At 34.2% G+C, this 243,695-nt stretch overlaps 12 protein-coding genes and 1 long non-coding RNA gene across 21 annotated transcripts; 6 read left to right on the forward strand and 7 right to left on the reverse strand.

Annotated features, from left to right (window-relative positions):
• Nucleotides 1–56: 56 nt before the first annotated feature.
• On the reverse strand, nucleotides 57–960 carry LOC122757161. The gene is made up of 2 exons (XR_006357076.1): nucleotides 452–960; nucleotides 57–381 (listed from the first exon to the last, which is right to left on the reverse strand). It is a non-coding gene; the product is annotated as an uncharacterized LOC122757161 (long non-coding RNA).
• An 849-nt stretch (nucleotides 961–1,809) lies between these two features.
• Nucleotides 1,810–3,561, forward strand: LOC6576984. The gene has a single exon (XM_002002924.4). It carries the CDS (start codon nucleotides 1,913–1,915, stop codon nucleotides 2,681–2,683), a length of 771 nt encoding a protein of 256 aa, XP_002002960.3. The 5' UTR covers nucleotides 1,810–1,912; the 3' UTR covers nucleotides 2,684–3,561.
• A 2,511-nt stretch (nucleotides 3,562–6,072) lies between these two features.
• LOC6576986 (potassium voltage-gated channel protein Shaw) lies at nucleotides 6,073–63,488 on the reverse strand. 3 transcript variants are annotated; one of them, XM_032728701.2, is made up of 13 exons: nucleotides 63,120–63,488; nucleotides 47,191–47,548; nucleotides 24,525–24,674; nucleotides 18,908–19,040; nucleotides 18,657–18,836; nucleotides 18,087–18,587; nucleotides 17,645–17,941; nucleotides 16,443–16,652; nucleotides 16,171–16,375; nucleotides 14,095–14,448; nucleotides 10,315–10,419; nucleotides 9,403–10,015; nucleotides 6,073–6,273 (listed from the first exon to the last, which is right to left on the reverse strand). In XM_032728701.2, the coding sequence occupies exons 2-12, from the start codon at nucleotides 47,232–47,234 to the stop codon at nucleotides 9,441–9,443; spliced, it is 2,754 nt and encodes a 917-aa protein (XP_032584592.1). In that variant the 5' UTR covers nucleotides 47,235–47,548; nucleotides 63,120–63,488; the 3' UTR covers nucleotides 6,073–6,273; nucleotides 9,403–9,440. The 3 variants fall into 3 exon arrangements, with proteins under 3 accessions (XP_032584592.1, XP_032584594.1, XP_002002962.2); XM_032728703.2 differs by lacking the exons at nucleotides 6,073–6,273; nucleotides 14,095–14,448 and having other exon boundaries at nucleotides 9,231–10,015; nucleotides 63,120–63,485; XM_002002926.4 differs by lacking the exons at nucleotides 6,073–6,273; nucleotides 9,403–10,015; nucleotides 10,315–10,419; nucleotides 14,095–14,448 and adding an exon at nucleotides 15,806–15,941 and having other exon boundaries at nucleotides 63,120–63,487.
• LOC6576987 (aldehyde dehydrogenase, mitochondrial) lies at nucleotides 26,970–31,090 on the forward strand. The gene is made up of 4 exons (XM_002002927.4): nucleotides 26,970–27,206; nucleotides 29,331–29,479; nucleotides 29,550–29,646; nucleotides 29,718–31,090. Exons 1-4 carry the CDS (start codon nucleotides 27,087–27,089, stop codon nucleotides 30,909–30,911), a joined length of 1,560 nt encoding a protein of 519 aa, XP_002002963.1. The 5' UTR covers nucleotides 26,970–27,086; the 3' UTR covers nucleotides 30,912–31,090.
• Nucleotides 63,489–65,004: 1,516 nt separating the features above from the next.
• On the forward strand, nucleotides 65,005–80,949 carry LOC6576988. Of its 2 annotated transcripts, none has more exons than XM_032728938.2 (6): nucleotides 65,005–65,349; nucleotides 71,603–71,961; nucleotides 76,456–76,640; nucleotides 77,011–78,325; nucleotides 78,835–79,892; nucleotides 79,962–80,949. In XM_032728938.2, exons 2-6 carry the CDS (start codon nucleotides 71,772–71,774, stop codon nucleotides 80,349–80,351), a joined length of 3,138 nt encoding a protein of 1,045 aa, XP_032584829.1. In that variant the 5' UTR covers nucleotides 65,005–65,349; nucleotides 71,603–71,771; the 3' UTR covers nucleotides 80,352–80,949. The 2 variants fall into 2 exon arrangements, with proteins under 2 accessions (XP_032584829.1, XP_032584830.1); XM_032728939.2 differs by having other exon boundaries at nucleotides 71,632–71,961.
• A 1,280-nt stretch (nucleotides 80,950–82,229) lies between these two features.
• Nucleotides 82,230–83,142, forward strand: LOC6576989 (fat body protein 2). Its single transcript, XM_002002929.3, has 2 exons — nucleotides 82,230–82,559; nucleotides 82,641–83,142. The coding sequence occupies exons 1-2, from the start codon at nucleotides 82,230–82,232 to the stop codon at nucleotides 83,085–83,087; spliced, it is 777 nt and encodes a 258-aa protein (XP_002002965.1). The 3' UTR covers nucleotides 83,088–83,142.
• A 491-nt stretch (nucleotides 83,143–83,633) lies between these two features.
• On the reverse strand, nucleotides 83,634–86,478 carry LOC6576990 (alpha-(1,3)-fucosyltransferase B). Its single transcript, XM_002002930.4, has 4 exons — nucleotides 86,049–86,478; nucleotides 84,859–85,268; nucleotides 84,626–84,803; nucleotides 83,634–84,554 (listed from the first exon to the last, which is right to left on the reverse strand). Exons 1-4 carry the CDS (start codon nucleotides 86,283–86,285, stop codon nucleotides 84,054–84,056), a joined length of 1,326 nt encoding a protein of 441 aa, XP_002002966.1. The 5' UTR covers nucleotides 86,286–86,478; the 3' UTR covers nucleotides 83,634–84,053.
• Nucleotides 86,479–86,863: 385 nt separating this feature from the next.
• LOC6576991 (vacuolar protein sorting-associated protein 54) lies at nucleotides 86,864–90,768 on the forward strand. The gene is made up of 2 exons (XM_002002931.4): nucleotides 86,864–87,683; nucleotides 87,754–90,768. Exons 1-2 carry the CDS (start codon nucleotides 87,457–87,459, stop codon nucleotides 90,398–90,400), a joined length of 2,874 nt encoding a protein of 957 aa, XP_002002967.1. The 5' UTR covers nucleotides 86,864–87,456; the 3' UTR covers nucleotides 90,401–90,768.
• Nucleotides 90,769–91,425: 657 nt separating this feature from the next.
• Nucleotides 91,426–92,902, reverse strand: LOC6576992. Its single transcript, XM_002002932.4, has 3 exons — nucleotides 92,708–92,902; nucleotides 92,250–92,630; nucleotides 91,426–91,857 (listed from the first exon to the last, which is right to left on the reverse strand). The coding sequence occupies exons 1-3, from the start codon at nucleotides 92,748–92,750 to the stop codon at nucleotides 91,613–91,615; spliced, it is 669 nt and encodes a 222-aa protein (XP_002002968.1). The 5' UTR covers nucleotides 92,751–92,902; the 3' UTR covers nucleotides 91,426–91,612.
• A 284-nt stretch (nucleotides 92,903–93,186) lies between these two features.
• On the forward strand, nucleotides 93,187–242,171 carry LOC6576994 (disintegrin and metalloproteinase domain-containing protein 10). 4 transcript variants are annotated; one of them, XM_032729093.2, is made up of 12 exons: nucleotides 93,187–93,543; nucleotides 94,426–95,132; nucleotides 117,110–117,142; nucleotides 197,970–198,166; nucleotides 198,227–198,749; nucleotides 232,306–232,856; nucleotides 235,742–235,888; nucleotides 236,813–236,973; nucleotides 237,046–237,280; nucleotides 237,865–238,911; nucleotides 239,531–240,059; nucleotides 241,900–242,171. In XM_032729093.2, exons 2-12 carry the CDS (start codon nucleotides 95,069–95,071, stop codon nucleotides 242,097–242,099), a joined length of 3,687 nt encoding a protein of 1,228 aa, XP_032584984.1. In that variant the 5' UTR covers nucleotides 93,187–93,543; nucleotides 94,426–95,068; the 3' UTR covers nucleotides 242,100–242,171. The 4 variants fall into 4 exon arrangements, with proteins under 4 accessions (XP_032584984.1, XP_032584983.1, XP_032584981.1 ...); XM_032729092.2 differs by having other exon boundaries at nucleotides 239,531–239,850; nucleotides 241,900–242,030; XM_032729090.2 differs by lacking the exon at nucleotides 241,900–242,171 and adding an exon at nucleotides 240,305–240,615.
• LOC26528173 lies at nucleotides 115,375–116,466 on the reverse strand. Of its 3 annotated transcripts, none has more exons than XM_032729096.2 (3): nucleotides 116,262–116,466; nucleotides 115,879–116,205; nucleotides 115,375–115,799 (listed from the first exon to the last, which is right to left on the reverse strand). In XM_032729096.2, exons 2-3 carry the CDS (start codon nucleotides 115,923–115,925, stop codon nucleotides 115,403–115,405), a joined length of 444 nt encoding a protein of 147 aa, XP_032584987.1. In that variant the 5' UTR covers nucleotides 115,926–116,205; nucleotides 116,262–116,466; the 3' UTR covers nucleotides 115,375–115,402. The 3 variants fall into 3 exon arrangements, with proteins under 3 accessions (XP_032584987.1, XP_032584986.1, XP_043864725.1); XM_032729095.2 differs by having other exon boundaries at nucleotides 115,877–116,196; nucleotides 116,262–116,440; XM_044008790.1 differs by having other exon boundaries at nucleotides 115,877–116,213; nucleotides 116,262–116,440.
• Nucleotides 168,851–169,927, reverse strand: LOC6576993 (ficolin-2). The gene is made up of 2 exons (XM_002002933.4): nucleotides 169,090–169,927; nucleotides 168,851–169,028 (listed from the first exon to the last, which is right to left on the reverse strand). Exons 1-2 carry the CDS (start codon nucleotides 169,866–169,868, stop codon nucleotides 168,911–168,913), a joined length of 897 nt encoding a protein of 298 aa, XP_002002969.2. The 5' UTR covers nucleotides 169,869–169,927; the 3' UTR covers nucleotides 168,851–168,910.
• On the reverse strand, nucleotides 211,365–213,555 carry LOC116803912 (fibrinogen-like protein 1). Its single transcript, XM_032729094.2, has 3 exons — nucleotides 212,844–213,555; nucleotides 211,620–212,782; nucleotides 211,365–211,552 (listed from the first exon to the last, which is right to left on the reverse strand). The coding sequence occupies exons 1-3, from the start codon at nucleotides 212,937–212,939 to the stop codon at nucleotides 211,432–211,434; spliced, it is 1,380 nt and encodes a 459-aa protein (XP_032584985.1). The 5' UTR covers nucleotides 212,940–213,555; the 3' UTR covers nucleotides 211,365–211,431.
• Nucleotides 242,172–243,695: the final 1,524 nt, after the last annotated feature.

A 243,695-nucleotide genomic window follows, 5' to 3' on the forward strand; every position in this document is an offset into this window, starting at 1 on the left:
TTTGACAGTTTGATAGTTTGAGACTGTAGATATAGGTAACAAATCTTGATAGCCAATTTAGTCATATTTACATTTATTCACTTTTAAATATCTTTATAAAGTTTTCTCCTTGAATTGCTAAAAACTAAAACTAAAACATCCGAAAAAGATCATAAACTATTCATAATGAAAGCGATGCACTCTGAAGGCAATCTTTTCAATTTTTTTCTTCCATTATTTATAATTTTTTCAGTTGTACATGGTATATACTCAGCTATTTGTTATTTATTTCCACGGCGATGCTTCTGGCAAATTTTGAGAGATTTTTCTGAGCGACTGATTTCAATTACAGACAATCCCAAACGAACTGCACAGCTAAGCCGTCCCACACATACCTACAGACTAAAATATATATATATATATATATGTATATATATGTATCTTCAACTGTAGCAATTATGGTAATAAATACGTTAACATCCCCAGTTAAATGTCCCGTTGCGCTGCACGTCGCATTCGCAGTGGCACAAAGAGTCACGCGGTGTAAGCTTATCGCATTCCGATTCGAATCTGTCCCTCTCTCCCCCACCCCTTATTGATTATCCTGGTCATCAGCCTTGGCTAAACTTGTTGCTCTCCCAAATCAACTAGGGATTTTCGGTTCACTGGACAAAATGCCAATAAAAATGTGAGAAACTCGAAAAAAATGAAGATGAAGAGGCACAAAAACGAATAAAAAAGAAAAAGTAGCAGATAGGTGACATCTACTAAACTGCCATTGACACTTACAAATTGAATTCTCATTGGCAGCAGCCAGGAGGCGGGGCTCTTCCTTTCCCACAATTATCGCCGCTGACAATGATAACATTCGATAGAAAGTGAATAGCAGAATTTTAAAGGGGGATCCTGATAAAAAATGCGGCATGTAAATAACAACAAATCAATTTTTAAATAGACAGGCAGCCTAGACAGGAGCTGAGCCCGAACCCAATGTCAAGCGCCAACAACAATGAACCCTATTCAAATGCCACTTACACAATCTATAAAGGTGTCTGTGTGTGTGTGTCTGTATGTATGCGTGTATGTATGTGCGTGTGGGCGATTGGGTGTGTAATGGGGAGTGCGAACTCGGAGTAGTAGATCTATTAGCTGTCAGTTAGCTAGCTCTTAAATTGAAGCCAACAGTTTGAGTCAGGTAACAAGATGGCAGATAACATGGCCAACAAATTGTTGGCAGCCCGTAATTGTCTTGCCTCCTGCATCCAATTGATTAATAGCGGTTAATGCTATGTTAATTTGTTGGCACTTTGCAGGTGGACATTCGAGTCCGTGAATAAGTATATCTAGATGGAGGCCATTAGTAAAGGTAGAGATGCAGATAAGGATACTAAAAGAGATACAAATAGAGATACAGATACAAAAACAGATGCAGATGCAGATACAGATACAGATACAGATACAGATACAGATACAGATACAGATACAGATACAGATACAGATACAGATACAGATACAGATACAGATACAGATACAGATACAGATATAGATACAGATACAGATACAGATACAGATACAGATACAGATACAGATACAGATACAGATACAGATACAGATACAGATACAGATACAGATACAGATACAGATACAGATACAGATACAGATACAGATACAGATACAGATACAGATACAGATACAGATACAGATACAGATACAGATACAGATACAGATACAGATACAGATACAGATACAGATACAGATACAGATACAGATACAGATACAGATACAGATACAGATACAGATATTTATCCACATCCACTCGAAGATATTTTCCTTTCCTAAAAAAATTTATCTGTCATATTTCATATGTCATTTAAATTCCTAAAAAAGTAAAGAGCTTCGACTAAAGACTGTAAGAAATAAATATAGGTATCAAATGGAGGCACTGTCCGTCTCCATTGTTGGCCTACTGCAGCTGCTCGGTTACTCGTACTTTATGACACAGCCGGAGGATCAATGCTCACCAGCTCCTTGCCTGGGCAGCTGGCTCTTTCTACTGGCCACGCTCTGCTTCCTCTGGGACCTGAGCATATATCCGCGTCGCTTTATGCACATGGCCTGGCAATGTCAGCTGATAGTCGAGATTGTGGCTGGCTTATTTCTGGCCGAGATTGCGATGCTACGCATTTGGTGCGGTCTCGAGCGAATTATCTATTGGCTGACGGAGCAGCTAATTCATGAGCTGCGAATGGACGACTGCCGGCACGAACTGCATCAGTACTGCCTGCATGGGTTGACCACCGTGGCGGTGAGCGGTGCAATTGTCTGGTTTGTAATCAGAGCTACCGATGTACCCTATTATCTGGACTGCTCAATGCGCAAGATAAAGCGCAACGGGCAGCATATGATACGCATCCTTGGCTGCATTAGTCGCATGAGCAGCTGCGAGAGGCGACGCACACTGAGAGCCTGTAGGCGGGCCATATTTTCAAGATACGGCGAGACCACCAGTTCCGAGGGGGAGGAAGATGGCGACGGTGATGGGGTCGAGTATGAGAATGGTGTTGCCGATGAGGAGGATGGGGATGAAATTGGGGAGGAGGATGAGCTTGATGATGAGGTTGGGGAGGAGGATGAGCTTGACAATGAAGATGGGATTGAGTACGACGATGAATATAGCGAGGGGAATGGAGATGAAGATGAATAGCGATTGAGAGCCAGCACTGACCATGGCTGCGTGTCTAACCCACTAAACAAATCATGTGCCCGCATTCGATAGCCCACATTGCTTTCCATCTATTTGGAATTTATATTGCGATTGCTGCATATCTCGACACGATTTCTGTGCCACACGCAACGGAAATTTACTTTTCTCCACTTTTGCCCCCAACAACCACCACGTTTCTATTTTTTTTTTTCGGCTATCTGTAACAATAAATTTTGTTGCACGAACGAACGGAGAAGCGGAAAATAAAGAGAATTTGCCTTTGCTGACTGTGAAGTTCTTCGACTTTTGTCTGCCCGTCATAGACCCTAAATGGCTGGGCTGGCCTTCAACTGTTGAATGAGAACTCCAACCCAAATGTGAGCTAATCACTGAGCTATTTAACTGTTGAATGCCAATTATTTATAGACACGGTGCACGGGAGGAAACAGTCTTCGCTACGGCACGTAGAGGCCTATGTATCCTTAGCGATTGTGGTCATTGTAAGCTGACAGTTTCCATGGTGTTGTGCAACGTGTCAGTTCAATTGTATGTCACTCCTATAGGACTACTAATTGCTTAATACATATACTTTACAATTGTAGCAGATGAAGCTATAACACATCGCAGGGCATATAAATACGATATCGAAATTTCTTTGTTAATTAGGATCTAATTGCTACTTATTGTTCAAAATCCAATTTCTTCCTATTTTCCAAATCTTTCATTCAAGCCGTGAAGTGGAAGTGTTAGTGGAAATGATATGTGATACCATATTCTAAAAATTACAATTGAGATTGAATTGCAATTTAAAGAATTTGGTAAAATTAGAAGCTGCTATCCAAAATGTAACAATAATTAATATTATATTAAGCCGTATACTTTATTAAATTTTGTATTATAAGCCCTTGCAGCCAAGACGTATGAGATGAAAACTAATAACCGATACCGAAACAGAAACATTTATCGATTTACTGTTCCTTGCCGTGGTAGACTGCTCTGCACTCTTCTGTACTTTCGTGTCTCTTGTTGTCTAATTCCTTCTAGTGATAGTTTCATTTCCCTTTTCAAATATTTAGTACCGACTATTTTCTATATAATATATATAGTTTGAATCGAGTTGTCTTTTCCATTACGTAACCTTTTTCTCTAGATAATAATTTAGTTTAACAGACCGTCTGTCATAGGGTTTGCCAACATGAAAGCCAGCTGCAGTTGTTGCTGTTTTTATTGCTTGTGGTTTTTGTTGCCACTGTAACTTTCAATCATCGTCAATCATCGTTAGATGGGCAAAAAATGCGAATGAAAACAATCGCAAAACAAGTATAAACAAAAACAACGAGAAACAAAAAGTAGAAAAGCGAATCATTCACGGATTGTATTGCATTTCTAAGCAGGCCAGGGACACAAACAGGTCACAGCTGCTAACTTTGATTACTCGAAAGGGGGAAAAGAAAACAAAAAACAAAACAAAAAAGAAAATGAGAAAATACCATTTGATTGGCTTAGCCAAGAGAGCTGAGACGTCAAAGTACAAATGATTCTATAAGGATTTATTAAGTCAAATATAATATAACTAATATGCGATATTAATATGCCGATATCAATTTGGCACAGCTTTTATTGGCGTAACTTAGCAAACAATATTGCTTGGCATTCAGGCTGTTCTTTTTCAAGAAAACATTTTCTTCAAACTTAAAAAATATTTGTGTTTTTGTTTTTTATTTCATTTAATTTAATTTTTTTTTTAGATATTGTCTAGCCGAAGTTGATTGGTTAACAGAATTTCTACTTATTTTCGCGCATACCCAAAATATTGGCCATGAAATACTGAGCGACCGAGCTTGGAGATATTTCGGTAAACATATGCGAATGGGGCTCAAAGTGAATTATGCTATATAATTTGTCGGCAGGCAGGTGCTGCTCATTAATCTTGTGCTTGCTTTAGAGCTGTTTCTCTCGGCGCTTCTCATCCCCCGCTTAGTTTAGCACACTCTAGGGGCACACCCACACAAACACACACACACTCGTACACATAGGCACTCGCTTATGCACAAGCATTTTACGTAGATAAGCTTCTCACTTTTCGTTTTAGCTTTCTTTTTTCTTGCTTGTCCTACCTGCCTGGCGGTTTTATGCCTAATGGATTTGCGCTTTGATGTGCAAACGGTTTAGACCGTATTACGTCTACGTGTATGTGTGAGTGTGCGTGCGCGTGAGTGGGGTTGGGTGACGTTGCGTTTGTGTGCGTGTGTATTTAAGTGTCGACATTAGAGACCATCACTTGCAGTCCTCAGTGCTATTTTTTTCCTTATCATTCTCTCTCACTCACTCACTCGATCTCTCTGTCTTTCTCTCTGGTCTAGCTATGCGGCGCACATAAATTTGTTTCGGAATGGCCATATGAGGGCTATGTGGCCATAATTTTAAGCCTCAGCTGATACGTTGTTAATAGCCAAATGGTGGCTGCTGCGTTTGCTTTTAAAATTAACAAGAAATAGGGGCTATAGATATGCACAAAGATTAGATACCCTTTAAATGCATAAATTAAAACATAGATTTAATCACTTTGTTTCAGAGTTTCGAGGACAAAATTGGGTGAAAATGTTCTTGTGTTGTAAGATTTTTCCTGTATAATTTCAAAGTATTAGTTGCAAATTTTTATTAGATTCTTAGCTTCTAGCTCTACAATAATCTTCCTCGTTTACTCATGGCATTCTTTCAATTTGAAGACATATCTATCTTGCGGTATATATTTAGTTCATTACTTTTATTATTTTACTATGCTTACTATCAATTATATTTGTTTCCACGAGGTTCTAAATAATGTTGCTTCTAATTATGCAAATTATTAGCTCCGTTTGCATTTACTTTTAACTGTACGATACAAATTTACCATTGAGTTTACCATCAGCTATACCATCACCATATGAGTCTTACCTTTGGCATACAATTTTAAAATAATATTACCATTAAGATTATTAGCATTCATTAGCATTTAAATAATAATTTTACCTTCAACATAGACTTTAAAATTTATTTAATTACCCTTGGGAACTAATTTAACATTACCATTATTTTCCAGATTATCATTAGTATTCACGATAAACTTGCCATTAAACTTACCATTTAGTTAACCCTTAACCATACTTTCCTGCTATCCTTATTACATTGAAATTAATTTATCCTTTAGTATTCAACATTCCTGAGTTTGCCAATAAAATGAAGTAGATGATAAACTTAAGGGATAAATGACATAGCTGATAGTAAAGTTAATTGCAGCGTTCATCGTAAGTTCAAATTAATACTCACAATGAACTTTAGGATTAATATTACTATTAAGTTTGGTAATAAAACTCAATAATTCAGCTAACAATTAAATTGATAATCAATTGTGTCTTCACCTTCAATTTAATATTTAATCTTCATCTAGAGATTACTATTCAACTTAATCCTACATTTCGCTATATTTCAACTTCAATTTTAGATCTTGATTTGGACAACCCATAACATTATGAATATATATTAAAAACGCATACATATTGTGCCAGGAGGGTATAAACACGTTCTTGTTTAGCCATTGCCTTCATGCGCTGGAAAAAAAGAGAACCATGTATGGAATTACTTTATTCCCTCGTGAAAAAATTACCATATGTATGGGTGTACGTGTATTAAATTTGTGTGTGTGTGTGTGCGTATGTGTGTGTGTTGGGTAGACTGTTGATGAAATTTCGCTGTCATCCTTGACATTGCATGTACATATATTCAATGAAATTGTATTTTTTATTTTTAAAATTGGAAATTTTTTGTTTGTTGCACATACACCACAAATTTTTGTTTGTTTTTGTTTTTGTAATTTGTTTAAATGTAAATTGTGTTACTGTTAACATTTAAAAATTTGCTCAAATTGTTGGGCTCTTTTCTAAACATTTTATATATACATATATATAGCTGTATACACATATATGTATCTATTCATATTTTTTATTACATTTTCTTTTTTTTATTGGCATTTTCTGTTATGGAAATACAGTTTCATCTTATCCTTGTGCAATCAATTAATGCAAATTTTTGTGTTTAAATAGTCGATTTTTTTTTAAATATATATTACAAACAGTTTTTAATTTAAATTTAGTTATTTATTCACCTGGACAGAGCAGGTGTCATTTTTTTCTTTAATATTCGTAATTATAGAAATCGTTGAACTGTATTTCCGCTTGCCGGAATTCGCATAGTTTGTCCATGTTTTAGATTTAATCAAATTAAATTTTTGCTATGCAATAACGTAATTAATTTCTTTTTAGGCTTTTTTATCATAACTTTAAATACAATGTACATTAACAAAATTTTAATTAAATCTGTTGAATTATGTATATTTTTTTTTATAATTAATTTCAATTCTGTAATATGTGAACTTCAGGAAATTTGTTTAAATTTGCTTAAATTAGCAAATTGCTTTTGGTTATATAGAACAAACTATCACTGCGGGTGTTGAGTAGCTAATATAAACAATATATTGAAACATCAGTATAAACTATTCAAACCACTTAATAATAATAAAAAAAAAACCAATTATTTGTATTATAGTACGAATAATTTTTTTTTAAATTTCTTTTTGTTTTTAAAATGGATTTCTTTCAATGTAGTAGTAGGTAATTATTAAAATTTACTTTATTTACTGTAAACGAGATGTTTGAGCCTGTCTAATCATTTATTTACTTAGCTACTTACTATATTTCCTATGATGCATCATTTGAATTAAGTTTACATTTAACTAATTTTCCTCTGCTCTATTTACTATTTTTTTTTTTTTTTTAGGTGTTTTGTTTTTACTCCATATCAAATGTGTTTGAAAATCCTTGAATTTTCATTTAATTTTCAATTTCACATCAAAAAACTATAAGTATTGGACCAAAAATTACGTTTGAACCTCAGATAAGTTTGAATGGACATGCGCTATATAAGTTCTGTTCTGTTCTTGATACCTTGCCCTAAAAACTAAACGATTATTTACAAAAACTTTCATTTTCTTTTGACACTTTCGATTTTACATTTAGATAAACCACATAAATTGAGTAAAATATTAAATGGTCAAAAACTGTTGACCAAAGATATATGTTTTTCTGTTACATATATATATAGTATATACATCTATATGTTTGTATAGGATCTGCAGCCATGTCGTTGTCTGCACAAAAGCAAAGAAATGCAAATGGAATAAAAAAGTGGCATCAAATTAAGTTTGGCGCCATTATACTTTTAGCCATGGTCGCCATTGTGTCGACATTATTATTTATACCCTCTAAAGACTCATGGCAGTCAAGGAGAGTATGTGTGAAACCAATTAGAAATGTTGCTTACCTTTTCTAAAAAAAAAAAAGACTAAAAAAGTAAATATGAAATCTGAATTCAACGATAATGAGAAGAATAATAAAAATCAGAATAAATATTTAATAATGACCATTATAATTAATAATTATAATGAATATTAAAGATATACTCAAAATGGTAATAAGGGAATATAAGGCGTATTTATGATTTAAGAATGTGATCTAAAATGAAAATAAATTGCTGCACTAAAAATATACTTAAGTAATTTGTAAATCCTTAAGTATCCATCGCTTATACCCCATTGCCGAACCATTTCTAGGGTATTATCAAGCTGAGCATTCCAGTGCAATCTTAGCAGCTATAATTTTTCAGTTCATTGAAATAGTCTGACAAACATTCCGTTTGATGGTTTTTATTTGAACTTTAGAGATGAAGAGAGGGAAATAGATTGAAATAGATGAAGCTTACTCGGGTGTTAAAATTTATAGTTGCATGTTTACAGGCAGCCAAGATTTATATGATAAACACCTTGGCAAGTGTCAGCCACAGACAGACAGACAAACAGACAGACAAACAGACATACAGACCTCACTGGAGAGCAACTTAAGCAATAGAGCGGAAGCGGAATAGCAATAACAACTCACACCGCTTGACCCGTACAACTCCCCACTGAATTGCCCCACCCATGTAGACATGTAAGTGGACACGTTTATTTGGATGATATGTTTGCCTTTGTGCACTGTCTGGCATCGTGTTTGTCTTGGCATGAAAATAGTCAGCCGGGTCCAGTTCAGTTCTGTTCAGTTCAGTATCGCCACGCCCCGCCCTCCTCCGCCCTGCCGGATGCAGGCATACATATATCTCTGTCAATGACAGTTGTCAACATGACAGTTATAGGGACAACACAAATGTAACGGAAGTTCGCTCGCTCCATGCTCGAGACATGCTTAGCTCTGGAACAACAAGTCTGGGGCGTGTCTTGAGAAAAACTTTGATTTACAACAGAGTGATTCGGGCAGCAAAGAGCATTTCTTATTGCGAATATTCTCAGAAATTACTGGTAAGATTTTAGTTTATTATCACAAAAAATAAATTACAATTTAAAAAAATTTAAAAAACCCTTAAAATTTAAGATTAAAAAAAGCAAATAAATAATAAAATGAAAATTCTTAAACTTAAAATTTAAGATTGAAAAAAAAAAATAAAAATAAAAATACAACAAAATAATCAAATAAAATATTTATTAATAAAATTAATCAATGAAGTTGCTTAGGCAGTCTTAATGGCCAATTTACAGGGTATAACCTAATTGCATGGCTTACATTGTTTGCTCTCAATTCGATGCATGGCCGTAGCAAACTCGAATACAAACAATATATAGATGTACATACCTCGACTAGCAGGGAAATTCCCACTTGATGGCCAATAATCAATGCTTGGGGCCAACGTAAATGCCGCCAGAGCTGTCGCCGCTGTCCTCAGCCGTGGCGCTCTCCTCCTCCGGCTGGGCCTGCCGATTGCCGCAGGAGACGCCATTGTTGTTGCTGGTCTCGTACGTATCGCTGTCATCCACCAGGCAGCACTCGGCGCAGTCATCTGTCGATGAGTTGATCTCATCGCTCAGATCGTCCAGCAGCGTCACCTTGGGCGCCATGCTCTGGCCATGTGCGTCGGCACATGTTGGGGCCGAGGCGCCTGCCACGGAGATCTTGATGTTGCAGTTGTTCGACGTGGAGGACGACTCCAGCTGCTGATAGTGCTGCGGTATGGGCTGCTGTATGGGCGCATGCGTATATGTGTGTGTGGCCCGGTAGCTGAGATTCGGTGTGCGCTGACCCATGCTGGCCATGCCCGGCGGCATTTGAGTGTGCGTCATGCTGATGGTGGGCGGCACACTCAGCGCGGTGCCCACTTTGGGGCTGTGGCCGTGGCTGCCATACAGCTGTTGCGTATCGGAGGCCAAATTGTGGGCGGTCAGCTGTAGAGGATGCTGATCCTTGCGTTCTGTAAACGAGCACCAAAAAGGGGGCAGAGTAAATGGGAGGCACTCAGACAGTGTCACTGTGGGAAACGGAAGTGTAAGCGCATGTCAACGCATTGTGCTATCAGCCGGGCACATTGTGTGCTTGCTTCATGCCAATATTGAACCAAATCTGTTATCAGTGCAAACTTTTGCACAGCAGCAGCTGCAGTTGCAGTTGCAGCTCGTGTAAACAATGGCCTAGGTCAACAATGTGGCCCCGACAGCTAACACAATTATCTATCGGAAAGCTATGCGGCCTCTAGTCTAATAATCGACTCACCCAGGGGTACGGCAGGTTTCGGCTGGAGCGGCAGCATGAAGTCGTGTCCGGTTGTTGCCGCCCTCGGCTGCAGGCTCTGCACGGCGGGCACACTTAAGTAGTCCGCTAAAATGCGAAAAGCAGTTGAACGTGTTTTTTTTAATGTGCTCCAGCCCAAATGTAAACAATGTTAACCAAAAGTTTAACTAACAATGGTAAAATAAAATAAAAAATCAAATACAAATAAAGCAAGAGAAATTGCAAACAATCAGAAATCCTTCGTGGCCATGCGAAAACTTTAAGAAAGCACGCAGGAAATTTTCCAACTTTTTTTTGCTACAGTTTCTTGTAAAATATTTTGACAAAAGTTTCAGAAAAAAAGAAAGTTTTTTAAGGAAATCTTTAAAAAGTTATAAAGTTAAATTCTGCTTTCTGTGACAACAAAAATAAAAATAAAGTTTGAGCTATTGAAAATGTGCATAATTTCTGGTGATAAATTATAATACAAGTATTTCACACATTAAAGATAGATGAACTGCTATATAAATGACAAATATTATATTATTACATTACAGTAAATATATTTATTATGTAAGCAACATGATTTCATTTTATTTAGCCAAACTTTAAGCAATGATATAAGCAAGCGACTTGGTTTAATCATGCCAACAGTATATTATTTAATTTAATCATACAGAAGACAAGTATAAATACTACTATTTACTACTATTTCTACTACTATTTTATTTTTATGTTTTAGACATGCAAAAGTTGATTCCCATATATCATATCATATTTCTTGGATAACTTTCAAGGTTCGTAAATGGCATATGCAGCTAAGTTGGGATTTATTTATTTGATTCATTTATTTATTTAATTTCTGGATTTCAGCATATCATCTCCAAAGCCTTCTTTACATTTAGCAGTTTCAGCTCCCCTTGCCTCGCATACATGGTCACACTCTCACTCTCTCCTAGGCTCTCCCTCACTATCTCTTTTATCAATTTTAGCTATTTATGTCTTTTATCTATCTTCAATTAATTTATCTCGCTGAGTCTTAAGAATACAACTTTTTTTTTTTTTTTTGTATACATATTTTACTTCAGAAATTATTTATTTATTTGAGCCACTATTTATTTGTTAATATTTTTATTTTATTTTATTCACATAATTGTTGCTGCCATTCAAACAGAATCTCATTTGTATTTTCAGCTTAGCGTGTTTCATTTCCCTTTTTAGCCATACCATTTAAATACGTGCCCATTATATATCCCATTACCGACAAAATTTTCTTTTCAATTTGGCGCAGTTTCGCCATTTTCCGACGCCGGCTCTTAGCGGCTTTTTGCTAGCCATTAACAATGCAGACGTTGGAAAACATGCGCTCAGTCGAGGCGCGCAAAGCTCGTCCAGCAGAAGAAGTGTGTGAAAATATTTTTACTTTTGCCCTTTTTTTCTCTCTCGCATTTTCATCCACGGAGCACAACAATTTTAAGAAGTGAACAAAATTAATCGATAGGTCGACTGCTTAAGTACAAAAGAAAGCAATGAGGGAATATAGGAAGACATTTTTGAAGAAAACTTTACAGTTACGTATACACCCGAGCCAACATAGTACTTAAAATAAGGACTTTATCCTCTGTTAGGGTATACAAATTAATTTACGGTACAGCTGCCCAGGCAACACGCACCAAATGGAGCAGCCGCCACGTCCAGCAAATGGGCGTAAAAATAAATAGGGGCATGAAATGTGGGCACTTCCACCAGTACCAAGAGCCCCCGAGCTCCCCCTCCCTTGCCAGCATCCGCATCGTCACTTCGCTCCGAGGTGTTTTCAATGTTGGCTGACGAAATTGCATTTAATTTTGCAGGCCTGCACCACTGTGCTGTGCACACATAAATTGCTGCAACGTCCAACCATTTGCGTGGTGTGCTGCCCATTTTAATGACCACTAGAAGTCGACACAGAGAGCAACCTTGCCACACTTTCACGCCCACCAACCGACCATGCCTGCTAATGATTTACTTGCTATTTTTATGCTCTTTGTAGCATGTAGCTGGCCCAAAGGGGTCAGAACTCGCAGCGGACTGTGTCTAACTCTGGTAGTCACCTAAGTGAATGCCCCAACGAAAGCAAGAAAGAAAGAAAAAACACAACTAACTTGTGCCAAATACTTTTGACTGCAACACGTACTACGACATTTTCCGGTCCAAAGAGAAATCCAATTTTTCACAGCATTCGCAACAGGACTTAACACTTGGCCAGGAAGTGCGCCAAAGAGCTAAGGAAGTGGGCGTGGCATTTAGGCTTGAAGCTGTTTAAATATTACAATTAAATTAGGCGTAAGTTTTAGTTGAAATTTCAAATTGATTTTTGTCAGATATAATTGTCAGAAATTGGGCAATTAGCTTATTCAATTTATATATAAATTAATGATATTTATAGGTACTATGTGTACACATATGTATGTACATATGTATATGTACATATGCCATATTATTCTATAATATTATTCGTAAAGGTTTTTACTCATTTACGGTCTAAAAGCAATTGAATCTGTTTTAATAAAGTCTTCAGAAAGTAGTCTGCATATTGCAAAAATATTTTTGATTTCTGCTTATATATACATATATATACATTTTTAAATGCAATCAGAATTTGATACATTGTATAGCCCATATATTGCCCCAGAAAAACGCTCTATAAATACAATATTATTTGCCGCCAGTCAGTTCATTCATAATTTGATTAACCTCCCCATAATAAACTGAGGAGCTAAGGGGCGGGCATTTTTATCTACCCTTGCGCCACTCGTCAAGTTAATCAGAGACAGCGTGAAATGGCTTGAGGGTCCAGTCGGGCAGCTAGAGAAGTTTTGGAAGGCACTTTGCGCTTGACTTGCGCTGCAGTCCTTAAGTCCTTTAATTAAAATGCACATCGAGCGAGCTGTGTGAAGCTGAAATTTTTGGACACGTTTTTACATTGGATGGACGTAAAAAATTTTGCTGCTCCCTTTATTATTTTTTCTCCTTTTTTTATTTTGTGCAGTTTTGGGCAAATTTTCCACAGCTTTACCGAACGAAGCAAATGGAAAAAGTTTTTCAATTTGTTTGACGGTAAATGAACTTTTCTATGCTGCCAAGCCTTTGCCTCAGTCTGTCTATGTGTATGTGAGTGTGTGTGTAAAGACGAAGCTGGGCATTTGAATTATGGCATAAAAGAGGCATTCTGCTATCATAATAAAATTGTAATTAAAATTAAATATAAAATTGGGTAAACGGGTACTTCCAAAAGGGCTGTGTGCAGCCCGTGCAAATGCCGAAAATACGGGCCAAATACGGCAAACGCTTTCTAAAATGCTAACGGAACATCAAAAAATAAAAGAAAAGTTTTGTGCTTATTTTTATTGACTCCGAATGTTCAAGTGACAAAATTATAGCACTCAAATTTATAGCATGCGATAAATTTTAACAAGCCCCCCCTCAGGCATGGCCGGCTAATTGTGAGAGAGAGGGAGGGAGACAATGAGACAAAGATATAAAGAGAGAGCAGCTACAATGGGACGGGGCATCATAAAAGTTTTTGCAAAGCCATTAAAATGAAATTTCGTCGTGTCTTTACAGAGAGAAGGTAAAAAAAAAAAGAGAAAAGAGAAAAGACAACATGAACTGATCAAATATTTCAATTCCGTTGCAGGCATGCAGGCGCTTCAATAGGTGCGAGTGGGACAACCAGTGTGTGTGCGTGTGAGTGTGGAAGGAGAGTTGAAAGCAAAGACATGGGGACAAGACAACACTTACAACTGATGTACGAGGGGCCGGCAGCGGCAGCGGCAGCAGCAGCCGCAGCAGCGGCAGAGGCAGTGGCCGACAGCGGCAGCGACGTCGTCATAGTCGTTGTTGTTATTGTTGTTGTTGTTGCCGTTGCTGTGTAGCAGCCATTCAATGTCGTCGTCAGCGTCATCGACGGCGTCGTCAGCGGAGTCGGCGTCGGCGTCAGCGTCAGCGTCGTCTGTGAACAATGGCCATGACTCGCAGCTTGGCCGTGACTGTGGGCGTATGCCGGCGTATGGGCGTGGCAGTTGGCCGCGCAGCTCGCTGGCGGCGGTGCCCTGTGCAGATGCAGGCCAATGACATTCACGCCGTTCACATTGCCTAACATTTGCCGCGCACACATACAGACACAAGCGCAAGCACAACACACGCACACACACACACATACATACATTTGTAGTTACAGTTACGAGTTACAGTTACAATTTTACGAGTTACATTTACAATTACAGTTAAAGTTACGAGTTGCAGTTACATGACAGCACGCACACACACAGATACACACATATGAATATGTATATATATGTATGTAAGTTGGGAGGTGGGAAGGAAGCCAACGAACAATCAAACAAACAAATACACGGAAAACAACATCGAAAAGATTGTGAGGATATGCAAAATATTCAATATAGCGTATTAATACATACACACACACACAAATAAATCATAAAGCACACATACACACGCTCAAGGGGCCTGCTGAGATGTGTGATTGTGTTTGTGTGTGTTTGATTGAGTGTATTGCATTTGTACTTTGCGTACGTGTTTTGAGTGAAAAATTATTATTGCATTTAGCAAATAATAAAATAACCAGAGTGATTCTTTTAGTTAAATTTTAAGCCAAATTAAAGAATAATATTGTTTTTCGAAAAATAATAATTTTAATATGACTAACTCACAAAAGATGGAGTACGACATTTTACAAACTAAATAAAAATATATTCTCGAAAAATATAAATAAATTATTTATATTAATAAAGTACAAAAATATAATAAAATAAATTCAAGATAAACAATATAAAACTAAATAAAGAGGCATGAAAAAATACAATAAATAGTAATACAAAATCAGTATACTTTCCTATAAATAAATCAAAATTTTTATTAGAATCAAAAATAAAATCAAGATTATTTTTCAAAAATACCTACACATCTTAAATATACGTAAATAAATAAATAAAATTAAATGAATGACACAGAATATTTTCCATTTTTATGTATAATTTTTCAAATTTGTATGAATATTAAAAGTTATATGGAACTATATAAACTCAAATAATAATAATAATAAATAATACAAAGCAATACAGACCCAAAATGAGATAAAATAAGAAGAGAATAGAAAACTAAAAACCCTGGATAGAATTGCTTGTGACTTAACTTGAAGTTTGGCTAGATGCCAACAAAGCACTCAGGATTAATAATTGCCGAGTTAAGCCACATGCGCAGCTGCTTTTGAGTAATAGTTGGAGCATAGTTTGCATGCCCTGGCCATAAAAGACGCCCCGGGGAGGCGCCGACACACACACATACTTATGCCCAAAGTGGGGGCGATGCATTGAGCCATTAAAGGGTGAATAAATAATAAAAATAATTAAACAATAAATTGAATGAAATTTGTTTTGGTCGCTGGAGAGAGCTCAGCTGGCTGGCTGACGAACATATGTGTGTGTGTGGCATGTCTGATGTGTGTGTGTTTATGTGTATGTGTTTGTGAGTGTGCGTGTGCGTGTGTAGAGCAAATTAAGCTGAGCCTGTTCTGTTGTCTGTTTGTGTTTTGGTTGTAGCGAGTTATGGCCCAGTTGGCTTTTTGGCTAAACACACGAACGAGAAACCAAAAAATGCAACACAACAGCAACCAGCAAAATAAAACCAAGAAGAAGAAGAAGAACAAGAAAAACAACAGAAAATTATAAACAACTTTGAAGCAACAACTACAACAACAGTTGGGCATGTAAATGGGATAGGCAATCGCGCGAAAGAGCGAGAGAAAGAGAGAGAGGAGGAAGCGAGAGATAGAGAGAAAGTTTGTCTGGCACTTACCAATTTTGGCGCTACCAAACGCATCCTTAAACATGGGCGCGGGCGTTTGCAGCGTGGTATGTGCGCCAACCACACCCCCCACCGTCGGCGTCGTCTGCTTGATGGCGTTCGTGCGGCCGCGATGCGGCGCCGGCGGCTCACGTTTGCGACGCGGCTGCTCCACGGGCAAAACTCGGCGACGTTTCTTGGGCAACTTGGAACGGGCCTGTTGAGAGTATTTAAAATTATTAGCTACATTTATTATTCATCCCCTTTCGCTTCCTTTCACTCACCTGCGTGTGCGAATAGAACATGGAGAAGTTGCTAACGATAACAGGTACGGGTAGGGCTATGGTCAACACGCCAGCTAGGGCGCACAGTGCACCAACAAACATGCCCGGATAGGTCTTGGGCGCCACATCGCCATAGCCCACTGTGGTCATCGTGACGATAGCCCACCATAGGCCCAGTGGTATGCTCTTGAATTGATTATCTGGATTGTCCTGCAGGCCAAAGAAATTGAACAAAAAATAAGTAAAAAGTGAAATTGAAGCATCAAAACTTGTGTAATGTGGGTGTTGAAATACCCTGGCATCTATAATTATTAATTAATGTCAAAATGTCCTGGGTAGATAATATACTTAGTTAAGCAATAAAGCGGTTGTTCAACTGTTGACATACCTTAGCATTTCTATTTTATGAAAATATTCCGTATTTTCATATATGTTGAATATATACTTATTTGACAGAATGTATGTTAAAAGAAACACCCTGTTGATGCTTAAAATTGACATAAACTTTTTTTCATAGAGTATCTAAATTCCATCAACCAATTTGCAACACTCCAACTGTTGATATCTTTACTTAAATCAACAGTTGGAGTGTTGCAACTAACAAACCTTAGCTCATTAACATAATAAAACAGAATATTTGTTCTTTATTGATAATTATCTGTTAACATGATGTTAAAATTACATTATTTTCATTATTTTTGACAGGGTATTCAGTAGTCAATCTTATAAAATTGCTGTAGGGTGCTTGAGTGGTCAGTCAGCCCCAGTCAATCTGGTTAACAATCTAGGGACACAAAAGCCGCACAGCACATGCTCCAACATAATTGTGTAGTATACATTTGGGAGGCAGTAGAACAACAATAGAACACAACAATGGAAAAGAAATCTTTGAAATAGCTGAACAACAGGATAAATGCACTGAACTTTTCTGTTTTTATTAAAAATAAATACAACAAAAAATATGAATATGAAATATGAAAAATGAATATTGTAAATCATGAGCTGAGATGGAATTTCTTAAGCTTTTTCAATTAATTCCATACATTTCGCGGAATTTAAAAGATTCATAATAAAATGGCAAACAATAAAGAATATTTCAAGAGCTGCAGAAATATAGCTAGCCGAAATACTCTTACTCCTGATGGGTCATCCCACACATACATACACATATGTAGCTAATTTACATTTAGACACCAGCTCACCTGCAATTTTTCAGCATAATACGCCAGGCTGGCGAAGAAGACAATGCCCAGAACGAGAAAGAACACAAGCAGCGTCAATTCCTTGGCCGAGGCCTTGAATGTGTGTATGAGTATACGTAATCCGGGCGAGTGACGTGTCAGCTTGAAGAGACGCATAATGCGCACTATGGAGAAGGCCTCCAGCAGGCCCGTATATTCACCCATGCGTTGCATAACATCCGTATAAAAGCTGAGCGTGGCCGTGAAATCAATTATGTTCACCGGTGACTTGATGAACTGCCACAGATTGGGTGAGACCTGTGAAAGAAGTTAGAGAATATGATAAAGATATATATATAGTGTATATATACTGCGCTTTTTAATGATAACCTTCTAAATTAATTCGGGCAAAATCCTACAATTTTATCTCTAAATCTCTTTAATTTTTCTTAAATTAACTTACAATGAGCCTAATGACCACCTCGATGAAGAACCAGACATTGCAAACCAGCTCCACGTAGAAGAACGCCTTATGTGGCTGGCCATAGGTCTCGACCCAGCCATGTTGTTGTCCCCCATCGTTACCCAGAAGCTTTTGTTCGAAAAACTCATTGAAGGTCGTATTGAGATCACGTTTCAGACGCTGTCGCCCCTTCATGCTGGCTATGGGCGTGGCTTGGGCAGCGCTCAGATTGCCGCTGCTGTAGCTCGTATAGTTCGTAACACGAAATGTGGGACCGATACTGCCGCTAGGTGGCGTTATACTATGCTGATGGTATTGATGTTGCTGATGCTGCTGCTGATGCAGCTGCGACTGTTGCTGAGGTATGGGCGATGCAAGCGGATCGTGGCCAGCGGAGCCGCTGTAGCTGGTGGGCAGGTCCACGCGAAAACCAGGATGGGTTTTCAGGCAGAATGATATCACAGAAACAAATATAAAGAATACCGACATGCCAGCAACAAACTGAAAAGCGAATGCGAATTATATTTATAAATGAAACAGTCAATATATGTATATAATCAGTTAATATACCTTAGCGCCCGTTGAGCTAGAGGGCTCATCGAACATGGCCCAGATCTTGGGCTTGAGACGTTGCCAGCAGTTAAGCTCGCCGTTGCTTAAAGCCTCCTCGAAGCCAAATAGACGCGCTATTTGCTCTTCCGTGGGTTTCTCATTTTCAATATCTAGTTTATCTAATATAGCTAAGGTGTTCTGCAAGGGCAAGCAAAATAGATATTCTCATAATTTTCAGTAAGTTTTGGATTTTAGGTATTGTTACTCACTTGCGTATCGCGATGTATGCTATAAGTTGACCAGCAGCATGGCTCTACCTGATTCGAATCGAGGCCCCAGAACTCAAGTTCCTCCTCAAATAGCGGACCGCACACGTCTGTGGGATAATGCAGTTTGCCAGTTCTGAAATAAAATAATTAAATATATATAATATTTTATATATATATTAATTTTTATATATACATATGTGAAAAAAAGCTTCATTTTAAAACATATTGTGTAAAATATTATTATATTTTTAAAAGTGCTGTACAGCTATTATATTTACTTTGAAATATATAAAGTCAACAACAGTAATACAAAATTAATTTTCTTTCCTTATAATAACTGTTCAATCAAAGTTTATTTATCCAATAATTATTTTAATCTTATCTATAATGATGGATATAGTAGTAGGAAAATGATCATCGATATAACAGAGATTATTATTATAATTCAATATTATAATTCTATTTTATATTGTATACATAATGATGTTAGCAAAATAATCATTAGTCGAACAGAGATCATTATTGTATTACATTAGAATTTAAAATGGTTTTTAACAATTATTTATTTCTTAGCAATTTATATTTGATATATTCTATATATTTATAATAATTTATAAATTTGTTTATATAGTTGTAACAAAAATTTAATATAAATAATAATTAATGTTGCCTAGATTTATTTATTAAATATATTTCATGCTCTTAGTTATTTAAATATTTATCTCACATAAAAAAGAGAAGACGAAGAGGAAGAGTAGCAATGCACTGCACGACTGCTCACGAGGAGTTAAGGAATACGACTAGAAATCCGCTGCAGGTGTGTCGCTTTTATATACGGAACGAGACTCCCACCCAAAATCGAGTTGCTACTCTTGAGTATTCTCTTTTTGGGTAAGTTTATATTCTCGTTCATTGGTGCTGGAGTGTACGAGTAGTGATGGAATGTATATAGCAATTTCAATTCGGAGCCCCAACAAAAAATTGTATTAAATATTACATGAATAAATAATATATTTTAATAATATATTATATAAGTAGATACAAATAATTTTATATTTTTATACCATTTTAAAAATTACAGAAACCACAGAGAAGATATACTTATAGTGCTTGACTAGGAAAGGCTTCAAGGAGCAGACGAACAGGTCAATTCAGGTCGGGCATGTATACAATGCTCAGAGATTTGTCAATACATTCTCAATATAATTTCTCAATGGATTTATACAAATTCAAATACAAATTATACATATTAAAAACTTTTTAATTTAAGTTGATCTGCAAATCAACCAAAATAAATATTTGTTAACAATATATTAGAATTTCTCCAGCAATGCACATGCATATCGGGCATATTCATTGTTAAGATACACCTCATTCTCATCCACATTCTCAGCAGCACCGCCTGTGTCCATTGTTTTGCTATGACCTGTGCAGGTGCAAACGAGAAAAAAAAACTGAAATGCGGCTTGTTTTTCATGTGGTGCAAATTGCTGCAAATGGTTGCACGTGCGTGAGGCATGTTGCCTGATGAGGCAGAGGCGGATGCGGATGCGGAGGCGGAGGCTGCAAGGCTTTGCGCTTTCTGTTCTTTTTTTTTTTTTTTTTTTTTTGGCTAACCAAGGACATGGACTTGTCCGCAGCAACTGGCCAAGTTGTAATACCATATCAGCTGCTGGACAGCCGTTGTCTCTTTGTGGCAGGGCCGTGTGTGGCAGCGGCCACTATGCGAAATAAAAGTAATCGCATCTCTCGACATATATATTTTTCCTTTCATATATGTTTTTTTTTTACTTCCTGGCTGGGTGATGGCCATATGCGGCATATGCATCCTGAGCTGGTTCCTTTTTGTGCATATTTTATGCAACTTTTCTTTGGCAGCTTTTGTTGCGCTGCTTTTTCGCGTGTGCCAGCTCCCAAATCATTTCGTGCCACGAATGTTGAATGCCCCAAAAACAGAAATAAAAACCCATAAAATGGGTGAAAAAAAAGAAACGAAATTAAGCTAAGACCCGAGCTATGAGTCCAACAGAAAAAAAAAAAAATAAATAAAAAAAAAAAACGAACGCTCAAGGCCATTATGAATGCAAGTGGACATGTGAATTGCGGCTTTTATTATGCGCGATGTGTCACGCCCACTTTACATACATACATTCACAAGCGCAGCGTGCCCAATCCTTTTGATCTGTCCAACTGCAGTGCACCTTTTTTTAATTAAATTGATAGCGCAATTAAGAGGACATTTCGATAGTCTTGAAGGGTATTTATATTGCGATATTATTTATGGCAGCGAATATAGACTTTGGGATTAAATGACAGAAAGCAAATGTGGAATGAATATTGTAGTACAAAATGAATTCACTTGGCAGTTTAGAAGAACGGGGATGTATCGCATGGAAAGGCAGCTACGAAAGTCTGGTAGGCATTTTATGTAAAACGTAAAATAATAAATTTTAATTAAATAATTTATTGGTTTATTAACTTATTGTGTCTCGCGTGATACTGATAATCGATAAAAAATTATAATAATCTCCGATTAGAAAAATTATTCAGTATTTTTATTGTTTTCTAATAACCTGTTACAGTCGAGTCTCGATAATTTGTACCCCGATAAATATAAAATCCCTTAAAATCGAGAAACTTCTATCCCCTTTAAATAAATTCGTTCTCGATAAATCTCGATAGTTTGAATTACTGCGTAAATTGAGAACAAAAACGATCCCTTTGCCATTTCAAATTATCAAAACTCGATTGTTTTATTTTAAATATGGACTGTAAATCTTTTTAACATACTTTTTTATTTAACCTTTGTAGTTAATAATTGATAAAAAGTTAAACATTTAAAAATTCAAAATATGTAATGAAGTACACTCTGAAGCAATTCCTAAAGAATATTGAAAATATTTTAAGGCCTTAAATAGACCATTTTTTTTCCATAGTTTCACTAATACAACAATAAGAGAAGCTCACTGTAATTAATATAGATCAATGAAATTCATAAATCAAAATGGCATAGAACTGCAAAAAAATGATGAAGATATAAGCCATATTGAAATATATTTAACCAATATACATATTCAATTTCTATATTTATTTATAATTTTGTTTTTAACATGATGTTGTCATTATATACATAAATGAAAGTTGCATAAAAAGCCAAATATTCTACTAGGAGCAAACAAAAATATTAAATTTCATTTCCCATTGTATTCAATTTAAATCGTAAATAAAACCGCATTTCACAATTATGTGTTAGATTATGAAGGTATATATATGTATGAATATTTATGTACATTTATGTATATATTATATAATATATTCAATTTTTAAATCTAATCACATTTCTCTTTTTACGTCTCCAAGCACAAGCTTTATGTCATAAATATGGAATTCTAGTGAAAGCAAGCAAGAATACGCAAATTGCTTTAGCAATTGCAAAATGCTTCTGGCGTGCACATAATTCGATTGTGCAACCGCAGTACAGCATATAGAGATAAATATATATATATATATATATATATATATATATATAGAGTAATAAATGTATATGGGGGTAGCTTGCTTATATGTATGTCTCAAAGCTATGGCGCTGCTCTGCTTTGATATTCTTTTGCCAACTGCGAGTTAATTGAGTTGGAAAAACTGTTTGCCAGCGCCCATGGCTATAAAGGGGTTCCACTAATCAATAGTGCAGATAACCGTTAGATCTATACATATACGTATGTACCTGATGCTTGTGTATGGCAACAGCATGTTAATAATAACACTCTTTAACACAATTTGTGAAAAGTGTAGCACTCAAAAGTGAAAGAACACATTTTCTGCACTATTAAGAAAATCCCTAAAGAAAAGCGTCTTTATTATTTATTCAAATTAAAATTACGTTTTCATGACATTCTCCCATTGAAAATGTGAATAATAGAACTGTTATGGTTTGTAACCTTAGTTCCCAATCTTACTCCGTAATTCAAAGGCAAATTTAATAAAGAATAACTTATATAGAACTTTAAGACTTTCAGTTACCAAAAGTTTTATTGAAACTGTCTTGTCTATTGGTATGCTTTTAGTTCTCAACACGTAAATAATAAAAAAGTTCTTAAACTATATTTTCTCTACTTAATTATTGAATCTTGTTGGCCTGTGTAAACGCATCCAAGTTGACTTCAACAAGTTTTGTTTGGCGTAAAAGAGGGAAAAAATCGTGTCATTAATCTTGCCGTAAGCTAAGTTATTGAAGAGTGGAAACCTCGCCCACCCCCATTGCGCCCCCCGCCCAACACCAACTAGCTTACAATTTATCCTTGCCAACTAATGAGCGTTGAGTTTTTCTTGCGAAAGCGAAGCCCAAGAATTTTGATCAACTTTGCCGCCAAAAAAGTTGAGATTTATGACTGCCTGTATTTAGCTTGAGGTGCATAATTAAAATATAAGCTTACTCTTACTCTTACTCGTTCTCTTCTTCTGATTTGATTTGATTTTATTTTATTTTGCTTGCTTTCAAGTCAAGGTAAATGCGCTGAAGTCGCCTAAGATTAATTACCCTGGTGAATATACTAATTAAATTGCTCCCACAGTGGCTATAGCGAGGGAGATGTCATCATCTGTTCTTCAACAAAGTCGATAAACTTTGCCAAACTTTGAGATGCTTGTATGCAAAATGAATAAGGGTTTGATGTAATTCGTGTGATAATGCTTGCAACTAAATATATGATGAGTGATTATGGAGCAGAAAATTGGCTTATATAATTTTGTACGAAAACATAATTTGAAAATAAAACACAAATAAATAAAATAGAAAAAAAAAAACAAAAAATAATAATCAATAAAATATATATTAAAGCTGTAAAAAATAAAATAGCACCAATTGCATTTTTTCGACTTTTTTGAAAATTTAGATATATAAAAACGTTGAATATTGATAATCACAACTGTATATATATGAAGTAAAAAGAAAAATAAAAATATTATTTAAAAAATAATATATACAAATTATTTGAATAATAAATATACAAACAATAAAAATAAGAAAATAAAATCATAAACATGAAATGTATCTATTTTGTGTTAAAATAATAAATATAAGGCAAAATATAACAACAATATAATATAATTAATAAAATGAATTATTTAATAATTGTAAAATATAATACATATAATACAAATGTACATATGACATTTTATCTATGTGCTCTACGTGTTATTCCAGAGGGTCCAATGCTTGTCTGTAAAGAGACGCATTCCGCTTTCTCTTTATTCAATACACGCGCATTCGTTCTGACGGCACTCGAGTGTAAGAGAGACATCGTTCGATTAGGACAGCTGCTCATGCGTCGACAGCTCTGTAAATTTGTCTAGATTGACTAAGTATATTGATAAGTATGAAGTAGTGTACAGCCAGGAAAGCAAAGTCGTGGGCTGGCGCCTAGAACAAATTGTTTAAGCTCAATGCGCGTAATAAAGTAAACAAATAAGAGCTTAAATCTGTTTGAACTGATTCAATGCTACTCGAAAAATATATATGATATATTATAAACTATTTATATATAATTAAAGCTGAAAGATTCCTTAAAATTAAAAAAATATGTCATTACGTAAAGCCAATTAAAGCCGCTTAACTCACCTGTAATAATTGAGTATTTGTGTAAAGACGCCGGGATGACGATCGAAGAAATATTCATTGAGCACCGGATCATAATTAGCCAGGGCTTCGGTCAGGCGTGAGAGGCGCGTTGCAGGTATTTTCTTGAGCGTCGCCTTGTAGGTTTCATATCTGCAATAAAGGAGCAAAGTGAGCCAATAAATTCAACTGGATTTGCATGCAAATTAACTGCAGTACGCATACGCCCCGCTGGCCCAATATAACTTTACAAATTACCATTGCCATAACTCTAACTTACTGTCTCTCTCTCTCTCTCTCTGTCTCTCTTTCTGTCTCACTCTTTCTCTCCCAGCATTTATATCTGTGTTTGCGTGTAGTCTTGACCCTTTCGCATTGGCCATTAAATCAAGCCACAAAAAATTATACGTAACACAATTCGCTTCGGTCGAAATCTTACTACCAAAAAGTGAGTGATAAAAAATTCACATGGGGTGGAGCGCGGAAACGGGACGAAGACAAGGCTAAGTGTAAGTAAAGCCAGCTATAAGCCATTTGCATACATTTTGGCATTTGTGCTGACCTTTTTTTTTTTTTTATTTGCTCTTTTGGCCATCATAGATGCTCGCTCTTTACTTTTATTTTCGCCACATTTATATATAATGCATAGCATCGTGCAATGCGCACACATTAACCCTTTGCTTAGGTTTGCTTTTGGCCCTTAAACTGATGATTTGGCGTTAATGCTGCCATGCTAAGTAAATATTAAAGTTTTGCATTGGTTCTATAAAAAAAAGTATGTATATGTTCTATATTTCTATTTGTACATTTATATATAATATTATAGAAATTCGTATTCTTTAATGGTAAAGTAAATGCTATAATATCTTTAAGTTAAAAATGTATAAAAACAAATTCCTAATTTCCTTTCCTTTCCTGCCTGCCTTTGTTGACTTACAATATCCTCTTTCTAAATACCCTAGATATAATCATTTATATAAATATACTATTTTTATTTAGTCTTTCGATCCTTCGCATGTTTCCTAAGCTAAACTTTTACAAAGTCCCCACGAACAAAAATTATTTTGTAAAGTTTTTGGCTTATGAAAGCCTTTGTGTGCTACATGTGTTTCATAAATACATACATATGTATGTATGTCTCTTTTAAGCTGTCGATAAAGTTCCACCTGTGCTAACGAATGCCACATTGTTGCTGAAATGAATTGAATTTCCGACTTTCGCAAGATATAATTAAATTCAATTTACTTAATTTCCAGCAATTTATTTTAAATTTAATTTCGCATTTATAACACGCGCCACGGCCTCAATATCTGCGTTGACATCCTGCATTTGGGAGAGAAATTCAGATGCGTTTCGTGCTTTATTGTCAAATTGTTTGTATGGGGATAAATTAAATATTTCATCCGACTGTTAAGAGCAGCCGGCAACATCAAAAGCAATGGCAATGGCAATGGCAATAATACGAATGCGAACCGACGCACAACAATTGCCATTAACATTTATGAAGCCATTTGATTATGGTAATTGACCCTGGCAGTTACAGGCGGCTATCGATAAGTGGACAGGGTCCTACGCATCAAAAACATACCCACACGAAAACTTTCATTCCTTCACTCATTTTGCCAGGAGATTAGGTTTTCTGATTGCAATTTGAGCGACGCTACGTATGGGTGATAAATACTCAACATTTGTTGTATATCCAGGCGATTATATTTGACACAGCGTAGCTTATAAACATACAAAAATAGGACGAAAATTATTAAAGTTTCTTTGGATTTCTAATTTCATTAATAAATCAATTTCACACAACTAACTTCAGTCATTCCCTACAAGCCATCATAATAACTCACAAAATTAATATATAAATAAATTACAAACAATTTGCATTCAATAACTTGCAAAAAGTCCATATTCAATGCTATTTATTCTCTTCCATTTATTTTGAGGATTGCTTAGCTCTTGCATTCCCCCATACTCAGTCTGTGAAGAGCTTTATTTAGCATTCCCCTCTAAAGAGAACCAGTCACTACGTCTGTCTCGTTCGCACTGCTTTTGACAGCGCACCCTCCACTCTTCAAGTACTTTCAGTTAGCAAACAGCTTTATTATCCCAGTTGACAAATTATTTGAAAGCTTTATTGTTGTTGGCAATCTTAAAGAGCAAGCAATTTAATGGAACGCATATATGTATGTAACTTGACAAATACACTCACAACAATTTATTTGGACTGAGTGTTTTTTGCTCATTTCATTTGCTTTCATTCTCTTTAAATGCTGGGCACTAAGAGTAGATTGCTGATCAGCAGCTGTTTGAAATGCTCTTATGCTCGCAATAGTGTGCGTTAGCTCGCAGCCGTCTGATAAGCTGACGAGTATGTCAGCGTATGTATGTGTGAGTGAATGAGCGGCATGCCGTCTCCATAGTTTTCGCCTTTAGTGTCGCAGCAACAGTTTCTCAGTTGCTAGCTGCCCGCTAAACGACTAGCACGTGGTATTTCAATTTGAATTGTGGTAAACGCCCTAGTTTTTCATACTTGAAATTAATTAAAAATATAAGACAAGCATAATGCTGCGTATTTTGAGGACTAGTGGATTGCTGCGTGCGGAATGCAAAAATTTGGCTGCTGCTGCTGCCTATTCGGCTATGCCGCAGCCACAAACAACTCCAGATGTGCTCTACACTGGCGTAAGTATAGTCTATATATAAATTATATACATATGTTTGTTTGTGTACATAACACGCATTACGCCGTGATAAGACCAAGATAATGTGTAAGTGTAAATGAATACATATCCTCTACATATGTATGTACATATACCTATATGTAAGCTTTCAAACTTGATTATTTACTAAGTAAAATTGCAATTTTTTTCGCCGTTGGTTTTGCTTGACCTTGACAAATCGCAACTGCCCTTTTGTTTTCACATTTGCGGCTACTCAACCACAGACACAAACAAATCTATGTGAGAGCGAAGAGGGAGAGGCAAAAAAAGCAAACGCACTCTATAAACATATTGAGTTGAATTCTATAATTAATGCAAATTCCAGGCTTACATGCAGAAAACCAGCGTTCATATGTCGCATTAGATAAACATTTGCCTGCCTCTATGTACATTCAGACATATGTTTATTTAAGTGTGCATGTGTATGTGACTTCTCAGCATAGGAAAATACCCAGACAAGAAACGCGAAGCACACATGCAAACCGGCGAATAGGCAGAGGCAAAGCAAGAGAAACAAAAAATATATCGCGTTATTTACTGCCGGCTGTTGTTGTTATGGTTGGTGCTTGCTGACTGACGCTCTCGTTATATCACAGCCGCCGCTCTTTTTGCAGTTCACATTGTTAGAGAGCAGCGACTTTTCTCTTTTATTAAATTCAGCTACTTTAAATGCATTGTAGAATTTTGTTTGGAATTTTAAGCTGGTACTGTGTGTATTTTTAATTTAATAATAAAAAAAGAGGAGCTGAATTTTATGAATTATATGATAAATATACCAGTAACAAATTTTGTTTGATCGTGACCTTCGAATGTCGAGCTACCTCTATAGGTCTCTTTGTTGTATATTAATAAACTTCTGTCAATATGTTTTTATATGAACACAAAATGCTACTGATAAGAGTCTTTTAATATGTATATTTAATATGTATGTTCATTACGATTAAGAATATGAATGTACCTGTCTATAAATATTTTACCTGTTAATTGATTCTTAGAGAGATTGATGTTATCGTTTAATTAATTCGTATACAGAGTATATTAATATGGCACATAACGACTAAAACAAATATATAAAAATATATAAATATAAAATATAATAAATTACTATTTAAATATCAATAGCTATAGGTAAGTAATATATATGTAGATTATTAAGATCTAACAAATTGAAGCTTGAAAATATAAATGTTCTTTAATATGTTTTTAGACTACTCTTGCATATATTTATGTATGTATACAATATATGTTTCTAAACTCTTTTAACATAAACTTTATTTCTATGCCAGGAAAGAAAGTTCATATTTTTAGCTATTGTCAAATTTTTCCGGTATACCGCTAACTAGCTTATCTAGGGCTTCGGCTAGTCATCTGTCCCACACGTGTTGCTAAAGTATTTTAGTCTGGCGGAAATTTTTTACGATATTTCACAATTTACCTCGTCATGCTGAGATTGAATTTAAACCTGAGAGACATTTGAATATATTTACGTAGACATTCATATATATTCAAATATATTTTATAGTCAGCAAGATTCTCTGCCTGCCCAGCTGTGTAAACAGCATAGTTTTAATCGAGGCCAACTAATTAGAGAGCTGCTCGATTACACCAGAACAGTAAATTAATCTTATTGATTAGCTTCGTTCCGGCAATAATTGCGTATGTCAATTACAAAGTGTAATCGAATTGGCAGCAGATTATTATGGGATAAATGACTAGTAGATCACTATAAGCAGTTTGTTTATGCTTAACAGACGATAAGCTCAGTATATTCTGCTGAGTAGAACTGCTGACTAATAGAACTAGTGCAAAAGAACTTGTCGTTTATTAGCAGCTGAATAATATTTTAGAAAAATGAATCGATTCAGAACAAGCTTTTGAAAAACCTAGAACATGATTAATTGAACAGAGCTAAAGATCTAAATAAATAAATCTATATGTTGTAGTAAGATATGTTGTAGATAGATTTTGTTCTTACTCTTGTAAATAAATAAATAAAAATAAATAATCATAGCTAACTACTTAGATAGTAAGATTATTAAACCCGTTAAAATTTTGTTATATCTTTATTTCAATTCATCCATTCCAGCTCTTCATCAACAATGAGTGGCACAAGAGCAAGTCGGGCAAGAGCTTTCCCACTATTAACCCAACCACCGAACAGACCATTGCCGAAATCCAAGCCGGTGGCAAGGAGGATATAGACATAGCCGTTAAAGCAGCGCGTCAAGCATTCAAGTAAATATAATTTTGTAAATAAAATGAAGAATAATTGCTCATGCTCATTTGAACTTTATTTAATTTATAGATTGGGTTCACCCTGGCGTCGCATGGATGCTTCGGATCGTGGTCGTTTGCTCTATCGCCTGGCTGATCTCATTGAACGCGATCAAGTTTATTTGGCTGTAAGTGGTGGATAGATATTTAAATATCAAATCGCACTGCTAATCCTAATCGTAATGCTCTTTCGTTCCAGAGTTTGGAAACCCTGGACAATGGCAAGCCCTATAGCATGTCCTACAATGTGGATTTGCCCACGGCTATAAAGAATCTGCGTTACTTTGCCGGCTGGGCGGACAAGAATCATGGCAAGACCATTCCCATGGACGGTGACTTCTTTACCTATACACGCCACGAGCCCGTGGGTGTTTGTGGTCAGATTATACCATGGAATTTCCCAATTCTGATGATGGCCTGGAAGCTGGGACCTGCTTTGGCCACCGGCAACACCATCATTCTGAAGCCCGCCGAACAAACCAGTCTGACGGCCCTCTACATTGCGCAGCTGATCAAGGAAGCTGGCTTCCCCGAGGGCGTGGTCAATGTGGTGCCTGGCTTTGGTGACGCTGGCGCCGCTCTGGCTAACCACAGCGATGTCGACAAGGTCGCCTTCACCGGCTCCACAGATGTGGGCAAGCTGATTCAGCTGGCGTCAGGCAATACGAATCTGAAGCGCGTAACTCTGGAATTGGGCGGCAAGTCACCCAACATTATTCTAGCCGATTCGGATCTGGACTATGCCGTGGAGACAGCTCATTTCGGTCTGTTCTTCAATATGGGTCAATGCTGCTGTGCCGGCTCGCGCACCTTTGTCGAGGACAAGATCTACGATGAGTTTGTGGAGCGCAGCGCAGAGCGTGCCAAGAAGCGCACCGTTGGCAACCCCTTCGATCTGAACACCGAACAGGGACCGCAGGTCAACGAGGAGCAAATGGAAAAGATTTTGGGTCTGATTCAGACGGGCAAGGAGCAGGGCGCCAAGCTGGTTGCCGGCGGCAAACGCCCCGAAGGTCTGTCCGGCTACTTCGTCCAGCCCACGGTCTTTGCCGATGTCCAGGACAACATGACCATTGCACGCGAAGAGATCTTTGGCCCGGTGCAGCAGCTCATCCGCTTCAAGAAGCTCGACGAGGTGATCGAGCGTGCCAACAACTCAGACTACGGCCTGGCTGCCGCTGTCTTCACCAAGGATCTGGACAAGGCTAACTACATTGTGGGCGGTCTGCGCGCCGGCACCGTCTGGGTGAACACTTACAATGCCCTGGCCGCCCAGGCGCCTTTCGGCGGCTACAAGATGTCCGGTCATGGTCGCGAGAATGGCGAATATGCTCTCTCCAACTATACGGAAGTCAAGAGCGTCATTGTCAAGGTGCCACAGAAGAACTCCTAAGTGCCGCAGCTCTGAATGCGAAAACCAATTTGCTCATTCCCAAATTGGAATTGGATTTTCTTTTATAGCAATAAGCGCACATTAACTCGTCAATCGAATTGCTGTGTATTTTCCACTTGAATTAATTTTAGTGAACAAGAAAACACTCTGAAATATAATTGAAATTATTTTTTAGCAAATATTTGCCGTCTGCTTCAAATTTGGGTGGTAAAATTGTAGAAAAACTATTGAATTGCTTTTTATTGTTATTACGTTATAGAAAAAAGCTTAAATTTTATTTATCTCTATTTATTTATCACTCTTTCGCTCCTATAATACTCTCTCTCGCCATTTACTCGATGTCTTTTTCAAATATCTTCTTTCTCTCCTTATCTATTTATTTACGGCGCTGTTCGAAATACAGCAAAAACTGCATTTTTTTTTTTACTAAGGTAGAGAGAGAGAGAGAGAGAAACATGAAGCTATGCAGAGATTCAGTTAGAAATCGAGAAGAAATAACTAAACAGAGAATTCCAAAATTCCATATTACATGTCTATTCATAGACTCTAAAATGCACATCTATCCGCTGCATTCTATATACAGGGTAATTTTGTACATATATAGACGTGTATGTGTGTGTGTGCTGCATTGTTTAGTTGTTCTTAGCCGCATAGCAGCCACACAACAACAGCAGGAGCCACGCCAGAGCAGGAGTTGAAGCCATGGCAGAAGAAGTTCGAGCATCCTTTCATCCTCTCTGTGCTCTAAAGTTGTTGCATTTATATTGGATGGCAGCTGAGCGTGTCAAGTGTTTTGCGGTCACTGCAAAGTTGTAGCTTATTTTGTTTGTCTTGTTGTTGTTGTTGAAATTGAATCAAAGCATTTGTTAGCAATTTATTTGGAAATTTGTCTTTTTTCTTCTCTGTATATAAATAAATATATGTATAAACAGATATGTATATATATAACATCAGTAAATTGCATTTGGCTCTGGTCCGAACCACAATTTATTCGCCATGGCAAAGTGCTTTTCGAGTCATTTGATTTATTTACAAGAGATAAGTTGCAGGTGCTGGAAAAGTTGACTGAATTTTAAAAGAGTTTTTCTTTGAAATATTTTGTAACAAGCAAAATGTAATAATTGAAAAACAGCACGAGAAAGAGAGCGAGAAATTTGCTCGAGATTTCACTTGATTGTTTATTGTTTTTTCTCTAAGCCGAACAAATATAAATAAGGCTTAACAAAAAAAAAAAAAAAATAAATAAATAAATAAATAAAACAAAAATAAGAAAATACTCTGTGCATATTGCAGAGCAGCAAATAGAAATAAAATTGAATACATTTTTTAGGTCAGATAAAAATCAGCTTAAATGCAACCAGTGTTGCCAGTATAGCTTTTTTCAGGCCAGATCCAGCCTGTTTCCAGGGGTCTGTCGTGCAGTGCAGTAAATGTGAAAAGTATATAATTTTGATTTTTTATACATATAAATAAGATAATAATCAAAGTTAAATATATTTTTCAGATTTGTCATACATATGTCACATAATTTCATATTACCTATCTAACTTTTAACAGGGTATTCGCTAGTCAAGTTTAGCAGCCTTTATTTTGCAGTTTTTCTTTCCACTTCAGTAGTTTTTCCGCCATTTGCACATTGGCAACCCTTAATACCCTGCCAATGAAAAATGCAATTTATATACATGTATATATTTTTCAATAATCAAACAGCCCAAACCCATCTACAGCTGCTGCCGCCAGGACACACATGTGGTATACGAAATTATTTCCATTGCATGCGCTTTTTTTCCAAATTGATTTTCACAATGCCAATTTCATGCATATTCAAATATCTCCTACACAATGTATACTCAAAAATTGTAAATGATTCCAAATGCCCGGCTATATAAAGGGCGTAGCGTAGGCGTGTCAAAAGAGGAGCACAGGAGGCTTGGAGGAGCTGCCAAAAGCGCAGCCGTGCGCAATGAGCCGAATGCACAGGTACGACAGAGCGTTACGAATGGTCCCGGCCCAGTCAAAAAAGAAACAAGAAGACGAAGCAGACTCTGAAGCACGTAACATAATTGAAAATCATTTTCCACAGAAAAAAAAAATTGTAAGAAAAAGAAAACAAAGCTTAATGCACACTAAATGTGTCAAATCCGTTGGCAAGGACAAAGTGCAAAAACACGACGTCGGTGATTAAGTGCCTGACTAAAAGATACCCCCACTTTTCAGTGTGTACATAAAATAAATGCCATTTTAACAGAACGACTTTGATAATTTATGACCTTGGTTATGACATTTAGAATTGATGAATTGAAATAGTTTGTACTCTAGTAAATATAAAGTATTTTTATATTTTAAGACAGTCATATGTTGTAGCTGTAACTGCAACCCATAACTAAAGGATGGTAGTATATGATAATAAAATTGATTGTCCTTAAAAATTAAATATAAAATAACAGCAATAATATAATAAAATAAATAAATTTTTGTATATTATAAGAATGTATTAAAAATTTGAGATAAGTATAAATATGTTTTTTTTATAATTTAAGAAATTATTATTATGAATACATAAAATAATAATTCAATTGAAACAAATTTTGCTTTAAATTTTACATATTTTAAAATACAAATTTTTTGTTATATATGTATGTACACATTTTATAATATTTACTTATTATTTATGTTAAATAAAACGAAACAAACATTTTTTTTATATCTATATACTTTTCCAGTTATTATATATTTTAAAAATATATTTATTTATCATATATTTTAAACTTAACTTTTTTTATAGATATTTGTCCATTTGTCATATATTTTAAAATTATGCACACTATACATATTTATTTTTTATAATCATCAATACATACTCAGTGGCATGTTATCAAATTACCAATATACCCCTTTGCACTTTAGCCGCCAGAGCAAGTCAGCATAAATGTTCATGGCTAAAGCCGATTGGGCGCTCTACTGTTTCGGTTGGGCAAACCACGAACGCATACCGACTACATTTAGGGCCAATTACAATTATGATGCCTATGGACCGCAACTATATTTTAGCATTTGGCACTTCATTAAAAGGCCAGCGGAACGTGGCGTGGCGACACGGCCAGCCAAAGGAGGGTTAGGGGCAGAAAAAACGCCAAGTTGGCCAATTTGCCGGCACATTTTTTCACTGTTTCTGCTGCCGTTTGGACTGACATTGAGTGCGGCTTTATCGCATTGTATACACTCGATTACATTGTTATGGCTCTGCCAAAAGGTCTAAATGAGCCAATGGCGAACACCTAACTTAGATGCGGCAGCCTTGCGACAAGAAAAAAAAGGAATACATCGAGTTTTAGCTCTTCGCTACCATCAACTGCCACCACCTGCCTAGCCAAAGAAAGAAGCTCAAGTAAATTTGTAATGTTGCAAGGCGGGTGTACCAAAATGCACAATGCTCGTTCACAAAGGCCAAGATTGCATAAATAATTTTTTTTATAATTACTCAGATTCATATTATATTATATTTAAATTATTTGTATTGAAATTGTTTTTTATTATTAATTTTTTAAATACAAGTCCCATTGTTAATAAGTATAAATTTCTAATAGTTTTAAAAATAATTTTCTCATTTATTTTGTATAACATCAGTAATGCCAGTGTTCTGGAAAAAATTTAAATTTAATCAAAACTGAGTTTTATTACAAATTACATCTAAGAAAAATATGCTTATAATAATTGTCTAGCAAAACTTGAACTTTCTACTAAAACCTATCAACTCTCTTTTATCTCCCGGAACAGACCACGAAATAAAAGTAAAAAAGAGAAATGAGGGCGAAATACCCTGACTTTGATCATTAGCCATCAAATAGCAAGTGACGCTCGCACTGCGCTGCAGATAAAGAAGAACGCAAACACAAAGAGCACGAAGCGATAGCGGAGTGGAATAGCTTGTCTTAACAAAGGCTTAGACAGCCCAGCAGGAAACACCACCCACGGGGATTAGCTGTGTAAGTAAGGCAGATCAAGACATTTGCGCCATCATCCACAACTCTGACGTCTTAAGTCGCATCAACATTTTCTTTTTAATGCTTTTACTTCCACCTTTCTTTGTGTATACATATAAGTATACATACATATATATTTTCATAATTCTTTACTCAAATTTTATTTTGTACACTCTTATAGGTTCTTTAAGAATTTATTTTTATATAGACAATATTTTTGAATTTCAAGTGAAATTTCAATTTAAATTATATTAGAAGTAGTCACCGTATTTCTAAAGAATTTTTGTATTTATTTTTATGAATATTACATACGTGCAATGAGAAAAGAGAATGCTCGAAATTATATTTAATTTGAGCTTTTGATTTTGTTTATTGGGTTCTTTGAATTCAAAACAGAACAAAGATTAATTTTGTCTAAAAGTTTGCTATCTGTGGCTTAAGTGTAAGCTTTTGCCTATTTTTATTTTGTTATATTGATAAACGATACTTAAAGTTAATTTTACGAAATTTATATTTTGTGAATTAATAAATATTAAAAATCAACAAAAAATTGTAGTTTGTTTTAATAAAAGAAAATAAAATATTGAATAGTCCCTACGTATTCTGCTGGATTTAGCATATTTCTATATATTTTTAGCATTAGTGCAAAGAACAGAAACAAAGGAATATTTAATTCAATAATGAATTACAAATTATTTAAAAATTCAATTTTTGTCAACAGAAATGCGATTCTTATTTATTTGTTGTTTGGGTTTTTGTATGTTTTGGTTGACCTAAAAATGCGCCCAAAAATGCGGTTAAAGTGCGCATTAGTGTGTATTTTAGACATAACAAACACACACACACACACATTCTACCACACATACATATATTTACAAAATAAGTGCATCGCACTTAACCCAATATATATTTGAAGTGCCTATCAATGCGACTGAGGCAGCTCTGTGTAAGCATTAGGCGTTCAATTCTCTCCTTCACTTCTCTCCATCACGTCTCTTCAGCACTTGGCCAACAAGCCACAGCTGGCTATGTCGCTCGGCTCTAGCCACAGCCAAATATTTTACAGCTAATGCGCAATTTTCTAACCCAATTTTGATCGATTGGATCAAAAATTTATGTGATGCGTGACGCATAAATTTTGCACTTTAATATTTTATTAAAAAAAAAAAAAAAAACATGTATGTATTCTATTTGTGGATTATTAGAAAATAATAAATTATTTTTGAATACAAATTATTTATAATACATAAAACGTATTCAAATATATATATATGTTAAAAAAAAAAAAAATAAATAAATAAAAGATAGTATATTCTCGGGTAAATACAAAAAAAAAAAAAATAATAGTAAAAATATATATATATATATATATGTATATATGTTAAAAAAAAAAAAGAAATAAAAGATAGTATATTCTCGGATAAATACAAAAAAAACAATAGTAAAAAATAATAAAAATATTTATATAAAATATACTCCATTTATCTCTTATTGTATATAATAATTTCTAAAACTTATTCTTAAAAACTTATAAGTTCAAATTCAGCACTAAGAGAAAAATCAATATACTCTTTTCGCACTTCGCCTTAGGGTATATAATACAACGAGGTGGATCTAAGTAAGTGCTAGCTGGAAAAGTAGATGGCGACGCGAAGCTGATGAATTTTGATGCCATTGGGAAATATAAACGCCAAATGCAGCGATGCAGTCTTTGAGTTTTTCTTGCTTCGAACACTCGCACTTTGTTGTTGTTGTTGTAGTTTTTTGCTGGCTTTGTAGATGTTTACACATGTCGCAAATGCACGCGCCATTTGACGGATGCGGATGCGGAAATGTGAACAAAGCGAAAGTGAAGGACGCATTGGCATAGAGAGTGTGTGGATGCGTTGCACAGAGCACAGAGATATGTGTACGTAATACTATGACAGCGCCGTTCGTGGGTGGGGTTGATTGCGACAGCAATTGCTGGTGGCACTGCTGCAGGGCCGACAGGCTAGACGCCGAGAACAGCCCTGATGCTGTCGGGCTTGGCTCTTGGCTATTAACTGTGGCAAATATTTACATAGGCAGCCGCGCAGCACCAGACACTGGCAAACAGCAAACAACACAAAAGCAAACACAAGATAGACAAATGCGGCGGCATGCAGTGGCAGCAGCACCACCATCAATAGCGGCAGCAGTAACCAGGCAACCAGGCAACGTGCAACGTGCAACGTGCAACAACAGAAACAACAAAACAAAAGCTGCAACTGTAGCAACAGCAGCAACATGACTATATGAGAAGCACTCAAGGCACACGTAGTATTAACCATCTTTTTGAATTCAGACACTTAGCAATATGAACAAGAGAGCGATAAAGCTGAAGAGTGACCGACTGAAAGATATCCTTTACTTTTTTTTTTCTTACAAAGTTACAGTTTAAAAATTCGAAATTCAAAATGTACCAAAATGCTTAGCTCTTGTTTATAATTATAATTGAATTTTGTATTATTTGATATAATTTAATTTAATTTTACATTGAAAATTTCGAAAAATGCCTGTATTTTAAAATTTACATTTATAAATGTATATTTTATAAATATTTTTATAATCATTTTTCCGAATTTTAAATGTAAAAGTATATATGTATATATAAAATATTAATTTATATTTTAAAATTTAAAGATATACGTACGTATGTATATATTTTTTGTTATATTAAATAATATTTTAAAAAATATTATAGGATAAATATAACAATTTTGATATAAAATTTAAAAGATTCTTTCATTAGTAACAAGTGAAAATACAACATTTATATATAATAAATTTTGTCATAATAATAATTTTTTATTAAGCTTTCTAAATTATTTGTCTGCAACTTCACTACACTCGATAGACAGTCACATTCGTGTCACCCTTTTTCGTGCCGACACTGCTTACAGGGTATCAGGAAAAATACACAACGTTGTATACAAGCTGCCAACAGGTAATAAACTTGACTGCACAGCGAATGAAATATGATGATGGGACCTAGTCTTGTATAGCAGCTGTTTCTTTCCTCGTCACATACTTATTTTTCCTCCGTTCCGTTTTTCCTTTTTTTAATTTAGCTATTCTCTTTGATTTCCCCCAAAAAGAACAAAAAATACAAGCGCCCAATATACTCGTACGTATACATTATGAGATTAACCAAAGCTTTTTAGATAAGTACTGGAAGTATATTATTAATTTTTCACTGAAGTGCAAGTGCAAAAAGCCAATTTTAGCTCTCTCAAAGAACTGAACTAAATTTTAGCTAACTTTATTTATAGCCTGCTTGGCGCTTGTATTTGAAATCAAAGTAAGGCTGTAAAATACTCAAAGTATTTATATATGTATATATACATATTTATTTTTATACCCTGAACCCATTGAAAATGGGAAATCAGGGTATAATGGTTTTGTGAAAAAGTATGTAACGGGCAGAAGGAATCAACGCATACCCCATAAAGTATATATATTCTTGATCAGGATGACGAGCTGAGTCGATATAGCCCTGTCCGTCTGTCCGTCCGTCCGTCTGTCCGTCCGTATGAGTGCGTCGATCTCAGAAGAGAAATTTGGCATGCATACTCGTGTGTACCATACGCAGTTCAAGTTTATCATATTTTTTCGATAGCTCGTCCGATAACTTTTTATCGAGAATAATCGAAAAATTTATTTTAATTTTTCAGCCTAATTTGAACACGTTTAGACCTAGAGTCACAGACACAGATTTACTGTGTATATACAGTTGATCGATACAAAGATTTTGTCGTTTACAGATTTTGTATACCACGCCCCCTTCGCCCCCAATTTGTAAAAAACGCATTTCTAGTACTAGAGAATTGTGCTTTGGAATGTACACACATTTTCAACACATGATTACGCTCCAAAGTTTCATTAAGATTGTACGTCTAAAAATTTAATTATTCAACAAAAAAATTCTCATAATATTGCCCACACTGCAGCGCAGCCCAAGCGCAGTCGCTGCTAGCTGCGCAGTTAGCAGAGTAATCACACACTCTGCGTGCGTGTGGATGCATGTGTGCATAAAAGAAGAATGAGTAGAATATCAACATAGAGGGTTCAGGGTATGTCCTAGTCGAGCAGTTTCGACTGGAGCCTTCTTACTTGTTTTTTTTTTTTTTTTCTTTTTGCCAACGAAATTATTTCCTTTGGATTTTTGTTAATTAAATTAATTAACTTACGATTTATTAAATATATATTATGGGAAAAAATTTGTAGTTTAATATTTGTTTTTAATAGCTAATCAAATTTAAAAAATATATAAGGAAATATTATACTAGAATATTTAATTATTTTATTAATTATCTCAATAAAAATATATGTATATAAAATATGTATGTGTAATTTAAAAATAATAGTAAAAATAATATGAAAATACCTTTTTATTTAGTTTTTCTTTAATTTTTTAATATTTGTGTATACCAAAATTGATTTGAAAAGTATAATAAAAAATATGAAAAGTAAACACATAAATAATAAAATTTTCTCTTAATTTTTCTAGTGAGAGGGCTTACTTTAATTTATAAAATATAATATACATTTACAAAACTTAAAATTTCTAAAGTTGAATGAAAATTTTTTCACATTATTTTGCCTGACCCTCATTTTATTTTAAAGAAAACTCCTCTTTTGTCAGCTCAAATTTGAACCTACACCAATAAAGTGCTTGACAATTAGAGTTGTCGTCTTCTGACACGTAAGCTTTATGTTCCAGTTGTTAGTCGAGCTGAGATTTCCCACATAAAGGCCCATGGAAATGCAAGGTATATGTATATGTGCAAAAGTATATGTACAAAAGAAACTTCCCATGCGGGAACCCTTTTTAATTAACTGCGCGAACAGCAACAAAAAATCATAAAATATAACAACCAACGGGCCAAAAAGTACATTCTTTAAGCCATTTTATTTGGCTGTTGGCATGGTTAAAAAACTGCCCCCAGCGCCTCCAGCCCCCTAAAAGATTCTGTGAAAATTTCTTCGGGTATTTTTTTTCTGCTCTTCTGTAAGCTTGTATATATATATGTTTGTATGTGTGACTGTGTGGTTGTTTTTTTTTTTTTTTTTTTTTTTTTTTTTTTTTTTTGCTTTGCTTTACAAATTGTATTTCAACGGTTTTGCGCTTCATTAAAAGTGCTGTTAAAATAACACACGCACAACGAACACCGAAGGGGGCTGGAAAGAGCCGTGGGTGTGGCATATGGCATCGCGGCACAACTTGGGGAATGTTGCGCTGTTCTTCTCTACTTCGCGCAAGGCCGTTGGAGACATGGAGACATGTGAGTGCGCCAGCTGACAAGGCTTACAACATGATTTTGTGGCTGTGTATCCTTTGTTATTTGCCTTTGTGCGTGCAACAGCAACGAATATAAATAAAAGGAAACAACAACAACAACAAAATGGAAACATGGCCAACACAACAACAGCCACGCCCGCTAGCAATCTACAAACAAAAAAAAGCGAAAAGCGAAAAAAAAACGTTACCAACAATAGGCCTGTTAACCCAAAGTATTGTATAACGGAAGCTGGCGCACGTATGTGCTCCTATATGTATTTATATATATAAACAGATTTTTTTCAGACTGCATCAACAGAAAAAAAAAAAAAAAACATATTTTAAAGCAACAATTCCAGGCTTTTTATTTATTTTTTTTTTTTTAATCTAAAATAATGCGCTTTAAAATTTAAAATTCTAAACCTTTTTAATGTGTCTAGGTTTTTAAGTCCTTGCGGAAAGTTTTGACATTTAATACTTGATGAAAATTTGTTGGAGAGTTTTGTTTGCACTTGCAAAAATTAAATTATAAGAAAAATATTATAAAAACTTTCAAAAACAAACAAAATTTTATATATATATTATATGCAACCGAAGTATTGTGTTATAGTTTATATATTAAGTACTTTTTTTGTTTTCTATAACCACATTTAATTTAAGTTTTTTAATATTTAAATATTTATTTATTAAATTTTGTATTTTATTCAATTGTTTTATTCCTGATTCTTTTATATACTATATAAAATTATTCATTTATTTTATTTGATATATTATATTTTATCTATCTATTTTTAAGTGGAATTTTTATACATATTTCATATGTAGTTTCTATATTAAAAAAAAAAAAAAGGAATACATCTAAATTTTAATTTTAATTTTTTTATTAACGTATTTGTATAGGTGTAAAAGCATATTTATTTAATAGTTTTATTTATCATATCTTTTTTTTTCTCTTTCGAAAGTTTCATTTTAAATTTTCATTATATACTAACAAAAAAAAAAAAAAAAAAGGCACTGAAGGGAATTTTAGCACATGCCTAAGAAAATATCAACTGACTATTCGGACAGCTAAAGAGTTTTCTTATTCCAAAGGACTTTATTTGTTGTGAAACCTTTTTTTTCTTGTTTTTGCTGGCAAACTTGCTTTTCTCTTTTTCAATTTCCACCACAAATATTTTATCATAGACCCTAAATTCATCTATGTGTGCATACTCCCCGCAGGACTTTTGGACATTTAAGGAATCTCTGGATGGTCTGACAACAGGCCGGAAAATACGCAACGGAAATTCGAAAGGAAAGTGTATTAAATAACAAGAAGTTAATGAAGCGTAGTGCCAAACACATTGACAGCCACACGGGAGGGCAAGGGACGGGCAGAGGCCGAGTAGCCAGCCCATTGTGTAAATTTGGAACGTCGAAAAGGAAACCACAATAAAGCAAAGCCATAGGAGAGAATAAAAAACAATTCAAGTAGGAGCCAAGTTATTTATTACTCATATTCGCGCCTACACTTTGCTTTTGTTTCATTATGAAATACCCTTGGACTACTCTTGTATTAGAAATTTCTATTATTGTAATAATTAAAAAAAAAAACTGGAAATTTAGGAACTTAGAAGCTCTTTAAAATGAATTGCAGAAGTGATTAGGAGATAAAGTTCCAGATCCAAATCCTAATTCTAAATTTAATATAAATAAATAATAATAAATAATAAATAATATTAAAATATTACACTCAAATCATAGTGCGATCAATTTTTGCAGGGTATTCAGCTAGTGTGTCAACATGCTGTTCATTGTGTTAGCTCCTTTCTATTGTTAGAGTTCTGTAGAATGAAATGCGCAGCTGTTGTTTTAAATTGTGGCCCTTGTTGCCTACGGTTTTGTCAGCTCGCTGTGACTGTTTCTGTTACCGACTGTTCCTGTACCGTGCCTCCTCCTAATAGAGAACCTCTTTGTTGTTGCAATTGTTGCTGTTGTTGGCTTTTGGGCATTGTCTTTGGAGCCATTGTCTCTGACACTTGGCTCTAAGCGACTGCTTCAGCGCTTAAAATGCCACGAATTTCCTATGTCTTCTTACTTGATTTTTGTTTCTTTTTTTTGCAGTAGCGTTTTTTTTTTTACCGCAAGATCCTTGTCAGCAATTTTACTCGCCGTTTTGTTAGGCGAACAAAACTTGATAGGGTAATTGGAGTAAGTGAATTATGTGAGTCAGTTGGTTAAACACATAATGCACAATATGCTTAAAAAATAATCTGATTTAAGAAAAAAAAATTTTTATGTTTGTATTAGTTTCATTTATAAAATTATCAAAATATGGATAATAAGGATAAAAAACATTAGCATATATTATTATCTGTAATAAATTCTTTGAGATAATTAATAATTACATATATTAAAAATGTTGAAATTGTAGATTTTTTTTTATATATATATTTATATATATATATATAGATTTTTTTTGCATTTTATTTTGATTTCATATTAAATGTTAAAATGATATTAATTAGTTGAAATTAGATGGATTAGCTTTATTAAACTAATAATTTAACTAATATTTAAACACACGCAATTAAAAAAAGTTTCTTAATGATGTTAATAAAGTTTGGCCACAACTAAAACGTATTTAAATTATTCAAAAATTTAGTTTTTACTTATTCAAATTTAAATAACACGAGTTAAAATTGAGCTCCATCAATAACAAATGAAATGTAAGCAATTATACTTATTTATAGTAAAAAAATTTTTTTTATGGCGAACTACAAATTTTATATGAAATATGAAAACCAAAAAAATTTTAATTGATTGCACAATAAAACGAAATAAAATTTAAGTTTAAATAAACATAACAAGAAATGCATAAAAATTTAATCGAACATGAATTTAAAATATGCAAATGAAATTGATGAATGAGATAAAATATGCAAATGAAATTGATGAATGAGATAAAAAGTGTGAAAACTATTTAGTAGAGTTCCATACAAATCGAATTTATTTGCACAACTAGACTTTAAGTTGAATTCGAATTGAAATCGTATATGTAGTAAATCAACACACGCATGTATTGATATACATATATATGTACGTGTCTGTGAGTGTATATGTTATATATGTATATATTTTTAAGGCTATAGACAACTGTCTGCGGTGGCCCACTTTGTGCTATTCGTGTATGCTCCCTCTTTTATTTATTGACTGTTAAACTTTTCATTAGCCATTTCGTTTAATTCGCACACAATATCAAAGATTCAAAGGCAAAGCCAAGACTGGCAGCAGCGCCAGCATCAGCAGAGGCAGAGGTAGAGGTAGAGACGCTAGAAAAGCAAAGGCCAACGGAAACCAAAAAGAAAAACAGCAACAACAACAACAAATAAAGCAATGGCGACAACGAATGGCACAGCACAGGCAACAACAACAGCAACAACAGCAACTAACGGCACTAAGTATAATGTATTTGTGTTGAAAGCAACCACAGCAGAAACTTTATTGCCTGCATGAGTGAGTGTGTCTGTGTGTGATTTCTTTGTGTGTGTGGGTATGTCTGCTGTATCACAGATACAATCAGAGCGCAATTGTCTGCGTTGATGAGCGAAGCAATGGAGCGCCCATCATGTATGCCATTTCAGCCTTCTACCAACAGCCACCTCAGCCCCTCCCATTCCCGCTCCCACTCCAGTGCACGCCCACAAAGCAGCCGCCCATTGACTGTGCGCTTTTTTTTATGACAAAGAGAGCATCACGTAATCACAATGATAAGAATCACGCATCCCAACACAGAGACTTACTGACAGCTACATTCCGAATGAAAAAAAAAACCAGAAATAATTTTTGTTCCGCAAAAAAAGAAGGAAAAGAATTATTTTCGTATAATGATTAAGTGAAAGTTTGCAGACAAACCACAAAATAAAAAAATAAAAATAAAAAGAGATGATTAAATACGCTTTTGCTGCCCATAGCTAAGCGATTAAGTGCTCTGAACTGAAACAAGGTCTATGGCAGCTGTTAAAATAAATGGGCAAATGATTAAAATGAAGCTTAAAAAAATATATATATATTTCATAGAATATTATTATGCTGATAAAAAAAGAATATTAAGCAAAATTAAGTACTGTTGTAGGTAAAATACATGTTTTCTTGGTTTCCAATATTACAAAATAATATATTAGGGTTTTTTTACATTTTTTATAAAGTATATATTTTAAGTAATTGATTTGATTAAGAAAATGTTATAATAATAACAAAAATACTACTCATCTATATTTTTAGTTTCTCTGTCTATACATATATTCAGAGTAAAATTAAAACTAAATAAAGCTATATTAAGATGCTGATTGATATGTAACTAACATTGCTCGTAAATAACTGGTACCCGTTTTATTCTTTACACTTCCTTACGCTGAGCAAGGATCTTTCGGTTTAGTTAAGCGCTTTGAGTTGATCACGAACATAGCTTAGGGTACAGTACCATTGATGTTCTCACACTGAGACTTTGCTATTTGCTAATTCTTCACATTCTCATACATGCGCACCCTTAATACATGTACGCTATCGATGTGTTTAACGAACAGAAGCATCGCATACATACCATAAGGAAGACTCTTTGTTTCATTTATCACAACTAAACTCTTTCTCAGAGTGTCCGCAAAAGACCCTCACTTGCAGACATAGAGAAACGGTCAAACGATTCATTTGTGAGAGCTTTACCACAATATTTTCTGAATATTTCGTTTATACATTAAAAAAAAATTATTTTCCTTTTATAATTATTTATATCTACATATTCTTATATATAATATCTATATTTTTTTAATAACTTACAAAACTTATTTTATTAAATTTACTACTAACTCTACTTTTTGTATAGATATAAATTATTTTACTTAAATTTTTATTTTATAATTATAGTTTACCAGAGTTTTACAGTTTAAAACTATTTTTGACAATTTTAACCAGCTAAGGACTTACAGCATCAAATCTTGCCCCTAGAAGTTCAAGTTGTCTTGCAGTGGCAAGCCGCTGTATCGTAAATTAGTATATGGAGAGATCTTTCAGAAAGATAATAAAGAGAAACGTTGAGCAGCTTTTTAGTTTAAAATGAAAAAGCTGCTAAAATAATGATAGCCGCTTATGCGACTTTCGAACGGGAGAAAAGTAAGTACAAAATTCACAACGAGTAAGTTTACCATTTTCATAAGAGCATGACGAACTACACACACACACACACAGTGACATAGTCACATCAGTTTTGACTGCCCTTGCCTTTAGGTTAAAGCGAAAACTTTTATTCAATGTGAAACTTTAACAAATAGCCAACAATATTTAGCGAAAAATATACACACAGAAGAACTAGCTCGGCCATGTAACTGAGTTGCTTTGCACACGTTTGTGTATGGGTATGTGTGTGTATTTGTGTTTGTGCTAAAAACATCTGCGATGTGACAGCATGATGCCATGCAGCTCAGGCAAAAGAGTCGGGCAGCTCTGACCCGCATAAGTATGCTACAAAAAGCATGCGGCTCACCTCCTACCCTCATGTCACGGTGTAACAGCCAGAAGTCCCAGACACGTATACACACACACACACACACACACACACTCACTACACTTACACAAATAGATTCTCTCCCTATGCAGTCGCAAAGTTGTGCACAATGCTTGAACAAACATTCGAGTAGTGTGACATATACATATTGCAGCACTTACCCCCCCTACTCACACATTGAGCGCTTAGTACTTCCCAGCATGTTCCACTTGGACCGGAAAAAAGAAACGCAACGTGAAACGATTTTCATGTGTAAATCAATATCGCAATAAAAAAAGCATACCATATGTATATGTATGTATATATTATATATGAAAGCTGAGCTGAGTTAAGACGTTTTGTGATGAGGCCTCAGCTAAAGCATTTTTGCCACAGCATTGCTGAAGTAGTCTTCAAAAACTTTAGAAGATAAAATTTTATGCTCTGTTTGTGCTTGTGAAGCAGGGAGTCTGTTGTTTATATTGTTATACTGTATTATCTTCTTCTGTGTATGTAGTATGTATGTTTATATACAATATAATAATATTTTTATTTGTATATACTCAATTTAGGATTAATCAATTTTTATGATGCGAATATTTATTGATTTATGTTATTGATGATATTTATAGACTTTTGATATAAAACTAAAATATATGCGCAATTTTTTATAAATAAAAAAAAAAAAAATATATATATATATATATATATATATATGTAAATATGTATGATTTGTTTTTGATTTGTATTTATTTATTTATTTTTTTTTTTTTTTTTTAGGGCTTTTGCTATTAAAATTATTTGTAAATAAAATATTGAATAATATTATCGTATCATATTTTCTAGTCTCAAATATAAAAATCGTATAATTTATTCAATATTATATTGATACAAAACTTAGCCTTAACTATATACATATATAATTTAAAAAATATGTATATGTAATAAACAAGTTGTTTCATTGTAATTTTATCCACAAATGTATACATGTAAATATATTTCTGCTCTATCAGAACTACAATCCGATTTACATATCTCAGTTATTTTTTTGTAGCGATTTGTGGTTTGTTGTTTTCTCAAATGAATAAAAAAATTGCAAATATACGCAAAATCAATGTAGTTCATTTTACAATGCGGTTGGCAGAAAAAACATGTAACAAGTGACATGTATATTGGTAGCAATAAAAAAATTAATATGCTTTACGTAACCGCATTGCGAATAAAATAAAAATTGCAGATGTTTAATCTATACCGCCCTCTCTCTTCTTGTATATCTCTGAAGTGGTACAAATATATTAAGTGATTTCGAATTAAATATATTTTAAATTATATTGTTTATATTTGCATGAAAGGAGTAAACCTTCACATTTTTTCATCAAAACATATTTTGATTGATCTAAAACGATTTCAAATATTCATAAAGCACTTTCTTAAAATATGATAAGAAATATAATTTATAAACTAAAGTGCACTCACCTAATTCCACCCACATTTAATATAATCCGATTTTCGCCATCCATGTTGCATGCAACAGTTGTGGTAGCAGCAGCCGCATGCCCAAAATTGTAAACACTTGGCCAAGCACTACTTAAGGAATTGAAGTCGCAAATCCCTTAAACATTTAGCGCGCTGATATGAAACACATTTTTGAATTAATGTTGATTTGTTATTCAAATTAATTATTCATATTTCTATTTTACTTTTAATTTTTTTTATTATTATATTTAATTCAAAAACACAAACGCGAAATGCTTTTTAATTAGAGTTAAGTCCCTTAAAGCCCGCGGGCTGCATCTGTTTCACGTTCTTTTGGTTTGCTTTGTATATCCTTTGACTGTAAAAAAAGAGAGAATAAATGCAAAATGCTGCATTAGTTGGAGCTCTTTTTATCTCCCTTTTTGTAAAGTGATGCGCAAACCCAAATTGGGGTTTGCCTAGAGTGACATGCGTGTGTGTGTGTGCTAGAGATACGAGTGCAATGCATAAAATATGTGGGTCAAGAGATCTTTCCATACTCTTGGAATGGACATTATCATTTATGTGCTTAAATTGTTAAGCTCAGCGTAAAATTGGACTATGTAAACGATAAAAAACAGTCAAAAAATGAATATGATATAAAATTAGGCTTTAGCTAATATTGTATAATAAACTGAATAAATCGATTTTTAAACTGTTCTAAAATACACAGAAAGGGTAGGTTCTATATAAATAATCTAATTGTGTTGTTAAGGTACTAAACTTGCATTGTACAGATTCAGCGCTTAAAATAAATATACAAAAAAAAAAAAAAAAAAAAAAAAAAATGCTTCTACTAAATATAAACCTTTATGCCTGCAAGGGTATTTAAGCTTCGGCATACTGAAATAAATGCTCTTCTCCTCATTCATATATTATATGAATATAATTTGAATAATGCACAAAGGGTTAGATTTTCTTCGATTTATCGCGATTTTCGATTTATCGGGCTACAAATTATCGACACTCGACATTCAAAATACTTTTTTATTTATATAAAAGGTATTTATGTATTTAAAGTAATACTTCTAATAAAGCATGCATGTTTGTAACAAACAACTAATAGTTTTTTTTTATTTTTTATTTTAATTTGTTAAAAGTTTAAATGGAAGTTAAAGATAATTACAAATAAAATGAATAAAAATAAAAACGTACGTACGTTAAAAAAATATTTAAATAATAATTTGAAAAATTAAAAAGTAAACCAAAGCCAAAAGAAGTAAATTTAAAGATAATTATAAAATAAGATGGATTCTTATAATACAAATGCAAATATTGCTAAGCATTGTTATATTTTACACATTCAATTTAGTATATAAGATGTCAATTTCAACACTCGTGCTCCGGAATTCATATTTAAATTCGATTTGCAAATTCAATCCATGTAGAGGTCTATCAAGGTCCTTGGGGCCCACAGCTTTAGCAACAACTGTCCCGAGCCGCGTGTGAGATGTCATAGATTCAATAAACGGCAAAGTAAAGTCACATAAACGGCTTCGGCTTCGGCATCGCCGTCGACTGCCACATCGACATTCCATTAATTTAATATATACAAGACGGCATTGTCAGTATCAAATGCCAAATAATGTGAGAGACACCACAGATATGTAAATATGACAGCTGCTTCGACAGCTACGTCCCATGTTCTTTGGCCTGAATTTAAAAGAAATTCCACAGTCAGCCCACATTAAACATGAGCGAATGTATATTGCTTGCGGAGAAGTTGGGGGTCGTTAGGGGCCGTCGGTGACTGTGTATGGAAGAGCGAGAGTGGGGGCGGCAAAAACTTTTGTTGTCTTAGATTGTGCTGATTGATAGTCTGTGAAACATGAGCAAAACTTGTGGTACAAATAAATGGCAGTCATCCATAGATGCAAAGCTAACAAATGGCTCTTTGAAGGACAAAAAGGAAAATACTTTGCACTTTCTATTGTCAAACTTTTAGATTTTCGCGTAATTTGAAATAATAAATAGTTGCGAAAGAAATAAATTATGTTCTTTGATTGTAATGATAAATTATATTCAAATTTATCTTTGAGAGCTTTTGTGTTTGGAAAAACGTGAAATATGTGTGTTGAGAAAGAGAGCAAGGATAATAATTAGATCGATAAAGAAAGAGAGAAATAGACAGACATTAAAAAGGAAAAAAGACAGAGCGAGACTGATATAGAGAGGGAAAAGAGAGAGAAATAGAGATGGAGATCAAAGCGAAAGATAGAGAGAGATAATAAGAGACAGAAGCACACAGAAAGAGAGAGTGAGAGAAATGGAAACATCGATAAGAGTAAATCGAGAAAGAGAGATTGAAGAGGCAGAGAGAGAAAGGGAGAGAACTTGAGAGATAATACAGGGAGCCAAGTTGGAGTAAATGAGAGGGGATAAAGATAATAGAGAGAAACAGAAACTGACCTAGAGAAAAAGTTGCGACTGCAATTTGTGGTTAAACCTGATAAATTGCAGCTCCCAGCTTCACTTTTGCCGCATGACAATAAAAATGCCTAAGCACAAGGGCAATCTGGATGAAAATTACAAAACCAAGAGAATTAATTTCAATGAAATTGCTTGAGTAAAAAAAAATGTAAAAGAAAGTACAAGAAAAATGCCTCGCTGGGGGAAAAAGCTTTCAACGGAGCACACACATACATACATATACATATATATAAAGATATAAGTATGTAAATAATCAGGAGGGTATATATATCACGTCGTTGAGGCATTTTATGGCCAACAGTCGAATGGGCATCGTTGCCACTCGCAGAGCATTTAACGATGAACATTTTTGGCTGGTAACTTTTATTCGCTTCATTTTTATTTTTTGTCAACCACTTTGCTTGGTATGCAAATTTTTTACTCGGCCGCACTTGTGCACATTCCGGTAATAACATTCAAGCCAAGTTGGGCAACCCACTGGCCATGTGCTCGATGTCAAAATAACAAAATGCTGGTTAAGTGCGATGCACAGCGAACAAAGTCTGGGGAAAAGGCCATTCAGCTACTGATGGTTAATCAACTCGCAAGGAGTGGAGCACTCACTGGCCATATATCTGACTAGACAGACTATCTGAATATATAAACGAGTGGCGTGGTACGGGTACAAGCACAAGTAATCGAATCTACACAGCACCAGCTGCAGCTGGACCAGAAGCTGGAGCTGAAGCTGAAGCTCTAGTGGCATCGTTTCAAGTGCGTCATCAATCTCTGCTGCGTAGGAAATTTTCATTCATTGACTTGAGAAGAGTCTGGGCAGACGACAGACGAACGACGAAGAGGCGAGTGCGGGTGGAATTGTGCTTGAGCGCTGAGTGCTTTCCATTGGCGCTTTGTCTTAGCCGCATTGTGCGCCGCCTGTCGCTGGCACTTTTGGCCTCAACATTCAGTCAATCAACGGCTCGTTGAGGCTTTCATGGATTGCCACTTCAAGGAGTGAATAATTTTCACTTGAACCTCCATTTAATACCAATCGTATTCACATGTGATCCTTGTGAATAACCAAGAGATCACTAAAGCCAAATACGTGATATTCAAATCAAAAACGAGAGTCAAGAGTTCTCAGAGAAATGCATGAAATATGCTACATCGACTGAAAAAAAAAAAAAAATAATTTTCTCCATAAGAGTAAGTAAATTTCGTATTATATTTGGAATGTATTAGTACAGGAACCCGAATTTTTCTAAGCTGACAATATGCCAAATTTTAAATCGATATTTATCGATAATAAGTATAAAAAAATAATAATGACTTTTTATTTTTAGAATTTATAATATATAGATATGTGCTCTCTTCACTCTATAAAATATCAGACATACTCTGTCATATCAAGGTATCTTTATAAATATATTAAAATATATCTTTGTATTCAGATAGCAAAAATTTTAAATATCTAATGCTCGTTTTCTCGATCATCGATAGCAAGAATAGTTTTACTATATTTAGATTCCCAAATTTCAAAAGTATTATGCGAAGTATTAGTATTACAGCTAAGTATATATATATTTCTGACTTGTATTACTATCAACTATATGCGAATTTTATTTAAATAAATCTTTAAATTTCTTGCACTCTACACATACCATAAATTCCCACTAGTTCAATTCATTTCTAGTTATTTTAATCAATTCTGCTTGTTATTTTCCCATGGAGAGAGCTAAAGTCTGTATATAAAGTTCCGTTGAAGCACTTTTTCGCCAGAGGCGATCCAAATCAACAAAATTGCTGCTTCTGACAGTAAATAAGTAACTGAGTGACTGTGCAACTGACTATCTTTTCAAAGAGTTACATACTTATATATACACACATCTTAATATTCATGTTGTGTGTGTTTGTGTGTATTCTCGCCCTCTGGCTGAAAATGAAAAAAAAAAGAACTTTTCGCAAAACAATGCAACGAATGCCAGATGCCTGCCTAAAAGTTTGGCATTACGCAAAAACTAAAAACCATTGTACAACAAGTTAAACAAGAAACTAAAAAGAAACAACAAATATCCAAAGCAACACAAACGAAACAAAATAATGGCAAAAGTGAAAAAGCGATAAGGGGGAAAGTGGAAAAGGGGAAAGTGCACTGGCAACTGATCAGACTGTATGGACATAAATATACAAGTTTGCATCTCGCTTTGTTTGACTACCAAATTACAGCCAAAATCAATGGCGACTCTTGGTTGTTGTTGTTGTGTGTCAGTTAGCCACAACTGCCGAGCAAGGTCAAAACGCCATTGCTCGCAGCAGAGACATGGCCATAACCAAAAAGCAAATCAGTTTATCAGTCGATATCAAAAGGGCAGACACATAAGAAATTAGTTTTTCCAACAGTTTTTATTAGCACTGAATGAATTACCAGACTTGTTAAGTAAGCCAAACTTATTTTGATTGTTGGTTTTATGTGCATCATGCACTGCTTTCATGTACTTGACTTGGCTAATTGACAAAGCCCAATTTAATCTTTGTTAAATAACATTTCATCCATCACAAATTGAGTTTGCTCTTAGTGCTTCACTTCCAACTTATATAACTTCGTTAGAGCTGCCTGCATTTTTGTGTTGAACAACATTTTCTTATTGGCTTTTTAATAGATTGATTGACTTTTCCATTTTGGCTGTCATAATTGGCATATTAGGAATAATCAATGTGATTTTGTGCTACGTTCATTATGGAATTTGCATGCTAAATTAAGTTGTTGATCTTTTAGCTCAAGATAATAGAAACAACAAATATTTTCTGTTTTTTGCATGTATTTAATTTTATATTTTTCATGGACTTACTTTTAATTGATTTTAAGAATCATTCAAGTGTCTAATAGCTCAAAGTTATTTCAAGTTGAGTTCAGTTTCAGAATCAGGCGCATTTTTGTGACAGACTGCCTTATTGATATATAATGTATTTACTATATATTTACACAATATGTTCAACTATCGTACAGAAAGAGGACCATACAGCCCTACCTATGTATGTCTTTAAAATGTATACACTCTCTATCATAATATTTTCATAAAAATTCAAACGAACTTTCATCAAGTTTATTTATATAAATACTTTCAAGACTCACAAAAAAAAAAAAAAAAAACAACAACAACAAAAAAGATAACCACAATAAGCTCTGTCAAAAGCGTCGCACGACAAACTTTTCTACGACCCTCAAATCTCAAGAGGCAAAACATTTTAGCCATGATAATGGCAGGAAATCCATAATTCATGTCTCTGTCCTCCTTTAAACGGAGACAGCACGAAAAAAGCGAAACAGCAAAGATATTGCCGTAGTCCATCACTGTGGCACTACGGCCGGCTACTAAGCAAATGCCCAGCCTAAGCAAAGGAATCAACAAATCTAATTATGAATACAATGCAAAAGATAGTTGCCCAACTGCTGCACTGGCAGATACCCTGGACAATAAGTCAAAAGTTTTAATATTTCGAATGAAAAGTTTAAAAAATATTTAAATTATTATTTTGGGTTGTCAAAACATTTTTATTTATTTTTATCAAATTAATTTTTATTAATTTTATTTTATTTATTTATTTATTTTTTTTTTTTTACCAATATAATATATAATTTTTTACAGATTTTATAATCGAGATCTGGTCACACACATCTGTACTAACCTCATATACCCCAAATTCCCATATTCATTGGACGTTGCCAAAATGTGATTATGTATATAGGTATTTATAAGTATTATAGAGGTTTTTGTTTTTCTTCCTCTTACTTTACTTTTTCTTTCTTTTGATTACTACTTGGCAGCTGTTGCAACTTTATGGCTCTGGGCGTCTCCCTCTGCGCTGGGCATAAAATTAGGAGTATCAGAAATCGAATTATGTTTTATGCGATTTATTGCGAAATTGTAATGCACTAGGCTGGGCATTCGCATAAATATGTCTTCAATATATGAATAATAGGCGATAAACTGATGAGTTATGTTTATGTGTGGCATACATAATAGAGCTTGAGCATATACAATTTGATTGAAGAACATCTTAATGCCATAAATCTTGTACGTAATATGTAATTCAGTCGGTGAATAAACGAGTCTAATTTGAGGAATATTTATAAAGAGCATTATTTATGTTTTTATTGCAGACAAGCTTATACCTTCAAACCAAATTTTTTGATTTGTGGAATATTTTTTAGGATATTGTTGATCCTCGTACATGATTTAAGTAGTGTATTCTAGTCGAGATATAGCCCGATTATAGAATAGCCCGACTACTGCAACGACCTGCTATTTGTATCATGCTAATGTTTCTTTATACAAGCATGGCAAACATGCACACACACACACACACACACGCACACACATGCATTCTGCTTGCAGCGCAATTTGCGTAGCGGGTGCATTGCCAATGGAATTTAATTATTGAATAGCTTGTCTTTAAAGTAGAATTTCTTTATCAACTTTTCAGAGCTGTGGTCAATATATTGAACTGTGTGTAGATTGACCACAGCTACACTGACTGTACTTCGGAGTGAGTATATTAAACTGTGATAGAGTAGACATCAATAATGCAAAATATTTAAAATATATATATATGGTAGATCTTAAGTCTCCTTGTATTGTGATATTTAGATAACGATTTACATGATCAACTCGTAAATGAGATGAGTTGCCAAAAAATAAATAAAATAAAATACACAAAATTAATAAACAAAATGCCTTTTTGAAAATTTTATGTTCTAGAATTCAGACTAGCTTGAATATTCAATAAACTCGCCTGTTTCTTTGCTGAAATTTATCCCCAAGTTCCCGATTCAGTCTATCCTCAATATATTCGGCCTACACTTATATGTTGTTCATTCCTGTGAAATCTCATCAAATTTTCTTGTTGATATCCTCATTTGTCTTTGCCATACAGCACAGCTCATACCAATATGCCAACATCAAATTTGCAGTACATCTCAGCCCTTAGTTAACTGCTTGTTAACTTTAACAGCCAGCCATAACTGCTTATGCTTAAAATGAAAACAAGTGAAGCGTTAGTTTTATGCCCACTGCTCAGAGTCTTTGCGAAAATTTAACGCTTTCATAAACTTGTTAAGCCTAATGTCGTTGGCATGTCTGTTATATTATCCACTATAAAATGTACATGAACATTATGTAAACAAAATTACAACAACAAATTTACCACAACGACAACAACAGCAATAAGATGAAGAACAAACAATATATTAGAAAATTGACGTTTAGCTCGAATGCTTAATCAGGTAAATATTTTGTTGCCACGCCTACGCCTCCTTTGCCCCCTCTTCCATGTGGCCTCGCATCGAAACTAAGCAAACATTTTGTGGCCAGAAAGGTGGTTTTCGACTAACGTAAAGCCTGGCCATGAAATTTTTGTGTGGTTTTGCTAACTTAAAAGCAAATATATTTGCTTTTAATTAAAATCCCCAGCGAGGTATACTAAACGACGTGGCGTTGCACAACTTCCAAACATGACATCGAATGCAACTGAAAATGGAACCGAAACTGCAACTATACAAATATTTCGATATGAAACTAAATTAGATAGTTTCCAATATGCACACAACATCTAGGGGCCATCCATAGGTGTTTGCATATACCATATTGATGCAATAAACATAAATAATCTATTAAGCGGAAATTGTTTGCAGCTGAAGGACAGCAAATACAATAGATAGGAGTGTTAGTCTAGATATGTGGGATACGGTAAGGTATATACACACACATATGTATATGCTTCAATGCATAATCAGAGCGGAATTCGCCCTCTTCAGCTTTTAATATTTTACTGCCATTTAGTCCATCGGCCCGATGCTGCTGAAGGGGCATATAAAACCCTTATAGTACAGTAAGGAGATACGGAGTGCATTGGACGAGGAATTGAACAATATCATAAATATTTCATAAAGTAACTATGGGATAAAACTATGGCACAAGTGAATATATTATATATCTTTCTTTCCTCTTTTAAAAATCCAGCAAATAATAATAAATAAATAATAATCAAATAATATTTATTTTATTCATTTAACTTATTTTTAATCAATTATTTCTTTATTAATTTTGTATTTATTTTCTATTAGTTTATGACTAGATAATTAATAAAATTAAATTAAATTAAATAATAATGCTTAAAGGCAAATACACAGTCATAAAAAACATGGAAAAAAATTATGATGTTAAGGCTTTCTACAAATATAAAATAAATAAAATAAAATACCTATTTAAAAAAAAAAATGCTTTATAACAGTAAAATAAATTTAAATGAAATTTTGTTTATGTATGTAAGACACAAGCCTCTCCAACAGAAAGCAAAACGCACATGAGAGAGCTGAACAAAAGTACAAAGCGCGCAGCTAAAATGACATTTTACTGGTCATATATTATGCAGAAAAATATATGTATATAATATTATATATATATAAATATATTCATACAATATATATATCTACCATTATATGTCACAAGTGCTTGTCGGCAATGCCTTTGCAGTGGAAAATGAAAAGAAAATAGTTTCTTAGACTGGCTTGGCCCGGCCTGGCAATGCCAAAAAGCAAATACCTACACTCACTTTATGTGCCCCTCCCCCGGCCCAGCCCAGCCCACTTTGCCGCCCATATAGTTCAAATAGCTTCTTTTTTTCTATTTTCACGACAAATGTTGAGAAAAGTTTTCCACTTTGGCTGGGGCAGAGACAAAGCGAAGAGGGGCGTGGCCGGGGCTGAGCTGGCAGTGAGTAAAGCAATTTTTGATTTATGTTGCATTTGACGAAGAAATAGCTGAATAAGTTATATAAGTAGTTGTGTGTGTGTTAAGTATGTGTGTGCAAGTGTGCCTGTGCATATGTATGCATGCAAATCCCCAAGTCTATTGCAGTTAAATGTGCTGTTCGACCCACCCACTCACAGTTCAAGCGCTTTTACAACTGTAAAATATGAATGTGACAGATAACTGTAGACATATATGCACATATATACGTATATCTGCAGTTGAAGGGACCACAGAGCTGTCAATGAATGGTTGGCAAAATGTCAGTTTGATATTGGTTTAAGCAGTCCATCATGCTGACAGCATTGGCCACAAATAATAGAAAGGAATCTTTGGAATTGTTTCAGCATGCAAAACTTAGATAGAATGGAGACATTTTAAACAGCTTTTCCAGTAAAAGATATCAATTCGTACACTGACAAATAATTCCCCTTTACATTCAAATTTCAATTGCTTGTCTTTTGTTTGCTATCGACTTCTTGCAAGCACTTACTCTATTCCTCTTTTGATAATAAGCTCGCATTTGAGATAACTTTCAACTACCGTCGAAATGCCTATCTTTAAAATTCCAAACTCAAACACCGGAGAAAAAGTTAATTTCGTTGCCAGCAGACTTTATCAACGCGTTAATATCGGAATCGTCAAAGTAATTATCAAGCAACATCGACAAACAATCAACCACAACATCAACACAATCGCAAGGAGAAAAAAGTTGTGGGAGCGTATGTGCTAGCGACATTTAGCTACCCTAAATTTATATATGTAAGTATATATAGTAAAATTTGTATGATAAAATAAATTTTTTTATTTTTTACCATACTAGTATAGTATAGTATAGTATTTATAGTATTTATTTCAGATTTATATTTTTTAATTTATGTATACTTTTCATTTTTTATATATACATATTTTTTATATTTTAGAGGTTCAGAATACTTTAGAAAAAACAAGTAAGACGGCTCTAGTCGAGACTGCTCGACTAGGAGATACCCTGAACCCTCCAAGCTGATATTCTAATCATTCTGCACTTCTTCTATGCACGCATACATACACATGCATCCAGACGCACGTATAACAACGCGCTCTGATGACGCTCTGATATTCCATTTTTGTTACATACAGCAATGTTGTAAAAAATTGTACAAATTGTTGAAATTTTATTATTATATTATATATTATAAATAAACTGTATTATTATATTATAAATTATATTATTAATTAATAATTATTATTCAATATTAAATTATATACTATATTAAAATTGTAGAAATTTTGTATTATTTATTTTTTTATTTCTAAAAATAATTAAAAATTGCTATTGTTAAATATTAGATAAAAAAATAGTGTTCTTACTATTTGATGTTTAATGATAAAGCAAAGAAGCAATCACTACAGTTGATAGCTGCTCATAACTAAATGACTAATTGATGAAAGCTTCGCCCAAAAGAGAATGGAGGAGTATAAAGAGCTGTAGTCAAGAGCTGCCCATATAAGGAACATATCAATTGATGGCCGTCGGCCATGTGGGGTATGCTGGCTGACGTCAATTGGGGCGCTGTATGAGCTGCATGAGCTGCATGAGTTGCAAGCTGCAAGCGACGCAGCTTGTTTAATTAAATTTGCAAAGTATTTTTCTTGCAGTTAATTCTGTCAACAGCAATACAGCAGTGGCGCCGATGCGGAGGGAGGGGCGAGGGCAAAGTGAATGAGCAGTGAGTGAAGATGAGGAACAGCTCGAGGCAGGTCTAGAGTAGCGATAGAGGCCGACGCTGAGGCAAGCCTAGCAAGGAGGATGCAAAGGAGTATGGGCAGGAGGCGGGCAAGATGAGTTGCATCAGCGACAAGCCAGGACATGGCCATCAGCGCAGTTTCCGCACGCTTGGTGCCACGTACTTGGAGCCGCGGGCGCCGGAAAGTAGGCTACACGGGAGTCAGTAGGTCACACAGCAGCAGCAGCAGCAGCAACAGCAGCGGCAGTAAATGTTGCCAATGGCTATATGCCTGGCAGGTAGCTCCAGGTGGCTTCAGCTGCAGTCAGCATAGCGGAAAAGTCCCGCATCCGCAGCGCTTGCTACACCCACGAGAATGCGAGCTCTAGTCAAGCCTGTTGCCCCAGGCAGTCTCTATTTCGACGTTGTTGTTGTTGCTATCATTTTTTTTTAATTCTTGAATTTTCTTGGAATTTCCATAATTTGGTTGGCGTTTACCTGCTTGGCTTTTTTTTTTTTTTTTTTTTGACTAAGAATTTTTAGCAACTACAAAATGTTTATCATAAATATTTTGTTTTATCTTTGAGCACAAAGTTTGCAGTAAAACTTTTTGAGGCAACTTTATTAATTATAATTAATTTACAAGGCTTCGCTTGCGTGAAACAAATTAAAAGAATTCCATGAAATAATTTTTTTGTTTTTAGATTTTTATTTAAAAGAAGAGAAAAGTTCGCCAACTGATTGATGGCAGCTCTTATGGAAATCTTTAGAGCTTACTTGCTCGTTGATTTCAACTTAAGCAATCCATCGTAATCTAATCTATAACATTTTAAGTTGACTTGGGTCAAACTAAAGTGCGGTCAAGTTAGGTTAAAGTGAGGTCAGGTTAAGTTAAAGCGAACGAAGTTGGCTCAAGTTCAAGTTTCCGTGAGGGCTAAAAGTTAAGCTCAGGTTAAGCAAAGTTGGGACAGCTAGTCGAAAGGTTCATAGAAGTTAACATGAATTGGCATGTGCGTAATTTGATCAAATTTGAATAAACAAAAGCTCCATGTAAAGCAAAGTTAGTAAAAGTTTATTAAATATGGTTTAACAATGGTTAAAAATATGCGAGGTAAAAGCTGTGAGAATGCTTAGGTAAAATAAACCCAGGCAACTTTGCCTTTAGTAAGAGTCTGAGAATTTTGCACGAATAGGATTAAAGAGTATATAGTAATGTTTGAATATATAAAGTTTGTTTTTTTAATAGAGGCAAATATGAGAATAGACAAAATTTGCATAGGCTTATATAAAAGTTTGGTATTTTAAATCAGTGAAAATATAAAAGAAGGCGTGGCAGCAAACCATATGGGCCATATATTCCTTATCAGTATGCCGAACTGAGTCGATATACATATATAGTCGCAGTTAATACACATAAAAGCTGCCGCTTTAAATAAGTATTATATTTTATTTTTATTAATTATTACTTATTATTGTTTTTTTTTTTTTTCTTTTTTTCAATAAATATAAAAATGTCGCAATATTTTTTGAGCAGTAATAATATTTTTCAAACTTTAAAACAAGCTAACCTTCCCTGCCAGGTACTCCTGGCAGGTACTCATGGCATTACGGCATTCTCACTTATTGTATGCTAAGTAGCTAACGGAATTTGAAGAGAAATTTCGAGAAAGATTTTGTATATGAGCTTCAGTTAGTTGATTTAAGTTTAATGGAATTGAGGAATATTCAATATATACAATATTAGGGATGAATATATGAATCTTTACTTTGGTCGAGCCATGGATTTGGCTTAACTTTCATAATACTAAGTTGACTTTTAAGGACACTAAGAAAAGCTACAATTGCAGTTAGGTGAGATTAGTATCTAGAAATGTAATTCATCTCCGTTAAACTAGACGATTCATTATAAATATTTTAATATAATGTTCAATAAAAAACCTTGCTCCCTCAACCAAGCCCATTCAATCTAGCCAGCTGCTTTAGATAGCTGAAAAGGTCATCCACATCTCCCACACCCAACAATCTTTGAAAATTGCCCGTCCATATGCTGGAAGTGTCAGCTGCATGTGCTTTATTAAAATTGTCGAGCAAATGATGTATGCAATGAGGTGATTATAATTCAACGATTGCCGACAGATTGTAGTTGAGTTGAGTTCAGTTCAGTTCTTTGCGAAATTATCAGATAAAATATTCATATTGCGCATACGCCTCGTTGCACCAAAGAGAACGAACAATGAATGGAACGCGTTTTGATTACCAATTCCAGCAAATGCTTAACTATGCGCTCTATTAGAAATTTCTGTTTTTCTTGACCTTTTTATGAAATTACACACCACAACGAGCTGAGCAAATTACAGACACGCACAGGCACACACACACACACACACGCACATACACACACTTGCAGCACAAGTGCGACCCATTAGAGACGTCTAGCCCCAGTCAACATGCATATGTGGGTGTATATATATATATATTTTTTTTTTTATTTTTTTTTTTTTGCGGGGTCGTAAACCTCAGGACGTGCACAATTGTAGTTTATGCTTTAATTCCTGTTGGCCAACATTGACGCCAAAGTTAACTGTTGGCTCTTGGCTCGGTCTTTCTCAGTTTTATGGGCGGGCCACAGAGCAGACACACACACACACACACACACGTTGTGGCAACGGAGCGAAACCTTAATTACATTGCTCGTTTCAATCAGTCCGCAATGCCCACAGACACTCAAAATGACGGCAGAAGTGCAGCATTTGGTGTGCCTGGGCCGTTTAACTTACGCTCTGGCATCTTCGTCGCCTTCAGATGCACACGCTCGTAACTCAATTACTGCAAAACGGATTTCGGCCAAAGAAGAGGCCAAAAATCAAAAACCAACAGCAAAAAAAAAAAACCAAGTCAAATCGCGCACGCGTCAACCGTAAAACAACAATTTTTTTGATAAATGCATGCCGCTCCCTCCCCCTCGCCACGCCCTTCAACAAGCTCCTTTCATGTCGAGTGTCCTTTGCAGTTGGCACTCTTCACTATGTTCTGTTTATGTGTCTCAGTGTCGCGCATAAAAAGCTAACAAAAGTTGACAAAACCAAAAAGTTTCTTGTCCCATTGGGTTTGGCCAGCATGAATGGTTAGGCAATTCCCCAGCCAATCTATCCCATAAATTAAACCTTTTTCTTTTTTTCTATCCTCCATACAGCTACACAAAATATATGTCAACACATTAAAAACAAACTAACAACTTTTTGTTTTTTTTTTTTATTTGTTATTTTTTTTGCTTGTGATCAAACGCTAACTAATAAAAAAAACATTTGGCAAACAATAAAATACGAAGTAAAAATACGTTTCTGAGACTTTAAATAACTTTGTCTTAAATTAAATTTAGATTGAGAAAAAAAAAAGAACAAAGAAAAGAACATAGACGTTAGGAATATATTTTTTGTCAATTTGTCAGAAAAAGATTAAGCGTACTACTTAAACTTTGGAAACTTCTAGAAAAATTTTAAACCAACTCGAAAAAAAAAATATAATATAATATATTTATTAATATTATATTTTATTTTATATTTATATTTATATTCATACTTATATTATATTATATTATTACATACAATATTATATTATATTATATTATATTATATTATATTATATTATATTTTAATATTATTTTTTTTGTTATTTCCAGAAGTTTCCAAAGCTGTTTTTGGGGAGGTATTTTAAAACTAAGGCTTTGTAAAGCCACGACAGCTAGTAATCCGTCTGAACCTCTGCGGCATCTGAGTGTTAAAGCCTCTATCACAATTTAAAATAAATTATTTTTCATTTTTATCCTAAAAACGTTGCTCTCATCTCTATTCCACTGGCCCTCTCCCCGTCGTATCTATCCAGCGACAGTGTTTTGCTTAAGATTAAATTTCTTAGTTCCCTGTTTTTTATTTCAGCTTGAAAACAAAATATTTGGTAGGCAAACAAACAAAATATTCAAAGGTCATAAAAAATATTTTTAATTTTTAGGTTTGAATATGAGAAAAATTCCTTGTAATTATTATGTTATAAATTGTATGAAAAATATTTTTTTTAAATATATTCGAAAAAAAATACTAATACACCTAAATTGTATTTGATTTATGGCAGCCTTTTCATTTTCCTCTAAATTTTACTTTTAAATGTTTCACATGAAAAATGTTAATTCGCAAAGTTTAAAGATTAATGGGTTTTATATAGAATAATAATAATAATAATAATAACAATAATGCTAAAATTTACTTTTTTACTTTATGGTCAACATGTTTAAATATACATATACATAATGAGTTGTTAAACAAATTAAAGTATAATTTTAATAAAAAATCTTATTTGTCACCAAAATGTTCATAAATTGAATATTTAAACATGTTGACCATTTGAGTATTTTATGAATGAATAATTCAAATGAGGATCCAATGACACGTGCTAGAAATATTTTGCTTAACTTTAATTCCCCAAGATTTAATAATTAAATAATTTCTGTCATTATTTGGATAGAATTTTTTGTAAGATTTTCCCGTAGAAAACAGATAACATTTATTATTCACAATTAATGTTCGAGAATAATAAAGATAAGTTTGACTCGACTGGCAGCCCCGAAGAACAAAAGGCGCCCAAATAGTTAAATCATTAATATCCTTAAAAGCCATTTCAAGCCATATGTTATCTTGGTCGAAACCAATTCAGAGCAACATTTTCTTGAGGCCGGTTATAAAGGGCATCGGAAGCCCCATATAAATTGATAGCTCCCTAGGCGGAACACACAACGACTCACACACACTCAACAAAAACAAATGAAGAAGAAGAAGGCAGCTAGCCACATTAAAGTTTGGCCGAAACAAAACACAAGCTACAACAAAAACAGAATAGCAACCCACAATATGAAGTTACAAAAGTTTGGCTAAACAAAAACTGGCTGAGTGCAAAGATAGATCTGTGTTACCTCGTCCAACTACTGCTCTGGATACTTTAATCCTTTAGGCAAAGTTTCGTTAGCCGCGTGAAGCACTTGTAAGTATTTGGTAAATAATATGCTGCTCACACCTTAACACTTAAGCACACACACACACACACACGCACATACACAGAGAAACACTCGACTCGCTGTCGTCCAGTTGTCCAAGCCACTTTGGCACCTGAACGTATTTCGCGCACAACACGGCCACAGCCAATGCCACATTCACTGGCTTACTAACACTCTTTTTGTAGGCAATTGGCCGCTGTGAGAGAGGTTAGCTTGGCGCTGGCAGAGCCCTCGAGTGGCGAGTTGTTCCTGCCGCACGCACGTCTTAGCACGAACTGAACGCAGCCTGCCAAAAGGACATGCCATCAACAATTATCGCTGCTGGCGCTGGGCTCTGGCTCAGTCGCTGTCGCTGTGTCTGGCTCCGTCGTCGCATTACTCCAGCCGAATAACGGGATGCTGCAACTTCACGTTGCTGCTCATACGGCGACAAATTGAGAGCGCCATAGAGAGCGTGCGAAAATGAGCGCGAGAGGGAAAGCGACAGAGCGAAAGCTTTCAGCATCAGTATGCGTGTGTGGTGAATAACGTTTGATTCTACACTGCGAATTATTTGGAGTAGCTTTCAAATATGAAAAAATAGCTTAAATGAAAATGTATATTAAATAATATTTTTTAAATCAAACTATATATTAATATTAAATTTCAAATTTAACAAGACAAATAAAAATTACAATGAATTTAAAAAAAAAAAAAAAAATGTTAAGATAAGAAAAAAAAAAAAAAATAAAGTGAAAAGAAAATACAAAATATTTAAAAATACATATATATTTTTATTATATATATATATATTATATTTAAATTATATTTATTAACTTGATAATCATTAGTTTGTTAAAATATCTTTTTATTTTATTTAGCAAAAAGTATTTTTTTTTTTTTAATACAATAATTTTACAATAAATTACAATTACAAAATGAATTTTACTAAAAAAGAAAAGAATATGGTAATTTAATTTGAAATTACACAGACTATACACAAACATATAAGACAATATAATATAATATAAAATATGTATTTCAAGTCTTTTTTTTTTTTTTGAAACAAATACCAGACAAAAACCTTGAATAATTTTAATTAAATATTAAAAATTAAAAAATTTTATTTTTCAAGGTAGGTGAACCAAATAAAAGGCAATTGTAACTCATCATCAGACTGACTGCCAATGAATCAACTCTAAAAACATGAACAAAAATGTAAATAAAGAGACAGAACAAGGAAATGGCAGTTATGTAAACAAGCATGCGTACTTTACATATAGCTGTAAAAGCAAAACCAATCAGAAAAGAACAGCGCATACATGTGATATGCAACCTGGTTTTATTAGCAGTGCGACAACTTTTAATAAATGCGAACAAACGGAGCAGACATCAGCAACCCACACAAACACACATATGTAGATACACTATGCGATTGCAATCAAATATGTTGGCACGGAAGCGTTGCGTTGAATCGGCGGCGTCTCATAAGATGTTTAACATAGTGCCAATCAGAATAGATAAACAGAGCTCTGTTAAGCGTTAACAGTGGTCGCTGGCCAACAAGTGCACGTAATTAAAACAACAGACCGGTTGGAACGTAACAGAAATGATCCAAACAATGCTCTCACGCTCTCACGTTAGCTCTGCTGCTCGCGCTCTCTTGGACAACGGAGTGGCGATCGTCGCTCGTCGTAACTGGAACTGTTATCAGCAGCAGCAGCGACGCCGACGTCGACGAAGAGTGCGAACGCTATAACAAAAAAGGCTAAAAGGTAAATTTTAGTTTTAGCGCGTTTTGGAATCTTCAAAAACGCCTTTGTTGCATTCAAATTGAGTTAGTTGCGATTTTAACGGCGACTCGCGCGCATACAACGCGGTTTTGGCAGTGAAGTTCAAGTGATATACAAATATATTATTCAACTCCTTGCTAGCTGGTCGCCAACCAGTGCTTGTGAAACTGTATTAGCCATAATCATAACGAAGCAGAAAAAGCTCTAATCTAATGCCTTTAAACCGTTACGAAATAGTAATATTGTGTGTATAATTATTATTGTTATGTACAATTTTTTTGTACGCGATAAGTAAAAGTTCTATAATTCGTATATATGATGATAATATATTTTATCTGTGAGTTGTAAAGATTTTTGGATTTGCTCAAGAGAAACAGGTAAGCATATTTTAAGCAGGGTTTTTTCGAATAACTGAAATATGGCAGCATTTCCCTAAAGTATTTAGTCATTCGTCTGAATCGCGTACGGCTATGCCTGCCTCTCTCTCTATGTCGGTTGAATTTTTATTATCTTATTGCCATGATAAAAAATAAAAACAAAAATTACCTGATTATCAAAAAAAAAAAAAAAAAAAAATTATAATAAAAAAAAATCTGCAAAAGTCGGCAATAAAAAAAACAAATAATTGCACAATTTTGTAAGATTTTGTCTTGAGCTCTGACTCAATTTAATATATTCAGAATATAATATAAACATTTGAATTCATATTTTTATAGTTCTCAAAAAAAAAAAAATATTGAAAGTTCAATTTGAATAAATATAAACAAAATTTAAGCTCAATAATAATAATTTGAAAAAAGAAACGAAAAAAAAACAGGTATTAAAAAATTATTAGCAACCTGCAGCTTGGCACGTCGTAACTTGTCTTACAATTTGTTGACCTTCAGCATAATGCTCAGCGCTTCGGATTATTATTATTATTATTTATTTAGCTTGTTTTGTTTTGATCTTGAATTTTCGTTGGCCGGCCGTAAGAGACTTAAGAGCTAGTCCTCCTCTTTGTCGTGTAACCGGATTCGGTGGGAAACGGTGTTTCCCCGCACAGCGTGAACCAAATGAACTAGCTCCATTATTGGGTCACTGATCAATGCGGATTTTCCAAGAATAAACAAGGAATATATAATTCAGCTGCAGGAGAGTAGACTAGTAGATACCCTGTTTCGAGTGCGAGCTCACGATATATATGCGTATTAAATGGGTAAATGAAATTAGCAGTTGACCTGGGTAGATAATACCCTATAAAAGTTTATATAAAAATTTACAAAAGAAATTGTTAGAAGGCTTTTCAAAATGTTTTACATGCTTTTAATTTTTGTGTATGATCAAAGGGTATATACCAGTATATAAAAACTGTATTATATATATATCAAAGTGATGTCAGACTAAATCATACCCTCTCTAAAAATATAAATTTGTATATAAATTCTAAATTCTAAGAAGGTTTATTTAACTTTTAAGTGCTTTAAATTCATCTTTGAGTTCAGACAGCAACAAATTTCAATTAGCCTCTGTAAAGCAAGCTTAATTGAAAGTATATCGCATTCTCTTTAAAGTGCGCTGACAGATAATATGCATTTAAATACGTCTGACGACGTCCCCTGCCTAGCTCTAAATAATTAATATGCATGTCATTAAAAGAGTTTCTCATCAGATAGAATGCTTAAGCTTTTATGGGACTCTCCCAACGGCCAAGCCGGACCAAGCGACCAGCTCCTAAAAATAGCCAACTTTACATGCATTTAAAGGCACACAAAGCTATTTTTATATACATATATTGTTAAGCAGCTTTAAATCTTCCACTCTTCGTCTTCTTCTTTTTCTCAACGAGAAATGCGGCCAAGAGTGACGTATCTGAATAATTGAAATGGCATCTTGTTCAAGTTAACGAGGCAAAAAATAGATAAAAGTAAAAATGAATACAAATACGTCAATAAATCAAAAGTAAAACTGCAATCAACTCTCGCACACACGCACACACAATAAGCACATAATGACATGTCAACAAATAGATACATATATAACATCCGTAGAAACTGGTGATAAATGTGAAGCTAAAAGATGCTGACAAATTGTGTTATGCAAGCTGGTTGGATTATAAGTCGCATACCGGGAAGTGAGGTAGCTGCTACATTGAAATTAGCATAAGCTTTTGTCATTAAAAACACAACGAAAATAAAACAAGTGGAAATCCATTAACTATTTTTAATGCAACGCGGCCATAAGACCGGGTCAAACAGAAGGGAAGCAAAAAATAATAATAGAAATAAACAGAGAAAATTGCAGTTTGAATGCTTGTCTAATTTATGGGAACTTTATTTATAGCTGTAGTTTATGTCATCTACAAATATTTAAAGCAAAGCCAAACTGAAGACGGTTTCAGCTTTTGCATATAGAGTTTGAACTTTTAGGAGTTGTTTTAATATAGAACTCCTATTGACTCTATATATATTTTTTTACATTTTCTTAATATATTTTTATTTTTATTTGTAAATTGTTTATTTTTTTAATTGAATTCATTATTTTCTGTATCTGTATCTGTATGTTATAATTATTATTTTTTTTTTCTTAATTTAATTTAATTTTTTTTTTATTTGTATATTTAATTTAAATTTAATTTCAGTTTTTAAATTCTTCACTTGCTATTTGTTTGTATTTTTCATTTATTTTTATAATTTATATTTTTAGTTTTTATTTTTTCGTCATTATCTAAAAATAAATTAATAAATTACAGTTTCAAAAAGCGTAGTATATCACAGCTTCTATAAGTAAAAATCATCAACTATTAACATAAAATAACAAATAGTGAAATAAATGTTGAATGCCAAATTTTTTGCTGTTTCTAATAAGGCAAAAGATAGGCAGTCTATTTATACATACATGCATATATCAAATTTGAGTACCTGTAATACTTAGTTTTAACGTTAATAACTACTTGTTACAAGCTATAAATTATGGCTTTGAAAAATTATATAACGTATATACATATAACAGTCAAATAATTTACGTTAATTATATTGTGCTAATATATGTATAAATTTTGGGGTTTTTTGTTAAGTAAAGAATGTATAGAAGAAAAGTACATATATGCCAGAAGTTATTTTGGAAAATCACAAATAAAGCAGGAAATCCTTTTGGCTGATATAAAAATGCGTGGGAAGCGCAAAGACGGACTTCAAGAATATATATATCAAAGATGAAGCAAAAAACTTCGTCTACTATAGAAACAATGGGCACAATATAAAGAAATAAAAGTGAGAGCTATTTACAAAATACTTAGAGACTCTAAGTTCAATTGAAGATGTCATTAAAATAGCACCAAAAATAATTGTGAAATCTTGAAATATGTTGAGTATACCCTTAGAGAACTCTATGGTTATATTTATATATATTTATATGGTATAACACATATATGTATATATGAGTTCACTACCTCTCACATAAAGCGCTATAATAGAAGCTGACTTTCAGTCAATCCACTAAGCACGCAAATATTTCAACACATAATTATCGTGATAATATCTGCTCACTCACTGAACGCATTCCCAACCACAGGTGAACGATTTTTCCCCCATTTAACCTTCAGCTGTGTCATTTCGTATTAATTCAAAGGGAATTTTCACGTGTGCGGTCAGACGAGACATTAACCAAATAGGTGATAGAGCTTAATCAATTTATACGGGATTTGTGATTTCCAGAAAGCGAATTTAGCACAGGCGCATGAGCAGGTGTGAACTACAGGTGCAACGCCCATTTTGCATATTCATTTTATTTTTAGCTTGTAATTCCTTTTGTTTATCTTCGCTGTTTAATTTCGTCTAATATTTAACTTGTGAACTCATCCATCAACGTGACTTTTAAGGTAATTTTTTTGTTGGCGGCTTAGAAAATGTTAATTAAATTGATTTACTGTCACTTCAATTAATAATTGAAAGTGCTTAATTATGCGATTAGTCATGGCTGAAAGGAAAAAATCACATTCACAGTTCACGGAGATGAACACAGATAATCGATTAGAGGTGTAGATGAAAGTGAGGCAACTTAAATACCCTGTACTAAATGGAGGAGAATTGGAAATTATAAATGGAATGAGTTGTTGTAAGATTTTGATACTGATAATGATTCTAATGATTCATTATCGGTCCTCTTGCTTTCCTAAATCTTTCGTCCTTTCAATTTCCTTTCATATATCCTTCCTCTTTGATCTGCATATCTTCTCTCTTTCCTCTCTTCTCTTTCTCGATCGCTTTATATTCCCTCTCCTTGTCATTGCTTCTGTCTTTTCTTTTCTACTCTACGTTCAACATTTTGATGTCTCTGTCAACACTTCAAGTCTCGTTTATAATGTTCCAGTTCCGGGTATGAGGCGAAGACAGCAAATCGTTTACTTAATTTATTGTTCGATGTCGTTAAAGGCAGCAATAATACCTTTACAGCAGTTTCTAGCAAATATTTTCTCATATGACTGAATCTGGTTTAATAAATTCCAGCCGTGTCAATAGGTGAACTGCTTAAAGCCCAAACAGACAATCGCAATATAATTTGTAAGTCTACATGGCTCAATTGATATTTAATTACCATTAATTAGCATTCATTATCTTTAATGATCTAGACACTCACTCACCCAGAACCGGATATACATATATTTATGTATATGACCGAAGGAAAAAAAACGCATTAATAATAATATATCTAAGCTAAAGTTTGAATCAGTTTTCTTTACAACAAATTTGCATCATAATTCAAGGCATTGATTAAAAAAAAAAAAAAATTATATTTACATGTTAATTAATGTGCCTGAATATTCACAAAAAGTTAGCTGGGACTATAACAAAATTTGCATTTAAGAAAATTTATTTTTTTAAATATGTAAATTTTCTATTTTATAGCAATAGGAATAAATTTGCAGTAAAAATATAATTTTTATAATATTAAAAAGTGCCCTAGATCGAATATAATTATAATTCACACTGCGTAATACGCGTTCAAAGTCCGCTGTTTGCCGATGGAAATTTAACAGTAACTCGATTCTGAATGGTGGCGCAGACGGAAGGAGAGATGAACGGACATCAAGACAGCAACATTGCATATAACCCATATACTCTATTCACTTCATAAAAGTATGAATAAAATACAAAAATGTCGTATATTCTATTTAAAATTAGCAGTCGGGTCTTAGAGATACCTATTGAAAATTTAGTGAAATAATTCAATTTAAGTGATGGAAATTAGATTTCTCTTGGTCAGTATAAGCATTTCAGTTAAGTTGACTCATTACGAATAACCCTTGAATTGATCTACAGCATGAGTCACATTTGTCCACTGAATAAAAGATGAATTTCTAATGGCTCCTGTATATCATATTGCTCGTCGTTAAACGCCCCCACCCCTCCCCCTCCACGAAATACCCGCCTGCAGCGCTTAAAATAAGCTAAATCGATTGATATCACTGCGAAATAATTCTGTTGCCGCTCTTATAAAATTTGATAATAATGTTCATAAATACATTAAATACATTCCCTTTCGGGCTTAAATGAAGTGTCACTTAATTGCTAATTAACGGAAGTGCGTTAGCAGTGCGGACAGCGGCCGTCGAGCCTCAGCTCGGGGCATAAATCTTTAAGTAGCTTTAAGTCCAGACTAAACTATGTGCCAGTGTGACCCCAAGAAAACAAGCAGCAGCTATAAAAAAACAAAAAAAATAACAAAAAAAAAATCGTATCTAATTTTTATGTTTACTGGGCGTCCCTCTCTTTATTGCTCTTGTTGTTGTTGTAGTTGTTGTCTGTTTTCCTTTTCATAATTTATGCGCAGTTCTCTTGATATGCTTTGTGTGCTTCCAGCTGGGAGGCTGGGGCCTCATCTAGCGAGTGGGCCAAAGCTTGGTCCACCACCAGTTGCCATTTGCAGCTCCATCTTTGGTCTTATGGACGTACGTGACTGGTGCGATTCGTCAGTGTAAGTGAGTGTGTGCCTGTGTGTGTGTGTGTGCGAGATAGGACTTGTTTCTATATGTATGCGTGTGTGTTTTGAAGAACAGAGTGCTAATTAATTAAATTTGTACGTGCACTGCTTGTGGGCCAACTTGGCTTGGCTGACCAAATGCTGATAGAGCCCACAATTGCCTAGCATCTAACTGGGCACACACAAGCACACATACACATACACATACTCATACACATACATATATTGTATATTCGCATTAACTGCCAGCCGTAAATCATACTTAAATAAAAATACAATCTATGTCTGTTTCGTCTAAGGCGCGTACCCTACTCAGTCAATATTAAATATTTGATCAATTGTCTTTAGTCGCATGTTGCTGGCTAAGAAAACAAATTCCTCCAAGGCCAAAATAAACGCAGAATTCACATTTGTGAACAAAATTTGATAATAATTTTGGTGTTTATCATAAATGTTTTATGGTTGATGGAGAGTTTGAAGATAAAATTCATATAAATTTTAATATGACCTTTAAATATCTGAAATAATAGACAACAACTATATATACATTCTAGTATAGAATTAAGTTATTGAGTAATTAAACAATTTAAAAAAATAATTAAAAATGTATATAATAATGTTTATCAATACATATGTCGAAAATGTAATGTTATTTTATTTAATTTACAGCAAATTGAATATATTTATAATTGAAACAGCAAAAAGAAATCAACTGCCAAATCTACAATTTCCGCAACAACACAGACACCAACATCCCAAGCAAAACAACAAAACAGAGAAAACAAAATCAAGAGCAACAACCGCAAGCGAAATAAACGTACATCATAATTATGACAAAATGAGCGCAACAACAACGTGCAGCAGACAAAATAACTTTATGAAGAGCTATTACGGTCGGAGCAAGACAATGCACAGTAACAGAGTCCCCACATTAACAGTTCAACTGCTGTTAGTATCTGGACTGCTGCTATGGGAATACGGGTTGACTGAAGCAGCCAGCAGCTTGACAAGTATTAAAGAGACTGGGGGTGAGTTTTTATATTGAAATTTTAAGCGTAATGTTAAATTGCTAAACTGTTAAGAGCAGAGCAGCAGACTATAAATAAATGCAAGCTTTAGAGACGATGATGGTAATGGAAAATGTTGTTTCTATTCTTATACTGTCAAACTATGATTCAACAGTGGCTTGAAAACTTGAGGTCAGCAAATAAATTTATATATATTTATTTTGAAATAATAGATTATTTGATGAAGCTTGTATAATTCTATGATTTTTTAAATAAAAAAAAAAAATTAATAATTAAAAATAAATAACATTCAACTCTGAATTTAACTATAAATATAAGAATAATAAAACTTTCATTGGTTATCAGTGCAAACCAACCTATTGCCAAGCAACATTTCAATACACTCTTTAACGTAAGAGCATATCTGCTGTTAACTCTGAAACTTGTTCCTATCATCCGTTCGAAATGCGAAGAGTGGCTTACGGCTTTAGATGCCGAGCTGTTAGTTCAAAAGCCAGTTGCTGTTAATGCAACTAAATTTTTAAGAGTGACTTAAAACTGTATCAAAAGTAGTACTGTTAAATCTGCAATCTGCAATCTATAGTCAGCGAGCTCAATCCTAATTGGAGTTCAACTTAACAGTGCAAATGCTATTAACTTTGTAGCCTGTAAGAGAATTAAAACTCAAAACACGCATTTACTTGCAAAGTCTATGAGAAGCAACATATGAGTTAGCTAGGTGTTTACAGAAATATTTAATTAGCATCTCAATTAAAAACCAAACAATCATAAACAAATGCTCGTCGTGTGAAAACAGCAAAATAGCAACAAATAGTTAACAGTTTTTAGCCACTGACCTTGGCCAATATTGAGGGACTTAGCATAAATGTAAATGGCAAACAATGCAAAATAATGTTTAGCAGACGAAGAGTCGAAGGGGAGTCACGGGCGGGCCATGCAAATTTGCGCAAGTAATTCCACGCTTACATATCAAATATATGAAGTGTTAAAGCTCATAATCATAATGGCCATAACGAGCCATTGAATGTGTTAACATGGCCAGTCAATAAAATGCGGACAGCTGACAGAATAAGTGCGGTAATAATCGCATTTATGTTAATGGCTATAAATGTATATGCGAGCGTAGTTTGTTTATATGGCAAACATCGAGTAATCTTGTTACTTAATATTTCACATGCTTGAAGAGAAATTTGAAGAAATTGATTTCAATTAGCCTGGCTACAACGTTTCGCTGACCCGCCAGCCAAATGCAAACAATAATTTAAATTTACACAAAATAACAATTAAAAGCCAACAAAAGCTAATTTAAAAATAATATAAATTATAAATGAAAATGTTTACGATTTATACAAGCAGATGCCCTGTAAATGTTTTTATACTCTAAAATTTACGTTGAAAAATTTAATCTAAAAAATTTTTATCTTGGCTTTCGCTAATAAATCAGACTAGAGAATAAATACCAGGCTTTTTTTATTATTATTATTAACTATGGAATATAAAATATACGTTGTAAACAAAAGGTCAGCAGCGCTAATTAAAAAAAAAAAATATTTTTATGAATTTGCGATGTAAAAAAGCATATACCACATATAAAACGAAAAAAATAAATATAAAAAATTGTTAAGGACAAAAATAAGAAAGAAAAATGTATTTAACTGACAAAATTTTACATTGGGCAATATTCCAGAAATATCAATTAAAATTTAATAAGTTATTGCAACTCTACAACTCTCTTTCTCTCTCTCTCTCTCTCTTTTAATTAGAAAAATTGCCTAAAGTAATAAACTGAAAGATACCCTGTATTTAATATAAAAACTGAATGATTTACAAAATTAAGCTATTATTAAATAAATATTGGAAAAACAAATCCCACATCTCTTATATTTCATGTGATATGTCTAAAAACAAAGCCAACTTGTCTAATCAATAATACATACTTCTGTTCGTTCTACACACTTCGAATGTGTCCATAAAAATCTATACAATGCCAACACACTCTGACAAACAGTTCTGCTTTACAATACCCGAAATCAACTTAAAGTTAAAGAGGATTTGGTCTATCAAGTACGTGCTTATCAAATTGTGAATTATTAAATCCTGATATCATACGTATGTGTGTTGTGTGTGTACATAGTCAGTCATAAACCTAACGATGCTTTAATGTATAAATATTTTTATAGCTTCGCAGGTTGCGAAATTGATTTTCCAATTAACAGATTACTTTGTGGTAGACCATAAAGTTATACGACTGGCGAATACTCTATGGACAAAGTTTTACTCATAAATTATGAATGAATTTGATATCATGCATTACAGGGTATGCCAAAATCCGAAATTTCATTTGCACTGCCCGTAGTAATTGTTAATTCTGTTTGTTTGCTTAAATTAAGTCTTTTTTATAGCTTGGCTTTATTAGCTCAGCCGCGGCTTCTTTGTATAATTCGAGCGACACCAGACACAAAACTAACAAAACAAATAAACAAAATATATATACAAGAGCAGTAGGAAAATTGCATTCATAGTGATCAAGCATATACGATAGAACATACCCTATATTCAGTAAAATATAGAAAAAACCTCCAAAAGTTTATAAAAAAAAAAAAAGATAATAAGATGTGTAATTTATATAGTAAACAAACATCGATTAGTTATCAAGCAATAACAGTCTAATAAATAATTAGCTGTTTTCATGATTCTTTACTCAGTTATTAGTATTCTATCAAATTATTAGGGCTACTATTATAAATATATTATGAATGGAATATATAAATATAAAATAATATTTATTTCAAGATAATTTAATTTAGGTTATTTATTTTATATCTTTGTTTTTAAATTACGATTTTTAAAATTATTTATTTTAAGTAAATTTTAAAGTATATAGCATTTATATAAAAATAAAATTTTTATTTTTGTAAATTTTTTTTAAAAATAATTTATTTACATTTGAATAAACTTTACATTTTTTTTTTTTTAATAATTTATTTACATTTGAATAAACTTTATATATCTTATTACAGGGTATTTCTGAAATTAAAAAATAATAAATAAAATAGTGCGAATTATTCACATTACAGTTAAGCAAATTACAGCTGCAAATTACGTTTTGGTTCAAAAACCTCAGCTAATAATAATTCACATTAAGTAATATGTAGTAAAATACGTACATGGAAAAATACACTTAAAAATATATATATATATAAACATATATATTAATTAATGTACATATAAATCTGAATTACAAACAAACAACAAAAAAAAGGTATGCGCGTGACTCTAACAACAAAAAGTAGCGCAAACAGCACAAAACGTTTTTTTGTTTACATTTTATTTGTGTTACTTTTTTGTATTTTATACTCAGTTTTATCAAACATTTATTGTCGTACGATAAACAAATAAACAATTCATGCTCAACACGTGTACAGACATTCATATGAGCAGACAGAAAGCTGAGTGATATGTCACTCAATGCCCAAACAAGGGAGGAAGATGAACTACAGAAGATCATTTAAGTGCTCCCCTATGTAGGCAGCCAGTCTTCATTTGGTATTTATATTGGAGTAAACCAAAGCTAGAATGTTCGAATAGCAGAGAGTGTTCCCATTGGTCACTCGAAGCTCGACAGTAACGACCCCTAATTAGCATTTGAGCGCGACTTCGTGTTTGAGCAAGAGTCGCTCTAAGTATATAGTGGGGGGTGGGGGTCTGTCGTGCAGTGCAGTAAAGTGAAGTGAAGGGAAGTAAAGTAATGTGAGGTGTATGATCGTTCAGCTAAGCATTAAAGACTTAGAGGAAAGACTAAGAGGTAATACTGAGAGAACACACTTAGAAGAAATGCTTAAAGGAAATAGAGCAAGTACTTAGAAGAAATACTTAGAAGAAAATACTAAGAGGAAACAGAAGAAATAATTTGATGAGCTACTTAGAGGAAATACTCAAAGGAAATTCCTAGAGGAAACACTTAGAAAAAATGATTTGATGAAATATTTAGGGGAAATATTTAGAGGAAAAATTTAGAGAAAATACTTACAGGAAATATTTTGATGATATACTTAGAGGAAAATACTTAGATGAAATGCTTAGAGGAAATACTTTGAAAAATACTTAAAAGAAAAAATAATACTAAGAATTTAAGAAAATGTAAATAGATAATTATCTATTAAGCTCTATTATATATATTTCAAAAAATAAAATAAAATGTACTAATAATAATATATATGTTAAACTAATTGTGTGTTCAAACTAGATTGAGTTTCCACTAATGGTAGCAGAAATTCGTCCACAAAAAAGTATATACATATATATAAATATATTTATATAAAAAAAATGGATATTATGGCTGCTGCTCTGCTTTCAAAGTGCGATTTAAAACGTTAATCCACGCCTGGATTACTTTCTCATTATATTTTATTGTTTACATTTTGTCTGTTTTTGTTTACACCAGCTTATTTTCGTCACTCATAGTAAAATTAATTTCTCTACCTTCCCTTTCAGCCGCCGGTAGCACCTACTGTGAGTATAAGGAGCACAATGTAACCCACCAGAAGGAACAAGGTGCCGTCTGGTTTGATGCACAGAACAATTGCCTGGTTTACACCTGCGCCGCAGGTGTTGGCACTGAGCCACAGGCACACATCGTCGTCACTCAAATTGATTGTAATGAATTTTACTGTGATGTGGTTAGTATTTAATTAAGTTGCTCACCAAAATATGTATATTTAAGAAAATACATTTTAAATTAAAAATTACATATGCAACAAATCAATATATATACACATCATAGAAATCCATACTTTAATACAATAATTTTATAATAATAATAAGTATTATAAAAATAATAAGTACTAACTTATTAATAATAATAAATGTAATCAAATTTTTAACAAGAACGAAGCATAAAAAAATATAAATAAATAATATAAAAATACATAAAATTTATATTTTATAGAAATACATATATATGTGTCTTTAATTTAAAATTCCATTCTAACATATCTGCCATTAATAATTTATAGACTTTTGCATTAATATTTGCTTCGATTTTCGCAGGGCACTGAGCTGCGCAAGACGTCGAGCAGCTGCTGCGGTGAGTGCGTGCGGACGCACTGCCAGCACAACAATACCCTGTACGCGGTGGGCGAGTCGTGGCATAATGATGCCGACTGCACGCTGCTCGAGTGCGCGCGTCGGGACAATGGCGAGATAACAATCAATAGCTATAGGCGCACCTGTCCGCCGATCGATCCGAGCTGCCCGGCCGAGCGCATCTACAGGAATAGCTGTTGCTTCGTCTGCCGCCCGTTGGCCACGTCGCGGATCGAGCAGCTGGATGATGTCGAGGTGACCTCAGATATCTGGACAGCCGAATGGTATCGCCAGCATCCGTGCCTGCGCGACTGTCAAGCCGGTGCGCCGCCCATGACGTGCCACTACACGTTCGTTGTCGAATGGTATCAGACCTTCTCGAAGGCCTGCTACGACTGCCCACTCAATCTGACCGATTGCGAGCGGCCGCACTGCATCATGGGCGATGGACTGCAGCGCAGCATCACCGTGGTCAATCGCATGATGCCCGGTCCAGCGATAGAGGTATGCGAGGGCGATCAGATTGTCGTCGATGTCAAGAATAATCTGCTGGGCGAGAGCACCACGATCCACTGGCATGGCTTGCACCAGAAGAAGACGCCCTATATGGATGGCGTGCCGCACATCACTCAGTGTCCCATCTCGCCGCATGCCACATTCCGCTACAGCTTTCCGGCTGACAACCCCGGCACGCATTTCTGGCATTCGCATACGGGCATGCAGCGTGGCGACGGCGTCTTCGGGCCGCTCATCATACGTCGGCCCAAGCAGACGGAGCCACACGGCGGCCTCTACGACTTTGATCTCAGCGAACATGTGCTGGTGGTGCAGGACTGGATACATGATACGGGCGCCAGCATCTTTGCCTTTCATCATCATTCCAGCGGCGACAATAAGCCGCACAATATACTCATCAATGGGCGTGGCAGATACTACAATCGCATCTGGGCGAACATGAAGCGACAGCATCGCATGGCGACGCAGGCAGCGGCAACAGAGGAGCCAGAGGCGGGTAGATATGAGCCTACTTCTAAGGTTTCAGCTTCGGGTTGGGACTCGGGATCAGCTGCGGCTTCAGCTTCGGGCTCAGCTCCCACTTCAGCATCGGGCTTAGCTTCAACTTTCAGCCCAACTTCGGCATCAGCTTCGGCTTCGGCTTCAACTTCCGCTCCAGCTTCAGGCAGATCGCCTCAGCTCAAGTCAGCTCGCCTTAACGCAAAGACTACTGATGCGTTCAATAATGATGGGAAGACTTTAAGGGAGGATTCGGAAAATCTAGGTAAATCTCTTTTCTTGATTTCTTCTTTCATACAAAATTCACTCTTTATGACATCTCTTTATATAATCTACCATACAATATTCTCTCATATTGATTCCTCCTTTGATATTATCCACGTTACAAAATTCTCTCTATTTGATGTCTCTTTACATATTAACTATTATTTAATATTCAACCTTACAATATTCTCTTATATATGCTCAATATTATTCACTTAACGGAATTCTCTCTATTCAATATCTGTTCTCATATTATATATCTTAAAATATACTCTCTCTCTCTCTCTCTCTGCTTTTCTTATTATTCACCATACTTTCTCTCACCTTTAATATTTTCTACCTTACAATATTCTCACTTCTTGATTCCTCTTTCCATATCATCTACTTAGAAATCATTAACAACTTCTTTACAACTCTTACAGCTGGATCAACTCCATGTCTTTCAGCTAGTCACTATATATTACCCCATTACATGTTAATCATTCTCGCCCTACTCTAATTTCTTTTCAGCAACCACAACTACTCCAGCAGCCACGCCACCAAATCTCATCCAACTGCTCTCCAACGAGCCGTTGCAGCCGCCGAGCAACAGCAGCGAGTCATCGGCCGCAACAGTGGTTCATTCGCGTCCACGTCGTGGGAATCTGCAGGAGATCCCATTGGAGCAGATACCGCATCAGGTGTATCACGTGAAGCGCGGCTTTCGATATCGCTTTCGCATTGTGAACGCCGAGTATCTGAACTGCCCCATTGTGTTGTCTGTGGATGATCACATGCTGACCGCCATCAATTCGGATGGCTATGACATTGAGGCCATGGAGGTGGGGTCCATTGTCACCTATTCGGGCGAACGTTTCGACTTTGTGCTGAATGCCAATCAGGCGGTTAACAACTATTGGATTCGTCTCAAGGGTCTGATGGACTGCAGCGAGCGGTTTACGTCCGCCTTCCAGGTGGCCATATTGCGCTATGAAGGTGCGCCCGAGGCGGAGCCAAGCGCCGAGCTGCGCTACGATCACAATGCGACGGGCATTGAGCTGAATGTGATGAATCGCGGGCCGGGCTATCCGGATACCAAGACCGTGGCCGAGATGCGAGCCTTGCCCATATACGACTCGGTCTCGGGCATCGACGATGATACCCTGAAGCCGGAGGCCGACTACAAATTCTTTGTCTACTATGACTTCTATCGCAAAGACAATCCGGAATTCCATCACAGCGACTACTACAGCATGTCTGACAATGTGTCCAGGGAGAACATGTTGTACACGCCGCAGCTGAATCACATCTCGCTCAAGTTTCCATCGGTGGCGCTGCTGCCGCAACGTCATCAGCTGAGCGACGCGCTCTTCTGCAATGAGACGACGCTCGCCCAGCAGGGCATCGATTGCCGCGAGCAGTTCTGCAAGTGCCATCATGTGCTTCAGGTGCCGCTGAATGCGGTCGTCGAGCTGATCATCGTCGACGAGGGCTTCACGTTCTATGCCAATCATCCGTTCCATCTGCATGGCAATGCGTTTCGGGTCATCGGGCTGGAGCGTCTGGGCGAGAATGTGACTATTGAAATGGTGAGTGAATACTTCCAATAAATATCCAAATATCCAATCAAATTTTACCAAATATTATTCCCATTGCAGATCAAGCAGTTGGATCAGTTTAAGCTGCTCAGGCGCAACCTGATCAATCCTCCGGTCAAGGACACGGTCACCGTGCCCGATGGCGGCTACACGATCATACGCTTCGAGGCCTACAATCCCGGCTATTGGCTCTTCCACTGTCACATTGAGTTCCATGCGGAAATCGGTATGGCTCTGGTGCTCAAAGTGGGCGACGATGATAAAATGGTGCCGGTGCCGCATAATTTTCCCACCTGCGGTGATTATGTGCCCGATGGACGGGAGGAGACGTCGTCGACAGTTGATACATCCGAAAACCCACCGACTCGAGTGCCACCCACAAAGGACATATCGGCTAGGCATTTGGCAACAGCTCTGCCCCTACTTGCCCTCATTTTACACCAACTATAGCGGATCCCCATTCACTAACCCAATGCTATCATGACACTGGTTCTGTTTTTAGGTCACTTTAAATCACAATTTCAAACTAATTGCCATTCAGATTAGCTTCTTTAACAACAGATCAGGCAATGGATAGCCTGTTAAATTTAACAGTCATTTTATAGTCTCTTTATATATGTGGGAATTTCATAATTATTTTATTTTAACTTTGGATTAGCCAACCTTCCTGAAAAACTATACAAGTTGCCTATCAAATAAGAAAATTGCTGTTAAATTTAACAGTCATTTAACATTCAGCTTACCTACATTTAACATTCACTTTAACAACATATAATTCCATAGAATTTGTTATATTTTTTAGTATTTTTCAAGCCAGTATTCATTATCTGTTCAGAGAATTTGTGAAATACTCATCTGACATGGCCTTAACTACTATTAACTTAAATCCATGCAAAACGAAATCTTGATTTTATGTGACTCAAAAGATTTACTTGGTTTCATTTTAACATAAACATCTGTGATTGTCTACAACATTTCATTAGTTCTTAAGCGTACAAATGTTCAGCATTTTGTAAATAAGTTATTAAAAGTTTTTAATTTAAATGAAGATTACATTTCGTTTCTTTTTTGAACTTATTTTTGGATTGTTTTTGACTTTTAGGATTTTTGGAATTTATTAACAATACTTTTATTTGATTTAGAGTGCCTTCTATTGGCACCAAAGTAAGGTGTTTTGCTTTTAAGTACAGTGCCGAAAAAAAAAAGAAAAATGCAGGGAAGCCTCTTATCTGATTTGGAGGTGGAAAGTAATGTCTTACCATACTATGGTTTTGGAGATTTGGTGCCAATAGAAGGCACTCTAAATCAATCAGGATATCTGCCAATATTAAATCACCATGATTTTACACCGGGAACTTAACTATTTCCAACCATCGACTGGGTATTGCAGCAAGATAATGCTCCTTGCCATAAAGATCAATACCCACAAAGTTTTTGAGCGACTTAAGCCAAGCCATTCTGCCCAGTTCTTCGCAAAGTTCGGACCTTATCAAATGAAAATGTTTGAGCTATGATTAAATCTATCAGATTATTCGAAAAGGACCGAAACGGGACGATATCATCAAGGAAATTACCAAAATTTGGTCGAAATTAAGAATTGACTTTGAACTAAACACTAATTTATAATTTATATAAAACAAAAATCCAAAATAAATAACATTTAATAATAGCAATAAATATTGTTTAGGTTTTGTGTAAGTTCTTAAAACGCAAACAAAATGTGTGTAAACCTCTAAGTAATTGTTCTTTTCGCTCTATTTATTTGCATGTACCGTTATTTTAGCAATATCTTCAGCCGATCGCTTCTACACAGAATAAACTTTATGTCACAAAAGTTTTTTTTTTTTCAAAAACGGTTCACAAAAACAACAAAAGAAACTCTTTAAGCAGAGCATGCAGAAAAATGTTCGGTATGTAAATACTTTTGACCACCTCTGTATATACATAGACTTAAATTCTCCATGATGCAAATTATCTTTATATTACCTAATGTGAAAGAAATTCTAAAAAGTAATAGATTTAGGATTTGTGAATTTCTAAGCTGCGCAAAAGCTAATTAAATCAAGAAATTCTCCTCCAACGGACTTTGATAAGAATTAAGCAAAAACAAACAGACGAAAAAAATGTCATCAAACCCTGGAATTTCAGCTTATCTGAGGTATTGTTGAAAAGCAAACATCTGGTCTCATGACCAATGCAGGTGACCTCTGACCGAACACCCCATGCAGGTTAATCAGCATTATAATAATATATGTGCCCGTGATATAGCAGACGATCAGCCTATAAAAGGCGCACTCCGAATTGCATTTGGCACAGCAATCTAGCAAGATGTACGACTGGTCAGGCAAGAATGTGGTTTACGCCGGTGGATTCACGGGCATTGGATTCCAGCTAATGCATCAGCTGATGCAGCGCCAGATGAAGATGAAAATGCTTGGCATCATGCATCACATGGAGAACGTGGAGATGATGAAGAAACTGCAGGCGGAAAACCCCAGCGTGAAGGTCGTCTTCATGCAGGTGAACCTAATGGACAAATCATCCATTGAGCAGGCGATGACGAAAATGGGACAAATGATGGGCAACATCGATGTGCTGCTGAACTGTGAGGATGTGCTGCTCGATAAGGATGTGGAGACTACGATGGGCGTCAATCTGGTAAGCAAATGAAATCAGAGGATGCATCATAAACTAAATGTCTCTCTCTCTCTCTCTCTCTCTCTCTCGTTCTCTCTGCAGATGGGCATGATTCACATGACCATGAAGGCCATGCCCTATATGGACAAGACGCAGATGGGCAAGGGCGGCATGGTTATCAACATGTCCTCGGTCTATGGCCTGGAGCCGGCACCAGCCTTTGCCGTCTATGCGGCGGCCAAGCATGGCGTCATTGGATTCACCCGTTCAATGGGCGATAAGCGTATCCATCAGATGACCGGAGTTATGTTTATGGCCATGTGCCCAGGTCTAACCAGCACCGAGATGATGATGAATCTGCGCGACAATGTCACCTGGAGCCATTCCGAGTCGATGGTGGAGGCCATCGAGAGTGCCAAGCACCAGACGCCCGAGCAGGCGGCCACTCAAATCATGAAGGCCATCGACATGATGAAAAATGGCAGCATGTGGATCGTCAGCATGGGACAGCTGAAGGAGGTGAATCCACAAATGCACTGGCAAATGTAAGCCACACCTTAATATCGAATAATAAAGAAGCAGCTTTTGTTTTGTTGAAGCAAAATCGGAGGGTACTTTGTGTATCAGGGATGAATATGGGATGATCTGAGATTACGATTGATAATGATATTGGGTAATAATTGCAAGCTTTCGTTCGAGATAGGGGCTAATATGAGTGAGATATATAAATACTGACTTATATTATTTAATAATTTATACAAGATTTTTCAAACTACTTAACATATATCGATCGGCATCCAAGCAGCTTATCCCAATTATTCAAATCAATATAATGTAAATTAAATATATATATATATATATATATATATATATATATATATATATATATATATATATATATATATATATATATATATATATATATATAAATAGCTCACATGAAATCGCATGCGCAGTTTACAACATAAAAAATTAAATTCTATAATGCATTTATAGCAGGGGCTATAATTATACAATGGAATTTATAAAATGATTAATAACAATAATTAACAAAGTTTTAATAATATATATAAGTTATATAATAATATATGTATATAAGTTTTAAAATATAAATTTGAAATTTATATATATTTATATTGTACATACATATATAATTGCACATACATGGAATGTTGTCACAACATTCTTGTGTGTGTGTATGCTGATCAAGATGATTTATAATAGCTAATTATAGGTATATACTTTGGCATTATTGTATTCATATGCATATATATATCACTAAGGCACGCATTTTTAAAGATGGTTGCCAATATTGTCATATAAAGTACGTTTAGCTATATACTGTTATATACACAGATTGTGTATTAGTATTAAAGTCATCACATATTTATATATAGCTTGCATTAAATGCGGATCAGTTACACATGTAGACTAACTACCGTGTAGTAAATATTGCTTATACATAAGGTTACTAAATAAGGCAGTTGAGTTCTTTGTTTGCATTGTTTGTCTTTTCTAATCGCACAATTCTTGTTGCACCATTCGCTTGAGTTCCTTTTGAAAGTCCGCTGATGTGAAGCTGCGATTTGCTCGTAAGAATTTGTCCAGCAGCTGTGCCTGACAGCGGCCCACATTCATCATGGAGCGCCAATCGCTGGCGTATTTGGGTTTCTTTCGTTGCTGCAGTGGCGCATAGGCCGGAGGCAGTGGACAGCTGTAATGCTTCTCATTAGCCGACTGCGACTGAGGCGTGAAACTGGCATACTCGCACATAAGGCACTCGAACTTATGAAACAGCGATAGCTCCGCTTTCTGCGGCTCAGTGTGATAGCGACGCGTTAGCAAATGCTGCAATAGCATCGAATTAGCAATGGGGTTGGCGCGATTCAGCTTGTGGCTGCGATACGTATCGTAGGCCGTTGCGTTCTCATCCAAAAAGTGCAAATGGGCAGCCAGCGCGGAGGCATTGGCGAAATCAGCTACATACACGGCGGAGTTGAGGTGCGGCTCCCAGTCCTAAAAAAAATGCAGAGTTTATATAATGGCTATGAACAGATTATGGAATTTTGTAGGCTATGGTAACATACGCGTATGCTGGGCGAACCAAAATAAATGGGTATAATGCCAGCAATGAGTGGACGCCAATATTTCTCGGTAATATAATCCTCGCAGACGCCATTCTCAATGGCAATCATGAATTTATACGGTGACAGGAAGCGCAATAATTCATCCGAATACAGATTGTTTAAATAGTCATTTTGTAGTCTGGAAGATGGGAATATAAGGCATATATATGTAGAATTTTGCAACTTCTGCTCACTTGGCGGGCAAATCCCGATTGTGTAGACATCCGCCGTATGAGTCCACCTGTATGTACTGCATTAGCTCCTGCACGTAATCCTCTCGCCCGGACATCGTATTGCAATCGGTTTGCAGAAAGACCACCGAGCCGATTTGATCATTAAACTGCAACACCTGCTTATCCTCGAAGGAGCGAAAGAAATCCATCGAACTCAAATCGCTGGCATAGGGCAGATATTGTGTGGTCAAAGGTAAATTGCTGTGTCTGCTGAATGTGGACGTATAATTGAAATGCTGCAGGAATTCAGTGTAGGGCACAAAGGGCACATTCCGTGGCGACTCCTCGTGTAGCAAACCCCATTGGTGAGCTCGTCGCCGTGGCAGTGGATAGTCAAAGGTTTTCAAGTTGGAGCCATAGAAGAGAATCCCCTGTAAAAGAGCACAAAAAATGTAATATAAAACCGGTAAAACTCTAATCTAGCTGCCCGACTAGAAGGTAAAGAGAATGAGTTGAGGGTATAAAAACAAACAAAAAGGTTTGAATGTTTGTGTGGAAAATTCTTTGTGTTGCCAATTGTTTCGTTTTGCTTAAATGTTGAGGTACGTAAAGCAATTTATCGGAATTTTAGGCATAGTATCTACGTAATCTTCACTCACAATTACCTATACTTGTAACTGACCTTCAAAGGGGAGTTTGCTCAAATTTGGAGCCGGTTTCCAAAAATATATAACAAAAATCGAAAATTCATTTGAATGTATGTGCTTCAAAGATGTGCAAAATATAATTTTATAACTGATTTTTGATAAGGTTTTTAATCGTTAAAAAAAAAAAAACGGGAATAGTTATAGTTAAATCAAACTCTGTCCGCACATAGTATATATGGACTTTAAGGAAATACAAGTTTCTAGTTCTTATATCTCCTAAAATCAACACGCAGGAAAAACGAGCTAAAATAGACTCAGCTTATCGTCATGATCAAGGAAATTCATAATTACATACACATGCACTTTAAGCCACGCCTCCCTCTACCCGTTACACACATTGGAACAAACTCATTATACCCCGATTTACCATTTTTAGGGTATACAGAATACAAATATGAAAAATAAAATCGGCGTTTAAATTTTTGTTTATCAGCTAAAAGCCGGATGCAAAGATGTCGCCTCTGTCTCTCTCTCTCCCTCTTTGCCTATGCTTTTCTTTCTCACCCTCGCTTCCTGCAGTTTTTTGTGATTGTTCGTGACATGACATGTCCGCGCTCCGCAGCGCCGCAACTCGTTGTACGGCCAGGTCACATCGTTCGTCCACCAGAGCAGCAGCGGCACACCATCTCGGATGTCGTCCTTCTCGCGGTTGACAACATACCAATAGATGAGAGCCACACTCCACAGCCAGAGGAAGCAGACGGTTAGGATCATCAATTGACGTTTGCGCCACAGTCGCATTGTGAATTTATATAGGTAATTTATGTGGGAGACGTCCGAGCCGCATGCCACAAATTTAAGGAACGCGCGCGCGAAAAACAGCCGAAAATTTTGCAGCTGCTCGTCTTCTTATTGTAACTATTTCGTGCAGTGCTGCAAAACCCTTGAAAGCAGTGGCAGAAAGTTACAATAGGTACGACGTGCACATTAAAACAAAAAGCAGGGCCAACTATGCTTCTACTAAATTCAGTTCAGTATTAAATAAGTGGAACGAGTGTTAAATATTTTATAGTTTTAAGTATTATTCGCTTGCTATTAAAATAATTTTTCGGTTTCACAAAGCAGTTATTTCCAATTTTATATAATAGCACTTTTGAAACGTCACAGATATTCGAAAATGTGACATCACGTTTTCGATAGTCTCTCGGTTACTTAACAGACCGCCGTCTGTTACAATCAGCTGTTCTCTGCAGTGTTGTCAAACGCTGTTAGCTATACAGCAGGTGCCGCACGTTACAATATGTGTGATGTGCAATTGTTCCAACTAAGCAAACAGTTGAAAAATATCTCGATTCACTCAAATATGGCATATACATAATATTTGAGACATTTTCAGCTATCGTACACGCTCCAACACGAATGAAAATTGACATAAGAGCGATTTTTACTCAATGTGAAGCTCTGCACATACAGTTTTAATGCATAAAATGAGAATTACTCACAGCAACATTCTAAATGTCATTTTATAATAAAGACGCGTAATGCACTCACGGGCATCATACATGCTTGAACGTGCACTGCTCTGACCCGCAACTTTAAACGCTGCTCAGCACTGGATCACGTCATCATAATATTGTTCCATTATACATTTTAAGCCCAAAACGAATCATCAACAGAAATCTTTTAAACTACAGAAACTATCCTCGTAGCAGCTTTTTAAATATCAAGTAAAATCACATTCAATGGCAAAGCGACAAAATGCAACGTAATGACTCGAATGCAGGACGCAAAGAGAGACCAAATCAAATATTGACATAACACGTCAACATTTGCGGCAAGATTTCGGCAATAAAAAAGAGAACATAAGGAATATAACTTAATATATACATCTATGTATATACATTTGTATATATATGCATGTAAATATACAGAAAACATTAAAATTGGGTCCAAGCTGGAATAGGCATGTGTTATGGCCACAGCTCAGTACAATACAACAACAACAGCAACAGCAACAACAACATCGGCAATAACAGCTGCAACAACTGCAACAACAACAACAGCGGCTGAACATGTTGAACGCAAACATTCTGTCGCCTCGAATTCGAATTTCAATTTGCCTGGCGTAAATGGGCCCAGCTGGCAGAACTGTTATTACTGCACACGCGAGCATTTCAAGAGCGTGGCAGAGTTTATCAAGTGAGTGTAGCTGAAATATCCTTTATACTACTCTCTACATGGTCACTCTTCCTTCGTCTCCCTCACACAGTCATCTGCGCACTCGCCATTGCACGCGTGAAGGCGGCTCATTTGTGTGCCGCTATGGCTTCAATGGCGTCTGCGCCTCTCTCCCACTAGATGGCGTCTCGGATCGTGACTATGATGCCCATGTAGCCAAATATCATGTGAATCAGCAGACGCGTGAGCTGCCGCCCGAATGGGGCGTCTATTCGGCGGCACAGAATCTGCCCGCTGTGCTCAATGATCCGCAGCGCGGCAAGCAGAGCAATTTGTTTACCAAAAAATGGGGCGATCACTTTGTGGATCGTGTCCAAATACCGTGCAATCCTCGGCTGCCGGACATCACGCATGCGGATTTCGCTGTCTATGTGGGCAGCATTGGGAAACGCTATCGCTGGCACGAAAGGCGCCAGCAGCAACAGCAGCAGCAACAACAACAATTGCCTTCCACGACTACGCCGGAGCACTTGGGTCCTGTGCCCGTACCGGAGATATTCCTGAAATCCCAGCTGCAGCTGCATCATCCGGCCACCTTTGCCCAGGTCTTTCCCGGCTACATGCAAAGCGCTAAAGACGGCGCCGGCACGCCAGTGGAACGCCAGCAACTCGGACGCCAACTGCAGGAACAGCTCTCCCACTACCTGGATATAGTGGAGGTACGCATTGCCCAGCAGGTAGCCCAGAAATCGGCTGCTTTCTTTCATGCCATGACCACACAGCATGCGATCCTGGCGGAAATGCAGCAGGCGGCGGAGCAAGTGCGTCAACTGCGCTCGGCGCTGGCGCAGCTTCATGGCAGCGCCGTCACGGACAGCTTCCGGGTGATGCGATACGCCCAGCGCCGGCAACACTATCAGACGACGCTGGACAAGCTTCGGCTCATGGCCACCGTGCACAAGACGCAGCCCATGCTGCAGTTGCTCCTGGGCACCCAGGATTATGTGGCCGCCTTAGATTTGATTAGCACCACACAGGAGATTCTCGCAGCCGAGCTGCTGGGCGTCCACTGCTTCAAGCATCTGCCCATGCAGCTGGGCGAAATGGAGAAGCTAATTGATAAAATGTTGACCACGGAATTCGAACGTTATGCAGCCAACGATCTGAATCGTCCGCTGTCCGATGCGGATCTGGAGTCGGACAGCGTCTGTGCCGAGGAGGACAAACTGGTGGCCATTGTGATGGGGCTGTTGCGCAAGCAGAACTTCAGCTTCGTGCAGAGCTATCAGCAGGAGGCGATCGCCACTATTCGGGCGATCATTAAGCAGCTGCTCATTGAGCTCCTCTCTCGTGGAGATCAGGAGCTGTGTCTGACTGGAGCGGGCGAGCAGGCCCTTGACTTGACCCTGTCCGAGTGGCTGGCCATACTGCAGCGAGCCAGCCACGCCCTGGTTGCTGTGCTGGAGCGGGTCAAGGCGGTGGTTTCGATTATGCAACAAACGGCCGATGCTGCCGCCGGTGGCCTCGATCCGCACGAGCATGCCGTTAACCTCATCGACTCCGAAGCCTTTCTCAGTGCTGCACACCATGAGCAGCTCAGCGCGCAGCTCCAGCAATTGCTTCAGGCCGTCTGTCACTATTGCCACGAGCGTTGCGCCAATATTGTCTCACCACAAAGCCTGGAGCGAAGTGTGGCCACGGAGCAGGAGCTGCTGCAGTTGTCCCAGGTGGTGCAGGAGTTTGGCGATGCCACACTCAGCATTTGTGGGGCGGCGAGTGTGCCGCTCCAGCTGGCATTGAAGGTGCAGGCCTCGCGGTACGCACAACGCTTCCATGCGGAGCGCAAACAAAAGTTGGCACTGCTGCTGGATCAGGAGCGCTGGCGTCAGGTGGACATACCACATGAGTTCCAACGGATCATCGAAAGAATGTCCGCGGGCGATTACTCCAAGCAGGCGCCCCTGGATGGCAGCAGCCACATCACGGGTAACGGCGGCATCGTGGCCGGCAATCCGGTGCTCCTCGTCGAGGGCAAACAGCCCTTTGCCCTGGTCAGCGTGGCGCTGCTCCTCATCCAGATGCTGTACGAGTATGGGGGCAGTGCTCAACGTCTGCCCCTGCTCGCCGGATATCACTCCCGGAACGTGATAGATCTCTTGCGCTGCTTCAATTCGCGCAGCTGCCAGCTGATCATTGGCGCCGGAGCGATGCGCGTGGCCGGACTGAAGACGATCACGAGCACGAATCTGGCGCTGGTGTCGCGGGCGCTCCAGCTGGTGCTCTACTTGCTGCCACGGCTGCGGGAGCATTTCGAGAGCATGAGCGGGTATGAGGCGATCGAGCGGGACTATCAGGGTCATATCAAGGAGATCGAGCATAAAATTCATGGCATCGTATCGGAACGGATTGCGGCACAGTTGGAGGCATGGGATGCTCGGCCGCCGATTCCATCGCAAACATTTCGTCATATTTCCAGGCATTTGGTCAAGCTGCATGAGGCGATCGCCGGTGTGCTGCCGGAGGCACAGATCCATGAGATCTATGGTGTGGTGCATCGCAATTTCAAGGACAAGCTGCGGGAGCAGCTGCTCAAGCTGAATGTCTACAACAATGGGGGGCCGCAGCATGGAGTTGTTACCTCGGAGCTGACCTTCTACATGGAGACGTTGCGTACGCTCAAGGCGCTGCCCGCCGATCAGCTCGATAACGGTATACTCGAGCACATCTGGGTGTATTGAGAGCCTATTGAGGGCGTGGCACTATGACCGGATTGCTGTCGGATTTATGAAATCTATAGCAATTCAATGATCGATCAATCCGATCGAAACGTTCCGTTCCGTTCCGTTAGTCTCTATTTTATTGTCCTGTTTTTGTTGTGTAATCGTCTTTGTTTTTATTTATATAAGCATTTAACCTCTTGTAATATTTCCAGTATCTGAAATTTTGTGTATTTTTGCAAGTGTATATTTATGCAAATCCTTAAGTTAAAGAACAGAGAATGAAGAACTTCCTCTTAACTAATTAATTTAGCGAAACGTTTTGTTTGCTGATTTAAGCGGAGTCCATGAACCTAAACAAATACAAATTATATAAATAATATGAGAAATTTATATGTTTTAATTATTGGATAATTGAATTTAGATAATGGAATATATAAATTCTATTCCCATTGAACTGGAATAAAATGGAAATAGCTAAGGATATAAATCCTATAGCAATTTCTGGTTAGGCGTACTAAAAAAAAAAAAAAAATATTAAAGTTAGTGTATGTAATATTTGTTTAGTTATATCTGTTAATCTATAATTTGGGCATTCACTAAATAATTTTATTTGGGAACATTGTGGTCCGAGATTAATAGAAGTGGGAATCCTAATTGGTGGACAAATATACATGTTTGTATATAACTAAAGAAAATTCTAGATGGGAATGAAATGTAGCTTATTGATATTATATTATATAAAATTGGCACAGTTCCGTGAATAATGCATATATATTTTTGTGTACTGGATATGGCGATATAGCCTCGACATACAAGATATACACATCGATGTTTACGATAAATATCCAAGATAAGGTTGGATTCATACATTATATCTATCAGCCAAGGGATGTTTATAAATATTAGTGTAATTAAAAACAAGACTCAAATATAAAGAGCTTTTTTCAGTTTAGTTAAATTTTAATTAATAGAAATTACAAATAAAATGCGCTATATTAATAAACATTTTTCCGCATTGAAATCAAGTTTAAAATTCTTGTTAATAATGGATAATAATAAATTTCAATTATTATTACATACATCTATATATAGCTTTGTCAAATTGAAGCACTATATCGTAAAACAGAAATATTTCTTACAGCTAACAACAAATTTTCGTCTCTTCATAGCTTAAATATAGAAATTGTGACTAAAACAAAATGTATTCTAACATATTTAATGAAGTTGTTCCTAAAGCTCCCACTCGAAGTCTGTGAAATATAAATAAGATGGCAACGAAGGATTGAATATATCGTCTTTAGGCTGTTCGATTTCATTCGATTTATATTTTATTGGCTGGCAGGCTATATCGTCAGCATCAAAGTCGGGATGATTAGGGATTTCTTCCAAAACTTCCTCATCCATTTCCAGTGTGTTCAGTAATTTAGATATGAGCTCCTCATTGAGCATGGGTTCGAAATTCTTAAATGTGATGGCTGAAAGATAGAGAGAAGAGATGATAAAGGAACGGAAGAAAGAAGCAGTAATATTAGAGAGTGAAAGGGTATTTAAAAGAAGAGAGCAATGGAGGAGTCGCGGAAGACGGAGATGATAGATAAGATAATATAATAGAGCAGCCAGAAGAAAATATAAGAACAGAGAAGACAAGAAAATTATAATATATGAGAAGAAAAGAAAAGGAGAACATTATAAGGAAAATCAAGAACGGAAATGAGAAAAGGAGAAGGAAAAATTAGAAAAATTGAGATACAGAAGATATAAGATAACGAACGTAAATGAAACAAGTAAAAAGCACAGATAAGAGAGTGAAACTGTGTAAAATAGAAGAATAGGGCAATAAAATATTTTATACAAAGTAAAAACTCACGTTTCTGGCAATTATTTAAGCATTTTGCCGAGGGAAAATCCATGTAGTCGAATAAATCGAAATCATTCGTGGAGTCGGCGCTTTTTGCATAAAGATCGTTCGCCACATTCGGCACAGACTGCGGCGCCTTGAACTGCGCCTCCAGCAGCTGCTGGGACGCCGATGCCTTTTGGGGCAGCTTCCGATGCTGTTTCTGCAGCGTTTCTTTGCAAAGGGAAATTTTTGGCGCGCAGCTAGCGGGAAATTTCGTGTTGGCGCCTTTGAAGGGCGTCAGATGCGGTTTATTGTTTAACATGTTGTCCAATTTGCCGAGCACGCTCTTTTTGGCGGACTGCTGCAGTGGATTGTCGCCCATGGCCTTGCGTGCTGAGCGGGGCAGCACTAAAAAATATAATTATCAAGTTAAGGCGCAAAAAAAAAAACACTTGGTAATTTTCGCGGGTTTTTTCCTCACTTACTGTGTGCACCCGCATTTTCGTTGTCCATCCAGATTTGAGCCATTCCGTATACAGTATAGTTTGCTGTTTAAATTAGCAAGATATGCGTGTGGTTTGTATATTTTTAATTTTATTTATAACGACGCCAAGCTGCTCAAATTTATTGTTTCATATAAAAACAGAGTTGCTCGACCAGTACAATGTGACCGTAGTTGGCTATGTAGAAAATACTCAAGATTTTATACAAAATGTTCCACCACTTGTCGTATAAATATCCCACAATTGATTAATTTTACACTTATTTAAGTATTTTAAGAATTGTTAATTAAATCTTACAACAAAATATAATAACAGTTTCTCTCTTTATCATAAAAATTAAACAGAAAAATTGCCCGCCTCAGCAATGTTTATTAACATTAGAGCGGCATTACATGCTGTTGTACTCAAAAAGGCAAATGTTGACTAACATAAAATGAGGGTAAACTGTTTATGTTCTGGTCGCGCTCTTGAGTTCAAAAAAGACCATTGGACGGGTAGGTCGTGCGTCGGGTGTGTAGTAAAATCTCGGGAAAAGCCGTTGATGATTCGTCGTCGCGTCGCGCGTGTTTCTGTGTTTGTGCGTGTTTTTGGATTAATAAATTAACAAGATCAAGAAATCCAATAACATGAATATGCGGCGGCAATTGTAGCGATTCGTGTGCTTGCGATTAAACCAATAAATAATACACAAAATCGCAACAGCCGAACGTGTGTGTGAGTGCCAATTGCAAGACAAAATGGCTGCATTTCAACGCATTTAATGCGCGCACAAAAACAACAACGAAAGAGAACAACATACACAAAGCATACGCAAACATGTAAGTATGCTCGGCTCTGTATGTGTGTGTGTGTGTAGGACTGAGTGAATTGTGTGAATTGCGTGTTGGTGTGTGTAACAGGCAATGAGTAACGCGGCATAACAATATTTAATTAGCACCACAAAACTGTGAAATGTCTTTTTAGAATAATGCAAATATCTAAAATCACACCCAAATATGTGAAAATATAAATACAATAGTGTTTGTTTATAACGGCTGCTGTTTGTTTGAACAGAGACTTATATTGTTTGTACCGCAGAAAAAGAAATCAGAAATATTAACATAAATTTTTATTGAGCTCCAATGAGTATTTGTTTTATTTCGTTTAAATTTGTTATAGTTCGGTGTTTTGTTTTAAAATATGCCATTTGTTTATGCCGCAGCAACAATAACAAAATAAACGCGCACAATCAACAATAACATAAAATTTCTATGCAATTGCAATGAGTGTGCGCTCTCTTTTGATTAACTTCACTCTTTCTCTCTCTCATTCTGTTTTGGCGTCTCTCAATTGTGCGCGTACTCAATTGGTTCTGTTGAGTGAGTTTTGTTTTGAGTAATGTTTGTGAGTGATTTATTTTCTAGTTTATGTGTTTTTTTATTTTAGTATAGAAGAGGGTGGTGTTAGTACATATTATTTTAGCTGAAGACATTAAGAAACATTAAACCAACCGCTATTAATTGTAAACATAAATTCAGATATTTGACTTTGTGTGTTTGTACGGGTGTGTGACTTAGTTCACCACTCAATACTTATATTGTCTATCTCTCTTACGCGGACGACTTGAGACAGCCAAGAACTCGAAAGACACTCACGCAAGCAACAGCTGCTGCATTCACATTGCTCCCCACTTACCTCTTTCTTATCTTCTTATTTTACAGCTCTGCTACAATAACCGCAAAAACATCACCAACAACAACAACAACAGCAACAACTTTGTTGAGAATTCAAAACTGTAAATTTCGTTTCGAACGCGTTGCGGTGTTTTTTCTCTTCTCGGTTTTTCGTTTTCTTTTTCATTGATTTTTACGGGCAAAAATTAAAAAAGAGGAAGAAAATATAATAATAATAGCACAAAAGTGAAAAGTGATGTATAAAAAGCATAAATCATTACATATAAAATTGTTGCAGTATACGTGTTCAAATAAGATCGCATTAAATCAAGAATCATAAAACCCAAATAAAAAAAGAAGAAAAAAAAAGGAAAAAATAAATAAATAAAAATAATAGTAAACAAAACGTCGTGCGTGCAAAAAAGTGGTGTAAAATTTGATGGTGCTCTTATATGTGTGCGTGTGTGGATATGTGTGAAAATAGTAAATTTTAAATGGAAATCAAGTTGAAGTGGAAGTTTGTTGCAGTTAGTTAAGATTCGATCAAAACGCTCACAACCAAAATCAGATTAAACTACTGCCAAAAGAAGTAAATATAAAAAAAAAAAAAAAAAAAATACAAAAATATTACAAAATTAAGAAAACTTAAGGATTTCACATCTTTCGACACGTTGGATACCATTTACATATAATGTCATCAACATGTGGATTAAATATAGTTTTCATGTCGATCATTTTCATTATCATCGTAAATGGTAAGTGATCTTGTGTGAAAAGACCAAAACTGTATTTTAATAATTTAAACATGTTCGTTTATTGTTAATTTATCGATGATTCTTTAAGTAATATGAAACAACATGTGATATAAACGTTTTTTTCATCGAATCGTACTCGATGATATTTTAAGATTTACATTTTTCTCATTCTGCAAACGTCATAAGAATACGTGATCCATATATATATTCGGTTTTTGAAATGATTTCCGTACACATAACTTTTGTATGACTCAACTCGAGCGTTATTTAACATGAGCTTTGTTCGGATCTCAGTTTCACACAGTCAACTCGTTAATATATGCCGGAATGTATAGATATCTGTGTGTATATATACATATATATAGGTATATAGGTAGATAGATATATCTGGAGGAGACAACTGGCTGCTATTGTGAAGACCTTGACACCTGCGGGCTGAGCAAAGCGTATCTATTGTTTCACCTGCAAAGACGGCTGCTGTCATGGTAGCTCCCGCTGTCGCTGCCGCTGCCGCTGCTGTTGCTAAAACCTTGATTGTGAGGCACGTTTTGTAGAAGCTGTAAAATATTATAGCTGTAACAAAGTTCTACGGCCTTAAAAGTAAAGTGTTTCGCTTTTATTTTGTTCAAAGTTTACAAAGAAAATTGTTAAGAGCCTTAGAACATGACGCACAAATGGGTCTAGAAAAGAAATACTATTTTCTTTTGCAGGCATTAAATTAAAATGAAATATGAAGTGAAAAAAAGTACTAACAAATAAATATGTAGATTAGGGGAAAAAAGTTAACTTATTAATATTTCAAAAGATTTACATTTAACACAAGATAATAATAATATTTTATTAGTATTATTTAAATTATTTCTTGGCATGTTAATTAAAAAAAAAAAAACCCTATTTACGAATCAATATATAAAAGCCGTTAAGAATTCCTCTTGAGTTTAATATATGACTGCATAATACATAAGAATAATTCTCAAATTAGAAGGGAAATTGAATTCAAAAAAATATTGAGGAAAAACCCATTTGAGTAAAGCTAACCATAAATTTCATCTGTATACACACACATACATAAATACATCCACACAGAGGCACATAACAGACGCACATAAATAAGCAAAGCGATTAAATGCAGTCGTCGTTTGTGAAATAAGAGTAATACAAAGAACAATGCCAAGTAATTAGGAAAGTGGGTACTAAAATTATAAGAGTACAAAAAGAGAATCGTATGCCAAACCACCCCCTCTACTCATGCCACTCCCAAACACCCACAGACAGAGCGTAATTATTTGTGTGCTTTTATGAAAATGTTAACTTAATTTCTGCATGATTGAGCATTTATTTCAATGTTATTGTCTATGGGTCTTGGGCATTTGTAACGCCCTCAGCTCTGTGCTGTACACAATACTCTTGCGCCCCTTGCCGAGTTCTATCTGTACTATTGTGGCTTTTGTATGACTCTAATTATTGCTGTGCCCACAGTCAAGTGCTAGTCGGGTGCAGGGTTTATTAAACAAGTGTATGTATCGTATTTATGTATATAAACGTTTATGTATACATACAAAAAATATATGTATTTGCATATATATTTGCATTGACCAAAATAAATACTATTGAAATATTACAGATATTTAAAAAAAAAAAAAAAAAAAAAAATCATAAATAATTATAGATAAAAATATATTAGTCGAAAATGAAATTCTAAATAAGTAAATAAAAGTGTCTCAGAAATAATAAAGATATTACAGATATATTAATGTATTTACGACAATTAAGCAACCAAAATTGATGTGTATTATTAGTAAAATAAAAGTCAAGCTTCATCTAAAAATAACACACGAAACAATAAATAATGTAGTATGGCAATTAGAAGCCACTTGCCTTAATTTGCTGGTCAAGCATTACAAAATACGGGCGGGCAGCTCTCCAAGCCAACAGAGACACAGCAACAACTACTCAGCTAATTAGCTGTGTGAAGCAACCAAAAACAAACAACAACAAGAAAAACAACAGCGTCAACAGAGACAACAATAAACCAAGTGAAAACCGGTTAATCCACTCGTTTTTGCCGGCTTATCTAAAAAAAAAAAAAAAAAAAAGAAAGAAAAGAAGAAGACAAAGAGGCCGAAAGAAAATTTCGCATTGAGTACGAAATGTTTATCGTACGTATTAAACGTTAGGGTCAACGTCTTGTATATTAAATGATAAACAAATAAAAAATTCATGCTTCTATATAGATATAGTTAAAATCGAAAACTATATACAGATACTAATAACTAGATACAAATGAAAATGTAACTTATAAATAGATAAATACACAGATACAGCTGCAAATATATATATATGTATATATGTATATAATGATATACATGCAGATACATATAAAAATACAGATATAGATATGAATACAGGTACAAAGATACAGATACAACGATACAGATACAGATATGGACACAGGTACATATTGAAATACAGATACAGATGCAGATACATAGAGACATGCAAATAGATACAGATACATGTAACTATATGCTGATACATATAAATAGATACAGATACAACTTTACATATATAAAAATACAGATAAATATTCAAATATAGATACAGATAAAGCTACATAATTTCTGCGGCTGGCTGCTTTGGCTCACACGGTAGCAACTGCCTTTGCCTTTGGCTTTTATCTTCGTCTTCTGCTCCCTCTTAGTCTGTGGTTATTTGCCCCGCCCCCCGCCCCATGGTCTCGCTTACTCGCACGCTCGCTTGACCAAGTGACCAGCCACAGCGGAAGCGCAACAACTACAACACATAAATACAGCAAGAGCAACAGTCTCAGATACAGATACTGATACTGATACAGATACGGATTCAGCTCAACAGCAACTACTGAGCACAAATACTCGTTTTACTTATTTTCTTTGGTGGCACTTATTGCTTGTCGCTTTGTATCGTTTTCTTCTTTCTTTCTTTTTCCATTTTTATGCCTCTCTACTCATGTTAATTTCGAACGTTGGAAGAGTTTGATAAATATTCTCTAATGAATCATTGTTGTTTACTAAAAGTATTTGAGATGTATAGATAAGTTTTACTGATTATTCTTAATACGATTAATTTATGTAAAACTATAATGTTTGTATATTGTATAATTATTTTAAATTTGTTATATATCATTTGAATATTTCTGATGTCATTAACATTAACATTCAATTATTCAATCAGAAAAATGCCTTCCCCATTTATTTACCTATGAGGTATGCAAACAAATTGATGTAAACGATTGCATTTATTAATAACAAAAACCACATTTATTTTTGTTAATTACAATTAAACGCAAATAATTCAAAGCAAAACAAACAAAACTAAAAAAAAAGAGAGCATATTTGTAAGCATTCTGTTGTAATCAAACGCCTGAATACATAAATACATAAGCGTAATTATATATATTTTTTTAGCTCACATAAATTAAGAATAAATACAAAACCAACAAAATAAAGGCATTTTTTATTTTGTTTTATACCTAATCCGTTTTTATTTATTTTTTTCATTTAATACGTTTGGAAAATAAAACTGGAAATAAAAAGTAAAAAAATAGAATTGAATTTATGTGCACGGATCAAAGTTTTCTGACTAATCCTGAACAAGGATTAGTATGCTGTTAAAGTCAGCAAAATAAATATGAAGCTATATATATAAATATAAAGTTGATTATGTATTAGATATTATAAAACTATAATGATTTAAGTGATCAAAAGCAACTAAATTTGTATTTTAAAAATATTATTCTATTAAATAATTAAATATATCCCATATCTTATATTGTATATATCTCATTAAAAATGATATATTTATAAAATTTACCTATTGAAAACAAGTAAAATGAAAGGTATTTGTATTTCTCTAAATGTGTAAAAGCAGCTCTTAATCGATTCACATTTTGCTTTGCTTGCTGCATACTCGCCTGAAAAATAAAATTGAATCAATAATAATAATAAAATAATAATTGATAAACCTCAACCTCAGTTCAGAAGTTAGCTTAGACTGCTAACGAATTGACAATGCATCATGCAACCGCATATAAAGCTTATACACTAATTGCCATAACTCTATGCACATACGCACATATACATACACACACACAATTATCAGTGCTGCCGTTTTAAAATGTGGTAAACCGCAAGGGAAATCTCGACGCGCAGCTGCCGTTGTGTGCACACATATATACATAAATATTTTATTTGATAAGCAGCTGCTGAGTGCCGTTTAAAAAATGCTATATATATGTACATATATAGATGAAAACATATATATATATTATATTTCCGATATGGCAAAGGCGTTGGCAATTTGTCATAAATCACAAATGAGCGCAGGATGGGCAAAAGCAGGGCTGAAATAAAGACAATGAAAATTGAGACAAACCTTACACATTTTAAAAAAGCTTTTAATACACTAACTAAACGTACTTTGGTTCTGTTGAAACGCTTGTGAGGACTAAGAAACACAATTTTAATATATGCTTTTATTTAATACAAATATAAAGAAATTGTTAAACGAATATTAAATATTTGATTCATAAACGTAATAAATTTTATTACTTTATATATTTATATATTATAAACTTAACAAATAAAGCAAAAATGTTATTCCATATATACAAAACTTTTCTATACCAGTTTTGCAAGGGTATAACAAATTCAATTTCACCGAACATAGACAAACTTTCTTGTTTTTATTTGCGGTACGTGTCAAGTGCAATAGGCAAACAAAAAGAAGATATACACAGCCATAACCCATGACCTATCAAGCAGCGCTCACCGCTCACCGAGCACCACCCACCGCCACCAGCACATGCCAGCCCATTTCTAGCTGCTGTGCTGTGGCCCCATTTCCTCAATTCGTTTTTGGTGTCCTCACTTTTTTCGATTTCCCACGTATGATTGACTGCTGGCCCAATATATCTGCAGCTATTTGTTTTGTATCTGACAGATACATGCGGTAGCTATGCTGCAAATGTGTTACAGTCACCACTCGAAATGCAATGCAATGCCAGATGACACTTATTGTCACGCACATATTACATAGATGTGCATATGTATATAGATATAGAATCGTATATATCTTTATACATATATATTTGAATACCTTGCTGATAAATCCTTTAAGCTGGCTGCATATGTCAAGCGCTTTGGCTGCTGCTTCAAAATTGATGAGTGGCTTTAATAAAAGGGCGTGACTTGCCAAACGCCTGACAAGCCCTGAATGTAAACGAAGCTGGTTTGGGTAAAAGGGTGCGCAGCACACCTTACACGTGTGCGTCGTTACCTGTGACAGGTAACAGGATAAAACCAGCGACTCACAATTGCAATATTCTGTGATCCCCCTCTAAAAAGCAAAAATAGAATAAAAAACGAAAACAGAAATTTGATATTTTCTTTTTCCATGTTGTTGTTGTTGTTTTTTTTTTTTTTTTTTTGAATTAAGTGCCACAGGATGCGTAAATGCGGTTACTAAGTCAACGACAGCAATGCCAAAAAGCAAGCAGATATATATTAATATAAAGTCGCTTTCGAATCCAGACATAAATCCTCCATAAGTCTGTCTGAAGCACAGCAGGATATTTGTGTTGTATTTCTGACATTAACAAACGACATTAAGGCAGCTGTTACTGACATCTTTTATTGTAAACTTTAAATGTATTTACATGTGACATATGAAATGTAAAGTAAAATGGTAAATGCTGGATTAACAAATTTCAGCTTCAGATTTAAAAAATTTTTGTATTTTGAATTTAGGATAGACATAAAAAATATTTTTAGCATATAGAAATGTAACATTTTACACTTTAATAAATATACGAATTTTTTAAAAATAGATTTAAGTCCTAATATATGTATATATAGAAATATATAAATGAATAATATGATGTTAATGAAATATAAAATCGGATATATTAAAAAGCAAAATGTCTCAAATTGGCAACCCTACTCAAATAATGTACTCGATATCTTACAAATTTTTAAGAAAGTACTCTCCCTCTTTTTTTTGTTTCTTATGACATGGTAATCCTAGCATTCCCAATAAAGACATAAACAAGCTCGCAAATAGCTTATGCTGATATTTGCTGAAATATATTTTCCATAATATTTAAGTTTATCTTTGGAACTTAAAGATTAAAAGGGAAAAAAAGATTTCGTTTTAATTAAATTTCTTGCGAACATCTATTAAAGGGATAGAAATAGAAATAGAAACAGAAATAGATAGAAATATATGTATATTCGATTTTCTCTGACAACTGAAATCGCGGCATTTCAATCTCGAATCGATTATTAAGCCCCATTTGCATTTCGCGAACGAACTTGATGTTTTGGCATTTGATTAGCTCAAGGCGTGAAATAAATTATTTCAGATACAGATTGCCATGACAAGAACGGTAGATGCCAGGTGTTTGTTTGATAGGTTGTCTCAAAGCCTGTGGCACTACTTGCGATATTTGAATATTACTCAATTCGCCCAAGGAGCTGTGGTGGCAAAGGTTTCAGCTAACCCGACGAGGGCGCTTTACTACGTGTATTAATGTAAGTGTCTGTGTGTGTGTGTGGGTATGCATGTGTATCTGTGTTAACGCAATGTAATTCAATAAGGAAGCTGCCAACTAAAAATGCGCCTAAATTAGCTTTTATGTGCAAATTATGCTGCCTCATTATGCCAAATGGCCGAAATAACAATCAAAGTGCCTCACATAGAGAATGCGGTAGCACAAAAAAATTTAATTAAATTATTAAAGCAACGCGGTAAGCCACATACCACAGGCAGATAAACAAATAAACAAACAGACAACAGACAAAGGGAAACACACAAATAAAAAATAATAAAAAGAAACGGTAAGAGAAAGAGGAGAAAAGTTTGCCCGTTGGCGTAAAGGGAACGGCCTAAGGGAGTAAATAATGAAAGTCAAGTCAAGTTACGAGCGAGAAAAACACAAACAAACATTGGACATTGCGCAGATACAGATATATTATGCACAGACTCTCAACCATAGATTCGAATGCGAAATGTGACTGAGAATACCCAAAAACAAAAAAAGGGCCAAAGCCCGAAAACAGAAAGATGAATCCGTTTCATGGCCTTGGGCTGCACGACTAACTAATGCGCTCCGATTATAAATAAAAATGTATAAAATATATTAAATTAAATATATATATATAAATAAATGTAATAATTTATAAAAAAAAATAAATTAAAAAAAAATAATAATTATTAAAAACAAAAAAAGGAAGAATAAAATAAAATATTTACAAAATTAATCTTAAGAAAAAGAACTTCAGCAAAAGCATTGTCAATAAAATTCAAATACATCTTTTAGTGTTGTGCAATTTTTTTTATTTTTAAAATTTTTTATTTATATATATTTTATTTGAAATCTGTCTTGTACAAAACAATAAGCAAATCTTTAAACTATAACTATAAATAACCGGAGGGTTTGCACTCCAACGATAAATTAATTTATTAAATGATAAATTAAAGCAATCCGGACTAGCTTCAGATTCAATCTTACTTCATGTCTTTAATTTCCTATATATTGTGCAGACAGGTAAGAGATTCATCATGTTTACAGGGTATAGAACTAGAAGCTAGAGGTCACACTATCACAACTCTCACACGCAGCAGCTGAATGTAGACAGCTGTTTAGCGACTTTCATTTAACACACGGCAAATTATGTGCATCTATTTTGTGAACACACACACAGATACATTTCGTTGAACCAAAACAGAGATACGACAAGGTGCAGAGCAAGGCAGGCTTGTACCTTTTGTTCCTTTCGCCGTTTCCTAGGTGTTTTTCGTTTCAGCTGGGATGGCACATTAATAAATGTATTTCATTTTCATTTTAAGTAAACTGGCGCCAAATAGTTTCACGTGGAGTCAGCAAAACTTTTGCTCCATCAACCAAATGCGAGCAACAACAAAAATTACTTTTCAATGTATCTTGTGCTGCTGCTGTATATCTTTAACTTTACGCCAAAGCTTTTAGCTAGAAATGCTCTCTCTTAGTGAAAGATACTGTGGGTCTGTGGTTGATTTTGATGATGTTGCGGCAGCATTAATTTATTGTCAGTGTGGTATATCAAAAAATTAATCCAACTTATTTTTTATTAGGAGGAATATTTTTTTTATTGTGGTCTATTTAACTTTACCTTCAAATAAAAATGTCAGATTATTAAAAAATATTAAAAATGTATATTAAAAATCACTACAAAGAATTTTAAACAAATGAAAGACGTTTAGCATATGACCTAGGTATGCTAGAATTTGTTAAAAAAATGTTCTAAGTAATTTTTATTAATATCTATTTTGTCTGTAATATTTTTATAATATGAATTTGTTTAAAAATTAAGCTTGAAGACTGAAGTTTATATGATTGAACTGCTGAATAAAAATATAAAAAAAATTTCATATAACTTTAATATTAAAAAAAAAAAAAAAAAAATTATTTCAGCCAAAAAAAAAAAAAAAAATAAATAAATAAATAAAAATAAAAATAATATGTATGCATTTTAAAATTGTATCAATTAACGTACAAGTAATTTTTATTACAAAATTTTAATATAGCCAAGAAAGTTAGCTGACATTTATTCTATTTTTAGGTTATTAGCTTGAGTCAGAGATTTCTAATTAATTACTTAATCAATTTTTTTTTTACTTACATTTTATATTTTTAAACTAAAATAAAGTGTACTTAAATATATTATTAAGTTATTTTTATTGAACTGTAAATAAACATTGCATGATGAAACAAAAAAATTTTGCAGCTCATGTTTATTGATTTTGTAAACATTTGTAGATATTGTATATCCTTAAACATTACTGCATATTATATTATATTATTTTTATATTATATTATATTATATCATTTTTCTATATAGGACATCACCAATTCGTATATCTATATCTTGCCCAATTTGTTTGCTGTTGTCTGCCTCGCACTTCATTGTTCTGGCTGCCGCCTTCGTCTTTATGCGTTTTTCGCATTTCAGTTTGTCTCGCAATTTTCTTATTCTTGGGGTTATGCCTTCTATGGGCATACATATATACACATATATCTTAAGAGAGGGAAAGGCGGCTAAAGAGACAGAGAGATAGAGAGACACAGAGAGAAAAAGGTATTGGGGTTGCTTTTATTTTTATTGTGTCTGCTGCTGTTGCTACTTCTGCTGCTGCTGCTGTTGCTGAGGACTCGAGTCGAGTTTTTGTGCTGCGCGCTTTTTTGGGCATTGTGCGGCAACGGCTTCAGATGCTTCAGCTGCTGCGTTGTCTGCAGCTGCTGTGTGGCAAAGTTTATTTTCATTAGTTTTAATGCTGCTCATTATGCTCATAGCCAGCGTCTCGGATGTCTGCCGATGGTGATGCCGATGCGGCGGCGGCGGCGGCGGTGATTGTAACTGTAGCTGTGTATATGTCTATCTGTATCTGTAAATGTATCTGTATCTGTGTCTGTATCGGTGTCTGTATCTGTATCTGTATCGGTGTCTGGCTGTCGCTTCCTTTATGCCTTTGGGGCACACATTGTGCACATAGCACGGCACAACTGATTGCTGTTAATAATAATTGTTGTTGTTGTTGTTGTTGTTGCTACTGCTGCGGTTATTGCTGTTGTGTCAAAGTCAAACTCAGACCCAGACCGAGACCCAGATCCACAACCAGACCGAACCAACCCCATCCGTAAATTGTGGCACAGTATTTTGGAATGTTTGGCCCATCGATAACGAAATTTGTATGTGTGTGTGTGTGAGTGTGTATGCCTGCTATTTACCTATGCAAAGTTCAAGGCATTTTCTAGCCAAAAAGGCAAAAGCATTATTAATAGCTAAGCCAAAAGCCCATTTCATAGTTATAGAGTCATGGATAATGTTGTCTTGCAACCCTTTCAAATTTCATTTTGAGCTAAAAGTATATATTATCTTTAATAAATTGTTCTGGCATTCTTCAGCATTGAATAATATACTTTTTATATGCTCGCTTATCAATCAATCAGCTGTGGAAAGTTGCTCTGCTTTTTCATTCGCTTCCGCTTAATTTTGGCTAAATAATTTCCCATTAGCGAGGCGATGCGCTGCCGCCCACCCAAATAAAAAAAAAAATGAGCGCCTAACCCATCGAGAAATGTTTCATTTGATTTGCATAAAATTGATTAACGAGCAGCAATCAACCAAAGACCAGAGCCCATAAAAAGGGTTCAAGTGAGGGAAATTTATTAAGTTTCGTGTTCCTTTGAAAAATATTTCACAAAATTCCATGGATTTTGTTCACTGCCCGCTGAAAGGGTGGATTGAGTTTGTCAGCCGGAATGTTGGAAGTAGTGAAATACATGTATATATGGGAAGGTATAGAAAATGTTTATATATTGTTGACCACAGACAGAGCTAACTTGAGTTTAAATAGAAATATGTAAACTATTTTTGCAATAGACATTTTTGTATAAGAGTTGAAAGAATATTGTGATGTAAAGTGATACTGAATACAAAAAGAAAACATCCAGCTAATTAATATGCTCGCCAACTACATGCTAACGATAACTGAGTAATATTCAATGAATATTCTTAAAATTAAAAAATTAAAATTATATTTTTTTCATTTTTATAATTTATATATAATTTGATATATTATAATTTTTATATATAATTTTATTATTTTATAATTTTATATATAATATTATTAATCTATTTTTGTTATTTTCTCTATTAAGTTGTGTATGATAATTATTTTTATGTATTTTTTGTTTTGTTACCATTAATTTTTTTTTTGTTTTATTTTTTTTTTATTATTATTTTTTTTTTTATTATTATTTTTTTTTATTATTAATTTTTTATTTATCTACTCTTACTGTTTTTAAATTCAAACAAATACCTTCTTCTAATAAATCGCATCTAGATGCTTAGAGTGTATCGAAACTTCGTTAATTTCATAAAGTCAACTATTCTATTTAGCTTTTATTTTCATTTTCTAACTGATTTAATCAGCTGTTCCAGCAAATTGAACACGAGACCGAGACAACGGCTAAAATTTCATTCTTATGAAATTACGCTTGGCTGGCAATTCGCGCTGACCAAGTTATAATAAATTTCTGTTGGTGTTGAGAATTGTAATTCGAGAGCGCGACGCAACGGGTCGCATGTGTCTTGAGGCGGTCGTGTTGGTTGGTGGCTTAAATGGTTGGCTCAGTGCGAACGCACATGTTTGCCCATGGCTGTGGCAAGGCCATGGTGGAAACGCGCTGCTTAACACAATTTTTGCTACCCTTCGCAGCAAGGTTTTTTGTTTTTCAATTTTGTTTTCTGACTGTATTTTTATTTATTTTTTTTTTCATATACACATTTATCTGCTTTGCGTTTCGAATTTCCGGTTTTTGTAGAAAATCCAAGTCAATGACAGCGGCGCGGCACAGTTGACGCAGAGGCAATTAGTGGCACAGTGGCTCCGATAAATGCGCAAACGGCAGCAATTTATTTGAGTTATTTGTTTTCACGAAAATGGAAATCAATTTTTGCGTTTTCGGTTTGACAGGATTTAAGGAAGATTTTTGTTCTTTTTTTTTCTTATTTTTTTTTTTTTTTATTTTTTTTTTTTTTTTTTTTTTAATTTATATATTTGATATTTATTTTGTACTATAAACAACCGCAGTTGCAGTTATTTGCAGATATGCTTCTGTATATTTGAATATGTATGTATGCAAATAAATGTTTGCATATTTATTCCCTGAACCCATTGCAACTGGGAAATCAATGTAGAATATTTGTGTTGAAATGGCAGATGTGTCTTATATATACATTTTTGATCATATTCTTTTATAGCAAGCGTAGATCGAGCTTGCTTTAAATATGTTATAATTGCAACCGTTTTATTGCTATCAAATAAAATCCTAATCAATGGGAAATCGCTGCGTCAAATAAAAGAAGTGTAGGACATTTTAATCGTTCATTTATTCGAAAGGTTCCAGGGTATCTTATAGTCGTGCAGTCTCGACTAGATCAGGTTTACATGTTATTTCATACATTTTCAATAACTTTTGGCACTCTTATTTATTTATTGTATTTGCATGTGGATTAAAACAAAATGCTACAAGCTGTAACTACACAGTTTACACAGTGCAAAATACACATGAGGATACTATATTGGAAAAAATAGAAAAATAAATATATATGAAAATATATTTAAAAAATTATATATACATCTATATAAAATATATAAACAAATTTATATGAAAGAAAAATATACAAATAAAATGAAATATGTAGCAACAGAGAAATATATGTTGTTGTTAAATAAATGTCGACTTTATTATCAAACTTTATTGCAAATATATTTAATAAAAAATGTATCCACTATTTAATAATATTTATCCTAACATATAACTAAAGAGAAAATTATATAGTTTTTGTACGTTTATTTTAAAAGTCCTTAGGGATTTTGGTTGACTTGCCAAAGTCGACATTTAAATGTAAATCCGTTCAAAGCGGATTTCAGCTTTATGCTGTTCAATCTCAATTTCTCTCTTTTGTCGCTGTCGTTGCGAGCGCTTTTTTATTTGAGCTGCGCAAACAGTCCTGTATTAAAAAAAAAAAAAAAAAAAGAAAAAGGAAAGAGTTGAAATTGAATTAAATAGGCGTAGGAAAATAAAAGAGAAAATCGGAATAAACAATGAAGCACTCGCTCAATTGCAGCCGGCAAAGCAGTTTACTTCATTTGTACCCTTTTTTATTTGAAATGTACATATATATATATATATAATATTTGGTCAAAACAATTACCAAACAATTGTTGTTGCGGGTCGCAGAGACAACGCCTGGCAGCCAAACGCACGCTTCAGTTCATTTGAATGTGATTTATGCACAGCGACCCAAAACGAAGCGTAGTAGTCCCCAGACTGACGGCCTGACTAACTGACTTACTGACTGACATTTCCTCTGAAAATGAGTGGCACAATTATAATAAAATATATTTTTAATTTTTTTATTTATTTTTTTTTACATTAGTTGCGAAAGAATCAAGATTAATGCACAGCCAGCAAATAAAATGTTGGGTTAGGTTAAGAAACTTATTTTGTAATAGGCTCAATTCGAGTTTTGCACTTACGGCTGCCTTAACTGAAGAGATTTAATCTAAATATAGTGTAAAATATTTTAAATCTCAGATTATTGTTAAAAGATAATAAAAAAAAGTGGTGGCTTTTGAGATGTTATATTGTATAAAACTCATGATTATTGCCATGATTGGATTTTCGCTTGGTTAATAATTTGGAAATTTATTTTTTAGCAAAGCTGTAATGTTTATATATATATATATATATTTATATACTTAAGTATAATAGTGATTAAACTGAGTCATTTCCATTATTTTAGATTGAGTTCGATTAATTTTTTATTTTTTTATAATATATATACTATTATATTTTTTTTTAGTTCTACTTTTCATATATTTTTATTTATTATTACTTATTCTATACGTTTTTATTTTTTTTTTTTGTTTTATTATATAATACTATTTTTTTTCTAAAGAAGCAAACTTTAAAATAGCTTAACATTTTTTTGTGATATTAAAATTATTTATTTTTAGTTTAATTAAAAACAAATTTTGTTAGTTTATTTCAAAATAAATAAATCGCAAATGAAATTGCTCTAAACAGTATTTATAGTTAAATGAAAAGTAAATATTTGTACAGGTTTCCATAGCTCAAATTTCAATTAGAAATTTTCATTTCCAGTTTCTGTTGAACATGTGGGTCAGTCTTTTTGAGAGTTTCGGTCAAGGAGTTTCATTTTTTCATTATTTCATATTCATTATAAACTTTTACATAGCTGCTGACCCACAATGACCCACAATGTAAGTCAAGCCTAAAAAAAATATAAAAAAAATGCTTATAAATCTGAATTATGATTTCATTTTTCGCTCTGCTCGAGCGCCCGCCTATGAGTTACACAAATAATTAAAACTATCGTTTTGTTTGCCATTAAACGTAGTTTCTTCTTATTCTCTTCATTTTTGTTAAATTTTTTATTAAAATGTATTTTTTTTTTTTTTGCACTGTACAGAAATTTTTTTGTGTGAGCCGTCGGCGTGGCCTGGGTCCGATGGTGATACTTAATTGAATTATGCTTTTGTTTTATGAGACTAAACGAGACCCAAGCTCAAACGTTGAAGTGCTCTCCAGAAATTGTTTCACTGTGCCAGTCATGCTCAGGCTGCTGCTGCGGCTGCGGCTTCTGGGGCACATTTACATTGCAAGAGGGCTGTTATTAATATATTATTTATGTGGTCTACTTAGGGGTTAAATTGTAGGGTAGGTTGCCTGCCCTACCACCCACCCTCGCTTCCCTCCCGCCCTCCATCTCTTTCTCTCTCTCTCTGTCTGTCTCTGGTGACGGGTCTCATACTCCCAAAGGGGTTGCAATTGATTTATAATCCATTTCTCTGCGGTCTCAAATTACACCAAAAGCAACCAAATTGCTGAAAATGAATGCCATTCCACAGTAGCGAGTAGAGACTTGAAACCGCAGCAACCGATTAGCTATGCATTTGACTAACAATAATTAAGTTGCTTTCAAATGCTTATCAAATAGTTTAACCAGATTTTATGTTAACTAGGTTGAGTCTCTATAAATTGTATTATTTAATTTATCTTACAGATAAAAAAAGAGAAATAATATTAATTATACGTAATTATACGAATTATAATTTTTCTAATTTACGAATTTTCTTAAACATTACCATTATAAATATAATTATATTATTAGTATAAAATCACTTTAAAATTAAATACTGTATTATTATTTTTGGCAGAGCATCTATATTGTACATATATTTACGTATGTATTATATTTAAAATTTTACTTAATTGTTTTATGTTTTTCATTTTTTTTTACTCTAATCTATTTAAAGTTATGTAATATGTCACTCTTGCAAAATTTAACAGTGTTTTGAGTGAATATTTATGAATATTTATTCATATTAAAATTCTGGTTTATTTAAAAACTTACTAATGTAAGTAGCTAAATAAAAATGTTTAATAAATGCACATTTCTTTTTGATATCTGAGCGGAAAGCATGCATTTAAAGCTAAAAGAAACCTTCGAAAGGCTGCACACAATAGAAAATAATAGAAAATAGAAAAATATTCTCCATTTGCTTCTTTACAGCTGCTCGACTTGGTGTTCAGCAAAGCCAAATTGTTGCCTTGGCCCTAATAGCCTTAAGCTAAACGCTTTGAGAAGCTTGCAAACAGATTGCACAGTGATTGCGATTGTGACTTAGGAAAATAAATAAAAGGAACAATAATGAAAATAAAAAAATGTCAAAAATATTGTACTAACTTGTTATTAATTAGTTTAATAATTATTTGTGTTGTATAAGATAAGAGTGTAGTTGAAATTATTATGTATTCAATTATGAATTATATTTATGGTTGGCAATTGTAGTCATAATCTAAGTTAACAATAAAGCGACTTTAAATCACATAGAAATCAAATTCTTATCAAAGTACTATACAACTGATAAAGAAAACCTCACAATTGTTAAGTAAACAAATGTATAGATATTAATAAGCAGCTCAATATTGATATATGTGATAATATAGTGATATATATATAGTGATATATAGTTAAAGATAACGTTGTCCGGCTGGGCTATCAAACATTGCTATAAACATGTTTAAACAATTTTAAAAATATTTTAAATTTAAATTAAAATCATATTCTACTGACTTTATCTAATCTGGCCCACTGTGCGGCAAGGGAGCAGCTGCAGCTGCATCTCCTTTCCTTCTTCCCCGCCCTGGAAACTCAATAAACGTCAACATTGCACAATGCACAAGCTTTAAACATTTATTACTTAATACAATTTAATTTCCACACCATTTGTGCAATGTGCAGGCGGTTGCCATTGTGGCAGTGATGACAACAACAACAACAGTAGCAGCAACAACAACAATAATAATTGCAATGGGAACAGCAATATCATATAACATGTAAAGGCAACTACAACACACAGCTGCTCGTAGACGATATGCAGCGACCACAACACGGCGACAGCGCCAATTTTTGTTTCGCTTATATGTTGATACCCTGCATTGCATTTGATGTATGGAAAGTGGAAGTAATGAATGTGCAAGAGTTTTAGCTGAAAGTCAGCTTAAATTATTATTAAAAATATACATTAATATTCCTTTTGGCTTTATTGTATATTAATTTCTCTCTGCTCTTTACATTGTTAACATAGCTAGATCGATTATATATGTCTCTATCGATCAAGCTTAGAACAAATTTCAATAGATTTCGTGCCTGAAAACAGAAAAAATATGTAAAATGACAAAATTTGAATATAATGAAATAATGTAAAGTAGCTTTCGGTTTTATTATATTGAATAACTTTGAGCTAAGTCCAGTCAAATTTCTAAAATATATATTAATATAGGATAACTGCTGGTCGTTCTTATTTGACATTTCTATCAATTTACATAAATTTTAAACTCGCATATTTCAAAGGCAAATGAAACTATTTAGAGTGTCTACCAAACAATATACAGGGTAACTCATAGTCTCTCATTTTTGCCTCTTCTTCATTCAGCTCGGCAAGCATTGATTTTCAAACAAAGCTTTTGAAACATAAACACAATATTTTGCAAGCTAGCAATTATGCAGGGTATCGAATAATCGCGCATTTTCATCTCAATTACATTGGATTCAATTTTATTTTATAATTTTCACAGCATTTGCTACACGGATTTTTGCCGGCAGTAAATGTAGCCAGGCTATAGCTGACCAAATGGCCTGGCAAACGCCCCCATCCCCATTCTCTTCCAGCCGCTCCTCTGTGTATAATAATTATTAAACATGATTATGGAATTTCAACAATTATTATTAATGAAGAACTGAATGCATGCTACTGCCAATTCACGCACACACACAGAGAGAGGGGGGAACATATTCCATATATTTCCTTGTAAATTGTAATTAAACCAACAACAGCTTTCACAGCGCACATTGCGTATACGCAATGTGGTAGCCAGGCTCGCGCATATATATGTACATATATAGTATGTGGATTGCCACACTATCTTTTCGTTTGCCATGCACGATTAGTCAAATTGCATTGGAAATGATGTTGGCAGCTGTTGAACTTTTGCATCTCGCCTTCTTCTAATTTAAATATGCGCAACGAAGCCTGAAAGTTGAAGAGAGAAAATAGTGAAATGATGTCGGAAATTGATTGCTAAATGAAAACATTATGCAATTTTGCTATAGTTCGTGTTGACTGAGAAAGTAAAGCCAATTGTGATAGGCCTAGATAATATTTTGAACTACTCAGCTGCAGTTTGAAGCATTTTACTAATTATGCTGCAAATTGTGTGAAAAATATTGTTAATTCATTAAAAAACAAATGTTGTACAAATTGCGATTGAATGTGATTGAATAATTTATATTATTTAATGACTTCAAATGCAATGCCAGTGGGCTGACTAAACACAAGTGATATTATTTGTGTTATCCATAAATTATTATTTATACGTATATGCTTGCGTGACATTTGAGTGTGAACTGAACTTGTGAGTAATTTGTTAATAATTCTGATGAAAGTAGGAATTTTGTTCAAAGGTTGATTGTCATCGAGGTATTTTTTTCTCAATTTAAAAATTGATGACATTGTAGTAGAAAAAGGAGTAGAGAAAGAAGCATAGCAGCCACGTAGTATAGTAGCATAGCAGCATAGCAGCATAGCATCATTGTATCATAGTAATATGGGAGTCTTAGTGCACAGTAGTAAAATTAGTAGTGAACACGGCAGTAAAATGAGTAACAGACATAGTGGTAGTAGATCTAGTAGATATAAAGCAGAAAATATGATAGATAAGTAGTTGACATCGTAATAGACATAATAGTGGATATAGTACTAGATAAAGTAGTAGACCACTATATCTGTTAATAATAAATAGGTAAAGAATAGACACAGAAGTAAACATATTCTATTATAAATATGATAAGTAGTGGGATAAGTAGTGGGATAAGTAGTGGGATAAGTAGTGAAGTTGCATAATGCAATGCAACCCAATACATCAAATAAATGGTCTTATAAAAAAAGGAAAAGTGAAGTAAGGATTGGCTAAAAGTGATAACAATAGAGAATTAACCTAATGTAAATCCAGCAAGACGACGCATTTAAATCATCTACTATTTCATGACATTCCACAGATATCTAATATCATATATCTAATAATTTCTAATTTGTTGTCATACATACATAATAAAGCAATAAGAAAATTCTGATTTGTTGTATAATTTCGACACATTTACTATAGATCTAAATTTAGTTGAGAGAGCGTGTGCCTGCAAATGCTTTTTGTGCTGCTCTAAATAACAATTAATTCGAGAAATGTTTCAGTTTTTAAATGAGCTTTGTTTTCATGATAGTCGCAATTGTCACATAACTCTTTGAAGCTACTCCGTTTTTATTTTTCATCTTTTTCTTTTTGTACTGAAAGTGAGCTCTGGAGAAACTTGATTCAATTACTTAGCGACTGGCTGTGGAAATAAATGGTAGCTTGAGTGCACACGCTGGATTTACTAGTAATTTACTGCGCAGACACACACACACATACACACTTACACATGTATAAATATTCATATATGTGTGTAGATGTATATGTCTATTATAAAACGCATACCATGGCAGCTTTTGCATCCACTTTGAAATTCTTCTGCAGCGTTTGTATGCAGTTTGTCGGCATCATTTTTTTTATTATTTTTTTTTTTTTAAGAGTTGTGGGTGGGAGAAAGAGTGGCAGAGATAGGTTGGAGTTGTTGGTATTGCCGGCAGCTAAAATGCCATTAAGACTATGCGAGACAAAAGAGCGTCGCTCTCCTGGTCTCAGCCATTAAAAAAAGAAGCAAAAAAAAAAACTAATGAATTAAAATCTGAAATGAATTAGTTTTTCAGCTACAGATTTTATGGCCTTTGGCAGTCTGTGTGCGACACAGAGAGAGAAAAAGAATATTTGCGTGTGTATGCTAGAAAGGAAGGACATTAATGACGAGTGGAAATGGCATCTTGTGCTGTGTGTATCAAAGGATCAAAGAAAATGCACATGTGCAAGGCAAAATAATAGAAAATGTACTATAATGCATTTATATATGAATGGGGGAATATATACAAAATATGTGAATATAGTTTTAGAATATTTTAATGGAATTTACAATATATATATATTTACAATATATATATATATCAATTCATTTGCTAAAAATAGATATTCCTCTCATTTGCAAACTATTGATGACATCTTAACAATGCATTGATTATAATTAACAACGAATAACTTTTAGTCATTTTTAACACTCGTAAATTGCAATTTGGCGGAATTTATAATTGGCTAACGGCGGCTGCTATAAAATATTTAAACTCAATTAACGTGCAATGCATTTAATTGCGCGTGTGTGTGTTTGTGAGTGATTGTGTGCATGAATCACGCCTAGCCAAATAAATTATAATAGCACACACATACATTTGCATAATAACTAATAATTATAAATAATATTTCATGTGCATTTTGCTAGTGTTGCAACAACAACAACAACAACAAAACCAACGATTGACTAACAATAACATTTACAGCATGCACAGCTAACAAATAATCCAGTTCAGTGGCAATTTGTGTAGTACGCCCATGACTCCTCCTCCACCTCTGCCTTTTCCCAGCCAACCGAAAATTCTGTTAAACAAGCTTTTTATTCTTTTTTGTCCTTTTGCAATTAAAGCGAAATGTTTTTCGGATTCTCTATTGTCCAATCTATGTTAATGCAAATGTCAATTTAACGGTAATTAGTTGGGCACAGAGTAAAAAAGGGAGAAATGTATTATACATTAAAAGAAAATAATGAATTAATGATCAAATAAAACAAAAATGGTTTTTAAATACAAAAAATTAATATAAACGTATTTATTTTAAATATATAAATTCTAATTCTAAAAAAAATTAATAAAAAATAATAAAATGTTAATATAGAACATTAAAAAATAATATATAAAAACGTAAAAAAAATATAAAAACAAAATTGAAAAATATATATATATATATATAAATATAAATATAATATAAAAAAAACCCAGAATAAATAAAAAAAAAAAAAAAGATAAAATATAAATAGGAATATTAAAAAAAAGTTAAAAATGTTAAATAAATAATAAAAACTGTAAAAATAGAAACATTTTTATAAGACAATTCTTTATTTTCAATCGGCGGCCGCCCAATAGTCCTTCCAATCATATCGAGGTTTGTAAGAACTGTCTTTGTTGTAGGGTCTTTCATCCATTTGTTTTGTATAACGAAAAATATAGCCTAGCTGATGCAATGGATATTTGGGTATCATATATTCCATGCGTTGATTGCGTAACAATGCGCACTCAAGATACGGTTTCCACGTAGCTAGTTCAGTGCTATGACATTCTTCTGATCTGCCCACGGTATACAGGTAAAATCTCAGATCGTACCAGATGGGACGATCGTTCATTAAGGCACCTTTTGTTTCATACGTTACATTGACATACATGTTACGGCCCAGCCAATCCATAACTTTGGGCACATTGTACACAGTCGATTTCGATGCACATACTGCTGCAAATGTTCCGCTTCAATTACAATAGATTAAAAAATTATGTATTTATACTATATAGAAAAGCGGTTAATCTGCAATTTGAATACACACACGGGATAATATCGTCGAGCGGCGCGAGGCTCAATTTTGAAATTATCATTGATGCGACTACGTGCTCTGAGCGGTATATTTGATTTCATTTCATCTGTTTTCAAATTATTTGGAAATTTAGAGAATTGATCCTTGGATAGCCAAGGATACGCTGGAGTCGGACGAAAAGTTGTGCTTGCATCAATTCGTTCGCTTTGGGTTCGTGATCTCCATTCAGGTTTTTGCCAAATATTCATCTCATTTGTTGTTGTCAAGAAATCTTTCTCCATTTGTAGAAAATTGGATTTTTCCAATACACCTGTCTGCTGTTCCCATGATAACTGAAAGTACTTGCATTCTTTGGATTATATAGGTTTTCGTAATTCATAATGCTCATTGAACTTACGCTAATTATGCCAACAATAACGGCTAGTAAATCTAGTTTTACCATCAATAGAAAATTATATAATTACAAAATACGTAAAAACAGATGTGTAAAGTGTAAAGTTTGAAGTTTGAATAAAAACTTATGCGAGAAGTCAAATTTTAAAATAATTGTATGATTTTTTTTTTACAATTTTGGGAAATTGTGCAAAATGGAACGGTACTTTCTACAGTTTTGGAGCTAGAAACTACTAATTTACTGTTGATATTCTCTATTGATTTACACAAAAATAATATATGTGTATGCAAATTTGGGGCGTGGAAGCGCTTGGGACTAAATTTATTTAACATATATATTGCACATGTCAATGAACTATTGTCTTAAAAATGCAAATAAAATTAAAAATATAATACATAAAAAAATGAAATACATAAATCATAAAATACGTAAATACTCAGCAGAAATGTATTCCATAAAGGAAAGGAGAGGAAAGTCACTTGAAAGCTAAGGTCCGCTAACGTTGCACACTCTAGCTCTTCACTTAAAGTTTCCCAGTTGAGTCTGAATTCTTAACTTAGGGTGTGCGACCTGTTTTTTATTTGCTTAGTATTTTTTTTTTTTTTTGCACTGGCGGGAAGGAAATATTTTTGCCTGCTGCTACACTTTGCGTACTCAAGTAGTTTTTAATTTGAATACTTAGCACACTCTTGAACCCTGTCGGTCGGACAAGGTGAAGTTCTTTGGAGCATTTTTACAGAACCCTTTTTTTTTTTTGTTTGAGTGATTTGCATATTTGTGTGTGCGTTAAATATATTAAGAAATACCACAATTATTGTTTTTAACTTTTACTTTCTTCTTTCTACTTGCAGGCTACGCAAAAGATATTTACAGAGCTGAAAGAGGTAAGCAAAATAAATATCTTCACTTTAAAATGATTTTAATAGAGAAACAGAAAGTAAGGAAGACTTTTGATTCAATTGGCTTAATTTGTGACTATTCCAACAACTTTTCAAGACTTTAATATTGATTTTTCGTTAAAAAACTTAAATACCTCTTCCATAACTCAGCCAATGCCCTATATAAAATTGTCTTTAAATTTGCAAATACATTCGTCTCATGTCAAATTTCATGAAAATATATAAAAAATTTTATAAATTGCCTCGATCTTTTATTTAAATTAACATAATTTACAAAAGGCAAGAAAAAGTCTAGTCTACAAAAAAATGATAAAACATAAAATAGATTCACATTTCCTAATGTCTGCCAAAAATTGCACAACAACAACTTTTGTGTATGTTGCGTTTGGGTCATAAACTAGCTAAAAAAACGAATAAAAATCCGAAAGACCGCCAAATGTTAGCCGGGAAAAAACTCCAAGTACAGCTTTTTACTGCGCTCTTGGACCATTCACACGCCGGCACTTCTCTAACCAAAACTACGAGTGCTCCCCATTGTGCAATTTATTACGCGTATGTGCCGACCAAAATTCGAAAAAAAATTCTGCACAGTGCAACAGCTAAGATATAAGAATGAAAACTAGTGCAAAATTAAATGAAGTGTATTATGTTTTAAATTTATTTAAAAAAATTTATTTTTATATATTTATTTTTACATATTTATTTTTATATATTTTGTTTTTATAAAAATTAAAATATGTATATATATACTTATATATATGTTTGTTGTTATTCTGTACACATTTTTGATAATTAGTTTTTTTTTTTTTCTTATATATGCAATTTATTGTTTTTTCTATATTTTATATATATATATATAAAAATGTAGATTTTTAAGTAATATATATATTTTTTTAAATAAAAATATTTATCAAAAATATTTAGCTATAACCAGAAAGGCTTTGTTTTGGTTACACTGTGCGTGTGTTAGGGCCAACTTTGCAATCGCCTGAGTCGGTTTTAAGTCCCGCTAGTCCATGCAGGTTGCGCTGTCGACTTCTTGTCTGTCTGCTGTCTGGCTGACTGCAATGGAATGGCTTAAAGGAGTTGCTGGCGCGCATGCAAATGCTGGGCGTGGCATACACATACACTTACACTAATCTACACAAGTGTGGGTTTTTGGCTTGTGTTTGTTTTTAATACACTTTTTTTTATGTCATGCCATTTTATGATTTGGTGTCGCGTCGCCAGTTCTCTAGACTTCGAGTAGCTGCTTGATATTGGCGAAATCAATGGAGTTGTTAGCTGAAACACAAACCAGTCTGCCGGGCAAAGTCTCTACTCTCTGTCTGCCTAACCGCTGCTGGATTGGCTGCACATTGTCATTATTTATTGAAAATATAGTTTGATGAGTTTTTACTTGGTTCAGCGCGCCAAAAAGTGAACTGGCTTAACACGAGCCATGCCCACAGCCCACAGCCCTCAACTCTTAGCTTCAGCTTCAGTAACCATGCCAGAAGCAGCTGCTGTTCGTCTGGCATTTGTTGTTCCTGTCCCATTGCGGTCAATGTAATAGTTTTTGTGGGCTGCTACTGCTGAAAATTGGTTAAATCGGTAAACTTTTTTGGGCCACCCACTTGTTTTACTCAGCAAAACTATGTGGGCATTGCCCAACGGGTTCAACGAAATTGCCAGCATTTGCCTAGGTTGATTTTGTTAGTTTTTTAGGTTAGGTTTTTTAATTGATTTTTTTTTTTAAATTTTAAAATATACGTTTGCATGCCAAAAATTATAATTTTCTATAACTTTTTATGAAAAATTCGCTAAAATAAGTGAAACTATTAATCAAATATAAATAAAAATGATATATGCATACTAAAAAATAGTAAAATAATTACAATCAAAATCGTTATGTAATAAAAAATAAAAAAATAAGTAAATAAATAAATAAAAATAAATAAATAAATAATAAAGTTAGTAAATAACAAAATTAATAAATAAATAAAATTAAAATAAATAATACAAAAAATAAAAATAAATATGAAAATACGAAAAAACAAATTAAGTAAATACGAAAAAAAAAAAAACAATATATGTGAATAAATAAATATCAAAATATCAATTTTTATAGAACGGCATCACAAAAGTGGGTAGACTTGTACGGTAAACTGAATAATATTATTATACATTTGAAATGTAGTGCAAAAAATGAATTTGTGTAATATTTTATAATCAGAAAAAAAGAATTTTTTTTAATTTTGGTTTGCTACATACAAATATTGTAAGATCATTATTGCATAAGCACTTTCGCCCTTTCCAATTGAGTAGTTGTAGCACATGATATTAAGAGAGCAGCGAACCGCAAATTTTTCTGAACTGTTCCGTGATTTCGCCGTGTTATGCCTCTAAAGAAAAAAGATAGGAGAAAATATAGCTCGACGACTGCGATATATGTTGCAAAGCCGAGGCTGAAAGAGGTTTTGCCCTTTGGCAGTATCACAACAAGTTGGCCAACTGCAGCATAACCATGTCTCGCTGTGTTTATGTCTTGCTGCTGTCTTTTTGCATGGGGCAAAAAGTATCTCGACTAACGTAAAAACTGTTTCCACTGATTGCGTGGGCGTAGACGGGCAATGCTATTAACTGGTCGCGGCGGTATCATAGAGCCCGCCCCCTACTGGCCCACCACCAACTTTGAGTACCAATAGTCTGCACTTTACTCTTTTCATTCACATTTTTTTATGTTCATTTTCTCTCTGTTTTATGGTACATATATCAGTGCTTGTACTGCTTCAGGGCATACAAATTCACTTTATACTCTTCATTTTTATTTATTTATTTATTTATTTTTTTTTTTTTGCCGTCTCTCGCCTATAATCGCATCAGCCGTAGATTTGTAATATGAAGCGGAAGAAATGGTTACGGCCCTGTCACAGCCCACAGATAAATGAAAGTCATTGGGATGCAATTGCCAAAGCAATTTATTGGTATGAAGCGGTATTATAGCAACCCTAACCCGGAGCACAGACTATTGAGGTTTTCATTCTGAAAGAGGATACACATTCTCAATATTGAGTGTCCTAGACAGTATAAAAGTTGTTTTTAAAGAATTTATTTAATATACCTGAAGTTGAAACAATAAAAATTATATAGATGAGGGAGTTGGTAATAGAGAAAAAAAAAGAAAGAGAGGGAAAGAGAGAAGGAGAGAGTGAATGTAAATAAGAAAGATTGAAAGTCGAATGGCAACATGAGAGATAACAAAATAATGAGAGAGAGGATAAGAAATAATGAAAATTGGAAAAACGCATAGTAGGAAAGAGTCAGATGGCTACGATGAGAGAGAGAGAGAGAGAGAGAGAGAGAGACATGAACACATGAAGAAATAAAAAGAGAGACACAGACAGAAAAAAAGAAAGAGAGAGAGAGAGAGAGAGAGAGAGACATGAACACATGATGAAATAAAAAGAGAGACACAGACAGAAAAAAAGAAAGAGAGAGAGACATGACTATGCAAAGAGGAAAGGAAAGATAAAGAGAGACAGGTTAAGGCAGTGCCATAACTACATATAGAAAGAGAGATGACTACAGATCGTAACAGAAGCTGAATTAGAAGGCAGGCTGAAAAATGTTGACTTAAGTAAATAGCCACCGGGTAAAATAGGGGAGTAACGGAGACAGACAATCTTTTGAGAATATTATGGATTAAATTGCCTAATAGAACAGCAAGGAAAATGGGATAATCATCATGATATCAAAAAGTTGCCCAAGAGAGAAAAAGATGACCAGATGTCAGATGGTCTCAAATATTTTTATATATTTAAATGTGAAATGTGACAAAGTGAGTGTGCAAGAAAAATAAGAGTTAGGGAACTGAAACCAGAGAAGGGCTGTTCGGATATTATGTCAAACAGCTTATAAATTCTGTTCATATGATTTTTAAGCACTCAGATTATATGTTAGATGTTATCAAATATGGGTTTAAGCTTGAAGAACATTTTCTATGCAAATTGTGAAAATCTAATGTCACGCTGGAGTTTGAAATTTGGAGACTGTGCAAATGTAAGAACATCATCATTACATCAATGTTTGTCATCATGAAGCAGCAGAAATGGCAACGCAACAGCCAGGGAAAAACTTTGCGCAGCTCTAAACTGTTGTGTGTGTTTGGATGTGGGAATATATATTTGTGTGTGTGTGTGTGTGTGTGTGTGTGTGTGCCTCTCTGTGGGTGGGTGTTTATAGGTTAGAGTTTGTACTTTCAACGCCCAAACAGATTTACCCGTATCAGTGGCAAAGCAGACGTTGTGGCTAACATGAATCGGTCGATACGGGGCCTGGGGGGACGCTGATATGAAGAGCTGCCATTTAGCCACGTTTTGTTTGTCTTTAAGCGCATCTTGTGCTTCGCTTTGTCTATATAGATGGGTATATATATATATATATATATATATATATATATCTATATATACTGGAGCAATTTCCATGTACACTCTACGCTCATTTATGCTGTCTGATAGCCTTGGGGCATATTCATATCCGTTGTCTTTTTAGCTAACTGCAACGGCGACTTGAATTTGAAAATTATGCAGCACGCTGGTTACCGCTTGCTGCATGCACTCTGTTTGTTGATCAACTTGATTATTCTGGGGCCTGAGTCCTGCCACAGACTATGCAATGTTTATCCATGTCTGGAGATAAAGCAAAGTCTGTTGTCTAAGTGCATGTGTATATGTATATGTAATATATATGCAATGTATATGCAATCGCGACTAATGCTTGACTTTATTTTGCATTTATCTTCCGTTTGACCCTTTTATCATTGATTGTCCTTTTTTATGGCCTGCATCGTAGCTGAATTTCCATTGTAAGACTTTTTCTTTCTTTTCTATTCATGTTTTTTTTGTAACCATTTCTATTGAATTTTTATTTTGTTTTATTGTTGGCCGCAGTCTATTCTTATATTTACTAATTGTTTGGCATTCTACCCTTTTGCTTTTTTGTTTTCATTTTTCTAAAGTATACTGAGCTTGTTTACAATTTGTATTTTTGTAATATATTAAATTAAATAATTGTTGTAAATAAATTAAAATCAACATTAAATTAATACTATAAAAAGACTGCAATAACATTTTCGTTATTATAAATTCAAGAAACTTACTTCACACATATTTCATATTGAAATTTTAATATAATTATCATAAATTAATGTTTTAATACTATGCTGTCATATGGAATATTATCATACATCTTCTTTAATTCCATTAAAATTTGCTTAGCCACTTTTCGCTTGCAAAACTTTGGCCAGATTCATCACAAAGTTTTCTTTTCGAATTATGCATTATCATCCGGGGCTAATGACATGCAACGTAGTGCAACGTACATTGAATGCTTCAGCGGACCGAAGCAACGCGAACACGAGAAGCAAACATAACACTAAATGAAATTTCATTAAAAAATATAAAAGTAATTTAGCAAAACTGTTCAAATTTCAATTTATGCTTAATCATATTCGCAAACAAATTACTGTAAGCTTAAAAAGTAAAATAAAAAAAAAAAAATAAATAAATAAATAAATAAAAAATACAAATAAAAAAAATAAATAAATAAAAAATACAAATAAAAAAAATAAATAAATAAATAAAAATAAAAGAATAAAATACAAAACAGAAAAAATATACTTAAATACATGTAAATGCCTTTTTAAAAATTCAAGTTGGTTTTCAATTTAGTTACATATTATTTTTATTTATTTTATAATATAATTTTTTATATACATTTAATTTATATAAAAAAATCTAAAAAAAAAAAAACAATTAATTTAAAATAGATTTATGACCAGCTATTTAAAAAATATAAATTACACACTATTAATAAAAGAAATTTGTAACTTGATTTAATTTATATAGGTCAAAGGAGTATTAGTAAGTGTTTAAGAATTAAATTCATTTTACTTTTTGCAACAGTTGCACTGTTAAACAATTTTACTACGGATCTAGCATCTAAAAATAGAATTGATTCGAGCTTTTTTACGTTTTAGTCTGTCCAAAATGTTTTTAAAAATACTTTTTATGTTATATATTATTTCTTATTTATATATCTGTATCGCTGAGCTGTTTTATAATATGTAATATTATAATATTTGTAATAAATTATATTAAATGAAAAACAGGATTAATAATATATATCTAAATAATGTATGGCCAATTGAGTCGTAAATTCTGTAATTTGTATATACCTATATTTTTTTACTTAATTTGAATTCCTCTCTAGTTTATATTATATACTTTGAGCTAGCTCGAATACTTTATTACAATAATTTTTTTTCTCTTTGATAATTAAGCTGTGTACTCAAGTTTTGCGTGTGAGAGTTTCTGTTTTTGTTGTGCGTGTTGTGTGTGTGGGCGTGGCTATTGCTCGTAATGTTGCTTATATTAGCAGCTTGTGTGATAATGTTTAGGGGCAGGCAGGGTCATGCATGCCCCTGTCCCATCCCCCGAACCACCCTGTCCGATATGAGATCTTGCTTAATGAAAGCAACATAATTACCCAAGCTCAGCAATATCTTAGCTTGGGTTAATGTTGAATTGTGCGTGAAATGAGTTTGTGTTTAGAGCCGGATAGGAATTGTGAAAATGAACAAATAAGATAACAAATATTAACATTTGATCTTTTATTAGTTTTTATTCATTTATTTTTTATTTTTATTTATTTGTTATTTTTTTTATTTTAATTTTTTTTATATATTTTTTTAAATTAATTTTTTTATTATATTTTTAATTTATCAATTTTACCTGTTGTATTGTAATATGTGACAAATTTGATATATACTGTTGTATTAAAAAACAAACAAAATTTATCCATATTATGTATGGATGCACTAAATATATAATAGATATTTAATATCTGAAAAATACATAAATTTTTAAAATGTATTTATTGTTAAACTTCATGTTCATTCATTATATTTTTGTATTTTAGTTTTATTTCTTTTATTATTATTTGTCTACAAATTAGTTTTCATACGTAAATTAAACGACTATTTGATTTGCAAATTAGTTTTTTATTCATTTCATTTACTTTATTTAGGTTTTATTGTGCTTTTGCTAATTTTCTGCCACTGTTTGTTAGCCAATGCAATTTGTTTTGCAAAGCCAATGAAAATTGGAAATGAAAACGTTAACCGAAAACGTCAACCGAAAACACCCACAAAAGTCACGTTAATACTTGGCAATTTCCAATTTGTGAGTTTCGTACTCGTAAAGTTCAATTTTTATATCGCTTTTCCTGTTTGTTCTTGTTGGTTTTTTGTTTTTCTATTTTGCCTGAGAACGAGCGCAAACTGTTGTCGCGCCAAATGCAATCAAAAGCTAATAATCTATTATTCAAGAAATCCCCCTCCATTGTTTATTCTGATGTTTATACATACATATATATATTTATTTAGATATATAACAGCATAAAACATTTACAGTTAGTCGTATTGTCTCAACATTTATGTATAAAAAAAAATCAGCAATGTAAAAATAAAATTTTATTTGTTAGTATACAAATGGAATTATATATTTTCACGATAGAAAACATTTTTGATATTTATTGAAAATATTTGATAATTGTTTATTTATTTATTTTTTTTTTTAATTTGAAAAATCTAATTTTTTACTAGAAATATAACATTGATTGAATTGAGCTTATTAATTTTTGTATATATACATACATATATATTTATTTTTTTTTAATTTTTTTTTTTTTTATATAAATTAGTATTATATATTAATATTCAGGATAATAATATGGAAGACCGTATGAATAAAAATTTTACGCGTTGAATTTAAATGTATAAGACCTAGCAGAAGTTTTCTTGTAGTGCGACTGCAGCAAATTTCTCAACGCCTTTGTAAGTTGCAGAAGTGTTGCTGTTGTGGTAGAGTAGGGGCATGACAGCAGCGGGACCAGAGTAGAGGCACTCGGAGAAGGGGTCAGAATACTCAATGTGTCAGATGTAAGAGCCAAGGATTTCTTTTTAAATACACGCTCACAAATTAAAGAGAGTATATTGGCTTTGGAATAATGAGAAATTGAAAAAAATTACATATATCTATTGTCATAAATTTTATAATAACATGTTATGATATATATCGTATGTATACCATTTACCTCTATACCTGTCTCAATTCTGAACGAGTATGAATCAGTCAATATGACATCGTTTTGTTGGATATTTATTTTCTTTTTCAATACCTTTCATTCAGTATTCTTGTTGTAGCTTTACTCTTTGTCATTTCTCGACGACGACGACGACGACGGGTATGAATCGTTTGCTGCCAGTTGTGACAACAACTGAAATTGGAAAAAACGAACGAAATGAAGTCTGAAACATGAAATAAAGATGAAGCGACTGTGTCGAACAGTTGAATCAGCCGAGCCGCCACCAGAATTGAGATATGACAATATGTTAGGGGAGCACTGCTTGGGGTTTTTTTTTAGTTTTTCTTCATCTTCATCTCTCCCCTTTTCATTTTTGTTTTCAGTAAGCGTCTAGGAGGAATTAAAATTTGTTTGTCTGTTTGAATTGGAAGTTTTCGATATGCGGATTTTTGTTTTCTCATATGCGCAGCAGCAAAGCTATTACACTGTGCGAAAATTAAATGTACATATATATTATTAGCTACGGTGAATATCTATCAAGGAGAAATATTAATAGAGTACTATTAAAAATATTTAATATTCTTAGTATTGATAAATTTTTTTAATTAAATATTTTTATTATTGTTATTATTTTTTTATTATTATTATTTTTAGTTTTGTTTCTTAGTTCGTTTTTATTTACAAAAATTTTCATTGTTTTTTATCTATTCTGTATTCTATTTTTATAATTAGGTGGTATTTTCATTATTATTATTTTATATTTTATTAACCTACTTTTTTAATTGTCTTAATTTTGAACTTTTTTTTTGTTTGTATCCTGTATATATTTTGTATATTGTATATATTTTGTATATTGTATATATTTTGTATATTGTATATATTTTGTATATTGTATATTTTTCTAAGAAGTTCAGTTTGAATATTTTTGTTTATCTAATAATTTTACAATTATATTTTTTTTGTCACACTAATTATTGTTTCTAATATATTTGCGTTTGTTTCAATTTCGTCAATTGCTTGCAGTGCAGTCAGTGCAGACGCAGTAAGTCATTTTTATGACTTATCTCCTGCTGTGCCGTTGTCTTTAGCTTGTCTGCTGCCAGGGGCCTACTGTTGCTGTTGCAGTCGACTATTTGTCTCCTTCAAATCGTAATCATTTAAATTGATTTTTCTTGTCTATGACGTCGTTCAACCTTCCAATCAACTCAAAGCCATTGAGCCAGGCTCTCGCTCGCTCTCATTCTGTCTCCTTGGTTCGTCTTAATTGATGAATTTCTGCCTGTTGACTGCTGCTGCAGCTGGTTGATAGCTATCTTAGCCAATCTATCTACGCTCGCCCACACAACAGCAGCAGCAGCATCTACGTTTTATGCCGGCTCTATTTCTAAAATTTCTTATCTTCTATTTTTGCTTCTTCGTTATTCTTTTGTTTTTATTTCTTTCTCTCTTTTTTTTTTTTTATTAGCAATTGACCCAAACTTGTCCTTCAGTTTGTGGCCATTGAACTTTGACTTGGTCGTTAAATCGAGTCGTGTCGAGTGAAAGATGCGAATAAGTGCGTACATTACCTGCAGAAATTTTGCTCAATTTTGAGTTGCAGCAGATTTAAAGCAATTACCTAAATAAAAATCATTATTAGTATTGCATGTTACACAAGGCGAAGAGAGCAGAAAGGAGAAGGTTTGTTTGGCCTGATTGCCCTCGAGCCCTCTATAATTGAGATGAATGCAATTGCATATAAAATTCATATGAATTACTTGAGAGAGTCTGGCTCTCCGACTGCTTCGTATGGCACACACAGCCACACACTCTCACATACACAGCTGCGAGTCTGTTTGCATTTTCGGTTAACCCTAACCGGTTTGTGCCGTTGCAATTGAGCCCAAATGACTCATAAACAGACTGAGCAGGCCAGAGCTCCAAGTGAAGTAATAACAGGGTGGACCACTTCCTTTGAGTATGAGGATTGTTGTTCTTACACATTTAGAGAACAAAATTTATAAATACATTTGCTTTTAATTTAATTTATTTGAATTATTCATATCTCCAAGACATTGTTAAAATAGTTTAAATTTAGACATCTTAATTTTAAAATGTTTTTAAATTACTATTAAATATTATAAATATATATATATAATGTAATTAATAAAATAATATAACATTTTAATTTTATTTTGTAAACCGCTGAAATATTACAAAGACAAAATTATAATCTTGAATTCCCTTTGATCATTAATAAGGTCCACTCTAAAATTGAAGCTGCATTGGGCTTGGGCTACAGTTCAAACAACGTCAGCTGCATATGATTAGAAGCAGCTTCATATATGTACATACATACATATATTTCTAGATGTACACATATATATATACGTATGTATGTGTGTAAGTATAGAAAGAGTGTGTGTGTGTATATATATAGAAAAATGCGTGATATTTATGTATGACAAATCGAAATGACATTTGAAACATGTGTCAAGTTCCACTGCACTTGGCTTGCCTACGGTTCAGTCCGAACTCGAGTGTCCCATGCATATGTGTGGCATATGTCTTCTACATACAAAAGGCAGTGTGTGTGTGAGCATTGTGAAATTGCGGACTGTGCTGTGTGTGCCGTCGCATGGCCAGCATTTAGCTTCCTTTTGGCAGCTGAGCGCAGCTGAGGCCACTCATGAAACGTGTTTGTTGATAAACACGACCATGAATCATTTCGCCCACTCCCCTCTTCCTAGAATCCGCTCCTCCTCAACGCTTTTGTTTCGCTTGATTTGCATGTACAGATGTATGCATGTAAGTATGTATGTATATTTGTTGGCTCGTATGTATAAATGTTTATGTTCTACACTACTCTGCTTACAGTGAGTCGTGTTTCTTCTTGTTGCTCTTTTTATGATTTGTTTGTGATTTTCACGCCTCGTTTGCGCCTGTTCGCTTTTGAGCTTTGCTTCACCGAAGCACATACATACGCACACATTCGAACACAAACACAAACGCCCATGCACTTGCTCGCTCTCTAATTTGTGCTCGTGCCATACGCTCTCAGCTCTTGCTCACGCTCTCACTTAAGCTGTTACTCACACTCTTATGCTATTACTCCCACTCCCACTCGCTTCTTACCCACGCGTTTACTCTCTCCCGTTCTGGTGCTTTCTCCTTCATTTCTTGTTTATTTTATATATTTATTTTTTTTTTTTGCATGCTTTGGCTTGTTGCTTGGCCACTCGATTTGCCTACACGTTCTATCACACCACTCTTGTTGTTGTTCTTGCTGCTGTTGGTACTCGGACCTGGCCCAGCGGCATGTTTTGCTGATAAACACGCATGAAATTCATAAATTCATGGCGCGTGGAATTAGCTTGCATGTTTCGTCTTCCTCTCCTCTTCAACTCCTTGTTCCTTAAGCTGTTGAAATTTATCACCATTTTGGAGGCACATTTGTTAAAATTAATCGGAAATGTTGCGAAATACTATATTAAAATAGTTCTAGGAGAAGACAATATTTTTACACCGCAAACTTTCATTCTTATCGTTGAGCATTTTGTGTGCAATAATATCAAACTTGACTTGAGGCTTTTCTAGAAGACAACATGTTACAATTTTCGGTTTTACATTTGATGGCATTTAATGGCATTTTATCAAATGCAATTAATCGTAATTGCGCGTTTTGTAAACACCCACACACACACACACAAGCATCCATATGCTAGGTGTAAGCAGAAGTTATAGGCCCAGACATACACATCCACAAACACACATGCACATATTCGCTCACTCCCGTTTGCTCCCGAATATATTTCCTCCAACTCTTTTGCTCTCTTCTCTTCACATAGCAGCACACTTAAAGCGACCCCAGCGGAAAAAGAATAAGTTGCCGCTCGTCTGGCACATTAACATTTTACAATTTCACGTACAAAGCAACGTGACAAATGTCTAAAAAAAAAGTAACAAAATTACACTTAAATGGGAAAAGCAAAAAACACAAAAAAAAAAAAAAAAAAAAGAGCAAAAAAGAAGTGCAGATGGCTGCAGCGAATATAAAATACTCTATGTATATATTTAGTTGTTGAAAATAATAATAATAAAATTAAATGTAAATAGTAAAACAGTTAATTTGCATAAACTAATATAATATAATATAAAATAATACATAACTAAAATTACTAAAATAATAAATAAAAATTGATTCGCTTTAGTTACATATTTCCCAGCATAATATAGTGTCCATAGTTAGGGTATAATAATCAGAAATGTTAAACGCCTACAGAAAACAGCACTCAACTCAACTGAAGGGAAGAATAGAAGAAAGAGAGAATGTGCAACGGGAATTGGAACGGCAACGGACTTGCTCGCACATCAAACAATATATGGAAAGTAAAAATTGTTGCATCCCTGCCCACTTACTCCTCTCTTGCACTCTCTCTCCTTTGCTGTGTGCTTGAGAGTGTGTGTGTGCGTGTGAGTGTGTTTGTGCTTTATGAGGTCAATTACCTGTCATTTGCATGAGTGACAGTCGCACAGGGCGGTGGTTGTGGCTGCAGATAGAGGTAGAGGCACACGGGTGGGTGGTCTTGTTTGATAGGGTGTCAGTTACCAGTTACTTGGTCTTTGCTGCTCTTCTTCTTCCACTCTTTTTTCAGTGTTTTCTTTCACACGCCCCCTCCCTGCTCAGTTGCATAAATCGCAGCCGGCACTGAACCTTAAACGAAGGTCATCAACGTCAACTTCATTTGGATTGCTTTTTTTTCTGCATTACCTTTTGATCTTGTTGTTGTTTTTGTATTCTTTTTTTTTTACTTTTTGCCTGACAAGCTTTCTGTGCTGGCCAGGCAATGAACTCGATTAATTACGGCCTTTGACATGTGCTTTTAATTTGCTTCTTCTTCGTCTTTTTAAGTGTTAATCAGTTCAAATGTCAAACTGCGAACTGATACGAATTTTAGATTTGCTTAAATCAAATTTAGTCTAGAATTGTATCCAGAGCCTAGATAATCTTCTAAATGAGTGAAAGTCATTTGTTAAGTCATAAGTTGTTATATATTATTTACTTAGCTAATTAACTGCAAAATGTGTAATCAGAAACCTTTTTTCTAATCTCACAGAGATAAAAATGCGTGTTCTATTTTTAGAATGCACAACTAAACCTTGTACTTTTTTATATCTTAGTAATTAAGTAGTATGTATTTGCTATGGAAAGTGTTGCATATATTCTAAAAAAAAAAAGAAATTGTTTTACAAATATGTGTATTATTTTTTGTTTTTGTTTCGTATGAATGTTTTGATAATTAGGAGGAATATTTTTTTAAATAAAACATATTGTGTTTAATGTTCATATAAAAAAAAATTTTTTTCTTTCAATTTTTTTTGTGCATATATTTATATTGTGTTTAAAAGCTATGTATATTCAAAAAATTTTTATAAATATATTTATATATATTTTTCATAATTTTTAATAATATGTTAATATTTAAAAATTCAATTTAATATATGCTTTATTTCCAAATTATGACATTTAGCTTAAAGCAAGTTTATTTTTCTTTATACAGCGTTTAGACTTATTTTATGTCTGTCTGCAGCTGAGATATCATATTTACATAAAATTTAATTTGAACATTGTTTGATATATATTAAAAAATTGAATTCTAAAAATGTATTACATATATTTGCACTTGGTTCTGTAATTAGATTGTGATTTCATAGCAGCGACCGGCTGGCTTTGGTTTTATTGATATCAGCACACATGCATACATACACATGCACATCCAAGAGCCTAAGAACCGCACACATATACACACATACATGCATTTCGTGCACGTCTCTCAGAGCTCATAAAATTGATAAGAAATCCCCATGCACCAACCAGTTGCTAATGAAATTTCTAAAAGGGGCTATACAAAAAATACTAGAATAATAAAAAACATGGATATTAAATACATGTGCATATTTTTATCAGCTATGATCGAATTTTAGATGCCCTATATACAAATTATATTCATATTAAAAAATTACAAAATCTTGTCTCGTCAGGCTTATTATATTAAGAATATCGTTTCATATACCAAAATTTATAAATCAATAGCAAATAGCTCTAACTAATATAGTTTAAATCTTTGATATATGTAAATAAATATAATAAATATATGTTTATTATCATTGTATATATAGATAAAGAAATAGATCAATAAGTTAACTTAATTTCTTGTTCTTAACAGAACAATATATATATTTTTAAAACTATTTTTTCATTCATGGACATAGAAATTTATTGAAAAGAAAATAATTTTGAAAATTATGAACAAGTGTCAAGAGTAGAAAAAGTCATAAGCCTCAACTACCCACAAGTCCGTGGAATTTAATCTATTATTTATGCTTTTGCCTCAATCATATCAACCTGCCACACACAGGGAATAATACAAAATGAAAACGAACAAAAGCCCCTAAAAGTCGGATAGAAATAAAAAAAACCTAGATGCTTTATAGAAATACAAGAGCAACAACGGCCAAGGCAAAAGCAATGAAATCAAATAGAAATGACAGCAAAAGAGAACAAGAAAAATAAAAAAGAATATAGATGAATGAAACAAAATAAAATCAAATAAAAGCAGAGCGAGGCAAAACGCAGCAGACAGAGCGAAGAATGCAAAATGAACTTTTGAGAAAGGCAACGTGGCAATGGAACAAAAGTGCAAGCGAGATGCAAGACGAGACTCAATGCAGCTCGACTGGACTCCGCACGACTCCACTCGCCTCGACTGGACTCGACCAATTTTGGACGCAGCACGTAGCTGAATTACTCCCTCACTCCCAAAGCTTCACATATTCAACTGCGATCCCATGCCTCCCAGCTGCCCACTCCGGCGCTCGTAATGCTCCCACTCTGCCCACTAATGGAAGTCAAGCGGCTGTGGGGGATTCCATGCTGGACGCTCTGGCACATTAACATGTTGAGCAGGTTGTTTCAGTATATGTACATATATATGTATTATATATATATATATATATCAATATGCGTGAGTGTGTGTATATGTACGTACACACCGGAAGTTAAGTACAGCAGCTGTCCAGTGCACAGTGGTTCGAGATTGATGTGCAAGCAAACTTTAGGCCCTAATGTGCTCTAAAAAATGAATAGAATTAATATTAGCTTAGATTGTGTTGATTATATTTCATAAACAAATGAATAATTAAGTCCAGCCATTAAATTTACTGTTTTTTTTTTTTTTTTTTTTTTGTGTCAAATTGTTTTTATTTTTATCTTATATTAAATAGCTAAAGTATATAATATTGTTATTATATAATATAATAGAAATTTGCATTTTAAAATAATTAATTATATTTCTCATAATTATTTTATCAATTTATTTTTTCAAATATTTACGACATTGATTTTCATTTATAAAAATGTCCAATGTAATGTCAAAATTTGGCTCCACTGTGCGCACGCAGTTCAGCTACAAGCTGAGCGTTGGGGCCGCTGTACGTTCTTTGAATGTCCTGTGCTTCGCTAATGCACACGCACAATGCACAATTCACAATGGACGTGCACTATTCACAATGCGCAATGCACAATTCGGAATGCAGTTGCAATCGCCATGGCCATGGCCAATGCTATTTCAGTTGCAGTTGCATTTAGTGCAGTTGCAGTAGCCGCTGCCGATGCCGTTGCCGTTCCCATTGAAGTAAATGAAATGCAGCAGAGAGCGTCGCCATTTTGTTGGGCCGTGGCACAGCTTGTGCCGTAGTCCGGTTATGGCCACGTAGCGCAATCAGCAGCTGCCGCTCCCAACGGCAGGCAACAGCAGCGTTAACTAGCACACACACACATACACATGCATACATATATATCACTGGAGTTTTGAGTTTAGTTGACTTGGTTCAGGTAATGGGGGGGGCAGCTAAGCTGGCAACTGCTGGCACGTCCTAGTACCCAGTCCTGTTCCGCTTTGGCTCCTGCTGACTGCTGTTAGCTGCTGCCAGCTAACTGACATTTGCGGTCGCGCATGGCTTTAATTACCAGGTTGATGCAACATTTGGTTAAATGGCCGCTGCTGCCCAAGACACGCATATGATTGCACCTGTACAGGTACGTGAGCGTGACTAGGCGCCAGCCGCCAGGTGGGCGAGCTGGGAGAGTTGTGTGGTACAGATGGGCGGGGCACTAGGCTGTGCGACAGCTGCCCAATGCCCAATGCCCTGCAAATGACATTTGTAAAAACATCGCTACAGTCAAAATTCCTGCATGTGATGACAATTTGCTAACTCTTAAACAAATCGATTTTTGAAACAGAAATTTAAGCGATATGTTAAAATTTTCACTTATTTAATTATTAAATTATGCATACATATTATTTATATATGTATATATAAAATTAGTTTATACACAAATATAAATTTGTGTCAAGTATAAATATAAATTTATGTCATGCATAAATATAAATTTTTAATTTTAAAAATTGTTTTAAAGAAAAAAGTTTTTGTAATAATTTAATTTGTATTTTATAATGAAAATTTAAATTGCAATTTAGTTTTGTTTTTATAATTTAACTATATTTAAATTTTTAATTTATTAAAACCAGGTATTTACTAATATTTGTAAAAAAAAAAAATGTATATAATTTTGTTTCTTTATTTTTTATTTTTTTTTTTATATTTAAAAATATAATACTTAAATACTTATTATATTAAAGACATATAAGCTACATATTATTTAAAATTAAATTCCTTATATATATTTCAAAGATTTAATCCATTAAATATGAATTATTCAAAATACAAATTAAAACGATTTTTGTTGAATTTATTTCATTGAAAAATGCCAGTTAATATTCATTTTTTCATGTAGTTATAACAAAGAGTGAATTAAATTGAAATTGAAATATTCACTTTTTCATTTAATTTAATTTAATTCATTTTTGTTGCCTTGTTTTCAATTTTTATACCAAAAAGTATTTCTTTAAAAGATAGAAATATATACAATAACTGGTTTATTATTAATTATGTTCAATTTCAATTTAATTCATATTCATTCAGCTTGTTTATCACTTCTCTCTGATTTTATCAATATAATACGAATATTTCGTTAAATAAGAAATATATCTATATATCTCAATTGCTCATTATTATGTGAAATTTTCGTTGCTTGCCCTGTGCTTAATTTGTTATGGCACCCATATAATTTCTCATTTGTTATGCTAATCCATGGTCCAGCATCACAATTTAAGCCACTTACACAACCAGACTTGACTGACACCAAATAGTTAGTTGGCCAAGGGCTATTATGACGCATTGCTAGCACCGCTAATACCCATTGCTCCAATTATTTTAAACTTATTACAAGCAGATTCAGCGCAGATTACAAGCAGTGAGAGAGATGGTAAAGGGTGTGTAGAGGAAGGTGGAGGGGAAGGTGGCGTAGAGGGGGAGATTTGGTAAGGGTGTTTGCTTGACAGCTTGAGGGGCGCTAATTTATGCAACTGCAACAACAAAGCCACACTATATTATCCAAGCTGTGTGGGCTAATTTGTTTATAATTTTCATAATTCAACGTGTGCGAGGGGCGTAACTTCCTTTCCTTCCTGTGTGTGCCGTGGCTCTGCTCAGTGTGTGTGTGTGTGTTTTGGCCACTGGCAACAGCTCGCACAACCACGCGCTCGCGTGTGTCAGTGTGTTGGAAACTTGGCTCGGGCATGGTCCAACACTTGGCAACGTGACACAAATAGATTCTAGCCTTGGCAACACACGAGCTCCACATAAAGTCGGCCATGAATATTGAATTCAAGGGAACTAAAGAAGAATCAAAATACGTTTTTGCCTTATGCTAAATACTTTTGCTATTTAATATTGAATAACATATTATAAATACAAACTTTTTTATTTTAAAAAATTTTTTTTTTTATAATCTATGTGTTACAGTAATACGATTAATAATAAGTGAGAGTGCGTTAAACTAGACTAGAGGTTATACAGAATTTGTTGTTGTTGGATCTACTTTAAAAATTCAAGCATACTCTTGTAAAGTTTAAATATGAAGAAAAATAGAAGCACTTACCTTATTTACTTATTTATGCCCATACTTTTCACACTCTAAAGTCTTAATTTGGCCTGATACATTTTTAGAAAACTTTTACCAAATCTAAAGTTCTACTCCGCCATATTATACATATTGCATTATCATTACAACTTTTAGTCATCTTTTGCCTATTATAGCCATAGTAATTTTTTTTTTGTGAAACCTATAGGATGCAAACAGCTTTCAATTATTTATAGTACGTTAATTGCCACTACCTGGGCCTCTGGTTGCTCTGCCTGTCTCTGGCTGTGCAGACAATGGGCCCAGACAACATAAAACCTTAATCAAATATACTTAACTGCCTATTCTAATGTTTGTTTTCTGCTACATTTTCTCTTTACAGGTGAGTTGTCATCATTTTGCCGACCCCCCACCACACAGACGACTGCCTATGGATAAAAATGAACTTGTATTTTATATATATGTGTATATATATATGTGTATAAAAAAAAAAAAGAAAGCAAAATAGGAGTAAAAGATACGAGAATTATGAGCCTGAATGTTTGGTAGACTCGACGTTAACATTTTGCTATTATTATCAAGGACAACACAGGCGACAGTCAGTTGGCTGCCTGGACTGGGCTGGACTGGGCTGGGCTGGTCGGGGCTGTTATGAGCTGTTCTAGTCTCGTCTGGTCTGGTCTGTTCTGCCTGTGTGTCTGCTCCCACTGTCTTCCCGTTTTGGCTACATAAATAATCATGCAATTGTGGGCACGCCCCTCATTCCTCCACTCCCTCATCATCTACCTCATTTTATGTTTTCTGTTTCCTTTTATAATTTGAAATTAAATGATGCATTTTGCATTTAATGATGTTAAATATTTTTGTGTTTGGCAAGCGCATCCTCTTTACCAGCCACGCCCACATAAATTATGCAGGTAGCATAAATATACATGTAATATAAAACGAATGCCGTCATTTATTCCCGGCATCTATTCGCATATGCTTAAAGCTCTTGTTCGTCCCCCCCTTCAATTTTGAGCCACTTGACCTTTTCCGTTTGGCTTTTCTACATGAAACACACAACGAGTTTTGCGTTAATGTGCCGACCTCAAAGGATAATTGGGAAATTTGTTGGTTATTCTCGGTTTAATTTTGTGCTCGGGGTTCACGCTGACATTTAATGCGCAATTATCATAAACCCAACGAATCTAATTGCACACTTGAAGGCGTTGTTCATTGCTTGTATAATAATATAAAGGCGAAAACAATTTTAGGTAAGTGCAAGTTAAATACAATTTGACCTAAAGTGAGAAAATTTCAATGAAGCAATAAACACAATTAACCTTTTTGAGATACACTTAAATGGCCAACAAATATATTATTTATTGTGCTACAACAATATTAAAATTAAAAGGTTAGATGTTAAGTAAAGTTAAATTCAAAATAAAATAAAATTTTAAAATAATTAAATCTCAGGATAAAATTGAAATTTGGTTTATTAAACAATTTGTTCGGGCATTCTGATTTCGTTCTATTTGTTTTTATTGCTTGCTCTTTTTTATTTTCTCTCGAAAAAATAATCTCTGTGAAGTACTACGCACTCATACAAACTATTAAATTTGCTTTTGAAACAATTTATATAGTTGATAAAAGTCAGATAAGACTCATTTTTATTTTTAAATTCGCTTTGATGGAATTGCGGAACAGCGCCATCTGTTGTGCGCACTACAAACCATACTTCAAATGCTTAACCCATTGAGTACCCACGCATTATGCTATATCAAATTCTTTTTCCCTCTCCATTTTTTGCCCTTTTTTTCCATTTCTATTCGGCTTTGTCAGTTTGCATGCATTTTCGTGCGAAATGTTGGAAAAAATATGACAACATGACATCCATATCCGGTAACAGGATATCACACACACATATACACACAAGCAAACTCGCGCACACAAATATTTCGCTATCACACACACACACGCGTGAGCTGAGTTTTGCTGCAGCTATTTGAAAGATATTTATATCGCCGTTTTCCCTTTTGGAAAGGCATTTCCATTTAACATTTCTTTGCAAATGGCAAAAATATTTGAAACCAGGTAAAATACGGCAAATACCTTTTGTGTCAGCTCTGAAAGTCACAAAATTTCATATGAGATCCAACGCTACGCATATACTTTGTTGCATACGTATCATAAAAAGCTGTAGCTGTCAGGATTGGGTTTGAATTTTGAACACAACATACATAAAAATTATATAAAAAATGCAGGGATTTGCTTTCTTTAAAGATAATAATGTTATAACTATGGTTATTTTAATATTTAATGCCAACTGAAAATACATTTACTATAGGTTATTATATTGTGGTATTTTTCGATAGTGAAATTTTATTTAACTAACCTAATGGGAATTTAACAAATTGTTACGCTACTCCCGGTAATTAGCATGTTATATGTTTTAATTTATTATGCTTACAATGCATTATCTATAAAAAATGACTATATTTTTTTTATTTTTTAAGCTTTTTTTCATTTGTTTTATTTAAAATACTTTCAATGCTTCAAAAAATTCCGACACGCTTTGCTTTGTTCTCATATGTTCAAAGTTTTACTAGCCTGCATAAGCTCTCTCTCTCTCTCTCTCTCTCTCTCTCTCTCTCTCTCTCTCTCTCTTGCTCGTATAAAAGCTTGTAAATCCTGGAAGCGTGCACCAGTGTTAGTTAATAATACAAATTTCAAAAGTTTCATAACAACACGAAAATCGACCAGTACGCAGAGTAATAGAAAAATATAGAATTACAAGTAAGACAGGCTCACAAATAGTCTATAAATGAAATTTTAATAAGAATTCTCTTCTATTGAAGCAAATACAAAATTGGCTTTGCAGGATATTACAAAATATGAGAGCTTGAAAAATGCTAAGCTCGTACGCGGCCCATTTGGCTGTCACTTCTTTTATTATTGGCAGTTTCAGAGCAAAAATTTAATAATTCATATTTTTGCAACGTGTAATTTCCGCTCATTTGATATATCAACGGCGGACGGCTGGTTCAAGTTTTCCCATTTTTTCTGCATCATCGTTATATACCCAGTAGTAATAGGCAATGTTGTATAGTATACAAAAATTTATAAGTAAATTTTAAATAATATATTGTTTAATTATATTGATAAAAATATATTATTATTTCTTATCTACAAGTAGAAGTAATTATAATAGTGGGATTATTATTGTATTAATTTATGAATATTATTTAATACGAATATTGAATTAAAAAATATGTTTGAATATTAAAAAAAATATTTTGTTTGAAAAAAAAAATAATAATAATAATAATGTTAAAAAAAGAAAATAAGAACACAAATATAATATTAAATATTAAAAACTTTTTTTTTTTTATTTATAAATATGTTCAACATATATTTAAATATATATAATTATTTAAAAACATGAAAGAAAACTCTTTTTTATTGAATATAAAATATATGAATATTAAAGAGTATAGAAATATTAAAAAGTACATATATAAAATTGATAAGATAAAATTTTAAAATAATTATATAAAAATTAATTTTATGCAGGTTATAAAAATATCACTTCGAATGATTTTTTATATTATGCGCAAGCACTGCCTATTTACATTATCTCTTTCGTATTATAGGGTATCTCGCTATCGATCTAATGCATTTCTGCGGCTACCCTCTAACAAATGCAAACACAAGCAACGCAACGGCATACGTGCCTGTTTCTATGTTCCGCTATTTATGCCAGTATGTGTGCGCGCTTGTTAGTGTGTGTGCGTGTGTATTTTTTATTTGAATTGAAACGAAATAATATTTACTACTCAGTCGCTGAAGAGTGAAGTGCAACAGCAGCAACGGCAGCGGCCGAAACATGCAATGCGCGCTTGACGCTCCACAAATAATCCAGGCCCCATCACCCACTGCCACGCCTCCCCCGTACACCGCTCCACCCATGCTCCCTGAACGCCCGCTGCCAGTCACAGTGGCTGCAAATCAAAAAGGATAAACTGTGCTTTAGCTAACATGGCAAATGGCATAGCCTGTATCTGCATCTGTATCTGTGTGCGTGGGGATGAGTGTGTGTGTGTGTGAAGGGGAGCTATTGAGGTGGAGCGGTGGGCGTGTAGCTAGCTGGATTTTTAGCCAGTGCGATTCAACATGATTATGAATTCGTTGCGAAAATGCAAACTTCCGCCATTGAGTTGTGAGTTTGCAAGCAGACCCGTTGCCGTTTGCGCTTTGATTTCCAGTTTTGCGAATAGTCCGGATACTACTCGTATAGGGTCTGTGTTCTCTGCAGTTATAGTGAGAGAAAGAGAGAGAGAGAGACCGCATAGGGTGGGTAGTTGGGGCTATGTTGATATTGGACCAGCCCTGAATGCGTTGAACTTTTGTGCAAAGTGCAATTGCATTTTATTTTATGTGCCTCGGCTGTACTCTATGCTTTTTATTTCCAATTTTATATGCGCCTATTTTTTCCTCTCCTCTTATTTTGATTCTTCCTCTTTTTTTTTTTGCATAGTGCAAACCAAGCGAGCGCCCTTTGCCCACATCTGAGGGCTGTGTGTGTGCTACGAGTCAATTGAGGCATATAAACTATGTTAAGGGTCTTGTGCCAGTTGAAATTCGTAATAAAAGTAGAGAGGTGTTCTTTTTTAATTGCAAGAAATGTACGCGGGAAAAACCTTAAAAGAAGTATTAAAATATTAAATAATTCTATTTTATTGAAATTTAATAAAATGAAATTACAATTGCATAAAATTTTATTTTTATGAATATTCTTGCAATTTAATAATCAAAAATTTTGTCCACAAATCATGTTACCCGAAAAAGCAGCTTAGGTTAAATTGTCATGTTTTCATTAATAAGTATATATTAAAAAAAAAAAATGTAAATTAATAAGATTAAAATTATTTTTTGTTATTATGATTTTAAAAATATTTAAAATTATAATAAAATTATTAAACTCATATTTTCAACAGAAAAAGAGTTTAATTTTTAATAAATATTTTTACTTATTTCATTTTAGAGTTAATTTATAAATAAATGAATATGTATATATTTTTTCCCAATAATTTTTTTTTTTTTTTTTAATATTGCAGCTATGAAATAAAATAAAGTAAGAAAATTGTACTTTTCTATGGAAGATATCTATGTCTGTATTTTTGTTGGACTTCTCCAAGTTCTTCGGTTTTCATTTATATAATTTACATATTTATTAGTTTTTTAAATTTAATATAAATTTATTTTATTAACTTAAAAGTAAAAGACAAATTTAAATAAAATTAATTAAATTTTTTTTTTATTAAAGTAAATTGAAAAATGTACGACAGTAAGTAAGATAGTGTAATAAATATTCGTCTTGCTGATTTTTTTCTGAACTGCTCATATATATATTTTTTTTGTTGCTTCACTAATGAAAAGGACTCGTTTAGAATGTTAAGCAAATAGAACGTGAGTAGCAGTAAAATAGATGAACGGGCCAGAGCCAGCCTTTGCGTTTGGCTGGTTAGAGTCATTCGCATAAATACAGATCTATGTGCGTGTGCTGTATAATCCTGTTAAATACGAGCATTGCGATATATATATATGTATATCTGTATGTATATATGTGTATATACGGGGACACGTCCCTGGCACTGCCATTGCATTTTCATTTTTCGCATACTGTTTTTCCCGCAGCATTTTAATGCTCATTATGCATTTTTGTTGCCACTTGCCGTGGGCATTACTGATGCCAACATTTTCGCTCCAGCCATAAGCCTCATCTTCCTCCTCCTGCTGCTTCGGCCTCCTGTTCAAATTCCCCTGTCTCCGCTGCCGCCACTGTCACCCCCACCACCCCCGCCTCATCAAATCATTCTCTGGCTCGTTACTGCCGCGCACACTCTTGTTTATTATGTTTATTACTATTAAATAATTTGTATGCAATTAATTTAGTAACCGGCACAGGCTCAACGAGAGAGAGCTAGAGAGACAGGGAGAGGCGGGCCAATAGAGAGAGAAGAACCATGATTACGAGCATAATGCCAACGGTGTTTCATTTCTCAGTAGTAATGAGAGCAATGCGAACAGCTTTAATCAAACTACAAATTACATCCAATTAAAGGGAATGATTCCAGGGGAATTTGTATATATTCCACAGCTTTTCGTTTTCAGTTACTTTTGACTAGTATTAGTAGTATTTTTTATGAAAAATTACAAATTTATGCATAATGAAATTATTAATTTTCCTCAATGTCACACAAATTCTATAAGATATTCTCTTTGTGGCAAAGTTTTTTCCAGTCCCTTATGAACTTTACAATATAATTTTTTAGCATTTTGATTTTTGTAGAATTTTGTTAACTCACTATTGTTCTTTACTTAATAAGGAATTTAAAAATGAGCCAACTGCGGCAAATAGAGCATGGCGAGGACGTTACTATTAATATTTATTTTCTCTTCTAAAATATATTTAACATTTCACTTTTACATTTGTGTACTACGCTCAGGGTATTTGCCAGTCGAAATTCAGTTTTTTGTATTTAAATAATTATTTCTTTGGCTTTTGTTTGCCCTCCTTTAATTAGCGGCTTGAAGTCTAGTTATATATTTTTACACACCATTTTGTAGCTAATTAAACAAGTGACCTGTTTTCGTAGGCTCTAAACAAATATATTGTAGACGTGAGCTTATGGCAAAGCATCTATTTAGTTCAGTTGGCAAAGGCTTATGGCGCAACTTGGCAAATTGTTAAGCTTGCACACACACACACACACACATACAAGCACACTGCGACCTTTGACCCTTGAGCCAATTACATGGAAGCAGCTACCATGACAGCAAAGCACTGACAAGTCGAGTTATGTGACATCAAATTGAGCTTTGCTGCCCCCGCTGATTGGCCTGTCTTTTGCAATAATATATATGTATGCATATACATACATTATCAAATGGATATATAGTACACATGCATATAAAATACATCGAATATTCGTTCCGTCACATATCGCTTTTGTTCTATTACCTTGAACTTGACGCATGCCTTGGCCGGGCCATAAAAAATGCTGAAAGGGCCTAATGCTTTGGCATTTTAATGGCCAGCGATTGTCAATATATTCTGTGCCATACTTTTCTTTTCCCCCAATTCAAGCTGACTTTTTCGCTATGTGTGTGCGGGCAATACACAAACAAAATAAGACAAATAACCTTTTGTCTATAAAGATATATGTATGCGTCTTTATCTATGTCTCTCTCCTTCACTTGCTCTTTCTCTTTCTCACTCTGGTGTTATTTGCGCTTTTGCCTAAATTATGGCAACATGCCGAAAATTTGTTTTTCTTTTGGTCCGGCCTGAATTCTGATTATACTCTACAGGCTTTTCGGAATCGGGTATATTGGTTTTGTGCTTAAATCACGAAAATGACGTGCAGTGACAATTTTTATAACAATAACGGTAAATACATTTAGGAAGCCGTTCTGAAGTCAAGATTCTTTTCCAAGCTCCATTAGCCATAGTCAGCTTGGACACCGAAAGTTTCTGATAGTTCCCTGTACTCTCTTTTATGTATGGTATTTATTACCATATTGAATTTCATTATGTTCATGATTTTGTTTAAAATAATCAAATTTACATATATAAAATATTATATGATGATGATTGTATGGACATTGCTCATTTAAAATTGTAGTCAGAGTATCTTCTAGTCGAGTACTCTTAACTAAATACCTCTTACTTCTTATTCCTTTATCTTTCTCTCTCTGTTTTATGGCTTTTATGGGGCTAGTATTTTGGTTCTTGTTTTCCAATTTGGTTATTGTATTGTTTTGCTTGATTTTAATTTAAAGCTCAAATTGCTGTGGCTCTTTATTGTTCTTTTTGAATGCGCCCATTTATTTTTTAATTAAAAAGTAAAAAGCAAATCATAAGTCAAGTTCAATTAGAACATCGATAAAAAGAGAGATGTACAGACACTTAGAGATTTATTCATGTGTAATTTGAGTATAATTACACTTAAGCTGTCATCTCTTTAGTTTTATTTTAAGCACAAATTAATTAAAATTTGTTTTCTAATTAATTGCTTATTAAATGGCTCAGCTCAGCCGTACCTACTTTACTCTATGCTCATAATATAATTGTGGGTTAAATATATATTTATATGCATATACATGTATATATATACAAATATGTTTCTATTTATGTACTTTTATGCTCGGCCAAGTATGTTTAAGTGAATGATTTTTATTTGATTGACATGTCAACAATTTGTGTCAAACTTGTACGTCATTGATTGATTACAAAATATTACCACATCAAGTTGAGTCTTTCTATTTCACTCCGAAATATACGAAATAATTGATAAATTTATATTGAATATCGATTAAAAATCCTAATTTTATTTAAATTTGACATTTGTATGTTTGATAATATATCTATTGTATTAATTTTCTTACTCCTATAAAGTTTTTTTTTTTTGATTTACTTATTTGGTTTATTTTAAATTTATAATCTATTTATTTATTTATTTTTATTTTTATATATATTTATTTATTATATATATATTTTTTATATTTATTTTTTTTATATTTATTTATATATACACCTATACTTGTTTTATTATTTCTTATTATTAATGTTACTTTTTATTTATTATATTAGTTGATTTCCATTTTTTTTTTCAATTTATTTATTTATTTTTTATATGTATGATTCGTTAATCATGTTTATATATATATTTTATATTTGTTCTTATCTATTTTATTATAATTTATGTATATTTTAATATATCATGGTTACTTTTACTTACTTTAATTTTAATTATTTATTTATATATTTATTATTTATTTTTTTATTTATTATTTTATTTATATATGTGTATTATTATTATTATAAAAATGTGTATATCTATTTATAATGCTTTATTTTCATAAGATATGTATAAATATCCCATTTTGTATGTTACCACCACCACCAATTTATAAAACAACCACCCAAATTTACTTCTTCGGCGAAGTCATGCGTGTTGTATCTTGTTTGGTTTTTTAATGGCTTAGTCTTTGGCAGTAGCTGAGTTCTTAACGTTTCACTTTTCACTCTCAAGCGTGTTACACCCACATGGTGTAAGCATGTGTGTGTGTGTGTGTGTCTATGGTATGTGTCAGCTGCATACGCATATGAGCGCTCGACACCTAACAACGCAGCTTCGGCCATTGTCATGATGTTTATAATGACAATAATAATAAACAGACAACCAGGCACTAGAGAATATAACAACAAGAATGCCAGCAATAGCAGCAGGAAACGGTCCAGGCCCAAGAGGACCACACAGACAACGTTGATGAGGATGACGAGAATGACGGCGGCGTTGACAATCGCACAACAATAATAAAGGAGCATGAGGAGAAACTGCCAGTTTGTTGTGTGGAACTGTGAGGCGAAGTGCGTGTGTGTTGTATGAGTGTTGTTGTTGTTGTTATTATTATTGTAGCTGATGTTGGCGTTGACTCAACATATTGTCGTTGTCATTGTTGGTTGTCACAGTTTATATAATCAAATCTCATGCTTCGTTAATTCGAAATGTCGTTACGTGTTACATGACAAGCTGCCCAGGCTCTAGCGCACCGACTATTGTTACAGGCGCGCTACGTAAAGCATAAGAAATGCCCCAATCATTTGTCTCTATCGCACTACCGCGCTCGCTCTCCCTCTCACTCACTATCCGTCGCTCTTATTCTATCTCTGTTTGCCTTTGTTGACAATTCATAACTGTAGCTAGTGGAACGTAAATAATATTGAGGCTCTAAACGAATCGAATTGAAACCGTCAACTGTTCTTCTTGTATCGTGTTGTTAGTGCTCCTTATCGAGATCCTTTCAGGCGCCCGCATGCATGCTACGCACACAGAGAGAGAGAGAGAGAGGGAAATATATGTATGAAGAAAGAGAGAGAGAGAGAGAGAGAGAGACAGACACTTTGTGGATAAAGAAGTTGGCAGTCCCATTGATTGCATTGCACGTACATTAGCGTACTTCCTTTTAAAACCATTTTTTGTTCTTCGAGCTGTTTTTTTTTTTTGTTATTTTTAAATACCCTATAATTAGAGGGAATGCATATGTTTAGATGCGTTTATTTTGAATAAACTGATTTGCTGCTGATTATATCCTACTTAATTATAGGATTTTATTTTTTAAGTCTTTATAATTAATTAATTCATTTGTTTCTATTTTATAGTTTTAATTATTCTAATTACAGCTATAATTATTATAATAATTATTTATTGATTTAATAATGTTACTTTTAATTAATTTTATAATTTAAATATTACTTATGAATTTTGAAATATTTATGTTGTATTATTATTATATTAATTATGTAATTTTATTAATTAATTATGTTATTTTTTTTTTAAATTTATTTTATTTAACTTTTCTATTCATATTATTTTATAATAAAAAAAAATTTATTTTATTACTTGTATTTTATATATTTTACATTATTCTTCATTAAACTTTTTATATTGAATAAAATTTAAATAATTGCATTTATTTTTAATGACTTAAATTTATGAAAAAAAATAAAATTGTTTTTCTCCCTTTTCGCTTTTTTTTTTTTCAATATACTTAAGTATAGGGTATCTGAAAGTTGTTATACATTTATGTTATACTGGTTTCCCTTAGCTATTTGTGTCAGATTGCCTTAGCAAAACCTGCGGTATTTTCAGTATGTCAAAAACAGCAACAGCCTGCGGAACGATGATGGGTCCTGAATCTGGAGACTGTTGTTGTTTTTGTCTGAGGTCCTTTTAAAGCGGTTCGACAATGGATATTCGCATTGTCCGGCGGCCATACGATGGGACAGTTTATAACCCAGAAATGCTGCTACTGTTGTTGCTATTGTTATTGTTGTTGTTGTTATTCCATCTCTTGTTCTTGTTGGCTAAAATGGGCTATATAATCTATAGTTGTTGTTGTTGTTGGCCCTGTGCGGCTGCTCTACTTGGTTGGTGTCAGCTCAGTTGCCTGTTTAGCGCTCCCATAAACATTATTTGCGTTTATTGTTATTGGCATTGTCTGTGCTCATTTTATGTCACCTATAAATTTGTGCTTGGGTCCTGTGCCCCAACGACGGCAGCATCAACAACAACAGGCATATGTATATGTGTATACTTACTTACATACATATATCTACTCTATTTATTTTTGTAATTTGATGTTAATGCTCCTTCACAGTAGTTACAAACGCCCAGCACTATGTGAGCTGAGTCTTATTTCGCCTTCTGGTTATATAGAATAAAGCATAAAGTTTTTACTTTCATCTTAACTCCTTGCCAATTAACTTGATGACACTTTAAAATGCAGTTGCCCTCCCCACCTCTCTCTTCCTCTCCCTTATATATATGCGCGCGTTTAATATCCATTTTGATTTATGTCCTAGATGTGCAAATAGCTGGCGCATAAAATGAATGAAGCCCACTTGCCAAAAACTTTGACAGAAAACTGCGAAAAACGGTGCCAAAAATTTGCACAAATGCACAGACTTTTCGGACATTTTGAGTGCGAGGGTTGATCAAGAAAGTGCACAAAATGGGAAATAAATATATGGGAGCTTTTAAATAAAAACATAAAAATTTAGCATATACTGTCATACATACCAAATTACATATAAAATAAAATAAAATAAAATTTCTTTAAATTAAAAAAAAATAATATTTTTATATAAAAAAAAATATATATATATATAAAAACAATACGTATAATTTTTTATTTATATATATTTTGTTTTATTTATTAAATTTGTTTCTATTTATTAATTTTATACTTATTTATTTTTTTATTTATTTATTTTATTTTATTTTATTTTTTATATTAAAATAAAAATAATGAAATTAATCATGTTTGACATATGTATATCTATCCAGAATTTTAATAAATATAAAAAGAAATATATTTAAAATATAGATAACTGAAAATATAATAATAATTTAGAGTAATGTAAATAAAAAATGAATTGTATGAACTCTGCATACAAAATTGAATATCATATACAAATTGAGCCCGTACAGTCTTTGAAAATTTTTGAGTATCTACAAAATCGCAATTAAAATTTCTTAGAATTTTCATTTACTAAGCTGTTATAACTAAAACAAAAATTAGCTATGAACCAAAAATTTCGAAGAATATTCGTTTGATTCATTATGGTAAAGTTTTTTGCTTAATCCATGCCAGTTTTTATAAATAATAACTTCAGCTCAATTTCAATTTTAAATCACGAAATTTTCGTCGCCAAATGAGAGACTTTGTTGTAGACAAAGAGGAAGAAAAGTGGAATTATTTGGAACGAAGCGACCCTAAAAAGACGCAGAAGACGACTTCAGATGGGGACTCAAACTAATTTTTTACAGTTTTTTTGCACTTGTGCTACGTTTCGCTGAACATTTGATACGCTTGCTAAGGGTATAACAATTATGATGTGAAATAGGTGACAAAAAGTTGAGAATATAATGTATATTTTAAAGGTGCTAAAGCTAAATTGAATAGATTCTAAGCGAAATTTAAAAGATATTTAATTATTATTTACTGGAACAAACCAAGTCTCTTTTACCAGTTGAAGAGGATTCAAACTTCGTTGATTGCGAACTATATTTTCATTCATATTTTTTCTCTTTTTGATTTTCATTTTTGGCAAACAATCGACAACAATTATGGCTGGGCTCTCAGCCTGTGTTGGCCAACTTTTTTCTTTCAGTTTTTCCCGTGTTAGCCTGCTTCCAATTAACGTACCGAAAAAAAAGAAAAGAATAGAAAGAATAACACAAACGCTGCCTAATGAGGAGCTCTGATGCCTGGACTCTTGTATATCTTTTGCTAACCGCAAATTAATTGCCGCACTCACAATTTATTTTATAATTGTGAAATTAATAAGTTTCATGATTCGTTGGCTAAAGTGTCTCTGTGAGTGTGTGTGTGGTATGTGGTTTGTAGTGTGAGGGAGGGTAGTGTGTGTGTATGGTATGTGTGCGTTTCGCCTGCAGCGTAATGAACAAATTTTTAATTGCTGGCATCGTCACCAAAAAGTTCCAACATTCCAACTCTATTGCCAACTTGCAGACGACAACGACAACGACAACGACAGCGACAGCGACAATTCCGACTGCGTACTCATAGTTCCCAACTTTTAGACGGCGTCATGGAGCAGTGCTCGTTGTACCTGTAGCATGGGCCATGCTAGAGCCATCAGCATAATGAAAAGTTCTCAACTGTTTGCCACGAACAATGGGCAGCAAAAGAATTATTCTTGTCAAATGTAGTGTGATGCATTTCCATTAGTCGCATCTGATCTCTGTAAATAAACCCGAATTCATATTCGTATTGAGTTCATTTTTTACAAAAGACGATGGAACGTTAGTAATTAAAAACGGATCATTTAATTAACACATTTCAATAAATAGAGATTTAATCAATATCATTTTATTTTATAAATAAATTTATATATTTGTAACTTTGTGTTTTACATATTCCGTTTTAAGGTGTTTTTTTTTTTTACGTGAAAGAAAAACAAAACTTTTATTTTACATTTGTAAAAAAAATATAGTAATAATAATAATAATAATAATATAATAATATAATAATAATAATATAATAATAATTTCAAAATATATATAAAAAAATAAAATAAAAAATAAAATAAAATGTTTAAGGTAACATAATTTTGAAAGTACTCTCAAATAATTTATTCCTTTCGAATAAATACACACAATTATTTTTAACTACATCACATTAATGTTAATTATAAATTCATTAATGTCAAATAATTTTTCAATATTTTATGTGTATTCAAAGATATATGGAAATAATAATTTAATATATGAATTTAGAACTTTTTAGTTAGATTTTCTTCCATTTCCACTGTTTTTATCATATTTGAGCAGCTAGTGCTCATTTCCTCTTCTGTTTTACTTTGGCAATATGCTCATTATAAATGTGCTTTGTGTGTGGCAGAGTTTTTCTACACTGCACCTGCCCCAACTTCGATATGTAAAACATTTTACTAAAGTCAGTCAGCTTGCAAAAAAGAACAAAAAAAACTTTTCTTTTTTTTTTATATTTATTCTCTCTTTAGCATCTTGTTCACCATTTTTTTGTTGTTGTCGATGCCTCACGCGCTTTGTTTATTTCTACTGTGTCTGCGGATATGCAGTGGATTTGTTGAACAAACTTGAGGATAGGCATGGGCATGCATAGTTTGCCAGCTGAGTTGCTGCCGCTGCTGCTGCTGTATTAACTTCGCCATTTGATAATGGATTGTTATTTATGAGTAGGAGTGTGTGGCAGAGACTTAGAACAGCGACGTCTGCGTCTTAAGAGTCTTGAAGCATTTTGATGCGCTCAACGAAGCGCTGAAAACGTGCTAAACGCTTAGCCTCATTAACAATTTAAAGTGAATTCTTGTAGAAACACGAATGAAACAAAACGAATGGAAAGAAGCTCAAAATTAAAAGCCTCAACAATAAGAACAAAGAAATTGTAATTATTAGTTTACTTTTTTGTTATTCTAGAGAAGCTGAAATTGCAAAGAGACTTGCAAAGAGTACATATATTCATTTCTATATTTCTTATCGGTATTAATAGGTGAATATATAGCTCAAATAAAAACATTTAATCTTGATTTAAGTTCCAATCGTTCACAATTATTATTTTGTTATTCATAAGATAAGGCACTTGACACATCTCAATCAAATCAGCATATAATACTAATAATAATAATTAATCACTCACACATACATACAAACACACTCGCGTACACTCGCACAAATATTTGCAAAAATGCCAATCACTTTTAGGCTTAGGTCAACACAATGTCGCTCGAGCTACAACTATAACAACAAAATGAGCAAGCACAACTGATTGCCAAACTGCATTAGTCGCAACACCAACAAACAACAACAACTACAACGTTTTGTTGCCAACTTCCTGCAATTAGCGTTTAGTTCTATGACATTCGCTTAAACACAACAAGCTTTAAATTCGAATGCCCAATGCACTGGAGCTCATGTTGCCAAGTTGTTTGTTTGCTCGTTCGTTCGTTCGTTGGTTCGGTTGTCTGCTCTCCAGTGCAGTAAATGACATTATTAACCCAGTTTCCCACTGCTTTAAACCCACACCCACACACACACATACACACACAAACACAAATACACGTAACGCCCTAGCACGCCCCTTACTTAGCCATGTTGCGCTTCGACACCCACGTTGAAAAACTCAACAACAACAACAATGCCAGCAACAACATGAAATTAGAACTAAGCTTCTATTTTTTTATATTTTATTTTTTATTTTTATGTTTTCAATGCAACGACGTGGGAATGCGCTGCTAGAGTATTTAGTTTATATTTGAAAATGTTCTTTTTTTATTTATTTATTTTTTTATTTAATTTTATTTTTGTTGAATTTTTTCTTAATTAAAATCACTGAGAGATGATTCGGAAAAGTAACAATGCTTTGGGTGTATAACATTTTAATGAAAATTCTAATCAATGAAAACATAAAAATGTTCATGACTGTTTCTAAAAAATTTGCACTACTTCGAAAGACGATGTTCAGTTCATCTTACTTCATTAATACGGTTCAGTTCAGAGCTCGGAAATAATTGTTAACCATGAATTCAACCGAGAAATTCATATTCGTTCGCTCTTGATCTGAGCAAGAGCCTTCGGTTCTTTTCGTTTCAATCTTCGGTTGAGTTCGTGTTGAGGGAGATATGATTGATGCTTGCACAATTCCATGTAAACGATCTTCACACACAGATACACCTGCAATTCACTTACTCTATCGATGTGTTCCCCGAGCGCAATCCTCGTCAATTCGTCGCGAATGAACTCGTTGGAGAACCCAAGACATCGGTTGATGAAATGCTCATGAAGAAATCGTTATTTTTAGATGTTTGTTTTATATATTATAAATTATAAAATTAAATTATATCACTCTCTATCGTCAGCGAGTTTAATGTTTGCAGACTTTTAACAAGACTAAGCTCACGGTTCAAGTCGTGACAGCTGCTCTTATGTGTTTCTAAACCACTGACTGAGCTACTACACTATACTCTACTCAAATGCTTGAGTTGGGACAGTCTGTATTAAACTCATCGTTGCTGCCCTTTCTCTGAGTATCTAGTGGGAGGTTCGAAGAGCGAGAAGTTTGAAATATAGAGATGAGAATAATTTAAGCTGAACTGAGTGTCGCTCCTAAGGTCGACCTCTCTTATTTAGTAATGTCTATTGCCATTTTCTTTCCTGTGTTCGTACGATTATAAATTCCATGTTTCATCTTGAACAGCTTTTATTAGCCATTGATCTATGTAATATGTAAATAAATTATAATTATAAAAAATATATGTATATTAAAATATTTCTCACATTCTTACTTTTTGTTTAAGAAAATTAATAGAATTGTATTTAAACATGAAGAGTAAATTTAAAAAATAAAAATACAATTTTTTAAATATTTGTAATAATAAATTTAATAAATAAATTGATTGATTTTCCATTGAAGTCAACGTTGTTTGCTTATCAAAAAGAGTTTCCTAACTCATATACAATAATTCAATCATTGTTTTCACTTATTATAACGCTGCCAACTGATGTCAAATGATACAAAATTATCATGTTACCATCTTGTGTATCAGCTCTCTAGTTTATGCTTCACTCGTGTCAGCGCCATAAAAGAAAGTGTATGACAAGAGCTGTTCCTTGTTGCGATCTCTAGTTGTTTGTTTTTCGCTTCACATGCTACTTATTATGATGCTGCTGCTTGTAGTTGTTGTTGTTGTTGTTGTTGTTATTGTTACTGGTTTTGTCGCTGTTGTTGTTTTGTTGTTGGTGCTAAGCTGGCAACAAAAGCAGCAGCAGTTATACAAGCCACCTAAGTGGAAAAGAAACACACACATGTACACACACACACACACACATAAAGAAGACCGCCCCTCGACTCACTGGAAAGAAGGCTGCTTCAGAGCACTTGAACAGTCAACGCCTTGCGTTGTACTCAAACATTATAAACGAAAAATAAAAGAAAAGTAAAATAATAATATAATATAAAAAATATAAAAAAAAAAAATAATCTCTGCAGCTAGCTTAACCTTTGACGTCAGCGCATGAGTAAGAATCTCGTTTGAATATTTATTAACATTTATCTAAGCGCTACACTTTACGCATTGTTTGTGCTCTCAACAATCTTTTGTTTATAGTTTGTTTATGCTTTGCACGATAAGCAGTATGCGTGCTTCGTAAAATTGTTTTCAGCAATGAAAGATTTTTAAAGGGGCTTTAAGTGTTGTCTAGCTAAAAATTTTATCTAAATCTAAGTAAAAAAGTTTTTTTTTTTTTTCGAAATTGCTTTCACTTTTGCTTTCAATCTTGCACATGCTAAAGTTAAAATCTAAGTTCAATTTTCATTTATATATTTTTGTAGAAATCAAGCTATATAAATTAATGCATATCTATTTTAATATATACAAATAAGACAAGAGAAGACAAACTTTAATTATTAGAAGTTTAATTTAAACGAGAAACTTTAAAAACTCAATGTCTAATGTTGACAATGAAATTAAAAAAAAAAAAAAAATAAATAAAAATAATTATAGATCTGTATCTGTCTGTGTATTATCTGACTTTTCGTTGTCAAATTAAATACAAATAATTGGTAATATTTATTTATGTTTTGAATATAACTAGTATAGTATATTTAAATCGTGTAATATATTATAAAATATTTTAAAGTGTAATAATGACTAATTATCTAGATATATAACTATTTGACAATAATACATTTTATTCTATTACGCCATCAGCCAACTTTATGTAATATATAGACTAGAATATAATATGTTATAATAGAATATTGTATATATTTTAAAATATATATTTTCTAAATTTTTATTAGCTTTAACTTTAACTTTAACTTAACATTTATAGTAAATATTTTTTACTTGTTTATTGAAACATCTCATCACTTATGCCTTCCTCTGTAAAAATTTCTGTTCATTATATAGACAGTTGTGGGAGAACCATCTACTAAAATGTCTCTCTTACATAATCCCATTTGAAATTTGCTCGTATAGGTCCAGGGTTTGTGCATGTGGTGTTTGTTACATATATATTAAATGATTGTTGAAGTTGCAATTATAATAAATTTATGTATTAAGTATATATATGCTATAATTACCTTAACCGAGACCAGTATCAATTTATATGGTACTGAACGGTAACAGAGTCCACTTTCATTAGATAGAATGCCATTACTCGAACAATGTCAAAGCTTTATTAAATAAATAAAGTAAATGCCCTAGTGATTAATTTGCAACAAACTGATGCAGCAGTCATGCTGAGAGAAGTGACCACAGCAGCTGCTCAACTGTCGTATCCCCCTCTGAGCCATTTCCTATGCTAGCATCGCTTGCATTTCTTTCTTTTTCCTCCATTCTTTTGCTCTTCTTTTTACCTTTTGCAGCATTTCCGTTTCCGTCGTCGTCGTCGACGATGAGCATGACAATTTCTGTGCTAGCAGGGACCATTAAACTAGGAGCTTCGAGTATCGTCGAAGAGCTACTTACGATACCCTCGCCCAGAGCTGGCTTATGTAGATGGATGGTCTGGTCCGGTGGCAGAGTTCGTTTAGTTGCTCAGTTCCATACTGCCGTTGTGTTCCGCCTGCTCATAAATCCAATTATAAGTTGCAAAGCGATGCGCTCCTGCTTGCAAACCATGAAATATATGGACATATCAGTGTTTGTGAGCAATACTCTGACTCTAGCTCGAAATATTGTCTCAGATGTAGGTCAGCAATAACAAAATGAAAGCGTTACTCAGTCTTAAATAGATAGCGATTGTTAAAAGTTTAAAAAAATAATAAGCACAACCTTTCTATTTTTATTCTTATCTATATCTATAATTCTAGAGATGTGACTTTCAAGTCTGACCGATTCCTCTTTAGTGCAATTTGTTTTGTTATTGTTATATATTAATATAATATATTAAATATGAAATCAAAAATTTTAAATACAAATAATAATAAATAAAATTAAAAAAAAAAAATAAATGTTACAAAATTAAATATTATACTTATCATCACATATACATATATAGTTTTTGGAGCTAAATAAATAGTATTCTAGTGCCAACTCCAGGCTAATATTTTTGTTTTAGGCTAATAATAATACAAAATTCAAAATAAACAGTAAATTTAATACGCCAACATTATTAAAAATATATATAATTGTCTAAATATATATATATATATATTACTTCACCTTTTTTGTGCCTTGACATATCCTTTAAATATTTATCAAATTAATTCACATTTATTAGCTAACTAATGAGTTTTTTTTTTCTTATTTTTCTTTTCAGGTAAATTTATTGAAGATATGTTTGTCAAAATTTTACATATTCAGGTTCAGTATAATATTAAAATAATATATATATATATATTATTATGAAAAAAAATCATTAATTGTCATATTGCAGCTCATCGATTTTTAGTCGGATAGCTGGTTCAAATTTACTTAACAATTGTAATATTGAAATATTTAAATCTTGTTAGGCATTGACTAAATAGAAATTCGTCTCCTACCTTCAACCTTAAACATATTTAAAAACAAATAAAATTGAAAATAAAAGATATTAAAATTTGATTTTTGCCTTTTTCAATTTATTTCTAATTTGTCACACAGAACTTGGTTTCAAATTCGAATTCGACAGTTCAAAGAAAATCTTGCCTTATTCATAGTAACGCAATTTTATTAGATTTTGTTGGCCTGTGTAATAGGAGCGCCCTGAAGTATAAAATGTAACTATAAGCGCCATCAACGCAAAGAGGAGAGCACACTGCAGCTGAGTTGTGTCAACGGAAACTTGACTTTCTTGCTGATGATGGCACTCGAGATTATCTGTGCTTTAAGAATTAATTAAAAACTAATTTGTAAATTATGTTGGCGGTGTATGTTTGCCCATTGGCTGGATTCCGCAAGTCCTTTAAAGTTGGCCTGATTTGCAGCGAGAGAGAGAGAGAGAGAGAGCAGTTTGTTGCCACTTTTTGTGGCAAAGTTGTTGAGCTCAAAAGAAGAAGAAGAAGTCGAAAAAAAAGAGAAATTTTCTGTGATTAGCTCAAGTGGGCTTTGCAGCCTTAAATCAGTAAAGCTGCTGCTGTTGCTGCTGCAGCATAAGTTTATAATGATTTTGTATGTGTGTGTTTTTTTTTTTTTTTTTTTTTTTTTTTTTTTTTTTAGAGCTCGCAAAGGGTTTGGCTTGAGTTTTAATTACAAATCTACGCTCAAATTGCGGCTGCCACAACTGGCAGCAATTTATGCTTGCAATTGAGCACTGCATAAAGTTTTCAAGTGTTGCCAGGCAATTTTGCACTTGGCTTCATCTGCGGTCCCTTTCTGAGGTCAAAAAGTATGCGCTTCCTGCAGTTGGTGTGCGTTTGTGTGTGTGTGTGTGTGTGTGTGGGTTTGTGTCTGTGTTAACGTAGGTAAGCAAGCTTGGCTCCAAACGAGTTACAGTTAAATTTTTGCCCAGTTTTTGAAGATTTGGCAAAAGTAATAGAACAATCTTTGCAACAGTTTGAAGAGATTCATTAAAAAAAAAAAAAAAAGACTTGCAACTTGCCTCCGGTTTGATTACAAATTTCTGCTTAAAAGCAAATGAAAATATTGTAGCAAGTGCTTCAAACGAGTTAAGCAAATTTTATATAATTTGATTAAAATTAAAATGAAATATTAAAAAACTTTAAAGTTACTGAAATGTATAATTAGGAGATCATTTTTAATAATTAAATAAAAAAATTAATTATAATATTTATAATCAATAATTAAAATCATCAAAAAAGAATAGCAAAAAGAAAATAATAAAAAAGCCATAAATGTATTTCATTTCAAAAATGAATAAAAAATTTTAATTAAATTTATGTTGTAATAAATATTTCCTAAATAATTGAAACAACATTATCTACAATATAATATATGTTTCAACTGAACTTAATTTTTATTCTATTCGAAAATAGAAAACAATTTAATATTATTTTATACAAAAAATTAAACTTCTTTTTTGTTGACGTAAATACAACTACGATTGTATATTCAAAAAAAAAAAAAAAAAAAAATTGTTTTATTATGTTATAATGAATGCTATTTATTCAATTTATTTTATTATTATTCAAGCTCGTTTTAAAAGCATTTGCATTGCAAAATATTTGTTTTAAAAATTGGATATACATAATTTTAATTTCTATATGTCATATATAAAATTTTATTCTAAAATGATAAATTTTCATATACTTCAACTTGCAGCTTTGTTTGCAAGTGGAGTCCAAGTGTCAGTCGCTGCAATCAATTAATTTTCAACCAGGCTCACTCAATTGAAATGAATTGTTTGTTGAAGTTGAAACTTTAGCATAATTAGTCTATAAGCGTCGAGTTGAAATAAATTTATGCAGACTCATTCAGCTATCGCTGCGAGTTGATTAAATTTATATTTTAATAAATTTGCAACTATTATGCCTGGTCTGGCTGGAAAAAGCACAGTTGCTGATGTCATTGTCAGAAGTTTGGGCCATTAGCCCTGTTTTCTTGAGGGCGATGGTCTGTGCGGTCTTTATGATATTTCCAAAGCTTATTAGTTTTGAGCAAAAGTTTTGTTTTCAATAGCGTCGGCTGCACTATCACCGCACTCAAGCCATGTTTTCTCGGAAGTAGATATACACACAAATATATAAATATATGTATATGTATAGATGACAGTATTTCTAAGGCCGACGGCCATCGAGGAGTCAGTAATCATTATTGTCGTCTCGTCAACAGTCAGTCAGTCGGCTTGCTTCGGCTACAAGGACAAAGTTTTGATCCTCCAACCCGTATATTCATTCAAATTGTTTTGTATTTCGTGGGCGCGCCGAGCTCATGCTTTTGTTTGCCACTGCCAAAAGGTGGCGGCAATATGTTGAAACTATTTGTTTGCCAACAGTGAAGCAACAAAACTTTTTATCAACATTCAGTCATTCAACCCGAACCAAAATATTCCTTCCATGCTCCATTCTCTCCCTCTCTATCTTGACTGGGAACAAGCCAAACCTCATGGCAGACACACACACAATAGCTCTGCGAACCGGCCTGTGTTGTTAGTTTTTGGCCAAGTTGATAAAGTTTGCGCTGCAATGAAACCAGTTCATGGCTTAAGTTTTGTAGATGAGTTACTAATATGATAATAACATTTGCCCTGAATTGTGCTGTTTTATTATGTTTTATTAACAGCCACGAGTACCGGTTACCAAATAATAATCAAATTGATTGAAAACTTGAAGCGGTAAAAGTTCTCCAACTAGCTGTGCATATGACAGCGCGCACAGTATTTTCCAATTAAAATAAAAATATAAGAAAATATAGAAAGACTTTGACAGCTGCACCTTTTGTGAACGCGTTCAAACTTCTAATTAGACATTTTTCTGCAACATTTTGTTCGAAGAAGTTTTATGACGTTTGAATGACAACAATTCTCGTCATGACACGAAAAAAAAAAAAAAAAAAAAAAAATAATAATAATTATATTAAAAACTAATTGAAAAGAAAATTCAATTAAAATTTATTGGGAGATGTTAAAACTTAATAATGCATTACATTTTATTAAAGTGTATGTTAAGGATTATTGACTTGTGGGCCTTATTAATATTTAAATGAGTTGACATTCTCAATATTAGAAATATACGTATTCCATACCTCAGCTTAATAAACGAAAATAATGCTGTCTTACTTTTCTGCTTTTCAATATTGACATAGCCCGTAATGAATTTCATTTCATTTTAAGCTTCATAGAAGATTGAATATTTTCAATTTAACTAAATTGCACTTGAAATTTTCTTCACACCTTCAAAATTCGCTTATGTACTTATCTCTTTCTTCTTTCTATTTTTTGTCTGCCCTGATTTGTGTATAAAGCTGGCTTTGTATAATTTATTAGATTTTTATTTATTTTTTTTTTTTTTTTTTTTTGGTTTGGCAAATATTTTGTGAGCAGCATTTTGTGTGCCAGACAGGCTAGAAAATTTGCCATCTATATACATACATATATATGTATATATAGCTGTTCCATCTTCAGCAGACGACTGTTTATGATGTAATATTTTCATAAAATTGCGCCTTGGTTGTCTGGTCCTCTTACGCCTTCTGGTACTTTCTCTGGTATTCTTCAATATTTATGGTAGCAACTTTGGCTGAAAGCTTTCGCTGGCGTCTTTTGAGCTGCGTTTTGGCCATTGTTTTCGTTGTTTGAACAGCGCTTTTGCTATGCGGCTGACAGCTGCCTGCCAATAGTTGATTTTCACAATATACGTTTTCCACTTGATTTTCCTCTTGGTTGGCTCAACTTTACCAAAACTCCACCAAACTGGCGTCGACTGACTGCCTTTGTGCGAAAATTCCGTAGTCCTTTGGACCCCGCCGGCAACTCCTTTGCCAATCCATCCATCCATTGTTTGGCTGGTCTGTTTGCCAGAGACAGAGACTCGCATTGGCTCGGCTTGTTGGCCGGGCCGGGCCGGGCCGGGCCGAAAATCAAACCAAATTTAATGTGTGCCAAAGTAACTGCATTTGCTTGATGGCAGCGTATCCCTGCCAAGGCTTTGACTCGACTGCAGCAGCAGAAGCAGCAGCAGCAGAAGTTAAGGCAATTATATAATTGATAGTTAAAGCTCGCAGACATTTCAACTTTTGGCACTCACTTATGCTCTTTTATTGGAGCGAAGCGTTTGACTGCTCAATCAATGAAATATTCATCAATTGCAATTCATGTTGCAGCAATCACAGAGAAAGAGAGAGAATGCAAGAGAGAGAGAGAGAGAGAGAGAGAGAGATAAATGCCAATCATAATGAATAAATAAATAAACTTCCGTCAATGCTATTCGTAAATATAGTACGATTCCCTGCAAGCTACAATTCTCTCCATACTAAAGTCGACAATAAATCTTTCATAAAGTATATGAGAATTTCCGAATTTTTAAATTGAAAATTGATTTTAAATTTGAATATTGATTTTTTTATTATTATTTTATTAAAATTCACTAAAGCTAAAATCTGCTTGCTGTAATTTATTCCAACTTTTCAATAAAATAAAACTAGTTTAAAAAAATATGTTTTGACTTAAGATTAAACCACCACAGAAAGAGAAACAAGGGCTTTCCATATTTTTAATAAGAAAATATTTATTTAAAAAAATATTACTAAAAAAAATATATTTTTTTTTGTTCAGCTTTTTTGTTTCTAAAATAAAAAAAAATAAAAAAAATACAAAATATTCAATGATAATATGTTAATAATAATTATAAAACTAATCTGTATATTTCCAAATCGTTTGATATTATTATATTTATTTATTTCAACTATTATTATTCTTTTTTTTCGCGTGCCATTCACAAATAAATGAGAACATTTTTATAATTTTTTTTTTCTTTTATTTTTTTCCCTACATCAAGAACTTATCTTAAGTAGCATCTAAATTCTTGCAACTTTTGGCACGCTACTGCAAATACAGTTCCAAACTGATTTTTTTTTTATATTCGAGGTACTGTAGTATGTTGTATGACATATAAGCATATGCTCACAATATTGTAGTGTATACAATATATGAAGTTGACATATGCGCGAAATATAAGTAAGAGTATCATGCTCACAACATAGCAACAATTTGTTGCTTTATTTATATTATAACAGCTATACATACATACAAACATATATACACACACATACATCATGCTATATACTCCCATCTGCCGCTGCTTTTAGCGACAGAATTCTTTATGTAAACTTTATGTATTTTAGGCTGACTTAATTTGAATAAAATACGGAGAGCATTAGCTATCCAGTACTTGAATGAAAACGTTGTTTACTGTACAGTTGTATGCATATATTTTTGCACTGCAATGTTTTTAACTTTGCATTTTATTTGTAATTTTCCGAAGAAATTCTATTTGTTTGCCTTTCTATGCAATTCTCATATGTCGCACTGAATTTCTTCCCTCAACTAATTCGATTGTGTGGCAATAAAATATGTTTCTTTAAATGCCATATGCATGATATTTTGGCCAAGTGGCAACCCAATACACGGATATATATATCTGTGTGTGCATGTATGTGTATGTGTATTTGTGCGTTTGATATTGCCTGGCAATCGCTAAACTTTTGTCTTACATTTTCATTTTTAGCACATACATAGATGTATGTATGTATGTATGTATGTATTTCACTTGGAAAAAGTTGTGTGTAAATATTGATTATGCGCATATCACGTACGCTACTTGAGCGCTAAGATTTTCGCATTGCTCCCGCCCACCACGAAACAAACACACACACACACACACACACGCACACGCACACGCATACAAATGCTTGCTGTATTGTAGAAAGAAGTACGCCCAAAGTGCTTAAGAGTATGAGTGCTCCACCTAGATGCGAACTTTAGCTTTGCCTGCTTGCGTGTGTATGGCTTAAGCTATGTATGTATGTATGTATTGCATATGTATATATGCGGCATGTGTGTGCTTGTGTGTGTCTGTGTCGTGTGGCACACGTCCTTGTGCTAGTTTCCAGAGTTGCCTGCTGCTGCTGCTGTGGCTGTGGCAGCCTTTTGGTTGCCTTTTCGCTGACGACTGCCTTTTTGGCTGCCTGCCTGGGAAATTGAAAGTCGCTTCTGCCGCTGCTGGCAGAAGGAGAACATGAGAGAGGAAGAGAGCGAGAAAGCAAGCGTTTGGTATTGAAGCTTCACTGCTTCAGTGGGGGGAGTGCGGCGGTAGACTTTTGCGAAAACATTTAACGTTCAGTTGAAGCTTCAGGACACGTGCTGCAACCATCAATTGAGCTGTTGTTTGCCATTTATTTACCTAGGCTCTGCCTCTGTCATGTGTTAAGTGCTAATTGGGTTAGCAGTGCGCTAGCTACTTCAGCTAACCTGCTCCTGCTCCTGCTCCTGCTGGCCCTTCTCCTTCCTCAGCCTCACTTTCAGCCTGCACTGCCTACTGTCTTAATTTGGCCAATAATTGGCACCACAATGTGCCGCTTGGCCAACTCTCTGGCTGCTTGATTAATTTTTAAAATTACCTAATGGCTAATGCCGCTAATTATATCAAAGTGTATACACGTTCTGCTCGCTTGTGGCAAGACTCTTCGTCGTCATCGTTGCCTACTTCTTGCACTCATTTCTTCTTTTTTTTTTTTACTCTGGCTAATTAAAGTTTTAAGTACTTAGCCATAGCAACAGAAGCCAGCAGCTGTTTCTCTATTATTTTAAGCAGAAAAAAAAGAAAAATTTTGTTAGCATGCTACGTAAATGTGTTTGCTGAAGATTTTAACTAATTAGTTTTAGCAGAGTAAAAAAAAAAAAAAATAAAAAATAATAAAAAAGAGATGTAGCTCAAGGCTCGTTTCTTTTTCGGGGGTTTTGTCAACATGCGTTGAGAGCTGCACATGAAATTGCTTTTCACAGAATGAAGTTTGCAAAGAAAAACTTTGCAATTTCAATATATGCTGAAAGAATTGTTTTCTTTTAATAAAAGTTAAAGAGAATATTTCTTTTAGCTTTTACTTTAGCTTAAAATGTAGTAAATCTATTTTTAATTTTTATTTTAGTTTCAAATGTAGTAAATAATTTTTTTTTTTAAGAACTAAAAAAAAAAAACAACAAATTTGATATTATTTTAATTCAAAATTTAGAATAGTTTGTAATAATAAATAAAAATATATAAGAATTAAATGAAAAATTTAATATTGTTTTCATTTAAAATTTATAACAGTTTATAAAAAAAAAAATTTGAAAATAAACGAGACGAATAAAATTAAAACTAATTGAATTATTAATATTTGTAATATTTGTATTTGAAATATATAATAAATGTTCATGAATATTTGAAAACAATTAATAATAATAATAATAAAAAAAAAAAAAAAAAAACAAGCGAACAAATTTGATCATTGATATTGTTTTAAATTAGTTAAATATTTGATCAATTTTTTTTGTATATTTGTTTCATTTTATTTTGAATATTTTTTTTATTTTAAATCGTATTTCGAGAGATTATTTAAAAATTTTTTCGTTAAACCACCCAAATATTTTTTATACACGCGTCTGCAGGTCACAGATCGAGCCTTAAAAAAAATTTTTATACGCGCGTTGGGACATTGCAAATATAAGTTTTGAGTACATTTTATAGCTTATGGACCGTGATATGTACATGTACATGTAGATGTACCCATGCATATGTTACAAATCTAATCTTATCTAAATAACAGATACAAGTCAGCTTACACTTATCGAAGCTGTGCGGCGCAAAGCCAACAAGTTGGCTAAACATTCGATTTATACGCATTAATTCCATTGCTAACAAGTAAAAGCCAAAACTAAAAGCCTTTCACACGCACACGCACACTCACATACTCACTCCGTGGCTGCTGTGTGGATAAAGGAGCTGCTTAGTCAACAAATTTTCAACAGAGTTCACTTGCAGTTGAGCTGGCATTAAACTATTGCCATACTATATTCATATTGTTGGTTTAGTTGGCTTTTCAAGACAAGTTGAGGCCTCTCGCCCTCGCTGTCCCCCTCTCCGTTGCTGTGCTTTTCCCACGGGCTCGCTGTCTGTCTGGTTAGTAGGCAGCCATTTGGCTTTTGGCCAGGCAGGCGCGTTGAATGCGCGTTGGCCTTTATCTGCCTTGCATATCAAATGGGGCGCTGCTGACGACAGGCTATCCGCAGCAGCAAGGACTAGTGACAGGACACCGCACCACTTTATGGCATTTCTTTGGCAACATCTTGATAATGACCAGTGACCCCAATATGAGAAACGTGCAACACATGCGCGTCCTCCAACACACTTTCACTTCCTGCCGGGTAGGCGAGACGCCTCCATCACGCATCAGCAGTAACAACAACAACAACAACAACAACAACAACATTCTCTCTTGGCAACACTTTCTCTAAGAGCTGTGCTTTGGTGGCATGTTGTTTGGGTTCCATTTCCTACATTTTGTTGTTGTTGTTGTTGCTGTGCTTTGCTTTTAATGCACATTTTTTCACACTAAACACGTGCATAAATCATGAGGACTTTTTTATTTTTATTTTTTTTTTCTATTTTTTATTTTGCTCAAGGCTAAGTGTGCTAGCCTGCAGATTTGCTTTGCGACTGCTCCGTAATGTCAGCTGGGGCATTGAGAGCGAGCAGCTCGACTTTGCCTTCTATGCAAAATGCATCAAATAATAATGCATAATGCAGCAGACTAGCACCAACAGCAGCTGCTGCTGTTGCTGTTGCTATTGCTGTTGCTGTTGGTGTTGCTGCAGCAGGACACTTGTCCTGATTATGGCTTGTGCCACTGTGTAAAGTGTCGACCAAATGAAACCAGAGTCGCCTTGTTGGTGGTTGCAGCAGCAGCAGCAGCAGCAGCTGTTGCCATGTTGCAGCTGCATTTGCATTTCACTCAACCATCTGCCTCTCCCTCTGGCTCTCCATCACTCTCTGTCTCTGTTCCTCTTGTCTGTTTGTTTTGACTGCTGCGACACGGGAGCCAAGCGCTTTGGCATTAAAATTTATGTTGAGCCTAAGACATTAAATTTTCTCATAGATTTTGTCAGCCCCACAGAGGGCCCGCTCATTCACCCTCTCTCTCGCTCTCTCTCTTTCTGTTTCTCTTTCCCTTTACCTTCCACCAAGTCTCTGCCTCTGTTGCTGATGTGTTTATCATTTTATTTATGCGCAAATGTTGTTGTTAATTAGCTTCGAGTTTATGCAACTGCATTGAGCTTTTTGGCTTTGGGGCTGGGAGTCTATTAAATGGGCTATACAAAATTAGATATACAATTTATGACCTGATTGTTATGCTAAAACATCCCATAGAATTCTATAGTAGTCACTTGAGGCGCACAATGTCGTCATTTGAATTTATAAACTTTTTAGAGTTTTTTTATTTTTAACTTTCCTAAAGGTAAGGAGAAGAATGGAATGTAATTTGGTGAAATTAGCATTTAGAAAATGATGGAAATATAAGGAATATCTAAAATGTATATAATAATGGATAAATATCGAAATAAATACATTTTTATGTACATGAACAAGGATAAAAAAATTAAAAATAAATACATTATTGTGTATATAAATAAGGAACAAAAAATCGAAAATACATTTTCTATAAAATTTTAATTAGTTAATGTATTTTGAGCTATTGTTTTATTAGTTTGCTTTCAGTTTCTATTTTTTAAATATATGAATGCATTATTTGTTATATATATTTTTTAAATAATTTATGTAGCTTTTACAATTCTTAAACTGGTCTGGTCATCTCTAGTTAGCAACGAGTATCTAATTGGGAATGTTCACTGTATTCATGTCGTTAGCCTCTGTTGCCTTTGATCCTGGTGACATTCCCCTTGAGCTGGCATTTAAATCATTCTGCCAATTGACTTATTTGGTACCGTTAGATGCTTGTTTGAGAATTGGTGGGTGGACATTGAGTTCTCTGCTGTTGCTACTGCTGCTGATGTTGCTGATGCTGTCTGCCCCCTGTTTTCAAGCGCCTAGCTTAAGGCATAACTCTTGCCACAACTGGCAGCTGGCAGCAGCAGCAACAGTAGAAGCAGAAGCTGAAGCTTCATCTCACTGCTGCACAGATATTTACGCCCCAAAAAGCTGGCAATAAAATGCGCCCAGCGCCAGAGGAGCGATGCGGGCCACGCCCACACCGAAGTGGGAGAGAGAGCTGCCTTTCAATTTCAGTTGGAAGAATACACACATACGCACACACACACACACATTTTGCATTGCAAGGCGCAGGCAATAAGAAACGGAAGACCGGGTAGGCGGGAGGCGTGTCGGGTTTGAGAATTGCAAATGGAATGGCGCACTGCAATGACGACACTCTGCAATTGTTTGCACTTGCTCCATATTCGTTATGTATGCCCTAAAAAAGGGCATTACAGCTATGCGAAATAAATAAAAAAAAAAAAAAAAAAAAAAAAAATAATAATAATCAATAAAATATGAGAAAATTGTTATATAATAGGAAATAAATATAATTTTAAATGTATATAAAATGGCAACACTTTAAGTTTTTATACATATGTAGTGTATTTAAGTTTCGGTCCTTTTCCTATTCCTCTTCTTTTTTTTTTTGTATTTCTGAGTTGGCCTTTTGTGCCTTTGGGAGGCAACTGCTGCAATTTGCGCGTTCGGCCTTTGTCGTACATGAAAAAAAAGTAAAAAAAAAAAACTAGAAATAAAACTGTGCACAACTCACCTACGAGTGGTAGGCGCACAAGGGGGCGTGTGCCTTGCTTTGTGGTGCATTTAGTGCACAAATTTGCAGCTTTCCTTAGGCAGCGACTCATATATTACTTATTTGCACCACGAACTGGCCTTTAAACAAATTGCATAAACATTTGTTACCCAACTAAAGCAGCTTTTATGCTCTTACATACAAACACACATGCATATATCTATGTGTGTGTAGGGTTGAGCAGTGAAAAATTGCATTTTTATAGCCGTCGCGCTCTGCTTTTACGTTCTTAAGTCCATTTTATACCTGTTGTTTATTTATGGCCTTCCTTTTCGTCTACCAAATGCGAAAAAATAAGGTAAAGAAAATCCTATTCGGTTGCCCTTTCTGTTGTGGCTGCTGTTGTTGTTGTTGTTGTTGTTGTCGTTGTTTTCAAATGAATATTTGAAAACGAAAAACCTACTCTGCGGCTGCTCTTTTTTATTTGCTCTTTGGGTGTTTTAGGATTGGCCTAGATAGGAGGCCTATGCTGGATATGTAACTTTTTTTTTTAAATAACTATTTGCGGTTGCATCGTTGAGAAGGGAGAGGAACTATAACTGTATTAACATAACACAATTGCAGTTTTAATAAAAAATAAAAAAAAAAAATATATATATATATTTATATATACAGTCGAGTTCCGATAGTTCGAAATGGTAATATTAAATGTTTTTTAATTTATACAGAAATTCAAACTATCGGTACTTATCGAAAACGAATTTGTTTCAAGGGGATATAATTTGTTTTCGATTTATCGCGATTTTTTTAGTAAGCGGGGTACAAATTATCGAGACTTGAATGTCATTATATTTGTTCCGTTACTTGAAATAATGAAATTTTGTTCTAAGCATTTTTTTTCTTCTTTTTCTTTATAGGTAAGGTGTACGCTGCGTGATGGAGGCTTAACCCAACCTTCAATAGTCGTGTGGTGACTTAAAAAAATATATAAAATAATTTGAAAAGCAATTACTAAATCCTGCTTGTCCCTTTGGGTTAATAGCAAAATATCTAGGTACAGATGTATATGCCCTTAACGATTTTATTTATTACGTATAATAAAAGCTAACTTTGTCAACTATAGCTTTTATTTTCTAGATTACATTTTTTTATTTTATTAATTAAGATAGATTTTAATATACATAGCTGAAATTTAAATTTGGGTTAACACAAGCGCACAATATTTAAGAGTTCCCATGGGATTCGCCAGTGGATAAGCAAAATTAAGTGAGTAACAAATTGAAGCAACAACAAGATTGTGGCCTGATCGATGGCCAAAAGCCATTCATTTAAAGGACATCATAATCAAATTGCAAAAGACAAACGGGAGGGTAAACAGCAAACTGTCAGAGTATATGCGCAGTAGATCATATATACACATCTATATAAGTATGTATGTGTGTGTCTGTATATACGGACAAAAATTATTTATTAATTACTCACACTCGCCTTTGCAGATGCTGTGCGGCAATTAAATCAATATGAACAGCTACAAAATGAAGGCATGAATAATTGATTTAATTTGCCATGTTCGCCTCAAAGCCACAGTCGAATTCCGGCTGCGTTACGGGTTACGCTTCGATATTATTTAAATGTTTTTTAACTTTTGACTTGGTGAAAAAGAGAAAGGTTGTGTCATTTGCTTGTTCAGTGATTAAAGACAGAAAATCGAAGTATACTAGAACGTAGAATGATAATGGTAAATATTGAATATTTAATATCAACATAGCTCATCTATGACAGCTGTAATCCATTTGAGTGCGGCGCAAAAGTTGAACTCTATTTTGTATTTTGTCAAAGAGAGGTCAGAGAGTCCATTGAGTCGGCTATTGATAATGACCGAAAGTTATGTGTACTTTCGAGGATTATCAGACTGATTATGCTTCTGTTTACGAGAAAGTTATTTTTAACAGTAGTAAATCTGCAGCGAAAGTGCATTTTGTCAGTACCTAAATATTTAAATATTTAATAAATTAATTTAAATATATTTCTTTTATTTTGTTCTTTTTGATATATTCTTAAACCATTCAAAATTACATTTTTCATTGAGAAAGAACTGACTCTATTCAAATGGTTAATGCAGTGTTTCATTTAAAATTACTTTAAATAAAATATCATACTATATATGAATATTTAAATATAGATACTCAGTGGTTTCAAATATTTGCTTTCGGGTTTCTATTTAAATGCATTTTATATATTTTTTTTCTTATAATGTAGATGCATAGATAATAATCTAAAACAGAGTCTATGCATTTATAAATTTTTCTATATTTATATAATGATTTTCCAAGTCATTAAACTAATTTAAAAGATATGTATATTTATTATTCAAATCAAATTTATATATATATATATATATATTTAATATTTAAAAATAATAATTATTTTTCAATTACGCACTTTCTCAACGCAAATTCAAACTGACTTCACCACTAATAACAAAATTGATAATTATATTATGAAAATAATTGATTAAAATAGCAGAAATTGATTAAAAAGTTTGCTTGCCTTTCAATGTTTATAATTATATTTGATTGTTTTTAATCAACTTTTTTCTTGCATTTTCGCTCACATCGAGCTCTCGTTCTGTCTCGCTGTCCCCCCAGAGAGCGCAAATGTGCTGCAAATATATAAATTATAAATTTATGTGTTAAATTTCGACGCGGCTTTGTCGCTGCCAGCGGCATCCATTTTGACATTATGAATTTATGCGAAGTCTGGAAAAAAACCTACATACAAATAGATGTATATATTTATGTATATGCTGTATATACGAGTATATATATATATATATATATATATGTACATTTGTATGTATAGAGTCACTTGTGTATATAGTATATTTTATGGCATATTTTCAGAGCATTTGTGTCCTCAAAAACTGTTTGTGTGTGTGTGTGTGCTTGTGGCATATATTGCAAATAGATGCATGAAACGACATGTGATCCAATATGAAATATACTCGCACAGACACAGACACAGGCACAGAGGGGTCTGACAGTTGCACGCTTCGTCGCTCTGTCTAACTGACTTATGCGTCATTCGCCGCAAAAAAGGCAAATGCGCCCGGGTTGGGGCTAGGATTGGGGCTCAGCCCTGGGCCCACCATGCACCCTGCTGTTGCTTGTTTGTCTGTCACACAGTTTGACACTTGCTGCTTGAAAAAGCTACGATGGGACTTTTCTATAAAAAGTTATTATTATTATTATTTTTTAAAAACGTTCATTTTTATTAAATTTACTTTTTATGTTATTTAGAGTGCATGTTAAATGTGAATTGAATTTTATATAGGTCGTATCATCATCTGTGCAAATTTAATTGGTTTCATTTGCCAGCTGCTCCACACTATGCCCGTTATGCCGGCGTCAACTTCGTTCGATTCATATACGCCATTCAGATTGCTATCAAAATAGATGTTGAAATATTGCCAGAAATTTGAAGAGAGAAACTGACAAAACTCACCTGTCCATGCACTTGTGGAACCACCAGCCCGATTTGTAGGCCATGGCGCAGTCTTTATTCGTATCAGGCGTCGAGAATGTGGCATTAATGTGTGTGCTTAATGAATCGCCGGCATTGCCCGAATATGCACCGAGCACTCTTAATGCATACGATGCAGCCGCATTATCGATTCGAAACTCGCTGTATTGTGCGTGTCGCACCTCATTGTCCTCATCCTTCAGGTATATAATAAGTTCGTGCGTGTGCCATTTGGTCATGCGATGCAATTTCTCGAGTCCAATGAAAAACTCAGAGTGCAGATCCCCAAATCCGCGGCGATATTCGATCCAGTTTCTATTGAAATTAACACTGCCATCCAGACGCCGCAATATGACAGTCCAGCCGCTGTCAGCAAAAATCGAGTCACACAACACCGGAAATGTATTGATGCCCGGCACTTTGATATCCTGTATAGAGCTGCCCATACCCGGCGAGCAGCTCGCAGCAATAATTTTGTCAACTTCAGATATTATGAAGGTGGTTTCGATTTGATTCACTGGTTTATGGACATGTTTAATATGATTTATAGTTATATCTACGGGATTTCCATCGTGCAGCAAAGGTTCTATATGATCTACAAAATATTTCGACCATTTCGCTTCCATATCTTTGATCAATTTTTGCGTTAGCTCTGTGGCATTGACATCATCTTCATTATTGACTTTTTTTGAATTATCGCTAAATAAGTATAACACAAATAAAATAAAAAGGAATATACTGACACCATCTGAATGAGACATAATAATACGGAACAGCTAGTTGAAAATAATCTACACTCGTTGAAATTCAATAATAAACTGAATCGACTTGGGCTCGCAATCTACTATTTATTCATTTCAATGCATTTATATATATGTATATGTATATGTATACTTAGTCTTATCAGCTGTTATGGTCTCAGCACTAGTTTATATACTGAATTTGCACAACTTTGATAATTAAAATATTTTCTAGTATAGAAAAAAAACAAATTATATATTTAAAAAAAAAAAATGTTTGTTCATCTCATTAATTTCACACTAATATTTTGTAGAATTATAGTAAAATATTTCTGGTTTCATGTAATACTTTGTAATGAAATATAATCTAGAGGAAAATCAATAAGAAATTGATTGAAGAATTTTAGAAATATTTTTATGCTTAGTTAATACATATTTCAAATGTCATGTTATAAATTATATTGAAATATTCTGTAGTATTTTAGTAAAGTATATTGTGTGATTTCATCCCACTGTACCGTCACATCTTTGGCATTTTCTTTATTTGTTTACTCAACTTGTGTGACGGTAGCAACAAATAGCCAAGATGTTAACCGACAATTACAATCCCAGCACAATTTATTCATGTTTTGCAACCTTTCTTTGGGCATTAGACGACAATGACGATGATGACGGTGGCAGCTATTGTTTACAGTGGGGCGACAATGGCGCCGGCTCATTGAGTCTGACGAGTCAGACACTCAGTCAGTCAGTCGGTCTGTCGGTCCGTCAGCCAGTTGGGTCTGAATCATTCACATATATGGGGTCTGGCATTTGGCCTGCTTGACAACCGCACAGACACAGCTCCAGTGACTTCCATTTTCATCATAATAAAGTCTGTTGAAAGGAAATCGATATGCTGGTAACTTAATCATGGAATAAAGTCGACGTCAAGTTCTCTTTTATATATGATTCTACGTTGTTTCCATGGGGTATATAGGATTTCTAAACACTTATTGTATTCATGTTCAACTTGAATTTCTATTTTCGAGGTAATAAAAAATCAATTCGGATTTAATAAAAATTTTTTTATTTTTGTATTTATTTATTTTTTTTTTTTACATGATTTCAAAGTTTACTTATCGAATAAATAAAAAAAACTCTTTTCATTTGAATAAAATTGCACTTCAATAAAGAAAAAGTAGTTAAAATAGAATTTTTTATTTCCTAAAAAAAATAAACATAAATACAAAAAACATGTATTTAAGTAAAAAGAAAGTGAGATTACTTATTTTATGAATATAAAAATATATAATTTAATAAAGTAATTATTATTATTATTATTATTTTTTTTTTAATTTTACATTTGTTATGAAAATACTTTTAATTCAGTCTCTTCTTTTATTTAAGAGAAAATACAGTGAATTTATTCGGAATGTCCAATCAATATGTTGGGAATCACATTGATATATGTATATTTTCTAGTTGAATATATTTCAGTTACACCTGAAGAGTATTTACTTAATAGTATTGCTGTGGCATATGTTTTTCTTGTTGCTTTTGCTTTTGATGTTGTTATTGTTGTATCATCGTCTAAATGTGGGCGCTGCTGTTCGTGCGTAGCCAACTACTTTTCCACTTGGAGTTTTATTTACCTTATGAGCATTGGCAGTGCGAGTGGCCAAAACTTGTTCTTTGCTTGTGCTCGTGTCTAAACTGACTTAAATAAAGAATGAGAATGAGTGAGACAGAGCATGAGAATGAAAGGGAGCGAGCAGAAAGAAAATCAAACTCTCTTTAACTATACGCTTTGGCTGACTTCAATCACTTAGCTCAACTTTCTTTCCCATTTCCCTTTCCCAACTAATTTAGCTGCTTTGCCGTATAGTTTCTGCTATTTGTGCATTCTCTATATATGTCGAATGCAAGTCAACGCGGTGCATTTTTGTATTAATTTTATGGCTGTGGGCTTGAAGCCTTAGCAGCAATTGATTAAAGACAGAAAAACGAAATATACTAGAACGTAGAACGATAATGGTAAATATTGAATATTTAATATCAACATAGCTCATCTATGACAGCTGTAATCCATTTGAGTGCGGCGCACTGATGTATTTGAGAAATTAAAAAAAAAGAAAAATCATTCATAATTAGCTATAGTGGCATCTGACTTGAACTTGAATTTTTTTACTCGATAAAAACATAACGGGATGATTTATCGAATTTTAAAAGCAAACTCGACGTCCGCGCTGTATATACGGTCATTTAAAAAAAAATTGAAGTCACTATCTCTTATATCTTCGGAAATCGACGCGTTCAAACATACGGACAGACGGACAGACGGACAGGGCCAAGTCGACTCAGCTCGTCGCCCTGATCAAGAATATATATACTTTGCGGGGTCTGCCACGCCTCCTTCTGCCTGTTACATACATTTCAACAAAACCATTATACCCTGATTTCCCATTGAAAATGGGATTGGGGTATAAAAAATATATATATACATATATAAATATATATAAATTTTTAAGAATGTTGTGATAACACGATCTATTTATTCAATCCTTTTAGCTTTTTATATGGTCTATAAAATTTTACAAATTATATTGAAAACATGATTCATATTTCTGTTCTGAGCTTCTTCTTTGCTGTAATGCGATTCAGTCTGAATCTGTCATCGTCAAACAGAATTAAAATCGCTTATAATTTCAAATAAATATCCGTTTTGCCTATAGCTAAAAAAAATGTTGAGTCAAGAATTTATATTTATTTATTTATTCTGATTCTGATTCTGATTCTATGCCTGTTTCATATTCTTCTAACTGAAATTTCAATTCAAATTGCAGTTCAATAACTAAAAATAATCAAATATACATTTAACATTTATCATCACAACTTATAAACAATTTGTGTAGCCTACTTTTTGGGGCTTCGCTGCCAGGCAGCGAGATATTGTCCGATTTTATTTTTTCAGTCCGTCCCATATAGCAGCAGCAGCACGTGACCTACATTGAATGTCATTTGGTAGCTAGGAAAGCATAAAACAAAAAACAAGAAAAACCAGAAAGGAAAAAATCGAGATTTGTCCTTCAATTATTTGCTACAGGACTCGACGCTGAGATTTATTTATTTTATTTTTTCCATCAGAGCTGGGGCAAGGTAAAATGGAGCAGGGAGCACGAGAGAATGCAATACATATTTGATGTCATTTAAAGTTCATTAAAAATGAATGGCCAGCGTAAAAGGCAAATGACAGACAGAGGGCAAAGCTTTTATATGAAACTTCAGCTTCAGCTTCAACTTTATTTGATTTTATAGATTTTTTGTTTTGTTTTTTTTTTTTTTTTTTTTTTGTATTACTTTATTTACCAATTTATTTATGCGTTTGCTAGCCGCAAAGTCGGTCCATATAGCAATTAGCAAAAGTTGTACAGTTCGATTGTGCGACACATTTTTGCTATCGTTTTGACAGTTGGTTCGAATTGTCATCAGCCAGCCACACAGAAACTCCCTATTGGTTAACAGCAGCAGCAGCAGCTGCAACAACAACAACAACAACAACAGCAACAACAAATAAATTAACTTTTAGTGTACAGCTGTTGATACTTTTTTGATTACTATCACTGCACGAAATTGGGAGTGGCTTTGCAAATAGTAACGACAGTTGGATATTCGTATACGGCATGTTCGCAAATATTTATACATATGTATGTACATATAAACATATATATACATACCATTTATATGTATATACATTTATATATCCATATATATATATATATATATATATATATATATATATATTTTGCATTTTGTATGCACTAGACAACTCTATGGCAGACAATGGATACGACAAGCGACAACAATTCCTTTAATGCGGTTGACAACTTTTCTCATTTTCCATCTGTATGTGAAAGTGTGTTTGTGTCTTTCTAGATCTCTTTCGCTGGGTGTGTGTGACTTTTCCTCTTGATTATTTGTGTTGAGTGAGGTTTTTTAAGGGGTCTTGTTTCTTATTCCTTATACAAGTTACTTAACATTTTCTATTGAAATGCGAAGTATGGAAAAAGTGAATGCAACCATCGAATTTTCTTGAAGGACCAGTGCAGATAACAGTGAGTTAACAGTAACTGTACTAATAACAGTAATAGGAACACTAATAGTAATAGTAACCGTAACGGTAAAAGGAAAAGTAAAAGTAACAGTAGCTAATACATACTTCACCCCTAGTTTTTCCTATTTTATAACTAGAATTTCAATCTATGTGCATATACTCTTGGTAAAAGCGGCAAAATTGTAAATAATTTCTAGTTTAATTGAAGTATTTGCCAGCACTGGCAAACATTCCATATTTTTGTTTGATCCCCATGGTATTTATGTAACGCGCCCTTTTGATGCGTTGGACCCACATTTCGTGATAGAACTATTTTAATTACTATTTATATAGGAACAGCAACAACAGCAGTATGAAATGGACAGTTTGTATAGTAGTTAGACGACCTAGTTTTTTTTTTTCTGCATAACTGAACGTTGCTCAACACTGTCCCACAACAACTATGCTGAAAGTTATACAGAGAGCGGGTGTAGATATTTCTTCTTTTTTGTTTTGTTTTTTTGGCAATATGCGAGGAGTCTATATAAAAAATAAATTGCAAACATTGCGCACAATAGTTAAGTAAAATAAACAAAAACTTTACGTCTGTTCGGGCACATTTGAAACTTTATTCATGTGCATCATGTGCTATTGTTGTTGTTGCTCTGTCATTTTGTTATTCATATCACGAAATCAAAAAACAACTACGATTCTTTTAGGCAGAAGCTCTCAACTAGCAAATACCTTGACTAGCAAAACTAATATTTCGAAATTTTTGTGGATTTCTTGATTGATTATGAGGTATACCTATAGAACACTAATTGTGTAAATTGTAACAAAATTTCAAAAGGCATATATAAAAACTCAAGTTGTCCAAGTTATGCTATGAAAACAATGAAAATTATCGATATCTTTTGATAATAATGAATTCTACCTAAATGAGCTATTGAGAAAAATATGATGAACTTGTGCTTTCTGGTCTCTGGTTGACGTTGCTTACGAGAAGCACACAAACGGACGGATATAAAGAGGCAGCTTGCCAAACGGCATAGATAAATCGATAAATCGATAGATGTCGAAATCAAGATCGCATATAAATTATTCTACCTTCTCCTGTCACATACATAACAACAACCACAGATATACCTATAAAGCGTATTTTCAATGGATACACCAAAAAAACATAGACGACATAGATAAATTGACAGATCACAGAAATACCCATTAAGTACCTTTTCAATGGGTATACCAGAAAACACAGAATACAGCAAATAAAATTGAACAAAAACATTTTTTGTAGTTATTTTCTTGCTAAGTTTGAGTTGCTTGTTTGTTGCTGAGTGAATATTTGAGTTATTTTCTAATATTATTTTGTAGTATGATATTTTTTGCTGCGTCTTCTTCTTCGTACTATTTCCAATTGTCGGAATGTTCCAACTGCAGCTCTTTTTTGGCATAGTTTGCATGCCTTGTGAGCGTCTGTGATTGAAAGGCATTTCCAATTTTTTTTTGTCTCTTTTCGTTTCTTTTTTTTTTTGTTTGGCAGATGTGATTTTTGCCCTGAACATTTGTTGCATGTCACATTGTTGCTGCTGTGTGCAACATAGTTTGCTGCAAGTAGTTCATGCTGCCGTCTCGGCTTACAAATGTTGCAACGTGCAACTATTAAATAGTTTTGCAGCCCCAGCAGCATCTGCCATTGCCATCCCAAGAAGCTGCCACAAGAACTTTTGCGCTTTTGTGCCACTTAAATGTAACCCCTTAAAACATTTTCAAGATTCCAAATAAATTTTTGCCTTTTGCTCGGGTTTCTTTCTGCTTTTTTCTTCTACTCATTTTATTTTAAAACAAAAGCCAATTGTTTGTTGTTGATTTGAATTCTGCTTCTCCAACAGAGAAAACTAATCAAAACTATACAAAGCTTTCGTTTCGTTTGCCCCACTTTTCAGCTCTGCTCAGTTGGTTTGCCATTTTCAGTACAAATCAACACAAGGTATTTTTATTATATATTAAATAAAAGTGAAAAATAAAAAGAAAATATGTAATTGAAGTTTTATTACATTTTTTTTTTTGTATTTTATATTTTTATGGGGCATATTGCTTATTTTAAAGTATTTGTGGAGATTTAGTATCTTTTGTTTGATTGTATATTTTCCACATCTGTTCTGCATTACGGGATAGATCTATGACTTAGCTCTGACAAATTAAATTTGCACAAGCTTTTCGCTTCAACTGATTCTGTTTTGCCTCAATTTGTTTTGCGTCAATGTGCAAGCATTGAAAAAGAAAGAGAATAAACTAAATAAATAAATAAAATATATTAGCATAACATTTTGGATCCAATTTTCATTTAATAATTAACAGCAATAACCATTTAATAATTAATTTAGTATTGCTGCGATTTTAATATTTAATATTCGCTTGCTTCGTACCCACTTTGAAGTCGCAATCAATTGTAAATGATTTGATGAAGACAATAAACTTCAATTAACAAAATATTTGCTAATATGAATTCCTTGTTCTCCAATCATAGTCGACTGAGTCTTGGGTAAATGCTGCTTTTGATTGATATTTAGTTTCTCTTTTAATTATTATCCATTAATTCACCTGCTGAATTGAGCAAGCGCCCGAGCACTGACTACAATTGCATCAATCAATCTTATATTATATCACATCGCATGCTCAACAAGATATCTATCTATATCAATCAATCTATCTATCTATCTATCTATGGTATTAATAAGCAATAAGGATAGTAAACATGCAGCATGTTTACCTCAAGCATTTGCTTGACTGACTGCCTGCCTGGCAACTAACTAACTAGACAACAATCTTACTATCTAACTGTGTAACGGTATATTATAATTAACAAACATCATGATGATGTTGAGGTGCCCAAAAGCTTTTGTTACTTGAGCCTCTGCCATTGTCTGGGGTCTGCATCGATTTTGATGTGCCTGATTCTGAAGTTCATTAGATGCATGCTTGAACAGTGAGGTGTATCAGTATATATATACATATAAACATATATACATATGTGTATATATTTTGGACAATAATCCATTCAATTTGCTTGTACAAATGCTTAGCATCAGTTGGAACAATATATTCGTAATTAATTATTGTTTGCGCATTAGACGAAATTGACTATCGAAACGTGATAATTAACTGATTCGAATTTTGATTGAATAGAAGGAAAAGGAGTTTTACTAACACTCTCCATATATGCTCTTTAATGATAGAGACTGAGTGTCTTCTTAAACGCGGCTCAATATTAAGGACTTTGAGACCTTATAATAACGATATGTACAATTTATACATTAAGTAAAATGTTTACAAATTTATTCGCTTTGCTGTTTCTTTGAAATTGCAAATTCAAGTTGTTAATGTTGCAGCGGAAAGAAGAAGAAACCTGAAGCAACATGGCGCATAATTAACGTCAAGCAACTACAAATTGCGACAAATTAAAAGTGCCCAAGCAAAATGTTTTGAGCCTATAAAGGAAAATAGCAAAAAACAAACAGAAACAACAAAAAATAAATATAAAAACAAAATGCAGTTAAAAAGTGCCCAAGCAAATCGGCGTATTATAAACTAAATGAAGGCAGCTATAAAGTAATTTAAATGTCGACCAGTGAGTTGAGTAGACGAGAGGCTAACGAAAAAAAAAAAATGAAAAAATAAAAGAAAAAGTCAGAGAAGGGACGTTTTACACACATTTAATGAGCCGCCCGGGCACAGTGAGAAAAACTCGTTAACAGCACGGCATACAAAAGAAACTTAACATAGGAGAGCATAGGGAGAGAAAGAAATAGGAAGAGAGAGAAGGAGAAGGAATAGAAGAGCTGTCGTATAAAAGAAAAGGTAGCAAAGTTGAATGAAAAGCTCAGCGAGCGGCGCAATATAAAAGTGGTTTGTGGTGCGGGGCTCGACTAGTACATATCTATTAAAATGGAAAGCTCAAGATTTTACTATATAATTGGGTTCAATTTATTAACTGAAAGCATGAAATGAATGCTTTAAAATATTATATTATTCAAATTTACTTTGATCTCATTTTTTCATTATAATTATGTAAGATTCATTATAATATATTATATTATTTACTATTAAGGAACACCGATTTCTTAGTGTATTGATAACAGTTGGAGATCTTTTTAGATAAAAATTAAATAAATGATGAATATTCTCTATATTATTATATTTGTCGTATACATTTTTTTTTCCAAATATTTGACTCTGTTTTATTCCGTTTTCAATTCTTTATTAAACATCTCATTTAGCTTGGCAAACCAGAGTGATTATATTTTATTTTATTATTATTTATTTTTCCTGGAAATTAGTTTGTGGATAAAAAAAAATTTCATTAGCAGTCAGATTTGTACAATAAATAGACAATCTTGTTTTTAGATAACCTGGAAGGAACTGTTGCTAAAGCCAGCTTTTAAAAGACTTAGGAATTCATAATTTATGAATATATAGATGAGAGGACAAATGGACTAGAATGCATATATACTTATTTTTAATTGAGTATATGTCATACAGTTACATACACTTACACAGCACTAAAATACCCAAGTAGCTTTAGGGTATTTTTTTTTTAAAGGGACAATTTTCATTTGCGCCTGTTTGAGTTGAGTTCGATAAGGGGGGGCAGTCGATCAATGTGGAGCATTGTGCGCGAGCTGTCAACGTTCGATGCTGGGCGAAACGCCAATCATTCAGCTGATTAGTTTGATTTCAGCGTTACGCTATTTCCGTAATCAATGGAGCTGCAATCGAATGGACAGAGCTGCGTGGCTGCTGGGCTACTCTTTATGGCTGTGGAATATCCTACTAGACAATGAATGGACTTTAGCAGATAGATACCCACAGGCAGACAGAGAAAGAGAGAGACTGAGAGACTGAGTGAGATAGAGACAGAGGGCGAGAGAAAGGATAACTGGTGTGGCAGTAATTGGGCATTGAGTAGTTTCGGTAGTGGCGCGGGGGCGTGCCGGATGTGGCCGAAGCGTAACAATTATGGACACGGGATCCACCCTAAAAATGTAACGTAACCAGCACTAATTGCTTGACTAGTTAGCATTTGGCTGCAGAACTTTCCCATTTTTTCCCCATTTCCTTTTATTCCCGCCGTCCTCTTTTTGTTGGCAAATTGAAATATTGATTGAGTTATTTTTGGGGCCGGCCAGCTGTAAAACGGAGAGCGGCAAAAATTCATTAAGCATTAGGGTCGATTGTCCGCAATGATTAAAGATTCAATATTTAGATTTTCAACGAAGTGTTGTTATTCTTTGTGTAAGGATATTCAACCGAAATGAATAATATTTTTGAAGTGGTGCAAAAAGTATATATACTGTAGCGTAATGATTATTTTATGATAATGAATATTTCATGTTTATTTATGATATTTTGGAATAAAGAACGGCTTATCTTTTTAATAAGTATATTCTTAATCCGGCTTTAATTTGTTTTACAAGTATTTGAGTATTTTTTAAATTAAAAATCGATGTTTTATATATTATATTTTTCTAATCGATTTCCTTTCTATAAATATAGAAAATCAGTTGAAATAATATGTAATATTAATATTCTTCGGTCTGGTATTGTAACTTAATAAATAATAAAAAATATCGACAATATGAAATTATATATATAAATAGATTATTATGCATATTTTTATAATATTATTTATTACATTCAAATTTTATGACATCAATTACCTGCAGATAACATTTTCTTTTTGAATATTTTTTATTATATTTACCTCCCATAAAATAGTTTTTATTGTTATTATTAATAATAAATATATTTCCTTATTTAACAGTTATTTATTAAAATTAATGTTGACTTATCCATTATCCAAAATTTTAAAATATTTTAAAAATTTAATTTAATTTGTATGTAAATTTATTTGTTTTTATATTTTTAAATGAATCTATCAAATTGTGTATTTTGGGATAAAAAGCAGCTGCCCTTAACCGCAAAAGCCGCACATATTTTCACACACATATGCATACACATAAAGGCAATCACAACATACTTGTATGCTAATACCATTTAGTATGTTGCTTGCGGGTCTTTTAGTAGATGCCGTTGTTTCTGACGCCCAGATGTAGGCAAATGTTTTGTTTTTCTGTTATCTCAACATTTTGCACGAGTCACGCCCATAATCCATAAGTTAACTTACAGTTCTGAAGTGGGTATTTGGGTGTGTGTTTGCTTTTTGTATGTATATGTGGTCGCTAACTGTGTCTGTTTAACCCACATGCAGACGCGCCCCAACGCCCATTCATGTCCCGCTGCGGTTTGTTTAGCCAGCAAATAAACAAAGTGCATGGTTGCCAGCCAAAAAAAAAAAAAAAACTGAACCAAAACCAGAACCGAAAACCAACAGCAGAAGCAGAACCAGAAACCCAAATCGCACGCTTCGGCTCTAAAGGGTTAAAGTGGCTTTAAACGACGGCCTGGAGATTGGGCGAGCGTCTGCCTTGGGGCGTGTCCCCGTGTATCTATGGTAAAGAGGGAGAGAGAGGGACAGAAAAAGAGGCGTGTATTTTGCTAACAATTTATGATTATTTTTACTTGCTCCTCTTGCGCCTCTTTACTATGCTCTATGCATCCTCCCTTCCGATTTGCTTGCCCAACTACTGACCCGCATTTAAATACGAAAAAAAAAAAAATCTCCAAAAAGGCAAGCAAAAAGGTTAAAGGTCCTTTCGGGGTCTAAGTCTGGCCAAATATATTTTTGCATAAATAGAAATTTTTCGTTTAGCCGCATTCGAGCAGACGCCATTTGCCGCTGATGATGTGCTAATCCTGACGCACGAAAATTGCTCATACGCCACGCAAGCCGGCCTCTGTCTGCGTGTGTGTGTATGTCTGTGCGTATGTGCATGCATTTGTCTGTGGCCTTCTTTCGGCCAGGCGCAAGGACAGGTCAAGTGGGCGCCGCAGCCACATAATCATTTCGATTGAATGTGTTTTTTATGATGACTTTGTTTGCAGCATTTTACGATTTGCCTGAGGTGCTTAAGAAAACATTGTGGTCTCATATTAAAGAGCGATAGCAATTTTCAAAACGGAAACTCAGCGCAGCCCTATAAAGCTGAAGGAATAAGTTTTTCATACAGTGGGAACAAAAATAAAATACAATAAGAATATATAAGATAATGTATGTATGTAGTTAGATAAATATACATATTAGCACATACATTTAAATAAATTTATATGAAAAATACAATAAATAATATATTTATATATAGTTTGGTTCAATAGATTATAATTGAATTTGTTTATATACTAACTTTATTAATAAATATTGCAGAAAATAATAAAAAAAAAATATATATTAAATATAATAATAATATATATACCTATAACAGAGTAAGATATTTATGAAATTTGAGTAAAATTTCTGTAAATAAGTAATTTATGAAATACAAAGAATAGGTGAAATAATATGAATATGAATAAAAATAAAAGAATGTTGAAAAAAAGATATTGAAAAATAAAAGAAAAATAACATATCTTAAGAAAAAATAAATAAATAAAAATAACATATCTTAAAAAAATAAATAAATAAATAAAAATAAAAATAGTAAATAATATATATTTTTTTTTTACTTTATTTTTTTTTTTACTTTTAGTTTATCTTCAAAAAATGTATACATTTTAATAATTTGCAAAAATGAAATTTATTATTTCAAATAAGAATAAAATTTTAATCATTAAATTAAAATAAATTTTATAGAAAGGTATACATTATTTGTAAATAGAAATATAATCATTTATTCAAAATATATACAAAAAGCACTGTGATGTAATTTAATTACAGTTTAATTCAATATTTATTTCCTTAGTAACAAAAAGCAACATCAATTAGTATCCTAAAGACGCTTGATAAAAAGTGCAATAAAAATCAAAAGAGCATTTGAATTTATTTGAAATTTCTGAATTTAGATTTTAGCCAAAATGCGAAATTAATCTAATTAAGTTGCAAGTTGAAATGTTTGAGTGTGCACTCGAGTTGATGCACGTCAGAGACTTTGTCAAATAATTGAATTATTTCATTGAAAGAATACTTCTGCTGCAGAGACGAAAATGTGTGTGTGGTGTGTGAGAAGACAATTTGCACATAAGTCATGTCAAATGCTTAAATGTAATAACAGTTTGTGAATGTAATTTATTTAGATATGCAATTCATTTCAATTTACAATTTGCAAACGTCATAAGACAGGAAAAATGTAATTAATTTCAACTTGTGAATGGAGACGCAAATATCTCAACACTAATTTGTAACGTGTTTGGGCCAGGCCCGAGAGTCAGCTAAGCCAGCCAAGTCAGCCAGCTGCTGCTCTGTTGATTATGTCTAATAATTTTTGATTGCTTTCCAGCAGGCAGAAATTCATTAAATATTGATTAGAGATATGCCAGGATAACACGCATAACATAGCCAGGCCATAGCCTGCAGCCTGGTCAAATTATATAAATACCAAGCGAGAATGCAGTACGTATGATAATATCAAATATTCTGTAGTTCGTACTAGATTTGCTAAACGCTGCTGTTAATTGCAATTTAAGCTTTTGGCATTTTCAGCATTCTCACATGGAAATATATATATGTTTATACTTGTTGTCCTTATCATATTTGCATTTGCTATTTTCACAGCTGGCATCGCAAGTGCAATTTGTTGTCGCCTTCCAACTATTTTCAGGCAATTTGTTTTTTTCTTCTTCTCATTCTTCTCTCTTGCTGCTGCTGTCTCAGACCGTGTCAATTACTTGTTAGATAAATTCCTTAAATTTCTGCTAAATGAAATGCAATGCAATGTTATTTCCGTTTATTTGCTTGAGATTTCCGCAAATACATATAACTCTTAGGCACTCTGCCTCTGTGTGTGTTTGTTTGTGTTTGTGTAATTTTGCATTTGATCAGCTAAGGGCGTCTTAGCAAATTCCTTAGCTCTAGTCCCTGCTGATAGTCGTCTTAAGCCATTTGATGGGATTTGTTTTAAATGCCATTTGGCTGCTTGCACAATACGTTCTTCGATTGGTCTTGGTTTTATATTCATTTTGCTTTTGTTTTTGCACATGACATTTATTATATTACGCTGTCATCTCAAGCTTATTGGCAATACATGAATTAAATATTGGAAAATTACTGTTTTGGAAATTAATGTTTTTCTTATCAATTGTCTATTTAGCAGCTCAATAGTGTATTATTCAAGAAAATGTCGAGAATGCGATTAGCTATTAAAAAATTAATGTTTCATTTTATTGTTATTTGCAAATGGAACTAATATATTTGTAAATGCATTGGCTCGGTTATCATGTGGATGAACAGCTTAATATTTTTAATATATGCAAATAAAAGTAATTTTGTGCAGAAAAAACAACAGCTGCATATCTTGGCTATTTAATTTTTGCACATTTAATATTTATATTACTTGAAAATAATATCTGGCTAATTGGAACATTATACTCTATTAATAATATTTAATTTTTGGCTGAACTAAAAATAAATATAGCCTTAAAATTTTCTTAAGAACTTAAGATGAAGTCTAGATAAAACCCGTTGAATAAAGTTGTAAATTGTTTAGATAACAGCAGTATTTTAGTAGGGAATGTGCAGTTAGCATATATTTAATAATATATGTCTGAATATACATACGTATGTTTTATTCCCTTAGACATGCTTTGTAAGTTTACGGGTTTAACAAAAGCATTTCGCCCTGAATTCCTTGTTGAAAAATATAATTAAAAACACAATTGTTGTATATTGTTTATAATTTTTCAAATCTCATATAATTCAGAACATAAGTATTATATATCATTTTGAATTAGCATTTCTGTAATATATGTATATGCTCACATAAAAGAACGGCAAACTTTTAATGAAAGTCTGTTACTGTTAACTGTCTAACATTGCAAAGTGGGGCGAAACAATTAGTAAGCTTGACATTTGGAATGAAATCTGTGCCTGCCATTGTATGCCATTTATGTAACATTTCTGCTCGTTTTCATTGGTTTTTTTTTTTTTTTTCGGGTAACAACTGTTGTTCATATGCATGCAAATTGAAAAATCTCGGTCAATAAGCAGAATAATACGCTGGCTGTGAAGCTAACAGCAGTTGGGGTAAAAAGGACAAAGCGTTGACAAACCAAATACGCACTTAAAACGAAATTCACACACACACAGTGAAACCACGTAGCGTACTGCAACAGTCGCCATTTTCATTCTCATTTCATGCCATGCCATGCTATGTTAACTGCTGCGAGTTGAAGTTGTGAGTGGAGTTGGGGATTGGGGTGGGCGTTGGCGTTGGGGATTTCAGTTGTGGGTGGCTGTTTGGGTTTTTGGTGCTTGTCATTTGGTTAGCCGAAACGTCGCTTGCATACAAAGCACAACATAAATTCAATTTAATAAACATGTGAAGTCCAACAAGAGAGAGAGAGAGTTGGAGAGGGCGGTGACTGACAGACAGTGAAAGAGCTAACTACCCCGCAACCCGATCAAAAATGCTTAACAATTGCAATTGGCTAAACAATAACATGGCAAACCTTCCTCCTCCTTCCACTCCTGTCGCTGCTGACCCAGTTTAGCGTTCTTGTTCGCTATACTCTCTATGTGTTTACTTAGTTTTAGTTTATTGTAATACACACACATTCATATAGACATATGTATATAGATATATCTAGTTCGCCCTGCTGATAGATGTGGCGTTGACTCCTCGCATTGCTTTAAACTTAAGTTTTTAGCCGCCCCAAGTTGAGCAGCTCTGTCTCTGTCTGTTGTGTGGCTCTTCGAAGTGAAATTGCTTGTAATGCATTACAAGGCAAAAAACTTTTCTATTGCCTGTGCCCACGCTTGCTAACCATTTGTCTGTCCGTCCGTCCTGTGTCGCCTTTACTTATTTTGAAACGGCTTTGTCGCCAGCCAGGCAGCCAGGCAGCCAACTCTCGCCTGCAGCTCGCCTATAGTTTTCCCTGCTTGCGAGCAAACCAATTTCGGTTTCGAGCTTCAAGTTTAGTTCTGTCAGATTATTGGCTGGTTTATGCCTTCGACTCGAGTTCCCCTTTTGGCGTTGTCTCTTGTCTGCCCCTGTGGCGTTATCTCTCGATATGCAGCTTTCGAGTTTGTCTATTTCGGCTTCAACTTCTTTTTCTTCTTTCTCTTCTCCTCTCTTTTTTCGAGTTGGTCAATTTTGTCTTGATTATTTTGTGCCGTCAATGCTGGACAAAGTTTTTCCGCTCAGCTCTGTGCGAATTTAATATGGTAATTATTTGTGACCGAAGCGAACGAGCTAACACTGTATTGCAGTCTGCGTTAAGACTGCAATTTGTTGGTTTTCAAGTCAATTGGCTATTAAGGGCTAACACAGACTAATGGCCCATGACGTGTGTGAGTGTGTGTACGTGTGTATATATGTAAGTATGTGTTCATCGATTTAGACTGCAATGCTATAAGCTGCTTTCATTTACTTAAAAGTTCGTTGACACTGAAATTGACTTTAATTACGTTTTCTTTATCTAAGAATCTTTTATTTATTTCTTAGGTTTACTAAATTTCAATTTCTAAGAAAAATTTGATTTTATCCATAACCTTTTATCATTTATTTTAGTAATTTTCTTATAAAATATCTTAAAGATTTGGTGCTCGTTGAATTTATTTAATTTGCATCTTTAAAATGAAAATGCTAGATACAAATCTTGTAATCTTGATCAAAAATAATTATAATTTTTCTTTTATAAAATATTTTAATTAGACTAATTTTCCCACTTGCACTTTTTTTTTATTTGATGCAGAAAATTCTTTCAGAAATTATTCACAAATATTAATTTTTTACAACTTTTTACATAGTTAATATTATATAGAAATAAATCCAACATGATGTTCATTCAATAAAATATTTATGTAAATTTTTGTTTACCAATATTTATAATTTTATATTATTTATTTATTTACGTTTTTAATTTTTCAAGCCCAGATTTTGTTACCAAAAAATAAAATAAAAGTAATTAAGTAACCTAATCAAAGTAAATTAAAAAATATTATTGTACACTTTTTTTTAAATATCCAAAATAATAATCAAAAAGATAATTTAGTTTAAATAAATACATTTACTAAAAATAATGATAATAAAAGAATAGGAAAGTATTTTGTCGAATATATTTCTTAGCTAATCTCTTACCAGTTCAACTATATAATATCTTCAATTGAATTTATTTTAAATTTATATTAAATTTATTTCCAATATAATATTTGAGCGTTGACTTAACTGAGACGTGCCTCGTTTAACCTCCAGTTTTATCACAGCGCTTTATTTATCTTATTATTTTTTCTTTTCTAATGGAATATTATGTAAGCTTGTGTGGGTCGTGTCAGTTGTTAATAAGTAAATTGAAGCAAGTTGGCAGCATTTCAGTCATGTTTATGCAAATTGACAGGCAGAGCGCCTAATGGCTAAATGCTCTCAACCAGCCAGCCAGCCAGTCAGTCAGCCAGCCAGCCAGCTAGGCAGCTATAAAGCCCCAGCACAGGCTGGTGCACAGGCTCCCCGTCTAATTTGCATGTTGGCCCGCAATGTGCCACGCCTACAAACCAAACCAACCAACCACCGGGAACCCCATCAAAATCTCGTGCCACTCCATCAGGCAACCCAATTTTCAAAATTTTACACACTTAGTCAGGCAACACTTGAGCGGCTTATTAACTAAGCTCGGCGTTAACCGAAAAATGCTTTTAAATGTTTCGCTCGCGTATACGTGATGTAATGCTGTTGGCTGCCAGCGAAATATAACGCATACGCTTCGATACCCAGCACTCATTACTCATTACGCATACGCCGCATAATCCGCTGATTGCTCTGCTCATTGTGCCGCTGTCATATATATAAATATATATGTATATACATATATATATATATATTTTTCTTTTTACTTCTCATGCACTTTGGCAAAGTTTTTGATGCTGACATCTAATTTTGTTATCACAAATTTCTACATGTGGTAAACAGAAAAGGCAGAAAAAAGAATAAGACCGAAGAAGGAAAAATATGCGGCTGGCAGTCAGTTGAGAGCCCTGAAAAACACATTATCGAAATGAATTTTTGGCCTAAAACAGCGGCAGCCCAAAACAAGAAGCATAAACAAGTCTTAAACACTGTTTGGGTTGGGCGTGCGGTCTAACGGCCCCTCATCAGCTGCCATAAATACTAGAAATATGTTGGCTGACAAGCACACAAACAGGACGCGCACAGACAGGCACATACATACACACACAGAGACACATACGTTCACACACACATCTAAAAATCCAAAAAGGCTTACAGACTTGCTGTACAAGTACTTTTCAGCTTTAATGCGAATGCGGCGATTATAAAAACTACAATGCAGTGAAATAAAATACTGGCAAAAGACTTAAAAAGAAAAGAGGAGTATTGGTAGAGGATATTACATATGGGGGGACTAAAGGAAGTGTTAGGATTTATTTTAATACATATTAAAATATTATATAGAAATATTTAATAAATTTATTTGTTTGCAACTCTCTTTATAAAAAATACTTTAATATTTTTCGTATTATATATAAATATAAAATTATAAATGAATTTTGAATATTTAATAATTAATAATAATATTTAAATGTTGCATTAAATGCATTAAATATATAGTAAAAAATTCATTTATATTCATTCATTCATTTAATAATATAATTATATAATTTTTTAGTATTATTATAAGATAATACTACTTAAAGTAATAAAATTAGATAGTAATAATATTAATAATAAAGTACAATAAAATATAATAAGAACTAATTAAAATAAAATAATATAAATTAGTTTAAAAAATCATTAAAGAAACAAAATTGAAAATAAATACTTCCTAAAAAAGCAAATAAATTATTATTATAATTTATATATATATATATATATATATATATATATATATATATATATATATATATATATATATATATATATATATATATATATATATACAGTCAACACTCGATAATCTGTACCCCGCTAAATCGAAAGTCGCGTTCAATCGAAATAATTCGATCACCCTGAAAGAATTTCGTTCTCATAAATTCTCGATAATTGAGTTTCTGTGTAAATCGAAAAAAAAAACTTATCCCCTTGCCATTTCGAATTATCGGGAATCTACTGTATATATATATATATATATATTTTTTTTTACCAAATTTGTAGTCCGGCTAAGTATCTAGCAGTCGTGTTCTTTCATATTCTCTTTGCTTTTTTCGTTATTTATTTTTGGTCTTTTTCCCGTTTTTGTTGTAGTTGTTTTTTATACCTTCTTGCCTACATATGGCTTTAATCCCTTTGTTGTTTTTCATTTTGATTTTCATTTAAGCTGATTTACTTTGCACGGCAGCTGAAAATTGTGCTTTGTTGTTTGTTCGTTCGCTTCTCTTTTTGTCTGGCGGCGAAAATTGCTGTAATTGAGTTGTGAAAATCATTTTCATTCACCATTTATTTACAGTTAATTTATTCAAAATGACAAAAAGGTAAACAAATACACATGTACATATATTTTGCTTATATGTATAAATATATGTAAGCATACTTTTAATTACGTCCACCAATTAATAAAGAAATCAGAAATTACAAATGATATCAATAAATCTCATAGAGTGGCAAGCATAAATATCTATGGGCATGAAAATAATTAAAATTAAAAAATGATCAACAAAAAAGATATAAATGTCGTATAACTAAAATATATACACATATATTTAAATATATATAACGATTTTAACGTCATTAATTTGTAAATTAAATAAATTATATGAACGATTTGAGTAATATAAAAAAAATGATAGACTTAAAAAAATTAAAAAAAAAAAAAAAAACTAAGTAGGATCACATATTTAAATTACTCTTTTAAGTATATGACCTTAATAAATAATAATACAAATAAATAAATAATAGAAATTAAGAAATAATAAATAAAGAAATCAATAAATATAACAATATATTAAAACTATATTGATCACCTGCAAATATTGAATAATATTTTTCATGGAAGTAAGCAGAAAAAAACTGAAAGTTAACTTGATATAATAAATAATTAAGTGACCATATATTTATTAATTGTAAAACATTTTCCTTTATTACTTAAGATAAAATATGTTTTTTTTTTATTCTATATAGTTTTGTTTTGGCTTAAAATGTTGTTTCTTTGTCATTTGTTTTTGTTCGCAACTTGTTTACTTCCCAACTGAACAAACTTTTGCACAACAAGTTAACAATTAATTAACTTGGCTAATATGGCGCCTTAAAGGTTTTCGGCCAAGTGAACTACACGTCGCAGACGTGGAGTATGGATCCTACATATCCTATGTATATAGAGTGGCAGAAGCACGGCAGCTGTGCAGCAGAGCTTAGGCATTTGCCGTTGGATTTTATATTTAAGCTGCGTACAAATTGGGCAGCTAAAAGCAGCGAAACCCTGTCTTCAAAGCGCACACACACATACGGAGAGGCACATGTGAGAGGCAGCTTGATGTAGCATTAGTTTGGGGTTATCCCACGGCCAGGCTGAGCTGAGTTGAGTCGTGTTGGCTATACGCCCACAGTAGAAGCAGCAGCAGCTGCTAATGTGTCTTTGTCTATGGCTTTGTGTACACGAGTATATATATTTATATACATATACATATGTCCATGCATATATACACATGTGTGAGTGCGTGTGGCTGTGTATATGCAAAGCTTTGCTGTTGTAATTGCTGCTATAACAGCAGGCTGTTTGTTTGTGTTGCTTGTATTGTTGCTGTTGCCTTTAAGCTAAAGACTTAATACGCTTTGCCCGGAAGAGACAAAGAGAGCGAGAGGCAGAGAGAGAGATAGAGATAGAGTGTGTGCAGAAATGAGACAGAAATTATGCACAAAAAGCGAAAATAAAAGTTAAATCAGTGCAAGTAGCTCGAAAGCACATTGCTGTGAAAGTGGAATGAAACATTTACATACAACAAATATATATATATGTATTAAAAAAATACAAGTGTGTGTGTCTGCTTTCAGTATATATAAGTCTTTTGTCAGTTGCTTACATATTTCGGTCCTTGCTGACTTTGCAATTTGCATGCTCTTTAAGAAGGTTTTTCAAATTATGCTCCTTACAGAGGGAAACACCCGCATCGCACCTTGATTCGCTTACCTCTTGTTGTTGTTGTTGCTGTTGTGCTTGTGAACTTATAGATTGTATGCAGCTTACGCTGAAGTGCAAACAATGTCAACATCCAATTTTTACCTGCACGCAATTTGCCAGTTTACGGCAAAGGACACATTAAAAATTGAAAATCCAGGTGAACAAGGAACATTATGTTGTTCTCACAACATGTGCTGTGAAATGTAATTTTGACAACAGGTATCAACTAACACTGAAAGTGGAATGATGTTGAATAGGTACACTAATTCATATTTATTATAATTTATGGCATAAATGAAATAAATATACGAACGATGGGACATAGGATAGAGATAACATGGAATTTTAAATCGAATGATGTGATTTTGATGGGAAACTCTCGTCCTGTCCCACTCTTTTCTTTTTCTCTCTCTCAGCAGTTTGAAGTTTATTAATTTCTTACAAAATGGCGCCTCGTCATAAATCACCGACTGAGTACCCTTTATTTATTTAAAAGTTTTCCTTCCAATTCAATTCGCTTCTTTAGTCCACTCTGGAGAGTCTTCTCGAAATGTACTTCAATTATTGGGCGCGTGCGTAAGGTTGGCAGCTCCATCAATTTACATGTAAATCGACTGAAAGAGCTAAAAAAAAAAAAAAAAAAAATGGAAAATAAATATAAGAATGCAAAAGAAAAACGTAGAAATCAATTGATTCATTTTCATTGCACGAAATTCTGAACTTGAAGCAACATTTTCAACTGATTGGATGTGTTTTCATTTTCCATCTACTTCTTTGGAAAGAGCAACAGGAAAAGCAGCAGCAGGAAAAAGTTAAGTCGAAACGAAATCAAAAATAAACCGCAATTGAAATGGCTGAGGAAAACGGAAACGGGAAAAAAACGAAAACAGATGGAAAGCAAATTATAAGCCAAATGCTAGCGAAATTATTTTTAATGAAAATGGAAATTTGGAAAGAGAAAATGGAAATGGAAATGGAAATGAAAACATAACACGAAATTGTACGATTGCTAAAACGTTTTAAAGCTTCTTCAAATTGTTGGCAAATAAAAATAAATTTTATTTTTGTTTAATTTCAATTTAAGATGGATTTTTTTTTTACAGCATCGTTTGTTATTGAGCTAAGTTTTGTTTTGTTATTTTTATTTAAACTTTTGACGCTGATGAAATGATTGCAGTGGAACGTGATTTATTGCATTTTTCTTAGATTTTATTTGACAAGCTTTCGTGCGGTTTTTCCAGCGCTACAGAAACGCTGACGACTTTGCTGCGGCTGCGGCTGCGGTCAATCCACCGTACACAATCGCACTTTCTCACTCACTCTCTTTCTCTCTCTCCCTCTCTCCCTCTCTCCTTCTCTTTGTCCCTCATTCTAACTGTAAAGTTCACAAACTGCGTATGAAACTCTCCTGTTGTATTTACGTTAGGGGCCTGTCTAGTTGAGCTGACTGGAAAATTCGTAATATAATATAGAAGAAAATTGTTTGCACAAAAACTTTTAATTTAAGTTCTTGCAAAACTCAACTTTATTAAATATCATAAATAGAAATAGTTGTTCGAACTGTTCTGCTTTGAGTTAATTAAAATTCTTCAATATTTCCAATAAAATCCATGAAAACTATTTTTAAATACTTGATTGAGTATTTAGAAAACAACATAAAAGCCTCTCATAACTTCTAAAGGCCGTAAGCATATTAGAAACACATCAAAAATTGATATACCACAAACAAACAAGCAAAGAGAAAAACAGTTTTAAATTGCCAAAAAGGCAGGACAACGCAGCAGAGCCCAATGCCCACATCATCCATCATCCAACTTCAGACTGTAAAAAGGCCAAGCAAAAACTGAGACTCAATGCAATGTCGGATGCTGGAATGATGATTTTCTGATGTCAGAGTGAGGCTGAGTAGGGCGAGTAGGGCGCGTAGGAGAAGGACAAAGAAGTGGTGCAGGAGGAGCAGGAGCAGCAGGAGGAGGCAAGTCTTATCTAAAACGTGGCGTACTGGAAAAGTGCAGCTGCAAAGCAGGCAGCGCTCAAAGTGAAATCAGCTTAACGAGATTGCACACACAGTCGCACACAAGCATACGTTCTGTTAGACACATACCGAGACACACATACATACATATACTGACAGCCTTAAGCCTATCAATCAAAATGAGCATATAACCACCCAAAACGCTGACCCAAAGCTTAAAATATTCAAGTTGAGCGCATTTGAGCCCATTTTGTGCGAGCTACTGCAACCAAATTGAATCATCATTTTAGTATGCGAGCAAGCAAGTCGATGTTCAGAAAATTGTGAATTCTCCTCTGCATATGACACAAATACACACACAAACACGCGCGTACAGCGAAAAATGTTTAAGCGCAAAACAGCGGTCAAAATTCGAACGCATTAAATGCTCGTTTTGACAGACAGCGAACCCAATGTTGGATCGTTCGGGGCATCAAGAATTGCGGCTTAATGGAATTTCAATGAGCCGCCATTAGATTGATGCAGCAGCCAAAATGACATCAGCCGTGCTTGTACATTATTTAACAAAATGTTTGTTTGTTGTTCTTGTCATAACTTTCAAGATTGCAAAAATTATATTGAATAAAGTTTTTCCCTTTTAATTAAATTATTTTTGTTTTATTTAGGTGTAATAATAACTGTTTGTTTAATACAAATAGTAATGTTTAAAAATTTTAATTGTTGAAATGCTTTATTTATTTATTATTATTATTGATTATTAATAATTTAAATTATTAATTGAATTTGTATGAATTAAACCTTTATTTTGTAACCAACAATATATTTTAGGCTTTATATATATTAATAATATTTTGTTTATCAACATCATTTTGTAGGCTCTATGTATTAATACAATACCATAAATATTTATTAAAATTGAGTTTTTATTCACTAAATTCTTCTGAAATAAATACTAAATATTCATGATTTTTTCCCAAATTGTATTATTTGCAGCCCAACAAAACTGCTAATTCAAAAAGTCTTAGTGCTTATATTTCTAGAGTATTCTATACTTTAGGCTACGTCTAATGACTACCATAGTATTAGTAACGCACTTCCGCCTCAGGCCCAAGAACAAGCTCTATATGTGTATGTGTGTTTCTTTGGGAATGGCTGTGGCAGCTGATTGAACATTTTTCAATCAACTGAGCGCAGTAGTCGGCGCCCCCAGCAGCTAATTTGAGTGCCAAAAAGAGCCGATGAGAATTGAAGGCGTTTGCTCATCGAGATCTCTGCCAAACTGGTTTTTCCCAATAGTTTTTCTCTGCTATCGATGACTAAAGCGAACTAACAGCAAATGAAAGCGAAAGAGAGAGACTGCAGAGACATGATAAGGAAAAAAGAAAAGTTGTTTGCCGTTAAAGTCGGGCGATTGCCGGGCCATGGCTATTTGTAGCTGGTTTTCATTTGCTTGGCTCCAATGTTGGTCAAACGCTTTGCCATGTGCAATTTTTTCTTCTCTCATCTTCACTGATTTTTTTTTTTTCTCATTTTTTGCACTCGCAGCAGCTAATAGCGAAAGTCGTTTTCAGCTCGTTTCTTATGTGGGCCAAATGTGCAGCTGCTAGCCAAAAACAGGAAAAAAAAAATGGGACAACAAAGAACTAGGCAACAGGCTAGCCCCAAAGAGCAGCTGTGATAAGATATATATAATGTATATATATATATATATAAATATATATATGGGTATATATATAATGTATATTTGGGCCAGCTTCAAAGTTTGTTTGATAAATGGTTTCCATTGTGGCACAGACTGCGATATTTCGAACTTTTTACGTTGGATTGAGGCTCAGCTATAATTTATATTATATTAAATTGGTTTCAAAATCGTTATTTATGTCTTATATTTGGATGGACAAGAATATACACATATGTATATATTTCTTATAGTCAAATTAAAATTGTTTCTTATGTTCTCAAAATGAATATTTATTAAAATACTAAAAGAAAAAAAATGAAATAATATATTTAATATTTATATATTACAAATTTCAAAATATCGTAAATTAAAAAAAAAAAAATAAATAAATAAAAATAAGTAAATAAAAATATATATCGTATATATAATTAATTTTTAAAAAAATTAATTTGTGTACAATATAATTTAAAATAATTTTGTAAACATGAAAATTTACAAATTACAAATCAAAAATTTAATTCAATTATTAGTTATTCTTTTTATATTTTCAAATTTTCTTAAATATATAAACTATGGGAATAATTATATACATTAAAGACATAACAACTTTATAAACTCTGTGTTTAATATGTTAAAGTTCAAATAAGCATGATTTTGTAACGTTATTCATCTTTACTTGGTATACCAATCACAAATATATATGTAGTTCCAGGCTTTGCTTAAACATTCTGTTTAATTACCTCTCTATCCCTATCTATATCTTCCCCACTTAAAAACAATTTTCTGTTTGCTTAAAATTATTTCTCTTTTTTGTTCCACCGAGGGAATCATCTTCCATTTCGTTGGCATTCATTTTGAGTACCCATCCCCATAAACGTCATCCCCACCCCCAACACCAACCCCTTCTCGCAATTTAACTTTTTTTTTTGCGTATTTTTCATGATTTTGGCGCATTTTAAGTAATTAAAATTCCTCAGTGATAGCAAATGCATATTTGCCATTCTCCCTGTCAGTTTTCTTTCTCTCTCTGTCTCTCTTTCGACATGTATTTCAAATTGTATAGACGATTGTATATGTATCTGTAAATGTGTCTGCATTTGTGTACAATTTGTATCTGTGTTTTGACCGCAGCTATTCTGACTTTATTCTCATTTTCCTATCGATTTTTGTGGTTTTTTGAACGCAATTAACCTTCGGGCTCTGAGCTCTGGGCTCTGGGCTCTCAGCTCTGGCTCTTAGTTTACTCTGAATATTCCCAAACTTTTTGACCAGATAAGCAAATTGTTGTTCTAGTGGTTGTTGTTGTTGTTGTTAATACTGTTGCTGTTGCTGCAGTGAAGTTTTCCCTAGCTGTCGACTTGTGTCAATTTTTCATTTGTATTTACTTCTGCTAATCCTTGCCAATAATTTGATGTGGTTCTTGGCTCTTCATCGCCCCAGTCGATGAGGTCTGTTAAATTTGCTAACAAATATTTGCGGCATTTGGATTAGGCTCTCGGCACTCGACTCGACGTTCTCTGAACTATTTCTGCAACGATTTTGGCTGGCATTTTCAGTGAATTTGTGGTTTTCGTGGCTTTCGAAATAAAGCAACAAAGTATTAATTAAAACAAAATCGTTTTAATATCATTTGTTAGCAATTAATTACATTTGAGCCATCTTCAAAGGCATAAAATCGAATTCAATTTAAGCAGCTTTTGATGTAGGGATTAAGGAATAGTAAGCTTAAAGTAATCTTATCTACGAAATGTCTATCGAGATTTTGCATATATTAAAGAAGGAGCTTATTCAGTGTAAAATTAGCGCTAAAAATAAATCATTTAAAAAAAATATATAAATAAGTTTATTTATTTAAATTATAAAAATATATATATTATACAAATAAATTTATGTATTTAGAGATAGTTATATTAAATTTTGAATAAATAATTAAATTATTTTAGTAAAATTTCTTAATATTAATTTATATGTATTATCGATAACTGATTTTTAAAAATATTTTCAAGTGGATAATTTTATTTAAATTAATTTTTATACTAATTTAATTTTAATATATATATATATATATATTTTTTTTTTTTTTTTTTTTTTTTTTTTGAAGCCTTTTTACAGTCTCTCATAATGCTTATAGCTTCTTAATATGCATCATGTACGTCATATTGATAACTGTAACCTTATATTAAATATAAAAAAAGTTACTTTTCTCTTCGAAAAATACGTAATAACTGATTAATTTCATGTCGATGCTGATATACTTTTCATATACTTTTTCATCTTGCAAAACACTTTATTCATTATTTATCGATAACTTTGACAAACTCGTATCCTCTCAAACTCTCGACAATTTCAAATTGCTTATGAAGCTAATAATCAAACTAGCACCAGAACATTTCCCATTACGCTCTTTCCAAGTGTATGCCTGTGTATGCGTAGCACGTATATGACATGCCTATAAGTATCGCATAGCAATCAGGCACATTTCAACGTACGTAAATCTTGGCGTAAACCCAATTCCGATTGCACAATCCCAACTCAAATCGGCTAGCCGCAATTTCAAATTAATTGAAGGCCGGAAATTGAAATACAACGTTCTCGTTGGATGCTGTGCCAGCCAATCCTCGAATTCCCATTCTCTATTCACCCAATCCCTCAATTCTCTGTCGCTGCTCCCCGCCCCAAATTTCGTCTCCCCTTGTGTGCAGCAACAATTTAAAAATACATGACAAACGCAGTGGAAATTGCAACAAACCAACGACAATCGTCTGAAATGCCCACAACAACAACAGCAACAACAACAACTACGACAACAATCAGTGCCATTTGAGCTGCTGTTTCGTGATGTTGATGTGCTTAATACTTTTAACGTTTCATAGCATTTAATGGCCGGCTGTGAAATGGGCCTGAAAGCAACTGTGTGCCGGCCCTGGCCTCAGCACTTCAGCGTTCGCCTGTGTATATGCAATGCATTTTCTTATAATGCAATTTACTTTTGCAGTTGCAGTTACTTTCCGCTGTCGCCCAATATTCACTCGTCTAGTGGGCGCTTCTGGCTGGGTGGGCGTGGCCTGTCGAACTTGAAGTGCAAGTGTAAAAGTGCCAAAGTGGAGCTTGTCCCTGGCACAAACACATATTTATTTTGGCAGATGGACTGAAAACCAAACCAGAAATGGCAGCACCCAACGCAAACGAAACGAAATACACACAGAGGCACACGCACACACACACACACACACACGCACGACGTACATATCTGCTTTGCCAACAGCTTGTGCAACATTTTTAATGCATTTACAAACACACTTAATACACATACGCACACACACGCACACGCACGCACAGGCACACACTTACTCACACACACACACACTCATAAATGCATTACTCGTGCACATTTTGCTTACCGCCTGTTGGTTGTTGCCAGTTCCCTTTGGCTTAAGTGTGGGCGTGCCCGATTGCCTAATGGACTGTTATGTCTTATACACATCCATATATATATATTATATTTGTCTGTGTGTGTGTTTGTGGGAATCTCTTGAAAGCATATAAAATACTGATTGGTTGACTAATACCTTTACTGCTTGTAAAGCAATCAAGAATTGTACAATAGCAGTTAAAAAATGAAGAAAAGTGTCTGCGTTACGGATACGACAAGTGGGACGGAGGGTTATGTAAAGCTAGTTATGTCTGAAGTAAGTTAGCAGTGGGTGTATTAAAATGAAATGACAGCTGTCACTATCTATCATTATAAAACATGAAATTGATGATAAATTGATATATATATATATATATATATATATATATATGTAGTTCATGCAATTCTAATTGAAAACAATTAACATTTCTGTCGTCACATGAAAATATATAAGAAGAATAGTTTTTCATAAATCATCTTTAGTTATTTTTTTTTTTTTTTTTTTTTTTTTTTTAAGATTAATCAACATATATAAATATATTTTTTTTTATTAATTTTTTTTATTTTTATTTTTTTTTTAGGAGATTTAAAGAAAAATTTACAAAAATAGGGTATAAATATAAAGAAAATGGTTTATTTATATATTTAGAAAAAAGGGCTTAAAATTAAAAACTATATTTTTTTTAAATGTAATTTATTGCACCATATATTCCTATTATATTCAACCTACTACTATACATATATAGTATATATTAAAATAAAAATTCTTGTACTAATTACAAATGTTTCTTAACTCTTTACAGGTCATCAACGTCTCAACGAATACATATCCCACTATGAAACACTTAACTATGATCATGAGCACGTTAGAGCTAGTCACAATAGAGCACGTCGATCGGTGACCAAAGATCATTTTGTATATATAAAATTTGCAGCACATGGAAAGGATTTCCATCTTAGATTAAAACGTGATTTAAATACATTTAGTGATAAGTTAGACGTGAGTATTACAGAGGCCCTATCAAAATATCATTCGTGTATCTAATATAATATTTTTCAGTTTTATGATAACAACGGCCCCATTGATGTCTCAACGGATCATATCTATGAGGGCGATGTGATAGGGGATCGTAATAGTTATGTATTTGGTTCCATACACAATGGGGTATTCGAGGGTAAAATTATAACGGAACGTGATGCCTATTATGTTGAACATGCCAAACATTATTTTCCCACAAATCGGACAACGTCAGCGTCAGCGTCAACGACGACGTCGACGTCGATGCCGACGACAAAGACCACCGCAACTACATTAGCTCCAACAACAACGGAGTCCAATCTGACTAAAACTGCCATTGATAATAAGAGAGAAAAGTTTATGAATCAAATTGATGAAACAACAACAGCAAACACATTCCCAATGTATCCAACCGAAAACAACACCAAACAGTCAGAAGCAACAACAACAACAACAACACCAGCAGCAGCAGCAACTGCAAAGAGAAACGAGGATGAACTTGATTTCCACTCCATTATCTATAAGGAGTCGCATGTTGAGGATGCCTACGAGAATGTGCGCGAAGGTAAGTCAAATAAGAAAAGTGAAAAATGTTCACCGTTATTACGGAAGTGCACAGACACGAGGGTTGGCAAAGAAAAAGGGAGGGGGGGCGACGGGGAGTCAGCTCAAAACTTTGTCATATGATTTATATGCTATGCCATCGTTTTTCTCTCTCTCTCTCTCTCTCTCTCTCTCCTTCTGTGTCCCCACTAACTCCCGCATCGACCTTGAAAATATGTTTGATAACATTTCTGTTCGGCTTTTATGACAGCTGAGCAGTGTCCATTCCCCCCAAGTGTTTGCTAATAATTTTCTTGGTCCCAACGTGTTCGCGGTCTCAACTTGTCAAAGCCAAACAAAAATTGTTCCAGAGTTTTTGGGTCGTATAAACAGCGTTATGTAGCTTACATTTTTGTCGCACAGCTTTGAGGGATGAAGTTTGGCAACAGTGGCTTAATAGCCTTCAACAAATGTGCATTAAACTAACTGTACTAACGAGTTAAGGTGTGGCTGAATCGATAGAGTTTTGGGCTCTTTGCATATTTAATAGAATGAAAAGATAAAGTATAGCATAAATTTTATCCAAAAACAATTAAAGCTTTAAAAAGTATTTTATCAAAAGATTAAGCACAACTTAAATCTTATCGTACAAAAATATATATATGCATTAGGATATATCGTAACAATGAAGGCTTTACAGGGCTTTTTATTATTAATGCCGTAATGCATTAAATAATATTTATAGACAATGTTACTATTGCCTAGCTAGAGCCTGATTATGTTTTTCTATTGATATGAATGTTGCTAGGGGTAAACGTAGTCAAGTTTCTAAAATAATATTATATTATTATAGCTCAACTGAAGCTTGGTAACATTACACAAATTGTGCTTAAAAGTGCGAAAGGTAGCTATTGAAATCAGTATTTCGATTTTAGAAGCTTTTGAGATAGATTATATATCCAGCCGATAATATATTGGCTAAGGTGTATTAGTTTTAAAACCCAATCAGAAGTTTGGTATCACCACATATATATATTATATAATTCTTACTACTATATTATGCTACCTGTTTATTGAACCCAAATTGAGCGACATAAGCCAAATTGAATTGATTGAAGTGATTTAGCTCAAAAGAAATTTGGCAACAGCGTAAGAACTTTAAATTTGAGCATCTTGCATTTTACAGACATAGACTCAATAGGATTGTATTTACATTTAAGCAGCCTACGTTGTAATGAAACATTCCCGATGCAAAACATTCCCGATGCAATGCTTCAAATTTGCTTCAAATTTTTCACCTTTATGTGAGCACCGCATAAATCCTTGAATGTTGCGCTGCTACCTATACCCATTTAAACATAGACATGCAAAGAAATATATGGTACATATGTATACAGTTTTAAATATGTAATAGGAAGTTCGGCAACAATGCTGCATACAATTTTCTTCGCTCGAACAATGCAAAAGGGGAAAAGAAAAATTCTTGCACAAACATTGCAATTCGCTTCATTCCTTCGCAATGCAAGTCGACAGCAGAACTGTGGCACATCTGAGTCACAGTCGCAGTTCGCCGTCACAACAATGACAATGGCAATGAAACTAGCTGCCACATATGTGTGTTCATTGTGCATGCAACAACATTTCTGTTGTTTGTTTGTTATTGTTGTAGCTTGTTGTGTAAGCCATGAAAAAAAGAAAGAAAAAACGGCTGCAACAAAAGTGCTGCCGGCAATGTAAAAAAATAAAATAGAAATACATAAAAAAAAAAAAAAAACAAATAACAAAAACAACAAATCTAATGCATAACTAAACATTTGTAGCATGCGGGGAATACCCCTAATGCTCGCAGGGGAATTGTGGCAAAAAAAGTGTTGCATGCCATTTCATAGACAGACAGGCAGATGAAACAACAACAATAGACAACTTTTGTCGCGTATTTTGTTAAGCTGTGTGTTCGTGTCTAATTTTAGGGGCGTGCCATGTGGGCGTGTGGGCGTGAGTGTGTGCAGTTGAGTGTAATCATTTTAATGAGCTCACACAAAAGCCACTTACATTTCAGCTGGCTTCCAAATAGTTTGTTCGCTGTTGCCGTCTGTTGCATTTGATTGATGCACTTTACACTGATTCTGGCTGATTGTTTAGCTCACTTATATATGTCTCTATCTATCCATCTCTCTCTCTCTCTCTCTCCCTATATATATATATATATATATATATATGTCTGTGCTACATTTAATTAGTTTCGTTTAACTGCTATTGTTGTTTCGACTAGCATATTTTGTGTGTTTAGGATTAGACACGAGCTTTGAGTGTTGTGTCAAAATGTTTCAAAATGCTTGGCATAAATCAGCCTAATTAAAAGTCTTGTCATTTCAATTGATATATTGAATTAATAATATTAACTGGCCTGCGGGGCAAAATGTGTGCGGGTGTCAGTGTGAGTGTATGTGTGTATGCATGTCCACTTAACTAACGGCAAGTCGAGTGTGGCAACAGTGTCAGCTGAAGTGTAATAAAATTTAATGATGCTTATTAAAATGGTAATTATACTAAATAATTTAGGCAATTTTTGAATAATATTTGAATTGAGCATTTAATGATATCAATATATCGATAAAGTGCCTATAGCTAACAATTTATTCTCTACTTGGCAACTTATGCATGGTATATATTAAATTTATATTTTGTTTTTGCAAATTGAAAATTTAATATATCTATTAAGTGAAGTCTGGCAATAGTTCATGATTGCAGTGGATATTGAAATTATTGTAATTATTGGTAATTGTGAAGTTTGGCAACAGCGCCTAGACGTATTATTATTGCAGATGGCAAAATGAAAAACAAATTTTATTATTATTTTATATATCGTTTTTTTGCACTTCTAATAGATTTTTAATTAAGAAAAATTTGGCAACAAGTTTGTTCGTTAATAAAGTGTAGCAAAAAATAAAATTATACTTTGTGAATTGATTTGTAAAAGTAATTAATTCTAGCGAATGCAATTAAAATTGGTTTGCTGAAACAGAACTATAAATTGTGGAAATTGTTTGCTGACAAAACTTCCAATTAGTTGGGATTTATTTAGTTTCGCCAGGCGAATAGAAATCAAACAATAAATAATTTCGCCAAATAAACTTGCATTGTCTGCACTTTGTAACTTTTTTACTACTTTTAAGGGGTTTCACTTTAAAGCTTTCTAATTTATTACCCAAAATAAAAAACTTTTGGTTACAAAAAAAAAAAAAAAAAAAAATATATATATATATATACTGGCAGAAGTTAACTTAAGTAAACCGAAGTGCGTAAAAAGTTCGTGGAACTTGGAACCAAAGAGCAGGACATAAAGTTCGATTAGAGCAAAGTGCGCTGTTGCCATGCTTCACTTGTTGACACCAACACCAACATCAACACAGACACACACACACATACTGACAGAAAGCACAACTTTTTGTGCCCCCAACAGCTCCACGAGAGAAGTCAACAGTAACTCACCCAGTTTTTAGTGCCTTTTATGGCTTAATTGCTGCCCAGCCATTCAGCCAGCGTCTTAAACTGTCCAACTTTATTAGCTACTCTCGCCAGGCACGCACGCAACAAAGTATGAAGAAGAAGGCGAAGGAAGAGGAACAAAAAATCAGCTAGGGTGGCTGCAGTTGCAACTGATCGCTGCATAGTTACCCTATGTGCAGCGTCGAGCTAGATATCCCAACTTGAGACACATAATTAGAGAGAATAAAGAATCATGTAGGGAAAAATTATTATTTTAAAATATGAAAATGTATATACAATATAATATAAAATATTCTATATTCTATTTAAAGTTCAATGCAAATATTATGAAATATCAACTTTAAGAAGAATTGATACAAAGTATATAAGATATAAAATTCATCATGGGAAAAATATAGTCTCATTCTTGATTTTAAAATCTTGTTCGACTTTATAATTGAAAAAATACAATAATATATAGCTTGGTATATGAGATTGAGATGAGATTATTATTGCATAATTGAGTTGAAGTCGATAAGCAGGTGCAAACCTTGATAATATTCGATTAATACCCAATTGTTGCTATGGAATAAACAACTATCAATATTGCTGCTGCTATGTGTATTCAAAGAATATGAAAGAAAAACCAATTTAACCTAATTCAACTGCAAAATATGCTTAAGCTTTTATATGAATTCATCGTAATAATCTACAAAATGTTTAAAGGATTAATATGTATATATTTACTGATATTTATCGGCATCGGTTTATCGATTTCGATTTCTATACTGCCACCCGGTAGAGTGTCTATACTTAAGAACGTATATACTTTCAGTTATCGATAAATAGTTATCAATATAAAAAATTTTATCTGCTCATCGTTTATTTTGACTATACTCTATAGTTCGTTTTCTCTATAGCTGGCACACGCTTATTAATTATTTTCCTATATTCTATATTTCGATATCGATTATCAGGCAGTTTACAGCTAAGTTCTTCGAACTATTAAAGGACAAACTTTTCGCCTTCAGTCTGATGACATACATACGTAAATAGTTTTATTAATTGATACAGGGTATGGTAAGGAAAGAAAACGTTGTCGAGGTGTTTACGCTTGCAAAGCTTATCAAATATGTAGTGCACTACTCTTGGCACCCTTTCGACCAGCCATTCGCTACCCCATTTAATGCCATTTAGCAGCATATTAAGCTTTGTGCTAGAAATGAGCAGTTGCTGCCACAGCAGGCAGCGAGAAGGAGAGAATGAGAGCAGGGGAGAGCAGGAGTGAGAGAGAAGGGAAGTAGAACGTTCAGAATGTGGCGTAGGGCTTATGGCGCCACTTGCGCCCCTACTTTGATTACATTGTTGGGCTATGTGAATGGGTCTCAGAGTGTGCGTGTGCGTGTGCGTATGTGTGCGTGTGTTAAAATCAACCAAGCGAAGACACGCATGTTGCAGGACTCTTGGGCTTGACACACTGCCAGTCAGTTGGCAAGTAGCGAAGCGTACACAAGACGTTCCCACCACACAGCAGGGGTTAATACACACAGACGAGCACACACAAATACACGCTCACTTCACACACTGACTCCATGAAGCGACTGCAGCAGCAGTCTCTGTTTTTGCCACTTGAATGCTGCATGGAAATCACAATTTATACACATTGTTGTAATATAATTTTTGCACAGCCAAACAGAATGCAACTCAAGTGGCAGGCAATTCCATTCGTCCCTCTCTCTCTCTCTCTCTCTCTCTCACTCTCTGTTTCTCCCTATCGCACTTTTTCATTGTGCGGCGCCTGCAGTGGCCCTAGTTTTACGACTCGAAGTGCATTGGCCGTGGCAGCTTTATGCAGTTGCCTGCAACTGCCATTAATGCAATGCGGCTCATTTTATTTATGACACTTTGTTTTATTGCACTTCTTTGGAGCGTTATGCATTTATGTATACACACATATATACAGTATTTATATATATAGTATGTATATATATCCGCATCGAGTGAGGCGCAGTCCACTTGTTGTGGAACGATTGTCGTATAAATGTCAACAACCGCTTAGCTATGCGACATTTGCTATTCCCGTTGCGTTAGTTAAAGAAAATTAAAATTTAATTCGTTTTTTCGCTGCGATCAATATTTTGTAATAAACTTCAATATTTCATACAATATATACTGAGCAAAATTAAATATGACTAAATGTAAAGTTTTTGAGCACGCATAAATACTTTTTTATGAGTATTTACGTACAGGTTTTTGTTTTTATTTTTTAGCAAAAAAAATATGTGAATAGTTTAAACATATCTTGCAAAAAAATATATTAATGAAAAAATTGAGAATATAAAATTAATTTGTAATATATTATATACATTATGAGATCAATTTGTTATTTGAACAACTATCAAATAATAATCAATATAAATAAATATATAAATTGTATATATTTTGTATATGCAATATATTCTATTTTATATATTTTTCGCACACAGTAAAACTAGCAAAGAAATAAAAATTAAATAGAAAGCATATGAACATAATATAGAAAAGAAGAAACAGCATATATATACAGCATATTCATTTTTTTTTGTGATTTAAAAAAATTTTTCAACGGAAATTTCTAAAATTTTGTACTAAATAATAATATTTATAATAATAATATTTATTAATTTCCTCATATAATAATAATCTGACTGGTTCGTCATGTTTTCTTTTCTCAGCCGAGTTTTGCCGTCTCTCTAAATTTCAACATGCTAAAAACGTTAATTAAATTCTGTAAAATACTTGACGCGTAAATTTGATTTGTGGAGCCATTGTAAAGTAAATGCGGCTAACAGAATTTCCGCTGGCTGCCATTTGCAAGCATGTTGTTAATCTAAAAGTGTTTTCATTTTTTCTTCTTCTTTATTTGTCGCTATATCGCCTGACAAGCTGCACCCGCCAAGCTGTATTCAACTTTTACTCCACATTGTGGCCGTCTGCCGCTTGCTGCCCTTGCTCCTCTACTAGAGTAGAACTGCCAACTGTTTCTCTCTCTGTCGCTTTCCTCCTCTCGCTCTCTGCTGTAAATGCCTTGTGGCCAAGTCTCACTTTTAATTCTACTGCAAAAATGCTGACCACCACATGCCCGCTGGCAGCATGTGCTGGAAGTGTGGGCGAAGCAGAGCGAGTGAGAGGAACTGTGAGTGTGAAAGAGAGAGAGAGAGAGAGAGAGAATAGGAGAGTGGACGTTGTGTGTAAGAGAGGAGTGAGTTTGCTACTGGTGCGAGTTGAATGACCAGCGTTAACTTAATAGAAGTTGACACATGTCGCCACGCATGCAAAATGTATTCATCCAACCGCAGAGCAGAGCGCGACGTTGACCGCTGCAAACACACAGACACACCCACACACCAATACACGCATACTCACTTGCTATATATAGAGAGAGTGTTCTCTTGTAGAGGGTTATTATTGCTGTTCAACGCACTTGATTTCAATTATGTGCGTGCTTCATGTCTGCCAATTAACGTGGCCATTGGCAGCAAGCCAGCCTGATTTCAATTCATATTAATAACACACACACACACACACATAAAAAAGTAGACACTGTATTTCCGGCTGTTGCTTGTCAATTTGGAGTTTTATATATTTATTTTAATTTTTTTATTTTTTATATTTGTATTTTTGCTCTCATTTCACTGTTCCAACCCTCAACTCGGCTTTGAACTTTCCGGTGAAACGTAGCATGAAATTTGTTTGTTTACAAACTGTTTGTATTGCATTTCTTGCTGCTGTTGCTCTCGTTATTGTTATTGTTATTGCTCTTGCTGCTCTCGTTCTTGTTGTTGTTGTTATTATCAAATGCCGGAAATTATTGTACGCTATGGCATCAGCATCGTTGTCCTCTCATCGAAAAACAACATCGCGTCAACTTGTGTGTAAATCCTGTTTATATACATATACATATATATATTTATATGTAAGCGCTGCCCTGACTTTTTGCTGAACGCTGATTTCATGCATCGTTGACTAATATCGAAAGCACTGTGCAGCAGCAGCAGCAAACGGCAAATATGCTGATTGCCAAACAACATGGCCAACAAACAGGAAAAACAATAACAGTAAAACCGACGTTAACAGCAAGCAGGATCTCCCTGTCTGCCAAATGGCGTAGGGCTTAGCTTCATCTTGTTTTTTATTTTTCGTTCTTTTATTTATTTATTTTCATTGTGCTCGCCTCGCTTATGGATAATGATAATTATAGCAGGTTGAGCTTAAAAATAGCATGTGTAGAGATAATAGTCTCTAAAAGTAAGAAGAACGCTATGATGTGTCATTCCAAGCTGGTTTACAAAAGTTTTGAAAGAGAGCGGAATGCTGGAAGTGGAATAGCAGAAAAATTACATACGGGTTTTAATCAATATTTTTGACATATATATTCTGATATTGATGATGTTTGTATTGATGAGGTTTAAAAAAAAAAAAAAAAAAAATTATATAAATATTTATATTTTTTACTATATTAAAATTATAAAATAAAACTCGAATAATATATATAATAACCCATTTAATCTTTTTTATTAGCAATATCTGAAAATTGTCTGTTGAAATGAATTCATAAAATATGGAATTTTCAGATTATAGAAACTTAACTTTCGACTAAATTACAATGAAACCAGGGCAGACAGACGATATGCGAAGAAAGAAAATGGACAGACAGACAGATGATAATCTAGTCGCGAAATAGTCAAAGCCAAACCAAACAGAACATAATCAAATCGAGACGAGTGTTGAATCCGATCAGGAATTTATATATGTACCATATACGCATATACTGTGACACGCGTTCTTCTGCCTATCAACGAACCCAAATGCCAAATTTCATTCAATATAAAAAGATAACAACTTTATGCAAAAACTCATTTGCCATATTATGAATGTGTTTGGCAAAAACAAAAAGTATAATTTATTAAATGGGCCATCAACTGAAATTTGAAATGCAGTTTTCATAATTACACTGCAACGGTCAACAAAATCAAAGGGCGCAATTACAACTGACAAATTGCAGAGAAATACACACAAAAAAGTAGATAAATATAATAAAACAACAATTATAAATTATTATCTGGATAGAGTTGTGTATTTATCCATCATTTTTTCTTTTGCAAAAACTCTGTTGAATGAGTGCATTTATTGTCCAAACTGTGATAAACTTTAAAGCATTTGGCCCGAGTTGCCAACACGATGCAAAATTGCGGTTAATTGAATTCAGTGAACAGCATTTGTAGCTCGTGTTGTTCTCGTTGTCGGTGTTGTCATTGTTGGGGTTGTTGTTATTGTTGCTGCTTGTCCAGCGGCTACATGGTTGGGCATTAATTGAAGTTTTGCCCCCTCTAATAGGGTTGACCGAACCGAACCGAACCGAACAAAATCGCGCATGACTAATTTTTCATGTTGCTTTTCAAAGCGGTTGAAACTAAAAAAAAAAAAATCCGAAAAAGTGTTAATACCCTAACTGTGGATATATATATATATATATATTTTTGTTTTTTGTTTTCATAAATTGTGTGGCAGGTGTAAAATACAGATACAGGGATACAGTTATCAATTAATTGTTATATATATATATATGTATTTTTGATTACATTAAAACAGCGATTGTCTTCTGAATTTCTTCCAATAGGTGAAATCAACCGTAAATAGTTAAAAATTTATTTGATTTATTAGAGATCCCAATTCACATACTTTTTTTTGGCTTGACTTATTAAATATAGCAAAATAACTAAATAAATGTTCTATGGCTTTTCTGAGTTCAAATTTAATTTATTTATTAATTAATTTATTTTTATTTAGTTTACATCGACTGAATCCTGAATTAACATAATTTATTTTATTAATTTTAATTTATAAATAAATAAATAATTTTGTTTTAATGTTTTATGTGTTTGTTTTATGTTTTAATTTATTATTTATTACAGATAATATATATTTTATTTAAAATTTTGTAGTACACAAAATATTTTTAGTTTCATTTCTCTTATATTATTTAAATATTTATACATATGTAACTAGATATTCATATGTATAGCTAGTGTCATAATTTTCGTATTCTCAACGCAGTTCTAATTAGTTGCAAGGGTATCCCAGGTTGAGATCGCTAACGAGCAACATTGTTGGTCTGGTCTTTACACTATTTGCCGTTACACATGCTGTATTCGTCTGTATTTTGTTCTATACTTCAGTTTTAATTGACAGCTATACAGCTGATAATAAAATGCTGATATGAGTGTGTGTCAGATGCCAAATTGACAATTCCTTTCGTCATGCCCGCACGGTTTTCATGTTCATTGTCAGCTGCAAAACTTTTATAGCTACTGTTGTATGTGCATGTGTCGCATGTTGCATGACGTATGGCAGCAACAGCAGCTGCTCTCTCAGCCCTCTATGCCGCTCTGTCAAACAGACAACATCAATAAAAGTCCGTAATGGAGAACTGCATCAAATGACATTTCTCTATCTTCATTGGCATTCAAATGCTGTGCGAAGTGCGAAATGGCTAGAATGATAATAAACAGATACAATGTTCCGTTAAAGGTTTTGTCTGCTCATATTTGTAAATGCAAATAAGAATATTCTACTGAAAAAATAATAATTTAAATAAATAGAAAATTTACAAGAAAATTTGAAGCATTACTTACAGACTAGTAAAATTAAAAAAAAAAAAAAATTGAAATAATAATTTGTATTATTTTTATACATTAAATGCAAGGAGTACCCCTCTGGAATATACTTATTACATGAATGATACTTTGGAGCATACCTATTGAAAATATAGTAAATATGTAAATTTGTATGCAATTTTTGTTTCCCATTCTTGGTGCTCTAGATTTCGCAGACTACCCTTACTGGCGTAACAATTTGGATACATAACCTCAACTTGTGTAATCCCCACACAACAATTTTGTGCATAGCTGCACATTTATTTTCTGATACACAGGCACAGACACTGACGATGGCAAATAGTTGTTGTGCTGTTGATTTTTGTATGCCAATTGCCTCTGCTGCTAATCCCCATTGAATGCCCGTGACGCCCCAAAAAACTATGCAACAGAATGGAAAGAAAAGCCGAGCCGAAAAGAAATATTCGCTCAGAGCTCGATTTTGGGCCAAAAACTGCATTTAAAATGTATATTCGGATCGGTGCCTGGGCCTGAAATCCATTTGGCCAAACGTTGCCTGTTTATGCATGCGACTTGCAGTTGCAATTTTGCACTGGGCCGCTGTCAACGGCAATGCAAAATTGCGAAATGCATTGCAGCTGCAACAAGGCGGCAAAGGCAAAGGCCTTGAATATAAGCTGCATACCAATGGGTCATAACTTTTGCGCCAGGCCGGCCTCGAAAAAAAAAAAAAAAGAAAACTTTCGCCAACATGCAGAGGCATATGTACAGGACCCAAGTCCCGTGTGGAGTGTTCCATTTAACCCACAATCCACATGCTAAAGTGAGTGAGACACACCGAAAGAGAGATACAGAGACAGAGATAGCGAGAGAGATGGAGATAGCTGTGCGGCAGCATCAACTCCCGACACTCGCTCAATAATCAATTCCATGCTGTTGCTTTTCGTTTCCATCCTGTTGCCGTTGACTCCTTCGCATCGACAATGCTGTCGTTGTTCGTTGTGTGTTCTGGCTATGCTTCGTTGTCGTCTCTTGATACCCTGCATCAATTGGCTCAAGTGGAAAAATTGATGACTTACGTTCTGTATAAGTAAATGTAGCTAGGGAATTCTGTAGTACAATAAAATACTTATATTATATACGGATCTGCGAACTCTGTTGACACATTTAAAATTGTTTTTAGGTTTTGATTTGATAATATACATAGTCGGTAATAGTCTTTTTAAATTTTATACTATGGTGAAATAAAGAAACAACATTTAAACACAATATTCTGGCTATTCATATTGTTGTTTGTGTTCAGTAGGATATAAATATTTTTCTCAAAAAGGAATATTTATTTTTATTTACATTTTTTCTTCTTTTTTTTCAAATATCTGAATTGTGTTTTTTATATAAATTTATTTTATATTTATTTAAATTCATATCACAATTTTATTTGTATTTATTTTTTGTATAGTTTAATATTTTTAATTTTTTAAATTTATTTGTGTCCCCTTCTTGTTTACAACTGTAAATATCCATAATCTTTATTTATATATATATTAATAAATTAATTTTATTTGTATTTTCATATAACATTCATTTACAGCATATCTTTTAGTCGAGCACTTGTACTTTTTACATATTCCCACTTGTTTTGTGTTACACTTGGCTTAGTTTTATACCCCTTTGTTGTCATCGTTGTCGGCGTCGCCACCGTCGACATTGGCCGCCTCTGTCGCCGTGTGGCGTGAAAATTCAAATTAGATTTTAAAATTTAATAAATGTTTGTGCAAATTAAAAAGTGCCCCAACGCCTCAGCTGAGTTCAACTCAATTGTACTGTGCTCTAGACAGCGTGAAAAAATACACACATACACATACACACACACACACAACAATAATCCGAGTCACTTTTAATGATTTTTTCTGTCTAGTCCCACACACACAGTCACACACAGACACACACTTGAAATTGGCTTTGTCCTCTTTACTTCCATTTGCTCCTAACTTGTTGGCCTGTAAATTATATTTCTATGCATTTGATATGACTACAAAAGTCAATTTTATAACTTTAAGAGACAAGCTACAATTACAAATTAAAAAAAAAAAAAAAAAAATGAAAATGAAAATAAAGTTTTTTAAATTTGTTTTTATGTTTAAGCTGTGTATATTTTTTCAAAGCTGAATATTTTATATATTTCGGATTAAAGTATGAACTTGTAAAATTGAATATATTCAATTATAATGCAATTTACTAAAAAGAAGTGGCTTACAATTTTTTTTGTTTTGGTATTTTAGTATGACGAAGCGAACTGTAAAGCACGGATTCTAACTTAATTAAACACGAAAAAATTAGTTTTTATTATTTAAAAACATTTTTTAATGAATGAATACAAGAAGACATCTATGCATCAACAAAAAAAATCGCTGCCATATATATATATTTTAGTCTATAATAACCATTTTAAAATTTAATCAACCAGCATTTATAACATATAAATTAAACTAAAAAATAATCGATATAATATAACATTGATATAAACGAATAAAAATATAAATTTTTTACATATACATGTTAACGCCGTTTGGGTCTTATCATCATCTGAACGAATCGCAATGAATTTTTGTGCCAAGCAAACCAATTAATGCCATATTGATTTGTTCTTTTGGAACTAAAATATACTCCATTTAAATTACTGTAAACAAGAACCAAAAAATAAATTGAAAATAAATATATTATTTGGATATTCAAATATTACTCACCAATAATAACATTTGCGAAACCACCAGCCGGATCCGAAATCCTGTGCACAATTATTTTCCGCTTGGTCATTGTCGCGATCAGGTGTGGAGAATTTCATATATTTTTGCGCTGAGAGCGCATCACCTGCCGTCCCATTGTATTGACCCAGAACATGCAATCCAAAATCTTCGGATTCGTTGCCTATTTTGAAATTATCGTAGTAGGCATAACGAATTTGATTATCAAAGTCTTGAAGATATATCAAGAGTTCATGGCGTCGTGACGAGGTTATCAAATTTATCTTCTGCAAGCCCATGAAAAATTCACCTCTTAAATCACCAAAACCAATCCTATAATCATTCCAATTGCGAAAAAAGCTGACCGAACCATCGCGACGACGTAATAGGACAGTCCAGCCGGAGCCGACCAGGTGCGAGTCACAGAACACAGGGAAAGGCTCGGCTCCGGGCACTATAATCACATGTATATCTGTAGATTTGCCCAGACAGCTGGTCGCATGACAAGTCTTGACTTGTTTATCGTATATAAATAGCTTGTGAATCAATTGTTTTATCTTTAAATCGTCTTTGGTAATTTTGTTTCCCTGTTCGGCAATAATTTTTTCGTTAACTTTCACATTGGCCTCCAGTTCAGCTATGCGACGATCCTTTAATTCCAGTTTAATCAATTCACCCTCTGAGGCGGCATTATGTCGATTGATCAAGGCCTTGTTCGTCTCAATTAGATCATCCTTAATCCGGCTGCTGTTATTACAGGACACGTTCAATTCCCTAAGTTGCGTGAATTGTACTTCTTTATTCCGAACTGTTTCCTCACAGATGCCAATACGGTTCTGGAGACTGGTCAATTGTGTCTCCGAATTCTTAAGACTCTCCTGATACGCTTCGGATTTCTTTTGCAGTTCATTTAGTTGTGAGGTCTTTCGGTTCAATTGATCTCGCCATAGATGCTCTTTGATGACCGTAGCATTCTCACAAACTCCCAGTTTTATTTTGACCGTATTTACCTGTTGATCTGTCATCTTGACCAGCCTATCTAGCTCCTTGATTTTGTCCTGTAATTCCGTGAAGTGATGTTGCTTTGTTTGCTGCAATATGGGCTTTACGATATTCAAGCAATATGTATTGCATTCTCCTTCCAAATCCTTGAACAAGGTCAGAGACTGAAACGAATGGGAAAATGTATTTCTTTGTTCAGGTATATGAAAAAAATATGTTACTCACCGGCTGTGATTTGCCATTCGTTTCGAGTGTTCCAAAGCGTTGAATATAAAAGGTGAATAACAATAAAATTGTCCATAGATTTGCATAGTTCTGCATTATCTTTAGAAGGAATTCTCTTTATATAAATAATTAATTTTTCTTTTTTATATTGAGTAAATTCCTTGTACAGCTCTTTAAGCTCTGGCGATCACAGTTAAACTAATGCATTAGCTAAGTGAAGAAATTCCAATAGCTTTTGCATTGATTTATTGGAAGCCAACGCCATATTGTGTACGATACACAAATAACTGTAGCAACAGCTGTCTAATGCAGCCTATCGACAATAACTTCCAGTTTATTGACAATATCTGTGCCATTGTTAATGTCTGGAAATTGAGCAAGTACACGCAGAGAGACAGCTGTGGCTTTCATACGATAAGAGTGCATATAAGAATGTTATATATAGAGAAGCTGCTGCGATAATAAAAATATTACTTACAACATTGAATGTATATATAAGAAAAGTTATTATAAAAATGGCAATATGATTGTAATGATTTATTGTGTAAAAATCGTAATATTGATTGATGATGATAATGTGAATGTGGATGGGAATGAAATGAAGAATGGGAATGAAAATGGCAATGTCAATGTTAACACTAGTGAAAATGACAACGGACAATGAAAATGAAAATGGAAATGAATAAGTGACAATGACAATGAAAATGACAATGACAGTGACAATGACAATGACAATGACAATGACAATGAAAATAAAAATGACAATGATAATGCTAATAGTAATAGATAAATATATACTAATAATAAAATAAGAATTAAACATATTAACTAAAAAGAGGATAATATATTAAAAAGTAAAGTTAAAATTAACAATAACTGGAATTATAATAGAAACAATTTAATATATATCACTTAAACTATATATGTATACGTTCAATAGTATGTATCGTATATAGAAAGCCTTTATTTTTCTCTAATTTTCAGAAAATTTGCGATAAGCAGCAAATGTTTTGCATTTCGAAAACTAAAACAAAACCAAAAAAAAAAAAAAACTAAATAATAAAATCGCACTCATTTTGTTAGCCATTTGAATAATTTATATAGCCATTTAATTGCTAAACCATGCTCGAAAAATGCGTTGACATGTTAAAGGATGCACAACCACAGTCTGTCATTCGAAATATTTTAATATTTTGTGCCTGAGAACCACGCAGCAGTGGCAGCGGCAACGGCAGCCGCACCACCCAAACCCACTTCTAAGCCCAACAGTTTCCACCAATTTGCATTGTTGGCGAGCAGACAAAGGCGAGCTGAGGCCATTTCACACACACTTTAACATTTGCATAAATTTTAATGTACACACACATAGGCATACACACGCACACCCACATGCATACGCAGGCAGACACGTGAGAGCCACAACAAATGCTTGTCGGGTGCATGCACTTGGTGTGTGGGCTGTGGGCGTGTGTAGCTGTGTGTGTGGGTGTGGTAGACGACAGGTTTAAATACATTTTGCACTTGGCAATGGGGGAAAACAGCAACAGCTTCCACACCAACTGGCAACAATTTTTGCCCAAATATGCATATGTATATGTGCATGTATATATACACATACAATATATATATATATATATATGTGTATGTAGCTGTGCACAGGTATGCTGGTGGGCTGGTGTTCTGCAGCAGCTAGGCACCCGTAATAACGAGTTTTGCGGTAAATTGAATTGTTGGACATTCCGCACACACTAAAATCGTTTTCGTTCGCTGCTCGCTGCGGTTGAGGTTTTTGGCGTTGGGTCACACGAACCAAAGCCGGAGCCGGAGCCGGAGCGTTGATCCTTAACCGGTTGAGCTGGCCATATGCCCGTCTCGTCTTCCAACTCATTTTTGACGAGCCTGTACGCAAACTTTTATTGATATACCTGCATATATGGTGGGGGGTGAAGGGATTGTGTTGACTGACCGTTAACAACAGGACATACCCCTTGGCATATGCGTGGACAGGAAAATGCATACGGCAAGAAATTATGATGGTCATCAATTTCATTTCCGTTAGCTCACGTTATGTGTGCAACAAATTTTTAGCATACTTTTAAGTGCAGACTGTACTGGAAAAGAAACAATTTTGGATATAGCTAGATGAAGAGGAAAACTTTTTGAGCTTGCTGAGGACATAATTCGATTAACTTCATATTTTCGTAATTATAATAATCGCTTTAAAGTACAGCCAGTGTTGGTAAACCAACTATTTTCATATAAACTTTTTTTTATTTCAGTAAATACGGTATATTTATTAAGCACATTTTAAAATACTTTTAGAGGAAACTAACTAATTTTACAGTTAAGGGGAAGATCAATATATTATTTTATAAAGAGAACAAAATTTTGAGATTGTGGAAGAAAAATAGATATCTAAATATAAATAAATGAATGACATTTCTTATTATTACTTTTTTAATTAAAATTAAAATTAAAATTAATTTTTTTTTATCATTTTATAAGTATTAAATATATTTATTTTAGAATACCCTGTATTTATATATATTTTTTTAAATTAAATTTTTTTATAATTTTATTAATTAATGTTTATTTATATAATTATATTTTATTTTTAAAACTCAAATTAAAATCAAATTTGTTTTATATTATTAGTATTAATACTTATTTATTTATTTTAGAATACCCTGTAATTATATATACAGCTATGCATGCCTCTTGAACAACATTTAAATATGGAATAGCATTTGTTAAGCAATTTTTCCAATTAGAAACATACACATATGCAAATGTGCATAAACAAGAAGCCAGTTAGATATGACAATAGTCAAATCACATGGTCATGTGGTACATGGCGTATGCTTAATGTGGCCAATTGGATTTACACACTCACATGAGCCAGTTCAGAAAGAGAGATAGATATATATATATATATAGAGAGAGAGAGAGATAGAGCAAGTGAGTGAGCTGAGGCAAAGATTTTAGCCAATGCCTTGCACCATAATTCAAACGGTTGCAGTTCATGTCCTTGTGACAGCTGCAGCAGCAGCAGCAACAGCAGCAACAGCAGCCGCATCCAGCCAAGGACAATTTCCAACTAAATTTTAAAATTTAGAGCACACATGCCACACACGAGGGGGCGGGGTGGAGGCGTTCGTATGGCTGTGTTGCCATGCAACAGCAAGACTCGAACTCGAAGTCAGAAATTTGCTTGTCTTGCCTCAAAATATGCATAAATCTTGAGCTGGAAATTTATATTTACATTTTGCTCGTGCTATTTAACAACAGTTGATCAGCCAAGGCAACTGCTGCCAGACGAGCAGAGGGGAGCCTTGCTTTTGCTGTTGAATATTTTGAGGTTTTGCTAGCAACTCAGGCCAGGACAGAGTAGCGGAGCCATGACCATGCCCACATAGCGGGCCGAAAAACTCATACGCCGTTATGCGGTTTTATGCAGCGGCTTCAGAAAAGTTTTGCATTTTACCACACTGCACTTGTTCGATGCAGTGAATGGGCGAGAGAGGGCGGGAGTGAGGCAGGCGTGGCTGGAAGTTGTTTGTTTTATTACAAGTGCCAAATAATTTAACTACTAAAATATTAAATTTCTGTTTGAATAGTTGTCAGAGAGAGTGTCCTTGTGGATGCCGCTCTATACACATACATATATATGTATGTATATAGATAGAGCCCCTGGCAATGGCTATAAATTGTTGGCTACCTAACATGCTCTCCCTCAACATGCTGTGTGTGTGTGTGTGTGTGTGTGTGTGTGCACATATGTGAGCTGTGGCAACTCAATGTGTGCTTAGGGAATCAACGGGTCATGTGTTTGAGTTTAATTAAAAAGGGGCATTAGGATAAAAACTTTTATAAACGTGCCCATATTCACTCGTATTCCTAAATGATGTATATGCCAAGTTTGTGCTGAAACAATAGCAAGTGGCAGAGTGAGACAGACAGAGGGAGTGAGACAGAGAAAGAGAAATAGAGTGTATGGTTGTGTGTGTGTGGGTGGGTGTGTGCAGTTTATACAGGTGTATTAGTTGCCCATGTTGGAAGAGTTGAATGTCGGAGCAAAGCTGCTTTTTAACTACCCTCTTTTATGTTTTAATGGCCAACTAAAGTTGCGAACATATTTTCAGTTACCAAAATGAAAGTTAATGAAACCAGAAATTAGAATTGCGCATTGAAATTAACATAAATAAGAGCAATGCAAATGAGTTGAAATAAAATGAATAATAAAATGCAGAAATGTTGAAATAAATAAAAATATAAATGAAGGAAAATTGAAATTGATGTTAAATCTCTATATTCATATACGAAATTAATAATTTTGCGAATCATTTTATAAATGAATAATATTCATTTATTATTATTATTTTTTTTTGTAATACTAATTTATTTTTCTAAAAAGAATTCCTTTAAAATTATGGTTTCTATGTCATTTTATTTCCAGTTCTAAATTTCGATTTACATAAACTCAAATTCAATTTATGCTCTTAGCTCTTTTAGAAACTATCGAATGCAATGCATATTTAGTTTTTTCAATGCAGTTAAGCAAACTGGCAAATGGATTGTTAAAGTATTTATCGAGCTACAGAATATTTTTTAATAGAAATGCCGTCAATAACTGAGATAAAAACTGTTGTGGACAACAACTCGAGCAGCAACAGCTGTCAAAAAGAATATCAAGATAAAGAAGAAGAACACGTAACAAGAGGAAACAAACAACAACAATAGCAAGTGCAATGAACACTTCATTTAGCAAGTTTAAATTGAACTGAAAATTGAGGTTTAGCTGGCACTTCAAATCCAAAAATGAAAAACACACACACAGAGACACACTAACACACTCACACACTACACTAGTTTAGACAGCCATCGATTATGGCAGGCGGCTTACGAGCGAGTGGGCGGTGGGCGGTGGGCGGTGGGGCAGGGTTGCTGCGTGGGCGTTTGGCGTGCTAGAGACCCGCTGGCAGCTGTCATGTGGTCGATTTTAAGTGCTTCACTGGTTTGTTATTTTCTGGGCATCGTTGGCATCGTTGGTGGGCGTGCCCAGTGTGTCGGCCACTTGATAATGACTGCGATGACAACAGCATCGAGGCGAGCATTGGCGACGTTGTCTTCAAAACAGAACTCGATGCTCGCATCGACTGGCAAGTGCAATTTGCTGTGGCTAAAGCGGCAGCAACCACTAAAACAACAATAACAATAACAGCAACATCCACTACAACAACAACAACAACTACTACGATATCTACTACTGCAAGCACTTGACTATTTACGAATTGCATTGGCAAACATTTCGATTTTTATTTCATTTGCAATGATTTTTCAATGAGCATTATGAATTTAATGTGTGTGTTTGTGTTTTGTTTAACAGAAGAAAATTGGAGAAAAATTATAAATTTAAGAAGATTCTAAATTAGTATTTTATATTTTAGTAATAATAACAATAATACACAGAAGATAATAAATAAATATAATTATAATATAATATAAAAAATACATATATACAAAATAAATAAATATATAATATATATTCGAAGATAAATATAATTATACTTTATTGTATATAAGAAGAAGGAAATAATATTATAGTATACAAAATAACATAATTGATACTGCTTAAAATTAAATCATGCGAAAAATATATTTAAAAAATAAAATATAATCTATGGAGTCTGCCACGCCTCCTTCTGATAACACATTCTGAGAGTATAAAAAAAGAACATCGATACTATTAGATATTGAGTAAATTATACAATGGATATATAAATATTAGACAGATACGATCCAGCTTATTATACTAATTAAGAATTTATATACTTCATGTTATGGGCCCCGCTTCCATGATAGTCCAAAGTCCCATATTTATGCAAAAGGCAGAGAAATTGAATTATATATGTACATGGCCTTTATGATTTATATATAGCTGTCGCATTAATATCAATATCTCAGTATCAATTTCTATATTAATAAGAATATGTGCAAATAATTCAATATCTTAATATTCATTTTAAATAGTTTTCCATATATACTGCTAATTTAAAATTAAATCAACTTTTGTTTATTTATAATCCCCAACAATTCACAGTTATTCAGTTCACTTGAGACGGAGATTGCACAAAATACATATTCAGTGAATGGAAATGCCTCATTAAATACGAAATATATTTAACCATCTCTTGCTCTCGCTTTGGTTATGCAAAATTCTTGTGTTTATTGAAGGATTTATTGTGCAAATTTCGAGTGTGCCTCAGCCTATTTGGCAAATGCCTCGTTAACGGCTTTAGATTATGTTTGAATGCTGGCAGACATAAACGTTACGTAAGCACCGTAGTCATAAACCACGTTTATCATGCCCAAACACGAAATCTTCCTCGGCTGCACTTCATTTGATATCCTTTGGAGTCGTTTGGATTCCATTGGAGTCTTGCTGCTGCAGCCTGTCTGCCTGTCTACTGCTTGCCTGCCTGCTGCCTGCCTGCCTTGCTTGCTGTCCTGGCTTTTATCTAATGTACTTGTCTGCTGGTCTGCCTTTTGCCCTGAAGGCAGTCCGCTAACTAAGTATCCTTCATCAAAGTTGCACCCGCACTCGAACCATCAGAGCAACCAAACGAGCCCCGACCAAAAATCTCTCCACACAAAAAAATCACAACAGCAACAACAACAACATGAACAGCTCCGGACTCCAAGTAAATATTTCCACTTTTCGGCCACAAATGCAATTGGGCCTGATGATATTTGTTACTTCCGTTTTGGCTTGCAATAGAGGAAATGAAGTTGGTACTGTTGTTGCCCTTGTTGTTGTTCGTATTGTTGTTGTTGCAGTTGTTGTTCTTGTTGTACACTGCAACAAGCTGCGTTCGCACAACTCTTGTCAGATTTGTCAGCTTAGCAATTGTCTGGGCTGTTCTTCAGTAATTTACGTTGTTTTCTCAAATTTATTGTGGCATAAATAAAAATATTTTGTCAGATTTCTCTTCTTAAATTTTCAATTTATTATGTTTAACAGCTAAGGCAATCAACAATGTTTTTCTAACTTTTTTTTTTATATCTTAAGAGTGAGCGGAACTGACAGTCCTGTAAGTGCTGTAAGTACTAAAAAGTTCAAGACTGCTCAAAACTTGGTTTTATGAATTGAAAGAGATTTTATACTTAGGCATATTTATTTTATCAGCATTGCGATAATATATCAAATATTATCTTTTCTTTATTAAATCAAATTACTTTCAACCGTATTATTTTAGTTTTTTGGGGTGCCATTATTTTATGCTTATTCGTTTAAATACAAAAAAAAAAGTTGTATGTGTTAATGTACATTAAAAAAGTATTATACATCTTTGATAAAGTAAAAATCTATAAAGGAGTGAAATCCTATTAATCTAGTCAAAAATACAAGATAAATTAATAAGTAAATAAATAAAAATATTTTTAAAAAATGTATAAATAAAATTAAACTAAATAAAACATATAAAATACAATACAAATAAATAAATAGTAAATAAAAAAATGTTTTCTTTATTTAAAAAAAAAAATAAAATTTAATATTATTTTAAAATATAAATACAAATTATTGTTGTTTATTGTTAAAAGTCTATTTGAAAGTGAAATAGTGAATTGAATAGATTTAAAAATAGGTAATAAAAATATAAAACATAATGAAAATAGTTTTACTTTTTCTATTTTTTAAATATAAATATCCCACTCTTATTGTAATAGTCCCCCAATAATTCGCTCAGTGCTGAGGCAAACCACAAATTTCCTGTTGCTATTGTATATATGGTTTTTTTTCCCCCAATTGCTGGTAAATCTCTGCGAATAATCTGCGTAAACATCAATTTGAATGGTTCGGCCAGGCGCGCTTACAACAGGATAAGCTATTATTCACTATTCAGCACACACAACTCAGCTAGTCAACATTCACAATAGACGGGCCATTCACCGTGTACGCTCTCCACTCACCGATGTTTGATGTTTCAGGAAAATCCCAAAAAACTAAAGAAACCCAAAATGAAACCGCAATGTTTCATTTGTTTCATGGTCAAATTGCATGCAATGGGAATTTGAATATATATGCAGTGATATATATGTGTATATGTGTATATATATAAGTGTGCGTGTGTGCGTGCCTTAGTATGCGGCCCTTTGAGCACATTTCTAGCCACTTTATCGCCTTTTCACATCTACTCATTGCTTTCTTATCTTGAAGCATTACCAGCGTCTGCATAGCAAATTCCAGCCTAACTGTTGGATATGTCTGTGTGAATGTGTGGGTGTGTGTATATATATCTGTGTCCGCATGTCTCCAATTCCAGGCACTTGTCCCATTGAAACTTTGTGCATTGTGTGACAAGTCGACATACATATACATACATGTGTGTATTGCATTCTCTCTCTCTCTCTCTGCTTCCCTCTCTTTCCCTCTGTCTCTTTGTCTCTGTTACTTGCTCGAACTTTGCTAGTCTAACTGTGTGTCTCTTGGTCTCGGGTCGCTTGTTGATATTGCACTTTGCCTTGCATGCAAAAATTTTTGGCAACTGATGCGCCGCCTGTGGCTGTGAGCGTAGGGGCCAAAAGCCAAACAGTTGCTTGGCCAAATGAACTTTTCTAATACCATGAACCAAGAGGCAATACCAGAAACCTGCAGAAACCCCTACACCGTTTCCCCTGTCTCTATCTCCTTGCCTTAGCTTCTAGTTGGGCTTTTGTGCCCGCTACGTAGACTCTTAGCAAGAGCTTTAGTTGTCCGACGGTTTCCAGCCTCGTTTTCATTCATGGCATGGCAAATTATTCTGTCGTTAATTAGTGAACGATATACACATACACACGCACACACACAGTTGCTTGGCTTATTTCTACATCATTTGCACGCACTCAAAGTTGTGTATCTGAAACTCGGAACTGATGTCCTGTCATTCCATTGCTATATGAACATTTCTCTGCCTCCCCTCCACGCACACAAACTTGTCATTATCCTGGCTGGACCACAAATTGCTTTGGCTACCATTTTCATTTGCTTTTAGGCTCTAACTAACCATTTTACCTCGTCTTCTTCACAAATTCTTGTTTATCTTGGCTACGGCACTTGAATTGAGTGACAGGCAGCGCCGGCCATGGCCAATAGTCGCTTGATTGGGGTTCCATGCAGGTGACCGGAGTTCCCGGAGCACAGGTACTAGAAATTTAATAGCCACAAGAATTAGACAACAAAAATTGGGAAATAATTTATGAACTCAACCAAAGTAACGAGAAGTATTGCTATACGCTGGCTAATGAGAGTTTCGAAAATATGTCAGCTTTTGAAATATTACCAATGGACCTACAGGTGATAAAATCTATATATAGTTGAATATGTATCCACTCTTATCTGAGAATTATATTGATTTTCATGTTGTCTGCCTCGTTATATACCCATTCAAATATAATATCTGGAATATTATATTAATATAGATGTTATCGATATTGTAAATAGTTGATAAACTGTACTTATCGTTCTTAGTGAAATCACTTTTAATGTTAATCGAATAAAATGACAAATATAGAATACATTTTAGCATTTTTTATCGATATAAATTTGCTAATGAAAGTAGATTTTATTTATAGCTCATGAAAACTAAAGAACAACTCAAATAAAATCTATGAGCGGGTGAAATGTTATTGATAATATAAAGAGTTATTGAATGGGTTTATCTATATTTGTTTATAAAGGCTGTCTGAATTTCTGTAATGACCGTATATATTTTGCCAAACTTATAAATATAATGTTACCGATAACTGAAACATTCAAGATGTCGCTGAATCGATATATATGTATTGAATGAAATTACAAATCTGTTAAAATATTTCAGCAGTTTAAATATAATCGATTGACATTCATGCCATCGATATATCAGTACTGATGCATGATAAAATGAAATTGAATGTTATTTTTAATATTTGTTATCTGAAGTGTTATCGATAACTCAAACGATGGCTCTAATATCCAGAATCGGAAACAGACAGACAGCATCACCTTTGCTGGGTCAGCACATACTTTTCCATAAATAATTTGCAAGTAATCTCCAATTGTAAGCAACTTGGCTCTCAGATGGTAATCTAAGCCGAGCCAAAGTCTTACTTGAACTTAACGTATTTACATAAAAACTAATGTATCTCGCCATGCATTTTAATATTAATCTATATTTAAGCTGAAAGCGAACAAAACAATAACAAAAAGGCAACGGCAGATGGCTAGAGCGAGCAACAAACCGAGTCTCAGTCGCAAAAACTAATTTGTATGCGAAGAGGCGAAGTTTGTGTTGTCGCCAGAATCAACCCACTGTGTCAGTCCATCTCTCTGTCTGTCTGCCTGTCTGTCCGACCACGTGTCAGTCGTATATTTGTTGGTCTACACCCGCGTCGGACGTTGCCAAAATGCGTAATATCACACTTGGGCGGCGGTGGAGTTGGTACTGAGAATGCCATCCCCCGAGTTGGCCAAGTGAGCAACTGGATTTGGCTTGGCCGGGTGTCTGGTGGCTTTATGCTGGAAGTGTTGAAGCGCAGGTGACGGCGACAGGAAGAGCTATAGCTGCTGGGCATCTACAGAGACTAGGCAACAGTTCTCTCTTAGCAAAATATACTACCTAAAAATAGAAATACATAGACGTTATTATATGACCACAGACACACAGACAGACAGGCAGACGGACGGACGAACTCAGACGGCTTTGGGCGTTGTGTAAATAAATTGAAGATTTGTTTTGACCAACTCAACAGAGTCTATTCATATATGTAGATGTGAGTGTGTGTTTACATACATATGTATATATATATATGTGTGTGTGTGTGTGTGTGGGTATGCGAGTCTATCGATACTTGAGGCATCTGCCTTTCGAAACTGTCAGCGTATGGGATACAACAATTTTTATTCAGCATGTTTATTCATGGGAAAACTAATTTTTGCCAAATTAAATATATATTCGACAGCTGCCTGTAGTTTTGCCTCTTTTCCTATTGACCATTCATTCCAAATGGCATTTTTATTGCCTGAAAATGCTTGAGGAATTCCAATACTTGATTTTAGAAAACAAACCAAATTTAAATTCGTTTATTGGGCTTGGTCTGTGGTTAAAGACGATTTTTTTTTTTAGTATTTAAGTGGAAATTAGAACTCTAACAAATTGAATTTGAAGTATATCAATTTTAAAATGATTTTAAGAATAATATTTTAATTAATTATTATCTTTTACAAAAATTAAATGTGATTGTGTACTATTTGAATCAATTATATAATAAATATTATTGCATCAATAAATACTTTAATAATATAATAAGAAAAACAACAAAGTTTCGAAAAAGTAAAAAATAGTTTGTTTCAATTTTATTGGATGTGTGCAGTATAAATTTCTTTAAAATTCATTCATTATATAAATTAAAAAATTAATTTTATTTCACTTAAAATTGTATCTTCATATAAATTAATAACAAAAAAAATCGAATTACCTTGAATAAATTTATACTTAATATTCAAGTTTATATAATTTTTCTTGATATTTTATTATTGAATAAAAAGAATTTGTCAAAATTAATTTTCATAAAATTATATTACATTGTATTTTAAAATATAATAGTATAATAATATTCTTCTACGATTATTATTAATAGCTATACATATAAATACAATATAATATATATACATATAATACATATAAAGTTTTAACTATTTCTGACATCAAAGAGATTATTAAAATTCAGTTTGCGCCCCTCCACAACTTTCGTCTCTCGAGAATCACAGTATAATGATAAATATTTTATACAACAATTTCAATAAAAACAACTGCTGCTTAGGTGCACACAAAAACCAATGCACTTAAGTATCTCTTATCAAATGGAATTGAGTTGAGAGATTGAAAAGCTTTTAAATTAATTTGTTAATGAGCTTTGATTTTGCCTTAAATACTGCTCAAGCCAACTGAATATTGGCATCGTTGTTGGCATTCATAAGCTGCTTAAATTTGATCCTTTGAGGCATTAAAGGCTCAATCTTTGGCAAACACACACACGCACACACATATGCGATGCCTGGCATAAATTAAAACATTTTTTCATTTAATTAAAATAAATATTATTATAAATACAAACAGAGAAGAAAAGTGGAAAAGTAAACAGTTTAAGGCAGCCAAATACCGTTCATGTTGACGTTGACATGGTCGACAATAAAGCTGATGATGATGATGAACGTAATGATGATGATGATTGGGATGGAAATGACGACGAAGTAAACAAAACTAAGGGAGCACAAAAACAAAATAATCAAATCATTTGCAAAATAAAAGAAAATTACAATGAATTATATGTAATGTATTTACATACGTACACCCAAACACGCACACACAAGCACGCGCGTCCCCGCTCGCTTTGCGTGCCACGCCCCGTTCATGTGCACGGAACGCCCAGCGAACTTTTGCCTGTGGCATTTAGCAGCATGTGACGCCCTTGTGTATGCTATTAAATTTTTTATTATATACTTATAACAATTCGAAGAAATGAAAAGAACAAACAGTTCAAGCAGCACAGCAACAGCAACATCAGCATCGCAATTTATGCTCAAAAGTAATCGGCCAATACACATTTTTCAAAAGAGATTGATTCAGTCGGGGTATGTAGGGAATATGAGTATGGCTAGACTATGTGGAGAGTTGTGACAGCTTTTCGATTGCGAAGAGAGAGAGAGACAGAGAGGTAGAGAGAGAGGAAGAGAGAGGCAGAGAGAGAGAGAGGGAGGGAGAGAGAGAGAGAGAGATAGTGAGATAGATAAGAGAGAAGAGGACATAGACTAAGAGGGAGAGGGAGGAAGACACAGAATAAGATGAATAGTCAGCGTAAGAGAGAGAGAGAGAGAGAGAGAGAGAGAACGAAGATAGAAACAGAGAAAGAAGAGCAGGCAGAGAGGCAGAAGGAAATGGGAGGGAGAAAGACAGACAAACTGATAGAGAGAGGTAGAAAGATAAAAAGAGATAAATATATTAGAATAGAAAGAGGCTGACATAGAGAAAGAGAGTGACACAGGAAATAGAGAAATTGTGAGAAAGAGAGGAAAGATACGACGGAGGTGGAAAGATACTCAGATTGATGTGCTGAAATATGCATATCTTTAAAAATTTTCTTAGCAAAAACATTGAAATTCCTTAAGCGATATCTATCGATAAATCACGAAAATAGCCACCATTTTGTATGCTAACGTATTTAATGGGTATTTAAGTCGCGTTGACTTGTGATTGTGCAGGACGCTGGAGCTGCATGTGCTTGGCTCAAATTCAAACTCAAACTCAAACTCAAACGCGTACTTTACATGTTTAAAGTGAGCAAATTGTGAAAAACGTCTGTTGTGTTTGTTGTTGTTGTTTTTCTCTCTCAGTTTTTTTATTTTGTCGATCTGTAGGGATTTGGTGTTGCTGTTGTTTTTGTTGTTGCTTTGGTTGTATGGCATGCGGGTGTTGCTTGCTGCTTGCTGCGCTGCTTTGTAAGAGCGTGTTTTTTTCGCCCTCAATTTCATTTGCAATTGAATTTGGGATTATTTTTCATTTTTGCTGCGCATCTTGCAGAGGTCACAAGTGCCTCAAATTGGTGGCAAAGGAGCGGGTCGAATGGCCCGAGCCCAAAGCCCCCTCCCCGCCCTACCCTGCTCGAGACATACAAAAGCCGCTTGCATGTCTGAGCGCCGTTTGTCTCTGACTGACGCTTGTTCTTCTTCTTCTTATTTCTGCTGTTGCTGTGTTGGAAATCCCCTTGGCAGTAGCATGTTCAGGAAGAGGGACAAACCCGAATGCCTTGGCCCCAGTCAGCAACGGGAAGTTGTAAAATTCATAAGTCGAGCGCGTGGCTTTTGTGCAATTGGAGCAACAAGAAACAAGAAGAAAGCCAAAGGCACAGAAAGTAGAAGAGAGAGAAATAAAAAATGAAATATATAGAAAAAATCTTGTACAAGTGCAAGTTGCCATAGAAGTGGGTTGGCATAAAGGTGGGAAGGCGTATGAGGGGAGGGGAGGGGGCTGGATTGAATTGGGTGTCGAAGCGACTGCGACTGGGAGAGATAACAGCAAAGTGCACTTTAATCTCTGTGAAGAAATCTCGGAGCGCTGCGACGCAGCAGCAAAATATGATTGAAGTGTCGGTTGTGTGTGGTTAGCTCTTGGGTGTGCACAACCAACAACTGACTGTGCGTGTGTGCATGTGTGTGTGTGTGTGCGTCAAGTAAAAGGTATAAAAAAAGCTAACGTTTGAGTGGCAGCGAAAAGGGTGCGAGAGAGAAAAAAGAATTGGGAAAATGAAATGTGAAGTAAACTGCGCCAACAGCTGTTGATTGAAATGGCGCGAGTGCTGAGAGGCCAAGCACACACGAGCATACATACATAAATGTCACACACACACACACACACACACACACAGAGAGACACCTACACAAATGTTAAGGTGGGCAAGGAGAAGGCGCTGCCATCTCGAGTGCCACACTCAAAGGCAACAGCGCACACAGCATAAAGACCGAAAATCAGACAACATCTTGGGCAAAAGGATCCAGCTGATGCCTGACTGCCTGCGTCCAGGCAAACACATCAGATAAGCACGATTGAATGCAAGCCGCCCCCCTTCCCTCCCTAGCGCCTAAAAGACCAGCAGGAGCAGCAGCAGCAGACGAGTAGAGTGATGGACGGGCTACAGATACAACAAAGCTGTCCTAAAAAGCAACCAAAAGAAAGTAAAGACGGTGCAACAACAACAACAACGGCTACAGCACCAACAAAAAAGTACAAAAAGTAGCAGGCAAAAAAAAATGCGAAATAAAAAACGGGTCATTGGAGTAAGATGAGCGACCGCTCTTAAGCCAGAAAAAAAGCAGAAAAAAATCTTGCAGCAACAGCAACGGCAGGGTCCTCCCCCCTTCAAATGGTAATGCCGCGGTGCACAAAGCGCTATACAATGAGCATACCGTTTTGCCCTAATCAAATCAAAATTCTAGACGACTAGGCAAAAGCCCTGTAAAGGGTGCAACTAACTGTAAAAGAGTTGTGCTTCATAGATAGGCACATTCGCCGGATCTCTGTTGTTTATGGAAGAACCTTCTCCGTTGGAGCATTGTTAGGTCATTATAGTAAATAGTTTTCAGCCTGATTACATTGTCAAGCCGGTGTTTAATTTTAAGTTAGCTTGAATTTTACATTAACTGTAATTAAATTGTATTAAATATATAAACAAATAGTTTTTACTTTCGTCATTAGCATTTGAATTGCTTTATGATATTTATTATTATTATTTTTTATTTTAATAAAAAATTTATGATTTATTTAATTTATTTAATTATTTTTAAATAATTTTTTTTATTATTATCTTTATATTATTTTTGTATAATATATTAATGTAACCTCATCATTAATTTTTATATTTACGGTCATTATTTCAATTTTTATTTTCATTATTATAATATATTATTATTATATATATTCAATTATAATGATTTTTCCTTTAACTTATTATTATTATTTTTTTTTAATAATTTTTCTTCCGTATTTTTGTTTTTATTAGCACTTTAATAGTCATCATTATTCAAATTTAAGTACATTTATTTAATTTATATTAAAAATAATTTGTTTGCTATTTATTACTCTGTCGCAGTTCATATTATTCTTAAAAATTCAACAAGTTTTCATACATACAAATACGTAAAGCAAAATGTAAATAGAGGAATACCCTCAACAAAAATTGTTATTCACCATTTTTGTGGCAAGCAATTTTCAGCTTTAATCCTAAATGTAACAGAAATATATTAGAGTTTTCTCAACGCACATTAGCATTGTTTCTAATCACATTCATGAAATGATTGCACAATAATTTCCTAGCTGAGTATACCCTGTGCAGCTGTAATGCTTAAAGGGCATAAAGCGAAGAGACAGAGAATTAAGGGAAGGATGCCTTTGAAATGCAAATTACACCCAAGAGAGAGAGAGAGAATCATTGAGGGAGAGTTGGGATGGGATGGAATGGAATGGAGTGGGATGGGATGGGAGTCGAGTGCCAGTGCCGAGATGCAGCGGAAAAGAAAATGCGGAAACTGCGCGCTGTCGGATTCTTGGCTTGTCGAGTGTTATGTATTTAGTGGCTGCCTCTGCCGCTGCCTCTGCCGCTGCCTCTGCCGCTGCTGCTGCTGCTGCTGCTGCTCCTCGAGCTCTTTAGCTCTTTAGCACCTGCCGTACAGTTTGCGCTTTGGCATAGGTCGCGTTTTCATTGCTGTTGTTGTGGCAGTGCGACTGTGGCGTTGCCACACAGTCAACCAGCTGAAGCTGAAGCTGTAGCTGGCAACGCCGTGAACTCTGCACGCAAAGAAATAATAAAGACAAACAGTGCATTGTGCGTTGGCTTGAATAAAAAACAGTAGTAGAAGAAGAAGAAGAAGAGTTGTTGGCCAGGTAAGGGAAAACAGTGTAAAAGCATAATGATAATGGCAACAGCAGGAGCAGCAGGAGTAGAAGTAGTCATAACTCCCCCCACAACTCCCGCTCTTCACACTTCTGCGTCCAACTTGACACAATAGCACGCGGCCAAATAAAAATTTATGGCACAGCTGAAAACTGCAATGTAGCCAGTGTGTACACACTGTGGCCCCGAGTCCGAAATCCCATTTCAAATTGTGTGTGAGCAGGAGAGATGGCTGGGGGTGAGTGGTGCGGGAGGTCGTGGAATCCGGGTGTAGCGGGCCGGCCGCACCGTAAAACTGGGTGGCCTGTTATGAGTTTTAACGGTTCGTCGAAGCCGGTCAGCGGCATTGGCGAGATGGAATTTAAGTAGAAACCAAAAATAAAAAAGAAGAAGAAGAAACGTACAAAAACACAAACAGAAAGAATAAAAAAATAAAATAAAAACTTTTAATGAAAAGTGCACTGAATTCTTAATGCCCGTCCAGTCAAAAGCTCCACTTTTTACTATTTTCACCACGGCGCACTTTCGATTATGCTCTTTAAAGTCAGGCGTATACGCTGATTTAAGCACGTACGTTAAGTGAAACATATACAAATAAATATATATACTTATTATATATGCCTGCTTGCTTATATGTGATGGGCTATTGAGGTTGAGTAAACAAAGATTATTTCAAGAGCTATTTAAATATAATTCAGTGAGTGAAAGGCTTGAAATTCATAACTATGAATTGCTATCGATTGCGTACAGTCAATTAATTTTTAACATGTTTCAAAATGATTTTCTTCCACGCAGATGCATAAAAAAGTTAAGTCCTTTTGAAGTTTAATTGAAGAAATAAAAAAAAAAAAGTTTGTATAATAAAAATAAATTAATCTTTTTAAATAACAATAATAAAAATAATCGATTATTCCAATATGCCAATTGCCAACAAATTGAAATCTTATCTTATCAATGACTTAGATTTTATATGATATAAACATTTTTATTAACATGTTGTTTTCATAAGGAAATAGATAATTCTTTTTTATTAATTCTTAGCCTTTTACATCTCTTGTAATATATTAAATATTACATAAAGACCATAAAGAATTTAATGTAATAGTATTTTGAAAGTCTTAAAAAAATATATATAAATAAATATTTTGTAACGATAAACAAACTTTTCTACAATAAAGAGAAAAATATATAATTTTTTTTTTTTAATTTGTCCACTTTACTAAAAAAATTTTAAAAATTATTTTAGTGTACTTTTTAATAAAAAAAAAGCTTAACAAGAAAATATAAAATAGCTTACAGCATTAGAATTTTGTGTCTAGAGCACTTACCAGCCTCAAGTGCGCACAGATTAAAAATGATTTCATTTTTATATAATACTTAGTTTTTTTTTTTTTTCTTTTGTATTCTTAATTCACTTAAAGTGACTTTCGGCTTTGTCTTACTGCCCCAGAGCGAACAGTGCGCCCATATTGCAGGCCAGATATGCAAAATGTATGTAAATGGGCAGAACCATAAAAAAATGCGGGCAACTTTAAAACACATAAAAGAAGGAAAAAGAAAAGATTTCTGAGTGCCTCAGTTGACAATTGCTGCTGTGTGAAAAATGCGTCAAGATAAAAGGAAAATTTACAAATTGGTAGGGGAGTGGCGAGGTGGAGCGGGGCGGGGCAGAAAGCAAAACGAAGGAGCCGCACAGCGTTTAAGCAATAAAACAATAAATTTTCATTACCGGACTCGTGGCTATTAACTGTTTCCGCTGGCCAAAAAAAAGTAAATGCATTTAAACAGGCAGCAGTTTTAAATGTGTATAAAAATAAATAAAAATACAAATTGCTATATATATATATATGTGTCTGTGTGTGTTTCATTTATTTATACATATACATATATGCTACGTTTGAACTGCAGTGGACGCTCGAAAGTATGCAACACTTTTGTAATTTATTTTATTTCTGTCGGCTTTTTATTATTTTTTTGCTCTCCCATTTCAAACATTTGACTTTGGCATTTTACATTAAAAATTTTTATTCTTTTATATACGTTTTTTTTCCTTTTTTTTATAATACCTATTTTTGTACTATTTTCTCTTTATTCACCCGCACTTGGCATTTTCTCTGTGTCTGTGTGTTTTGCGCTTTAATTACATTTTCGTGGTTTTCATTTTGTGCACCATAAATAATTTCACCCATGCAATGCTGCGCTGCTTCTTCTACAGCTTTTTTTTTATTATACCCCTCTCTCTCTCTCTCTCTCTCTCTCTTTCACTCTCTTTGTTTTTTAGTATTTCCATTTTTCTCTTCGCATAAAATGATTTGGCCCACGTCCAGAGTAGGTGAACACAAAACTAAATGTTGTTGTTGCCTTTTGCGGCTGCATCAGCATTAATTTGCTTAAAATGAAAACGTGCTTTAAAAAAAGATAAAAAAAAAAGATTTTCTATACTCTTCCCTACTTGAAAAGTGAGTAAGGAAGGTATATTGGGTTTTGACGGATGTGCGGAGCTAAGATAGGATTTTATGTACACATATGCTATTTTGGAAATTTCTGGGTTGCTCCATATCTTCTTTTCGATAATTAATTATATAATAATTTAAAATTTACAATCAATCATTACTAAAATATCAAGCCATCAAAACTAGTAAAAAAAAAAAAAATATATAAGACTTAATTATCAAAAAATTAACAAAAAAAAAAAAAAAAAAAAAACAACAAAATATATATATATACATATACATAAACATATATATATATATATGTTTATGTATATGTATATAAATATTTTGTTTGTTTTTTTTTTTTTTTTTTTTTAAGTTTCTTAATGATTAAGTCTTATGTCTTATATATAAACATATATATATGTATATATATGTTTATGTATGTGTATATGCATATATAAACCAGCGTGAGACATTTTTGAAGCTTCTTTCTCTCGTAACTCAACCTGAACTCCACATCAACTTGACTATAATTTTTGGTTTTCGTTTTTGTTTTGTTCTTGCAGGTCACGTGGGCGGCTGTGGCATAACGGAGGAGGTCTCACAATGGATGGAGAATATACAAAATTCAGCGGTTGAGGAGCTGCCAGTGCCCATGTCAAAGGATGTCCAAAAGCTGCACCGGAAACAGCAACACAAAAAGGCAACGGCTGCCCAGCAACAACAACAGCAACAGCAACAGCAGCAACAGCAACAGCAGCAACAGCAACAACAGCTACTATATCCACCGAAGAAATACGCCAGCAGCGATGATGATTTCAAATTGCCACATCAGAAATATACAAAGGAAGCAAACTTGGGCGACGGCAACGGTGGATTCTATGATCCAGAGACCGGACGTCGCTTGGGCACCACGGCCAATGTCGCCGAGTGGCGTCAACTGGTCCACGAGCGTGTGCGTCGCGCCAGTGGCAACGGCGGTGCTGGTGGCAACAATGCTGCGGCTAACGGTTCATCTGGCGCCGGACGCGGACGTGAGGATAACAAGAATACCTGCTCGCTGTATATACAAACAGATCCATTGATTTGGCGTCATATACGCGAGAGTATTGCTGATGTAAGTCTGACTATCGATGCCGCCAGTTGTGGGTGGGGGGTGTGGCTGAAGGCTGAGGGCTTGCTGCGTGGCAGATGTGGAGTGGTCGTGGCCTGCCAGTTCGTGCGCCAAATTAAAACCGAAGCAGCAGCAGCAACAGCAGCAACAACAACAGTTTCTCTGTGGCTTAAACAACACAAAACAAAATCCATGAGTTTTGCAATTTTTTACGAGCGAATGCTTCACTTTTTGGCTCTCAAGCATAAAACAAAAGGCCCCAATTTTTCTGGATGATGCGCGGGCAATGCTTGAGGGAGTGCAAGCGAGACGACTGTATGGGGTGGAGGGGGGTACGCGGCGCGTAGTCAGTCCGACGCCATTTTTTGTTTCTGTTCGCTCAAAGAAATTGGGTGATGCGCTACGATAAGTGAAAATTGTTCTTTGGTTAGCTGAAAGTCAGCTTAGTTGCTGAAAAGTTGCTAGATTATTTTATGATTTTTTTAAAATTCAAGCAAATGTTTGTTGCTAGTTGTCAAGATTATAGAATCTTATTGAAGAAATTTCACCACATAGACTTCTTATTATTTTTTTTTTTTTATAATTTTTAAATAAGTCGAGCACAGTTTTTTGTTAGTTGTGAAGATTATGGAATTTTAATGCAGAAATTTCACCACATAGATTTATTAACTCCTTTTTTATTTTATTTATTCATTTATTTATTTAAAAAAAAATTCAGTGTTTTCTTAAAAGTTGATTTTTTTCTAATGATTTTAAAATAAGTCAAGCACAATTTTTTGTTAGTTGTCAAGATTAAGGAATCTTAATGAAGGAATTTCGAGCCTTATTTTTTTCAGTAAATATATATTATTTTATTGTTTATAAATAAAACCGAATCTTGGGCTTGTTTAAAGCTCAGAAAAAAAGTTATTTCAAAAGAAAAGTTCGTTTCAAAATTTTAAGACATTTTTCATTAGTTTAATAATTTCTGAGTCATAAACACAGCATAGAAATTGAATCTCTCATAAAATATAGTTATCTAAATTATTCTTTGTAAACACATTTTTGCTTTTCAAATCAATAATTTGGAACATAATAGCCACTTAATTTATATTCATGCCTACTCAAATTATCCTTAAGCATGCACACAGCACTTCAAAATCAATTTACCTCAACTTGGCTTTCTAATAAATTTCGACCTGGCTTAATTAAATTTTCGTATATAATTATTATCTTGAGTTAACAATAACCTCAAGTGTTTCGCACACATGAAATCATTTAGAGCACAATTCGAGCAGCTCTTAAGCATGGTTGGCCCCACACACAATTCGCCGAGCAACCTTATGAAGGGTGATTTTATTTTTTCTCCTTTCCTCTTTCCATTTCCTTGAAATTTGCTTGAATTTCGCCTTTGCTTGGCGGCGTCTTCAAAGCAATCAACCAATCAGCTGACCTGCTTCGATATCTGCAGCGCATGCAATCAACCGTTATAGCCGGGGTGCCTCCGCTCTCTCTCTCTCTCTCTTGCTCTTTCTCTCTATTTTGCTCGACAATTCTTTTGCTCTACGCTTGCTCGTTCGCAAGCAATTCTTTTGCCTCACTTTATGTTTACGTTCATTTTTTTCGCATTGTACACGCTGTTGTTGTTCTTCCAATTGTTGTTGTTGTTGTTGTCGTCGTCGACGTCGACGTCAACATCCTCGTCAGATTCGTTCTGCAGCGTACCCGACCCCGACCCTCTTGCGAAATGCTCCACCCGCTTCTGTCTTCGCTCACTCACTCACTCGCTCATTCACTCACTCGCTCACTCTCTCGCTCGGCATCCCTCACTCTTTCTTCACCGTTTTGTCTGTTTATTTGCAATGAGTTTTGCATAATTCGCGCATTTGTTTCGTTCGTCGCTGCGTTCGTGACGCGTTTTTATTGGCCTGTGCAATGAAATGAAAGGGTATATTGATTTGTATAATTGTGTGTGTGTGTGTATTTATTTATTTAGTAGATAGAGATCATATCATAAAGCTGGAATATAGCACTGGCTACAGCGGCTTTTTGCTTATTGGGTGAAGATAATTAGGAATCAATATTAGTCACGGATTATAATATCTATTTATTTTCTAAAAGAATATAGCCTTGATCTATTAGAAGCAACTAGAAATATATTTCAATTTGTATTTTGCCATCTCAGGATTTTACTTTGAAATATATCATTTTCATATTATATATATATCTTTTTTTTATAAATCTTTCACATTCTCTTGGAATTACATTTCCCAGGGTATTTCTAGGCACATATCCCATTCATTTGTTGGTTCTATTTACTCGCCTTTTGTCACTGGGCCCAGCGGCATTTTGATTTTGGAACCAAAAACTGCCGTTAGCGGTGCGCTGATAGACCATGCCCCACGTGGCCCACACCGCACGGTTAAAAACCACGAAATCCCGCAAATCCACCCGCTCAACGCGCACGCGAATATATAAAAGCGAAAAAAGTTCTGAAAAATATTCGACGGGTTTTTAGCTGAATTTGCATTTTTATACAAATATATTTGAAGAGTGCTTGTTGTGTGTGTGGGGTGTGTGTGGGGTGTGTGCGGGGGTGTGTGCGGGGTGTGTGCTGGGGCCCTGGGCAACAACAAACTGGGGAATGGGGTCGTTTGTTTGTCTGGCTGCTTTGTTTGCCACGCCCCTTGTTTGCTCAAAATGTCAAGCGCAGCGGCACTGCGATTGAGATTTTTATTACGAACGAGCGCGTCCGCTCGCGCCCAAAAGTCGACTTCATTGATTTTTATTTTTAATTTAATTTTTTCTTTGTACTTATTTTGTTAATTTTTGCTGATATATTTGTGTGTGTGTGTAAAATTAATTTGTGAAAATTTGGTGACTTCCTTTTCATGTTGACGCTTATGCAGCACGATCGCGGTCGCAAGTACGAGATAGATGTGAAGACCCGGGAGGAAATCACATCGCTGATTGCACATCATGTGACGGCCGTTAATTACATTTACCGCAACACAAAGTTCGATGGACGGACGGAGCATCGCAACATACGCTTTGAGGTGAGTGAACAGCAGCAGTGGCAGTGGCAGCAGCAACTCAGCAGCGCCCCCTGCCGGTTGCCAATTGCCGAACAGAGCTGGAAGGGTGGCTCCACAGTCCACATCCCACTGCCCACAGGCAACAATGGCCACAGAACAAAGAGCGTGTCCCTGGACCAGGACCAGGACCAGAGCAGCAGCAACAGCTCCAGCAACCAGGACAACCTCATCAGGGTTGTAAAGAGAAGCGTTTAAGCGCAGACAGACCCAATAATTATGCGTGGAACGAGTTGCGCTGACGCCAGCGCCGAGTTAAGATGGGTTTTAGTATCATAAACCTTAAAGTCAAGGGCCTTTAAGCTGAAAGGATTGATATTTTGTATAGATTGAATACGATTTCAATAGTGAAACGAAATGGAATTGTAACATTCTACAGTTTAAGTTAAGTTAGGCTCTCACTTCACAGGTTGAGGTATTTAAATTGTCTATTTTATATTAATGGAACATCCTAAAGTATTTGAGTGAGTATTTTGAGTATTTTGTGTCCATAGCTCGTTCATTTCGCATTCGTTAAGGATCATATTCTTCATATATTGTATAGAAGTACTATATAATACTTTTCATTGTGAATCAAGCTTGAGCTGCAAATAATTTAAAGTTATGGCTTTTTATATGGCTTCAAGGGAAGAACTATATATTTTTTTATTAACTATTGGTATAAAAGCTATATAGTATTAATAGAGAACGTAGTAAAATTGCAATACATTAAACATGATTGATTGTATTAGGCTCAAATTAAAACTGATCTAAGGAAAGGTAGTCACATTTTATAAGGGAAATGAATTGTGAATGGAACAAATGAAAACATAACTTTATTTTTATTTCTAATTGACATATTGGAACTATTTAATTTATGAAACTGTAATCTCCGGTATTCTTCTCCAGGTGCAACGCATTAAAATCGACGACGATTCCGCCTGTCGCAATTCCTACAATGGGCCACACAATGCATTTTGTAACGAGCACATGGATGTCTCGAACTTCTTGAATCTCCACTCGCTAGAGGATCACTCAGACTTTTGTCTAGCCTACGTATTTACCTACAGGTGAGTGCCAAATCAAATCATACATTATTTAACTTTTTATCGAACCTAATCGTCTCTCTTTCCATCCTGCAGAGATTTTACGGGCGGCACTTTGGGCCTGGCCTGGGTGGCCAGCGCGTCGGGCGCCTCGGGCGGCATTTGCGAGAAGTACAAAACCTACACGGAAACTGTGGGCGGCCAGTACCAGAGCACCAAGCGCTCCTTGAACACGGGCATCATCACCTTTGTCAACTACAACAGTCGCGTCCCACCAAAGGTGTCGCAGCTGACGCTGGCCCATGAGATTGGACACAATTTTGGATCACCGGTAAGTGGATGGAGGTGTAGGGGGTGGGAATGCATGGGATGCAAGTTAGAAATAATTACGTCTCTTGTTATTGTTTGCTAGATTCAGATTCTCAATATAGGAATTATTGAGATTTATTCCGCATTCCATTATAATTTATAGTTGAATTATATTTTACCATTTTGATTTTAACTTAGTATTAATGTAATTTATTTTTATTAACAGTATTTCATTCCATTGTTTCAGCAAATTTGTACATTTTATTAAATTCCCTACTTTAAACTAGCTTAGTTCCATTATATTTAATTTCATACTTTCCAAAATTCATGTTCTATTCCATCGTTCCACCTTGCTTTTCACGTAAGATTGCGCAAAAATGAATATGCATTCATTGCGTATGACAAATGCATATGGAATTAAGTGTTTCATTCCACCATTCCTCACTAAATGACCATCTACGGAGTCTTCCACGTTCTACACTATATTTTCATGTCAATTAGCACAAAAATGTCTTAGGATCCATTGCGCATAATCATTTAATGTTATATTAAGTGTTTCATTCCATTATTCCAACGCTAACTAATCGATTGCCATATGTTCCACAGCACGACTACCCACAAGAATGCCGTCCCAGTGGACCCAACGGCAACTTCATAATGTTTGCCAGCGCCACCTCTGGCGATCGTCCCAACAATTCGAAATTCTCACCCTGTTCCATACGCAACATTTCCAATGTGCTGGATGTGCTGGTGGGCAATACGAAACGTGATTGCTTCAAGGCATCGGAGGGCGCCTTCTGCGGCAACAAGATCGTGGAGTCGGGCGAGGAGTGCGACTGTGGCTTCAACGAGGAGGAGTGCAAAGACAATTGCTGCTATCCGCGCCTGATCAGCGAATACGATCAGTCGCTCAACTCGAGTGCGAAGGGGTGTAGGCGTCGGGCCAAGACGCAGTGCTCGCCGTCGCAGGGCCCCTGCTGCCTGGCCAACTCCTGCGCGTTTGTGCCCTCGCACTTCCACCAGAAATGCAAGGAGGAGACGGAGTGCAGCTGGTCGAGCACCTGCAATGGCACCACGGCCGAGTGCCCCGAGCCCCGGCATCGCGATGACAAAACGATGTGCAACAACGGCACCGCCCTGTGCATACGCGGCGAGTGCAGTGGATCGCCCTGTTTGCTCTGGAATATGACCAAATGCTTCCTCACCTCGACGACGCTGCCGCACGTGGACAAGCGCAAGCTCTGCGAGCTCGCCTGCCAGGATGGCAACGATACGTCCACCTGTCGCAGCACCAGTGAATTCGCTGCCGAATACAACATCCAACCGGGTGGCATCAGCCTGCAGCCGGGCTCACCCTGCGACAACTTCCAGGGCTACTGCGATGTGTTCCTCAAGTGTCGCGCCGTCGATGCGGACGGACCGCTAGTGCGGCTCAAGAATCTGCTGCTCAATCGGGAAACCCTGCTGACCGTCACCGAGTGGGTCACCGGCAACTGGTATCTGGTGGTGCTCATTGGCGTCGGCTTCATCGTCGTCCTGGGCGCATTCATCAAATGCTGCGCCGTGCACACGCCCAGCTCCAATCCGAAGAAGCGCCGGGCTCGACGCATCAGCGAAACGCTGCGTGCGCCAATGAATACGCTGCGTCGCATGGTAATTTTCGCTTGAGTTTGAATTTCCGATATGCTCGTTAATCTCTTGCTGTACTTCCGTCTGCCTGTCCGCTTATCCATTCGGCTATTGGCCTGAGCTCGAGCTGCCTTATCTAGATGCTTGCAATTGGGTACATTTACACTCCAGTAGAATATGTCCGGGATATAGTTTATATATCGCCCATTGGGGGTGTGACAAGTCTAAACCAAGCTTAAAAATGGTATTTAAACTGCAAAAAGGGGGTCTCAAAGAGTATCTATGCATCTATCTATCCATCTATCCATTCACTATCTATTTAATTATTTTCCACCTAAACATCTGTATCATTCGAACTGTCTATTCAGTTTACCTAGCTATCCTCTACCTATTTTCTTGATATTGTCGCCAGAGACTTACAGCTTATTATACATATAGTCCAAGAGCGCTCCCAGGCTAAAAATATCAATTTAAAGTCAGCTAGGTTTTAGCTTTCAGGTTGCCTTCCACAGACAGATATCTTATATATATTTCGCCACTTGAGTCCGCTTAGAATATCTTGGACGAGTATTACGTAGTCGGTTACAGCCGACTGAGGTTTGATTACTTCTTTCACACTATATTCTACATCCCTTAACCGCAGCAGCGTCATCCCAATCAACGTGGTGCTGGGCCGCGCAGCATTCCACCGCCCGCGCACGAGGCGCAACATTATCCGAGAGGTGGGGGCGGTGGTGGCGGCGGACGACATGGTGGATCACGTGGACACAATCACCACAATGCGCATCCGCACGAATGGGATCGGCATCAGGGGGGCCATTCGATAGTCCCGCTGCCCACGGGCGGCAGCCACTCCAGCCGCAGTGCCCCGGCGAATCAGGCGCGTCGCAGCGATGGGCGTGGCACACGGCCCAGCAGCAGTGGCAGGCCGCAGGCGAGCGGCGGAGCAGCTGGACGATCTGGGTATGGAGTCGATCAAACGGGCGTGGGTGGTGCTATGGGTGGTGGTGTGCAGGCGGCCATTAGCAGCGGTGGTGTGGTGGCGCGTGCGCAGCTGCCACTGCCATTGCTGCCGGCAACTGCACAGCAACAACAACAACAACAACAAGCACTCTCACCGCAACAACAACAACAACAACAACAACAGCCGCAAGCGTTCTATGCGCCGAAAGGTGCGTCTGCCACTCCACGAGAGTGTTCTATGCCAGTAGTTCCCCAATGCCAGAGAGCTGCTGTTTAGTTTCTCATATTTGTTTCACTGAACTACTAAAGCAAACACACATTTAATTTCTATTTTGACCTATTTTTCTTTTTCCTTTTTTTTTGCCCACTTTTCCATCAACTATATATATATATATATGCCTCATCTGTATTTGCAATTCAAATCAAAATCATAAAAAAAATGTCTGAAATTCAGAATTACCGCCACGCAATAAGTCCCGCTCGTCACGTACCACGGCCACGCCCCCGACAGTGGCTGGCAGCAGTAAGCAAGCCAAAAGCGCCAAAGCCAAAGACACACAACAACAACAACAACAGAACAACAAACACAACAACAGCAACCGCAGCCGCAGCAGCAGCAAAGACAAGGCAACAGCAGCCGCTGGCAAGATGCGCCGCAATATTGTTTACTAAATGTGGAACGCTTGGAATTGGAACGCGTCAACACATGCCATATACATTACAAACACAACTACAATATATATATATATATATACAATATATATACCAAACCTCCACGCGCTTGCTAGCGTGCCATTTCCATCGTTCCACGCAAACGGCTTTGCCCCCCTCACCCACCCACACAAAACGAATTTGATCAGCAATTGGTATGAATAATTTTCACTAGCGTTTTCTTTTTATATTTCCCTCACGACTCGATTGTATTTAGCCCGTCTTGAATTTTGTTGTTCTTGATTTTGTTTCCTTCTGGTCCTCGGCTCTAATAACAGCACTTCGTATTCCTCTTATTATTATTATTTGTTGTTTGTCCTTTGCTTGTTTTACTCTCTTTCTGTTTTTGGCATGTTTCCACTTTGTTTGTTTATATTGTTTGAGTCTTTCCGATAATTTGTATTGTTGTTGTTTTTGTTATTGCATGCACACTAAAAATACTATATTAATAATCAAGACTAATTCTGTTTACTAACTCAACTAACGCGAGCAACTGCACCGAATGCAATGCAAATTAACATAAATTGTGTACATAAAAAGATAAATACGTTGTATATAAACACTTAAATGAAAAATATTAATTTAAATTTTTTTAAATATAAAGGACTAAATAAAAAAAATGTATAAAAATAAAACAAAAATAAAACATACATAACATAAATTATGTAAGAAACTTAATTTAAATTCAACTTTTGTATTTTTTTTTTTTTTTTTTTTAATAAGTGCAGTTTTTTTTTAATTAATTAAAAAGTAAACTAAAAAAAAGGCAATTATTTTAATTTAAAACAAATGAAAGTCCTTTGTTTACTTTTATTTTTTTATGCAAAAAAAGTTTATTCAAATTATATATATTTTTTTTCTCAAACTAAATATTTAATTTAAACACAAACTTTAAAACTTGATTTCATGTGAAAAAAAATTTTTATTTTTTTTTTTATTTGTTTGCCAATATCAAAACTTTGAACTGTGCTGGAATTTATGCAAGTTGTTTCCAAAAGGCATTTCATTAGCATAGTTATAAAAACCGAAAAAAGTAAGAAAACTACTAAAAACTACTAAAACCAAGTTTAACTATATGCGTGTATGTGTGTGTGTGTGAGTTTTAATATAAATCGATAAGCTGCACATGGCCTAATTCAAGCAGTTGCCCAGAGGGGGGCGGGCCAACTTGACTTGAACTGGCGCCACGAGCAGCTACAAGTCAAGAAACTAATACAACTTTTAATGTATATGTTTTCTCTCTTTCCATCTGTCTCTGTCTCTCGCTCTCGCTCTGACTTTGTCTCCCTCACATATATATATATATATATGTTTATATATGTATTTAATCTGGCTTAGGCGTCGCGCCCCCGCCGCCGCTACTAGTAAGCTATAGTCGACCGACATCGCTGCATGAGCAACAACAACAGCGACAGCAGCAGACGTTAGAGGAGCTGCAGCAGGAGCCGGAGGAGCACGCCTATGCTGATGCCTATGCGGCATTGGGGCGCGGCCACTATGAGTCGACGAGGCGGGCGCCCAGCAATAGCAAAGTTTGACAGCCAAAATTAATGTCGGAGCGCCATAAAAAACCAAAAGGAAAGCGACAAAAGCAACAGCAACAGCAACAACAACAACAGCTAGCACAGCCACAACAACAGCAACAGCAACAACAACAACTGCAACAAGAACAAAAATCAAATGAACTCAAATTAAATGTAAATGTAATTTTTATGCTAATTATTTTTATTTAAACGAAATACAACAACAAATTGACGAACAATTTCTGAGGTACCAACAAAATGAAGAACAAAATGAACAAGAAAAGCGAAATAAAAATCATAAACGATATTTTTGATTGAATTAATTGATATAAGAATGCAAATCATTATTATTATAAATAATTCAAAATGCGAATTGCATGAAATATAAATATATATATAGAAAACAGACAAAAATATATATACATATATTTAATGATTGTGCGTACTTATTTACAAAGCAGCAGCAACAACATGAATATGAAAATAAAAAAATAAAAATAACAAAAATAATATTTAAATGTACGCAAAACAAAAAACATGCTAAAAATACAATATAAAAAGAGAAATAAAATATTTAAATGTCAAACATTTAGTAAAGAGCAAAAGGCAAGCAACAAATATTGCAATTTCAAACAATTGTTTAATTTCAAAAATAATTTCCAGAAAACAAAAATAATGGCATTTAAATAATGTATGAAAAGCCAAATTCTTTCAAAGCCGTCAAATTTTTTGCATTTGTAAACTTAACAGGAAGAGAAAAAACGATGAAAAATAAATAATAATAAAAAAAATTACCTTTATTTAAAACTGAGAAATTTTAATAATGTTTATTAAAAATGTATAATCAGAATTTAAATCAACGGAAATTGAATAATTAAAGCAAATCTCAAGTTTCCCTAAAAAATTATGTAAAAAACTATATATTTTGTATTCGATTTAGTATTCATTTTGTCATCTTGTATTAGGTTAAAAGCTTTATAATTAAATGTTTAATGAGCTGTTTCAATTATTTCTATCCAGCCCGCAACTGATTATGTTAAATATTATACTCAGCTCCTATATACATATATATATATATGGCCAATATATATATATATATATATATATATATATATATATATATATATATTATTCACTTTAGTTAAACAAATTATTCAAACATTTGTTATAATTTTAATTAGATTTTCTAGTTTATGTTTTTTTTTTTTTGTCTGTTACTTATGCAATTTGTATCATTCTCAACCAACTACATCTCAAATCATCAGATAGATCTTTAAAAACTTATACATAATAAATTTCGAAATTTCCTTTAACTATTTATAGCCATAGAAAACAATTAAAGTACTTGAGTCAGTTTTATTTCTAAAAAGTATTTTACAATTTTAAATGGCAATAATTTCGCACTTTTCAACAAATATTCTTCAATGTAAATTTTGATAAACACAAATTTAATTTCAACTTCTTTCAAAACAAAAAAAAACTTGTACATAAAAAGTTTCTAAGAAATAAACACAAGAAAAATATAAGAAAATTATGAATTAATTAAGTAAAACAAATAAATGTTTAACAAACAACATAAGTTTAACAGTAATTACTTAAATTGAAGTATAT

The sequence above is a fragment of the Drosophila mojavensis genome, unplaced genomic scaffold (genome assembly GCF_018153725.1).
Source record: "Drosophila mojavensis isolate 15081-1352.22 unplaced genomic scaffold, ASM1815372v1 contig_36, whole genome shotgun sequence".
Lineage (NCBI taxonomy): Eukaryota > Metazoa > Arthropoda > Insecta > Diptera > Drosophilidae > Drosophila > Drosophila mojavensis.

Bases quoted from the DNA above. Each gene is read 5' to 3' on its own strand.
- LOC6576988 (XM_032728938.2), top strand. From the start codon at position 71,772: ATGAGCGCAACAACAACGTGCAGCAGACAAAATAACTTTATGAAGAGC. The intron at 71,962-76,455 runs GTGAGTTTTTAT...CTTCCCTTTCAG, and splicing joins AAGTATTAAAGAGACTGGGG to CCGCCGGTAGCACCTACTGT. The intron at 76,641-77,010 runs GTTAGTATTTAA...CGATTTTCGCAG, and splicing joins ATGAATTTTACTGTGATGTG to GGCACTGAGCTGCGCAAGAC.
- LOC6576986 (XM_032728701.2), bottom strand. From the start codon at position 47,234: ATGGATGGCGAAAATCGGATTATATTAAATGTGGGTGGAATTAG. The intron at 17,942-18,086 runs GTAAGTTAATTT...CTTCTTTCACAG, and splicing joins AGGTGGTCATTAGGCTCATT to GTCTCACCCAATCTGTGGCA. The intron at 16,376-16,442 runs GTGAGTGAAAGG...TACTCTCAACAG, and splicing joins TGTTCTATTCGCACACGCAG to GCCCGTTCCAAGTTGCCCAA.
- LOC6576984 (XM_002002924.4), top strand. From the start codon at position 1,913: ATGGAGGCACTGTCCGTCTCCATTGTTGGCCTACTGCAGCTGCTCGGT.
- LOC6576989 (XM_002002929.3), top strand. From the start codon at position 82,230: ATGTACGACTGGTCAGGCAAGAATGTGGTTTACGCCGGTGGATTCACG. The intron at 82,560-82,640 runs GTAAGCAAATGA...TTCTCTCTGCAG, and splicing joins CTACGATGGGCGTCAATCTG to ATGGGCATGATTCACATGAC.
- LOC116803912 (XM_032729094.2), bottom strand. From the start codon at position 212,939: ATGCAGAACTATGCAAATCTATGGACAATTTTATTGTTATTCACCTTT. The intron at 212,783-212,843 runs GTGAGTAACATA...CATTCGTTTCAG, and splicing joins CGAATGGCAAATCACAGCCG to TCTCTGACCTTGTTCAAGGA. The intron at 211,553-211,619 runs GTGAGTAATATT...TCTTGTTTACAG, and splicing joins TTTCGCAAATGTTATTATTG to TAATTTAAATGGAGTATATT.
- LOC6576990 (XM_002002930.4), bottom strand. From the start codon at position 86,285: ATGCGACTGTGGCGCAAACGTCAATTGATGATCCTAACCGTCTGCTTC. The intron at 84,804-84,858 runs GTGAGCAGAAGT...CCCATCTTCCAG, and splicing joins AATCGGGATTTGCCCGCCAA to ACTACAAAATGACTATTTAA. The intron at 84,555-84,625 runs GTATGTTACCAT...CATTTTTTTTAG, and splicing joins TTGGTTCGCCCAGCATACGC to GACTGGGAGCCGCACCTCAA.
- LOC6576992 (XM_002002932.4), bottom strand. From the start codon at position 92,750: ATGGCTCAAATCTGGATGGACAACGAAAATGCGGGTGCACACA. The intron at 92,631-92,707 runs GTAAGTGAGGAA...TATATTTTTTAG, and splicing joins CGAAAATGCGGGTGCACACA to TGCTGCCCCGCTCAGCACGC. The intron at 91,858-92,249 runs GTGAGTTTTTAC...TCTATCTTTCAG, and splicing joins CTTAAATAATTGCCAGAAAC to CCATCACATTTAAGAATTTC.
- LOC26528173 (XM_032729095.2), bottom strand. From the start codon at position 116,306: ATGGTAAAACTAGATTTACTAGCCGTTATTGTTGGCATAATTAGC. The intron at 116,197-116,261 runs GTAAGTTCAATG...AAGTACTTTCAG, and splicing joins TTATTGTTGGCATAATTAGC to TTATCATGGGAACAGCAGAC. The intron at 115,800-115,876 runs GTGTGTATTCAA...TTGTAATTGAAG, and splicing joins GCTCGACGATATTATCCCGT to CGGAACATTTGCAGCAGTAT.
- LOC6576991 (XM_002002931.4), top strand. From the start codon at position 87,457: ATGGCCACAGCTCAGTACAATACAACAACAACAGCAACAGCAACAACA. The intron at 87,684-87,753 runs GTGAGTGTAGCT...TCCCTCACACAG, and splicing joins AGCGTGGCAGAGTTTATCAA to TCATCTGCGCACTCGCCATT.
- LOC6576987 (XM_002002927.4), top strand. From the start codon at position 27,087: ATGCTGCGTATTTTGAGGACTAGTGGATTGCTGCGTGCGGAATGCAAA. The intron at 29,480-29,549 runs GTAAATATAATT...TTTAATTTATAG, and splicing joins GCAGCGCGTCAAGCATTCAA to ATTGGGTTCACCCTGGCGTC. The intron at 29,647-29,717 runs GTAAGTGGTGGA...CTTTCGTTCCAG, and splicing joins GCGATCAAGTTTATTTGGCT to AGTTTGGAAACCCTGGACAA.
- LOC6576994 (XM_032729090.2), top strand. From the start codon at position 95,069: ATGTCATCAACATGTGGATTAAATATAGTTTTCATGTCGATCATTTTC. The intron at 198,750-232,305 runs GTAAGTCAAATA...TTGTTCTTGCAG, and splicing joins CTACGAGAATGTGCGCGAAG to GTCACGTGGGCGGCTGTGGC. The intron at 235,889-236,812 runs GTGAGTGAACAG...ATTCTTCTCCAG, and splicing joins ATCGCAACATACGCTTTGAG to GTGCAACGCATTAAAATCGA.
- LOC6576993 (XM_002002933.4), bottom strand. From the start codon at position 169,868: ATGTCTCATTCAGATGGTGTCAGTATATTCCTTTTTATTTTATTTGTG. The intron at 169,029-169,089 runs GTGAGTTTTGTC...CTATTTTGATAG, and splicing joins TTCCACAAGTGCATGGACAG to CAATCTGAATGGCGTATATG.